This window comes from Mytilus galloprovincialis, chromosome 13 (assembly GCF_965363235.1).
Source record: "Mytilus galloprovincialis chromosome 13, xbMytGall1.hap1.1, whole genome shotgun sequence".
Classification (NCBI taxonomy): domain Eukaryota; kingdom Metazoa; phylum Mollusca; class Bivalvia; order Mytilida; family Mytilidae; genus Mytilus; species Mytilus galloprovincialis.
In genome coordinates, this window is record NC_134850.1 from 70,840,614 (window position 1) to 71,128,971 (window position 288,358).

Below are 288,358 nucleotides of genomic sequence, written 5' to 3' on the forward strand. Positions count from 1 at the left end.
GGGTACATGCGCTCTAATAGGGTCATTTCGTGACTAAGAACACATTGTTACCACCAGAGACATGAACACAATTAAAAAACGATTTATTTCAAGGTGCAACATATACTTACCCCGCGCATTAAAGGCGAATAAGGAACAAATAAGTAACAGGGTATTATCCGAGCGCTGGAACGGGTACATGTACGCTAATAGGGTCAGTTCATCTCTAATTACACATTGTTACCACCAGAGACATGGACACAATTGAAAATCCTTTTCTAAAAGGTGCAACGTACGACGAATGTATTATAAGTGAATAGGTAACGAATAGGTAACAGGGTATTAACCGAGCGCTGGAACGGGTACATGCGCGCTAATAGGGTCATTTCATCTCTTAGAACACATTGTTACCACCAGAGACATGAACACAATTGAAAATCCTTTTCTAAAAGGTTCAACGTACAACAAACGTATTATAAGTGAATAGGTAACGAATAGGTAACGAATAGGTAACAGGGTATTAACCGAACACTGGAACGGGTACATGCGCGCTAATAGGGTCATTTCATCTCTAAGAACACATTGTTACCACAAGAGACATGGACACAATTGAAAATCCTTTTCTAAAAGGTGCAACGTACAACAAACGTATTATAAGTGAATAGGTAACAAATAGGTAACAGGGTATTAACCGAGCGCTGGAACGAGTACATGCGCGCTAATAGGGTCATTTCATCTCTAATTACACATTATTACCACCAGAGACATGAACACAAGTGAAAATCCTTTTGTTAAAGGTGCAACATACAACAAACGTATTTAAAGCGAATAAGTAACGAATAGGTAACGAATAGGTAACAGGGTATTAATCGAGCGCTGGAACGGGTACATGCGCGTCAATAGGGTCATTTCATCTCTAAGAACACATTGTTACCACCAGAGACATGGACACAATTGAAAATCCTTTTCTAAAAGGTGCAACGTACAACAAAAGTATTTAAAGCGAATAAGTAACGAATAGGTAACGAATAGGTAACAGGGTATTAACCGAGCGCTGGAACGGGTACATGCACGCTAATAGGGTCATTTCATCTCTAATTACACATTGTTACCACCAGAGACATGAACACAAGTGAAAATCCTTTTCTAAAAGGTGCAACGTACAACAAACGTATTTAAAGCGAATATGTAACGAATAGGTAACGAATAGGTAACGAATGGGTAACGAATAGGTAACAGGGTATTAACCGAGCGCTGGAACGGGTACATGCGCTCTAATAGGTTCATTTCGTGACTAAGAACACATTGTTACCACCAGAGACATGAACACAATTAAAAAACGATTTATTTCAAGGTGCAACATATACTTACCCCGCGCATTAAAGGCGAATAAGGAACGAATAAGTAACAGGGTATTATCCGAGCGCTGGAACGGGTACATGTACGCTAATAGGGTCATTTCATCTCTAATTACACATTGTTACCACCAGAGACATGGACACAATTGAAAATCCTTTTCTAAAAGGTGCAACGTACAACGAATGTATTATAAGTGAATAGGTAACGAATAGGTAACAGGGTATTAACCGAGCGCTGGAACGGGTACATGCGCGCTAATAGGGTCATTTCATCTCTAAGAACACATTGTTACCACCAGAGACATGAACACAATTGAAAATCCTTTTCTAAAAGGTGCAACGTACATCAAACGTATTATAAGTGAATAGGTAACAGGGTATTAACCGAGCGCTGGAACGGGTACATGCACGCTAATAGGGTCATTTCATCTCTAATTACACATTGTTACCACCAGAGACATGAACACAAGTGAAAATCCTTTTCTAAAAGGTGCAACGTACAACAAACGTATTTAAAGCGAATATGTAACGAATAGGTAACGAATAGGTAACGAATAGGTAACGAATAGGTAACAGGGTATTAACCGAGCGCTGGAACGGGTACATGCGCTCTAATAGGGTCATTTCGTGACTAAGAACACATTGTTACCACCAGAGACATGAACACAATTAAAAAACGATTTATTTCAAGGTGCAACATATACTTACCCCGCGCATTAAAGGCGAATAAGGAACGAATAAGTAACAGGGTATTATCTGAGCGCTGGAACGGGTACATGTACGCTAATAGGGTCATTACATCTCTAATTACACATTGTTACCACCAGAGACATGGACACAATTGAAAATCCTTTTCTAAAAGGTGCAACGTACAACGAATGTATTATAAGTGAATAGGTAACGAATAGGTAACAGGGTATTAACCGAGCGCTGGAACGGGTACATGCGCGCTAATAGGGTCATTTCATCTCTTAGAACACATTGTTACCACCAGAGACATGAACACAATTGAAAATCCTTTACTAAAAGGTTCAACGTACAACAAACGTTTATAAGTGAATAGGTAACGAATAGGTAACGAATAGGTAACAGGGTATTAACCGAACACTGGAACGGGTACATGCGCGCTAATAGGGTCATTTCATCTCTAAGAACACATTGTTACCACCAGAGACATGGACACAATTGAAAATCCTTTTCTAAAAGGTGCAACGTACAACAAACGTATTATAAGTGAATAGGTAACAAATAGGTAACAGGGTATTAACCGAGCGCTGGAACGAGTACATGCGCGCTAATAGGGTCATTTCATCTCTAATTACACATTATTACCACCAGAGACATGAACACAAGTGAAAATCCTTTTGTTAAAGGTGCAACATACAACAAACGTATTTAAAGCGAATAAGTAACGAATAGGTAACGAATAGGTAACAGGGTATTAACCGAGCGCTGGAACGGGTACATGCGCGTCAATAGGGTCATTTCATCTCTAAGAACACATTGTTACCACCAGAGACATGGACACAATTGAAAATCCTTTTCTAAAAGGTGCAACGTACAACAAACGTATTTAAAGCGAATAAGTAACGAATAGGTAACGAATAGGTAACAGGGTATTAACCGAGCGCTGGAACGGGTACATGCACGCTAATAGGGTCATTTCATCTCTAATTACACATTGTTACCACCAGAGACATGAACACAAGTGAAAATCCTTTTCTAAAAGGTGCAACGTACAACAAACGTATTTAAAGCGAATATGTAACGAATAGGTAACGAATAGGTAACGAATAGGTAACGAATAGGTAACAGGGTATTAACCGAGCGCTGGAACGGGTACATGCGCTCTAATAGGTTCATTTCGTGACTAAGAACACATTGTTACCACCAGAGACATGAACACAATTAAAAAACGATTTATTTCAAGGTGCAACATATACTTACCCCGCGCATTAAAGGCGAATAAGGAACGAATAAGTAACAGGGTATTATCCGAGCGCTGGAACGGGTACATGTACGCTAATAGGGTCATTTCATCTCTAATTACACATTGTTACCACCAGAGACATGGACACAATTGAAAATCCTTTTCTAAAAGGTGCAAAGTACAACGAATGTATTATAAGTGAATAGGTAACGAATAGGTAACAGGGTATTAACCGAGCGCTGGAACGGGTACATGCGCGCTAATAGGGTCATTTCATCTCTAAGAACACATTGTTACCACCAGAGACATGAACACAATTGAAAATCCTTTTCTAAAAGGTGCAACGTACAACAAGCGTATTATAAGTGAATAGGTAACGAATAGGTAACAGGGTATTAACCGAGCGCTGGAACGGGTACATGCGCGCTAATAGGGTCATTTCATCTCTTAGAACACATTGTTACCACCAGAGACATGAACACAATTGAAAATCCTTTTCTAAAAGGTTCAACGTACAACAAACGTATTATAAGTGAATAGGTAACGAATAGGTAACGAATAGGTAACAGGGTATTAACCGAACACTGGAACGGGTACATGCGCGCTAATAGGGTCATTTCATCTCTAAGAACACATTGTTACCACCAGAGACATGGACACAATTGAAAATCCTTTTCTAAAAGGTGCAACGTACAACAAACGTATTATAAGTGAATAGGTAACAAATAGGTAACAGGGTATTAACCGAGCGCTGGAACGAGTACATGCGCGCTAATAGGGTCATTTCATCTCTAATTACACATTATTACCACCAGAGACATGAACACAAGTGAAAATCCTTTTGTTAAAGGTGCAACATACAACAAACGTATTTAAAGCGAATAAGTAACGAATAGGTAACGAATAGGTAACAGGGTATTAACCGAGCGCTGGAACGGGTACATGCGCGTCAATAGGGTCATTTCATCTCTAATTACACATTGTTACCACCGGAGACATGAACACAAGTGAAAATCCTTTTCTAAAAGGTGCAACGTACAACAAACGTATTTAAAGCGAATATGTAACGAATAGATAACGAATAGGTAACGAATAGGTAACAGGGTATTAACCGAGCGCTGGAACGGGTACATGCGCTCTAATAGGGTCATTTCGTGACTAAGAACACATTGTTACCACCAGACACATGAACACAATTAAAAAACGATTTATTTCAAGGTGCAACATATACTTACCCCGCGCATTAAAGGCGAATAAGGAACGAATAAGTAACAGGGTATTACCCGAGCGCTGGAACGGGTACATGTACGCTAATAGGGTCATTTCATCTCTAATTACACATTGTTACCACCAGAGACATGGACACAATTGAAAATCCTTTTCTAAAAGGTGCAACGTACAACGAATGTATTATAAGTGAATAGGTAACGAATAGGTAACAGGGTATTAACCGAGCGCTGGAACGGGTACATGCGCGCTAATAGGGTCATTTCATCTCTAAGAACACAGTGTTACCACCAGAGACATGAACACAATTGAAAATCCTTTTCTAAAAGGTGCAACGTACAACAAACGTATTATAAGTGAATAGGTAACAAATAGGTAACGAATAGGTAACAGGGTATTAACCGAGCGCTGGAACGAGTACATGCGCGCTAATAGGGTCATTTCATCTCTAAATACACATTCTTACCACCAGAGACATGAACACAAGTGAAAATCCTTTTGTTAAAGGTGCAACGTACAACAAACGTATTTAAAGCGAATAAGTAACGAATAGGTAACGAATAGGTAACAGGGTATTAACCGAGCGCTGGAACGGGTACATATGCGCTTATAGGGATATTTCATCTCTAAGAACACATTGTTACCACCAGAGACATGAACACAATTGAAAATCCTTTTCTAAAAGGTGCAACGTACAACAAACGTATTATAAGTGAATAGGTAACGAATAGGTAACGAATAGGTAACAGGGTATTAACCGAGAACTGGAACGGGTACATCCGCGCTAATAGGGTCATTTCATCTCTAAGAACACATTGTTACCACCAGAGACATGGACACAATTGAAAATCCTTTTCTAAAAGGTGCAACGTACAACAAACGTATTATAAGTGAATAGGTAACGAATAGGTAACAGGGTATTAACCGAGCGCTGGAACGAGTACATGCTCGCTAATAGGTTCATTTCATCTCTAATTACACATTGTTACCACCAGAGACATGAACACAAGTGAAAATTATTTTGTTAAAAGTGCAACGTACAACGAACGTATTATAAGTGAATAGGTAACGAATAGGTAACGAATAGGTAACAGGGTATTAACCGAGCGCTGGAACGGCTACATGCGCGTCAATAGGGTCATTTCATCTCTAAGAACACATTGTTACAGCCAGAGACATGGACACAATTGAGAATCCTTTTCTAAAAGGTGCAACGTACAACAAACGTATTTAAAGCGAATAAGTAACAAATAGGTAACGAATAGGTAACAGGGTATTAACCGAGCGCTGGAACGAGTATATATGCGCTAATAGGGTCATTTCATCTCTAAGAACACATTGTTACCACCAGAGACATGAACACAATTGAAAATCCTTTTCTAGAACACATTGTTACCACCAGAGACATGAACACAATTGAAAATCCTTTTCTAAAAGGTGCAACGTACAACAAACGTATTATAAGTGAATAGGTAACGAATAGGTAACGAATAGGTAACAGGGTATTAACCGAGAACTGGAACGGGTACATCCGCGCTAATAGGGTCATTTCATCTCTAAGAACACATTGTTACCACCAGAGACATGGACACAATTGAAAATCCTTTTCTAAAAGGTGCAACGTACAACAAACGTATTATAAGTGAATAGGTAACGAATAGGTAACAGGGTATTAACCGAGCGCTGGAACGAGTACATGCTCGCTAATAGGTTCATTTCATCTCTAATTACACATTGTTACCACCAGAGACATGAACACAAGTGAAAATTATTTTGTTAAAAGTGCAACGTACAACGAACGTATTATAAGTGAATAGGCAACGAATAGGTAACGAATAGGTAACGAATAGGTAACAGGGTATTAATCGAGCGCTGGAACGGCTTCATGCGCGTCAATAGGGTCATTTCATCTCTAAGAACACATTGTTACAGCCAGAGACATGGACACAATTGAGAATCCTTTTCTAAAAGGTGCAACGTACAACAAACGTATTTAAAGCGAATAAGTAACAAATAGGTAACGAATAGGTAACAGGGTATTAACCGAGCGCTGGAACGAGTATATATGCGCTAATAGGGTCATTTCATCTCTAAGAACACATTGTTACCACCAGAGACATGAACACAATTGAAAATCCTTTTCTAGAACACATTGTTACCACCAGAGACATGAACACAATTAAAAATCCTTTTGCAACGTACAACAAACGTATTTAAAGCGAATAGGTAACAGGGTATTAACCGAGCGCTGGGACGGGTACATATGAGCTAATAGGGTCATTTCATCATTAAGAACACATTGTTACCACAAGAGACATGAACACAATTGAAAATCCTTTTCTAAAAGGTGCAACGTACAACAAATGTATTAAAAGTAAATAGGTAACGAATAGGTAACAGGGTATTAACCGAACGCTGGAACGAGTACATGCGCGCTAATAGGGTCATTTCATCTCTAAGAACACATTGTTACCACCAGAGACACGAATACAATTAGAAAACGATTTATTTCAAGGTGCAACGTATACCCTGCGCATTAAAAGCGAATAAGGAACGAATAAGTAACAGGGTATTATCCGAGCGCTGGAACGGGTAATATGCGCTAATAGTGGTATTTCTTCTATAAGAACACATTATTACCACAAGAGATATGAACACAATTGAAAATCCGTTTCTTAAAGGTGCAACGTACAACAAACGTATTAAAAGCGAATAAGTAACGAATAGGTATCAGGGTATTAACCGAGCGCTGGAACGGGTACATGCACGCTAATAGGATCATTTCATCTCTAATTACACATTGTTACCACCAGAGACATGGACACAAGTGAAAATCCTGTTCTAAAAGGTGCAACGTACAACAAACGTATAATAAGTGAATAGGTAACGAATAGGTAACGGGGTATTAACCGAGCGCTGGAACGGGAACATATGCGCTTATAGAGTTATATCACCTCTAAGAACCCAAATCTACCACCAGAGACAACAAAACAATTGAAAATCATGTTTTAAAAGGTGCAAAGTATGATACACGTATTATAAGCGAATTATAAGCGAGTGATGGAACGAATTAAACAAGGTTATAGCATGCTCCGAAACGATGTACACCCTGCTAACATGTTTAACCTCACCACATTATGTTAGTATGTGCCTGTTCCTAGACAAGAGCCTGAAATTAAGTAGTTATCGTTTGTTTTTGTGTTACATATTTGTTTTCCGTTGTTTTTTTTTTTGTATATGAAATACGGCCGTTAGTTTTGTTGTTTGAATTGTTTGAAATTGTCTTATCTGGGCCTTTTATAGGTGACTACACGGTTTGGGCTATGCTCATTGTTGAAGGCCGTACATTGACCTATAGTTGATAGTTTCTGTGTCATTTTGGTCTATTGTGGGTTGTTGTCTCATTAGCAATATTACCACATCTTGTTTTTTTATGCAAGCGCTAACACGGTGATTTCATCCCTTCGAACCAAGATCCATCTTCAAACATACGGACATAAAGCAGTTAAAAGGTAGAACGTATAAAAATCAAATAAGGAACAAATGAGTATCGAACATAAAGTAAAAGGATCGGTTGAGCACAAACACATATAAATAGGTCATAAAAAGATCATTTTCCTTCAACAAATTTAGAACTATTACCAGATATAAGAGTATAAACAACAAGAAGTAATTGTAACAGGATGCTGTTACGAAGTCTCCCAAACAAAGCTCCCATAACTCGCAATTCATATGGTCCCATGTTCACTTGATTTGATTTTTTGTCCCATACAAGAATATATATGGCTTACTGGTGGGGATCTCCACCATTTACAAGTATTCAAACAAGAGGGGGTGGTGGTGGTGACCCCCAGGGACTTTACCTACATTTCATTTTATTTGTTTTATTGTCCCCTACAAGAATATATATGGTTTAGGGGTGGGGATGTTGACCGTTTACAAGTTTTCAAACAAGAGGGGGTGGGATAACCCCCTCCGGACTTCCCTTTCATCTCGTTTTATTTGTTTTATTGTCCCCTACAAGAACATATATGGTTTAGGGGTGGGGATCTGGACCATTTACAAGATAATAGTACATTCTCAAATTGAACGGGGTGGGGGTGACCCCTAGGAACTTCCATTTAATTTCATTTGATTAGTTTTATTGTCCCTTACAAGAATATATATAGTTTAGGGGTGGGGATGTTGACCATTTACAAGTTTTCAAACATGAGGGGGTGGGCTGACCCCCTAGGGACTTTCCTTTTATTTCATTTCAGTTGTTTTATTGTCCCCTACAAGAATATATATGGTTTAGGGGTGGGAATCTGGACCATTTACAAGATAATAGTACATTCTCAAATTGAACGGGGTGGAGGTGACTCCCAGGAACTTTTATTTAATTTCATTTGATTAGTTTTATTGTCCCATACAAGAATATGTATGGTTTAGGGGTGGGGATCTGGACCGTTTACAAGTTAAAAGCATATTCTCGAATTGAAGGGGGTATGGATGACCCCCCGGGACTCCCCCATATTTCATGTGATTTGTTTTATTGTCCTTTAATCATTTCTGAAAACTGCATGTGTCTATCACTTACAGTTTTCAAGTTATATTCATTTGAAAATTTTAGAAAATAAAATCCCATAGGGTTCTATAGTAAACCCCTCCCTTCTTTCTGCCCCCCAAAATACCCCTTAATAGACCCCAATGCACAAATGAATGATTGATGGCTCACCTAGACATATTAGTCTAACATTTTATGAAACCCTAAGTAAATCTGACAAGTAGTTTTGGAGAAATGCGGACAAGTTCATTTTTAAAGTGGCGGAAGAAGAAGAGGAAGAAGAGGAAGTAGAAGAATAATAAAAATAATAAGAACTGAGCAAAAAGGGGGAAGGATATTAAAAATCGAATAAGTAACGAATAGGTAACGATAGGGAATAAGTAACGAATAGGTAACGAATAGGGAATAGGTAACGAATAGGTAACGAATAGGTAACGAATAGGGAATAGGGAATAGGTAACGAATAGGTAACGAATAGGGAATAGGTAACGAATAGGGAATAGGGAATAGGTAACCAACTTGACGTCCATACATAATTCCCTTATTTGCTCTAAGTTGACTTGTTGGTAAACTAATTGCCCTGTCCACGAGCTTTAGTGAGCTATCTGAAACCTATACAGACTAACAGATCATATGTTAAGGTTTTTTTTTTTTTTTTTTAAATATCAACTCGGCTTTGCTTGTATAACTATATTTGCTTGTATATATACTATGATTAACTATATTAACTCTATTTGCATAAGTCAGAAAATTTACGATCGGACATGCTATGTATGATTCAACAACGTAAACATGAGCTCTGTAGATCTCTTATGTTCAACTGACTTGATATTTTATATCAAAATCAACTATCAAATTTTATATAAGCATATTGTGTAATGGATAGAGTTTAACTGCCTTTACCCTTCTTTAATGTAGTATGTCTTTTTAGATATTACAATTGCGCCTCCCTCGTCGCTCTTAGAGAAAATAATATCCTGCATGTTTTTCAAAGATCGTAATCCTAACTGTTGTTCTTTAGTGAAATTGTAGTAGTTATTTCGTAAACAATAACAACTATAAGAAGAGAGGCGAAAGAAAAAATTGGAATTACAAGTAAAAGTGCAGGTACAGCAAGATCCATTATGTACAAAATATTAGAAGAACTTAAGGACCATAATGACAGTAAGCTAACCGAATTCAAAGCAGCAATTCGTTACAAACAACCCGAAAAACATAATGGGCCACATGACCAAAGGAAAAGATACAGGGACAATTCATATAATTATTAATTATAATACTATGGAAATTTTTTATGTTGTCATTGTATTTTTCTATTTCTTTTTTAATAAAACAAATGTAAATCTGTCATCTTAATTGGATTTTAATGTTTTTATTAGCATTTCTACCACTCCTCGTTACAGATAATTAGAGTTATGCATGTTAATTAAGGTATCAATATATTTGAAAACATATGTTTACTTTCCAACCACTGACATATTGGGTCAGCTGAGGTCAACATCATGATTTATCATTAAGTAGATGTACGATAAAATGTGTGCATTCAGTTTCCATTTGTCTGTGATTGCAGACATCTGGTTTTCCCATTGTGGGTTGTTTTAGCCGTTAAAGTTATAATTGTGATCGCATTTATAAATATCAGATTGGCAATCGTCAATATGAAGAATGGCTCGCAGATTTAAAAAGAAAGTAAAATCTGATAAACAAGATATAAGAAAACTCGATCGGGTTTCTAGAAATATAAGACCAAAAAAGGCACAGGTATATAAAGCTAAACAATATTTATATAACTTAGCCAACTGTCAATTGACAGACGGACAATTCATAGTTCTAGGTAAGGATTTAAAATTTATACATATGCCTAAGAAGTGTAATATAGGCAGAACTGTAATGGCAGACTTCAATGAATTTGCCAGAAAACTTAGGTGTCGTTTTCATTTTGGCAATACAGAAAGTCGGGGAATGTATCCGTTCCGACAGAAATAATTTTATGAACCAACACCTGCTTGATATGAACTTGAAAATTATCTAGATCTAACAAAGTTTGAATTATCTAATCTTGAAAAACAATTATTTTGAATTTAATGACCGATACTTTGTACAGAAAATAGGCGCTAACTACTAGTATGGGAAGTAAATGCAGCCCAGATATTTGCGATATTAGAGCATTTGAAGTTATCAATGAAATTATTAAAAATAAAAGTATAAAAATAAGATCTTATTTTACGGAAGGTATAGAGATGATGCGTTTATAATAGCTCATTCATCACGAGAAGAGGTTGAGGAGTTTTTTAAAATAGCAAATGATCATCACCCTTTATTAAAGTTTACTTATGAAATTTCAAACGAAGAAATAATTTTCTCGATACAGTCGTACATAACTTCTCTGACTTCATAATTTGAAGGCCTGTAAAAATAACATTATGTTGAAAGTAAGTCAAGCATTTACATATTCATAACTGTTTTCAGATGGTTCTTTTAATTACCTGTCTTTAAATTTTCTGTAGATAAAATGAAAAAGTGTTTGTAAAATAGAGAAACACACTTTACCTTAATTTCTTTTTACACTGAACTAAACATCCTTTATAAAATCTGAAGAAATTTTAAGTTATCGTTTTAAGTGAACATTATTTCAATCTACACATAAAATTAATTTAAAAAACTTGAATTCACTGCTCTATATAGTTTCATAAATGGAGTCTAAAATATGAAATGATGAATATCCCGTATCAAATGCTTAGTTGTGTAGTGACAACCCTCATAAATCTAAGTTAAAAGGAAAATTAAAAACATTATTCTTTGATAAATTTTATACTAACTTCATTACAACAAATTAGAATGAGAACTTAGAACTATGTGTATTGAATTTGTAGTAATATTAACACATTTGTAAGTTGTATTCAAATACGTTGGTGGAGATTATTAAACGCCAATGAAATTCATAATTTTGTATTGTATAAATTATTGCCTTCGATAATAAAAAAAAAGTCGTCATTATGCTGATAAATCACATAAAAGGGGTACTACCTGTCAAATTCATGTTCAGCGATTTGACTCAAATTCACATTTGATTTATAACATACTAAAGGGTATATCAAAATTATAATCAGTCGGAACGAAACAGTTGACATAGCGTGTACTCGATAATATATATCAGACTGTCTTGTGTATTTTAGTCTAGACATCATCTAATCATGGAAGTATTATATTGACAGGAACTCCAACAAACCGACTTCAAACGTTTATAGTGCGATGCCGCAAAATCGTTAAGTATCTGTTAATTAATTTGACATCTTTCAATTAGTTGTATCGATGCATGGGTTCAACGACGTTTTCGGGATACTCGTAATTACGGAATTTACCGAGGTAACCGGATGTATACATAAATATCAAGGATATGACATTTAACGACCATGCCAATATTTGGCAGTTGACAATTTATAGTTTTTAGGTTTTCTATGTTAATAAACTATCAAACAGATGCCATATGACCCCCCCCCCCCCCCCAAAAAAAAAAAAAAAACTGAAAAAAAAACATAATCGTTTGCATGGACATCATTTTCAATCGCAAATATCTATTTATTCTTTATATTCGCTTATTTGTTTCTCTGTTATTTGTTTTGTGCATAATCAGGCCAATAGAATTTTTTTCATATATGAAATGGATTTGCTAAAATATGTTTAAGGCTGTAAGGTGACTATAGTTGAAAACTTCGGTTTCATTTGATCTCTGGTGGAGAGTAGTCTTATTGGCAATCATATCTTCTAATTTTTATATAATATTGAATTATAATAAATGTCTTGTGTAAGGAAACAAATAGTTGTAATCTGCATGTATAATTGAGGTTTACTGCTAACAAATCACTTGTTGAATTGTTTACTGAAAGTCCGGTGTCAAATGTTTCATTCATTTCAACAAAAAGAAAATTTTATAAATTTCCCAAAACAAATCCGTCAGACGCCAGAGCAATCTCGGACCAGGTTGAATTTAAAAAAAAAAGAAGGTGTACATGTAATCTGTGTTTTAACTTGATACATACTATATGGAGAGACAATCACGGGCATATAATTATCCACCTCTTAGTGCTTAAAACAATTTCTATAAATATGTTAAGTTACATTTTACGATCGAGAAAACTATTAATATTTGTGTTACACTCGATTAAAATTTACAATCTTTAACTTAAAATTTAAGTTATCAGGCGCCATCAGGCACACTACACGGACATCAAATTATTTTCTGCAAACACTCTACTTCAGAGTCATGTAATTTGCATAATCCGATATTTCCCGATTTCCTAGTTCTAGTGATAAAAACATATTAGACAAAACTAAAAATAATCTTAACTTCTTTCCAAATACAGTTATTTTTCTTTTGTCATTCTGTTAAATATGGACCGATTTTTAAGATTGTTTCAGCTGTAGTCTTTAATTATTGAATAGAAACAGGTGTCGTTATTCATGTAGCGATTCGCAATTAGCCACGGGAGTTTCCGTGTTTATTTACATTGGTAGGTAGATTAGACCCTCGATAACAGATCACGTGATAAGATCAGTTTCTGTAAACTACACACGCGAGGGCGGCATCGCAGATACCCCACAAAGGAGTTATCACATACTTGACATACTGAGTCGGAACCTTTTATTTTCCTAAAGAAATCAGTGGGGTGCGAATGTGCTAATTTTTCGTTAGAGTTCCTGTCAATATAATACTTCCATGATCTAATTAACTCTCGATATAACCTCCGAATACTGCCGACGAGCACATACACTGATATAAACATAAAACTATATATTATTAGATTGCGACCTCGTGCAATTGGATTTTTATAAGTCTGTTTGATTTCATGATATATGTTAAAAATAATAACGTAGTTCATGTTTTAACCTGAATAAGAATGATTTTTGGTTCACTTTTGTCTTACTTTCAATGTTAACATTTTTCCCGTTTAATGGCTGAACACGAATAATGCATGCATTAAAAATCTCTAGCTAATTGATCACGGTAGATCAAAGGTACAGAAGCTATTTCTTGCGATATAATTTTCTTATATTTTGCCAAAATGAAGATCTTTCTATGCTCTTTTCAAAAATATAATAAAAAGTATGGGTCACAGGGCTTTTTTTCAAGCTATGAGTCGTTGAAAATTGCCTAAATTTGGTTAGATTGTTCATGAAAAACGCATTTGTGTGCAAACACAAAAATCTATGAGATAGACTTTTAAAATAAATATGTTTTAAGAAAATAAGGTGCCACAGAACTTGTTGTATTGCTACAAGTAAAAGTCCAGAAGATAATTTTTACTAAAAGAGTTATCTCCCCATAAATTATTTGAATTTTAAATTGATTCTAAAAACACAAAATTCGATATTTGTTTAAATATTTTGATTTATACAATAAATCATTAAGTTGTCTTTATGTAAATAAAGGGCCACTAGCTACGAGAAAAACGTATCTTTAAAAAAAAAGGCACTAACTACGAGAGAAAAATGTTATTAGAAATTAGAAAACCAATGAAAATAAAGATAAAAATAAAAACAAAGAGCAAGGAATAGTTCCTACTTTTATACCCCAATGGTAGCCGTGCCATGAGTTGTATTCCTCCAAAGTGATTTATTCATGGGTATTACTGTATTAGAGTTTCCACTGGTACACACTTTTTCACCTTCACGTTTGACCCACTAAACATCTGATTCCTTTCTAAGTTTTATCAATGTTTTATACTGTATAAATAAAATTGAGAATGGAAATGGGGAATGTGCCAAAGAGACAACAACCCGACCATAGAAAAAACAGCAGAAGGTCATCAACAGGTCTTCAATGTAGCGAGAAATTCCCGCACCCGGAGGCGTCCTTCAGCTGGCCCCTAAACAAATATATACTAGTTCAGTGATAATGAACGCCATACTAATTTCCAAATTGTACACAAGAAACTAAAATTAAAAACATAGAAAGGATTCATCCGAACAGTTCTAAACCCCTTCTCTCCAAGATATTCAAAGTTTCTTAAATCAATTCGATCGTTTTCTATTCTATAGATCTGCTTTTTTTTACTACTCCTGTGTGTTAAGCTATATGGCATTCTCTAAAATGTTGATTCATTTATTCATGTACACATAGCAGTCGACCTGTAATGTAAATTGATCCGTGTATAAACATATGACCTAAGATTACATTATAATTATTGTGTTGTATTTCATCTACCATGTAAATGATAGGCTTGAACGAACATGAGTTTAATACATTTTACTGCAGGAAAACCAATTATCTAAATTCATATTTGTGTATTTATAAGTCACTAAAGATGTCAAGGTAAGATGAACATATTTACATTTACTCGGCATCAATATAACACACAAGTTTGACGTCTACATGGTCTATGTATGTGCCTGTTCCAAGTTAAGACACTGTAACATGTGTAATTCAGTGGTTGTCGTTAAACTCTTTGTTAATATGTTACATAATTGTTTTTCGTTCATCATGTTCATTGTTTACATAAATTAGGCCATTAGTTTTCTGGTTTGAATTGTTTTACATGTGTCCTTTCGTGGCCTATTATAGCTTACAATGCGTTATGCATTTTGCTCAGTATTGAAGGTTGCAGGTTGACCAAAATCTGTAAACTTCTATATATTGGCGTATGACATTTGCGCCGATTTTGAAATTTTTCATTCTTTCATTTGCGCCGATTTCATTTTTTCATTTGCGCCGATTTTATACTTTTTCCTAATTGGATTTACAGGTAACTTCATACTTTTACATTGGCTGAGCACATAGTATATTAAAAGACAAATCAAGTGACATTGCAATTGGTAAATGGCTATCCCAATGTTTCTGGTTACCATTCCTTTCCCTAAATGAAATCGATGACTGCTTCACGTTTGACATTGTCTGACGCTCCGCTACGCTGGCGTCCATAAAATAAACGAAGGGATGAATTCAACTTCTCCATTTTGAACTCTTGGTTTAATAGCTTCCTTGTGAGAAAATGCGAACTCTAGAAATGCCCCCACCAGACAATGTGTGCCAGACAGATGGCATTCGTTATCGACAATTACGCCAAATATAGAAGAGACGAAATCATAAGAAAGGAATATATTAGATGTATTGCCTAAACATACTCGAAAAGAACAGATTTATGATTTGAATGTATTCCGTTTTTATGGATTTGAATGCTCTACATATATTTTTAATTCGTCATTTTAGTATAAACAAACTAAGTGCTTTTATCATAGGTTTTTACTTGTTGATTTTAAGCAGGAGACAACAGTTATATACATGTTATAATTGACAATTCATAACATATGTACAACTGGCTAACGGAAGAGATCTTTAATGATAAATGAAAATTACATTACTAGGATGGAGAGTTGTCTCATTGGCACTCATACCACATCTTCTTATATGACTCAAATGAAATGCAGATCGGCGCAAATGCAAAACGCCGCTATATATTTCATGTTGGTCTCGGGTGGAAATTATCCATTTGCAATCATATCCCATCTACTTTTGTTTATTTAGGATGTAATCAACAATAACGTACAAGTCATGGTACGGTTTTATAGCAACTATAAAAACCGTATTGCAACCTTTAAAAGTCACCAAGAACGAAAAGTGAATCCTTCAGAGGAAAATAAAATCTTGCATTAAGTTTTTGCTTTTGTTAAACGGACATTTTGAAAAAATATAAATACGTGATAGTATGTGACGTTGCGCACGATGTTGGTAGCAATTCCATTTTGCTTAATTAGCATTAAAATAAATACGTAAATCGGTCAGTTAGATAAAAATTTTGTCATTTCTGATTGAATTCATTCCATTAGACTTGAACTGAAAGAAAATAAGGAACCGACATTTAAAATACCAGGAATTATTTATACTTTATTATCCCATTTTTACGTAAAAACGTCATGTCCAACGTTTCATTTTTTGTGCAAAAGATCAGAGTTCCGTTTCTTTCCTACAATATCTTTTTCCTCAGATCATCGTAAAACTTATATTGTTATAGTTATTCGCGTTTTAAAGCAAAACAAAAACATTATCACTGAAACCATAATCCGGAAAATGTTATTTGTGTGAAAATATTTCGGGTTGGCGCATTAATACCGTGAAAAAGATGAGAGTAAAAATATTTTTTATATTTTGAAAGTTCTTTCACTTTTCACCTGGTTTATCATATTTTTTTGCCGGAAACCATACGTATAGTTTCTTTTGCAATGACTTCAAAAAGTATAGCCATCTTGTCCCAACGTAAAAACCGCTGTATTTTCCTTAAAATTGGGGTTTTAATCAGCTGTCTATCAAATAAGCATAGTTAGATCATAGAAACTAAAACTTGGTGGTATAGGTTTTTTCAAATTTTCTTTTTCAACAATATAATATTTTTTCGTTAATCAACAAGGTTTGTAGATCGTTTCAAAAAGTATAGCCGGGTTGTCCCAACGTTTGCAAAACGTATTTGCTGGCATGCTCTTTTTTTTAAATTTTGTATCGTAATTATTTGTTTCCAGTCTAATTCGAATGAAAATGAAAATACATGTTTAAATTACAATATAACCAATTTATGAGAAAGGAATAGTTTAAGTTTACATTCAAATGTTGACCATATGAGATGGATATAAACAAAAATATCGGAATCTTAGGGTTTTTTTTATAGCATATTTGTTTTATATTCATAAGGTACATTGTCTATTTGCAAGTTTTAAATCGTCAAAAGTAATTGTTTATTGTTTTGTTAATAATATAAAATAGAGAAAACCCATTGCTGGCAATTATAACAAACAAAGGATATGCCACAAAAATATGGAAATGAGAAAATTTAAAACATGAATCTCTAGTGTTTAACCTTCTAAATATTTTGGGACAAAGAAAGCATCGGGAAATGATAAAATATAGAAAGGAAACGGAAACGGGAAGAAATGCAACAAAGGGAGTATGTACAAATGTATAAGTATAAAAAAAAATAGGAGAATATGAATTCTTAATCTAATTTATATTAAAAATAAATCTGTGTAAATTTGGAAATTAAAAATATATCGGTTTCATTAATGCGAACTGTTGCCGACAGGAAAATTATCAATCATGGCCTGAAGAGACTGGCAACTCCTGTAAAAGACTATCCATTAAATAATATTTATACGACCACTTTGAGTTTTATTTGTAAAACTATGTATTTTGTTCAGACATACCGAAATCGGTTACCAAATTCACAGCAGTAAATTGACCTCATCAATAATATGCTTGAACGCCTGAAACTTTCTTTGAAATCATCGAAATCGCCTTATTTTGAGGAACGTCGTGAAACGCTAAGTAGTACATACATCGTGCGCATATACGTTGACGTATACCCATCTGCAGACAAATATTAAAACAGTTTTTGAATCCGACATTTATATCATATGAAATTGAAGCAAACACCACCCAGGGTCGTAGCTGCCGTTAGGCACTTTAGGCACGTGCCTACACATATTTTTTTCACAAATATTTTTTTTTTCATTAAAAAAAATAATAAACAACGTTATATGTAGATTCACTCGTCCTTAGTGAATGGAATATTGGATAGAATTGAATAATGTTTTATGTGTGTACCATATATATAAACTATAAACTAGAACTTTGGTCCATATCATTTCAATTCTATCAACAAAAACTTGAATGAACCTCAACTTAGACACATGAGTTTTTAATTAGTTGTTGCTAGTTTTCAACCTAAGCTTTCCACTTTGTCTTCACCCGACTTGCCAATGTTAGTCGTCCGTTTTGGCAGTGCAGGATGTATAAATACGTATTCACGACTGGTCAAAATGGGGACATTTAATCTTATGCCTAGTTGTAGAGAGAATGCCACTCTTTGAGGAGTTCGTAGATGGTCTACTGAAAGGCAAAGTTTTTGCTCCTATCCAATAATTCCTTATTTTCCAATTCATGGCATTTTCAAATTTCCACACCTTCGTCCTGTACAACGCCTATTACAGGACCAAGCTCCCTGTTGTGTCTATTGTATATAATCAATTTTTTTTTTCTAAACTTATATAAATATTTGACAATGGATGTTTAAAAATCAATCTATCAACTAGCTTCCAGAGCGGGATATATAGAAATACGATTTTTTTTTTAATTTTGTTACGTTAGTATGAACAGAACAGAACTTTTGCATTAGGCATCGACTATGTGTGTATGTGTTTGTGTGGCTAGGGTGAATCAAAAGATCGATGATTGATGTCTTTATAGTGTTATTATGTAGTAATATTAGTGTTTACGTGCACGTGCCTATTTTTTTTAGTGAAGGATCGTCAATATGTTCTATCAATTAAGTTAAACGTATATATCGATCATAACGGAATAGATTTGAAAATACCAAACCGGGTGTTCTACTTAATTAAAGGGATACACGGATCTATGCTGGGCAGTACATATTGTAAATATTTTTTTAATATTTGATTTTCCAATTGTACTGCGCGTTATTTAATTCACCATTCAGATGTTAGGGTAAATTATTCATAATTCTTCGAACTTTTCATCATGTATATTATAATCATCATGATTAAATAACCAGAAAATTTAATATTTTTGGCATAAAATTTTGCAGCCAAAACGCTGAAATCCATTTTCCGTCGGGGGCCTGAACCCCTACCAGGGCTCTGCCCTGGACCTGCTGGGGGCCTTGAGTGGCCCCAAGACCACCTGCCGATTTGTGCCTACAGTCGAATGCATACCTAGTTATGCCCCTGCTCACCTTTTCCAACAATTAAATCAGCTATACAAATAAAAGAAAGATCATTAAATACTACCATTAGAAGTTAATGAGTTGCCCATCTACATGATAAAAAGTATAACAAAATCAAAGCTCGTCATCACATACTGTTTTTTATTTTTTTGTATATCTGCAGATGCGTATACGTTAACGTATAACATGATACTGTCGATACATCATTAAATGACCGACCTCTATTACACGGCTACATTCTTAAACCGATCCCAGTCAATCGTTTATAGTTATTTGTTATGTATTTAAAATATTTCTATTTGTTTCACAACAAAATAAAATCCAATAACATAAAAGAACCTATCAAAACCACAACCACTTTCATTTTAAAGTATGTTCTAAAAGTAGTCACATCTTTTTATAATCTTATTATTATATAATTGCAGATTTGCAACTGTTTATTTTTAATTACATAAATGTACATGTACAGATTACTTTAGTATAAACTTTCAGACCAGGTGAACTTTTTTAAAAATAAATAAGGCCGTTAGTTTTCTCGTTGAATTGTTTTACATTGTCGCTTCGGGGCCTTTTTACAATAGCTGACTATGCGGTATGGGCTTTGCTCATTGTTGAAGGCCGTACGGTGACCTATAGTTGTTAATTTCTGTGACATTTTGGTCACTTGTGGAGAGTTGTCTCATTGGCAATCATACCACATCTTCTTTTTATATTGTCTAACCGTACAACCTGGTCTAAAAAGAATGATTTTTGTTTGATATTTTAAAGTGTTATAATAGCTTTTATGCCATTTGTATATAAAAAGATGATACCAAAGAAGTTAAAACAGCTAACATAAATCGAAGAGAGACAGCCAACACCATAAGTAACAAACAAAAGATAAACAGTGGAAGAACACTTCAAAGTTAACTTAATATTGATCAGCAAGAGCCGCACAAAAAAAAAACTCCGTGTAAACTCATGTGCTCCAGATGTCGTTATCATAACAGTCATTACCTCATCATACGAAGTAAACTTGGCTTCCACAATAAAATTGAGAATGGAAATGGGGAATGTGTCAAAGAGACAACAACCCGACCATAGAGTAGACAACAGCCAAAGGCCACCAATGGGTCTTCAATGCAGTGAGATACTCCCGCACCCGGAGGAGTCCTTCAGCTGGCCCCTAAATAAATATGTTACTAGTTTAGTGATTATGGACGTCATACGAAACACCGAATTATACACAAGAAACTAAAATTAAAAATCATACAAAACTAACAAAGGCCACAATGCATAGAATGTTGTACGTCGCTACTTGACGTTTTGACCTACTTCACGTTTTGTCCTCATTCTACAATTAAAAAGCAAAACAATAAGACAATTTTCCATCAAATTCAAGACTCAATGTATAAAATGTAAACCATTATAGGTCAACGAACGGCCTTCAACTCGGACCTCAGCCTCACACCGAACAGCAAAGCCAAAGGGGACTCCTGAATGAAAAATATAAAACAATTGAAACAGAAAAACTAACGGTTTAATCTATATATAAAAAAACGAGATACAAGAAACACTTTTGAGCCAAACCAACAACCGACAACCAATGAACAACAGGCTCCTGACTTAGGACAGATGTATACAAATGCAGCAGATTTTTAACATTTTAACAGGAACTGAACTGAGACTACTATTAGTCTCGGAGTGCACTGAACGAATAAGTTTGATCTATGACACAATATACCTACAATATCAAAACATGATATAGTTACCTATAAAACATTGACGCTATAGGTAGTAATAAAAAAAAAGATGTAGGAACAGTACTTATCATATACTTGTATGAAATAATACTTAAATTTTACAGTTCAATAACATTTAAAAATATTAAAAGGCTATGAAAGGATTACAAGGTTTATTAACCAGATTCCTACAGATTTCCTTAGCGGGCTGATAAAGGCACCTTTATTAACTGCTTCCGGAATGTTATCGCATGCCTTTCCGTTATTGTCCGTGGGGTTTATCACATGGAACTTCGGGTATTTCCGGAAAGTTGTGTGTAAACATGGCAGACGACACGGACACTGCTGCTTTTGTTCAATCGTTGAAAAACGATAATACAGTTAGAAAAACTACGAGTGACATGAGACTTTTCAACAGATGGTTAAGATCCAATAACGAGATGAGGTTAGCGGAAGAAATTCCTGTTACGGAACTTGATAAATGTTTGGCTCGTTTCTTCATGACAGTGAAAAAAGACGACGAGTCTTAACTACGAACCTCAATCTGTCAGATCAATGCAGAGCAGCATATCAAGATATCTAACAGAGAAATGTGCAATAAATATAATGGTTGACAAAGAATTTCACCACTCTAGAGATGTGATGTCTGCCAAACTGAAACAGCTGAAATCCATGGGAATGGGAGCCAAAAAAAGGAAAGCAGACCCCTTCACAGCTGAGGAAGTTAATTTACTATACGAAAAAGAGCTGCTTGGTGCAGGTAACAATTCTTTGCATAATTATTTTTTTGTTATTGGTGTTTTAAATAGCTTTGTCTTGTTATTTGGCTCTTTGTGAGGTCACAATTTTCTCTACAAAATAAACACATTGGTATGATGTAATTACAAAAATAATTTGACAATACCTTGAATTATCTTCACCTGATTTTGTACAGTCATAAGAATGTATATTATTTTAACCTTATTGTATACACAAGTCTAAATCAAATATTTTTTACTCAAACAAATTCCTTAAATTTATTTGCAGGAAATCCTCAATCTCTAGTAAGAACTGTTTGGATGGATAACACTCTACATTTTGGTTTACGCTCCCGGGAAGAACACACAACTTTAAGATGGGGAGACATCCAAATGAAGGCAACTACGGACGGGGGGCAGTATCTAGAACATACTGAGAGAATAACCAAAACAAGAAATGGTGCTAACTTGGACACACGTGCCTTTCAGGCCAAGATGTTTGCTGACACAGGTAATGTTTCAGGAAAAATTTTATAGGGGGGACAAGATTCAAAATAATTATTTCATTTTTTAATTGAATTACAGAAAAAGTAAATTAAAAAACGCAAAACATAGTAAACATGTAGTGTAAATATGTATAAAACAAGATATCAAGATATTGCCATCACAAAATAACAGCCAGATATCATATATTACAAGTGTAGCTACATGCACATGTATATATATATTATATTGTAAACATGCGTATAATAATGACATTTAAACAATCAATATTTAACTGGTTTATCTTCTTTCAGGTAATCCTAGATGTCCTAAACAGACATATAAACAGTTTCTTAGAAGAAGACCAGAAGATATGGTTGCAGATGATTGTCCCTTTTATTTGGGGTTTTCCAGGCAAATTAAGGATGACGGGGTCTGGTTTTCAAGACAAGCTTTAGGAAAGAACACTCTAAGTTCTTTTGTTAAAAAAATGTGTGAAGACGGTGGTATTCAGGGTAGAAAAACTAATCATAGTGTCAGAAAAACTACTATCACTGCCTTGGTACATGAGGACATACCAGATACACGCATAATGCAGTTGAGTGGACATAAAAATGTTCAATCCATAAACTCCTATAGCTCAGCATCAATTGAACAACAGAAGGAAATGTCTAATATCTTGAGTAAAATTGGTACAGGGAAAATAACTTCGGATAAAAACCCAAGGCCTTTGGATGATAACAACAATGATATACCATCAGATGATGATGCAGAACTTTTGTCTGCTTCCCAAGAAGCCGAACTTTCTTTTGTATTGAAAGACATTTCAAATTTTGAATCTAATTCTAAACCAGTTTCAGCAACAACAACTACAGGAATAAATGAAATGCCAGAAATAGTACATGAAAATCACAAAGGAAAAGCAATGCATATGTTTGCAGGGGCAACTATTACGGGAAATGTGACAATTAATTTTTCCAACTAAGAACATTAATATACAAGTCATGTAATTGTTTTCATACATTTATGTCACCCTGATGCTTGTTATATCATTTAATAACAACAATTAAAGTTCAGAAATTTGTATTTGGTTAATTATAAATTATCAAAGAAAAACAAAATTTTAATGGTGTTTGTCTGTATTTCTTCTGTTGAAGTATATGATAAAAAGATAATTACATGTCATTTTTCATATCATACCCTTTATCGGCCCTCTGTCATGATATCATCCCTCGAGCCTACGGCTCTTTGGCTGATATCATGACCTAGGGCCGATAAAGGGTATGATATGAAAAATGCCATGTAATAATCTATACATATTGTACATTTTAGGTTGAAAGTCTTCCCCCTCGTCAAATATAAGGACTTTACTCTTGCTCCATGGCCCTGTAACGAGGAAAATCCAGGAAAACACCTACAGCTACTGAAATAATTTGATTCATGGAACAGCGATATAATGTTGTGTACTTCACCAAAATCAGGTAACAATTGTTATAAACAACACAATGTATAAGGTTAATAAGGGATCGTACAACACAAAACATGGAATTAAATAAGCTATGCACACCCAGGGACACAATTTTGCCAACTTTTCCTAATACTGGAATTTGCAAATCCTGCCTAGAAGTTAGAAAAATAATATAATTTTGGCAAAATCAAAAAATAAAAAGAATTTAACCAAATTTAATTTTTTTTTTTTAAAAAAACATGCCAAATTCCCCACAACAATATCGTAAGCATTTTTCAATTTTACAACCCGGTATAAAAATGAAAAAGGGAACACTTGATAAGTAACTACTTCGTTGTCTTGGTGTAATAGGAGAGTAGAAATTCTCAACATAGGTGTACAATTCCGTACACACCCGATGTGCGTCTTGCTGTTTTATTTACCCCACATCTCATCTTTGTATTAAATTGGCTTTTAATATAAGCGTACCTTATGAAGGATATACAAAAAAAAAAAACCCGAAAAAACAGAAAACGAGTCTGTTTGCATGTATATCGTTATAGAAAATACATTTTTATCATTTGAAACGTAGCCAGTTCGGCCCTTTTCCTATACCGGTAACATTATATTCTAATTTAACGTTAAATAATATTTGCAGGCACCCACTGGTTGCATGAGATTATTTACATGTTAACACGACAGACAACAGAGTATTGTCCGCAGTCACTGTTCACTACACACATGGATATGATGGCTGACTTTGATTCTCTGGAAAGTCTATCGGAGCCCAGAATACTTCATACTAATCTTCCATTCAGCTTCCAACCCACGACACACGTAGAAAATGGAAGGAAAATAGTGTTTGTCAACCCAAATCCAAAGAACAGACATGTTTCTCTTTACATTTTTTATTGGGAATGATGGGAGTTCCTGAAGACTATAGTTGGAATGATTACTTTGTTGGAAGGGTTTTACATGGTAAGGAAAAGATATACAGTTTCGTGAAAGGCATTCACGCACGTACATTATACAATTATAGCAAAGAGAAAATATGTATGTAACTTGTCGTCGTGTTTTTACAGGTCATGTAAACAAGATTTCGTGACCAGAAGTAAGTTTTTAGAGGCAAAAACTAAGATTTTATTATAAATCTCTGAAAAAAAAACCAGAAAATTTTGTCACATTAGATTGGATTGTATACGGATACTGACAAAATTTAATCACAAGATTTAACCGTTTTGCAAAACTAAGATTTTTATATTTTACTCCATTAAATAATTTGAGTTTATATTTATTTGGGTGTAAAAGCGTTGACCGAAGTACATTTTGTATGAAGCACGGTCAACGCTTTTACAACCCTATAAAGTTACAAAAAAAAAAAAGCATTCAATACTTATAGTTACATTTTTAGCTATAAGATCATGAAAACACTCCTTTTATCAAGTTTTTATTTCATTTACCTGAGCACTTTATTGTGGGACCTCGTGCAATCATGAATGAAAAGTTGCATTGTGGTATGCAATTGATTAAGGAATATCACGAGATTGCTAGTTAGCCAATCAGAATAACGTATTATGATGAAACATACATCTAATGTAATTATAAAGCCATATCCAATTCTCACTCGTTAGGAAACCCATAAATCATCTACTGATGTCAGGTGTCCGTTTACAATGTACGTTAAATACTGTAGTACGGCGGCTTTGTGAAAAATTGTGCACATCCTGCTACAAGCATGAAATTTGGCATAGACCTTCCTCAACTATAACTCTTTTATTTCAGATAGGGAGGCATTTGAAAAAAATGTCTCACTTCCGGTAAAATCCAAAATGGCGGACGTCATACTTAAATCAGCCCAATATCGAAGGCTAGAGTGTAAAAATGTGTTATTATCATGCTACTATCATAATATTTGGTACAAACCTTTGTTTTTTACTACGTTTGGATAAATTTAATAGATAAGATGTCTTCAGAAACCTTACTTCCGGTTAAAATCCAACATGGCGGACATTGTACTAAAATAAGCTTATTTTTTAGGGAGGGTAATTGAAATGTGTTTTAACGTATTGCTACTATCATTACATTGTGCAAGAACCTTTCTTTGGTGCTTCTGATGAATACATATGTCTTAAAAACCCTTACCTCCGGTAATATCAAAAATGGTGGACAAAGAAATATCAATTTATTATTCAAATTTTCAACTTTTTTTTAAAATGTAAAGAAAATGATTTTTTTTTTGTGCTGGTCATTAAACTTTTGGCTTTAAGTTATCCCCAAAACCACTTATTCTATCATGTTGTAAATGTTTGAATATAAAGTTGACACTTCCGGTAAAAATATGACGTAAATTTCAAAGATGAGTCCTCAATCCATTTCTTCGATGTAGAGTTTTGGGTAGATTGATTAAAACAAAATAAAATCACTTTAGTACTAAAACATTTTTAAAATTACTACTATTTGGTCAAGAATACATGTTTATTCACAGTCACCACCACATGCACACAAGGCAGTGCACGGGAAGCCCGATTTTCCACATTAAAAATGACCGCGGCATCCTTTCTTACATCCACAATGTACAAGCTTCTGACAAAATGATGAGGCCTCAGAAAGAGTGTTTTTTTTAAAAGGGACCCTCTTTGTCCCTTAGCAATCCGTTAGTTCCTGGACTGGGTAGCATAAGAGCCAATCCCAAGCTCGTCTCACTAAACACCTGCATTAGTATATTGCACGTTTTACATGCTTGAAAAGAGTAGACCAAGTTGTGGGAATAGCCTCACTTATAAATAGCCTTCCGTTTTGTGCAAAAAATGATTTTCTTGCTTCGTTAATCATGTTAGCTCCAACTGCAGATCAAGTTAAAAATGGTATGTTTTTGGCACAAGCTAGTAACAAATGATAAAAAACCATCGGGTAAACTTTATAAGTTACTTTGGTACATGCATGAGCATGAAGGTAGTAATTTTAAGTGGTTTAACTATGTAAAATCTGTGTTCAATGATTGTGGCTTTTGTGAACTATATAATTTTCCGGAGCAAGTTGATTATAATTATATTAAAATTAATGTAAGGCAGCGTCTCCAGGACCAGTTTATTCAAAAATGGTTCTCAGATATAAACAATTCATCAAGGGGGGAGTTTTATCTACACTTTAAAGAAGAGTTTTGCTTGGAAACATATCTGTTAAAATTAAGACGGGGGCATAGAGTAAACATATGTAAATTAAGGGTATGTAATACAAAGTTTCCCATCGAAACAGGAAGATGGAGAAATGTACCACGAAATGATAGGATTTGTCCACTCTGTAAAGCTGGTCTTGGAGATGTATACCACTATATATGTAAATGTACCAACTGTGAAGTTAAGGATTTAAGGGGGAAGTTCATACCTCCATATTATTTAAAGTATCCAAATGAAAAAAAGTACTTGGCATGCTTAAATATAGTAATAGTAATGTGCTGTCTAAGCTGTCAATTTTTATTCAAAAGGTAGAAAAGATGCTTGTCTAATTTAAAACTGTAATAAACACAAACTTATTTCTGAAGATGTATAATTTAAAAATGTATTCTGTTTGTATAATGAACTATGTTGTAATTAATATTGTGTATATAAATATGCTCCTGTTACGCAGTCTTCTGCGGCTGAGTTTTCTCTAATAAACTAATAAATTTGTGCGATCTTACAGTAAAACCCTGGTGATTTAGGCTGATCAATCATCATTCTTTATGTTAAAGTCACATCATCAAATACCATCAATGTCTCCCACGCAGTCTTTTTTTCCCTTTTCAAGCAAAGAGAGAACCGTATCACAACCGGTAAAGGTATGGGTCAGAAATAAGTGTGTGTGATCACTCATTGCCTAGTGCATTTGAAAGGCCATTGATTGATATGAATCCAAAGATTTTTCCCTCCCCAAACACAGCATTGACAGCATCATCAGTGACTATTAATCATGACTCGTTTAAGTTCGTGTTTTACTGCATCAGACACATGCACCATGATTTTAGTGTATGTCTCTTTATGTTAACATGGTGCTACACTTGCTATACATCACGTGGTGGATAAGATAGGACATCCTGAGCATTTGTTGCTTGAACTACCATACTCATCAAAGACTTCATCCACTCTTGTTACAGTTTCAAGGTATTTTATTAAGGTAAGGACATAATACCCAATCATCATACTCGTTAGGAAACACCTTGAAACTGTAACAACAGTGGATGTAATGTCGGATGCGAACATAGACAATACTGATAGTTTAAAAGCTGCTAAAAGAAGCAAGAGCAACATTTAGAGGAAAGGAAATACACAGACGAATCCAGGGTTAAAAACATCCTCAAAATTGGCAAACTTTTCTGAGAGATGACGACAATAAGAAAGAACTTTTAAGTTTTCATTCACAGCAGCTTGCTCAATACAATTTTGATTACAAGGTAGTTGTAGCAACAAATGCTCAGGATGTTCAGTGTTATCCACCACTTGATGATGTTTCAAGTTTAGCACCATGTTTACACGAAAAGACTGACACTAGAATCAAGATCGATGTGTCTGATGCAGTGAAACACAGACTTAACTGAGTCATGACTCGAACAGTCGATACTGATGTCATTGCTGTTTCCCTATTCCATGACAGAGGGGCAGACAAACTTTGGTTTGCATTTGGAAGGGGAAAAAGCTTAAGATATATATCTATCCATGACCTTTCAAATGCACTAGGCATTAAAAGATAACAATTTGCTGGAAAAGGAACTGCGTTGGTGACATTAATGGCGTTTGAAGATGTGACTTTAGCATTTAGAATGATTATTGACCAGCCAACATTACCATATGCATTTGATAAATTTAATGTCATTGAAAACGATACGTGGTTTTGTTGTAAACTTATCAGATTGGGTTAACAAAGCAAGAAAATATGTGTTTTTGGAATTATGGATGAGAGAAACAATACCACAGTCTTTGTAAATGTGGGAAATCAGCTCTCCGATTGTGAATTGCGGCCTAACGAGTATGCTGATTGGGTATTATGTCCTTACCTTAATAAAATACCTTGAAACTGTAATACGAGTGGATGGAGTCTTTGATGCAAATGGTCAGGATATTCTATCTTGTCCACCACGTGATGTATTTCAAGTTTAGCACCAAGTCCACATTTAGAGGCAGACACTAGAATCTTGGTGCATGTGTCTGATGCAGTGAAACATGAACTTAAAAGAGTCATGATTCGAACAGTCGTTAATGATGATGCTGTCACTACTGTTTCGCTATTTCGTGACATAGGGGTAGACGAACTATTGATTGTGTTTGGGAGGGCAAAAGACTTTGGATTAATATCTATCAATGGCCTTTCAAATGCACTAGGCAATGAGTGAACTGACACACTTATTGTTATCCATGCCTTTACCTGTTTTGTATGGTTCTCTCTTTGCTTGAAAGGGAATAAAAAAGACTATGTGGGAGACATTGATTGCATTTGAAGATGTGACTTTAATATAAAGAATGATGATTGATCAGACTAAATCACCGGGGTTTTACTGTAAGATCGCACAAACTTAACAGACGGGTATAACATGGTTAACGAAGCAAGAAAATAACTATTTGCGCAAAAGGGAAGGCTTTTTGAGGCTATTCCCTCAACTTGGTCTAGTCTTTTCCAGCATGTAAATCATGCAATAAATATACTTAGGTAGGTGTTTAGGGAGACGAGCTTGGGATTGGCTCTAATGCTACCCACTCTTTTTGAGGCCTCAACATTTTGTCAGAAGCTTGTATATTGTGGATATTGTGGATATAAGAAAGGATGCCGCGGTAATTTTTAATGTGAAAAATCGGGTCTCCCGTGCACTGCCTTGTGTGCATGTCGTAGTGATCGGTATTTTTGGCCGAAAATTGTAGTAATTTTAAATATGTTTTAGTACTATAGTGATTTTATTTTGTTTTAATCAATCTATCCAAAACTCTACATCGAAGAAATGGATTGAGGACTCATCTTTGAAATTTACTTCATATTTTTACCGGAAGTGTCAAATTTATATTCAAACATTTACAACATGATAGAATAAGGTTTTGGGGATAACTTAAAGCCAAAAGTTAAATGACCAGCACAAAAAAAAATCATTTCCTATACATTTTAAAAAAAGTTGAAAATTTGAATAATAAATTGATATTTCTTTGTCCGCCATTTTGGATATAACCGGAAGTTAGGGTTTTTAAGACATATGTCTTATACATTGTATCCATCAGAAGCACCAAAGAAAGATTCCTGCCCAATGTAATGATAGTAGCAATACGTTAAAACACATTTCAATTACCCTCCCTAAAAAATAAGCTTATTTAAGCACAATGTCCGCCATGTTGGATTTTAACCGGAAGTATGGTTTTTGAAGACATCTAATCTATAAAATATATCAAAAAGTATTACATAACAAAGGTTTGTATCAACTATTATGCTAGTAGCATGATAATAACACCTTTTCAAATACTAGCCTTCGATATTAGGCTGATTCAAGTATGACGTCCGCCATTTTGAATTTTTCCGGAAGTGAGACATTTTTTTCAAATGCCTCCCTATCTGAAATAAATGAGTAAAAGTTGAGGAAGGTCTATGCCAAATGTGATGCTTGTAGCAGGATGTGCACAATTCGTCTGAAATATGCTTGTAGCCGCCGGACTACTGGGGGCTTTCTGAAATAACGGAAAATTAACTGTGATATTAACGGGTCCGTTTTTTATCGGCTGATGTGTAAATACGTTCAAGATATCTTAATGTTTCTATATTTTTTTGGTATGCATTAAGTAGAAAACAAGGAAGATTTCATCAACACTGGTAGTTCATAGTGTTAACCCATTCGTTATATGTTTAAACATGTTCAATCCTGCCTATTGACTGAAACATATCGAGTATTTAAATGGACAATTACTGTTAAGTGTCCTTAAATATCAGCTGTATTTCTACGAGGCTTTTTATTTCGATTTAAAATCCTTTGAGGCCCGTGTTAAAAAAAATCACACATATCAGCTGATGACCGGTACGCCGAAAAGAATCTTGCATGGTCAACAATAATACATCGCTCAAAGCTTATGCCTATTTATTATAACATAACAACTGATTTCAACAGTTTAACCAAATAACAAAACATTGTCAGATTTAGACAAAAGTCTTTGATTTGTGTTACGCTTCAGAATTTCCAACTGTCCGTGCATTCACTGATTATTAACATTGTTGCATGGTTGATTTTATGATTTACACTTCCAAATTTTGAACTTGAAAACTGGTGCCGTAGTAAAAATGAGTTAAAACTGCTGTTCATGTTTGTCTACGAGCAGAAAGTGGGTTGCGGATCGGAGTTTAGAGTCTGGAACATTAACAGACCGAGCAAAACGTCATTGGAATGCAATTGCTATACACATTCTGAGAACACGAAAGTTTATACAACACTCGTCAACAGCAATACACAAAAATAGTCCGGCACATACAGTCTAGCGATATCTGTTGGGCTGTTAATGTATGATAAGACACCCAATTTCAGGATACATTTTCATATTCAGTATACATTATGCAATGTTAAGTAATACTAACAAATGCAATGAACACTTTATACATTATAGACACCCTGTATACAGGATGGTTCAACTATGCAAAGAAATTCCTCAAAAGCTGTGGAAAAAAATCCTACAAACATTATTCATCTATTGTATGAAGACATATTGAACATTTTCTTGTACATTGTACAATGGGCATGCATCATTATACTTATTATACCATTATTGACTTTTGATTAGATTGATACAAAGAGTTATCAACCCAAGAGATATGATATTCACCGAAGCCAACGGCCGAGAATAAATGTCATATCTCTGGGGTTGATTAAACATTGTATCAACTGAAATCAAAAGTCAACAATTGTTTTATTATGGGACTTTGTTATCCTTCTCCAATTTTCAAGATACTTTTAAAATAGTTCCCTGTTTTCATACTAATATGTCATGTGCTTTTGCATTGCTTATTTTCATAACTTGAAATATTCATTACAGTTTATTAAAAGAATACACCGAAAACAAGACGAAAAAAGAAAGAAACGGGAATTTGAGTGACGTCATAAACCTACTTCATTGCCATTGCATTGGAATATCAAAACTTAGGTACACAGACGCTGTTCCAAATCTATATTAACCTCTCGTGATTTTTGCCGCGATAAAAATAATGTTTTGTCAAAGAGGTTTTTCTATGCTTTAAGCCAATGAAAAAACAGGAAATTTTTTAGTCATTTAATAAATTTAAGTTCAAAAATTAAATTAAAAGACATCAACAACAAAACATAAAATATAATTGTATTTGAAATATGAAATTTGTTAAATTTTTTTCAAGTAACAGATTTTTTAATCGTTTTTACGAAAAAAAAATCTTAAGTTTATATTAGTTTCAATGAGATAAATTATATATTTTGTAGTAATACACTGTGTCTGTCATTATTTAACATTAATACATTCATAATCTATATAATTATATAAATAGTGTGACGTCATAATTTTTTGTTCTCTTTTAGAACCTAACTTAAGAAATAACACGACTAGCTGATTTTTTTAGAAATACCTAATGATGAAAATCTAGTGGCAGGGGTCACGGACAAGTGCTCGTTTAATCAATTAAAGGAAAATAAGGTTATGCTTTTTTAGAGTGAAGGGTAAACCGTCATCATTATTTAGAAAAGGTAAGTAATCATCAAACATTAAACATGTCAATGAATGAATAGCATGTAAAAGATAATGATATGAAAAAAAATAAGACGAATTGGTATGATTCAACAAAATCAACAAACGACAACCACGGTATATGTATAGATATGTTGAGATCAAATTGTAATGTTGTACAAATTATAATTTGCACAGAATTTTTGTACAAGTTATCAGTGTTTAATGAACCGTTTAACACAAAGGTATGATACAAGCACACAGTCTTTTGTTTCGCATATTTCTGTCTTCTTTACATGATACAGTCTAATACCGACCATTGTTACAAAAGAACTTTATAAGAACACAAAAATACATTTTAAAGATATTGTTTTGGTATAAGGAGAAAAATAAAAATAGAATTTAAACCATTCAGGTGTCCTGATTTCCAGTTTTAAAACGAGATGAATAGCATGAAATGTTAGTTTGAAGTATGTGAATTTGAATTTAAGACATGAAGTTGATAAATTTTAGAAGATAAACTGTTATCACCTGGTGCAAAAAGGTATTTGGCAAAAAACTTATAACTTGTACAAAAACCCTGTACAAATTATTATTTGTGCAAACTTACATCTTGTACACAGCATATATATTATATGAATAGATCATTACAGCCAATAGATATAGGAAGATGTGGTGTGAGTGCCAATGAGACAACTCTCAATCCAAATAACAATTTTAAAAAAGTAAACCATTATAGGTCAATGTACGTCCTTCAACACGGAGCCTTGGCTCACACCGATCAACAAGTTATAATCCACTTTAATGGAATACATAATACAAACATTACATTTTATTGTGTGAAAACATCCATGCAGCATCCAACAATAAGTACCCACTTAGGTAAAATACAGTTATAAATGTAATGGTAACTTTCTGAAACTGACAAAGGGTCTGATATTATACATCGTGGATCCGCTTTTAATGTGAAGACCTTAATTAAAAATGGAATGGTGAAAGTATTATTGTATATAAAGAAACATATATTTATTTTGCTTGTCTAAATTATTCAATTTTTTTTTTATGTCAAGGACAAATTGGTGACTGGAAGAACCGGTTTAATGTTACTCAAAATGAACAGTTTGATGCCATATACAGAAATGAAATGAAAGACGTCAACATCAGCTTTAGCCATGAATAAACCAGAAAAAGCAATAGTCGGGCATACATAGTTTCGCCCAAAATAAACCTTTCTCATGTTTTGTATGTTATAATACTGATGTTTTATTTGAAAAAAAAATAGATAGATAAAAATTGGAAATTTACAATAAGATATATCTGAACATTTTTTATAGCGTTATTTTCATTAGAGGTTAAATGGATTTTATTTTTAACCGGGTTATCCAACGTTAACCTTGTTATTGGTTTTGGCGTTTACAGCCGGCGTGTTTGAGGATGAGTCCAGATGTTTCCATCCGTTCGTTTATCAACTGTTCAATTAATGATTTACAAGTATTAGTGTGTGGTTTTTTATATACTAAATTAAAGTGAAATTGAATATAAATGACGATTTTCCAACTTGATTGGTTGTGCATTGGTATTTTAAGTCATTGCCGTTCAAAAAAAGTTGCTGATTTTCCAATCAATATTGCTACTAATAACACAATGGTGTTCATGTCTGATTTTGACAGATTTCACCTTTTGCTTGTCAGGAGTTATGACCCTTTTAAAGGTTTAACTTTAATATCAGATGTTCTGTTTTAGAATAGTAATAGTTGTACTGCATACCTTTTCGAAGCAGAATTATAAGACAAAAAGAAAAAAATATTAGCATATAATATTTTCATTTTACTTTCGGATACATATTAATAAAAGTTTTCCTTGCAATCATTAATATAATTCTTTTGAGAGTATTGTAATGCTTCACTACCATTTTCTAAATTTTGGTTAGTTCAATATAAAATTGTTTACATGAGATCCTCAATTTTTTGCTTAGAAATAGAAAGTCATCTAGGAATCCAATTATGGACTAATTTTAAATAAAACGAGAACCGTATATATGATGAACATGCCTTCATTGTAATCTTATGTCTTTGAACGCTACCACAATGACAACAACCCTTGCCTCTAAAGTCATAGGAACAGCCGTGCAGGTAGGCAGCATTATGACAACAACCCTTGCCTCTAAAGTCATAGGAAGAGCCATGCAGGTAGGCGGCATTATGACAACAACCCTTGCCTCTAAAATCATAGGAAGAGCCGTGCAGGTAGGCGGCATTATGACAACCCATTCCTCTAAAGTCATAGGAAGAGCCATGCAGGTAGGCGGCATAATGACAACAACCCTTGCCTCTTAAGTCATAGGAAGAGCCTTACAGGTAGGCGGCATTATGACAACAACCCTTGACTCTTTAAGTCATAGAAAGAGCCTTGCAGATAGGCGGCATTATGACAACAACCCGTACCTCTAAAGTCATAGGAAGAGCCATGCAGGTAGGCGGCATTATGACAACAACCCTTGCCTCTAAAGTCATAGGAAGAGCCATGCAGGTAGGCGGCATTATGACCAAAACCCTTGCCTCTAAAGTCATAGGAAGAGTCATGCAGGTAGGCGGCATTATGACAACAACCCTTGCCTCTAAAGTTATAGGAAGAACCGTGCAGGTAAGCGGCATTACACTTGGTTCTTTAAAACATAACCTTTGCTTCGGTCGTGATATGTGACAATTTGTCACCCTTGTGATACATTTCAATATTTCTGGTCTTACTTAATTAATAATTATATTCAATTAAACGACCAAATGAAATATCACATTTACCGTTATTACGTGATATAATTGTTTCTTTACATTACGGAACTTTTAATATCACAGGCATAGATTACCGTAGACGTATTTGGCACAACATTTTGGAATTTTGGGTCCACAATGCTCTTCAACTTTGTACTTATTTGGCTTTATTACTATTTAAATCTGAGCGTCACTGATGAGTCTTTTGTAGACGAAACGCGCGTCTAGCGTTTTAAATTATAATCCTGGCATCTTCCATAACTATTTACGACTTGTCAATTTTGACCTATTCATACTGTCTTGCCTATGAGAGAAGTCAGTATTTATCCTCTGCTAATATAAAAGCTCATATATGTCCAGCCTATAAAATTATTATTTGTATTCGCGACGGTCGTCACTTTTTTTTTATGACAATTTTGGTTTTTCCGAGAAATTTTACTCCCAAACAGAGTCCCAGTCTTTTATTATTTAATTTTTAAGAATTTGCATTTTTTTTTTTACAAAAATGTTTTGTAGCATTTTCACAAGTGTTAAATTGATGTCCTAAACTGCAGTTACCGTAATAATATACATATGGTAATCATGGACTTATCCCGTCTGGCAGTTACACTTTTGCGGAAGTGGGGCGTCAGTTTGGATGTGCAGAATATAAATACGCAGCCACATCCGGTCGGAAGTGACAGTGACGTTTAATCAAAAGTCTCGTGTATGTAGAATGCCAGGGTCTTTGTTAGCTGAAGAACCAAATCAATAACTTTTTAAGGGGTTAGAAGATGGCCTATTGCATGGCAAAACTTTTGTCTCCAACAATTTCAGGCCTTAAATCCCAGTTTCGACAGAAAATTCTGTCAATCGACTTTTTTGTAGGAAATTTGTAAGAATCACTTGTAATCCTTCGGAACTGTTGGTATATTTTAGCTTAACTCAAGCGAAGCCTCTGCATGATATACGTTCCTGGGTTACTGATTCTCTTTCAATAACTTTGTTAGTAGTTCGATGATGGCCTGTTGCATGGTAAAAATTTTATTATCTTCAACAATTTCAGGTCTTGAATCCAAGTTTTGACGGAAAATTCTGTTCAATGACTTTTTTTCGTAGGAAATTTGTAGGAATCCCATGTCATTCTTCGGAATTGTTGGTATATGTTAGCGTAACTAAAGCGAAGCATCTGCATGAAATACGTTCCTTGGTTACTGATTCTCCATCTGTCATATTGGGATGTCTGTAACATTATTTACAGACATCAATTTAACCAATACGATTCAAAAGTATCAATGATTTCGAATATGTATATTCCGAGGAAATTTTTTATGTTGTCGTATACATCATAAATGTTCCTGATCCGAAAAAAAATCGTTTACCAATACCTGATACCCAATGTGTTTCATTTCAGCCTGTTTCATTTTGTAAATGTTTACATTTTGTAGATGTTTACATTATGTAGATGTTTACATTTTGTAGATGTCTACATTTTGTAGATGTTTACATTTTGTAGATGTTTACATTATGTAGATGTTTACATTTTGTAGATATCTACATTTTGTATATGTTTACATTATATAGATGTTGACATTTTGTAGATGTTTGCATTTTTTAGATTTTTGTTAATTAAAGGCGGTATTCGTCACTTTGATCATGAGATACATGAATACTTTGGCATTTGCGGCAGGTACTGTACAGATTTTTATGGCTCATACATTTTCTTGGTTTTTCCTGGACAGCATCAGCTATCAGTGTTATGTAAATTAAAAAAGATAATGTATTTTCAGTTATCACTTGCCAGTATATTCATTTTGACCCCCCTCAAACCCAACCCAAACCCACGTAAAGTATAAAAAAAAGAACCGCTCATACTCAATCCCCCACCATACTTGAACAGGAAAATCAAATGGCTGTCATCTACATTATAACCTGTTCTATTATATGACGTCACTGCAGTCAATTCACATTGTTGTATTTTTAGCCATTTCATAACCTATATTTGTACACTTGATGACATACTTGGGCTATGACCTTGTTTATATAAAGAAAAAGTTCACTTATAACTTGAATGTATGATACCCCCAAAATCGTAAGTTTATTTCGTATCGCCTTAACTTCTTTCCCATATGTGAATAGACTTTAATAAAACACACGATATATTCATATGCCATAACCCAAACCAGGTCGCAAATGGTTAAACATGTGAACTAGGCTCTCAATTTCTTTTTCGCTTGTGCCTAGAGACTAGGTCCCATGTGTTTAAACATGGAATCTAGGCCCTCAATTCCTTTTTCGCTTGTTTCTACAGGCTAGGATCCATTAGTTTGTTTAAACATGGATTCTAAGCCCTAAATTCCTTTTCCACTTGTTTTTGCATCTTCCTAGAGGCTAGGTCCCATTTGTTTAAACATGGGAACAAGCTAAGACTCTCAATTCCTTTTTCGCTTGTCCCTAGAGGCTAGGTCCCATGTGTTTAAACATGGAATATAGGCTTCCAATTCCTTTTTCGCTTGTTTTTGCATGTTTCTAGATAATATGTCCCATGTGCTTAAACATGGGGACAAGGCTTTCAATTCCTGTTTCGCTTGATCCGAGAGGCTAGGTCCCATGTGATTAAACATGGAATCTAGCCTCTCAATTATGTTTTGTATGTTCTTTGTGGCTCGGTCCAAATTGTTTAATCAACCAACCAACCAATCAATCAATCATTGCATGCATGCATATTTTGATCCCATGTGTTTAATGCGGGGTTCAAGATATCCGTGGAAAGACAATTTGTTTTTGTTCTGATTATTATTAGGTCTTTCCAATTTTCCGTGGAAAGAACTTTTGATTTTGTTCTGATTATCTTTTTTTTCTGCCTAATTTGTTTCTTTCGCTGTATTTATTTTTCAACAGAAGAAGCTTAAATGTCGAACAGTTTATACACCATTGAAACTGACACTGCTTAAGCGAACACATGTCTTTGTAAGAGTTATATCCCCTAACACTGTTTTTTTTTGTGTCCACTACTCCTTCGCAACCGTTACAGAATCCCGACAAATGTATTTTACCAAATTGCTCGTTATATTTTCAGAATATGAAAACAGATTTTGATCGAATGGTACCGGATACTCCATATGAGGGTTATTTCTCCTTATGCATTTTATATAAGTGATACGCATTTGAAACTAGTAAATCATAAGTTAAAGAGACATAGGGTCTTTTAATTTGAGGTCCTTGGTCCAAAAAAAAAAATAAAATAGGTCAAGGTCATGTTCTAAATTTTGAATTTGGCTTATTATCACTTTTTTTCAAAAACAGTATCAGATATTGACAAAATAGTTTTAAACTTTTAGCTTCCGCTTTACAAGCAAAGCCAAATACAATGAAACTATGTATTAGCTTCCGAAGCTACACAGAACACCTTACAAATATAGCTTTATTTCGTCTTCAAGCCATTGTTCCACTACTAAATTGTCTATTCTTCTTACCAGCACACTTGGTACTATTAAAAACCTGATAATAAATTGTTCAAATAAGGCCTTCGAAAATAGTAGAATTAATTACTTTTGGAGTGTCAAGAACTCGTTGGAAGTACTTGATAAATTGCATGCTTATATTGGTGATTTTGAATCTGTTCAAAGTTTTGATTTTTCTACCTTGTATACCACATTGCCTCACATTCTCATGAAGAAAAAATTCACACACCTAATTAAATGGGCATTTAAAAAGTCAGAATGTGAATATATATGTTCAAACTCTTTTAGGTCATTTTTTAGTAGCAATAAACAAAAAAACTATGTCAATTGGACATGCTTTGATACTATATATGCCCTTGAATTTTTACTAGATAACATTTTTGTTCGCTTTGGGGATTCCGTATATTCCTCTGTCAGGTTATCGGAATTCCAATTGGGACTAACTGTGCACCACTTATTGCAGACCTGTTTTTGTATAGCTATGAGTTACTATTTATGACAAAAATAAGCAAAGACCCATCGAAACAACATCTGATAAACAAATTTAATAATACTTTTTGATATTTGGATGATATTTTGGCTCTCAATAATGACAACTTCAGTATGTATATTAAAGAAATTTATCCTGTTGAACTTACTTTAAATAAAGCTAATACTAACAATGACCACTGCCCTTTCCTCGATCTTGATATCTATATCACTAACGGAAAGCTGAGTACTAAAATTTATGATAAAAGAGATGATTTTTCATTTCCAATCGTTAATTTTTCATTTTTAGATGGTGACGTTCCCTTGTCACCATCTTACGGTGTTTATATATCTCAACTTGTACGATTCGCTCGTGTATGTAACAATGTTTTAGATTTTAACGAGAGAAATTTATGTATTACTGAAAAATTATTACACCAGGGTTTTCGATATCACAAACCAGTCAAAACATTTACTATTAAATTTTATCATCGGTATAAGGACATCATTCGTAAATATAGCTCAACATGCAGACTTCTTATACGTTACGGTATTTCACATCCATTTTTTTATGGAAATATTCCTTATAAAGCACAAAGGTGTCAGTATTCACCTCAAAAACTAACAAAACCTTTGAATAGACTTATTAAGAAGGGATATAGTTACGATACTGTTGTCAGGTCATTAAAGATTGCATATTTTGGCGTTAATTTTGATTCACTTATAGGGTCTTTGCATCGGAACTAAACACATTTATTCAAAAACCAGTTTTTGGCATGACACGGGTTATCATCTTCTCAAATATGTTATGATGGTAGGATACTAAACCCCTAACGGGAAGGATTGTGCCTGCTGTTCATATTATGAAATCATAATCTTTCTGTCAGTTTAATTGAAGTCTGGAGCTGGCATGTCAGTTAACTGCTAGTAGTCTGTTGTTATTTATGTATTATTGTCGTTTTGTTTATTTTCTTTGGTTACATCTTCTGACATCAGACTCGGACTTCTCTTGAACTGAATTTTAATGTGCGTATTGTTATGCGTTTACTTTTCTACATTGGCTAGAGGTATGGGGGAGGGTTGAGATCTTACAAACATGTTTAACCCCGCCGCATTTTTGCGCCTGTCCCAAGTCAGGAGCCTCTGGCCTTTGTTAGTCTTGTATTATTTTAATTTTAGATTCTTGTGTACAATTTGGAAATTAGTATGGCGTTTATTATCACTGTATATATTTGTTAAGGAGCCAGCTGAAGGACGCCTCCGGGTGCGGGAATTACTCGCTACATTGAAGACCTGTTGGTGACTTTCTGCTGTTGTTTTTTCTATGTCGGGTTGTTGTCTCTTTGGCACATTCCCCATTTCCATTCTCAATTTTACTAAATTGTTAGTTGCGATATGTCATAACACATACATTTTAGTTAGAAGGGAACAATGACATTAAAATGGCAGTTCTTCCCCCTTTTATATTTAAAATTAGATGTAAGGTGATACAAATGATTAACCATATATAATAGAGACATACGGTCTGTTGATTTGAGGTCCTTGGTTTATGAGCTTGAAATTTAAATCATGGTTATGGTAATTAAGATGTTCTAAATTTTGACATTGGCTTTAACTTTATATGTTTACAAGTTAAAGCCAAAGGACATAAAGCCATATTACTTTTGCATTAGCTTGCAAACCATATGACCTTGAAAAAGCCAAACGGAAATGAACTTGTGTAAACCGGAAATAGCTATTGTTGGTACTTATTTATGTCAAAGTTTCATAGAACCATATGTTTTTGGAATCAGTGTCAAACTATCAGATAAAACCAGAAAATATTTTTTTTCAAACCGGAAGTAACATACTATCTCCCTTATATCAAAGAACAGTGTATAGACTGAATTTTGTTATTTTAACTCGAAAAGGAACGTTTTGGGTGGAAATGCCTCTGAACAATTGGTTTTTAATTATATTCTTTTTTCTTCCGCCTAATGTTCTTTCTTGCGCAGTATTGTTATTTCGCAAGATGTGGCTTCGATATTTGGTGTATGATATCAAACAGTTTATACGCTTAAAGGAACACTTTACCTTGTAAAAGTCATCTCCACAAACGCTGTTTTTCTTGTGTCCCCTACTCCTCCGCAACCGTAAAAGAAACAGAAACATTTATTCTACCAAATTGCTCGTTATATCTTCAGGATTGGGATGATCATTTGGATCAAAGTTATCATGAGACTCCATATGAGAGTTATTTCCGCTTATGCATTTGAAATAGGCGATATGCATTTATAGCTGATACATCATAAGTGAGAGAGACCTATAGTCTTTTGATTTGAGGTCCTTGATAAAAAAATTACAGAAAATTAGGTCAAATTCAAAGGTCAAGGTCACGTTCTTAATTTTGATTTGGCTTATTTTCACTTCTTTTTAAAAAATTTACAAGATTTCGACAACATATTTTTATCAAATATTTAGTTGCGACATGTGACATATAAGTTTTGGCTGAAAGGGTAAGTTGACATTAAACGGGAGTTTAAACCCCTCGTATATTTAAAATTAAGTGTAACTCATTAACCACATATAATAAATAAAAGCAACAGTAGTATACCGCTGTTCAAACTCATAAATCCATGGACAAAAAAAACAAATTGGGGGAACAAACTAAAACTGAGGGAAACGCATTAAATATAAGAGGAAAACAACGACACAACACTACAATGTAACACACACAGAAACGGACCAAGCATCAGACAAAATCCCACGAGAAAAACAAATATAACATCAAAACCAAATACATAATAATAAGACCTAGGTACTTCTGATTAAAGGTCCTTGGTTTTTGACCTTCATATTGATTTCAAGATAATATTTAAATTTGACCTTTGCTCTTAATTCATATTTATACACCATAAAGCATAGAAATTGTGCATAAGGTTGAAACCAATATAACCTTGAAAAAGTCAACCGGAAGTGACCTTGTGTAAATCGGGAGTACTGTGAAAGTACTTTAATTCGTGGGTATCAATTTTCGTTGTTTGAGAAATATTTACATGTTCGTGGGTTTTAAAATTCATGGATTTTAGTTTTCTAAAAAGAAAAATTGGAAAATTGAAGCTTTAGAAACAAAGGTTACAAATTGTCTTGATTGAAGAAAATTGCAGAGTATCCATAGACCCGGTAAAATGGTAAATCGTAGTGACAACACTAATTAACCCAAGATAAAGTGATTAACAGATTTAAGACCATCAAAGGTGTTAATTAGGCCATACACATGTCACCTAAAGAAAACAGTAACAAAAACAAATGCTATAAACGTATCTTAATGTGAAATAATTCTTATCAAAATTAAGCCCAGCATAAAATTATTTTTTCCCATATGTACGAGAATTTTGAGGATATAAAATGACCACTTTATCATACAAGCATATCAATACCGGAAATCTGACTTTCATCGATCAAAAATATTTTTATGAGAATTAAAAGATCAAAAGTTGTACAGTTAATGTTCTGAAAGATTAAATGGGTATACTCCTGCATGGAGTATGTATATGTAGCATTTTCAGATTTGGCGTTATTCCATATATTCTCTAGATCATACCAGTAGTCAAACCTACATGGGATCTTTCCATGTCTTGATTTGGACAATGTTTGTTTTATTTCGTTGGACACTTAAATTCGTGGATAACGTCATCCACGAAAACCACGAAAATTGGTACCCCACGAATAAAAGTACTTTCACAGTAGCTATTTTTAGAACCTATTTAATGTAAAAGTAGAAAGAACCATTCGTGTCAAGTTAATTATCAAATGATACCAGAAATGATTTTTTTCAAATCGTAATTATCTCCCTTATTTCAAACAAAAGTGTAAAGGAACTATCTTGTTTAGATTTTAGAAATGACATGTTAAACTGGGTTTTAATATTATTATATCAAATATATCTTTTTAGTTGGACAGACCTTCAATTGTTCTCTGAACAATTGGTTTTAATTGTAATTGCATTTGTGTCAATCAAATTGTCTTTTGTCATTTAACTTGTATATTTAATGGCTGTTATTTAATTTAAATCTCTTAATAAAATAATTGCATTTCCTTTGAAGCCTGTCAGTTGAAGATCCAAGAGCTACTTACCCCTTCATACCATACAAAGATTGGGTTTTCATGCCAACACCAGCAATAAGGACTAAGGGACCAGAGAAACTCTTTCAAGAGATTCAAGATTATGAAACCAGAGATAGTGACGTCATCCTTTGCTCGTCCCAAAAATCTGGCATGTTTATTAATATAGTTTTTTTTATGTGGTTCTTAAATATAAATAAGGTTGAATGAATAAATGAATGAATGAATATGTTTTTGCAAAAGCAAACATGACATTCTATGGCACTACATATTATATACACAATGCGACAAAAGACTGATTACAAAGAACACTACAATGATGATATAACAAACTAATAATGTCCGATCTAGCCGTCGATGCATTTTTCCAATAGTTACAGAGCTTAATTGTAAGCGATTAAGAAGAAGCGTTCAACAATCCAGATAATTTAAAAGATTTGGCCATGAACAATATTAACGTGGCAAAAATATTTCTGATTGTTCTACTTGTTGGACATACCAAAACAAAATCAATTCGTTCTTAACTCATTGCATGCTGCAATTCAACTTACACATAAACGTATTAAAAAATATGCAAAACTTTAAGTTTTTCTATTTGTTAGGAACGCATTGGATACATGAAATTATGTCTATGCTCATAAAGCAAACAACGGAGTATAACTCACTTGGACCGTGGTGGGAGTTGAATTTAGAGTACCTTCGACAACCGGAAGAGGTGAAAAAAATTACTGGTCCCCGTATATTCAGTACACATCTACCATTTAGTTTCTTACCACAGACACATGTAGACAATGGTTACAAGATTGTAAATCTCAACAGGAACCTGAAGGATAGATATGTATCACTTTACAATTTCTTGCAAGGAAAACTTGGGGTCCCCAAATGGACTTGGGCAGAATTCTTTGACGACTTTATTTTGGAAGGTACTAGCAATATTTATTCTGGAAGGCACTAGCAATATTTAGGTCACCGTATGGCCTTCAAAAATGAGCAATATCCAATTGATATCTTTATATCAAGTTTTTAATTTTAATTATGTAACAAGTGCTATATTAATATATATTCTGTCAATCAAAGTATTTTAGAAACCAGGTTTTACACTAACCACCTGCAGTCTTGAAGACTACAAATGGCAGTTGAGTCTTATCGATATACCAGGCGAGGGTAGGTGTTAAGAGCATAAGAGGTCCCATTTCGACGGCAGACGTTTACCTGGTGAGCTGGTAAGATAACTCACACTTGTTTTTTAATATTCCAGGGCATCGGTGCAACGTAAATACCATTTATATATTAATATAACAATGATGATAATTTATCAATTTTTTTTAGATAACTTGTATACTGGATGGTTTAATTACACGAAAGAAATGATTGCAGCTACCAAGAACAAGTCGAACAAAATATTTGCTGTCATGTACGAAGATCTTCTCAATGTAATTATGTGCATGTAAATTAATTAGAATCATAACGAGCTGAGCATACCACCTGTAATAGCTCACTTGATTTCAAATTTTACGGCATTTTTGTGCTTAAAAATAACAATCTTCTATAACAAGTAATTGACAAAGATTATTCGTTTTTTTCCTTGTTTGCCTAAATTTCTATACTTATTCTTATTTGCATAAAAAAATCCCTAGATTACCTCTATGAAACATTTATCACAGAACGTTAAATGACTAGCGATCAGCGGCTTTGTTTCCAGGGTAAATGTTAATCATTGTCTTAAGCTTCTGGTGCCGATGTTTGGGTCATTCACTGCCTTCTGTTTCCACGGGTATAGATCATTCACCAACTACGGTCACATTTTATTGTCAATCACTGCAGAATTGCCTTCTGTCACCTAGGTATGGGTCAATCACTGCCTTCTGGCATCAGGGTATGGGTCATTTGTCACTGTCGGTTACCGTTGTTTCGTCAATCACTGCCTTCTGTCACCAAGGTGTGGGTCATTCATCACGGTATAGGTCAATCACGGCATTCTCACACCAGGTAATAGTTCCATCAGCGTCTTCTGTCATCAGAGTAAAGGTCAATCACTGCCTTCTGTCATCAAGATATGGGTCAATCACTGCCTTCTATCACACGGGTATAGATAATTCGCCACTGTCGGTCACCATGATTTCGTCTGCCTTTCGACATCAGAGTAAAGGTCAACCACTGCCTTCTGTCATCATGGTATGGGTCAATCACTGCCTTCTAGTACACGGGTAAAGATCATTCGCCACTGTCGGTCACCATGGTTTCGTCTGCCTTTCGACATCAGAGTAAAGGTCAATCGCTGCCTTCTGTCATCAAGGTATGGGTCAATCACTGCTTTCTATCACACGGGTATAGATCATTCGCCAATGTCGGTCACCTTGGTTTCGTCTGCCTGTCGACATCAGAGTAAAGGTCAACCACTGCTTTCTGTCATCAAGGTATGGGTCAATCACTGCCTTCTATCACACGGGTATAGATCATTCGCCACTGTCAGTCACCATCCTTTCTTCAACCACTGTCTTTTGTCATTGGAAAATATGTCGAGCACTTGCTTCTATCACCAATGTATGAGTCATTTACTACCTTCTGTCATCAAGTCATAGATCATTTACTGTCTCTCGTCACCAGGTAAAAGCGAAATTGGCGTTTTCTATCATCAGGATTAATGTCAATCTGCCTTCTGTCTCAAAAGTAAAGATCATTACCACAATTGGTTCCAAATGATTCGTCAATAATTGCCTTTTGCCACCAGGGTATTGGTCAATCAGTGCCCTTTACCATCAGGGTATAGGCCAATTACTGCCTTTTGTCACCAGAGCATTGGTCAATCACTGCCTTTTGTTACCAGGGTATTAGCCCATTTCTGCCTTTTGTCACTAGGGTATTGGCCAATTACTGCCTTTTGTCACCAGGGTATTGGCAAGTTACTGCTTTTTGTCACCAGGGTATTGGCTAATTACTGCCTTTTGTCACCAGGGTATTGGCCAATTACTGCCTTTTGTCACCAGGGTATTGGCCAATTACTGCCTTTTGTCACCAGAGTATTGGTCAATTACTGCCTTTTGTCACCAGATGATATTTGCCAATCACTTCCTTTTGTCACCATGGTATTGGTCAATCATTGCCTTTTGTCTTTAGGATAATTGTCAATCAGTGCCTTTCGTTACCAAGGTATTGGTCAATCAACGCCTTTTGTCACTAGGATATTGGTCAATCACTGCCTTTTGTCACCAGAGGATATTGGCCAATCACTGCCTCTTGTCACCAGCGGATATTGCTCAATCACTGCCTTTTGTCATCCGAGGATATTGCTCAATCAGTGCCTTTTGTCACCAGGATATTGGACAATAACTGTCTTTTGTCACCAGGGGATATTGGCCAATCACTGCCTCTTGTCGCCAGGGTATTGGTCCATCACTGTCTTTTGTCACAAGGATATTGGTCAATCACTTCCTTTTGTCACCCGGGTATTGGTCAATCAGTGCCTTTTGTCACTAGGATATTGGTCAATCACTGCATTTTGTCACAAGGGTATTGGTCAATCACTGCCTCTTGTCACCAGGGTATTAATCAATCAGTGCCTTTTGTCATTAGGTTATTGGTCAATCAGTGCCTTTTGTCACTAGAGTATTGGTCACTCAGTGCCTTTTGTTACTAGGATATTGGTCAATCAGTGCCTTTTGTCACCAGGGTATTGGTCAATCACTCCAGTCTGTCACATGTATTTAGGCGAATTCCCGTCATCAGGGTCAAGCGATGACTTGTGATTCCAGGGTATAGGTAAATCAATGACTTTAGTCACTTGTATTTAGGCGAATTTCGTCTTTAGGGTTAAAGTTAGACATTGACCTGTAACCAGGATATAAATAAGTCAATGACTTCTGTTACCAGGGTTTAAGGTCAATCAATTACCTCTGTCATCATGTAATGTGTATGTCAATGAGGGTGAAGTTCAATCAATAACTTTGTTATCATAACAATGAATAGTTAAATTCTTCTGTCGATATTGTATTGGTCAAAACAGTGACTACTGTTACCAAGTTAAGGCCAAACAATGAATTATGTCAAAAGAATATAAACCAAACAGTGCCTTTTATCAACAGAATACAGATCAATCAATTACTTCTGTCATCAAGTTATAATATATCAATGATTGATTCGATCACCAATGTATAGGTCAGATAGTTACTGATCTCCTCAGGTAATAGGTTACACAAGATAGCAAATGAGTGCCATGCAATTTGACTGATTTTTTTATTGTCGGGCAGGCGTTAAGACTTCACTGAATATTAATACAAACCCCAAAAAATTGCTTTAAACCAATCAAATGTTTCGGCAAGAAAGATTTCATTTTTCCTCTTCCTTTTTATTAAATTTTGTGCCAATGGGTGAATGACAAACATATGTCACAATCGATGAAAAGATGTAACAACAGCACAATCACAATTTTTTTTTTGTATATCAATATTTTTTCCAGGATCCAAAGAAACATATTACTGACCTAGCAAATTTTTTAGATGTCCCATACACTGACGAATTTATAAATGACATCGTAATAAAATGTAGTTTCAAAAACCTGAAGGACCACAAATTAGATGTATGTTCTATTATTGATACAGATAAGAAATCAACGCTGTTCAGGAAAGGTTTGTTTAATTTGACAATTAATTTCATAATTTCAGAAATACATAGAAACACATCTGAGCAATTGATATGAGTTTGAACCTTGAAATATTAGAATTAAACTATAGATATAAACATATTATATTGGCGCCTACTACTGGTCTAGTGTTGAAGGGCATTTGTTGACTATCTCTTAAAAAGTTGTGTTGTATCTATTTTATTTGAATATCTCTACTTTTGCGTTTTGGCATTAGGTTGCTTTTTCATTATATCCTACCCTATCTTCTTTAATTTTCGAGAAATAATTTTCTGTAATTTCATAATAATCACTGGGATACTAATTTTTGTTCATTTTGTTGGTACAGGTGAACCACAAGTTTAAATATTCAACGAATTATAAATTGTCCTTAGTTTTGAATGCAGACTATTTCACGAACTCAAATGTCATAAAAAATGAAAAAAATTTCTCAATCCACGAAAACTGGTATTACGAAAAAAATGAATCTACAGTATGTGATTTCGTACGAATGATTTAAACACATGTAGAACAACCACTGATGCTCAATTATATATTATTTTCATACAATAAATACCACAACGAGCGAGATAACTTTCCAAAACATAGGATATTAATATCGGCTTATATGAATTCGTGTTTGGAAGGTTTGCTCAAGCTTTGCCAGTTATTTTTGTTTCAGTATCAAATGATATATGATGCCAGGAGACATATATTAAAGCTCACGATCATTTGATGATTATTTAATGCTAATGGTTAATATTTTTTTTAAATGCACGACTGTACAAAAGCTAGGGAAACGATAGTTTTAAAATTATCATAATACGTGAATAAAAACTTTAAAGGGCCATTATATGTCAAATTCATGATCACAGTTTTTACTCAAATTCTCATAGTTGATATACAACATACTAAAACGTATATCCAAATTACATAAAGTAAAAAATAAATAATCAACAATGTATGGACTCGATAATATGTATCAACATGTCGTGTGTATGTCTGTCTATACATCATCAAATTAACCATCGAAATGACCTCCGAAGACTGCAGACGGTTATATAAACCGATGTAAACATAGATAACAATATAAATAGATAGCAATGACGTGCAATTGGATTTGTCTAGTTGTAGTTCGGTTACATAGGAATTTATCATTTGTTTATTTAAATTTGTTACACAACGTGTGTATGATTATGTTTAATATACTACATGTAGGTATAATTGGTGATTGGAAGAATTGGTTTACTGTAGCACAGAACGAACAAATGGAAGCAGTCTACAACAAAGAAATGAAAGATGTAGACGTGAAATTTATATATGAATAGCTTAATAAATATTGTATCATACTACTAAGCAATTCAGATGGCGCTTCAGATACGATATATACACATATATATATATATATAGATAAGTAATAATAAAAGTCATATAAATGTCATTTCACGAAATAAACAGGTATCACAGAATTAAAAAATGTATTCTGTCTCATCATTATGATACAAGACCCTCATGGGTAGTCAAGGTCGTTAAAAAAAACCTCACCAGTACAAAACTATCGTGTCGAGTAACAAATGGATACATACACATAGATTACCATGTCCAACGAGCAAGGGTGTCACTTGCAGAGCAGAAACTAGTGATTCCTCTTAATCTTTTGACATTAATGTTTTTGTGGTATTAGTTAATCTTAAAGTTTTTTTATGTAATTATTTTGTAACTGGTATTTGCCTTTTTTCGCTTTATATTAAGGTCATTTTGCAATGTAGATGAGTATATACTGGATAACAATACAATTATATCAGTTGACAGAAAACATTTTTTACAATTTTAAAACTGATTTCATCATTGGAGTACAAGGCTTGATTATTATGGTCAAAGAAATAAGTTGAGAACTTATGAATTGTTTAAATGTTCATACTCTACTCGGTGTTGCAGTGCACTTAATTTATGTATGGAGTAAATACGTTCTCATCTAAAATGACATTCTCATGTAATATGGAGAGAGCTTTTATAGGCTGTGCCTGTTTCTCAATCCTTTTCATATCTTAATGAATAAAATATGTTTAAAATCAAAAGTTTACTCCGATATTCAGTATTCTGCACCTTTTTCATCATGCTTGAAGATATTGATTTAAAATTTGACGCATTGTTTTATCAGGAAAAGTTAAAGATCAAGTTCAAATAAATAAAAAAAGAAAACAAAAAGAAAATGCCAAAAATCAATAAAACAAATCATTATTATGAATTCCTATAGCTAGATATCTTCATTTGGTGACCATCTTAGATGACATATCAGTCACAAATGACAAAACTAGGGAAGTATCGGGTAAGCCCCGCATAAGGATCATTTATACCATGTTTGATTTCTATCAATTTTAAGGTTCTTAAGACAATAAGACATTAGTTAGATATTCCCCCATAGTGTTATATGTTAAACTATGGTCCTCCTGGTGTCCATCTTGAAAAGTAAATCAGCAACAAAGTAACAAAACTTCATAAGCACCTCATAACATTTGTTTATACATGTACCATGTTTAGTTTTATTCCATTTATTGCTCCGTTAGAAGAAGCATTTGCATGTATTTCCCATAGTTTCTTGTTTTGAACTTAGTCCCCTGCTGGTGGCCATCTTTGATGATGGTTAGACAACAAAGTAACACCACTTGGTCAGCACCTTATTAGGAACATTCATGCTTGGCTTTATTCTTTTCAGTGGTCCTCTTAATTAAGACATATGTATGAATTTCCTATAGGGTCCTATGTTAAACTAAGTCCCTCTCTGGTTGCAATCTTGGATGATAGACCAGCTATAAAGAAGCAACACGTGGGCAGCATCTCATTTTGCAGATGTACTATGGACTTACTACCATAATTATACCATAAACTATAATTATTTGTAAATGTAGTTTGGCAATTAACACAATACAAAAAAAAAACAAAAAAAAAAACCAGCATAACAGTTAAAAGTTTTTTTTCAGTTAACTCAATTGTGTTTTACTGCATGGAATCTTTGAATAACAACTACTGTTACACAATTGAGTAAATTTTCCACAATAAAGCCTAGAATCAGAAGTTAATAGATGCTTCCTAGAGCCTGTGTCGCTCAACTGTTGTTTTCTAAATCATGTAAAATAAGGTCAAAATCATAATCAACAAAATAAGATACCCTTATAGTACTAGTGATTGAGGCCAAGTTTGATTAATTTGGTCTATTAAAAGCAGGTCATCCCATTGTAGTCTTTAAATAGTAACTGAAGACCCCTAATCATGATTCAAATAAGTTTTCAAGTAACCATTTGAAATTGTTTTATTTTTTGACAATTTTCCATTAGTAAATGTCTTCTATTTTGAGCAATAGCCGTCATGTTGATTCGATGACAGGGTCATCGGATAATTTTTAAATCAAGATACACAATTGAAAAGTGTGGCTAAGATTAACTCTATTTAGACCAGTAGATTAAGTGAAGAAGATTTTTGTAAAAAAATACAAAAATTTACGAAAAATTTACTATAAAGGGCAACAACTCCTGAATGGGTCAATTGACGATTTTAATCACGTTGTCTTATTTGTAGATCGTACTTTGCTGAACACTATTGCTGTTTACAGTTAATCCCTATATATGACACGTACTATTCAAGATAATTACCAAAAACTGCACAATTTCTCCAATTTACCAATTCAGAACAGAAGCCTAACAATGGGTTGTCTAATTCGTTTAAAAAATTTAGGGAAGAGAGACCTAAACCTTAATAACATTTATACCAGATTTACTCTAGATGCTTTAGTTTCAGAGATATAAGCCAAAAACTGTATTATACTTCTATGTTTTAATTTTAGCAATGTAAGTTTGGTTAATTTGGCCTAGTAATCAAAGGAGATATTTGTAAAAGTTGCTGAATATGGTTGTAAAAAGTGCTTTTAAGTAGTACTGACATAGAATGTAGTAGTATTAGTAATTGCAGTACTCGCAAGATTAGGTGTGGACAAATTGAGGCTAGGTTTTTGAAGGAATGAAGACTTTCGATGGTTTACTGTACATTTCATATCAAATGTATTTGGTCCGGTGTAGCAGCTTTTCTTTCTTCCATGCGTTAAGTGGATGTGACACTGTGTCAGCATTTCACCGGAAAGTGACCGGGTCAGCTTGGCAGACATTGGAAGGATTCTCAGATGTAACGAACGTTTTTGCCCGATTTTGTATGAAGACATAGACATGGAATCAAAGAAGTAATTGTTTGCATTATGTACGGAAATATTACCGTTTGCTGTTAAGGAGGCACGATTAAAATCGTTTGTAAGGAAGCAGCGGCCTTATGATGCTATCCCGCCTACCACAAAATCATTATCATTACCTTTGGTAGGCGGATTATAGCAACATAAGGCCCTGCTTCCCTACAAACGATTTTTATCTTCTGGAGCACATGAACAGAGAAGCATATCAAGGTGGACATGTTTGGGCTTGTCCGGATGAATGCATTCGACAGGTTTATGTACCAAGTCATGAACACATGATTTGGAATAATGAAAAAACCAAATGACAATTGGGAACCAAAATGGACTTCTCTCGTGTCATGATTTTTTTAAATGCAGATGCAAGAAATTCAGATGTGTTGGTAACTGTAAATGCTACCGTTCTGGCTTTTCGTGTACATGTTTGTGTATTTGGAATTGTCAGATAATTATAAGATATGCAACCTGTCTTTCTAAACAAACTATATATGCATTTGAAATTAACAAAGTCATTGCTATCTCTTGTTAAGTTGAAAGAAATGATGAAATTGATATTTTTCAGGTTTTGCCGCCATTCTGGGACCGGACGTCACCTTTTTTTCTTCATGTAGGTATTGTTTTTTTCGAACTTTAGGAATTGTTATTTAAATTTAATCAAAACTTACATTGGACTATACCTATTACACAGCTTGCAAAAAGATTTACGAAATGTAACCAATTCGATATGACGCCATTTGCAAAATGAGCGGTGGCCATCTTAAAAAAATGATTTTTTTTATGGCTAGCAGCTGAATTTTTTTAATTATCATTTAGTCTACCCATGTACCAAATTTCATGCTTGTATCACGATTTGCACAGTTATGTCCATAATATATCCCACTATTGTCCCAGCCACTATTAAAAAAATGTGTTTGATCTTTGCAAGTAATTTTTTGTGCAATCAGTACATTGAATTAGATTACTCATTTCTAAGCAAAGACACAGTCTATTTTTTTTTCGAGGGATTGATAATATATTGATTCCTGAATGGTCCAAAACAACAAAAATGGCATATCCCTAGACCGCCTGTTCAACATTCTCATACTCTAAAATATCGTTAAAAAGTTATATATAAGTTCTTTAATATTTAATTCAAAAGTATGTTTAGAGCCAACATATTCTAATAAACAGCTTTTAACATAGGATTTTTAATTTCAGAAGGTGTGACCCTGACAAACTTTCCACTACGAAACGAAGTTATGCTAATAAACAGTTTTTTTAAATCAATGTAATTTTGTTTGCAAGAGATATACACATTAGGGTCTTACAAAAGAATTGATGCTTTTATAACGCCAGTTAAATTGTTGGTAAGAAAAATTGAGCACATCAAATGGACCAGATTGATACCGTATTTTTGTATTTTTGTTAATGTCCACTACGAAACGGGTCAAATCTCCTTCAGTATCTGGTTTTAAGATTATGAAAAAATTATCAGTGTACAGCTTAATACATGCAGTGATGAATACAATCAGTCTTGTTACTATTGCAATATAGGGATTGTTGGAGAAAAATAAAACATGTGAACATGTCCCCTACGAAACGGTCACATACGAAACAAGTATGGGAGAAAAACGTTTCGTAGTGGACACTACCACTACCATGTAGTCTTTTTTTACTCTTTTTTTCAATTATATTTGTGCAAAACAAATATAACAAGGGTTAGTCTCATGCAATTTTTAGTATGCGTTTATTAACATAGAATAGGGTTGATGTCAACTACGAAACTTTTTGTCCACTACGAAACGGTACGAAACGCAATAATTACAAATATCAGCCAGCCTTAAAAAAATATATAAGACAAATTATTCTCAGAAAGTTATTTATCAATGTCATTTGTGCAAAAATTTGCGGGTTTTTAAGTACAGATAAATTTTTTGTACGAATGCTAATCGTATCAATAACGAATTTGGCAACTTCTGTTATTCTAGTACTGAGTAAGGCTTTATTTGTCCATATCGGATAGATGTGTAAGACCATAGTTATATTTGGTTCGATAATCTGTTAATATAGTAAATCGTTGTGCTGCATATGTTGAGCAACGAAGTAAATGAGTCACTCTTCACCCGAGTGTCAGTCGGACATGCATAAGCGTGTTTCTGCAAGAATTTATTGATAGCGTTCTCGTTCGATAACTTAATAAACGTATCACGATCACAGGCACTTCTTTCTATCCATACGAAGGTCGACTATCCATATAAATAGCAGTAGATCCCAGAGAAAATTCATGTGACACCGGTGCAGAGTTAGAATTACAAAAGCGCAATCATTCGTAATGTATATTCCTAAGGGTACCACTGGTGTTCCGTTTTTTTTTCTTCCTCACAAAAACGAACTGAAGTGAACAAAAACTAGTGAAAAACGGGTAGCAGTTCCTACTATTAGAAATGCCAGTCTTGCATGACAACCAGAAGAAATATAGGGTCATGCGGCAAAAATTAACTCAAAATGGTGTTGAAAAAGAACGTCTATTTTGTTTTGAATCGGTTATTATTTTTGTAGAACAAGTGATGCAAAATCGTGCCTCCTGGGCGTTTTTATACAATTTCTTAATCTGAAAATGCTGACAGCATCAAAAGTTACATTTGAATCATGTTTTGTCATAAAGCAGAAAGTATATATATATATTCAGTGTAAGACGGACAACATTAAATGACAAATAATATATGCATTTTTTTTTTTTATTTTTTTTTTATTTATTTATTTTTTTTTGGGGGGGGGTGGTATTTCGGCTTGCAGAATTCTAATCTTTTATATCTGTAAATTATGTGGGGTTTTTCGACACTTATAGAAAACAGAAGAGTGATCAATGATAAAAAAAACCGGGAACAGACAAAACACAAAACCACAAACAATAAGACACATAACACTGGAAACTAAAAATAAATAAGAAACATTGATCTCGAAAAAACTGGGCTATTTGAAAAAATGAGATCGCACCAGATTCTTCATAAAATTCATCTTTTTTCATAAACAATTTCGGGAACCACTTCCCAAATCTTTATAATAAAAAAATAAATAATTTTTAAATATTATACTTGAAATGTCTGATGGGTTTAATATATCTTGAGATATATTGTCTCAGGAATACTTATCTCACTTTTATTTTTCAGGGCCGTTACTACATTACAAATGCCTCATATAGGAAATTTCAAAACCAAAAGCTTGTCTTCATATCAAATTGTCTTCACAGTAGTTGTCTTGCAAGAAACGAGTTCTGTTCTCCTTTAGACGTAGCCCCAGTTTTTTTTTCGAGATCCGTGTTTGTGATTAAAGTAAAGCCGGATCTGAATCATATTATATTATGAGTTTATTTAATTGCAATACTCATAGGACCGCCATATGAGAGCAAAAGTCAGCTACAGAATCTGACTAAAATTTTCATTATTTGAAGCATTGGAGAAGTTGGTTGTGTTATGTATAGAAAAGACCCAACCCCTTGTATATATTTAAAAAAAAAAACTTGTTTCCACTTTGTGATAAATGAATTCCATCTGTTCTGTATAAAGACACTTCACTTGTCCTAATGTTCTCATGTAAAGTAGCTTTCCCCCATTTCTATTACAAATAGAATTAACTGAATTATCTCTTTTTTTTCTTCAGTTCGGTTATTGTACCCGCATCTACGAGTGTAAAATGCCAGCATCTGCGCTGTAGCATTGACGACCATAATAAAATTACAATTTTGAATAAAGCCTAGTTACGTAGGATAGAACATTTTACATTTTCAATTAAACCCTTCCCTCTCAATTATAAATCTGTCAAATCATTAGCTCCACAGTGAATATGATAAAATGAGGAGAAGGTAAAAATGTCTTTTTACATTCAATAGGGAGTCCAAATCTTTAATCTGTAATTCAGGTTGCCGAATCCAGTTTGCTGATTCTCCTTTGGACTCCAGTCCAAGGTTGGTCCTACTATATTGATTTGACTCTACATTGACACAATGAACAAAAGAACTTCAAACAATCCATAAAATCTTGGGACCTGTGAAAACTTGCAGCTTGTTGGCATTTTGTAACTAGAAAAATTGTAACCTAATATAGCGAGAATAAGCATGCGATTTCCTGATTTCACAATTACCTCTTCCGAGACCCGCTGCCTGGCCAGTTCAGTGCACTTATCAAGATCATAGATTTATTCGTACTAGCATTAATTTCATAACTTGTTGACATATGTAATGATTGTGTATGTCGTAATGAAACTCAAAATCGTAAACAGTTCTAGTAAATTAACTAGATCTTCTAATTTCCTTTAAAACATTGAACAGATAAGTATGCAAAAGCAATACTGACAATTCCAAGCAATTGTATCGATTCAATGTAGAAAAATAAAACTTGAAACATGTGTGCGTTTTATAGAGGTGTACAAGGGTTTAGCATAATAATCCTCATCTGACATACATGTACAACTCATTATTTGACCATGTTGTCTGAATATATTCAAGACCGTAATATTATGTTTTTATTGACATTCTATGAAAGACAACCGTGATACAAACTGAAATTACACACATTTACACTTTGAGATGACCTTTGTTTACTTGCCAGAAGCAGAAATCGAAGCTTTCATCATAATCATTTATGTAGACATTAAAGAAATTATTTTTATCAGGGTACAGATTATGATTATAAATGATATGTATTCTAAAGCAGGCGTCTGACTGACCTAAAACTACATCGTTTAAAATTATAATAATGTCATGTGTAATTTTATATCGTTTAATACACATGAACATAAAACATAGAAGGAGCATGTCAAAGATTAAAAGAATAATTTTACGAACTATATTGAACAATAAAAAACCAACAAAAACCCTTCAATCAATCAACCAATCATAACTCAAAGAAGAAGACGAAAACGGAGAAGAAAAAAACCCTTTTATTAGAATATGTTAACATTATACTCCATTTGATATTTTATGAATTCATGGAGTGTTTTGAATAATTACAGATGGAAAACCTCTCCAGGCCTTGACAGTATTTACCTATAAGTTATATGAATCAATTTTAAGCTTTATAACGAAGAACTCATCATGCTCATATCAACCTTTTTTTTAAATACTTTATATTTATATAAGCCGATGTATTTTAGCAACTTATTTTTAAATACAAAACAGTAGTAGCATTCAGGAATTTTGAGATATTCAGTTAAGATAACAAGTATCGAGATTTTTACTTATTCTTCTATAATTATTTAAAGTCATTTTTATCAAAGTAAATGAAGTTTGAAGTTATGTTCCTTTTTGTACGAACTTGTATTGTATATTTGTTTTAACAAGTAAAGCGCTTAGAGTAATTGAAAAAAAAATGAAAAATGCAAATGAAACAAATTAAGTAGCCTCGACAGTCTAGAGTAATCGTTTTCTGCTACAATTTAATGGATCATAAGCAATGCGAATCTTAACTCTATGAAACATCACAATTAGTGAACTTCTAAATAAGAAGACTATTCTGGTATATAAAGATCGAAAACATTGCACTAGTTAGTGTAGACAGACACACCATATCAATCATCATATTTGTAATGGTGACCGTAAAAATGTTGTAATTTCTCTTTCAGCACTAGTAATTTCTCCTGATAATGATCCGCGCAATTCATCATCCCACATTAGTTTTTGTTTTATTTTACGCATTTATAAGACAATCTTTTTGTTCGTATGAGCAGAACATGGTTCTTCCTAATAATTAAGTTTTTTTTGTGTAATGAGAGCTCTTGAATGAAGTTAATGTAATGGGAACATTTGAACATTGACGTCTTTACACTTAATCCATTGGATTTTGGATGTGTACGGATTGATAGTTTAGCCTTAGATGCATGATTTGTAATATTAGTTGTTAGTGGCTTTGAGCTACCAGTCAGATAACTGCGAGTACTCTCAGATCTGTTCCTAGTGTTTTTTTTTTGTCGGGATGTACAAGTACCCGACCACGTCCACTTGTTTTTTGTCCATCTGATGAGTTAAGCCTTTTTCAACTGATTTTGATAGTTCATTCTTATGTTGTACTGTTATACCACTGTCCCAGGTTAGGGGGAGGGTTGGGATACCGCTAACATGTTTAACCCCGCCATATTATTTAAGTATGTGTCTGTCCCAAGTCAGGAGCCTGTAATTCAGTGGTTTTCGTTTGTTTATGTGTTACATATTTGTTTTTCGTACATTTTTTTTTATATAAATAAGGCCGTTAGTTTTTTCGTTTGAATTGTTTTACTTTGTATTATCGGGGCCTTTTATAGCTGACTATGCGGTATGGGCTTTGCTCATTGTTGAAGGCCGTACGGTGACCTATAGTTGTTAATGTCTGTTTCATTATGGTCTCTGGTGGACAGTTGTCTCATTGGCAATCATACCACATCGTCTTTTTTATATGTACAAGCGTAACGTATTAATGCATATTTGTAAACGCATTATAATATGAGAAATGGGAAGTTGAAAATTGGAAAGTTTAAATTATCTCGTATATCTGTAAATGTCTGTTTTGCCTTATATAGAGTATTAGATGAGAGAATTGATAATATCATCATACAGTTTTGGATACATCTTCTTATTTTTAAATCATTTAGCTTCAAGCATTTCAGAGAAAACTCGACCATTATACAATTGGCTTCGTCAGCAGAATTACGAATGAAACTTTTTTCATTGCATACATTTTATTTTGCACAATTATAGCAAATTACAAATAATAACTCTCGAATACACAAACGAATAATTCAGATCATTTCTATCTTTTCTTAGAAATGGAATATATGAAAGTATTGTGTGTGTTTTCCGGAATGCCAGATCCCGAATATAATATTGAAAGTGAAGATCCTGATTACAATAGAATCAAATCCATGTTACCAGAGGAAGGTAGTGTCCATCTACATTCTGGTAATTTTTTGTTAACATGACATTTATGTAAGTAAAACATGATGAAATGTGACCAATTGGACATTTACAAAATTCGAGATAAACTAACTACACAATGGCTCAAATTTATAAACTACGAAAAGACAAATTAATCCACAAAACATTGCATAAAAAACTTTCAACTTAAGTATGTAAATTATATGTTTAGGATTTTTTTTTCATACGATAGCAAAAATTGAAAGTTTTTTGGTCGTATATTGGTATCACGTTGGCGTCGTCGTCGTCGTCCGAATACTTTTAGTTTTCGCACTCTAACTTTAGTAAAAGTAAATAGAAATCTATGAAATTTAAACACAAGGTTTATGACCACAAAAGGAAGGTTGGGATTGATTTTGGGAGTTTTGGTCCCAACATTTTAGGAATTAGGGGCCAAAAAGGGCCCAAATAAGCATTTTCTTGGTTTTCGCACCATAACTTTAGTTTAAGTAAATGGAAATCTATGAAATTTTGACACAAGGTTTATGACCACAAAAGAAAGGTTCAGATAGATTTTGGGAGTTTTGGTTCCAACAGTTTAGGAATAAGGGGCCAAAAAAGGGCCCAAATAAGCATTATTCTTGGTTTTCGCACAATAACTTTAGTATTAGTAAATAGAAATCAATGAAATTTGAACACAAGTTTTATGACCACAAAAGGAAGGTTGAGATAGATTTTGGGAGTTGAGGTCCGAACAGTTTAGGAATTAGGGGCCAAAAAGGGGCCCAAATAAGCCTTTTTTTTTGGTTTTTGCACCATAACTTTAGTATAAGTAAAAAGAAATCTATGAAATTGAAACACAAGGTTTATGACCATAAAAGGAAGGTTTGAATTGATTTTGGGAGTTTTGGTCCCAACAGTTTATTGTGTATGTAGATTCTTAATTTTTAGTCCCGTTTACAAGTTGGTCTACATTAAGGTCCAAAGGGTCCAAAATTAAACTTTGTTTAATTTTGACAAAAATTGAATCTTTGGGGTTCTTTAATATGCTGAATCTAAAAATGTACTTAGATTTTTGATTATTGGCCCAGTTTTCAAGTTGGTTCAAATCGGGGTCCAAAATTAAACTTTGTTTGATTTCATCAAAAATTGAATAATTGGGTTTCTTTGATATGCCGATTCTAACTGTGTATGTAGATTCTGATTTTTTGGTCTCGTTTTCAAATTGGTCAACATAAAGGTCCAAAGGGTCCAAAATTAAACTTAGCTGGATTTTAACAAAAATTGAATTCTTGGGCTTCTTTGATATGCTGAATCTAAACATGTACTTAGATTTTTTTTATGGGTCCAGTTTTCAAGTTGGTCCAAATCAGGATCCAAAATTATTATATTAAGTATTGTGCAATAGCAAGAAATTTTCAATTGCAGAGTATTCAGCAATAGCAAGAAATCTTCAATTGCACAGTATTGTGCAATAGCAAGAAATTTTCAATTACACAGTATTGAGCAATAGCAAGAAATCTTCAATTGCACAGTATTGTGCAATAGCAAATATTTTTAATTGCACAGTATTGCGCAATAGCAAGAAATATCTAATTGCACAATATTGTGCAATAGCAAGAAATTTTCAATCGATTGGAGTTATCTTTCTTTGTCCAGAATAGTAGTTGAATCAACTTAAATCATTGTTTTATACAATATACAATGTATATTTTTACTTTTACTACCAACTGATAAATTAAAACAATCTTTACCATTCAGTGATAACAAGCACTTTTTTTACATTTTGATATTTTATGATGTATTTAAATGAGTAGTTATTGCTATTTCTTCAATTTTTTTGAGAGGATTAATATTCAACAGCATAGTGAATTGCTCAAAGGCAAAACAAACATTTTAAGTTCATTAGACCACATTCATTCTGAGTTTGTCTTTAGTGCCGTGTGGAGGCAGTAGAGTGCTTCAGGTTTATGCTCTTTTATTAACCAACTAAGTGCATTATTGCCAAAAGTGACTGTTTATTAGAAATTACATATTTTCTGTAATGGCCCTGTTTTTTTCTGTAATGGCCCTGTTTTTCTGTAATGGCCCTGTTTTTTCTGTAATGGCCCTGTTTTTCTGTAATGGCCCTGTTTTTTCTGTAATGGCCCTGTTTCTCTGTAATGGCCCTGTATTAATGCCCAGTTTGTCTGTATTAAGCCCTGTTAGGGTTTTTAATAAAGTTAATAAAATTAAGTTGTAAAGAGTTAAATACCTTTTTGTATTTTATTTAATTTAGTAACCAGCAACCAACATTAAAGAACCATATATTTAAGGGATCACTGTTCATCCTGTTTTTTAACACATATCTCTTTCAACTTAATATCTTGGATATTTGGTATATTTAAAGCTTTATAATGGTGAAGTACAAATTACTTTGTTCAAACTAAACTGTCATTAAAAGAGTAAGACAGTACATCAAGTTAGCAGCAACATATACACTCTTGTTCAGTTGTTTAATAAATGTATTAAGAAATGGGTGTTTTTATAATGGCCCTGTTATATGTCCTCGGTCAGTAATAATGGCCTCGGATGTCTGTAATAGCCCTCGGCGTTGCCTCGGGCCATTACAGACTTCCTCGACCATTATTACAGACCTTGGACATATAACAGGGCCATTATAAAAACACCCATTCATTAATACTATAATAATATACTAGATTATGATGGAGTGTGTGTCCGAGCGAGAACTGCTCTAATTCATTACTTTAGGAATATTTATCAAAAAGTAGTATTTCAATATTCAGCCCCATTCTACTATTTAATATTGATAGCGTTTGACATTTTTAGCCGAACAAATTTATCCATTTTATATACTTCAATTATTGTATGCTGGTTCATATTCTGGACGCCAATCTTTGCTCCTTTATTATATAATTCACTAACAAAACAATTATGAAGCTTAGAAATGGAAAATTACTAAATACTAAACTTGTTCAAAGGGTATCCACACGTCTCAGTCTTCAAAATAAACACAATTATTCTAAAAACAGTTGTTGGCATGACACGGGTTATGTTCTTCTCATATATGTTATGATGGTATGATACTAAACCCCTAACGGGAAGGATTGTGCCTGATGTTCATATGATGAAATCATAATCTTTCAGTCAGTTTAGTTGAAGTCTGGAGCTGGCATGACAGTTAACTGCTAGTAGTCTGTTGTTATTTATGTATTATTGTCATTTTGTTTATTTTCTTTGGTTACGTCTTCTGACATCAGACTCGGATTTCTCTTGAACTTAATTTTAATGTGCGTATTGTTATGCGTTTACTTTACTACATTGGTTAGAGGTATAGGGGGAGGGTTGAGATCTCACAAACATGTTTAACCCCGCCGCATTTTTGCGCCTGTCCCAAGTCAGGAGCCTCTGGCCTTTGTTTGTCTTGTATTATTTTAATTTTAGTTTCTTGTGTACAATTTGGAAATAAGTATGGCGTTCATTATCACTGGACTAGTATATATTTGTTTAGGGGCCAGCTGAAGGACGCCTCCGGGTGCGGGAATTTCTCGCTACATTGAAGACCTGTTGGTGACCCTCTGCTGTTGTTTTTTATTTGGGCGGGTTGTTGTCTCTTTGACACATTCCCCATTTCCATTCTCAATTTTATGTGTCATAAAACTATGCTGTGTCAATTATTTAATCACAGTACAAATTTAGAGCTGAATCAAGCTTGAAAGTTGTGTCCACACTTGCCCCAACCGTTCAGGGTTCAACCTCTGCGGTCGTATAAAGCTGCGCCCTGCGGAGCATCTGGTTTTAGCATAGGATGGGTCAAAGTATCAATTCCTTCAAATAATTGTATGACTGGTTTTCTAATTTGATACTTGTTTTGATTTTGAAGTTGAACATATTATCACGTTAATAATCATAGTTTGAAAAACGAAATTGGGTTAAATTTTAATTTTTCTCTGATATAAGAGGCAATGTTCGTCTCATCAATAAATGAAAACGATACACATTAAGGTAAGAACTTAACAAAAAGAAGGAATCGCATGACCTCCCTCCATGGTAAGACCGGATGCGTTGACATGACAAGTGTTTCCTCCTGTAATGCATTAATATCCCGCCATGCAAATTAACGCGCATTCAAACATTCATATTAAGGTATAATGAAACTTTAGGATACTTTTTAATCGAACTTCGTCTTTTCCATTTCGATAATCGGGAGGGGTAAGGTTTTGGTTACACAAATGTAGTATATCAAGTATTAATGATTCCTTTTAACACCATTGGTAAAGTTGGTGTGACTTCGGTCAAACGATTCCATCATTATCTCAACGGTCATTTTTGAAATAATAAGTCTTTTCTATCTCATAAATAGATTACCTTAGCTGTATTTGGCAAATCTTTTATGAATTTTTGGTCCTCAATGCTCTTCATCAACTTCGTACTTTATTTGGTCTTTTAACAATTTTTGATTCGAGCGTCTTTAAAGTGACATTTTTAGACGGAACGCGCTTCTTGCTTAAATATAAAATTTCAATTCCTAGTATATATGATGAGTTTATTTTCATGACTGTACATGTAGTTAGCATTTTGCTTTAAACTTTCTTTTGAAAAGATTTACAGGCCAAAGATATTTGATATATTTAAATAGTGTACACAACCAATTTTCCATAAGTACTATATTTGTACTTACAATCTGTAGTACTGAAAATTTACTTTTGATATTAAGTACTATTTCTTTACTTATTGTACTATTTACGTACCTGTATTTTAAAGTACTTGATTTGTACTTAACATTTTGGTACAGAAACAATACCAAAAGCGATCACAATATTCCATGTTTGAAAATCAAAAATTTAAGAGATTGAAATAGACATACTATCAAAATGCTGAAAATGTAACGTTGTAACCAGAAATATGTAGTACTTAAATTTTCAAGTACAAATAATTTTAGAGTAACAATATAGTACTGAATAATAGAAGTAGATTTCCAGTACTACAGATTTTTGGTACAGACATAGTACCTATGGAAAAGTAGCCGTGTACGAGTATGATTTTTAAATCCAGCATCAGACTGCTGATGCGTCTTATGACAACCTTGTGAAAAAATAGTATAAAAGAGAGACAACATTTTCTTAAAGGACATTTAAGTTCCATTGTTGGACAAACAAAAGAACTGAAAACATCGATAATGAAATGGAAAAAAACACCTAAGGAGTTAAAGGGTAAGAAGATCCGTTTCCACATTAAACCCTTTTATAGAGCAATGATGTAAAATATAAGCATATAAAGAGTGCCGACAATAAAGAAACATACCAAAAGGGGGGGGGGGGGAAATACCGAAGAGATAGTCAAATCTATCAGTCGAAAATAAACTGAAAAAGGTAACAACAGAAAACCCAACAAAGAGACAAACAACAGGACAAAGAACACAAAATATAACATTTGAGCTCATCTGAAAAATGAAATTGACATACTGTTGGCTTACATAGTTTTTTATTATATGAAACTTAAAAAAAAAATGGTGGAAGTGAACAAAATGACTTTTTAAGATCCCTTTAAACCTTTAAATGGAAAGATACCTTTTTACGTATACGCGTTAAGGTATCATACTCCGTTGTTTTCAGATGCGTATGGGTGAGTGTTCCCGATACCTGTAAATCTGTATAGCTGTATCTGACAAATTGAAGAAATATTCTTTAGATACAAGTATGTTGGATGATCTGTAATTTCCCTAATTTTGATGTTTTGAATATTTTTGTTATCAAATAAATAAAAAAAAAAAAAAAGAATTTAGCACTTTCATATTATATATAGAAGAACACACAAATATCTATTACCTTCTTAAACCAAAAAATATTATTTTAATTTAACCATCACGGATTCCTCACGATAATACGATGATACGCATATGTGCACTTTGTTTTTAGTTTTTTATCAGATTTCTTTCAGGGTTTCTCATACTTAAGCTAAGCATGGTACTCTCAATTATGAGTTTGATTGTCCTTTGTTATTTTCTACCTCTCATTTGCCATAAAAAAAAAGCAACAGTAGTATACCACTGTTCGAAACTTATAAATCGATAAAAAAAAATCCGGGTTACAAACTAAAACCGAGGGAAATGCATTAAATATAAGAGGAGAACAAAGACGAAACAATAAAATGTAACACACACAGAAAAAAACTAAGCATTAGACAAAATCCGATGAGAATAAAAGATGTACCTTCAAAACTAAATATATGCATTTGGGATAGAAAGTACCGTGACATTAATATGAATTCACACTCAAATATAAGAGAAAACAAACGACACAACAGAAAACAACGTTAAAATGTAACACAAACAGACACGAACTATTATATTACAATGACCATATTCCTGACATTCCTGGTACAGGACATTTTGTTTAAAGACATAAATGGTGGATTTAACCTGGTTTTGTTGCATGTCAAATTTCCCGCTTCAATGGCAATGTTAAATATAACATTAAAATGACAACAAAACATTACAGGACTACAATACAAATAAATAGGAGAACATATTGGACAAAGAAACACACAAAAAATAGCTAACAAAAGGCACCAGGTTTAAAATTTAATACACCAGAAGTGCCTTCCGTCCACACAAGACTCACCAGCGGCGCCGAGATACAAAAAGTTTGAAAGCTAAAACAAGTACAAAGTTGAACAGCACTAAGGACCAAAAGTTCACAAAAGTTGTGCCCAATATGGCTAGGGTTTCCTGTGTGGGACAACAACATCCTTGTAATTTAGAATACTTTTGCAAACAGTAAATTTTATAAAATGACTATATAATAAATATACATGATAAAATTGAAGTATTAACAAATAACAGTAAACAAACCTAATACATTATATAAACGAACATAATCCAACACAAAAAATACGTACATTATAAAAAAACATGCATCAAAAACTCATTCTTAAGTAGGGAATGACATTATCAATACTTCACGAATGAGGCATCTTATTATGACCGTAAGACAATCTGTAATATGATAGCATTGAAGTTAATATTCTACGAAAGACAACTGTCAAGGAAATCTAGAAAAATAGATATTGTACATTTTGAGACGAACATTGTAACTTGACTACAGCTAAAACCGATGTATGTAGTATAAATGTATTAATAGTAATGTTATTTTTATTTTAGTAATATAAATATATAGAATTTTACAATACTGATACAATCAAGTTTTTGTTTACTCTTCAAAGTTTTTAGCAGTTATGTTTTTTGTTAAAAGAAATAATCTATATGATGATACATTAATCATGTTAATTGTAAAACATTGATGAAAGGAACATTTCAAAGATGAATATGTTATTAGTTTTGGTTCATTCACTTATAACGTTTATATACTACTTTCAAATTTGTTTTTTTAAATGTATTCTTGGTATTTGTGCTGAAATGCGTAACATTAATTACCGATTCTTTCTAAATTCATATTTTTATCGCTACCAGAATCATTGAGAAACACAAAAATGCAGATTTATACAATATAAGGATTGTTTTCATGATAACTTATATTTATATATTTGAAGTATGCTTGGAATATTAGATCATGTATTGTGAATGTATTGTGCCTTTATAATATTATTATTGTTCTCTGCTGTCTGTTGGTTTGTAACATTGTATATACTTGTTTATGTATTGCCATAGAATGTTATTTAGCCTTTCGCAAATAAAATATTCATTCATACATTCATATCAAAATGTGTAATGTTTCATTTATATATATACTATTAAATATTATCCGTGGTTATAGGATAACTAATACACATTGACACTTAGGGTAATGTTGTAAGTTAAGAAAGATTTTTTAAATGTGTTTACATAAAAATTTGAAAAAAAATACTGATAAGAAATGCAATTTTAATTCAAAACCATTATCAGGAAACTGCTTTTAACATTATTTTTCAAACGAGAGAGTGCCCTTGACTTATATAAACTACAATTCGAATACCGAATACTCAAGCTGTATTATTTGTAAAATATAAAATCAAATAACGAAAGTTACATTTTCCGACTTTATGTGTAATCATATTGCTGTTGATTTTGAATCGTTTTACATATATGTTACAATCATCAATATTTTCTATTTTTGTAACTTACAATAAAATATACTATTTTATTGGGGAAAAAAATCAGTTCATATCTTTTTTCTTCAGCAATGAAATATATGAAAATAACATTGTGTGTATTTTCTGGAATGCCAGATCCGGAATATATAATCCATAGCAAAGATCCAGATTACAAACGAATTGAAGGCATACTACCTATGGCAGGTAGTTTTCAACTTCCGTCTGGTAAATATCGTTTATATGATCCACATGTATACGCCCCTACCCCTCAAACGCTTTTTTGGCTCTTTATAAACTATTTAGAAATATCTTTTAACACGCGACCATATATTGGATACATATATCATATAAGTTAAATTATGAACAGTTATACAGAAGGAATCGAATAAAAAAACTATTGAATCTGATACAAAAGTTTAAAGCGGGTAAATGATGAACATCAGAATACGCTAATCATATCGCATCTCATTGGAGCTTAATTTACATCGATTAGTATATTAAAAATGTGTTAACGTGTTTGAACTTCCTTCTGTTGTTTTCAATGATAATTAAACATCACCTTAGTTTTGAAAACATATACCTATAAGGGGTGTATTTACTCTTTATTTGTTTTCTATCTTTCTAGTGCTAGGCTTTGTGGGATATATTTTTGAGACGAAACGACCTTCACTTTCATCGTGCTGTTCTTGTTGTTCTAGGATAAAAATTCTTCGTGGATTTAATACAGAACTTGAACAATTCCTGTTTGATAAAGGTAAATTCGACGAAGGCTTGCGAACAATAGTGTTTAGTGAACAGGATCAAGTATCTCAATAAACTCTAACATCTAGGGGACAACCATAATTATTCTCAGATGTAATTGTGGAAGAAAACATAATTTTGAGACTATGCAGATTTTCGAATAGTATATTACCAATGATATTTAGACTGATCGGGCGGAGCTCACTTTTTAATTTGCATAAGAACAGTCTATTTGAAGATATGTGTGATAATTATGATTGCCGTTATAATTATTACTGATTTCTAATCACCTATCAGTGTCACCACATCACATATACAAATGATTTAATGTATGATACGGGACGACTAACTGAACACTTCATTGATCAGTTAATCCCAAACTCCTGTCTAAAGACGGAATGGTCTTAAATAGGCAAACCAGTTAAACCCCGTCCAGTCAAGTGAAATAAATCAAGTAATATTTTGATGTAGAAAGTAGTTTTGATGATTAGTGTAGTGAGGAACAAAACCTAATTTATGTTTCATGACGATGAAATTTCCTATTTCACATCCAGAATTTTCCATGAAGTACTTTTAAAGACAACGTGTATTTTATACTTGTAAAGACTGTATATAATGTTTACTTTCAATCGTCTGATTACGAAAGAAATGCTTGAAGGTTTTTAATATTATGATGTGTTATGCTAGATATGTTGATATATGTAATATACATGTGTTCTTATTGTGTTCATGACTCTTTTAATTATATTGTGTTTTACACTAAAAAAAAATTAAGAAGTTAGACTTCAATAAAGTATTTGTTGTTGTTTATAATATGTATAAAGTAAAGGTATACAGCCGATAACATTTTTATTCTGAATCGAATAATAATGTTTCAGAATAATTCATAATGTGTGTATGTGTACTTAATTTTTATACATTGTGACTTGAATGGAGAGTTGTCTCATTTGCGCTCATGCCACATCTTATTTTTGTTCTTACTCATACAAATAAGAAGAATCTGATGTGTTATGATTGTCAATGTGACAACTCTCCAGAAACGACCAAATGACGCTGACATTAACAACTATAGGTAAATGGACGGCCTTCAACAATGAGCAAAGCCTATGCCACAAAGTCAACTATAAAAAGCTAAATATTACACGTCTTACATCAGACTTTGGTGAAATAAACTTTTGAATGTTAAATATGTTTGCTGGTATAGAAAACAGGTGAAATAAATAAACACATATGCCCAGTAATCAGATAAAAAGTAATCTTATATATGCAATTAAAAAACCGTTTAGTGCAACCATCGAGTAACAATAATCCGGTTAAAACGTATATTCATACATGTATATACAGAAATGAGATAAAATGCATTAACATATGTGCCAAAATCAGGTTAAACGTAATTCTATATGTTTATATTTTGTTTGCCCTGGGTCGTCACGACTACGGCCGAATTGTTAGTCCTCAAGCTTATCATCAGCTCAGTAGCTATAGTTTACACTTCAGTAGACACATAAATAAAGTCACCAGTAGTAAACCGCGATTAGAAAATCATAAATCGATTGATTGAAAAAAATACGGGTCAAGCGAAATCCGAGGGAAACATCAACTATAAGAGGTAGGGTAATAAAAACTACACACACTAAGAAAGCAACTGTCACTTTCTTGACTTTGTACAGGACGAAAGTCATACCTTTCTTAATTTGAATAATCATAAATTCAGCGAGTACTACGATATTACCTCAGGGAAATTGATCTTTAATGGATTTGGCTATTCTTATTTTTTTAGTTCAATTTGAATATATAGCTCCTGATGTGTATCGGTACTGATACATGTTTCGCTTTGCAGTTTCATACTTAAATCGCAACATTTGAATTCAGATACATGTATGTTTTTTTCATGTGTTGAAAAATAGAAAAGCAACATATATATATATATATATTATATATCAGAAGATGTTAAGTAAAAAAAAATCTATTTGACAATTTTTCACCGTTTTTGTTTAAAGTTTTTCAAACTATTTTTTTAATCTAAAACAAATACCTAGTATATCCCATTGGATTTTAAGTGCGTTTAAGACATCATATACACATGACTTGTTCGCACTAAAATTAACTATTAGATGTTTGTGTACGTTAAACAGCTTGTTGTGTTTTTTTTTTCTCAATTTTACATAAAACTTCCAATTTAGTTTTGTGTCATCATCTAACATTAAGGTTAATAGATTTATTCAATACGATTGATTAAACAATGATATACATTTATGGTAAGATAAATTGTGACATCTGCAGCTTTTTCTTCTAAACGTATTGCATTTTCATTATCACAACGTTTATAAGCATACGAAGATGTTTGTCTGAATCAAACGACAATTGTTGTCTCATGAAATATTCTTTGTTGGAAGTGATTGGTACTAGTATGTATAACTGGTTTAATCGAGGAATATTGTTCCCTGTACTATTCTTTTATATGATATACAGTCATTGTAATTCCATCTTTACTGGTAAGGTTTGAGTTAGTTATATGGTATTTATTTACAATTATTTTAAATATGCTTCTTTTTTCTTTAATATTACTATCCGAACCAAGTGTATATAAAAATAAGATATGATATGATTGCTTTTGATACAACTCTTCCCAAGCACCCAAATGAAACAGAAATTAACAACTAAAGGTCACCAGGGTAATATTTAACAAAGGGCTACATTAAACAGAAAAATCGACAAAGCATTTTTCAACTGATTCTTATACGACCGCAAAAATTGAAAATGTTTTGGTCGTATATTGGTACGATGTTGGCGTCGTCGTCGTCGTCGTCGTCCGAATACTTTTAGTTTTCGCACTCTAACTTTAGTAAATGTGAAGAAAAATCTATGAAATTTTAACACAAGGTTTATTACCACAAAAGGAAGGTTGGGATTGATTTTGGAAGTTTTGGTCCCAACATTTTAGGAATAAGGGGCCAAAAAGGGCCCAAATGAGCATTTTCTTGGTTTTTTGCACTATAACTTTAGTTTAAGTAAATAGTTTAAGTAATAAAAACTACACACACTAAGAAAGCAACTGTCACTTTCCTGACTTTGTACAGGACGATATTTATACCTTTCGTAATTTGTATAATCATAAATTCAGTGAGTACTACGATATTACCTCAGGGAAATTGATCTTTAATGGATTTGGCTATTCTTCTTTTTTTTATTCAATTTGAATATATAGCTCCTGATGTGTATCGGTACTGATACATGTTTCGCTTTGCAGTTTCATACTTTAATCGCAACATTTGAATTCAGATACATGTATGTTTTTTTTCATGTGTTGAAAAATAGAATAGCAATATATATATATATATATATATATATATATATATATATATATATATATATATATATATATATATATTATATATCAGAAGATGTTAAGTAAAAAAAATCTGTTTGACAATTTTTCACCGTTTTTGTTTAAAATTTTTCAAACTTTTTTTTTAATCTAAAACAAATACCTACTATATCCCATTGGATTTTAAGTGCGTTTAAGACATCATATACACATGACTTGTTCGCACTAAAATTAACTATTAGATGTTTGTGTACGTTAAACAGCTTGTTGTGTTTTTTTTTCTCAATTTTACATAAAACTTCCAATTTAGTTTTGTGTCATCATCTAACATTAAGGTTAATAGATTTATTCAATACGGTTGATTAAACAATGATATACATTTATGGTAAGATAAATTGTGAAATCTGCAGCTTTTTCTTCTAAACGTATTGCATTTTGATTATCACAACGTTTATAAGCATACGAAGATGTTTGTCTGAATCAAACGACAATTGTTGTCTCATGAAATATTCTTTGTTGGAAGTGATTGGTACTAGTATGTATAACTGGTTTAATCGAGGAATATTGTTCCCTGTACTATTCTTTTATATGATATACAGTCATTGTAATTCCATCTTTACTGGTAAGGTTTGAGTTAGTTATATGGTATTTATTTACAATTATTTTAAATATACTTCTTTTTTCTTTAACATTACTATCCGGACCAAGTGTATATAAAAATAAGATATGATATGATTGCTTTTGATACAACTCTCCCCAAGCACTCAAATGAAACAGAAATTAACAACTAAAGGTCACCAGGGTAATATTTAACAAAGGGCTACATAAAACAGAAAAATCGACAAAGCATTTTTCAACTGATTTTTATACGACCGCAAAAATTGAAAAAAGGGTCCAAAATTAAACTTTGTTTGATTTCATCAAAAATTGAATAATTGGGGTTCCTTGATATGCCTAATCTAACTGTGTGTGTAGATTCTTAATTTTTTGGTCCCGTTTTAAAATTGGTCCACATTAAGGTCCAAAGGGTCCAAAATTAAACTTAGTTTGATTTTAACAAAAATTCAATCCTTGGGGTTCTTTGATATGCTGAATCTAAAAATGTACTTAGATTTTTGATTATTGGCCCAGTTTTCAAGTTGGTTCAAATCGGGGTCCAAAATTAAACTTTGTTTGATTTCATCAAAAATTGAAAACTTGGGGTTCTTTGATATGCCAAATCTAACTGTGTGTGTAGATTCTTAATTTTTGGTCCCGTTTTCAAATTGGTCTACATTAAAGTCCAAAGGGTCCAAAATTAAACTAAGTTTGATTTTAACAAAAAATGAATTCTTGGGCTTCTTTGATATGCTGAATCTAAACATGTACTTAGATTTTTGATTATGGGCCTAGTTTTCAAGTTGGTCCAAATCAGGATCCAAAATTATTATATTAAGTATTGTGCAATAGCAAGAAATTTTCAATTGGACAGTATTCAGCAATAGCAAGAAATCTTCAATTGCACAGTATTGTGCAATAGCAAGAAATTTTCAATTGCACAGTATTGCTCAATAGCAAGAAATCTTCAATTGCACAGTATTGTGCAATAGCAAATATTTTCAATTGCACAGTATTGCGCAATAGCAAGAAATATCTAATTGCACAATATTGTGCAATAGCAAAAAATTTTCATAATTTCAATTGGAATTATCTTTCTTTGTCCAGAATAGTAGTTGAATCAACTTAAATCATTGCTTTATACAATATACAATGTATATTCACTTTTACTACCAACTGATAAATTAAAACAATCTTTACCATTCAGTGATAACAAGCACTTTTTTTACATTTTAATATGTATTTAAATGAGTAGTTATTGTTGCAAACTCCATTAGAAATTTGAATTGAGATCAGTTTTGGAATAAGGGAAAGGGGGATGTGATTAAAAACATTGGGAGGGGGGTTCAATTTTTTTCATTTCAGATTTCATAAATAAAAAGAAAATTTCTTCAAACATTTTTTTGAGAGGATTAATATTTAACAGCATAGTGAATTGCTCAAAGGCAAAGAAAATTTTAAGTTCATTAGACCACATTCATTATGTGGCAGAAACCTATGCTGTGTCAACTATTTAATCACAATCCAAATCTAGATCTGAATCCAGCTGGAATGTTGTGTCCATACTTGCCCCAACCGTTCAGGTTTCAACCTCTGCGGTCGTATAAAGCTGCGCCCTGTGGAGCATCTGGTTATAGTTCGTTCTTGTGTTTTTATGTTACATAACTCCCAGGTTAGAGTGAGGGATGGGATTCAACTAACATGTCTAACCCCGCCATATTCTGTATGTATGTGCTTATCCCAAGTCAGTAACCTGTAATTCATAGGTTGGCCTTTGTTTACTTGTTACATTTTTGTTTTTCGTTCATTTTTTGTACATAAATAAGGCCGTTAGTTTTCTCATATGAATTGTTTTACATTGTCATTTAACCTTTTATATGCGGTATGGGTTTTGTTCATTGTTGAAGGTCGTACAGTGACCTACAGTTAATTAACAAAACGTAATCGAAAAGTTATTTCACTTTCATTAATGATTGGACCCAAACTAATCTCATTTTAGATTTTTTATATATCGTGTACTAGTGCCACTTTAAATGTGCTTCCTTTTTCATTATTATTACTATCGAGACCTTGTTAGTCCGTTTCTTAATTTGTAGCTCTTTGTTAGATATAACACAGGATTTAATCTTTAAGAAATGAAAAAAGAAACACGTTTAATAAGTTATTGTGTCCTTAGCGCTTTTCTGGATTTACCTTCATCAGGAACGTTCAAAGTCAAACATTTGAAATCCGAAAATGAATAAGTACCAAAAATCGTTGAAGAGCTATATGTCAAAAATACCTAAAGTAATAGCCTCTAAAGCCAACTTTGCCTGAAGGAGTTGAAACCTTAGTTTTATAATAATTTCAAAATCTATAAACGGACAATTTAGTAAAGTTTGTTAAATCATGTAAGTACCGAAGCACTAACTACTGAGCTGATGGTACCATCGGGGACTGATAGTCCATCAGCAAAGGTATCGACCCAGTGATGTAAAAAATGGAAACAACACGTTTAATAATTTATTGCGTTCGAAGTGCTTTTCTGTATTTACCTTCATCAGGAACGCTCAAAGTTAAACATTTAAAATCCGAAGATGGATAAGTACCGAAAATCGTTGAAGAGGTATATATCAAAAATACCTAAACAAATAGCCAAAATTCATCTAAAGCCAACTTTGCCTGAGAGAGTTGAAACCTTAGTTTTATAATAATTTCAAAATTTATAAACCGACAGTTTAGTTAAGTTTGTTAAATCATGTCAGTACCGAAGCACTTTCAGTACTTTAAGTTGAGGGTTATGTAACAAAGTGATAAAATTCTTTTGTTAAACTTCATACCAATTGTAATTAATCTCGTCAGATGTTGTCTTTTGTCAAATCTTAAATGTATTATATAAAAGTTACTTTAAGTCAGTCCTAGACAAACGGTTTGATCAACAAATATAAGTTCATTTAAAAGTATAACAACGCGCGTGTGGTAGCAAAAGTATGATCACAGGAAAAAAAAAACTGAATTCAAAACGGACAGTCACTAATCAAAAGCGCAAACACATCAAATGAATGGATAAGAGTGCACCTTTTGTTTGGAAACAAATGTTAATAGTAGAATTGTATTTGATTAAAGATGAATATACATATTTTTACTAAAATATCTGTAAATCTGCTGCATCAATAAACAAATTGATTTTAAAATGTCTATAGACACTTTGAAAGTAAACCTTGGTGTAAACAATGGAAAAGTACTGTAGAATATAATAATTAGTTTTAGGTTAGAAATTAAATAGTCATAGTAAATAAAAACTATGTTGTATTAACTGTTTAAGGGGGTAGACCTTGGTTCACTGAGATAACTCTTTAAATCAGATATGCGTTTGTAGAAGTCAAGTTGTATCTGTGTATTTGAAGCATTTATCTGAAACAGATTGGCAATAATCTTTTAAACATAGTCTAGAAGCTTCGAAAATGGTTGAAATAAACGTACTGATAATTGTAAGAGTTATTTCCCTTAACATATGTCTACCTCCTTAAGAGCCTTTTCACACTAGTTGAAAAAGAGATTAAAACCAAGGTCCGAAGCTGAATCCTGTAACCAAGGATCCAACAAAGCTTCTAGTTTAACAAAAAGATGAACAACAGAAAATATCCTTGGGTTAAATCTTAACATTTTATATATGATAAAAGAAACAGTATTATACCGGTGGTCAAAAGTCATAAATCGATTAAGAGAAACCACATCCGGGTTACAAACCAAAACCGACGCAAATGCAGCAACTATATAAGAGAAAAACAAAGGAACAACTGTTACAGGAACACCGAAATGCAACAAGTTCAAACGCCAACACACATACGTCACAATATGTATGGCTCTCATTTATGAGGAATACACATGCTGTATAGTTAACGATCAAAGGAAACAACACGACAAGATCACATATATTTCAAAGAAAAAACCAACAGCCTGATCCGTTCTTTACAAACAATAAACGAACAAACAAATGACAGACAACAAGAAACCAACGACAACTACTTAATCAAAACCATCTGTTGTTATATTGATAATTTGTTAATGTGATACTGATGGCAATATATTGATGATGTCTGTTAAATTCAGTCTCTTTTTTTTCCACACTTGACGCGCTTAGAGGACTTGTGATTTTGAACAGATCTTTTCTTATTTGATGTTGTTTGGTTGCTGTTGCATCGACGTTTAAGCCACTTATTTCATTCAACTTCTTGGTAGAACTTCTGAACTTGGAAAATGTAAATATTTTATTTTCAAAAGAAGTATAAGTTCTATAAGTGTTTCCTTTGATATAATCACTGTTCGATAATTACAATATGTGGCTATCCAATTATATGCTAATAGTTTTATAAATGGCATTAAGCATGTCAAAAAACCCACCTCAAGTTGTTTTGATTATTTCAGAATGCTTTAAATGTTTTGAACCTGATTTACCAGTTGAACATGGTCTCTATGTTATAAAGAATGTCAAGGTAATCAGTAGTGCAGACCTACAAAATGTTAGTGAACAATAAAGATGCACCCATTTAACTTGAAAAGGGTAGGGTTTTCGACTATGTAGAAAATAGTAAAAGAACAAAAATTCTGAACTCCGTGGGAATTTCAAAACGGATGTCCCTAATCAAATGGCAAAATCAAATGACAAAACACGTCAAACGAATGAAAAGCAAATGTCATATTGCTGACTTGGTACAAGCATTTTCAAATGTAGAAATGGTAGATTGGACCTCGTTTTATAGCGCTTAGTCGTTTGACAGTCGCATCAAACTCCGTTATATTTACAACGATGTGTAAAAAAGTAACAACAGGTAAAATTGTCAAAACAGGAATACAGCAGTCATCACTGTGTCACAAATCTCACAAACATATAACAAGATCAAAAAGAATCAAATTCAACAACCGCATTCATTGTTAAGAGTCGCGTGTTTGGCGTAAGAATGTAAACGTCAATATAAAATAATTTTGTCGTCCAAATAATTTTAAAAATTATATTTTCATATTGGGAATGGTGGTATACAGAGTTGAAAAATCAAATGTTTTGTTAGAACTAATTTCAGAAAAGGACAGTTATTTAAAATTATCCAGAAGAATCCACATATATTTAGTTTACCGACGATATCATGTAAATCTGTTTTTTTTTTTTTTAATTTTAACACTATAAGATACGATGAAAAGTCTTGTTTCATAATAATTAAAGGCAACAGTAGTATACCGCTGTTCAAAAATCGTAAATCTATGGACAAAAAACAAAATCGGGGAAACAAACTAAAACTGAGGGAAACACATTAAATATAAGAGGAGAACAACGACACAACATTCAAATGTAACACACATAGCAACAGACTAAGCATTAGACAAAATCCGATGAGAATAACTAATATAACATCAAAACCAAATACATGAATTTGGGATAGAAAAGTACCGTGACACGCATTATAGTAATGTGAATTCACACTCAAATATAGGAGAAAACAAACGACATAACGGAAACACAACGTAAAAATGTAACACACACAGAAACGAACTATGATATAACAATGGCCATTTTCCTGACTTGGTTCAGGACATTTTTAAAGAAACAAAATGTGGGTTGAACCTGGTTTTGTGGCATGCCAAACCTCGCACTTTAATGGCATTGTTAAATTTAATTCTTGTTGTCATCTGCCTGAACAGAATATTAAACACATCATGACAACTCCGACACTCGCTGCCACAGCGCTCATTACTTAACAATCTTTACATATCAATATTTTTGGGGCCCTTTATAGCTTGTTCAGAGGCGGATTTAGGGGGGGGGGGGCGAGGGGGCCGGGCCCCCCTTATGAGAAAAAACATTTGGTTGATTATATAGAGAATCACTGAAGCGTGACGGGAGCAGGTCCCCTCTTAGGCAGCCTTTGGGCCCCACTTATTGAAATTTCTAGATCCGCCACTGTTCTTGTTCGGTGTAAGCCAAGGCTTCGTGTTGAAGGCCGAACTTGGACCTATAATGGTTTGGTTTTTAACAAATTGTGACTTGGAGGGTGAACATTGGCATTCATACCACATCTGATATCTATATATATTTTGCAAAGAACGCAGTACGCAATAGACTATATTGTCTGCTGTGAACAACATCGACAACAAATTCAACTTACTGAAATTGCAGAACTCTTTTAATTTTTGATTTTAAGAAACAAATATCCCAAAAAGGGTTAACTGTGTCTGTTAGAAAATTCAATGTATTCTAAAATCAAAATCAAGTACCTAATTAAATTTATCATATCTTCTTTGTATCCTTAAATAAACTCGTCATAGATACCAGGACTAAATTTTGTATATACGCCAGACGATCGTTTCGTCTACAAAAGACTCATCAGTGACGCACGAATCCTAAAATGTTCAAAAGGCAAAACATAGCACGAAGTCGAAGAGCATTGATGATCAAAATTCCTAAAAGTTTCGCCAAATACAGCTAAGGTAATCTATGTCTGACTAAACAAAGATTTTAAATATGTGTGAATACTGGCTCATGTCATTATAATTTACACTTTATAATAGCAATAAACAGTCATATTTAAATGAATTTACACTATTCCAGTGTAAATATATATCAAACATCATCAGGTTAAACGATATTTCACGGATGATAACAATTATATTTGGTTCAGCTTCTTAACATATTCTGGTTCATTAAACATATATGTAATGATCTGCACCAGCTTGAAACTTTAAGATAATTTCCATGTAACGACTTATTAAAGCTCATAGGTTTCGATTGACCCTTTAATGTTCTTAAATGATGCAAACATATTATCCAATGATTGAATTACGGAATAAATTATTGATCCAATCATTGATAACAAAATGTCTCTTTAACGTCCAGTGGCAAATATTTCATGAAAGTTTACAATGAGAACAATTAAATAAATATAAAAGGTAGTATGTCTGGTTATAAAGGCTGCTGTTATGTCGAATGGGAGAATTTAGACTACCATTGAAACAATGAGGTTATATTGGTTGAGGATAGACATTGTATCTTGCACAAAGAGTTGTAGTGGGAGTCACAAATAAAGAGAATGTTACACACTCTTTAGACTAGGCAACATATTTAACGTTTCAATTCTGAACGGACATTGCTACGTACTTATTATCCCGAACAACCGAATTGACTTTCCATTTTTGTCAGGGTTTAACAGTTGGTCGAAAGTAGAATAAATGTCAATATTTGTATTCCGGAGTCATCTTTAAAGACTATAAGCTATTGACCGTGTTAAGTCCTGTTAATGTAAGAATGGAAATAAAATTCCTTAACTGTTCTATTGTCCGATTGGTATTTAACGGACTAGTACTATGATCATAAATCTTAAATTAAAACAAATGCGAAACAGTTATAAAAAGTCCTTGTCAAAGAAACTAGATTTATAATGAGGTACACAAGTTTACTGGCATGAAAATACGGATTTTTTGTGTTATTAAATTTGCTGTTACAAAATGTTAAAAAATATTATAAATTAAGGAATGTATCTCCCTCTTGCAAAGCTCTGATTCTTTTAACGGATTTGGCTATACTTTTTGGAACTTTTGAATTATAGCTCTTCATCTTTTATATAAGCTTTTGATTTTACATATTTTGGCCACACGAACATCACTGAAGGGACATGTATTGTCGAAATGAGAATCTGGTGCAGAAAAACTGGTACCGTTAATGTTATTACTACCACTGGGTCTATGCCTCTGCTAGTGGACTGTTAGTTTCCGAGGGTATCACCAGCCCAGTAGCCAGTACTCCGGTACTGACATGAAAATACGGATTTTTTGTGTTATTAAATTTGCTTTTACAAAATGTTAAAAAAATATTATAAATTAAGGAATGCATCTTCCTCTTGCAAAGCTCTGATTCCTTTCACGGATTTGGCTATACTTTTTGGAAATTTTGGATTCATCTTTTATATAAGCTTTGGACTTTACATAGTTTGGCCACAGTAGCATCAATGAAGGGACATGTATTGTCGAAATGCGCATCTGGTGCAGAAAAATTAGTACCTTTAATGTTATTATTGTCTTTTAAAATTTGGTCTTTGCTTTCAATCAAATTTTGCTTTTTTTATTATTTAGACAATGATAGATAATGAAGATCATGTATTTGCAACACTCCCTCCAGGATTTTCTGTGAGACAATCGACAATACCTAATGCAGGCCTCGGAGTTTTTGCAGAAACGACCATTCCTAATGGGACTAGACTAGGACCTTACAACGGTGCCTTATCAAAAAACTTCCATGGCGACGACTGGACATATATATTTCTGGTGATTATCAAAATTGCGCTAATTCTTTCTTCTTTAAATGAAAAACAATCTTAGAAAAAAATCTTACAGAGAGAGAGAGAGAGAGAGAGAGAGACAGACAGACAGACAGACAGACAGACAGACAGACAGAGTGAGAGAGAGGGTGCGATAAAGAAAGTGTATGTGTGTGAGATAAGATGTGTAAAATACGGTGTGTGTGAGATAGGATGTGTGAGATACGGTGTGTGTGCGAGAGAGTGTATGTAAGAGACAGTGTATGTGAGAGAGAGAGAGAGAGAGAGAGAGAGAGAGAGAGAGAGAGAGAGAGAGAGAGAGAGATAGAGAGAGAGAATATTTGAAATGCTCGGCAAGATATTTGCGTTTTATCTACTTTAAAATTCAATCTTACGATACTTAATTAAGCAACGCTGACACTTTTTCATCTTTATGTCAGGGAGGGAGATATAGAGATTCGGGTTTGGGTTAGGATGTCATCGGATCTTGTATTTATCATTAGATAAACGATTAGTCAATAATTACATATATATCGGCCAATAAGATGTACTTCATGTTGTAATATTTGAATTTCAAGTATTTGATATGGTCAGCAAGCTTTGCATTTTACCGATTCTAAAACAATCTAGTTTATTCAATAAATTCAACTTAATGAAACTTAATTAATCAATGCTGACATGTTTTTTACTTTAGGTTTTATATAACAATGGAGAAACAAAGCATTACATAGACGGTAAAAACAAAGAAACATCTAGTTGGTTAAGATACATGAACTGTGCACGTACGATTGACGAGGAGAATTTAGACGTGCATCAATATAACTATGAGATATATTATGTAACAAACCAATGTATAAAACCTGGCACAGAGTTATTGGTTTGGTACGGTGATTCTTATGGTGAATCATTAGGTCTAGAAAGGACAATTGATGATGACGATTACGCTGAATTGTCTGGAAGAAATGTTATCATAGGAACAATGAATACAATACAGGGTTAGTATAACTGCAAAGTAAAAAGAGAAATGCTAATGAGATATTTTAACACCTTAAGCTAAGAAAACAGAAAATGATAATGTGACAATCAAATACTATAAAATTGAGAATGAAAATGGGGAAAATGTCAAAGAGACAACAACCCAACCAAAGAGCAGATAACAGCCGAAGGCCACCAATGGTCTTCATCGCAGCGAAAAAAGTCAGTAAAACCGAAAATAATATGACAAAAAAAAATAAACAAATACAACTATGAAAACTAAAAATCAAGCAATACAAACGCTGATTATCTTAATATTCAAAATCTTACTGATTTGGATAGGCACTCCATGATAAATAAATCAAAGCAACAGTAGTATACAGCTGTTCCAAAGTCATAATTTGTTTGAAAGAAAAACAATCCGGGTTACAAACTAAAACAGTGGGAACTACATCAACTATAAGAGGAAATTAGCAGAACATTGAAGTGTAACAAAAAACAAACAACAAAGTAACATACAAATATAACGTTTAAATGACAACATTACATGATGAGAATACAGTACAAATTAAGTCAAGAAGCCCCAAAAGTAATGCTCAAATAAATTATATAATACTAGTAGTACATTACGACATGTTAACCACAAAATGACGAAGAATGAATAAAATCAATTTAGGACAGTACACAAAAAACAGCTAAATAAAATTACGAATTGTGTGTGTCAAACGAGTGCATCAACGCCACAATAAGTAACGTCACAGTTAAATTTCTACATATTTGATAAAAGTCAAGATAAGAATTCTAATTATGTATTTTGATGTATTTTATAGCAGTTATAAGGATATTAATATATGATTGTGTTAGTAAGAATGCAACTACATGTTTGTCGGCCTTTCTTCCAAAATCAAACTGTGTAAAACAGATAAATCCTGTGTGCATAGCTGCTTAAAACTAAAATCATCCAAATGAACCGGGTGATTGTTTATCTTTAATTTTACATATGAATAGAAAAAATAGATCCACAACGTCAAACGATAAGACACAAAACAACTTAATATTGTTAAATGACATACCCCGTCTTTCGTCAATGAGTACATTTTGATGTTTCTGTTTAAATGATATCATGACACAGGGTTTAATCAAACTTGACTACATAATTTCTATTTGAATGGAAAATCTTTTTTTATACACAGAACCGATTCAAAGATACAGTTCAAGTTGTTATAAACTATACGAACAAGAACCGTTTCAGAGAACGGGCTACTCAGAATATTGTGTCGTTCAAAAGAACTTTGAACTATGCAAATTTGTTCTTTGTGAAAGAAACCCATGCTCCAAACAGTTCGACTGTAATCAATGCAAAGGTACGTACGTCAAAACTTTATTTTAGATTAATTATATAATATGATAACTTCATACGAATCAGCCATTTTCATGATTTTGATTGGTAGATATTTTTGTCTATTTCGATTTTTATACTGAATATAAATAAATGTTATTGACCATTCCTACTTTTAAAGTGCCTATTTGAACAGTGGTATACTACTGTGGCCTTTATTTGGATGGAATGTTTCGTACTTGGTAGGTACATGGAGTTCCTGCGCCGTGTAAAATTAGTTTACGATTGCGACTTCGTGAGGAATTCCTTTTTATACGTAAAGTCGACGTCATGTAAAATTACACCGAAGTTTGTTATCAAATAGATTATTCTAGATGACGTTCTTCACCTAGCGGTAGATAAGATATACCAAAAACAACTAGTTACTTCTTTGTACCTTTAATTGTGATTGCACTGACTTTTTACACGATGGCGAATATGATTTTTTTTTAAACATGTAATTATGCGACTGTAATTAATTTTTTGTTACTTTTATCAGCTTGAAAAATTTATTTATCTTGTGTACTTTTTTTATGAAGCGTAAAAACAGTATGATTACTTTGGACTGTATATATAAAAAGAAACAAAAAGAGTCAATGAAATACTAATGGAACAATACACATACATAAGTCGAATTAAATCTATCAAAACAAACTATTTTGTATCCCATGAACTGCAAATGTAGTGATAACGCATGCATAGAAAGAGACAGAATCTAAAGCTATGCATGTAATGTCGTCGTGTATTTTGTACATCGAGGCATGTCCAAATAAACTCATCATAGATACCAGGACTAAATTTCGTATACGCCAGACGCGCGTTTCGTCTACAAAAGACTTATCAGTGACGCTCGAATCCAAAAAAGTTAAAAAGGCCAAACAAAGTACGAATTTGAAGAGCACCGATGACCAAAATTTCTAAAAGTTTTGCCAAATACAGCTAAGGTAAACTATGCATGAGGTAGAAAAGCTTTAGTATTTTAAAAAAATAAAAAATGAGTAAATATAACCATATCAATGACAATTCAAGTCAGCACAAAAGCACATATTAAAACTGAACTATTAAACATTGTCTGTATAGAAAGAGTTCCTTTTTAAAAGGAAGATAGGTAATCTATTGGACAGGTAATATCAGCCGTTTATGCAATATTTTGATAATCTGTTAAGCCTAATATGTTTTATTTCAGGATATTGTTTTCACTTTGGAAGATACATAAAGAAAAATCAAGAATTTGTACATAATGATAACGTGAATAAATGTAAATGTCATATGACCGGAAGATGGAATTGCACTGATGCGCATGCCAGCGTTGAAGCTATTTGTACATACTGAATGTCAGTCAAACGTTGTGAAGGATGTTTCGATATGTCAATCTAATGGCAGATGACGTTATTACATAGCATGACTCTGTATTGAGAAAGCCTTTATTGTTTTAGTTTCATCTTTTATATCTTTTTATATTTATTTGTCGTCTTTTTTAACTTTAGTTATCTATTTTATTCTTTTAACATTGTCAACAGTTGTATTATTTGTACCGAAGAATTTCAATATGTGGTCATAATGTTAATCTGACGTCGTTATATGTAAGTTTTGTAAATACAGCTGTTTCTCAAACCACGCCTCTTTTGGGGAGATATAGAATATTCATAAAAAAACTAATTCTGTTTACGTACTGGGTCCCATACATGATCTCTATGTTTTATCTCGTAGAGACATAACTTGGGAATGTTACCAGTAAATATACATATGCATTTTGGTCAAATTGAAATCTGTGGGAGGTAAGGGTAGGACATGATTTTAGTGTAAGTTTAAACTCTTAGAAGTTGGGAACATATAAACGTTGAAAATATGCCGCACAGCCCTATATTGTGACCTTTGAAAAAAATAGTAGTGCATATGAACTTTCCATTCTAGGGTATATTTTTTTATCAAAACTTCACAGTAAAAGTGGTACAGTTGTAGCCGTAAAAGGAGTTCCTATGGGAAATTGCATTGTCGATATTTACAGAAATGCAACCTGTAACCCTTAAAACCAAATATATCACTTACTGTGATATTTTAAAATATAAGAACATGTTTAAGCTTTTTCAGCAGTTCACAGGGTCAATCCTTTTAAAAGCTTCATATCGTCGTATGGTGTTTAGACATAGGAAGATGTGGTATGAGTGCCAATGAGACGACTCTCCATCCGAGTTACAATTTATAAAAGTAAACCATTATAGGTCAAGGTACGGTCTTCAACACGGAGCTTTGGCTCACACCGAACATCAAGCTATTAAGGGCCCCTTAATATCACTAGTGTAAAACCATTCAAGCTGGAAAACCACCGGTCTATATAATCTATATAAAAAACGAGAAGCGAGAAACGTTATGAACCACATCAAGAAACGACAAACACTGAACATCAGATTCCTGACTTAGGACATGTGCAAACAGTTGCAGCGGGATTAAATGTTTAATGGTACCAAACCTTCTCGCTTATCTGAAACAATTGTGTAACATCACAACATAGAAAAAAACACTATGGAATGTCTTACTCAATCAAAAACGTAGAAACAAAAATGAAGTAAAAGTATTACGTCATATTATACTCAAGTAAATGAAAATAATTTTGTTGTTAAGTTTATTATTTCTGTCTATATAATCTTCCGTTTAGAAATACCAACAAATTTCTTGTATATCAATAAAACTATTTTAAAACTTGGTTCATGTGGGGTGAATATCAAAGATACAACTTTAAATTGGTGCTCGATAAAACTTCGTGCAGGTGCCGGAAGTGTGATGTATATTACAGTATTAAAGAAGAAAGGAAATAATTTTGATGTTCATAGCACGAAAAAGTGATAATTCATAGTAATTCCAAATAACGAAAGCTGGTATATAGACCAGATAAAAGTTAACATTAAATAACAAAAAAAAGCATTACAAATAGTATCAAAAGGTCAAATTAACACGAAAGTACGATTTGAGAGTATTCGCAGTTACTGACAGCTGTTTAAAAGCCAAATCAATTAATAATAAAAACAAATCATGCGCCAGAGACTAAAATACATCCCATGGATTTAGTATGTTAACGTCATGGACAGTCAAAGTAAACACGACTTGTGCAATGCCAAAAAAACCCACATGTATCGACAAGCATTAGGATAGTTAGGAGTTTACCTCTTTATACAAAAGAATGAACGTTTGTGTGTCTTTATACACAACTGATGTTAAGAACCCGACCAGTGCAGATGTGTTTTGTTGAGCTCTTGAGCTCTAGCTAATTAACACATAATATGTATACTTGTATTAAAAAAGGATGAAAGCTATACAATATTAAATTAATTTTATTATTTACAAAATTGGAATTTTAACATAAAAGACAAAATGTCAACATCAAATATTGAGACTGAACTAAATGATACCATTATTTTCGATTCGTTTTTCTTTCTCGGACTCTCGGAAGTGTTATCAAATGTGTCAAACCAAAGGCAACAGCTACGCAAAAGTAAGAAAATACCACAAAATGAGGAAGTTACAACAGATTTTCAATTTGACCGTTTTGGTGATGAAGGAAATGCTATCCGTGTACCATGTGATGTCAAGTTTGGAACGAATGTTAGCAGAAGATCCTTGTGGATTGAATCTTTTAAGGAAATTAGAAACTGTCTGGTGTAAGATTTTTCCAAAACACAAAGAATCATTTTTATTATGTTTTGTATACAGACCCCCTAATAACCATACGTCTTGGTATACTTATTTTGAAAATCAGGTTGTAAAAGGCTTATCTATAAATGAAAATATATTGCTAATGGGCGACTTTAATATTGATTTTTTGAAGCCTCTTCCTTCTAAAGGGTCAACTTTCATTACAACATATGGTCTTCATCAAATGGTGGTTGACTCTACTAGAGTTACTTCTACTAGTGTCACTTTAATTGATCATATTTACAGTACAAAGCCTAAAAGTCTTATCAATGTAATAGTACCATCATACGCCCCAGGTGATCATTATCCTGTTAGCTGTACTGTAAACAAATTTGAAAAGCTTATGAAAGACAAATCAGATTCACACTTTGAGATCAAATACAGAAACTCCAAAACATTTAATGATAAATTTTTTTTACAAGATTTGTCAAATCAACCATTCGATATAATACACGAAATCAATGATCTAAACGAAGCAATCGACATGTGGTATTGCTTACTTGTCAATGTATTAGAATCAATATGAATGGTATACTAATGAAATTGGTAAATCAAAATTCCAAAGAGATTATTTTGACAAAAAGAAAGACACTGGAAATTATAAAAAATATAGGAATAAAACTAGTGAATTAATCCGTTTTGCAAAAGTAAAATATTTTATGGATGCAATAGATAACGATAAAAACTGTAACATTCTTAGGAGGCATTTGAAGGATATGAATTCAACAACAAAATAGGAAATTGACATTTTAACACACGAAGGAAGAGTACCAAAAATGATATTGCTTACTGCTTAAATGATCATTTTAGCACAGTAGGTGAGAAGCTAAAGGTGAGAAAATTATTAACCATGTCAATTCAAAAATAATTGATGATACTAAATACTCATTATATACTGTCACAAATGATGAGGTTCTACAAGGTCTGAGACATTACTGAATCAACTGGAACTGATGGAGTTGGACCAAGAATTTTAAAACTATCAAGGTCGATTGTAGCAAGCCCCCTTGCTCACATATTAAACCTTGGTTTGGTTTATAGGAATATTTCCTTATATATTAGAATCTGCTAAAGTTGTTCCCATATTTGAAAGATGAGATAAAACAGACCCAAACAATTATCGACCCATTTCAATTTTACCCACTGCATCCAAGTTATTTGAAAAAACTGTCTTTAAACAACTATATTTATTCTTAATCACACACAAATTATTAAAACAACAGCAGTCTGGATTTAGAGAAAAACATTCTTGTCATACAGCACTCATTAAAATAATTGATAAATGGTTAGAAGAATTGGACAATGGAAATTTTACCGTTATTCTCTTTTTAGATTTTAAGAATGTTTTTGATACGGTAAATCACAATGTACATTTATCAAAACTCAAATTATACAAATGTGATGACCACTCTGTAAAATGGTTTTCATCGTACCTCTCTCAGAGAATGCAAAAAAGTTAAGTTAGGAACCACTGAATCTGAATATGAAACTGTAACTTTTGGAGTTCTTCAAGGTTCTATACTTGGACCTTTACTGTTCCTCATTTATATAAATGACTTACCATTAACTTTAGAATATACAGAATCTGATTTAAATGCTGATGATACAACTTGACATTTATCATCTAAATCTATTGTAAATTTAAATATATGTTTGAATAAAGACTTAGAGAATGTTATTAAATGGTTTAGAGAAAATGATATGACGATAAATAGTAAGAAATCAAAATGTATGCTTGTTGGATCAGACAGAAAACTGGTAAACTGTAATGAATGTTTATGTGTTTTATCACAAGATAATATCGCTTTAGAGAATGTTGAAGCTGAAAAACTTCTCGGAATTCATATTGATAAAAACCTATCATGGTCAATTAAAATTGATAAAATATACGAAACAATTTCAACCAGAATATATTTGTTAAAAGGTTGAAACGTTATTTACCATTAAAGGATCTTATTCCTTTTTACAATAGCTACATGTATATATTACCCATTATTGACTAATGTTGTACAGTATGGGGTCTTACTACACACATTAATCTGGAGAGGAAACATAAGCTACAAAAACGTGATGCAAGATTGTTTTTATCTGTTTCTTTTGATTTTCCATCAACAGTAATGTTTTAAAAAATTGAATGGATGACTATATTTACGAGGATACACTAGTTTCAAGCTGTATTAATGTTTAAATGTATGAATGGTCTAGCACCTGATTATCTATCTATTAAATTTGCTGCTTGTATATGCTGATCTTTACAATTATTGTCTGAGGTCGACAACATCAGGACTTCTTCATGTACCAAGACCTAATTCTGATTTTTTAAAAAGAATATTAAATATTCTGGTCTTATTACCTGGAATAATTTACCAAATAATATTAGAGAGATAGATAATTTAGATACATTTAAGACCTACTGTTCAAACTATTTTCTAACTGAACAGAATAAAGATACACGAAAATAACATGACTAATGTATTTTTTTATTTTTTTCTTCTTCTAGTGAATGCATATGTACTTATCCAATATTCAAGCTGTTATATTTAACTGTATTATGTATTTTATTTTGAATGTATTTTTTTCCATTTTCTATTTGTATTAATAGTTTTTGAAGGCCTTATGGAAGATTGACATGTAATTGTTAAATGTGTTACCTTCGTGAAATAAAGAATATTATTATTATTATTATTATCATTATTATTATTATTATTATTATTATTATTATTATTATTATTATTATTATTACTATTATTATTATTATTATTATGCATTCAGTTTGAAAAGAATACAAATTTAGTCTTGTTTTAATTTGCTGATTACAAAATCGATATTAGTGCCAATGTAAATTATATTCAAAGATCTAATTACAAAATTGGTAAGCTAACCTTTACATGCTACGGATCACATAGTCATTTCCGCGCTTTAAGTACAATATAACCGTACATTTTAGGATATAAAATACCGTTTTTAATAAGTTTTCTACAGCCACATTTACTAATCAAATAATTGTATCTATGCAAGAATTTAGTAAATGTTTTAAGTAATTTATTATGACAACGAAATCTTTGACTTAATAATTTACCGGTGATGGTACCAGTTTACATATCTCAATCGATAAGTTATGCTCGTGAATGTTTACACTTTACTCATTGTATATACAGGAGTGTGCTCCTTACTCAGAAACTGGTTCAATGTAGTTATGAGGACAAAAGATTAAAAATGACACTCCGTATATTATATAGACCGTCACGAATTGGTTGATCTATGCGATGTGTCCGTGTCTAAGCTAACTAGTGAAATTGTTACCACGTCGTAGATTTAGGTTTTACATTTCTGTCGATACGGCTGATGACGGACTTTTCTTTTAGTACCCAAGCTTATTAGCTTGGGGACTAAACGACCGTCAGTGAGCCGTATCGACCTAGTGAGTACCGAAGGATTAACTGTTAAGTTGACGATTAGCTTGGGGATAAAAAGTCCGTCAGCAGTCGTATCGACCCAGTGATTACCGAAGTATCTGTAATTGATATTTGTTTAAATCAGACAGCTTGTTGTGGTTGTTTCAATTTTGCATAAAATTTCCAATTTAGTTTTGTGTCTTCATTTTACATTAAGGTAAATACATTTATTTAATACGGTTGATTTAACAATGATTTACATCAATGGTAAGATAAATAGTGACATCTGCGGCTTTGCTTTTTTCAACCTATTGCTTATTGCTTATAAAACTGTTTTTCTGAAACAAACGATAATTGTTGCCTCATGAAAAACTCTTCGTTAAATTGATTTGTACTAATATGTATAACTGGTTTTATCGAGGAATACTGTTCCCCGTACTATTCTATTGTATGATATACTCTCACTGTAGTTCTATCTTTACCGGTAAGGTTTGCGTTAGTAATATGTATAACTGGTTTGATCGAGGAATACTGTTCCCTGTACTATTCTACTATATGATGTACTCTCACTGTAGTTCTATCTTTAACGGTAAGGTTTGAATTAGTAATATCTATAACTGGTTTGATCGAATAATACTGTTCCCTGTACTATTCTATTATATGATATACTCTCATTGTAGTTCTATCTTTACCGGTAAGGTTTGAGTTAGAAATACTATTGTTTTATATATGCTTACTTTTTTATTAACTTTGCCATCCTATCCTTGTTATTTCATTTCTCGGTTATGTGTAGCTCTTTGTTAAATTTCACCCAGGGTTCAATCTTTAAGCTGAGGGTAATGTAAAAGTGTTAAAATTCTGTTGGTAAATTTCATATCAAACATCGTTAAGTAACTCGTAGTTAAATGTTCTGTGAGTGTTCATTTGATATCAAAATGAGGAATTTGCAGAACTTTTAACCAGTCCTAGACACACTGATTGGTCAATTAATTTGATTTCTTATATAATATATTACTTATTTAGCATCTAAGTTTATTAGATAGTAAAACAACGCAAGCGTGACAGAGTGCACCTTTTGTTAGCTGACCTGGTCCAAAGGGCAAAGTGATTTTCTCATCACTTGGTGTCCGTTGTCCGTCGTCGTTAACTTTTACAATTCTTCTCCTCTGAAACTACTGGGCCAAATTCAACCAAACTTGGCCACATTCATCATTGGGTATCAGAAAAACAGATCTGGCCAAAAAAACCCAAGATGGTAGCCAGGGTAAAAAATAATGCATAGGGGTGAAATGCAGATTTTGGCTTATATCTCTAAAACCAAAGCATTTAAAGCAAATCTGACATTGGACGAAATTGTTTATCAGGTTAAGATCTGTCTGCCCTAAAATTTTAAGACAAATCGGACAACCAGTTGTTGGGTTGCTGCCACTGAATTGGTATTGTTATGGCATTTTGCAGTTTTGGGTTATTATCTTGAAAATTAGTATAGATAAAGATAAACTGTAAACAGAAATTATGTTAAGCAAAGTAAGATCTACAATTAAGTCATCATGACTAAAGTGGTCAACTTACCCCTTAAATTTTCTACAAATTATCGTATTTTTTTTGTAATCAATATAAATCTTCTCCTCTCAAACAAATAAGACAAATTTAACCAAACTTGGCCGCAGGCATTATTGTGGTATATAGTTCAACAAATGTGTCCGATGACCGGCCCGGCCAGGTAAGATGGCTGCTATGGCTAAAATTGTAACATAAGTGTATAATGCAGTGCAGTGTAAGTGGCTTATATCTCTGAAACTAAAGCATTCAGAGCATTAAATGAACGAATACGTTAATTAAAGATATAAATTTTAGAAATTACACATCAAGAACTGATTAATTAATATAAATTTTACTGTTCTCCGCCACATGTGACGAATAATAACAGCTATTTAGATCAATTTACCGTTATAAAAAACAGATTAAAAATAAAAGAAGTATTTATTCTTGATCTTCTTTATACTACTGATTCATTTTGATTTAGACATACCTGTTAAAATGCTACATCACTTCTGTGTGTTTTATTTCTAAAGTAATATAAACCGGTGTGACAATTTTGTTTCAAACCAGTTACTTATTTGATAGAAAAATAATGCACACGTTAATGGAGAAAATGTGGAAAATTTCCGGAAACAATACTCGAAAGTCATTTATTGCTAGATGAAATATATATATATTATATAGTTTTTTTTCTTTTTTATATATATATATATATAGGTAAACAAATAAGTCTCGCTGATATTTACTTGTTTATTATTTCATTGCTGATGATAATTTTATAACTTAGTTGTTAGATTATAAAACTAATGTTGATTTAATATATAATGATACTTACCAGAAAACAACCCTGGATTTCTGGTATTAACAAACAGGGACTCTTCACTGGTATGCTGGACTAGTGAGGTATATTGTTACCAGCAGAAAGTGCAATTTGTTGTTGAATAAAAATAAAAAATAATAAAAAAAGCATTTAGAGCAAATATGACAATGGGTAAACATGTTCAATAGGTTTAAAATATATTTTTAGACGAATCCGACAACCCATTGTTGAGTTGCTGCCCCCGATTTGGTAAATTTAAGGACATTTTGCAGTTTTTGATTATAATCTTGAATATTATTATTGATAGAGATAAACCGTAAACAGCAATAATGTTCAGCAAAATCAGAACTACAAATAAGTCAACATGACCAAAATGGTCAATTGACCCCATTAAGGGTCATAGATATAGGAAGATGTGGTGTGAGTGCCAATGAAACAACTCTCCATTCAAATAACAATTTAAAAAAGTAAACCATTATAGGTCAATTTAAGGCCTTCAACACGGAGCCTTGGCTCACACTGAGCCACAAACTATAAAGGGCCTTCATCAATTGTAAAAAAAAACTACCAAATGAGCGACACTGGCTCATTGGAGCCTATGGTTTGAAAAGAAGCATTGATTGTAGACTTAGATTATTGATAAATACATAATCTTACTTAAAAATTAGGGATCTGATGCATCAATTTATTTATTGACATATAAGTTGACGGGTTAAAATATTTGTTGATTGCAAAATATCTGTTAGGTAGGAACTGTATAAGGAAAAATCCGTTTCGTACTTATACAGACAAAACTATTCTTTGGTTATAATTTAAATCCCATTACCAATGATTGAAGAAAGGGTTTACTTTTATCTTATGATGCATAAAAAAGTAAGTTGCATCTAACCAGAAATCCTGAATAAATAAAGTCTTTTTAAAAATAAATAAAACTAATTTATGATATTAATTGTGTTTTAAATTAGTGTTCTGATACTGCAAATTTCTAGTATCGTTAAATTATATATCCTTGCATTTTCTGTATTGATTTTTACTTCAATATTTTTGTTATACTTTAAAATTGAAAATTATGACAAAGGGGAAAAGTCTTTGATATAATAAAAAATATATAGTTTACCCTTCGATAGTATTCATATTCTTAGTAGAACTTCTAAAAGGAGTGTTTGTCAAATAATAACATTAGTTATTCCTATGATATAATCTCAATTCAATAATTGCAATATGTGGCTTTTATTAATTATATGCTAATAGGTTAACAATTGACATTTAACTTGTCAAAATCCACCTTAAGTTAATATGATTATTTCAGATTGCTATAAATGTTTTGACCCTGATTTACCAGTTGTACATGGGCTATATGTTATAAAGAATGTGAAGGTAATTAGTGGTGCAGATCTACAAAATGCTAATTAAACAATTAGTATCAAATTAAGGGAGTAACCATTCCACATTTAGGGGGTTATTGTTTTTGTCTTATTAGTTTTCTGACGCTCTCAATCAAATATATTTTCTTAGAAATTTTACATTGCAAGGTAAGGATATCAGCTAGATTCAGAATATTTATCCATGATCTGCTTGACCACATTTTGTTCTATCAAATTGGGAATTAAAATATGTTTGAGGAAAATACCATACCTCCAATCACCTTTAAAGTGAAATAGGTGTTCCCTAATACTCTATAACATACATTGACATTCAGATAATCACACAGTAACACAGGGCTTTAACCACACACTACATTTAGACGAACGATGTCAGATCTGAATATTCCGGTAGCAATTTTTAGCCCCTTCCCTCCTCAATGGGAAACAACATATCATGGCAGCTATAACTATTCTGGTCACATCGCTTTATGTTTAACCATCTTCAATATTTATTTTATGAAGAAATCAATGCACAACAGCATATAGGATATACTGTGCAGGACACCAATATCAATTGCAACTTCTTTTAATTGCAAAACAGAGCTTAAATTTTTTAAATTTTTTAATGTCTGTGTCATTTTGGTCTTTTGTGGAAAGTTGTCTCATTGGCAATCATACCACATCTTCTTTTTTATATTAACAAATATATTTATTCGTATAGCTCAACCAAATATGTAATAATATGTGTCATATCCTCTTTGTATCCTCAATAATACATGATATTTGTGCACTGTCGCATGTCATTGTTATATTATAATGTAAAAAAAAACAATCTGTTTAAACCCAACTTACAATATTCCAATGCACATTTAAATCTACATATCATCAGGTTAAACGATATTTCACGGTTAATGCAAATTATTATTTGATAAGTTTCCTAACACATTCTGGTTGAATGGGCATTTATGTAATGATCTGCACCAGCTTGAAACCTTTAGATAAATACAATGTTATTACTGATTAAAGATCATACTAAATAAAACCTTAACTGATTTTAGATAATTACAATGTAACTACTGATTAAATATTATAGTTTCTAAATGACCTTTAATGTTCCAAACATATCCAGTGAAATAAATATGGTAAGCATAGTTCATTAAATTATTGATAGATACATGTTTGCTAAACGTCCAGTGTAAACCATAAAAACAAACATAAGAAGGTCTGTCGATAGAGAATATTCGGGGGAATTTTGAATGCCATTGAAATAAATAGGTAAAAACGTTTTCAATTACAACAGACCACTACAAAGAGTTGTTACTGGATTATGCACGTGCAGAGATTGTGGCACTCTCTCTAGATAATAGGGAAACAATGTAACGTCCACAATCTGTCCGGAAGTTGCTATGTACTAATATATCCCGAACAACTGAATTGATTCTCAACATTTGCCAGGGTTTTACATACGGTCGAAAGAACTAAAGTTAGAATGTTTTTTATTCCCCAATCATATATGAGGACTATTATTCATTTACCATGCAAATTCATATTGATATTAAGAATGAAAATAACAATCTTAAACTGTTCTATCATATTATTCTGTAAAGAACTAGTACTATCATAAACGTTAAACTGCAAAACAGTCATTTTTAAAAAAAACTCATGAAAGATAATAGGTTTACAATACGGTTTGCAAGTTTATTTTCTTTTGAATTTTATTATTTGTTTGTCATCTATTCTGCTTTTGCTTTATTTGATTATTTAGACAATGATAGATAATGAGGATCATGTATTAGCAACACTCACTCCAGGGTTTTCTGTGAGACAATCGACAATACCTAATACAGGCCTCGGAGTATTTGCAGAAACGACCATTTCTAGTGGGACCAGATTAGGACCAAACGATGGCACCTTATCGAAACAATTCCATGGTGACGACTGGACCTATATATTTCTGGTGATTATCAATAATAAGCTGATTCCTTCTTCATTCAACGACATTTTATCAAAATAATTTTAAATGAAGTCCTTATCACAGGAGGGAGATATATATATATATATATAGAGAGAGAGAGGGAGAGAGAGAGAGAGAGAGAGAGAGAGAGAGAGAGAGAGAGAGAGAGAGAGAGAGAGAGAGAGGGTGTGATAAAGAAAGTGTGTGTGTGTGAGATAGGATGTGTGAGATAGGGTCTGTGTGAGAGATAGTGTATGTTAGAGAGTGTGATAGAGAACGAGCAGCTAGTGTGTGTGTGTGTGAGAGAGAGAGAGAATATTTGTAATGCTTGGCAAGATATTTGGTTTTGTCTACCTTAAAATTCAATCTTACGATACTTAATTAAGCAACTCATTTACATCTTTACGTCAGGGAGGGAGGGATAGAGATTCGGGTTAGGGTTAGGATGTCATCGGATCTCGTATTTAGAATTAGAAAAACGATTAGTCAATAATTACTTATATATCGGGGAATAAGATGTACCTCATGTTGTTATAATTGAATTTCAAGTATTTGATATGGTCAGAAACAATCTAGTTTATTCAATAAATTCAATTAATGAAACTTAATTAATCAATGATGATATGTTTTCGATTTTAGGTTGCATATAAAGATGGAAAAACAAAGCATTATATAGACGGTAAAAACAAAGAAACATCTAGCTGGTTAAGATACACGAACTGTGCATGTACGATCGACGAGGAGAATTTAGACGTGTTTCAATATAACTACGAGATATATTACGTCACTAACCAATGCATAAAACCTGGAACAGAGTTATTAATTTGGTATGGTGATTCCTATGGTAAATCATTAGGTGTACAAAGGACCCTCGATGATGATGATTACGCTGAATTGTCTGGGAGAAATGTTATTGTAGAAATAATGAATACAATAAAGGGTAAGTGTGTCAGCTGTAGAAATGGAAATTAAAAAATCTAAAGAAACAATTAAATAGATATAAGAAGTTGTGGCATGAAAGAATTCTCCATCAAAGTCACAATTTGTACAAGAAAACGGACATAAAATGCAATCCTCATGAACTAATCAAACAAAAGGGTGAAATGCTTGATGGAGAACAATATTCATTTAATGATATCGAATTAAAAAACAATCTTTTAAAACTAACAAAAGAGTAATAAGTGTTGATATATATGTAATAATTAAACAATATAAACACGTCTCAATTGAAAGCAACGTTCAAACCTAGGATTGCGTTAGATAAATATCGCAATTTATATACATGTTCATGTGAAAACAAACGCCTAAAAATAGCACAAATAAAATATTCCAAAAGATCAAAAGGAAAAAGTATTATATTTTAACCAAACAATGGTTGTTCTTAACCCCTGCTGACTGCCATTGGCGATAAGCAAATAAACAGATTACCAGATGAAACAAAATTGATCTTATCATCAAAAACAGAAAATATATAAACTTGCAGAAAAGAAAGGTATCAATAAAAAATACATAGACGGAACTTTAAAAAAATGTATGATACTAGCAGAAACTTCAGTTAAGGCGATGTGCACGTACAAATAAAAAAAAAAACAAACAAACAAGATTAACGTTTAATATAATATTGTTAATTGACATATCCAGTCTTTTGTAAAAAAAATATTACATTTCGAAATTTCTGTCTAAATGATATCCAAGGGCACGGTTTAATAATATTTGTTTCATATATATCATCTTTTATATAAGCTTTGGATTTCAAATATCTTGGCCAAGAGCATCACTGAAGAGACATGTATTGTCGAAATGCGCATATGTTGCAAGAAAATTGCGCATTTTGACAATACATGTCTCTTCAGTAATGCTCGTGGCCAAAATATTTGAAATCCACAGCTTATATAAAAAATGAAGAGCTATAATCCAAAAGGTCCAATAGTACAGCCAAATCTGTTGAAAGGAATCAGAGCTTTGCATGAGGGAGATGCATTCCTTAATTTATAATAATTTGTAACATTTTTGTAATAGCAAATTTTAATAACACAAAAAATCTGTATTTTCTTACCAATACCGTAGTACTGGCTACTAGGCTGGTGATACCCTCGGGGACTAACAGTCCACCAGTAGAGGCATCGACCCATTCAGTGATGCTCGTGGCAAAAATATTTGAATTCCAAAGCTTATGTAAAAGATGAAGAGTTGTAATCCAAAAGGTCAAAAAAGTATAGCCAAAAAGTGTAAGATAGGCATGATGGGTAAGCAATTGTACAAGTAATGTGAGCCATTTTTTTTTTATGTTGATAAGTAATTAAGTCTGATACATGTATGTTTTCTTTCAGGATATTGTTTTCATTTTGGAAGATACATAAAGAAAAAGCAAGAATTTGTACATACTGATAACGTTAATAAATGTGAATGTCATATGACTGGAAGATGGAATTGCTCTGATGCGCATGCCAGCCTTGAAACTATTTGTTCATACTGAATATCAGTCAAACATTGTGATAGATGGTTGATTATGTCAATCTGATGCAAGCTCACGTTATTATAGGGCATTACTCTGTATTGACAATCCTTAACTATTTTGGTGTTAAATCTTTTATATATTTTTAACATTCATTTGCCATACTTTTGATCTGTTCTCACGTATTTGTTTTATTCTTTAAACATTTTCAACAGTTGTATTATTTTTATCTAAATATTTCAAGATGCCGTCATAATGTTTGATGTTTGATATTCCGTTGATTCCTTAAAACCAAATATATCAATTACTATAATATGAAAAAAATATAAGGACATATTAAAAGAGGGGCGAAAGATGCCAAAGGGACAGTCAAACTCATAGATCGAAAATAGACTGACAACGCCATGGCTAAAAGAGAAAAATACAAACAGACAAACAATAGAACACATGACACAACAGAGAAAACTAAAGACCTATCAACAGGAACCTGACCAAAAAAAAAACCATGGTGGGGCTTTATTAGCAGTTCACATGGTTAATGGTCAAAAGCTTCATATTGATATCTACAGTGCATTTGAATTGTATCAGTATAACCAGTATGTATTCACATAGTTTTTGTTTAGCATATGTTTCAAATTAGGTTATCTCTCTTTGGCTTTTTTAACATTTTATTTTAATACAATTCACTTTAAAAAGCATGCAAAACAGACAAATGCTAAATTCGTATTTTTATTCATATTGTTTTGTTACTTTTTTCCTTGTTGCTCAATACATTATAACAAAGAAACTCAGTCTTAAACTTCAAACTGAGGAGATTGTTAAAACAAACCAGCACATTCGGCTTTTGAAATGTTTTTTGTTGCTCTTCTGTGTACTGCAAGTTCTTTGTTTCCCTCTTTTAGTTAATGAGTTTCCCTCAGATTTAGCTTGTTACCGGATTTGTTTTCTCTCAATCGATTTATTACTTTTGAACAGCGGTATGCAACTGTTGCCTTTAAGCCGTATCGAACTTGTGTAATTAAAATCTTTGTACAGTGACTAGCTGTGTGCAAGGACATTACATCGTTAATCTACCATTGAATTGGTGCTGATAACTAAGTGTCTGTAAAACCTCATTTTTACTCCAATAGCACTTGTTTAAGATTTTAAAACGATTAAAAATAATTGATAGTAGACATCAATATATAAAAGGGTATAAAAAAATACAGAAAAATACCGAAGACTTGCCACAGATCATAATTAAATTCTCTATTAGTTCTTTATAACGTTTTGTTTCATTTAAAAAATGCACCTATGTGTAAAGTACAGTTTTAGTCCAAAAATATATCCAACATTTAGAAAGATTGCTCTGCTGTATTTCACAAATTTAGTCAATACACATCCATACCCCTATGAACAAGTCAAGAGATGTTCCGAAAACTGTAAATATCACCTTTTTGCACCTGGCCTTATCACTCATTCCATATCAAAATCAGTTAAAATTAAAACATCTAAAAGTTTATTTCAGCTCTCTTGTTTCATTTCAACCTCAGAAAAACTAAGAAATGTATGAGAAAGGGAAAAAAAAGATAAAGAAAAAATACACTTTAATAAAAGGGAACTATATTCGTGGACAACGAAAAGCGGGATCCTTAATTGTGGTATTAGGCCGACTGGGTAAAAGGTGTCAATTAACCAACGCGATTGCTCATAACAAAATATGAACAAAATCAAAACAATATTAAGCAAAAAACAACACATAAAAATAAACACTGATGAGCAAAACGACCTCAATCAGAAGCCAGGACGACCCTATGTACTAAATGAGGGTAAACGTATCCTGCTCCTCATGTTAAAGGGATACATGCAAGTTTATCACTTGGTAGATCTAGATATAAATTATTGGAAACTTTTGGTCCTCAGTGCATTTTAGTTGTGTGCTTGTTTTGGCTTTCATTTTTTTTTATCTGGGTGTCGCTGGTTAGTCTTGAGTGGACGTTGCGCATGTCTGGTGTATTATATTTTTAACAAAGTACCTTTTGTTTGCAATTTTAAAATCGTTTGTTTCTCTGTCCTATTTTTTCTCCAATTTATTTATATTGCAGTCCTGTCATGTAATGTTGTCATTTTAATGTCATAATTAGCATTACCATTAAAGCGGGTGGTTTGGCATGCCACACAATTATTTTTATCTTAAAATTCCCCGTACCAAGTCAGAAAAATGGTCATTGTTATATTATAGTTCGTTTCTGTGTGTGTTACGTTTCGGTGGTGTGTCTCTGTAGTGTCGTTGTTCTCTTATATTTGATACGTTTCCCTCAGTTTTAGTTTGTAACCCGGATTTGTTTTTTTCTCTATCGATTTATGAATTTCGAACAATGGCATACTACTGTTGCCTTTATTTCTGATTTGATATATTAACGTTACTGTATATGTGGTATCCTTTGTTTCAAGTTCGATTAGATAATGCGTTCGCTAAAGTCAACAAATTCTGAATCATATAAGGATAAAAGAAATTAGTATTTAAGCCTAACACGTTATCATAAAAGGACAATACTGAAAATCTTATTCCACTGTGCTCAGTTTTTTTGGTATTTACAATAAATAATCTAAGATGTTGTCTGGAAAAAAATGAAACAGTTCATTACAGTATTGTTTAATTATACGTGGTTGTCGACTTTAATGACAAAAAAATGTAGACAAATTAATTCCGCCCACTGGATCGCATGATATGCAGTCTGTTAAACGATAAAACGATACTGAAATAGATCTCTGCCGAGAATTTTACCAGTTTACGAAATCAGTTCAATATGGATATTCTGTTCATATGTAATAGTCAATTTCTTGTTATTTGGTCTTGTTCATATGGACCTGTAGATCCAAATCATTGATTTCGACCTTTTATTGCATTTTTTTGTCCTGTGGTCATTGTTGTCGATATTTGAATCGTCTTTGTTGGATTTACTTTTAACTATTATACTGTCAATATCAACTTGCATTCTCTTTTGGGTCCTACATGTTAATACAAATCCGTAGGTATTTTTTGTCTATTTGATGTTTCATATCCTTTGTTCATTGTTATCTGTATACTTTTTCGTATACGTTGGTCTTTTATTTTTATCTTATATATGCTTTTGTAATTGTGTTGTTGTGACTTAATACGATGTAAATGGGGTCAGTAAATTATATATGAAATCGTATTAGGCCACTAGCACACTATTTAACGTATTTATCTTGCCGACTATCCAAAAATGGTGTATTAAAACTAGTGGCTAATCAAAGTTACCAATTCTTCAATACAGTTAGTAATAAGAACCTGAATCCATTAGTCTATACAAAAACAATCGGCAACAATAAACAACTTGTTAGCTTTAAATGTGTTTTAAGAATCTATTGTACATGTTGTAATCATCATCATCAATTTCTTTGTTTGCTTTAATAAATTGACGTATCACTACTACTAACCGTGTATTGAAATAAGCCACGCCTACTAACCCAATATAGAATATACACAGTTTCTACTACGCTTGTGTTAACCAATCATATTCCATGAATTTTATAGGAGGTAATATAAATGTTTCATATCCATTGGTGTTGGTAGATGATATGCACTTTCGCACTTTGACTTAAATATATGTAGATATGCAATTTGTTGTCGATACTTACTCCCATATCGTTGTATCTAAGTGATCTGTATTTACCTTCAAGTTATTAGGAAATGTACCTTAATATATTCTATTGGTATCCCTTCAATGTCCTTAGTCCAGTTTTATTCGATAAAGATGTGCATGCCCTTTTGTCGACGCTGTCATTTGAGTTCGTTTCAGTCATTCTGCATTTGTTAAATAACGTAGTTGAGTCGGTTGATGTCACAGATGTATGACAAAAAAGAGGATTTCAATTTTCCTCTTATAAAGGTTCCTTTTCTTTATTGCAACATGTTACTTTCGCTTGCTTTTAACGTATATGTCTCAAAGGTAATATGATTTTTTCAGGGTATGTGTTTCCTATAACGCTATCCAAGTAACTAAGAAATTACAAGAGAAAAAAATCAGAATCCGTCCGTTTCCTTGACAGTGTATCTAAATTGTAAAAAATTAAACAGTGTTGTGTAAGGTCCGTGAATCAGAATAACATTTTTGTATTATATATTGTGTTATGAAAGTGCTTTCGGTGCCAATACTTACATGCTATATTTATATTCGGTGATAGGCATAAATGATCAAACATGCATACCACTATGATAGATTTTCCACGATTTGAAACTGATATAAAAAGTGTATCACAAGTCATAACATTGAGGTTATTTCTGGCATCTGTATCTTAGTACAAAGCAAAAATCACAAAACTACTGAACTAAGAGGAAAATCAATTCGGAAAGTCCATGGCAAAATCAAATACCAAAACGCATCAAAAACGAATGGACAAGAACTGTCATATTCCTGACTTGGTACAGGCATTTTCAAATGTAGAAAATGGTGGATTAAACCTGGTTTTATAGCGCTAACCCTCTCACTTTGGTGACAGTCTCATCAAATTCCGTTATATTTACATTGATGCATTAACTAAAAAGACACAATAAGTAATAAAGTCAGAGTATGGGTACATCAGTCATCATCGTATAACAATTTTAAAAGGAAAAATTTAACAGAACACAAAAACATCTATCTACAAACACATTCATTGATTTGTGTGTCTGACGTCAGAAAATTTTATACGTCACATAGATTTGTCGTTCAATGTACATACAAACAATTTTAAAATTTACCTAGGCAATGTTAGCATACAGGGTTAAAAATCAAAAGTATGTAAGAATAAATTTCAGAAACAGACCGAGATTTAAACTAGTCCAAAAGTTATATATCGAATTTATAAGAATCCACAAATAGTTAATTCCACTACGCGATTGAATGATTTTGACGTTTGTGGTTCAACGTATATTATAGTTCATAATAGAAATATATCATAATGACATAAAATAGAGACAATATCATGCTGACGGGATCTTTTAAAGTACAGAGTCACGTTATAATAACCAAAGAAATACAAAAAGTCGCACATACAGAACATACCACCAAAAAATGAAAGACAATACAAATAGATTGACGAGATGTATAAGTACCGAGCCACGTCAAACGTATATCACATAAAACCATTCAACAGTAAAATTTATATTAATAATAGAACAAAGACAAATGAAAGAACTATAAATCACGTTGTTCAAATGATAAACAACATCAGTACGCAAAATCTATATACCAAGACCATTGTGTATAATTTGTGAAGTTGATACGGAATATTTATCAAAAAGGTCTTGGTACCTTCCGATGAATTTTTTTTAGAAAAAGGACGAGACGTTCTTTGACATACCCCTGGTTCATAAACGTTCTACTCAGACACCGATGACGTTTTACAAAGTCTGAGTAGGAGCTGCAAGGTCTTGAATATCGAATAAGTTGGGAAATATATATCCCATAAGCAGGTGAAGTTGGTATATTGCTACAAAAGTGGGGGAAATTTATAATTTTAAAAGTAAAATCGTCTCGTTTGTCATAGATTCTGGTACTGAAATTACTGTGTAAGTCAAATTCGAGATATAAGTCTAAAAATGAAGCAGAGGAAGCCGTGGCTGTTGTTTCTTTAATCTCTAGTTCTGGGGGGTATATTAATGGAACCCCAATCAGAAAAAATCGGATTGTTTATGGAAAAAACATCATCAATATATCTGAAAGTGAAATTAAATAATCTGGCTTCTTTGATCCTCTTGTTTTTGACAAGTGTCTGGAGGAACTCCGAGTCATATGAAAATAAGAAGAGGTCGACAAGAAGAGGGGCACAGTTTGTTCCCATGGGAATGCCGACAATTTGTTGGAAAAGTCTACCTCCAAACTCAACAAATATGTTGTCGATAAGAAACTCCACCATACTGACCACTTGTTCTTCTGTCACTATTAACAAAATGTGCCTTATGAAATCCCAAAGTAATAAATTTATAGCGTATGCTACCATTTTTATGTTGAAAGACAATGTGGATTATTTTTTTTAGGCGATTTTTCAATTTCACATGGGGAATGGTGGTATACAGGGTTAAAAAATCAAAAGTTGTGATAAAACTAATTTCAGAAAAATACCGAGATTTAAAATTGTCTAGAAGTTCTTGAGAATTTTTAAGAATCCACATATGGTTAATACCACTACGCGAGTAAACAGTTTCACAGTATTTCTGAAGACCCTCTTTCACTGCGGACAGAATTTTAGTCAATCTAATGAACAATTCGTTAGTGGAACATGAAGATGAGCCAGCAATATACCGCTGTTTGTACGGAATTTTATGAAGCTTTGGTATCCAATACAAACAAAGTAAGTCCTCCGATTCGATGTTCAATGTAATGTTTGTTGCAGCCATGCATGAAGGACTTATGATTTGCTAAAATCTCATCCATGTCAAATGATATGTATTTGTATGTGGGATTACCTGAGTGCTCCTTTATACCCAATTCTTTTACAAGACATTCGTGGTAATACGATTTACATACAAAGACAATATTATTTGAAGCTTTGTCCGCAGGAACAACAACATACTTATCATGAAGAGATGATAGACATTTCATGGCCTCTTTGTCTCTGAAAACGGACTTTTGTCGATCGTTCACACAGTTTTTCAACTTGTGAATGCGACGTTTTATGAGAGACTTGATAGTTTTAACCCATTCTGACAAAGTGTCCAGTTCAACTTCTTCTCGCTTAGCCCATGCTCTGGCGTAGTTCTTAATGGAATTATTTTGAAGTTATGGTTCCAGTTGACGTGTTGCTGTTCTCAAAACTTCGGACCATGAGAAATCACCCTTCGGAGATTTTCATGTTGAATTATGTTTAGATCCCCAGTTATAACATGACCAGAGGGGCTGTAATTATAAGGCGAGTGGGAACAGTCACATTTCGGAGGGTTTTTTAGGTATTGTTCTAAGTCAAGGTCCTGCAATGCTTGTTTATAGTTAAATATTTTAGGTGCAATGATTTTGGTGTTCCTGTAGGATACAAGAGGAATAGACTGATTTTGAAAATAAATAGGAATTTTAGATGTTACCTCCTTTTGGTGTAGAACGTTGCAGATATTGATTGCATCAATTCTTCTATTGGCAAAATCAACAGGAAGGAATTTTCTCTTTTCCTCATGTAAAGGTCCCCATCTTACTGGTTTGAAAAGACGGAAAGGAGCTGCATCACAAATAATACTGACTATTCTGTGTATTGCAGAAAATGTATTGGTGCCTCCTTTTCAAGTGCATTATCTCTCAAAAATTTTTAAAAATTAACTGGCAGTGAAAAGAGGATAGTTCTTATGTAATATAACCCTAGTGGATGATGAAGATGTGAAAGAAGGTCATCAAAGCTCCCAGATCTAGATTTGGAAGACTTTTTTTTACATTAGGCCGATGGTAATGTTTTTGCCCATGCCTGTGTTGTTGTTGTAAGGTAGTATTAAATAAACTCATTACATTAACATCACTACAGACAGGACTTGACAAATTTCCTACTCCTTTAATATTGTCATTGCAACCATATGGCATTGCAGTTCCAAACTCCCTTATCCAGACATTTTCTAGATCTTTGCGGAAAGGAGTACTTAGTACAGGGCTATTTGTGTGGTGATAAATTTTCCCAATGTTGCGTACTGTCATAGATAAAGAAGGATCATGGTCCGGTTGATTAAAATGGTTATAAAGAGCCCTAAATTGAGAATCTTTATTATCAGACTGGTGTTGATTCATTCTTTTACGCAAAGTTTGACGAGTTTCACCAACATAAAGAAGTCCACACAAACTACATTCGATTCCGTACACGACATTGTCCGTGGAACAGTCCAGAGGCTCGAAAGATTAGTATAATATGTTTTAGATGTTAAATTACTAGTAAAATCAGGAGTCGTGATTAACATATCACATGTCTTACATGTCGTAGATATACATATGTGAAAATGAACACAGTCTGTTGGACAGTGCTCGCCCAATCAAATCTGTTTGAACTTTAAACAATAAAAATACTCATGTTTTATTTGTTTCCATTATATATTTCCTAGCAGCAGTATCGTGGCTGAATCAAAGATTACATCATCGATAATCTATCGTTATATAACCTTATTTGAAATTCACAGCAGTACGTTTCGCTAGCTTTAATTCAAATAATTTTCAAAGACCTATTTTCTTTTGTGACGAACGATTTGCATAAATTTCTAATTTAATATTATATCTAAAATACAAATAACAAGCAGTTTCCTTCATTAGAATTTAATATTAGCATAGTACACGCGATATTAGTATTAAATAAGAATTTAAAGTTGACTTTCCCTTGATCTTATTAATGAGTTATTCTGCATTGGAATTCAATTGTTCCTTAAAACATGTTTTCCGTGTTTTCGAGGATATGAAAAATTCGAAATTAGCACTGCTAAATTCTTAAGTAATTGTAAACTTCAGTCGATAACAATTTTGAGGAGCACATCTCTTTCTAGGGAAGAGAAGCAACATCCACAGAAGACTTTAATTTGCTGTTTATGAATAAACAGTACATGCATGCATGATGTAAAGTACATGATTTTAATGCCATTTTGACATAACCAAATGAAAAGCTTCTGCTAGATCATGGTGTTCCTAATCTGTATTGTTACGTTAGTCCAGACATTTAAAATATCACGCGGAGCAAACATATATACTTCAAAAAATCAAAATTCAGGAAGGCTATATGATTGGAATAGATGTTAAATTACCAGTAGATACAAGAGTTTTGTCCTGTTTTCCCATTTTTTTCAATCATTTACTCAGTGATGTGCTTGATGTCAGGTGAACCAGTAATGACAAAATAACCTCTTAAGAACAAACAAATCTTTTTCAATAAATATTTACTGTTAATTCAATTTTCGGACTCTTTTTTTGTTGATCGTTTAATATAAATAAATGAATAAATGGATATGATTACAAACAAACAACTATCAACAAGACACCAAATGACATAGAAATTATCAACTTGCGATCCCCATTGCCAATAATAAGCAAACATCAGACACTTTAAATTATGTTTTTAAGTGCAAATATAAAAGACATAGGCGTCTTTTACATTCATTCATTTCGTCAATTAACCCCAGATCAAACGGCAAAGGTCATTCGTAAAATATAATTCCAGATTTGTGTATTAAACAAGACAACCAATGACCTGATTTCAGAATAAAACAAAATACCAAAACAAACTTGACATACAGTCACAAAAGACAATCACCAAATAAAAGGCTTTTGACTTGGGACAATTAATTTCTGAATATTGTCGTTTGTTTATGTATTACATCTTTGTTTTTCGTTCATGTTTTCATTTAAATAAGGACGTTAGTTTTCTTATTGAATTGTTTTACATTGTCATATCTAGGCCTTTTATAGCTGACTATGCGGTTTGGGCTTTACTCATTGTGGACGCCTGTACGGTGACCTATAATTGTTAATGTCTGTGTCATTTTTGGTCCCTTGTGGACGTTTGTCTCATTGGCAATCATTCCACATCTTCTTTTTTATATCAAACATTTTGCGGACGGCAACTAGTACTCCTCCCTTAGACTTAGACAGTTGTGAACAGCCCAAAATATTAACAAAATCATTTCATAAGATAGACAGAAAGCATAAAAGCAGATAGCCACACATAAAACTGAGTACTGATGAGTTTGTTTTTTTCAAAATACAAGGTGGATTTATAGCTATATTAACAACATTTGTTGGGTAACTAGAGCAGACATAATAGGTTAAAGTCACAATGACAGTAATTAATTGTTTTATAGTATTGTAAAAATACATTATAAACTAAATTTGTAGTAGTTAAGACTGCTCATATTGTAAATTATGTGTTCAACAATGTATTGAATTGTAATTTTTAGTTAATTTATCAGGAATACTTAAATTCAGTCAGTAAACATTTTGTTAAATGGTCGTCATTAACAAAGGCGATAGCATCAACCCCAGAAGGCCAGAGCCCGGGATGCGTCTACAAAATATCCGATTATGTATAACATTATTATTTCTTTTTCATTACATGTCTGTGCTAAAAAAAAAACGAAGAATTAAACATTTGTATCAACCAGTTATGTACAATGATTAACAATATCAATTATATTTAAGTAAAAACGTAAGTGTTCACCACCAGATTCTTGGGAATGAATTGTCCACAAACAGTGGCAATGTCGGTATTTTGGTTCGGCTGAAAACTTTCAATTATACAATAATTAAAGACCAAAGCAATTGCAAGCGTAATGATTGATCCCAATTATTTGATGGATACCTCAAATACATCATATGGCATCGATTGTCGCAAGACAGGCGTTCGTGAATGGTACTCTCGGGTTATCAAGTCCATCAGCATCGGTATGGGACGAACTAAGCAAATGCACAAATTCAAACATTCAACTTGTTCCTCATTCCACAAAAATACTTATCTAGGAAAGAAATTTATCCACAGCAGTTATATATGAAGTTCTGCCATAATCAGAGACGAATGACGTGTGAAGAGCATGCGGTCCTGTATGGTTCCGTGTTGTCCTCCAACAAGAATACTTATCCAGTTAACTTTTCACAACGACTGCAGTTATGAGATCATTTTTCAAGTAAGGCATGTGTTCTTGAATCGCAATCTAGTGGTACTAGTAAAATGTATAGCACACGCTATGAGACTTAAGGTTTAGAGGAAGTTGTTTCTGAATTGTACTCCCGTATCTAAATAGACCACCAGTAGCGGTAGTATCCAATCCACTTTTCCTGTGTGACGTTTACATTCTGACGTCAAACACGCGAATCTACACTAGAGTTGATGTGAACCTTGCTATTCAGTTTCATGACTTCAAAAATTTCAATTCGTTATGGGTTTATTTTAAATACATATATAAGTAAAAAATGGATGTGGTTGTTAAATTTCATAGATGCTTAAGTGTGCCACTTTTTTAAATATATGTTTGTTTTTGTTCTTATTGAGATGGTTACACGGTGATGACTGATGTACCCCTATTGTGAAAATTTTATCTATTATGTGTGTTTTGTTCACGGATCGTTGTAAATCTAATGGAATGTGATGCAACTGTCATATCAGTGAGATGTGTAGTGCTATAAAACCAGGTTAAATCCACCATTTTCTACATTTGAAAATATATGTTCCAAGTCAGGAATATGACAGTTGTTGTCCATTCGTGTGATGTGTTTTATCATTTGATTTTGTCATATGATTAGGGACTTTCCGTTTTGAATGTTCCTCGGTGTTCCGTATTTTTGTGATTTTAATTGTTCTATTAATTAAAAAAAAAAAATATGATTCAAGCCTTGAGACTTATCATCGGTAGTAAGAAGTTCCTTGATGTTACTCTCGAATTTAAATAGTAGTAGTTTCGGACGACCAGTGGTACTTACATAAACGTATGACATAAAACTAACAAACAGTAGAGAAACAAGAGTCAACAATTATAATACGCAATGAAGCATGGAATTGCACTGATCATTGATTCTATGTTTTGTGCCTTGTTACAAATTATCTACAAATAACTGGTAGATAAGTGAAAAATAAACACTTTCTTTTATTAAAACATGCTAATGTGTTTTCAATTTTTATCTCCAAATGTTGTTGACGGATTTGTTGTCGTTTTATCGGCTTGTTTAATGGTACATTTACTGCTGCAGAGAAAATAATGACTTTCAAACGAAGATAAAACTGAATTTAGAAATTCCTATACGGATCATCTATTCAATGTATTTATTCTTTCTCTTCTTTTTTCTTGTTCTAAATCATCCCATGCCAGTAATGACTTAGTTTTATCTCTCTATAACTCAATGATTGCCAAATTAGTGAAGCAAGAAATAGAAATTGGACAAATTGAAAACAAGGAGATGTTTTTTTATATTGATATATTGATAAGTTACAATGCAGTTAAACGTAGAAATGAAGTTAATTCCTCGTTAACATTTTTAACTTGTTTTCAAGATTATTCGAAAGTCAATTGAAAAGTGAGAAATGGTTACATAAACATTTTCTCTTAAATATCAAATTGAACTTGGTACATCACAGTAATTCCGTACTTCTAAGACTAAATAATGCACACAATAAAGGCATCAGGCCTAAACTCTTTTGTTAGAAAAAAATCACCCAACCATCAATACCCGATTAGCAGTAGTAAGAATAGACGACGTACAACAACGGTTAACGCAAGGTTAATATAGGCAGATACACAAGGGTTTCATCAGTTTAGTACTCATTACTTTGGCACTGACATAAATTATGTGAAGTCTTTCATTGTTCATTCAGAAATAGTGAAGAGTGTAGTCTTTTAACTCTTTCATGCAAAGTCGACTTTAGAAAGATTTGGCTATTTAGATGTGCTTTTCGCTAGACAACTGTTTAGGTTAATATACATTCTATACGTTCAAATATTCGGCTTTAAGTGTTACTGATGAAGGTAAATTTAGAAATTTAGAAAGAGTTTTCCTTATTGCACAGTCACAAATACTTTGCCAACTAGATCGTATGCAACTCAGCCTGACAATTTTAACTTAATACAAGAGTATGCCATCAGGAGGAATTCGAAAACTTTCCTGACCTTAAAATGAACTTGACGGAAAGATCGGTATTTTTATTATAATCTCATACAACTTTGTGCAAATAAAGTTGTAAAATATAACTTTCTGTTTTTGATAAAGTAAATATTTAAAGTGTGATGGATGTTCCTCAATAAATCAACTAGACCTCATGGCTAGAAAAATCAATTGGAAAACACTATAAGAGCTTTGAATACTATCCTGCATAGAATATACTGGGCTATAGTTCTGTAATGGTCTACCTTTAACATTATCCATGATAATATCTTCAAAGAGACAGAACCCATGTAATTCAACACTACACGATACATTTGATTATCAAATATCAAAGTACATATATACATTGTGTATTAAGTGCTTTGAAAATGATGGATCGTGCATTTGATTGTGTTATATTTTTTGTTGTTGTAAATATTGACTTGCACTTACTGCAACATATTTCACTAGATTACAAGGCATTGCAAAAAAAAACCTGGAGGTTGATAATAAAATTAATGAAACACTATATTGTTCTTAATTCCTACTGAAATATATACAGACTACAAAGTGTTAACCAAAGTTATGTAAAAAACGCCTGATAAAATGTTATTTTGTATCTATCCTTTTCGGCATAAAGACTGTCTCTGGATGATTCTGATAAGCAAAACACTTAAATATATATTCTTTTCTGTGCAATTAGATTATAATATATCGTATCGTGGTTGATTGTTATGGGCATACATGAACATTTACTGACAAATCATTACAATAATTTGATTTCGGTTTATCTTTCCAATTTAAAACGTATTTCAACAAGAAAAACATATATTTTTCTCAGTACTTCATCTAATGAGGTGATTTATCTATGGCGTTATTGCATTAATACTATAGGGTTCAAATTATTTTTAAAGGAATTGATTGTTGTGTAAACTCGACTAATTCACTAACAACCAAATAAATGTCCGAATGACTTTAATGAAAAAATATGTTTGTGAGTGACTTGGTCCATTTGATACACCAATTAATCCCTTTAAAAAGGCTATTAATCCTAATAATTCTTTGAAACTGGTTATAAGGAATTTAATTTCCCCACTCGTAACCTCTATCACACGTACATTGTATATTGGTGTCATTGAATTAGTTTGGCATATGAATATATTTTATGGTTAACGTAAAAAATATACTCCAATAAATTTTCTATCTGATGAAAAAAATAAACTAAAGAAGTATTCTATTGCCTTTGAAATGGATGTGTTGTGTTCATTATATTATTTGACGATATGTAAAAAATGAAAATAAATATTTTAACGTCAAACTGGATGGTGTTATTATCGCCGCCATCTTGTTTATATTAGTTACAAAAAAGTAGTTCGGTCAACGTCGTCTATATAAGATAAATAACGTCATGAACAACTAGCGGAAGCTCACTCGACTAATATGCAAATCAAGAATTGAGGGGGACTTTTTTACGACGTATATTACAATGACAATTATTCAAGGATTTTCATAAATATCTTATCGGTATTGGTTTGATTTGCCATTTTTGATTCCCTATAGTTGTTAACTTCTTTGTGATGTGGTCTCTAGTGGACAGTGGTCTCATTGGCAATCATACTACATCGTCTTTTTATACATGTTACTATTTCAAAAACCCTTAATTATATTTTGATAGATAATATGAAGACAGTCTTTTAGCATCCAAGTGGCAACAACATATGGAATATTTGTGTCTCAATTGATACGTTACTCTAGCGCTAGCTCAAAGTACGTTGATTTTGTTGAACGAGGAATACTGTTTTCTCAAAAGTTGCTAAGACAGGGCTATGAATCAATCAAATTAAGGTCATTACTCAAGATATTATACGGTCGCCATAAGGAGCCGATTGGCCATTATGACAAAAGTGTGTCAAAAATCATATCTGATATTCTTCCTCAGTCATAATAACCTTCCATGATTACCGAACTGAACAAAGAAATAACAAGATGGGTGCCGTATACGGGACAGGAAATGCTTACCCTTCCGGAGCACCTGATTTCACTCCCGGTTTTTAATAGAGTTCGTGTTGTTTCTTATTTATTATTTATAACTGTTGATGTAAATGTCCTTTGTTTTTTTTTAGTCTTTGTTTACTCCTTGGTTTCGATTGTTATTGTCTTAGACCTATTTACCTAACACTGTTAATTGAAATTACATATTTAGATTCCGTGCGTCAGCAGCGGATTCTGGAATATATCATTCTAAGGGATATGTGTTGTATTCGATATAAAATGTACAAGCATATGTTCGAGATTTACGTTGCGTTAAAACATCATTGTTAAAGATGTAATGGACAAGTTTATGTAACTCGAACAACTTGATAGAAGGTAATACAATTTTTTAACAGTGTGTTCATTCAACCACTAGAATATATCATCTGCGATATATATATATCTACTGAGTACTATCCCAGCTTTTTGAAGGTTTCGTGTTGCTTAGTTTTAAGTTTTCTATGTTGTGTCTTGTGTACTATTATTTGTCTGTTTATCATTTCTTTTTTAGCAATGCCGTTGTCAGTTTATTTTCAATCTATGAGTTTGACTGTTCCTCTGGGACCTTTTGTCCCCTTTTATACTGAATGTAAAAACTGCTATATGCCCTGGCTGCAATATTAATCAGAGCACTGATAGGTTTAATTGCTTTATTGTGATTTTGTTTGTTACTGTCTTAACATATCTTTTCGAGATATTGCCCATGGACAGACAAAATATGTGCATGAAATGGGGACATCGTTGATTATTAGTGAATGATCTTTCATCATCTCCTTTAATAGTTTTATAGTAACAAAAAAATCTCTTTAAAATCCAAAAATATAAAAAATAAGAGAAGGGTTAAATATACGATTGTTAATAAAATAAAATGAACACAATGGAGATTAGGGGAGGTACTTGATTCTTTTTTACGAAAACATTAGAATCAAATCGAAAACTTCTTTTCTAATGCTGAATGCTGTAACAATCAAAACTAGTATCCTGTCAATAAGAAATAAACCAAAGTAATAGTTTTCAAAATGTAAGCCGTTTCATCTTTATCAAAACTAATTTAATTGTCTACTAGAGGATGACATTATTCCAAGCATAATACTGAATTAAGCATGAAAGGTAAAAATGATAATGAATTTCTGACCCCAAATATAGCAAGTAATTTAATCATTTTGAAATTGCGATCATTTAGTTTCCGAATCTTTGCAATTTCCAAATGACAGTTAAAATGAATTATGCATTTTTAATGACTAATTTATCAGTTTCCTAATGTAATTTCATTCGTTCTATTTCAAATGTACTCTTATATCTTGGAAAGACAGAAATAATTCACTGAAAATTTTATTTATTACACTAAAAATGAAAACATTGTTACTAAGAATTGTTTGTACCATGAATTAACATGTACTTTTACATTATCATATTATCAGCGTTTGAAAAACCGGCCTACATGTATTATAAACAAAATTTTAGATTCTAATACATTTCGAGCACACCAGCTTTTTCTACTTTTTCATGACCGACATGACATCACCAATAGTGCACAAAATTAACAAACCTATCGAAAAATATAACAAAAAAATCAACCAATCAATTTGAAATGATTTAAAGATGATAAATGCATTCAAGATCCCGTTTGGTGATACAGTCGTTGTGTGCTTGTTTATTGCGTTTCTTTAACTATCTTTAATTTCTTATATTAAGTTCTTTAATTCTACTATTTTATCAGTAGAAAATTTTCGAGTCCAATTGTACCCATGACAAGATGTAAACATATCATGTATACTAATTTTATATTTAAACATTGACAGTTAGAAAATCTATTTAAAACCCCAAAATATAAAAAAAAATTAAGTGAAGGGTTAAATAAACGATTGTTAATAAAATAAAATGATCACAATGGAGATTAGGGGAGGTGCTTGATTTTTTTACGAAAACATTAGAATCAAATCGAAAACTTCTTTGCTAATGATGAATGCTGTAACAACAAAACTAGTATCCTGTCAATAAGAAATACACAAAAGTAATAGTTCACAAAATGTAAGAGGTTTCATCTTTATCAAGATAATTAAATTTTCTACTAGAGTATGACGTATTTTTATTTGAAAAGCTGGTGTGCCCGATATGTATTAGAATCTAAAATTTTGTTTTTTATACAAGTAGGCCGGTTTTTTTTCAAAATATATTGCATATATTGCACCATAACAGCTGTTAAAATAACAATAGTAGATTACAAAAAGCTGAGGGGTTATTTATGTTTTGTCAATTTCTAATACGATTTTCGTGTGAAATAAACAAACTGTTAAACCAAATCGATCGAAATCACTGTGACTTATTTTTAGTCTTTTGTGCTGCGTGTAGTTGGATTCAATATCTGATCATTTAACTTTTATTTATGGAATACAGAGATTAGAAATTAATGAAAGCCAATAGCAGGTAAATATTATATTCAAGTCATTCTAGTTCTTTTTTCGAGGATTGTATGAGCTTCCTATATGGATTATCACCTTTTCTGAAAAAATAAATCATTAATATTTCAGCAAATAAAAAATCATTTCGATTTTCAGTTAAAGATAAACGAGTCAAAGATGTTTGCAAAATTGTACAAAATCTGTGATTAAGTCCATTTATTGTCACATGACCTTCAATGGAAATATAATTTCGAGCTAATGTGAAGATATTGTATTGAGGTTAGACAGTTTATCTCAGTTACAGTTCGGTAGAAGCCTTATTCTATACATTTGTATATACTTAAATAAAACATAAAAACTGTGATATTTGGTGGGAAATCTTGGGACAGTTCAAATGTAAAGAGGTGTTCCAAAAGAAACTCTAATACTAGTAATTATGTAATTTTGAAGAACACCCTTCCTTCAAAAATGATACGGCTACCATTAAGTATATAAACAAGACCGATGTCTTGCTTGAGGTCGGTTATCATTAGTCTACGGAGACATAAAACCTAGGTTAGGTACGTTGATATTCAAAATCGTTGTCTCTTATTTATCAATCATATGAGATACTATTGCATTGATTGTAATGAAGAACAGGTTGGTGTTTTTGTTAGGAAACACGAAGAGGAGTCGTATTGGATAAGTATGTTAACTTTAAGGGTGCATAATTGTATCAAGAGAACAAGTTTGTTACTGACCCAGGACAAATTTGTAATAGTATGCATGTGTGAAAAGAGAGGACATATTAACGGGTAACACGGATGTGCTAAAATTATATAAATTGTAATATGATGATCAGTATAACCCATAATCTGTTTAAGTAGTTAAAAATTCACTAGGAGTTAATTCTTTGAAATCTGAAAGTTGAGACGATGGGCATTTTTTAAGAGTATCTTACAGTTATATCATTTAAACATGATAACACAACCCCTTCCCTAGAAAATATACAAGCTATAATAAAACACATATAGCTCATATTTTTCCAATACAGTGTTGTTCGAGACAAAATTATTCGACATCGAAAACCAAATGAAAACGGCATCGGACTGTTCTAACAAAATTAGACCTGAAACATATCCAAATTCTAAAAGAATCAGAACTGTTGAGCCTGGATTTGCATCTACATAATCTGTATTCATATGGACTAATATGTTATAATTTATTGCATATTGAACCAATGAAAATTTAAACAAAACGAATTAAAAACAGCTGAAACCCTCCGACTGAAACGAAGGCTATAAAATTTATGAAACATTGATTTGATCATATCTCTCTTTAAGATGGTTTACAATAACTTGTGTAGATAACTTATGCCAAACAGCTGTCACATGAGTATAATAATATCGAACATCGAAAAAATCTTACAGAGATGAAAAAGAATAATTTGAAATAATACCGTGACGTCATAAACGTTTTTTCATGGTTTTCTACGGTTTTAAATGGAATTTAGAATTAAATTATAAGAAATGACTGTAATATTTATTCTGTCTATTCAAAATGACATAAAAAATATGGTGAACACTGTTAAATAACCCGCTTCGCGCGTTATTCAGTGTGCACCAAATTTTTTATGTTATTTCTTCATAGAGAGAAAAAATTTTTTTACAGTCATTCCTTAATTGAAAGGCATTATAGTTTACAACATGTTTATATGTCAATCCTCTAGTTTTAATTTACCTTTGCACTTATTTTCGATTAACATAATTCGTTTCTGTGTCTGTATGTTGCATGTCGTTTGTTTTTTGTTGCACTTCAGTATTCTGTTGTTTCGTTGTTTTTCTCTTAAAGTTTATGTGTTCCCTTAGTTTTAGTTTCTAACCCAGATTGGTTTTCTTTTAATCGATTAATGACTTTTAAACAGCGGTATAATACTGTTGCATTTATTTAGGAAGGTATATTGACAGATACATATATCGTTAAAGAATGTACTTAGGTGAGGTTAGGTGAAAATTTAATAAATTAAGAATTTGAAAGTGATACTATAAGCTTGTAGAGCATCAATTAAGGATAAAAGTAAGCTGAAAATAATGATAGGTTATGGACCTCCTTTTCCAGATATTTGAGATTTAAGATATGGCGGGAAAACGCTGACTCGGACTTTTTCTTTATATTTTCATTGGTATTATTTGGGTCTCAAAACAAAAGAAAGAAAATCAAGAACCTTCTAAAATTTTGATAAATGACCTTTCATGAGCAATAAGTTTTATATGAAAAATTATGTTAGTGTTATTGGGCAAAATATTTTACATTGTTTTGTATTGAAAAACACCAAGGAGTTCGAACATTTGACACAAATTTAAAAACCTCACATAATTACATTCTTAAGACGAAGAACACGAAATTGGATTGTATTGCTGAATTTCGTAAAATTTGATTGATATTTTAATTCTTAGATCAGCATATGAATAAAGAAAAATATGAAATTGTTATATTTCATAGCAATAATCAATTAAATATTTGTCATAGCACACGATGTATGTAAGACGGACAATACACAGGCTTTTTTCACTTTAGGTTGCGATTTAAATCTTATCACTAGCTTCGGTACCACTGTAGCATTTCTTTTTAATTTTGTCAGGTGAAATAAGCTTTTTTTGTCGTGTTGGAAATTAATTTCGCGTTTCTATTCAATTCGAGGTATAGATTAAAAGAGGGACGGAAGATATTAGAGGGGCAGTCAAGCTTAAAGATCGAAAATAAATTGACAACGCCAAGGTTAAAAAAGAAAAAGACAAAACCAAACAATAGTCCACAGGACACATAGAAAACTAAAGTCTAAGCAACACGAACCCAACCAAAAACTGGGGGTGAACTAAGGTGTTCTGGAAAGTAACCTATATAAAATCAGCATAAATGTATAAAAATTGCAACGACAAAAACTTAAGCCTAGCTGTAACGTTTGATACAGCATAATGTTAGACTATGAACAATGGTAGCAATGCAAAAGATGTATTTTTAAAATGCAATTTCAAACAAACAGTGGTAATCTTTAAGAATTAAGGGAAGGGTGTCATGCCTTCTTCCCCGTTAATACGCCACCGACTCATCAGATCTGCAATCAGTACAAACAAGTATGACAACTGGCCATTGTGACAGAAATAATACCAAAACGGATTAAACATGTAGTTAATAGATGATCCGACACCTTCACGCTGTTATTTTGTTGACAATTGTATTTTTTATCTTAATCATATAATGCAGATGTGACAAGATCGGTATGTTTATTTTATGTCTGAAATCTTTTAAAAGATAAACGTTACTAGTAATTTAGAATGACAGATGTTAATTTGCAAAATGAAAAATATGTTTAAACCATTGATTTTTAATTGTAAACATTTTTTATTTTTTAAGACAAAATTGATTTCCCTAAAAACAATTAATGCGACGAAGAGTTCAGGATCAACTAGTGTACAATTCAAAACATATATGACACACCCTCTTTAGGTGTCAATATAGGAAAACAAGATTGACAAGAATACATAACTTTATAGAAAAAAAGGACAAAATTGAACCTTCTAAAATTTTAACAGTCTGGCGCGAAAAAAATGGTGGATATCACTACGTTTTCTAGATAAAAAATCTTCTAGTTGTAATACAGTTGTTTATATTTCTAAATATTCACAAATTCAGACGATCTATGGAGGCTATATGGCAATCACCTTCTCGTTCTCCAGCTATCCTTTTGTCTGTCAGTTTGTATTACCTACCTTTCATCATGACAAGTACGGCGATCTCGTTTAACTTAATCTTCAACGATTGCTTTGAAATGCACATAATTCTGAGTATGTCATCAAAAAAAAGTAATATCTCAAACCTCCTGGTGCGGGATTTGTCTGTTTGTTGAATACTCAGTTGTTGACTCCGGCTGTGTTTTGCTTTTTGGTCCGGTTGTAGTCTCTTTCACCCATTTCCTATTTCTATTCTCAATTTTATCATCTAGTCTTGATGACAAAAACGTTTTTTTTTTCACAAACAATGTTTAGTTTAAAGTCAAAACGACAACAACCAACTAACAATTCAAATGTCATGTCTGCAAATAACGACATATTTGGTTGCTGTCATGTTTAATTACATCAACATCAGTCGTGTCGAATGCATTCCTCCCTTGAAATGTTCATACCAGACGGGAATCAAACCAGGAACCTTTGTGTTAGTAGTCCGATGTACTAACCACTATACCGCGGGAACTGAATTTTCGGCTCTCCCTTGGCACCATTTGCGAGTATGGTTTCGAGGAAACGATGATAGTCCGTCGGAAGGAGACGATAAATAGCTGACCCGTGTTAAGAGAGAGCCATATCTCTTGCACGTTAAAGACGCCGTTGTAGATTTCGAAAAAGAGCAGGCTAATGTCGCTACAAGGCAGCACGCGCACACGCAAAGTGGAAAAGGATTAATATAAATTACAAAACTTGTTTCCCAATCCACTATAAATAAATATGTTTAAACTAATTCCTCCCTTATCAAACAAGTGTACTTTTGCGTACAGTGCAGTAGTGTTTGCATTGTTTTGAGATAGTGTACATAAATTATGTCATATTATTATGAAGTATGTTCTTTTTTTTTTTTGGAAATAATAAAATCATTAGGTTTCAAATGATAAAACTATTCCTTTTCATCTGTCTTATATGATAGTTTTCATTCTGACATAAATATCTATACAATCAAATATTTAACAATAAACCTATATATCATTCTAGCGTATTGCACGTATAATGAAAGTTTTAAGAGATCGATAAAAGAAAATAAGTAAAAACACGTTGCATATTTGAAAACAGGTGTGTCAGGCTGGTAACGTTAGGAACAGCAAACATTATTGCCTTTGTATATCTAAAAGTTTTACTAGGTATCAAACATTCGATTTCAATATTCAGCATGTGAAATTCTACCTTCATCATCCTAACATTTGATTAGTGCATTTATACTCTGTTTGCACTACTGTACTATAACTTTCACAATACATGAAAACGAAAATCATTTAAAATGATATTATGTTACTTGTTTTAGTACCTTTTGTCAATTTAATTGGTTTTCAGTTTCATATTTCAAACCAATTTGACAATAAACAATATAAACAATATAAACAGAGTAATACATAAATCAAAATAGTATAGGAGACTTGATATATTTGTCAATGAGATATCTTTAAATCAAAGAAAGATAGACATCTGTGTGAGTAAATGCGCATGCAGGTCCCGGTAATACCTCCAGCATACCGTATTGTCGGCTGTAAAAAGGCTAAAGAGCATATCAACAATACCATACTCCAAGGGAAATTCTAAAAGGAGAACTGACAAAACCAAATAAAATGATGAGTCGGAAACGGTTTAACAGCTTATTTAACCTCCAACTCTAGATCTTTTACATGGTATTTGTGTATATATCATTTTCATTAAAAAAAAAGTAGGAAAGCAACCCAACAGACAAAACATATCAATGTGACAACAACAAGTCTGAAATATGACAGATTTTATCTATTCTTTTGATGTATTTGACCTTCTGATTTTGCATGTTATAAGGAAATATACGTTTAGAATTTTTGAATTTAGGTATTTTCGATATTTTTATTTTTGAATCTTGCAGCCCAAAATGTGTAAAAACAAACACCAGAAATATAACACACAACTGTCTACTACATTCAAACACGCATACAACATTTAACAAAACATGTTTACAGTTGAGAGTGCCATTTGTATATAGCATTTGCTTTCTGAATAAAGTACAAATTAAGTAAATTATAAAAGATCAATTAAGAATGAAATTTTAATCAAATTATGAAATAATCAATGGTTTGTTTAAAACTTGAATTATAAACAAAATTGTTAATAAGACTGACAACATATTAAATTATTTTCCAAAACCTCATGAATATGTAAACGTTTAGCGCATTGAAAGTCATTTCTACTGAAATCTAAATGGGTCAAAACTAGGATTTTATGATTCCTCCTGTCAGTATTTAGTTATTTGCAAAAGTTTCTGACAGAATGTAGTACAAATAGATTAACTAGACAACACTATTTAACATTATTGGCACATTTTTGGGAAAAAAATGTGACTTTATATTGGTAAAACAAACAGCATTTAATATAAAGTACGGGATGAACACTACTGAAGAATGTAAAATTATATCTGTCTGTTAGGGTTACCCTGCATATCGTATTGATCTATTGATGACTCTAATAGAAAATTAATAATAAATCTAAATCATTAAAAAACTCAACAACTGTTGATCGCCGTCTGGGGCTAACTGCTGCCCTGGTTATATCAGTCTGCTTACATGCTTTCACCATATATCAGCAATAAACCATCAACGCGATTTGTTGGGAGCATTAAGTGTGAGTAGCTAGTAGAAGATTTATGTTCATACACGATTAAAATATATATTCCTTTCCTTTTTTGTCAGTGATTGTTTATATAATAGTTAGTGTTAGACTCGTTGAATAACAATACTGTATTTTAGATGTGATTGAGCCCCCTATTAATAGCAAATCTCAAATTACAACGTTTGGTGGTGCATGTGCCATAGTCGATTCTCCACGGATTGGTTGATGGTGCATGTGCTATAACTAAATCATAAAATATAACCAGCTAGGATCTAGCAGCCAACACGGTGTAAACATGCATCAAAGACATACCACACATCAGTCTTAAAATTCAAACAAATGATAAAATTATATCTGACAAAATCACCAAAAACAAAGTTGCAGTTGATAGTAAGTTGACAAAGACACCATAAGGTGTAAAAAAGTATATTAATTATATCAGAGAAACTCACCAAATGTACCCAGCTTATCATTTATATATTATAATATATGATTATGATAGTTATGATAGAGGCTACTTACTAAGAACGTGCTTAGTAAAATGATAAATTTAATTGCATAATTGAAGGTAATTCCATGTTGCATTTATTTATCTGTTGTTTTCAAAATACAATAGCAATATAGCCAGGATTGTAAATTTTAATGCACTCCGAACAATGTTCTTAGCTGATTAAACTAGCTAGCAATGCATAAATGTCTTTCAAGGACACTTTTTGATCTTGTGGTGAATTTTGATTAGTACAGATTACTCTTTTATTCGTTAATTTTCGATACAAAAATACTAATAAATCATTTTCATTCAAAGCAATGAATGTTTGTCGAAATTGATTTCTGAATCTAACTTATATGAATGTTGAAATATACCAGAAACATTGAAATCGCAAAAGCTGTAAAGTCATGAATTGTAGATAGTTTTTTAATTTCTATTATGATTTCATGGACATTTTAAATATTGCATTTATTGAGTATATATATATATTAGGTTTAAATTCATACAATGTATTATTGTTTTTTTTTATTTTTTTAGCATAATTAATTTAGTTGTTTTGTAAATTAAAAGCAATATATATACTAGTGCATTCTCTAGAATTTGGAAAAAATGTAATCACCGAGAGTTAATATGAAATAATTTTGCAGTTTATCGAGGGGACGGAGGAAACCTTATATATATACTAGTATTCAAATGACAACAAATCTCTCCTTCATCATGCGTATTGTAAATAATGCTCTATCTGTTTTATATACTAGTATACAATCAATACTAGCCGTTCATGAAGATAGAGTGTATGGCTTTGTTTTACCATATGTTAAATGTTGTCATTATTTTTTTTACTTTGGAGATCGGTATGGTTGTTAAAATGTACACTAAGTCAACTCTTCTTTACATTATATTCTTAAGGGAAATTAATTTGGTCTTTAGAAATAAACAAGGTTTCCAATCAAAATTTAACATTAAATTTTATTTTTCATTTTGTAAACTTACATCTGTTATTTCAAATTTACTTGTATGTTGTAAACGATTTCAGACCTAAAATTAACATACAGATCATGTCACATCTGCATTATATAATTAAGATGCAAATACAATTGCAAATAACATTAAAGTTTGAAAAATGTCAGATAAAATAGTCAGAATAATTCGATGGGGTGTTATTTCTGAGGGATTGGTTAGTTGTCAAATTTACGAGTGCTAATTGTCGATCTGATGAATCAGTTTTGTATTCAGGAGATGTAAAGAAATAAGAAGGCATAAATTATCTCTCTATGCTGGAAAAAATGTATATTTGTTGCTTGTGAGCAGATTTTTAAAAAAATGCATATTTTTGCATTGGTACCATTTTTTTTTTGTCGAACCTTTGATCAACTCGTAACATTATACTGCTTCAAATACTACCGTACTTTGAATTTAACATAGTTGATTGCGAGTAATCTACATTGATCGTTAGACTTTCAACCAACGGAACTAATGGAAAACACCTGTCACCTTCCTGACTTTGCTCACTCTTTTCCGATAAAAATGGTGGATAAAACCTCGTTGTCTAGATAGGTAAATCTCCAACTTGTATTACAGTTGTTTATAGTTCTATATAATCACAACAATTGGACATCAATGTCGAATATATTGCAATCAACTTTGTCTGTCCGTCTGTATTTTCAGTAAGTACGGTGGCAATATTGTTTAACTTTATTCTTAACCGATTGCTTTTATATACACATGATGCGATATGTTATCTAGTTTTGATAGGTGACAACTACTTCTCTTCATGATCGATGTTTGGTAACACGTTAATACAACAACCAAATAACAATAAAAACAACGAAATATTTGGGTTTCTGTCATGTTGAAGTTTTCCTCCATAATTCATATCGAATGTGTTCCTCCCTTATTTATCTGGTATAATATTAGGCACACGGCAGTTATGTTTGTATTGTTTTGCAATAGAGAAAAAAATGTATGTCCAATTATTATGAGGAATATTCTTTTTTTTTACGAAAAACATTAGGGTTAAAATAATAAAGCTTTATTTCAGGAAAGAAAAAAAGACAAATTTATTGTTAAAAAAAACGAAAATGTTTCTTTTCATCTCTCTATTAGGATAGTTTATTTTTGACATTAATATCTTTAAAATCAAATATTTGACTTTTGAACAGATATATCATGTTATTGAGGGGTATTTGCAAAAATACCAGTCGAGAGAATGTTGAATTTCGCGAGCCGTAAGGCAAATACCCCTCAATAACATGATATATCTGTTTAATTACACCGAATGTCTAAAATGCATTGATGATCGTGACGTTACAAGCGTCAAGTCGGCTAGAGTATTTTTTGGCAAATATCACGGCAGAGAGGGTAAAAAAGGCATATTCTTTTTGCATATATCCAGCAACGTTAAAAATGAACGATATTCATTTGATAGCAGTAAATTGGTGAAAATACACTAGCTATCAACCGATCAAAACCCAGGATTCTTACATGAGGTGTAATTAAAAACAAAATATATTTCTAGTGTACTGTTTGAAATAAAAAAGTAAGACACGCTGAAGATTTTAAAACAACTGTGTGCAGTTGGTAATTCATTCAGCTTCAAACATTAAGTTAAAACATATGTTTTACCTGGTATTCAACATTCGATTTCAATATTCAGCATGTGATATTCAACATTTATCAGCCTAAAATTTGATAGGTGCATTTATACTCTGTGTGCACTACAGTACTATAACTTTTACAATACATGAAAACGAAAAACATTTGTAAAGATATTATGTTACTTGTTTTATCACATTTTTTTCACTTAATTGGTTTTCAGTTTCAGTATTTCAAACCAATTTGACAAATAAATATATTGCTTTCAAATTGACTATTACAGCTATGTGCGAAGTCTTCAAACTGTTTAACAATAAACAATAAAAACAAAAAAAGAACAGGAGATTGGTTTTAATTATAGCTAACTTAACCTCCCACTTGTATACATGGTAGTTGAATATATATCCTTCATATTCACAAAAGTGGAAAGCAACCACACAGACACAACATATTAATGTGACAATAATAAGTCAGGAATATGTCAGTTGCTACGAAAATTGGACGATCAATGTAGAATATATTGCAATCAACTTCGTCTGTCCGTCTGTATTGTCGACCGTTCAACTATGAATTTAAAGTAGGCGCATCAAAAACAAGTCAGGAATATGTCAGTTGCTATCAATTCGAATGACGTCTTTGAACTTGTGATTTTGCATTTTGATTAGGAACTTTACGCTTAGAAGTTTTCTTGAACTTTGGTAATTTTGGTAAAACCACAGACATACAGAACAAATGACTCATTAATTCAAATAAACATGCATGTACAAATAAATAACGAAACCTGTTTATAGTTGATAGCGAATACTGTATATAGTACCCACTTTCTGAATAAAGTACAAATAAAGTAAAATATATAAGAACAAATAAGAATCAAAATATTGAATCAAATTATAGAAAAACCAGTGGTTTGTTTAAACGTCAATGAGAAACAAAAGTGTTAACAACGAATAACAATGAATTGAATTACTCTTCTATCTTTCTTAATACTTCATGAACATCTAAACTTTCAGCACATTAAAAGTCAATGAGCTGAACTTAAATGTGTTAAAGCTATGAGCTCGAGTTTATGATTCCTCTAGCATGTCTAGTCAGCAGTTAGATTCTACTTTAAAAGATTATGATATAATATAGTGCAAATAAATTAACTAGACAACGCTGTTAAACAATATTGACACATTTTTGGCGGAAATTATGTTTTTATATTTGTAAATCAAACAACATTTTACATTAAGTACGGAACAAACACAACTGAAGAATGTAATAATCAGTAACGTTATATCCGTATGTTAAGATTAACCTGCATTTCATATTGATTTATTAATGCAACTTGAGACGTTGTCGTCGAGTTCTTACTGCTGTCCTGGTAATCACAGTCTGGCTATCAGCTCTGAACATATCAGTTATATGAGTTAGCAGAGGTAAGTCTGAGACGCTAGACGCGTGTTTGTTCTACAAAAGACTTATCAGTGACACTCAAATTAAAGTACATAGAAAGCCAAACCAGTATAAAGTTGAAGAACATTAAGATAACATAATTCTAAAATGTTGTGCTAAATACGGTTTAGGTACTTAGGTAATATATGCATAAATCCTTAGTATTTCCTACTATTTGGCTGCAGATACCTTCGGGTACGAAACACCCACCAGCAGTAGCATCAATCCAGTGGTGTAGATAATTATCAAAGTTACCAGGCTTATAATTTGATACGCCAAAGTTAACTAATTATATCAAAGAAACTAACCAAAATGTACCCGACTTATCATTCAAACATTATAATATGTCATTATTATAGTTATAATAGAGGCTTCCTATTTTAGTAAAGTGATAAAATGATTTGAAAAATTGAAGGTAATTCCATGTTGCATATTTTATCTGTATTTTGCAAAATACCATAACAATATAGCTAGGATTGAAAATGTAAATACGTAGAGATTATTTTGTTAAGCTGATTATACTAGCAGTGCACAATGTCTTTAAATGACACTTTCAGATCTTGTGGTGAATCTTGATTCGTACAGATTACTCTTTTATTGGTTAATTGTCTATACAAAAATACCAAAAAATCTTTTCATTCGAGAGAATATTTGTCGAAATTACTTTCTGTATCTAATTTTTCTAAAAGTTGAAATCTGAAAGAAGCATTGAAATTGCAAAACCTGATACATCGTTTAGTGCCAATTGTTCTCAAATCGATATTTTAATTTTAAATAAATTTTGCAATAAATGAATTTTTTTAAATTTATATAAACATTACATGAATTGAAAATTACACGTTTAATCAATGCCGCCTATATAAACGAGTTTTGCGTACAATTGAAGTGACGCTTACAGAATAGTTAGCCCAACCAAAGAATGCCTGCCATAGAGACTATAGTACTTATACATTCGTGTGACACAGAGTTTATACATCATTTGATCGTGATTGTGTGTACTGTCGTAGATTCAAAGGAAGTGTCCGATGGAATTTTTCGGTTTCCTTTATAAATTTGTCGATTTTCTTATACAAGGAATAAATTTCCTTAACCGTATTTGGCATAAATTTTTTGAACATTGGGACCTCAATGCTCTTCAATTTTGTACTTCTTTGGCTTCATTGTGACCTGAGCGTTACTGATGAGTTTTTTGTAGATGAAACGCGCGTCTGCGTATTAAATTATAACATTGGTACATGTTGTAATCGACTATTAAATGATATTCTGTGAATTTGAGTTTTGGTAAATTTATTTTTACTGTATTCCTGTCACGTTTTTACATTGCCGTATAAGAGGGTGGTTGCTCTAGTCATAAAACCACGGTTCACCTCCCCCATCTATTTTGTTTCTTACAATGTCCTGTGCAACGTATGGAATATGGCATTTCTTATCAAATAGTCCGTTTATATGACACCAAGGTGCTCATTGTAAAGGCACAGTCTTTTTTAAGTTGTGTACTCTGAAAATTAGATAATTTGAACTTACTCACTAGATAGAATATAGCATGTCATAAAAAAAAATGTTATTGTACTTTTTAATTACAAACGGACTATTGATTTTGATTATATGTATATATTCTTTACTTGTCAGCTACTTCAGTTTTAGCTTTCTGTGTTGCACAACTTTTTAGAAAATTTTACTGTATATGGTCTTAAACTTCGTAAGGGTTTGATTTTCCAGTTAATTTGGTATGGGTGTTACTAGTGGTTATGTCGTTGACAAATGCGGGTTGGTGTTCCAATATATAATATGGGTATTTCAATGCGATTTAACATGTATTAGGTTGATGCCAATCCAATTTAAACGTTATATTCCCGATTGTATTACCAGCCACGAAGTCTTGCCGGTAAAAACAATTGTTGCAGTCATTTTGTGTACATTTTCTTTTCCTTTTATTTTAAATAGTACAAAGCAATACATGTTTCAACTAAAAGGTACAGATGCCTTTGAACTTTAAACGTTATTGATTTTATATTTAAAAGTATGATTTGAGTTTCATTCACGAGTTCAGTGCAGAAGAAAGGCGCATTTAGCATATTATGATATTACACAGCATGCTGCCCTGGTGATTTTCCTCTACCTCTTATTATTTTTCTCTCTATTGCTTATCCTTTAGTTTTCTATGTTGTGTCATGTGTACTTTTGTTTGTCTGTTTGTCTTTTTCATTTTTAGCCATGGCGTTATCAGTTTATTTTCGATTTACGAGTTTGACTGTACCTCTTGTATCTTTCGTCCCTGTTTTATCAGGTTTATATAACTATATACATATTACAGTACGAATTTATAATACACTTAATATCTAGAATCAAAAACTCCGGAGATCCTTTACCATAATTTGCAATGAATTAGAACGGATTTTCAATTACCAAAACAGATACGAAAAACATAGGACATTCGATGGAAAAAAACAAAGGATATTATTGGCCATCCATGACACAAAATCAATTTATGCATCAGCAACATGAGCAATAAACACAAACAAAAAGCAAAGAAACAGCGCTGTTCGTCATCTCAAAGTCAAAGGTATATAAAAATAAATGTAAATCTGTACTATTAAAATAAGTATGAAAAAATTTAACACAAAAATACTGAACTCAGAGGCAAATTCAAAACGGAAAGTAAAAGTAACATATTTTATGTCGATGACAGCGTAACTGTAAGGATAGATCAAACTGAAAGAAAAAGTCCAACAATTTAAAACACAAATTATTCATTAAAAACTATGTGTATTTAACCCCTGTATCTGTATATCAAAAGTACGCTAAGACATAATCCTGATATCTACCGGAATGTGATCTAATTTGGTTAACATAGTCAGACTCTTTTATGGTACATGTAATTGTTTTCTGTGGAAATGATACTGGTATAATCATAAACCAAGAGAGGTTTTATATTGTTCTTCGCTGTTAATATAAAGAGTCATGATTTCATCAATTAATGTATACGTAACAAGAATGTCTTGTACAAAGGAGATCGATTTATCATGTTACAAACAGGTAAGCATTTAGAATATTATTAATCATTTGACGATGAGTATATCAAATCTGATGGTTTCACTTTTGATTTTTTATGGACTTATCGTCTCTGAATTCACTTTAGAGTTCCACTTATTAATATTTTTCACGTTTTGTCCTCATTTTTTTACGTTGTATTTGTACTGCCATTACATTACTATTTTCTTAATTATTATTATGAAATCTTATATATAGCTTACAAATTTGATATTTCTAAACTTTTTTTGACAGTTATTTTATCAAAATTGCTCATCTGCGCTATAGCTACGTGATATTTTTGGTCCTTCTTCTCCACGTTTGACCATCGTGAACAACGTTTATATGCGTCTAAATAATTACTTTTGAACAAGTATTCATAGAATATGCAATATCCAAATTCAAAAAGTGAAAAGTCAATGACATTTGACCAACATAAACTGATTGTTTGGGGATATTGTTGAATATCCTAAATATATTAAGAAGGTATTATATAAATGATGTACATTATAAAATCAAAAACATCTAGAATTTAATAAGATTGAATCAATAAGTCAGAGTAGCATTATGCGAGAAACAAAATAAGCTAAAATTATTGATCGGTCAGGAAACCTTTTTAAGAGATATTTTAGTTTTACTTATTACAACCAAGGTAAACTATAAAGATGCTATCCTCAAAGGTGTCCATGTTAAGTGACCATTAATGAACACTTTATTTCACTTATACAATCAAAATGACTTGATACCGATTGATATATTTAAAAATCGACTACGCCAAAAACATAACCGAGGGAATCAAACCGAGCAAAAAAAAAAACGGAATAAAATGTTAAATAACAAAATACTGCACGAATCTAGTATTTTTATGTATAAAAAGAAAATGGGGTATGATTGCCAATAAAACAACTCTGCACAAGAGACTAAATGACACATAATTACCAACTAAAGGTCACAGTACGGCCTTCAACGATGAGCAAAGTCCATTTTTCTAGCGAAAACTTGTATTGGTGACCAGTTGTGTCACTATCTTATCATAACATTGACAGAAGATACCAAAGTGATAAAATCATAAGTCGACGACATAAAGACTTATCAACACAAACTAATTACATGACCGATGTGATCTCAGGTGATAATCAAAATCATTAGTCGACGACATAAAGACTTATCAACACAAACTAATTAAATGACCGATCTGATCTCAGGTGATAATCAAAATCATTAGTCGACTACATAAAGACTTATCAACACAAACTAATTAAATAACCGGTGTGATCTCAGGTGATAATCAAAATCATTAGTCGACGACATAAAGACTTATCAACACAAACTAATTAAATTACCGATGTGATCTCAGGTGATCATCAAAATCATTAGTCGACTACATAAAGACTTATCAACACAAACTAATTAAATAACCGATGTGATCTCAGGTGATAATCAAAATCATTAGTCGACTACATAAAGACTTATCAACACAAACTAATTAAATAACCGATGTGATCTCAAGTGATAATCAAAATCATTAGTCGACGACATAAAGACTTATCAACACAAACTAATTAAATAACCGATCTGATCTCAGGTGATCATCAAAATCATTGGTCGACTACATAAAGACTTATCAACACAAACTAATTACATGACCGATCTGATCTCAGGTGATCATCAAAATCATTAGTCGACGACATAAAGACTTATCAACACAAACTAATTAAATTACCGATGTGATCTCAGGTGATCATCAAAATCATTAGTCGACTACATAAAGACTTATCAACACAAACTAATTAAATAACCGATGTGATCTCAAGTGATAATCAAAATCATTAGTCGACGACATAAAGACTTATATATATATACTATTTGGAAATTAGTATGGCGTTCATTATCACTGAACTAGTATATATTTGTTTAGGGGCCAGCTGAAGGACGCCTCCGGGTGCGGGAATTTCTCGCTACATTGAAGACCTGTTGGTGACCTTCTGCTGTTGTTTTTTTTTTTTCAATGGTCGGGTTGTTGTCTCTTTGGCACATTCCCCATTTCCATTCTCAATTTAATTATCAACACAAACTAATTACATGACCGATCTGATCTCAGGTGATAATCAAAATCATTAGTCGACGACATAAAGACTTATCAACACAAACTAATTAAATGACCGATCTGATCTCAGGTGATAATCAAAATCATTAGTCGACGACATAAAGACTTATCAACACAAACTAATTAAATGACCGATGTGATCTCAGGTGATAATCAAAATCATTAGTCGACTACATAAAGACTTATCAACACAAACTAATTACATGACCGATCTGATCTCAGGTGATAATCAAAATCATTAGTCGACTACATAAAGACTTATCAACACAAACTAATTAAATAACCGATGTGATCTCAGGTGATCATCAAAATCATTGGTCGACTACATAAAGACTTATGAACACAAACTAATTACATGACCGATGTGATCTCAGGTGATAATCAAAATCATTAGTCGACGACATAAAGACTTATCAACACAAACTAATTAAATAACCGATCTGATCTCAGGTGATAATCAAAATCATTAGTCGACGACATAAAGACTTATCAACACAAACTAATTAAATGACCGATGTGATCTCAGGTGATAATCAAAATCATTAGTCGACTACATAAAGACTTATCAACACAAACTAATTAAATAGATACCAAAGTGATAATCAAAATCATTAGTCGACGACATAAAGACTTATCAACACAAACTAATTAAATGACCGATCTGATCTCAGGTGATCATCAAAATCATTAGTCGACGACATAAAGACTTATCAACACAAACTAATTAAATGACCGATGTGATCTCAGGTGATAATCAAAATCATTAGTCGACGACATAAAGACTTATCAACACAAACTAATTAAATAACCGATCTGATCTCAGGTGATCATCAAAATCATTAGTCGACTACATAAAGACTTATCAACACAAACTAATTACATGACCGATGTGATCTCAGGTGGCCTCGAAAGGGTAAACAGATACTGCAACTCATTTTACACATCTCTTGTTTGATATACCTTTGATAACTATTTACACCACTAGGTTGTTTCCACTGCTGTTGGACGTTTCGTCCCTGATGGTATCACCAGCCCGGTAGTCATCACTTCGGTGTTGACATAAATATCCATTATTTAGTCTTTTTTTTTATGAATTTACTGTTCGGAAAAGTATGAATTAAATCGAAATACTAAGGATTTCCTTAAACGAGGCATAGACTACCTAAGCTGTATTTGGCACAAGTTTTTGGACATTTGGGTCCTCAATGCTGTTCAACTTTGTACTTGTTTTGGTTTTCCCACTATTTTGATCCGAGCGTCACTGATTAGTCTTATGTAGACGAAACGCGTGTCTGGATTCTCGAATTATAAGCCTGGTACATTTGATAACTATTGTTGTTCAAACAGGCCTAGTAAAAATTAGAGAAAAAAGTTGGTGATGCCACATCCTAGAAAAAAAGAGTTGTGGTTACAACTATTAGGTCATATCTTTCGTGATATGTGAAACAAATATTTTATAACAGTTAACATATTCGTAATGGCGAATATAAAACTTTCGAAGAGATTACATCAGTTTTCTATTTGGAATTCACCTTTACAAGAGGGACGAAAAATACAAGAGGGAGAGTCAAATTCATAGATAGAAAACAAACTTACAACGCCATGGCTAAAAATAAAAAGACAAACAGACAAATAACAGTACACAAGACACAACATATAAAACTAAAGGCTAAGCAACACGAACCCCACCAAACACTTTGGGTGATTGCAGGTGCTCAGGAAGGGTAAGCTGATCCTACTCCAAATGTGGCACTCGTGTGTTGCTTATATTATTACAAATCCGATGAATAGTCTTATTCGGTAAGTCACATTGGTGAAAAGGGAAGAGATTTTAGTTAAGACATAAGGATAATATCCGATATACTCTGTGAAACGATTATTCCATAACGGTCAACCAACTTGTGATGGCGTCCGTAAAATTTACGAAGGGATGATTTCAACTTCACCATTTGGAACCCTTGGTTTAAAAGCTTCATTGTGATTAACAATTCTCTACCAAGGAAATCTTGATAGGAAATACAATCCTGGGAATATCGTATCAATTGCGAGATATACTCCGTATGCAGGCGCTGCTGGAATGTTGCTTCATAGAAATGGAAATTTCACAATTGGGACGCTCAAATCATCTCTTTTTTCGTAAATTTTTGTTTTCAACCAACCCTCATTGTTAATTTCTAGCTTTAAGTCAAGATATGAGGCAGACCTAGCTGTATCTGTAGTATCTCCAGTTCGATGGAATAGGTTCGTTCAACATAGTCACCAAATGTTGTATTATTTAGCGAGAGAACATCATCTATATAGCGGAACATAAAGTTAAAGGATATAGCTAATATTTTATTCCTAAGAAGTTCCCGTATAAAGTCAGCCTCATAGTAATAAAGAAACAAGTCGACAAGAATAGGGGCACAATTGGTTCCCATTGGAATTCCGACAGTCTGTTGAAAAACACGTCCTTCAAACGTAAAAAAATATGTTGTTAATCAAGAAATCAATTATATCTTGTTATGTCAGTTTCAGAGAATTTTTGGTTTGAACCACAGTGATTATTTACAAAGTAGGATTTATCCCTCCCCACGACAAGATACTCGTATCTACGTTCGCATTTTCATTGCAATAAACAGTTCTCTTTCGAGTAAATCAATCACTGGAGTATCTTGGAGAAAGGTGAAAGAAACAACCTTGATGAATTTTTTTGAATGAACCGTTAAAGTCATCAATAGTCAACTTGATCAATAAGTATTAGGTTACTGTTACTTTAGAGTAAATATTATAGATTTCGATACTTAACTAGTGGAAGTTGTACTTCCTTGTTCATTGTGCAATAGCTCTGATAATATAAGATACGAGCTACCTTAAGGGATTTTAAAATTAGAATGAAACAGCATTTTCCTTAAATCAACCTACGATAGACACTGTACATGCACCTCTCCTATATGGTCAAAATAAACTCTCTCAAAGCTGATGTAACGCTTTGGCCACTCAATTCACTTTTCATTCTCACTCTTAGGGAGCTACCATTTGATTTTTATGGGGGGGCTAGGATGAAAAATTTTGTCCTGCATTTTTTGTTAGCTGTAATCTCTGTCCTGCCTTTTTATTTTTTACTCTGTTCGGTCCTGCCTTTTTTTTTTAGTTTATCCTGACTTTTTTTTACCTAAATTGTCGTCCTGACTTTTTTTTTTTTTGCAAGTGTCTCATCCTGCCTTTTTTTTTTACTCAAAACTCCTGTCCTGCCTATTTTTTTCAAATTTCATCCTAGCCCCCCCATAAAAATCAAATGGTAGCTCCCTTATAACAAACATTTTGTCGAAAATATTACAAAAATGCTAATATATATCTACAGTATCAAATTTTAAGTTAAGTAAACATGCGTAGAACGAAAACACTTGAATATATAAAAGGTGTCATAAGTTACATAAAGTAGAGAAAGATTACAGAATAAGTAAACTTATTGACGTTAATGAGTATGTAGTTGAAAGGGACACAGAAAAGTAATTATTGCATTATGGCAAGGATATATTACGGAACAAACAATATAACACTTAGATAATAAGACAAATATCATTATAAATACAAATAGACAGAAAACACGAAAACATCTTTGGTTCGTATCCTGATACATGCATTTAAAACATACAGAGTATCTACCTCTTCTGTGGATTGTTTTATCATGTCTGAATAATTTGGAGTATCATCTTTGATGCAAAAGTTTAAAGATATAATTCCGATGAATAATTTAGATAATGAAATTGTAACTTTTTATTGGAGGTATTTCATGCAATTTGTTTTTTCCACGGCGTTGTCAATTGTTTTTTTCGAATGATTAGTTGTTGTCCAGTTTGTAGTGTTGCCACTCCTTTAAATAAAGTATGTAAATGGGTAAGCAGAGACTGATCTACATATCGGAATCAAAAATCTTTCAATCTAAGACTTTTCGAAATAAACCTTTTGTTTACAAACACGATGTTCAGTAGCTGTCATTGTGGTAATTTTATTGATAAATGAGAAATACTATAACAGTATGGACAGTCGTTTCGTACCTGATTATGATTTTCTTTCGAAAACAAGTATAATTTTACCAATTTTAACTTACTGTGTATTTATTGATATAGCGATAGATTTGTATATATGGAGGTTTATTTATATGACGTCATAATGTTTAATCTGGTGATAGAAGTTTAATTGTAGAGTCAGAAAAAAAATATAGCATTTACTTTTTTTTTATAATTTAGCAAATATATAAACATATATCGTGAACATCTATAATACTAAAATTACGAGGTCCAATTTGTCAGCCGTCATCGGGTAAAAACGACAAATCAAAGAATTCAACTCTTTATATAACTAATATAGGACAATGGTATAGATTAAAAATTACACCACTCCAGACCCTTTTGTTTTCCACATAATTAATATAGCCAATAATTAACAAGTTCCGGGTCGAATCCGATACCGATACCAATAGTATATTCACCTGTTAGCTATTACCTTATCTGTACATTCCGCATTTGACAGGCGCACCACCAAACGGTGTATTTAGGATTTTGCTATATACACGGGTCATAATCAAAAGGCTGACACTACTAAATTCAATCATTGTCAAATTGTTCCCCATTGTAGTTTAATTCAGCAATCAGCAAGACTTTCTAAGATAACTAATATAGGACAGTGCTGTTGATTAAAAAATACTCCATTCCTGGATAGCCAGGACCTTTTGTTTTCCAAATAATTAATATTACCAATAATTGATAAGTTCCAGGTCGATGGGTTCAAACAGAAAGATTTGAAAAAAGAGAAAACTGTGTATCTTATAATCGACATGACTTTATCAGATGACAATACCAATTACTAAAATAAGGCTTAGGCATAGTTATATAATTTAATTCAGTCACGGACCCGCGATATCACGGGTGTGTACTTGTAACTATAAAAATTCAATATCAGTCAATACAAAGATATTCTGTTTAATGCAAATCTCCCGTTAAACACAATGGTTTGTTAACGCCCTAAAACATGTCGCATGACCCTATGTTATTGTTGCAAATTATTGTGTTGTCTTTCTACTTTACTGAATGAAGGCAACAGTAGTATACCATTGTTCGAATAATATCTTAAAGTTTCTGAATAGTTAATGTCAAATAGGGGAACGTATAATTTAGGAAATACGTTTGCATCGAATTTATTTAGCAGATTTATTTATTAAATGCATCACTAAAGTTACCATGTAGTTGAGTGAAATGTGACATATAGAAACATATCCGCCGGAAGTTAAACATTCAAAAACTCGTAAAACTGATACAGAATGCAAAGCATCGAATAAAGTGCATAGTTATGGGTCATTTATTATTCACGCTTATCGTCATTATAAATTAAAAATTAAAATGAAAATTACGTAACAATTCCAACAGCAATGAGCCATGGAACTTTGAATCGTCATTACATATATGAAGATCACATATTGGAAGAACTTATCTGAACTAGCTAGTTGTGTTATTTCGATTAAAGGTCTGTAATAGGAAAACTCATGTTATATTACAATCAAGAATATTCAATTAAAGTTTGCATCGTGGTTAATTGTTCACCACCCATCGTGTCAAATATCCGATGAAACTTCATGTTAAATCGTTGCATGAAGTCAATCTATTTGTACAGTAATTTGAAACTTTAATAATTTTGAGCAGTGACATTAACAGTTTTCAAATTGGTAATTTAACTTGACAGTTTATTCATTTTTCTTGCTATATTATTCTATTTTATTGTTTGTGGAATAATAAAAGTTAAATTATTTAGTTAGTGAAATTGGGTAATTAACTATAGAAGAAACTAGAGACTTGATGAAGTATGGAAATTGGTCTGAGATAAAACAGTTTACATGTTTGCTCCTTCAACTCATACCACAGGAAATTCATTATGATTTTTTGCGTCATCTAAACAAAAACCAAAGCAATACGTTCATTGCACTTAAACGGACAAAACAATTCCTCACTCACTCTCTGTACTTGAAGCTGTTATATACATGTGATTTTTCCCCACTAAAATTCAACCAAAAAAATCTTGTGAGATTCTTAAAGTGCATTAATCAATACCTGCCAAAGCTGTAGCATATGTTGTGTCACCTGAATACATTATACGCTTCAACGGATATCCATCATGTAAAACATTTCACCGACCTAAAGGATATTTTAACTTCCTTACAGGTACTGGAGCATAAATATGCTTAATCCAGAACCGGAAACCACTGATTCTATGAAGACCGTAAAATGCACCGATGGAACGAATACTTGGTAAGTCATTTTCATTTCTGAATTCATTTGATGAAAAATAAATGTACTTTTAGTTAACTGCCAAATTGAGCAAACATATGTTTTGCGAATATTGAATTTCATGAATATTGAAGGTAATAATATTTGTACTTTTCAGTATAGGAAAAGCACTTTGAACGTCGGGTTTCATAAAAATTTATACATGCCTATATATCTCATCAATTGCAATGTGATCGCTTTTTATCTATATACGGTGATTAATTTTTGTGTCATTTTGGTCTATTGTGGAGAGCTGTCTCATTGCCAATCATACCCCATCTTCTTTTAGTATAACCATACTAAAACATTATTTCACTTTCTTTAGCTGGAGATTGATAATACAAATATTTTTCAATGTTGTCATATACATTGTGGAAAAAATAGAACAATAAACGACAATTGCAAAATCTTCGACATATACTTAAAAAACAAATTATCAGTTTCTCCAAAGTTGGCAATACATGTATTTGTAACATAATTCATAAAGTCAGTCATCTCAAACAATAGTTTTATTGTGAAAACCTTTAAACGAAAAGTGATCAATTTTCCTAAGGTAAGATATTGTGTTTATAGATTTGTGTCACGTCAAGTGTTAAACGATACTGCATTCTATATCCGTTTACAAAAATACGTAATATATTCCATGAGACATTCTTTTTATATTTACGTATTGAAGTCAGCCTACAAATTTGTGAAGCATATGTATAAATGATCGATTAAATATGTTTAACATGTATTTCTTCTACCAGAACATTTCAATTACAATATATACGTTCAATTCCGTAGAAACCTCTGAAATGTTTCGAATTTTTTTCTCTATTGAGTGTTAACTAATCGTATGCATGTGTGTTCTGGTTGTTAAGTTGAAAGATATTGCACGAGTTCGTAATACTCATTACGGGCCAACGTTTGTTTTATCATCACAGTTCCTTTCTGTACCGGTAAGAATATGTGTGATTTCATTTTCAACTGAAAACAAGGTGTTAAATTTTACTTGATATATAACAAAATGAAAAGTAAGTTTTTATGTTCAATCATTAATGAAAGCGAAAAAGTGAAATAATAGTTTGCTGTTTTCAGCTAACAGTTCAATTTTGTCAAATTAAGCTAATAAACATTGATAATGAATTATTCACTTGCTCGGATCCCTTAAATTGACTAAAAAGGATAAGGTCAAAGTGATTTAAGAATTAAGGGAATGGAATAAACTCCAAAATGAGCAAGACTAAAAAATGTTGACCGGGTACACGTCAGCTGCTATATTTGTATCACAAACATGTGAATCCCCACAATAGTAAATCGGACGGACGTTTAAAATAGTATCTTAAACCACACAAAAACCTTCGGAAGGTTCATCGAGTATTAAAACCTGGCCTTATTCACGAATGAATGAAGCACACTAAAGTCTATGCGTAAATCAAAGCAGTTATCATTTGTCCCATTCAATCCATTGAAACTGGTAATAAAATGAACGATATGTTCAATTTGAATTATAAAAATATCTATCATATATGACCAAATTTCGTCATGAAATGTTGTATTAACCAATTTCAATGTAAATTCACTGGCAATCTTATTGATGATTATAAAGATGTATAATACTGATAGAGTAAAAACACCAATCTGAATTTTGATCCAATTCGGGGTTTTATTTAACTATTGTTTTATAGATAAAAGCTATATGCATGCATTCAACATACTAAAAGAAAACGTGGTTGTTTTTACAAATGTTTGTATTTTCCATCAAAGTCAAATCAAATCATTGTTTTTTTCTTTTCGATACATAGTAAACAAAGTAACATAAGCTCTAGTGAGCTTTTAAAATTGACATTTACACCCTTTACTAAAATTGAGACGACTTAAATATATTTTGATGACTTTGAATGAATCCAGAATTCGGGCAATACCCAGGTCGTTGTCTAAAAATGACTCTTTTGTAGAGATATTGCTAACCTATTAGGTGAATGTATTATAGGGTAATGGTTGTAATTGCATAAACTGTTGGCGCATTGCAGTGTATTACATGTACTACAATCTACAAGCTTATGTCGAAAAATTACTTTAACGTTGAATAAATTACGAGGTAATGGTTATAATTGTATAAACTGTTAACGTATTGCAGCGTATTACTGCAATCTAAATATTACACATTTTCGTTATTACCAATCAGTTGTATACATAACTTGCAAACACTGCTATAATCCGTTAGTTAATTTTGTTTGATACAGTGTTCTGTCTGTTTATAAACATAAGTATATTGAAGCGAACCACCTTTCGGTATATTTTGTTTGGCTTACATCAAATTATTTTACTCTGTCCTGACTATCTTTAACTTATTTTAAGTTGTCTGTTGTCTTTTTCCTCCATGTATGATAGAAGCAAGGATACTTCACAAAGAATTAAAAACAAACATAGATTAGATTTACTTTCCCAAAATCAATATAGATTAAATATATATAGATATAAGGCGATGTGTTATGCCAACAAGTCATAATTTGAAAATGTAAAACATTAAAGGTTAAATTACGGTCTTCAACATTGAGCCTTGCACGCTCACACCAATCAGCAAGCTGATGGTTTAAACAAATCTTATTCGATCTAAGCCAAAGTTTGCATTTATTTATTGATAACTATTTTAAATTGCGGGATTAACTCGCTGTGTTGAAGACACATTGTTGGCCTTGTGCTGTTTTCCTGTCTATGATCGGGATGTCTCATTCTCAATTTTCATTTTCAATTTCAACAGAAAATATAGGAAATGAAGCAACAAACAAAAAAATGTTCGTGAGGAGCAATATTTAACTTAATGTTTACATGGTATCATTATGGTGCATAGTCTTCGTTGGTGGTCATTGCATTAAACCAAAACATTAAGCGATAAAACGTCGTCTTAGCCTGTGAGACATGACATAAGGTTTGTTATCTTAACATATCCTTTACCAAGTCATGAATATGGCAGTTGCTATCAAATAGTTCCATTCTATATATATATAGTTTGTTTTTGTTGCACTTTAGTGGTCCTTATTTCCTTTGTTTTGCTCTTAAAGTTGCTGTGTTTCCCTCGGTTTAAGTTTGTAACCCGGATTTGTTTTTCTCTCAATCATATATGATTTAAAACACCGGTATACTGCTGCTGCTGCCTCTAGTGTTCATCTTTTAATTTGTTCATCTTTTAATTTCTATAATAGTTTCTTTAGACTTTAATTAATATTGACTCCTTTCTCCATCTTATCATGTTTCAAAGCTCATATTGGTTACATGTATGTATTTTTTAAAAGGAATATAAAAATCAGTAACCTTCATGAGAAAAGTATGTAAAATTGATTTTTATGTTGGTTTATTTTTACCTCAATTGTGATGAAACCAAACAATGTAAAATAAAACAGTTTTTGACTGCTTGAACCAAATAATGGTCAAAGTAGCAAACTATATCTGTTTTGGATGCTTACCGATTTTGTATATAACAATGTAACTATAAATAACTGATATGCATTTGGGAGTCTTAGCTAGCTATCAAAATGAGTTCAGTCCGCCGTTTTCCTCTAACAATACCTATACTTATGCATTAGTATGACAGATGTTGTCTATTCATTCTGTTAATTGATATAGTAATTATTTTTATTTGTCAGGTTTGTTTTACTACTTACTTCTGAATTTACCGGGAGTTAGGCATTTTTGTATCTTGTTGTTTTTCATTATGTTTTGTTTTTTCTTTTATTAGTGATAATTCTTCGCAAGTTAAGTAGAGATAGTTAACACATACCTAGAACAATTTTGGCAATCGATAATGTAGAACATTAGATTAGACATGAAGCAATTTAAATGTTTGCGATTAAGGCAAAAGTGTGTCAGATATATTTCGCTTGGTTCAACTAATATAGGTAACTATCTATCCGTTAGAAGCATTTAAAAAGTAAAATCATAAAAATAGTTAACTCCAAGATAAAGTCCCTTATCAAATGGCAAAATTAAAGGCTAAAAGACATCAAATGAATGGCTAAAAACTGTCATAGTCCTTTTCTTATGTAGAAAATGTTGAATTAAGTCTGATGTTTTAACTAGCTATACCTCTCACTTTTATGATAGTCGCATACAATTCCATCATATTGACAACGATGTGTGAACAAAACAAACAAACGATTCAATGACCAGATGTTGTCATTTTGCCCGTTAATATGGCCAGAACAGAACGAATTGACTTAAATTAAATTGAGATATCTGTATCCTTTTATATGTATAGTATTGCAGTGAACTAGAGCCATTCTGTGTTTGTCATGATTATTGTACAAAAAAATTTCATACCATAAAAAAGAAATTGATAATAACTGAGAGATGAGCTACAAAAATCTGTTTTAAAAAATACATTTCCAAACTAGTCTAAGGTATAACAGACTTCAGCTTCATGAGTGTATCTCTGTCTTGCATAATTAAGTTCCTCTGTGTCAGATTTGGCTTGTCTTTTAAAGTTTTTTGGTTTTTATTAGCTCTTAAATGTTTTATTTGTGTTTGGTATTGAACAAATAATGGTACTTATGCATAGAATCCCGAAAAATGTTCTAAAAATGTCAAAAACATTATTGTTAATGTTCTGTGACATTTTACTGTACAGTTTCGGACCGAGTTGAAAAAAATAGTTGTAGAGCCTATACAAACGTCGAATGCTCCGTAATCTTCCGAGTCCTTCAATCATTGATCCTATCTGAGTAAATGGAAGAATAAAAAGTTCAAAGACATAGTGTATCATATTAGGATTATCCAATAAATTTTGTATATGAATTAGAAATAATTTTAGATGCGTTTCCGAAGAAACAAAATTGGAATTTGATTTAACTCCCTTCGATACTATTCTAAACTTAAAGACGATACTTGTATACTCATTTTTTATAATGGTGAAAGTGTGATAATTTGAAAAATATATAAATATTTGAGTTAATAGTAGACCACACTATTCAAGGAAGTATCATATGTACAGAAAATCAGTGTAGATTATAAGTTGAAGGTTACATCCAATTGTTTCAGGATCTGCTTACCTGCACATGGTACATGAAATATACCCTGGATGTTTGTTGTTGGTGTGGGTGAGGTTGAGACGTTTATAGTTTTTCCCTGGATGGTGGTTTTGGTGTTGGTGAGGTTGCGACGTTTATAGTTTTTCCCTGGATGGTGGTTTTTGGTGGGGGTGAGGTTGAGACGTTTATAGTTTGTCTATAATATGTTTTGTTTACCTTTGATAACTCATTACACCACTGGGTCGATGCCACTGCTGGTGAACGTTTCATCCCCGAGGGTATCACCATCCCAGAAGTCCACGTACCTTTGATAACTCATAACACCACTGGGTCGATGCCACTGCTGGTGAACGTTTCATCCCCGAGGGTATCATTAACCCAGTAGTCAACACTTCGGTGTTGTCATGAATATCAATTATATGGTCAGTTTTAAATTTCCTGTTACAAACTTTGAATTTTTCGAAAAACTGAGGATTTTCCTATCCCAGGAATAGATTATCTTAGCCGTATTTGGGTCATTTTTTTTAATTTTGGGTCCTCAATGCTCTTCGACTTTGATCCTGTTTGGCTTAATAACTATTTTGATCTGAGCGTCACTGATGAGTCTTGTGAAGACGAAACGCAAGCCTTGCGTATTAAATTATAGTCCATGGCAGGTACCTTTGATAACTAAATACAGCTTTTTTGTTTATCCTTTTCTTTTTTTTTTTTTTTTGCCATGGTTTTGTCAGTTAACTTTCGACTTATGAGTATAAATATCCTTTCGGTATTTTCACCTCTGTTTTAAAAATCATTCGAAAACTTTTATTAACCATTCTAAAAAAGAAATACTTCACTGAAGAGTGTTTGTTCAAGATATTGTATATAAAGTTTAAATGGATACCATACTGACATTCGTACTTTCTGTAGCATACAGAAATAATAATAGCAATACAGATACTAATTCCACTAATGATTATTATGTATTGTACTTAATCTTTATGTTTTATCTTCTTGGTCGAAAGGTCAAGTGTACTTTTAGATGAAAGGTAATATCACTAATTAACATAACGTCAAAGAATTAATCGATTGTTAACATGATAGAACATTTACTAACAAGATAAGAAGGTTTTCACTGTTGATGTTTATATGCGTTGTGTAAGTTCTATTATGATTTACGCGATAAATGTGTTACATCAAGGTTTCACAATTAAGTCAATCAATTAAAGGAACCGTAAACGTCTAAACTGCAAGTCGCTAAGCATTTATTTACCCTATTACTTTCTCTGATGTGTATAAACAAAGCATACCACTGTTAAGTAGTCATAAATCGATTTACTAGTCAAGCTCACAAACCAAAACTGGGGGGAACACATCAACTATAAGAGGATACTACAGGAAAAACAGAAACACTAAACTACTACAAAAACAAACGCCAACATACACTAAAACGGACTGTTCGATAAAAACTACCATATTCCTGACTTGGTACCGTTCACGAACAGATATAAACAATGTACAAGATTATGTTCAAAGACGTGATTCAATTTATGACATATTGTTATACTGCAGTCCCACTAGGCCACGATCGAACTACGATCTTTAAAAAAGTGAGCCTGCCGACCGTGGCAAACTTTGAGCATGTTCAAAACAATCGTGATGCGGCCATGGCGAAATCAGGTCGTAGCAGAAGCGAAGTGAGAGCGCAGTAAGATCCTGGTAAGATCGCAAAGGTTGCTGTACAATCATAACGACAGCGTAGCGATAGCGCAATTCTAATTGTGGAGATTGTGCTACGATCTCACAGCGACTTTACTACGACATTACAGTCCTTGGATGGTGTAAACTTCCCACTAACACCATACACCATTACACCATACACCATACCCCATTACACCATACACCTTGTACCATTACACCATACACGTTACACCTTTGCACCATACACCTTACACTTTACACCATACACCATTCCCCATTCTATCTACACGATCCGAAATTACCCATAATGCAATTAAATTTTAAATATTAAGATTTTTATTATGTTTATGCTAACAATCCTAAAAAATGAAATAAAAAAAACTTCGTTTGCAACCAATGAAAGGTCGTACATTATCATTCACACCATTCCCGATCGCACGTTACACAATCACACCATTCCTCATACTCCATTACACCATTCCCCTTACACCATACACCATAGCACCATACACCTTACACCATTGCACCATATGCCATACACCATTACACCATACACGTTGTTTTGGGAAGTTTACACCATCCAAGGGCTGTACTACGACCATCACGTTCTTACCGCTTCCTCTATGACCACGTTTATACCACGCTTATACCACGCTGTTCAAGACCAATATAGTACGCTTTTATTACGCCCATGCTGTCCTCATCACGCTGTTCTTACTACCCTATAAGATCTCCCTCTGCCTCTACCTCTACCCTTACCTTTGCATAGATTATGGTTGCATGACTCCGTTGTTTCCTAGAAACTCTACGAATCAATGAAAAATAGAAGGAATGATACAGTATTTATATTGAAAATGATGTCGACTTTATTGATGGGTGCTCGAGCGTAGTAAGATTGCGGTATCAACGTAGTATAATCGTGGTAAGAACGTGCTATAATCGTAGAAGAAGCGTTATAAGATCGTGTTGCAATCGGATAGATCGTGGTAGGGTCGTAATGAGCGTAGAAAGATCGTGACAATCGTAGTGAGGTCGCAGAATAAGCGTGGTGAGAACGTGGTATATTCATAGCGGGATAGTTGTAAAAGCGAAATGAGGACGTATTAGCAACGTTATTGAAACGAGAATTTACATTTTCATGCCGCTCATGCTGCGAGCTCAACACGATCTGACTTTAGTTTAGATCGCGGTGAGCATAGTGCGATCGTGCTCTAGTGGGTCTGGGGCTTTACGTTGTTTTTTTATTGTCGACATCTAAGTAATATAACAAAAGCTCATTTCTCTTTGATAGATCACTCTCATTGATAACTAGGTATAGGAATATGGTAATTCCTTGGATTTCACCATATCCGGTAGTAAACCCGGAAACTGTTGATATAACACGTGTTATCATTAGAATATGGTTAAAATAAAAAAAATAAAAAAACAAAACAAAAACCGGAAAAAATTATTGCACTAATTAACTGTTTTGGGAAACGGTGAATGTATCAAAGAGACAACAACATGATCAAACAGCTGCAAGTGTCTGCCATATCGTTTGTCTGCAAGTGTCTGTCATATTGTTTGTCTGCAAGTGTCTGTCATATTGTTTGTCTGCAAGTGTCTGTCATATCGTTTGTCTGCAAGTGTCTGCCATATCGTTTGTCTGCAAGTGTCTGCCATATCGTTTGTCTGCAAGTGTCTGCCATATCGTTTGTCTTGCAAGTGTCTGCCATATCGTTTGTCTGCAAGTGTCTGCCATATCGTTTGGCTGCAAGTGTGTCTGCCATATCGTTTGTATTGCAAGTGTCTGCCATATCGTTTGTCTGCAAGTGTCTGCCATATCGTTTGGCTGCAAGTGTCTGTCATATCAATAATTAATAGTAAGTCGATGATAAGAGGATCATATTTAGTTCCCTTAAATTTGTTGTCAATCATACGATCAAGAATAAGGATTTAGAGACATTTTTGTTGACATCAGTTTGGTTTTTTAGGGAACGGTGAATGTATCAAAGAGACAACAACATGATCAAACAGCTGCAAGTGTCTGCCATATCGTTTGTCTGCAAGTGTCTGTCATATTGTTTGTCTGCAAGTGTCTGTCATATTGTTTGTCTGCAAGTGTCTGTCATATCGTTTGTCTGCAAGTGTCTGCCATATCGTTTGTCTGCAAGTGTCTGCCATATCGTTTGTCTGCAAGTGTCTGCCATATCGTTTGTCTTGCAAGTGTCTGCCATATCGTTTGTCTGCAAGTGTCTGCCATATCGTTTGGCTGCAAGTGTGTCTGCCATATCGTTTGTATTGCAAGTGTCTGCCATATCGTTTGTCTGCAAGTGTCTGCCATATCGTTTGTCTGCAAGTGTCTGTCATATCAATAATTAATAGTAAGTCGATGATAAGAGGATCATATTTAGTTCCCTTAAATTTGTTGTCAATCATACGATCAAGAATAAGGATTTAGAGACATTTTTGTTGACATCAGTTTGGTTTTTTAGGGTGGGGGAATTTTTGTATATGATACATGACTTTTGTATGGCGAGGGATATATATCAAGCTCGAAAAAGTGATCACTATGAATGACATCATAAAAAACACTTATCAATTTCCTATTTACGTATAGTTATTGATAAATGACACGTGTTTCGGTCTTTAGTTATTTGTAATATACATTAATTATGCATAGAAAAAAATGTTCAAATATTAAAAACTAACATAACATGAATAACACGAATATTTTACCTCTCGGATCTGGGTCTCTAAATCCTACTAATGTCATTATACACCCAGTATTTAACAACTATAGGTCCTACCCATAGTTTCATACTTTTAAGTCTACCATGTGTCATTTAGTCTCAGGTGGATTGTTCTATTGACAATCATACCACATCATTTCATATTTTATTTATATATTATCGCTGTGTTGAAGACTCATTAAGGGCCTTCGGCTGTGTTCTACACATTGGTCGGGTTGTTGTCTCTTTACTTTAGTACGTTTCCTATTTCCATTCTTAATTTTAACATATGTTTTTTTTTGGAGAAGTATATATTTACTGTTAATTTTCATTTGCTTTCGTTCGTATGTTAACACGCACCTGTTAACACACTCGATCAATCAAATTATCATTTGTTGTTACACTTAATTAAGTTTTACGCGATTGTCATGTAAACACGAGACACGTAACTATAGACGATTATTTATAGATATCAGTTTCTTAAAGAAGTTTTCATGATACTTCAAAGTTTTAAAGTAATGTCTTTAAACTTGATTAGATATCAATAAAATATGTAATATGAAATTTATAAGAGTAAAACTTCTTGCACTGTTTAATAAAAGTGTCCGCCGCGCGTACGTTAACCATGAAAATATTCCATGCGTTAAAAAAAATCCTTATCATTTCTGTAATCAGTAGAAACAAATCACCTGCCCATCCTATAACTAGCTTGCTGCTACATGTAGTTGATATAATATAGTTAAAATAGATCTATCTGAATGATTTTAAGATTCAGTTGATAATACTACAAAATGCAACAATTTGACCAAAATTGACGACTTGTTCAATCATTTAACTTTCATATTTTGAAAAATATAAATGATTTCATTATTAGAACTATCATTGTACATGTAATCTGTCAGTACTTTTAAAAAACCACGTTTCTTTAATCTAGTGAACATGATTTTGAACCCATCATCGGTAGCATGGACACGGAAACGTTTAGATACTTAAAAAAAATATAATTTTCATTGATACGGAATGAATAAAGTATATATCGTTGGACATTTTATAGTGTGACTTTCTATGTTGTGATGTTACAATATCGTGTCCGTTAAGGGTGAAAGTTTGTACCTATTTAAACGTTTAAATCGACTACATTTGTTTGCACCTGTCCTAAGTAAGTAACCCCCGTTTTGACTAACCATGAAATATTAGCATGAACTATTTGCCACTGGACATAATAAAGCGAACCCAAATAATCTTACATCATACTAATAAATCTATAATATATTGGCCAATGCACTTTATAGACAGATTTTCAATAACTTTTTCCATGAATATTTAACTAAAAATGGAGTAATTCAGCATATAAGTGATTATTCCATATGCCCTCTTACCGTCAACTTGACAATCCAGGGTAGTGAATAATGACAAGATTTCAATCTATATTCAAACATCTTTACGATGAAAGGAAGTCTAATCGGCTTGCGTCGCCGAAATGTTAAAGGTGACGCATCCATCATCATTACCATGTCATAAATCTTACCAATGGTAGCAGGAGATATTGCTTTAATGGAATCAAATGAAATTTATACAAATTATTCCAATATTTATAATAAAGTTGACAATCTTAGACTAATTAGACAATATTATCTTACACAACAATTTGACTTATATTTTTACACAAAATTATTAAGTGTATCGGTTGAATGTCGGACTTCACATGATAATGAACAATGTAGGAAAATAAATATTTTAACTGTAATCAAAATGTGCAACCATCTTATTTTTCAATTTTGATATGTACATGTATACGGTGAAACTTAAAGAGAAAGTGGTTAAATAGTCTTATTTGTTGGATTTACATTAGAACATCAAATAATTTTGGTTATCTGGATTTATCTATTGTGAAGGCAAACGAGACATTAATATACTTGACAAAGAAATAATTAATTTCAAGTTACTCTATTTATCTTTTAAAACAAAGTTATAGACTGATCGCATATCATAGAAATTCGGCAAGGTAATACTTTGTACCTATATATGAAGATAATGAGAAGTGGTCGGATTGTCAATGATCTAACTACTCACCAAGGTTCAGATAAAGTGGATGTCAGTAATTAAAGGCAACTGTACGGTCTTCAACAATGACAAAAACCACTACAGTATAGTCGGCCGTGAGAGACCTTATGTACCTTATATTAAAAGTTAATATAAATATAAAATTGAGAAAGATAATGGGGAATGTGTCAATGTATGCTTGCATAAAACGCCAGTGTTTTAAGTCTTTTAATACTTGATGTATATGTTGAAGATGGATTGGTCATTGAACCATTCATTGGTTAAAGTGATACGCGGGAGCAATAAAGAAAAAAACTCTTTCCAAGAAAATCAGGACAAAATTAAGAATTAAATAATACCGTTGGCGATACTAATTTAAAAAAATCTGTTTCTCATCAACAATCTTTCATTTTAAAGAAAGTATTTGATATATACATCTTTTTTTATCGATCTGATGTCTTCTACTTATTTTTCTAGTGTGTTTTAAGTATGCTGTACTGTTAGATAACTGTCCCGTATTAGAGGAGTGTTTGATACCGACAAACTAGTTTAACCCCGCAACATTCTATATGCGTCAGTCCGAAGCAGTAGCATTTCATTTAGTTGATAGTCGTTATTGTACATGTGTGGTGAATCAACGTTAAACCACAAGTTACATAATGTTATTAGAAATCCAATCTTGTAATTTACTCAACAAAAATCTTTGCTGTAAAACGGGAAATTTCCTGATCCAGCAAAGCTGATCCTTGATGGAATAATAGAACAAAAACTCTACTGTTATGTCAGATCATCCTAAAATCAGGGATATAAAACATCAAAGGATCGCACAAGATCAAAGGCAATAGAATTTCATTAAATAAGACACTTCTTGTTATATGAAGATGATGAAAATCTAATGAAAATTGGTAAATCAGATATCAAAGGAATTTGGAAACATAAAACTTGTTTTTATAAAGATAAACAATATCGAAATAGATCAAGCTGATATTTCTGATATTAAGCATTACCATCGCTGTTTATTACATGGAATATATTGAAAAAAGAGGAACTCATATAACATGATTTTTCAGTTATTTTAGAATTAAATTGCAAATATGGTGATTTTCACACAGCATATAATACATAGAGAAAGAATATACCGAGAAGCCAACCTCAATCATCCACTAAGACCAATTAAAAGAGGCAACGAAACAGTAAAAAAGAACAAGACTAAAAGACAAACCATAACATCAAACAACGTCACAGTCAATATGGTATATATAACCTTTGTGACGTCCATTACTGCTGAAGTAGTACACATTTTTGTCAAGGGACCATCTGAAGACCGACTCCGAGTGCGGGATTTTCTGGCTATGTTGAAGACCAATCGGTGGCCTTTCAGCTGTTGTGTTCTCTTTGGTCAGGTTGTTGTCTCTTTAACATTACCCGTTTCCATTCATAAATCTTAATTGACTTACATGTTCTCCGTTTTCTTTATTTATGTTTATGTAGTGTTTATTTTTGTAACAGTATTGTACCTCTTATGATTTCTCAATACAAATGTCGCCTTTTGACTTTTGAGTTGTCAGTGTTGTTTTCTATTTTGTTCCTTTCCTTTAAAAGTATTTGAATATATGAAACTAAAATACTAAGCACGCTTCTAGAATACTTTTTACAAGTTACATTCGAGAGCCAAATTTAATATTGCTGAGGAATAAAACGTACTTCTGCATCCTAAATTAAGATTGGAGACAGTAAACTACCAATACAAATTAAACTAAAAGCAGCTGTAATATGCATTATAGTTTTACTTTCTCGCTAATAAATAATTCATTACTTTCTTGTAAAGTAGTCAAAAATTCAATGGAGTTAATCATATGAAATATATATCATGTACTTGCTAAGCTTGTAATGGCAGGATTGAAGATTGATTGAACAATTAACATCCTGACGTAACTGCCAATACTTGGCGTCTTACTTACTTCGATATTGCAAACGGTGACACAATAAATCATAGTGAAAATGCAATAGCTACCTGTCCATACCGAGACCATTTCTAAGAATACAAAGTATTAAGGTAGGTTTTATTTTATTAACTTAAAGGTTTTGACTAGAAGCATAAAAAAGTTTCAGGCCTAGGTAAAGGTCTACTCGCAAACGGAAAAAAATATACGAGCGTTGTCTATATATTTTGTTTTGTATTTTTCTTACATATTTGTTTGTTAATAAAGTGATTAAAATAATAACACAATGTTCACTGCTGTACCTCTATTTTTGACATTTTAACCTAGTATTATGTCTGTGTGTTTTGTTCACAAATGGTTGTCAATATAATTGAATTTTAGGCGACTGTCATACAATTGCAAGGTTTAACTAGCTATAAAACCAGGTTGAATCCACCATTTTCTACGTTAGAAACTGCTTGTACCAAGTCAGGAATATGACAGTTGTTATTCAATCGTTTGATGTGCATGATACAATTGAGAATGGAAATGGGGATTGTGTCAAAGAGACAACAGCCCGACTATAGAGCAGAAAACCGCCGAAGGCCACCGATTGGTCTTGAATGCAACAAGAAAACTCCCGCACCCGGAGACGTCCTTCAGCTGACCCCTAAACAAATATCTATACTAGTTCAGTGATAATGGACGTCATTATAACTAAACTCCGAATAATACACAAGAAACCATACAAGCTTTTGATTTTGCCATTTGAATACAAACTTTCCGTTTTGAATTTTCCTCGGAGTTCAGTATTTTTTTTAGTTTACTGTTTACATGTTGAAAAATTGGGCGATGAATTTTTTGATGAAGTGGTGATTTGTGACAGTTGAAATGTATCTACAAATGTATGTCTAAAGGTGTCAAACTGAAATTATAGACCTTGTTAATCAACATATAAGTGCCCATATTTTGAGTTACATACATGCTTTATATAGTTTTTAATTGTTCAATATCATTTTAAAATTGAAAATGACAATGGGGACTGTGTCAAAGAGACAAGAACCCGACCAAAGATCAGAAAACAGTCGAAGACCACCAACGCACCGAGAAAATCCCACACCGGAGGCGTGCTTCAGATGGCCCCAAAACAAACATGTGCACTAGTTCAGAAATAATGGACGTCATACTTCACTCCGAAATATATCTTTTTATAGATAAAGCAGGTGCATTTTTTTTATTTGAATTTATTGTCTTAAAGACATGGAGTTCAATGGAAGCTACAATTATTGGAATAAAATAACAAATGATTTGTATAAAAATGTCATAAGGATTAAACACATTTCTGAGTGAATACATAATTTATTATTGATCAGGACTTTTATGTAAATTATGTGAGTCAGTTAACTCTATGGTCGGGTTGTTGTCGCTTTGACACATTCCCCATTTCCTTTCTCAATTTTATGTACAATGTTCGAGATAGCAGCCTATAGTTCACACATGAATCACACATGAATCATAAAGAGCCTTTATGATATATATGAGACAATGATTTTTCTTTGAATGGTGAATTGCTACTAAATTATTGTCTGACTTATTAAAATTATCATTCATCTTCATAAATAAGAGAAGCTGCTACATGTATTGGCAGAGTGTAGCATGTTTGCTATTATTAAAGATTGATAAATGTTAGTATTGTGTTTTGACATACAGTAGTTATATATGTACTATAGATATTGATGTTTGCGGAACTTATAATTATTAATTATACTAGAACACACCCGCGAAATCGCGGGCATTGTTTAAAGTATGTAAAGTGTTGTTGGAAGAATTTTGTAAAATATTGAATGACTGGAGAATTTCAGCAAAAGTATCATCAGTCATATGTTATTGGGGACAGGAAAACGTTTTTTTTTTTATCCCTCCTCCTGTATTTCCAAAATCCCCAATTTTTGGTTTTCTATCAATTTCAGTATGAACATACATTTTGTATGTTATGAAAATTTAAGTAAGGAGCCTGTAATTCAGTGGTTGTCGTTTGTTTATGTGTTACATATTTGTTTTTCGTTCATTTTTTGTACATAGAATGAAATTCAAAACAGTATGGCTGTGGCCATTGATTGACACATTAAATTCATCCATTGACTGGGACAATTTACGTGAACGTTTGTCTGTAACGACCACTGTTCACGACGTACCTACGATAGACATTTAAGCTGTGGGGTCACCAAGGTTTCTTAACGCCTTTTATTATAAAATAATTCGAAAAAATAATCAGAAATAACCTTTATGTTTTGATTTATATAATTGATATAAATCAAAACATGGTGTTATTTCTGATTAATTTTTTCGAATTACTTTATTAAGGTGTTGAGAACCTTTGTTGACCCCATAGTTTAAGTGTCTTTAAAAAGTACACAGTGAGCAATGGTCGTTACATACAAACGTTCACCTAAATTGTCCAAGTCAATGGATGAATTTAATGTGTCAATCAATGCCAACAGCCACACTGTTTTGAATTTCATTCTAAATAAGGCCGCTAGTCTTCTGGTTTGAATTGTTTTACATTTTAAGTTCGGGGCCTTTTAAAGCTGAGTATGCTGTATGGGCTTTGCTCGTTGTTGAAGGTCGTACGGTGACCTATAGTTGTAAATTTCTGTGTCATATTGGTCTCTTGTGGAGAGTTGTCTCAACATGGCAATCATACCACATCATCTTTTTTTTTTTTGTAATCAATGAATTTTGTAAAAGATTTAATGGCTGGAGAATTTTAGAAAATGTATCAAAAGTTCATATGAATATTTTAAGCGCTTATCTGTATATTATGAACATTCATTACTATATAAATATAGTGTATTTACTTTCAATTCTAAGTTTACTAATCGATCCATGTTGGTCATTGATATAGTATACAGACCCTCTCTATTTAATAAACTATGTGACCGCCATGGATAGTAAACTTGAAAATGATAGCAGATAGAAATCTTAAAATACACTTTATTCTTTGTATATGTTTATGTTCAAAGTATACAGAAAAACGCAAACCGGAAGTCTATTCTGACTTAAAATTTCGTCCAATTACGGGACAATATCCGGATGCCTTTCTTCTCGTTTTTCTCCCAAAATAACTCAATCTGAATAATCATATGAATGCATGACAAATGCGACTATGTACTGTAGCTATAGGACACAGAGGTGTGTTGATTAATTTATTGTGGAAAAGAGAAGCGACACACAAAATGAGGTCTTCTCGTTTAATAGTATAGACTAGAACACACCCGTGATATCGCGGGTCTGTGACTGAATTAAGGATATAACTATGCGTAAGCCTTATTTTAGTATTGGTCTTGTCATCTGATAAAGTCATGCCGATTATGAGATGCACAGTTTTCTCTGCTTTCAACATCTTTCTGTTTGAACCCGTCGACCTGGAACTTATCAATTATTGGTACTATTATTTATTTGAAAAACAAAATGGTCCGGAAAGGAGTATTTTTTAATCAACAGCATTGCCCTTTATGAGTTATAAATAAAGTTGAATTCTTTGATTCGCTGTTCGACGCCATTCTGGCTAACAAATTGAACACTGTACATGCTGTACCTATACGCCTTATTCTAAGTCCAGATTTTTATTATTCGTATTGTCATCTTAGAAATTTATACTGATTAATATACTACAATCGGGAACAATGTGACATTGATTGAATTTAGTTGTGTCAACCCTGTGATTACGACCCGTGTATATAGCAAAATCTTAAATACAGCGTTTGGTGGTGCGCCTGTCAGATGCGGAACGTACAGATAAGTTAATAGGTAACAGGTGAATATACTATTGGTATCGGTATCGGATTCGACCCGGAACTTTTTAATTATTGGCAATATTAATTATGTGGAAAACAAAAGGGTCTGGAGTGGTGTAATTTTTAATCAACAGCATTGTACTATATTAGTTATATATAAAGTTGAATTCTTTGATTCATCGTTTTTACGTGATGACGGCTGACAAATTGGACCTCGTAATTTTAGTATTATAGATATGTACTATAGATATTGATGTTTGCGGAACTTATAATTATTAAATTATGTTTAATAAAAGATCACGACTAAAAATCTATTCTCTTTGTTCTGTCATTGTATTTTATTAAAACTTTTTATTTGATGACAAAACAATCTGTTAGTTACTCGATGATTTTAATTATGTGTAAACTAGTATATCCTTCTAGCAAAGTATACAATTACTGTATCATTAAATGATTTAAGATAGGAAAGTCGTTGTTATGAAGCGTTATGTTTACAATATAATATAAGCTGCACACTACAGTATTGACAATGTATATAGGTGCAGTCATACATAAATCAGTAGAGAGTTCCGTGTATTTTAACTCTGTTTTACCATGCAATCAACAGAGTAACACCTATATAAAAATCATGATTTGTTTGTACAGTATTCAGTCTCTTGGTATTCTGCTTCTTTTTTGAGTCTGTTATTATTCCGTTACTATTTTGAGTACACGGTAATGTTAGATGTTAACTGTTGATAGCACATATCATCGTTGTTCTGTTTTCGTGTCATGCATTTAGAAAATATCGATTTCTTTGAGAATTGAAAACACCGATGAGATATTATAAAATAAACACGTTCAAGTCATTAATATAGTATTAATGAATGGGTGTTTTTATTATAGCCCTGTTATATGTCCCAGGTCTGTAATAACGGTCAACGAAGTCTGTAATGGCTCGAGACATATAACAGGGCCATTATAAAACACCCATTTCTTAACACATTTATTAACCAACTGAAAAAAGTGTATGTGTTGCTGCCAACTTGATGTACTCTTTACTCTTTTAATGACAGTTTAGTTTGAAAAAAAAAATATTATTTTGTACTTCAACATGATAAAGCTTTTAATATACATGTATTTGTATATCTTAACCAAGATGTTAAGTCAACAGAAGTTGTGTGTTGAAAAAACAGGATGAACAGTGATCCCTATATATGGTTCCTCTAATGAAAACCATTGCATTACCGTATTTCACAGAATAAAAGTATGATGACTTTTTTTTCGAGGCGATCTGTTTTGAAAATCGGCAGCCATGTTAAATTTATTATATTTGATATTAACACTGTTTTTCTGTAATAGCCCTGTTTTCCTGTAATGGCCCTGTTTTTCTGTAATGTCCCTGTTATTTCTGTAATGGTCCTGTATTAATGCACAGTTTGTCTGTATTAAGTCCAGTTAGGATTTTTAATAAACAGTCATTTTTGGCAATAATGTACTTAGTTGGTTAATAAAACGGCCTTTGCGACTGTCTTATCTCAAATTCACGACGGCTGCGTCAGCTTTTCAACTATACTGTACCGTTACTCCTCCTCCATATCGGATTTTCATAAAGATGTTTCTATTTTTGATTCTCCTGGTATCCTGTTTCTATTTTGAGTTGAAGAGTAACAGTACTATAGTTGAATGTTCCTCTGTTATCTTGCGCCCCTCTTCTACGAAATTTACTTCCACTGTCTGCCTTTATTTAACATTTTATGACTTAACCTTCCTTATGTTCCTGGTATATTAACTCGATAACTATAAAAGATGTCAATAGAGACATTAATTTAGGAATTCCTTCGAATAAAGGAAATATGATTTTTTCATTTATAAAAATGAATGTATTATAGAAGCACATAAGCTGTCTGTACTTACTAATACACAATTTATATACAGCGTACTTAATATTAAACATGTAATAATCGGTAGACACAGAATTAACTAAGCGATAAAGAGATGTTGTTTATGTTCTGAGGACATTGTTTTATGATACGGAGAGTCATGTAACGCGGCGAAAAATGGTTATTCTAGGAACCATAAATTATGCACACGAAGTAAATGGTTGCATTTATCTAAAATTGTCACTGATTAACAGTGTAAATAAAACAATTACTGAAAATAATGCATTCCATTTTAGTAAAAGGTTTCTACACAATTTATTGGGTTGAGGATATTCGAGCTTCCGACAAAGTTCTAAACAAACTAATGAAATATAAATAAACCCAGATAACTCAGGAAGGGCATTAAAATCGGTGCTAACTTAATTCAATTGTTTGATTAAAAACAAATATGCGACTGCAGTTTGATGGCAAAAGTTTTAAAGTGCACCCATTATAGAAATGTTTGTAATATGATTAAGATAACGAAGATCATTAACATTGGATTTTTAATTACTTTTACAAATCGTTGGAATCTATTTTCAGGTGCACGTACGATATCCGATCAATTAATCGATACTTTTGCACAGGGGGTGTTACATGTATGTTGAAAAGGACAAAAGTCCCAAAAATTTGCGTAAAAAATAATCAATATTTGTAATTGGAGTTTGTCATCGTTTTAATTGTAATTACGTCATTTATTTTTGATATGTGATACCTTCAGTTTCCCTCTGGGGTTTTGAAATTAAATACGGAATATTGTCAAGATGTCTGTTCACACTTCTGGTACCGTAATTTGTTTCCTGGAGATCGAAACTTTATTCTTAGATGACCATAGACTCATCAACAACAAGGTTAAGGTCCTGAAATTCTCGGTATTCTAAATTTAAAATGTTTGAATTAACTAACCAGGAGATAATGGAAGGATTAAGATGCTCTGCAGCATGGTAAGTCAACCATTTTGTATTTGTGCATTGTATTTTATTGATTCCTATAACACATATTTTACATTGAATAATGCATCCGTTGACTTTCTTTTGCCTGTGAAGTCAAATTTATCTTTTGCCGGTGAAGTCAAATATGATATTTTGCCTGTAAAGTAAAACTTATCTATCTCAAAACATTATTGAAGATTGTATTTGCATCCGCTTTATTAGCGCTCTGTTTGGTAGTTGTTGCCTTAAAAAGTTGGTACTCGTACCACAGGCAAAAAACAATTTGCCTTATGTATCCTTTTGTCAATATATAATTGGATACTATGGTTCATGTACACATTCCTCGAATCTTCTGATTCAATCTAGTTATGATAATAATTAAAGCTTACATCAAATACAATGTAAATAAATGTAATAATAAAATTGAGAATGGAACTGGGGAATGTGCCAAAGAGACAACAAACCGACCATAGAGCAGACAACAGCAGAAGGTCTTCAATGCAACGAGAAATTCCCGCACCCAGAGGCGTCCTTCAGCTGGCCCCTAAACAAATATATACTAGTTCAGTGATAAAGCCATACTAAACTCCAAATTGTACACAAGAAACTAAAAGTTAAAATAATACAAGACTAACAAAGGCCAGAGGCTCCTGACTTGGGACAGGCGCAAAAATGCGGCGAGGTTAAACATGTTTGTGAGATCTCAATCCTCCCCCCTATACCTCTAGCCAATGCAGAAAAGTAAAATATGTTTTATTTTGGTAAGCCTTATTTACAAAGAAACTTAGACAATATGCCCTGCATCAGAACCGTTAATGTTACAATACTAAAACATCATCATTTCAATGCTTTGACATTCGATATATGGATATAAATACACCGTCTCTTCCTTCTATGAGGCATTTCAATGACCTTATTTCAAGATTTTTTACCCAGGAGATTGAACCCCCCCCCCCCTTTCCCCCCCAAAAAAAACAACAAAAACACAATCACAAACAAAACGAAACATTTTCTATAGACAAATAGTCTAGAAGTTAGTTTAAAATGCCCTGACTCATATGCTTCTAAACTTTAGCACTTTATTCCTATTCCTAAATTCAAACAATATTCTAATAGACTTGTCTTTAATTTTCAATATCGTAAAAATTAAAACAGTTAATAGAGGCCTATATATTGTCTTCCAAATAAAGGTGTGAACATTTGCATACCAACAATTTACATTAGTATACAGTGTGTGCTTTCATTTTTAAACTAGAACACACCCGCGAAATCGCGGGCATATACAGCTTGTGAACTGTTGTAGGATGAATTTTTGTAAAAGATATTATGTATGGAGAATTTCATAAAAGGTACCAAAAGCCCTCTCCCTTTTTCCAAAGTCAGATATTTGTTTCCTTTCTGTTAAATTCAACTATTTTCGTGTTTCTGGCCTCAGACCACAATTATTCTCCTTTGCTACAATGCTTCGTTTGGTAAAAGTTAAATCAAATTACTATTTAATTAAAAATTTGCACAGTTTCAAACATGTAATAAATGTAACTGCTTATATATAGACCATTATGAGTCTAACACAATATGCTTCTAGGACAATCCATCAGTGCTTTTTCTTTTAAGAGCCTTATTAACATGCCATTGGTAGGATATGAATCATGTATAAATGATTAAGACCGACTAAGGCTAATTTGAGGGGTGGTCGGAGGGGTCCTGATCCCAAAATCCCGGGCTTATAACCATGAAATCCCGAGATGCAGAATTTAAACAAATTCATATCCCGAAATCGAAAAATATATTCCCTGATCCCGTAAGGATCAATCCCCAAATCCCGAGCTTAAAAACACCCGATCCCGACGCCCCGAAAAAGGTCCTCCTCCCTCTAATCTCTACCTTACTTTTGTTTTTGCCAAATCACTATTTTCCCTTTCAACAATAAATTTTTTTGCGCCATTTATGGGCATTATGTTTTCTAGTCTGTGCATCCGTGTGTTCAGTCGTCCGTCCGTCCGTCTGTCCCGCATTAGGTTAAAGTTTTTGGTCGAAATAGTTTTAGATGAAGTTGAGCATGTTTTACTTATTTTAATATATATGCAAGTGGTATGACCCCTTAAATAGTAAACATTTCAAAGAAAACAGTAGACAGAATCAGGGACTTTCTATACTAACATAGAAAGTCCCTGACAGAATACAGAGAGTCTCTATATATTAAAGTAGTATAATCGTAGTTTACATGTAGATAAACGCGAAAAATAATTGTCCTCTCTAAGGAGGTAGAATAGTTGTGATTCTTGCGATCTAAACTCTATGGTATGGAGAACGCTCTAAATGGCTTATTTATTTTTCATTTTTGTTATCTATCATACGATTGGTTGTACTTGCGTCACATGTTTTACTTATTTTGATATCTATAATACTAAAATTACGAGGTCCAATTTTTCAGCCGTCATCACGTAAAAACAATGAATCAAAGAATTCAACTTTATACATAGCTTATATAGGACAGTGGTGTAGATTAAAAATTACACCACTCCAGACCCTTTTGTTTTCCACATAATTAATATTGCCAATAATTAACAAGTTCCGGGTCGAATCCGATACCGATACCAATAGTATATTCACCTGTTACCTATTACCTTATCTGTACGTTCCGCATCTGACAGGCACACCACCAAACGGTGTATTTAGGATTTTGCTATATACACGGGTCATAATCACAGGGTTGACACTACTAAATTCATTCATTGTCAAAATATTCCCTATTGTAGTATTTTAATCAGTAAGAATTTCTAAGATAACAATACGAATGACCTGTTGTTTTCCAAATAATTAATATTACCTACCAATCATTCAAAATTTCCAGTTCGACGGGTTCAAACAGAAAGATTTGAAAACAGAGAAAACTGTGTATCTTATAATCGGCATGACTTTATCAGATGACAATACCAATACTAAAATAAGGCTTAATTCAGTCACGGACCCGCGATATCACGGGTGTTTTCTAGTATATATATATATATATATATATATGCAACTGGTATGACCCCTTAAATAGTAAACATTTCGAAGAAAACAGTAGACAGAATACAGAGAGTATCTATATATTAAAGTAGTATAATCGTGGTTTACATGTAGATAAAAGCGAAAAATAATTGTCCTCCATAAGGAGGTATGATAGTTGTGGTTCTTGCGATCTAAACACCATTATATGGAGAACTCTCTGATTGGCTTATTAATTTTTCATTTTTGTTATCTATCATACGATTGGTTGTAGGTGGCACGGTAGTATTTCCTGGCCCATAAGGGATAATGATAGCCTTTTTAGAATTTTCACCACTTTCTAACACTGCAAAAAATTCTACATTCACAGTTAACTGAAGTACTTTCATTTTACTATTCAGAAATGAATTTGAATATGTATCATGACCGTTTACTTTTTTTGCTATTTTTAAAAACCTAAGGCCACTAGTACTTTTAGGTCTTTTATGGTGCAGTGAATACAAAATTCTCAAAAATTCTCAAAAATTCATTTTCATCTGTATGTAAAATTATTTCATATTTTTCTACACCTGATTCATCCCTCAGTTTGGGAAAGTATGTTCAGTTGATACTGTATTTTTTGTCCAATCACACTGTTTAGATACATTAACCTAAGTAGGGTACACAAAAGAGCAACCTAAATTCTGGAATGCAAATACTACCGTGCCACCTGTAGGATATATATGCACGTTTCAAACCGGAAATCATATCTATGACGAAAAGTCAGTCTGATGACGGAATCATATCCGGACTTCTTTTTTGTCGTTTTTCTCCCAAAATAACTCAATCTGAATAATCATAAGAATGGATGACAAATGCGACTATGCATGTTACCTATAGGACACAGAGGCATGATGATTGATTTATTGTGGAAGGGAGAGAAGCGACACACAAAATGATGTCTTCTCGTTTAATAGTATAGATGAAAATGATTTAAGTAATATTCACAAACTCAAATTTCAAATCAAAATTAAATGCATTAATTATCCTTGTATCCGTTTTGTTCTTCGTCGCAAGGGACAAAAAGTCATGCTCAAATGCCAGACATCCGTCTAAAACTCTTTTAATATAGAATTTTGCATTTATTTAAACAAATTATCGACTAAGTTCGACAACCAGTTTTAAAAAAGTGTTTTTATAGGAGTTAAAAGGGGTGCTATTATGCTTACAACATAATTATACCTTTTCTGAACAGAATCACAGCTATTCCCAAGAATTTAAGATTTAAAACTTCTTCTTTTGTATTAATTGGGTAATATTTTACTCATGGTATGTACATTTTAATTTTAATGTAGGGAACTTTGAAACGCCTTTCATTTTTTTTTTCTTCAGCAAGAACCATAGTTATTGTTTACTCCATATAGCTCATTCTGTCAAACTCATTCTGTCAAACTCATTCTTTCTTCTTAATTAAATATGTATTGGTCTTTTACAAGAAAAGTCAATTTCAATAGAACGTTAAGCACAGACTTAATTGATTTTGTTGTTCTTCAACGGCAGTACCAGACCAAAATCTGACGCTTTTTACAGCTATCAACCTGCAGTATAACAAGTACACGTTTTAATGGTTATATAATAGAGAAATCCCCTCCTCAATTGGTGATAAAATAACGTAAAATTCAGTTCTAGACTACAGTGGTATAATATACTTAGTTCTTGTTAGTCATATCTCTTGGTATTATGATTTACAAGAGGGTCCGAGACCACAATTGTCGACGAATATAGTCCCTAGTGTTGACAGTAGGCAGAGGCGGATTTAGGGGGGGCAGGGGGCCCGGCCCCCCCCCCTTTTTGGGAAAAAATTTGGTTGCTTATATAGGGAATCACTGAAGCGTGACTGGAGCGGGCCCCCTCTTAGGTCAGTCAGTGGGCCCCCACTTATGAAAATTTCTGGATCCGCCACTGGTGGGTTACTTGCCAATCATTTTTATACCCCTTTTAAACTTATTTCTCCATGTTTAATGCCTCAAATTGCAATTAGGGGGGTGAAATTACACTGTAAAAAAATTTGGGTTCAGAATTTTAAAGGAAAGTAGTGATTTGGTCTAGCTGAAAAAGGTTAATAATTAGCACTTCGGAAGCTGTCAAAAGATTTCAAGACACCCTAAAAATAGAATTGTCCATATTTTGAGTTAGAGCCGATGAAGTTTTCTATAATTTTGATAGAATTTGTCCCAAAAGTAGTAAAACACACTGTAAAAAAAATCATTGAGAAAGCGCAGGTGGGATTTTTTTATTTTCATTTATGTTCTAAAAGAAATGCACTACGAAATAATTGTGGTGTCGGACCTAAGGATAAATGTCATAAAGATAATTTTGATGTCTTTACATCTATATTATGAAATGACAAGCCGATTGATTAATTGTTTGATGTATACGGTTAAGGTGGTACCTAACACTTTCACTACAATCAATTTGGCTCGTTTAATTTTCATAAAATTTTGACAAAGTATTTACTTTGACCCTTTGACAAAAATATAAAAATTTCAAAAAATTTGAACCAACCAATTTATCAGAAAAATTACACTGGTTATATAGCAGTTTCACAAACACTAATTTTGATCATCTAAAAGCTTAATATTCTCTTAACAACGCAACGTAATTAAAACGTTCAACTGATTTTACAGAGTTATCTCCCTGGAGTGTTAGGTACCACCTTAAATCAATTAGAAAATGGGAGTGAGTCTTCCCTTTCTGTTAATACATTAAACCGCCTGTCATCAGCTGACAGTCTCCTTTGGGATCTTTTTGGTAAAAAGGCGGCATACTATACAAATCAAGGGTTTCAAAGTTCGCCCCTTCCCCTGGGTGTTAACTTTTAACTTAAAAGAATAACTATTATTTAACCTTATACCCTCTTTCATATGATTTTTTTCAGTAGAAGAACTATGACATGATTGCAATGAGAAATGATACTTGGCCACGGGTATAAAATATATATGTTAAATTAACAGTCAGGTGTACCAGGTACATTTGATGTCATGGCAGGGGACATCGTATTTTCTGCAAATGCGATTTTGCGATAATTACATGTAAACTATTGTACACTTAATTCTAAATGCGCCAACTTTTATTGTGAACTTATTATTATCAAGTTATTTAATACGTATCGTCATTTTAACATAATCATTAGGTTTTTCTTTTGTTCGCTTGTGATGTTTTTTTTTTTTTGAAGAAAAAAAAAAAAAAAATCTGTAAAAGTGCAGATTAAATTAATCGGAAGGTGAACTGGATCTACTCCAGGGACTTTACTTAGAATTAAAACTCCTAGTAAAACAAATCTCTTAATGATAAAGAACATGATAATCTGGCGGAAGTATTTAGAGAATTCCAAATCCTTACAAATTACCATGTTTTTTGTGTATTCTTTATAAGAAGTCAAAAAAGATAAAAGTACATCGTAATCAGCAAGGTTTGAATGGGTTTACACTTTAAATTTTTGGGGCCCTTTATAGCTTGCTGTTCGGTGCGAGCCAAGGCTCAAGGATAAAGACCGTACATTGACCTTTAATGGTGTACTTTTATAAATTGTGACTTGGATGGAAAGCTGTCTCATTGGAACTCATACCACGTCTTTTTATATCTATCTACAAACTATTCACAATGTACTAGGATACATTTGTATGTCAAGAGTGAATTACAAGTATACAAATAAGAAGATGTGGTATGATTGCCAATGAGACAACTACCAAAAAGATCAAATAAAGTGGATGAAAGCAATAATAAGCAATCGTAAGGCCTTCAACAATGAGAAAACAAAATACCGTAAGGTCGGCTGTAAAAGACCCCGACATGAGAATATGAAACAATTCAATTTAAAAAAACTAACGGCCGAATTTATAACAAAACAGTGTACGAAAAAAAAGGAAAAAGGATAAACATGATCAAACGACATTTGTCCTAGCCAAATATGATTTGAAGTACATAGATAAATAACAAAATAACCTCCTCATCTTGAGACAATATTTGTAAGACCCGTCTGGGGACAGACTTATAGATACAACCTATTGACACCATATCTTAAAGACATGTCTTGACCCATCCTGAACCATAAGGTTCATCTGCTATGTAGATATTAACCAAATTAAGGATCGAATTGATTAGATGGATTAGGTTCTTGCTAAACGTCCAGTGGCAAATTTTTCTTACATGTTCATGACGAAACAAATGAACAATAATAATACAATAAGTAGTTAATGTGTCCTTTATAGATACCGTTCGGAGGGTTAATTTGTACTGTCACTTGAAAATTATTACTGAAAATTAGGATATATTTTTCACAGCCGAACGGACGCTCTACTTTGAAAATTGTTTTACTGAGGAAGACTAAAGTGACCATGTGTCTAACTTTTCCGTAGTCACCCTAGGGGGTTTATTATTATTACTATGACTGATGTATCCAACTTTTCCGTAGTCACCCTAGGGGATTTATTATTATTACTATGACTGATGTATCCAACTTTTCCGTAGTCACCCTAGGGAGTTTATTATTATTACTATGACTGATGTGTCTAACTTTTCCGTAGTCACCCTAGGGATTTATTATTATAACTATGACTGATGTGTCTAACTTTTCCGTAGTCACCCTAGGGGTTTATTATTATTACTATGACTGATGTGTCTAACTTTTCCGTAGTCACCCTAGGGGATTTATTATTATTACTATGACTGATGTATCCAACTTTTCCGTAGTCACCCTAGGGAGTTTATTATTATTACTATGACTGATGTGTCTAACTTTTCCGTAGTCACCCTAGGGATTTATTATTATAACTATGACTGATGTGTCTAACTTTTCCGTAGTCACCCTAGGGGTTTATTATTATTTCTATGACTGATGTGTCTAACTTTTCCGTAGTCACCCTAGGGGTTTATTATTATAACTATGACTGATGTGTCTAACTTTTCCGTAGTCACCCTAGGGGTTTATTATTATTACTATGACTGATGTGTCTAACTTTTCCGTAGTCACCCTAGGGGGTTTATTATTATTTCTATGACTGATGTGTCTAACTTTTCCGTAGTCACCCTAGGGGTTTATTATTATTACTATGACTGATGTGTCTAACTTTTCCGTAGTCACCCTAGGGGATTTATTATTATTACTATGACTGATGTATCCAACTTTTCCCTAGTCACCCTAGGGAGTTTATTATTATTACTATGACTGATGTGTCTAACTTTTCCGTAGTCACCCTAGGGGTTTATTATTATAACTATGACTGATGTGTCTAACTTTTCCGTAGTCACCCTAGGGGTTTATTATTATAACTATGACTGATGTGTCTAACTTTTCCGTAGTCACCCTAGGGGATTTATTATTATTTCTATGACTGATGTGTCTAACTTTTCCGTAGTCACCCTAGGGGGTTTATTATTATTACTATGACTGATGTATCCAACTTTTCCCTAGTCACCCTAGGGGGTTTATCAATATTACTATGACTGAAAATAAAAATCTATCAATAATGAAGAAGATGGAAATGTATCGGAAGTATTTACATAAATCGAAATCATTACAAATAACAATTTGTTTTCTTTAATTCCATTGCCCGAACATGTTCCGTCAAATTTGACATTTAACGTGGGGATTTATATATTATTTGATTCAATATGTTTCTCTCTGAATGTAATGCCTGTTAAAGAGAGATAGAAAAAATGACAGAACTACATGTACATGTATTTTCACTTTAAGACGCGGCTTTGTATTTATCCTGAACATATAAGCGGATGATCTCTAAACATGGAGAATAAGAAGTCTGAATGTGGTCAACATATTTGTACAACCAAGTCATTTGGATTTTTCAAATCGCATGCAGATGACCTCAGTCAGATTAAAAAAGTTCCACAAAAACAAGCATGCATGTAATATAACGCGAATGTACCTAGTGACCTACAGTGAATAAGAAAAGACATATTTTCCTTCCATGTAATAAATGAATTTTATTCTTACAAAAAAAACCTACGCAACACAATTATCTCCCTTTTATGTCTAATACGAGTAGGTGATATAACTTTGTCTATACAATTGATTGTGGAGAGAATTACGTTACACTTTCCCAGCTATGATTGACATCTTCATTTAGAGATTAGATTTTGTAATCTTAAGTCAGACCTAAATCAATCGGAAAACGTGTTTAATTATCAATTGCATACACAATTTATCTAGTTTTTGTACTCGACTGAGACTCTAAACAGTTAACTTGTCAATTTGTGCTTCGATGTAAGGGAGGCTAAGGTAAGGTGAATACAAAAGATGGATATACAGTCATTGCATGGTGTATTATTCTACTGGAGGAAAACTGTTACTACAAGTTTGCATTTATGCACTAATATAGGTAACATAAAAGAAAAATTAAAATGTACACCAGGCAACTACATTTTTTGTACTATAATACTTAAATTTAAATTAATGTAAGTTATGTCTGTGAGCTTGCATAATATAAACTATTCCGAGAACAAAGCTATAGTATAGTATGAAAAAGCATTTATAAAGTACATGTTTGAACAGAAAGACTTTAATACAAATGTCATTAGAAAGCGTGTAGATATGTTCATTAGACTTTATAGAATGAATAATAAAAGACGGATCTTTAATCAGTGCATGTTATATGCTATTGAAGTAAAAATCTAACAAGAATGTTGCATTATTGCACTGTAGCTAACTTACATAAAAATGTGAAGGAAATAATCTACACAAGATCACAGGAGATATTGTACTGTTCACGTGTTGATAGCCTCGGTTGAGATCAAAATTTTACGACAAAAGACACGATTTCAGATTTCAAATTGTGCACGTTCCATGAATAATTAACAACACTCCAATTTAATCTTCTTATTTCTAATTATGTGTAGGAAACAGCTATTTTTTTCGGTAACCACAATCCGTACAACAAAATTAATATAAAAGTTGTTTCAATCCTAAATACTACCCAAACAAGTATGACAGATTGAGAATTCTCCATTCCAGATGAAAACATGTCTTGATAAAAATTTAAAATATCAAATTTGAGAAAGTTAGTGTGATTTTGAAGTTAGTTTTAGTTAAATTATTAAAAACTGACTTTTTAAAACGTTACTTTAACTGTATCAAAGAAAAATATCATTTGTTTAAAGGAATAGTATCGATTAAAAACGTTATAACCTTCCATGTATTACTTTATTTCTACGTTTATAAATACGAATACTATGGCGTTGGCGTCTTGTAAATTTAGCTTTTTGACATACAAAGATTTACAATGCGGTAGACCAAATACCAGGAAAATTGCTTTTGAGAATAGGATTTTAATTAATCTAAAGTGACTGTTGTAACCTCCATATTAAAAAGGCATTTGTAACAATTTCCGCCACTTCCCGTACGACGGCTATGAAGAATGTAGATCAATTTATCTTTATACCAACACAGATTTAATTTAACGTTTTGTGGAAAAGGTTATTTACAGTGATCGATTCTTCATTTAAATTGAAATTTCGTTCTTTAAGTTATAATATCTCATTTCAAAAATTGCAATATGAAAATAACTAAACCAATTGCAAATTTCTTTTTATATTAGATTTCCAAAATTGTTTTCGGGTGCATGTGCATGTTTAAGCTTTGATCAGTTCTTCAGTTAGCCTTTAAAAAAATTGTACAGGTCATATATTATGTTTTGAAAGATAATAGTCTCGCAGGCTTATATTCCATATTTCTCATCTAGAAATCAGTATTTGTATATATCTCTTGTTTTATATTGAGCAATTATTGATACATAAATAGTAGAGCATATTTCATAAAATACAAATGATAGGCGTTTGTAAGAAGAAAATTCTGAGTTAAAAACACCAGATCTTGCGGCTCAGTCTTGCGGTTACAAACCTTTAACCATAGTAAATACATGTATATGCTTCCAAGAAATATAATACGGTAACAACCCACCTACCATCAGACAGAACTGATGAACTAAGAGTTTTTTTTTCAAGTCGATTTGAAGTCTTGTTATGGAAATGCTTAATCAGATTTGATTTTAGGTCATAAAAGACAGATATCAAAATATAAACTGTAATCTACGATTTTGTAGTACATTTCAAAAGAAGAATGATTAACTTTGACGTCATATGATTGCATTGATCGAATTTTTCGTTCTTCTGTTGGTATATATTGATAGACGCGGACATTTTTCCCCTCTAGCTATATTCATGACATTTAATAATTAAGATTATATAAAAAACCAGATGGTCACTCTGTCATTCAGAAAAATGCTGATGGTTTTTCATTTTGAATTTTATACTTCACTATGATTGGAAATTAAAACATTCAGGTAATAAAACAAATCACAAAAACTCTCGTTGAAATCTCGTTCTGGAATTATTTCTTAAATATGTGATACAAGTGGAAAATATTAATGAATTTAAAAAATGTTATAATCAAATTTAACTCTGAAAAAAAACTGGGTATTTCCTATCAGTAGTTTTGGAGTAATCAATTTTTCAAATTTAATTACCAATCATGCAAGTCAGTCTATTTCGCCAAAATTTTGAGAAAATGGGTGAGGGATACAAAAATTGATTTTACCAGAAACATGTACATCCCACATCCCTTTTTTCTTTTCAAATTTTTTAGATTCATTAATAACAAAGAAGTTGAAAAAATATGCATTTTGTACTTAAAACAGAGAAAATCACAATTTTAAAAAATTGAGAACATTGTAAATTTGACACAAAAAAGCATCAAAATATGATAAAACTTTCTTATATCAACGCCTACCTATATTTTTTTTTTGAATTCAAATTTATTCAGATTGGGCCACTTTATCTTTACTGAAAGTATAACAAAAAGTTTAATTGCGGAACTGTGATTTTTTTCACATAATAGCCCAAAAATAGGTTAAAATTGACGAAAAATGGGAAAATCATCAAAATTGGGAACTTTCAAACGGCCGTAGCAAAAAAAAAAAAAAAAAAAAGAAGTGCACCACCATGTGATTTTTTTCTTCACCAATTATTTTTTCCAGTCATATAAACCCAAAAATCAGGTTTAGAAAAAAAGTTTAATTCTAGAAATTTTTGGCTCCTCAGAGGTGTATATCCTTTTAAAACAGAATAATACGGAAATATTTCTTTACATTTTTAGTGAGTTAAATGCATATTTTTAGACAACGTCTAGTAGAAGAAACAAATTTAAAAGCCATTTCATTTTACAAGTATTTTGTTATTTTAAATCTATCTTAAAGAAGTATAAGAGGTACGAATTGACAGGCCCTTTCTTCGAGAACTCAAAGTGATTCATTGTAGATATATGTCACACAGATATATATCGGGTTTACTTGTTCTCCTTTAATACGCAAGAATTATTTCCCACTGAAAGATATGGAAACATATACATACATTATTCCCTTTTCAGTAAAACAAGTAATATATGCCCTCTTACATGTCTTGTTAATGCTTGGTTTGTTTCTATATTTTACAATGGATCTGTCGTGCACTTTACGACAGTATAACATTTTGCTCAAATGTAATGATGTATCATCATTAACTTTCTCAAAAATCGTTACTTTTGCAGTTATAGTGACGAATGACCTATTGTGATGCATTTTACTCTCTTAAATGATGCTCGATACCAAAATATTTGAAAATCAAAAATTTATTCTAAAATTGAAATAAAATTGAAATGTTGATAATGAAAAACTAAAATGTACAGTTAAAAGAAAAGCCTAGCAAGGAATTGTTGGTTGTTTATTGCAAGATATTTCATTGTCATTAATCAGGACACGAAAAAACGTAAACTTGAATGTGTAAAACATTATATGCCAATATTCAATTATTTGAAAGATATATACATTTAGGTAAAACATTTTGTTAGTCTTTTGTTGTGTGCAAGATGTGTATACCAAGTCCATTCTCTTTCTTTTCAATTAAACACGGAAAAATATACGTCTCATTTTCCAACCCGCTGTGTTTTCTTTTTGTATAATCACGTACATGTACATTCTAAAGTACAGTTTTATTCTTGTACTTGTTCAACCACGTGACTAACCTCATTGTGGCGCGACAAATCTAGAAAAAGTCTGCTTGACTCAAGTCTTTTTATAGCTGTTTTGCATAAAACTAAATAGAAAACAAATCCACTGATGTCTGGCACAGTATTTGGCGGGATAACGCACGGGATAACAGGACTTAGATTATGTAAAGTTCCACCAATGACGTGACTGTTAGTAAGCCTCGTTATACGGTCCGCCTCTTTGATATCAAGTTTCAGCTTAATTCTTTTAACACTAGATAAATGATAAATGAGGACTAATTATTTTGTAATATAACATTCTGAAGTCCTGAACATGTCCCCAGATTAATGAAAATCTTAGTGTCGGATCCCTGACGTTTTTCATTGATTAATCGCATGCTCAATTTCATTCTAATTTGCATAATATTACGCTCAATCACTAAAGATGTGAATAAACCTCCTGAAATAGATATTTGTTAGGTTATAAATGGCAGGGATATATTTGTGTTGGTTATTGGTTTGTTAACTATGTATAGGCTTGCATGCCACAATCTTAGATCAAAATAACTTTACTTAAAATGCTATTTGCCTAACAATTATATGGTGTCAATTTCATTGCTTTGGAAATAGGTTACTATTGCTTCTAAATTGATCTTTGTTTTACCATTAAAAATCTCACGTTAACTAACTGTATTGGAAAAGACGGGAGAAAATCGAATGAACACGTACATGTTTGTTGTTGCTTATTCTCTTACTATTATGTCTGCTATGGTCTAAAAATGACATCGTGCATGACTTCAATCTTTTTTTGACTCTTACTTGTAATGGAATAGAATTGGAATCTAAAAGACGAACGTATGTTTATTCATACACCTACTTCTGTTTAGAGCAGTTCACTTACAGGTAAGCTCTTATACAGTACCACGTGAAACAAGTATGATATCGTTACACAACAGCAACTTATAAATGTAGTATTTTCTAAATTCATAGCTGCGTACCCTTATCTTAACCTTATATATAGTGCGCGTGGATAGTTGTCTATTAGTGAATCACAAATTTTGCCGATTATTAATCTTTTTCTTCTTTATTTGTTTCATTTTTTTAATGTATTACTGAACTTTTGGTCTATACTATTTCTGTTATCTATATTCTTCTGAATCAATAATTTTCTCAACACACGTGTCTTTTGGACTGTAGCTACATGTACATATATATATATATATATATATATATATAGTGGATAGTTGTCGAATTGCTAAATCGCATTAAAGTCGATTATTAAACTTTTGTTTAATTTTTAAATTCATTACTGCACTTTTGATCTATAATATTTCTGTTATCTCTGTTTTTATAACGTTATCCTTATTCATGTCATTGTATCTCTGTTGGATAGTTGTAACATTTTGTTCTATTTACTGCAATGGAAATAAATCGATATGATTATGCAACATTAATTTTGTCTAACTTTCAATGTTTTGCTTCGTTGATTATTTATAGATCGAATAAACTTTGTAATTCGTTTAACTAAGATATCTTAAAAACGCTGACGGGTAGGTTATTTATATGAAAGAAAAGTCATTGATAAAAATGTGCTGGAAAATAGTATGAAAAAGCTCTCACAAATACATAAAATGACATGCAATATGCCCTCCTACAAGAAAGCACTCTCTGACAAGAAAAATACTCTTTTACAAGCAAGCAGTGAATTCTCTATCAAGCAAAATATCCTCTTATAAGAAATTACTCTCTGACCAGCAAAATACCCTCAAACGGGAAAAAGTACTCTCTAAAAGGCAAAATACTCTCGTACGAAAAAAAACTCTCAACCAGGCAAAAAACCTTCTTACCGGTAAAGTATTCTCTAACAAACAAAATACTTCTGACGGGAAAAGTTCTCTCTGACTTGCAAAATACCCTTTTGCGGTGGAAGGTACTCTCTGACTTGCAAAATACCCTCTTTCGTGGAAAGAACTCTTCTACTCTTCCTGGGAAAAATACTCGCTGACAGTCAAAATACCCTCTTACGGGGAAAATACTCTCTGACAGACAAAATACCCTCTTACGGGGAAAATACTCTCTGACAGGCAAAATACCCTTTTACGGGGAAAATACTCTCTGACAGGCAAAATACCCGCCAAAATACCCTTTTACGGGGAAAATACTCTCTGACAGGCAAAATACCCTCAAACGGGAAAAAGTACTCTCTAAAAGGCAAAATACTCTCGTACGAAAAAAAAACTCTCAACCAGGCAAAAAACCTTCTTACTGGTAAAGTATTCTCTAACAAACAAAATACTTCTGACGGGAAAAGTTCTCTCTGACTTGCAAAATACCCTTTTGCGGTGGAAGGTACTCTCTGACTTGCAAAATACCCTCTTTCGTGGAAAGAACTCTTCTACTCCTCCTGGGAAAAATACTCGCTGACAGTCAAAATACCCTCTTACGGGGAAAATACTTTCTGACAGTCAAAATACCCTCTTACAGGGAAAATACTCTCTGACAGGCAAAATACCCTCTTACGTGGAAAATACTCTCTGACAGGCAAAATACCCTCTTACGGGGAAAATACTCTCTGACAGACAAAATACCCTCTTACGGGGGAAATACTCTCTGACAGGCAAAATACCCTTTTACGGGGAAAATACTCTCTGACAGGCAAAATACCCTTTTACGGGGAAAATACTCTCTGACAGGCAAAATACCCTCTTACGGGGAAAATACCCTCTGACAGGCAAAATACCCTCTTATGGGGAAAATACTCTCTGAGAGGCAGAATACCTTAGTATGGTAAAAGTACTCTCTGTAAAGCAAAATACCCTCTTACTGGAAAAATATTCTCTGACAGGCAAAATACCATCTTACGGGGAAAATACTCTCTGACAGGCACACTATCCTCTTAAGGAGAAGTACTCTCTAACAAGTACAATATCCTCTTAAAGGGAATGTACTCTCTGACAGGCACAACACCCTTCATACGGGACAAGTATTCTCAAACAGTCAAAGTACGCTCTGACGCGAAAATTACTCTCTGAAAGACTAACATCCTCATACGGGAAAAGTACTCTCGGACAGGCAAGAAACCTATAGCAGTTAATGTACTCAATGAAAGGCACACTACTGTCCAACAGGCAAACTACCTTATTACGGCAAAAATACTGGCGGACAGGCAAAACACTCTCTTACAGGATACGTACTCTTCGACATGAAAGTACTTTGGAGCATGCAAAATGCTCCCTGACAACCCTGACAGGAAAAATGCTTTTTGACAGCAAAACTACTTTCTGACAGACAAACTACCCCCTTACAGATAAAAACGTTCCAAATCTTGGTTTATTATTTTGTTAGAAAACATAAATAAATAACCGAGATTGAGAAAGCAATTAAAAAATGAGATTTAAATTTCAATGTTTGTACTTAACACTTTATTTTCAACAATGTCAATTTTCGGAATTTGAAAAATGGAACATCTTGAGTATGTTTAAATATAATTTTATTATAAAATTACAGCATCTGTTCCGTCCAAATTGCGGAGGTTTATTACGACACTTAAAGTAGTGCAATCCTATTTGATCAAATGATTTAATACAAAATACGGAGATTACCAATTCTGTATAATAAGATGGTAAGTGTAAAAGTGCTATTGCGTTTCTCAGTCCAGTTAAGGCAATCAACGCTTTAATGAACACAATGCAACGTCTTAGTTGTAAACTCTGACTCAAAATGAACTTCAATTCTTCGACTTTAATTTTAGTTCATTTATGATGTTAGGTTTAGTATGAATATAAAAAAGAAGATATGGTATGATTGCCAATGAGACAACTGTCGACAAGAGACCAAAATGACACAGACATTAACAACTGTAGGTCACCGTACGGCCTTTAACAATGAGCAATGAGCAAAGCCCATATCGCATAGTCAGCTATAAAATGCCCCGATAAGACAATGTAAAACAATTCAAACGAGAAAACTAACGGCCTTAGTTATATAAAAAATGAACGAAAAACAAATATGTAGCACATAAACAAGCGACAACCACTGAATTACAGGTTCCAGACTTAGGACAGGCACATACATAAATAATGTGGCGGGGTTAAACATGTTAGCGGGATCCCAACCCTCCGCCTAACCTGGGACAGTGGTATAACAGTACAACATAAGAACAAGCTATAAAAATCAGTAGAAAAAGGCTTAACTCATCAGATTGACAAAAATACAAGTGGATGTGGAAGTCCATTTTCACTGAACTAGTACACGTTTTTATCTAGTGGCCATCTGAGGGCCAACTCCGGGTCATTCTCGCAGCATTGAAGACACATTGGTGACTTTCTATTGTTGTCTGCTCTTTGGTCGGGTTGTTGTCTCTTTTCGGCATATTCCCGATTTCATGCATTCCCAGTTTTATTCCAAATAATATAATTTGTACGTTTTGGTTCTTTATTAACTTATTTTTTTTTAATGGTAATTTCATAAATCTTCTTTACGGATTTTAATCCGACTTAAACGCAGATTGATATATCAACTTAAAACTTACACGTATGATGTAAAGGACCCCTGAAACTATGTTATTGACAATCCAAAATAAAAAGGTCATTTGAAAAATGAAATCAAGTACTCCTTTTTCAATTCTTTTGGCGTGAAGAAGCATTGACAAACTCACAATTCGAATATCTTTCATTAATGTGCATATTTTCAATGCTATTACAATGAAATCTAATATCTGAAAACATATATTTATTCAGCCTAATCATTACGTAACGAACTAATCCAGTTGAAATACATATTAAGGATTTAAGAACAAACACATTTGCTTTTACAAATCTGTCTCCTAATGCATACATGTAAATGATACACTTATTGAACAATACATAAAGATAAATACTGGCATGCTCTGTAATGAATCAAGGCCATTTGTATCACTATACAAATCTTTGAATAAATATATCAAGATAAAAAATACAATATAGAACAAACAGGTAAACATGAATTTGTATGTAAATAGTTAGAAAATACTTGGGTTCTTATTGGAAGATGAAACAGTAGCAACAAGGGTTAAAACGTTTGCTTTTGATAATATATTTCTGCACCAAGCTAGATAAATGACTATTTTGTATCGTTGATCCAAAAAGCAAACTTGCTGTTTCAATTGTATGTCCAGCTTTTTTAGATACTTGATATTGGTCTTAGTATGCGTTACAATTTAGAAGCTTGTTGTATCATTATAGAAACTAATTGTTTGAATTTTATCTTTAACATTCATTTCAAATATGTATTTGTCTTGAAACGAATAAATAGAGTTGGGTCCAGGAATTGATTTAACGTGATATAAAGATTTATTTGAGTTACCTCCCTTATCTATGTATATTACACAGTGCTTCGTGGATGTATTTGTCTTTTACGAATACACTGAATTGTGACCAGGAATTGATTAAACGTGATATAAAGATTTATTTGAGTTACCTCCCTTATATAGGTATATAACACAGATCTCAGATCGGTACATCAATTATCTGTAAATCTGTTATGTCAGTTTTCATTTCTTCAAAAGATATTCAGCTACTGTGGGTTTTTTTCTTTACAAAACCTTTGGTTTCACAAACAAGAAGAAATTGTCACTGATTGTAATTTCAGATACAGTTTGTTATAACTAATTAGAATAACTGTCTTGAGATATTAAAGATAATTCTAGTTGAATGATAAAATGTTCATAACACGGAACGTTCAGTGAAAATAATTTGACATTTGAAAACCATTACAATCAACAGCGTCTTAAATTATTTCAGAGATATGATGAACTATATTGAGTAACTATGCACGTTCTTCTTGGCGCTTTATTAACTGACATGGATTAATCTCTAGTATTATTTTTCCAATTTTAACAGACGAGAAAATGATTGCTTCACAAACTGAAGAAATAAAAAAAGTATGATATCTGTAATTATCAACCCTTTGTGTTCAATATTAGTTGATAAGATAAAGTTCTTGCACGTAAGCCAAAGAAGAGCACAAGACAATGAAAACTGTGTTAAACGATTTTTGTTGTTTTTAACTTTATACGTTATGCGTACTACTGTTATACCAAACATATGAGAACAACAACAAAACAAGAGGGGGTTACATGTTTTTATAACTTGAAGAATAAAATATTCTAATCAAGTAGATTATTTGCCATGACTTAATCTTAGTCAAAACCAATTAAGGTGGTACCTAATACTACAGGGAGATAACTCTGTAAAATAAGATAAACGTTTGAATTACGTTTTGTTCTTCAGGGAATATTAAGCTTCTCAATGATCACAATTAATGTTTGTCAAACTGCTATATAACCAGTGTAATTTTTCTGATAAATTGGTTGGTTCATTTTTTTTTTTTGAAATTTTTATGTTATTGTCAAATGGTCAAAGTACATACTTTGTCAAAGTTTTATAAAATTAAACGAACCAAATTAATTTTAGTGAAGGTGTTAGTTACCACCTTAAAAATATACTTTTGCTATTGTCTCAATTTTTAAATCTTGGATAAGTTCAAGTGTTTATTTGCATCACTAAAGTTCAGATATTTTTTAAGAGGCTGTTGTTTTTATAGATTAAAAAACCTTGCTGCAATCTTAATTGAAACCCCATTTTCCAAACTGGGCAGGCCAACCTTGTTTTAACTGATAAAAACTGACCAGAAGAGGGAATCTTTTACATATGTTTTAATATACTAGTATTTGATATACTGTGGTGTTTGTCTTTGATGGAATATATTCGTTGTTGTTCTGCGGTTTGCATGTTGTGTCAACAGAGCGTTTCGCTGTGATGAATGTTCTTGCTTGTGGTTGTGCTGTGTTTCTGTATCTTTGTGTTGTCATTTAGCGATATTTTTTTAAAACATTGTCATAAAGCAGTAGGTTTGTCTAGCCATTAAAACAGGTCCAACCTACAATGTTTTTTTTTTCAAATGTTCAGTACAAAGTCAGGAATATAGCAGTTGTTATCAAATAGTTCGTTTCTATGTATGTTTGCGTTTATTTTTGTTGCATTTTAATTTTCCGTTGTTCCTTTGTTTTTTTCTTATAGTTGATGTGTTTCGCATCGTTGTAAACATAACGGAATTTGATGCCACTTTCAAAGAATTGAGAGGTTTAGCGCTATAAAACCAGGATACGTCAATCATTTTCTAGATTTGAAAATGCATGTACCAAGTGAGGAATGTGAAAGCTGTTGTCCATTCGTTTGATCTGTTTTACCATTTGATTTTGCTTTTCATTAGGGACTTCACGATTTGAATTTTCCTCGGACTTCAGTATTTTTGTGATTTTACTTTCCCTCGGTTTACATTGTAACCCAGATTTGGTTTCTCTCAATCAATTTATGACTTTTGAACACGAGTATACTAAGTGACACATTTTTACATAAGAAATTGTCTGTACCAAGTCAAGAATATGACAGTTTTTATCCGTTCGTTTGATGATTTTGAGCTTTTGATTAGGTCATATGATGAGGAACTTTTCCGAAATTTCCTCGGAGTTCAGTATTTTTGTGATTTTTACTTTATACATGTACTAATCTTGCCTTTATTTACCAAGAACCTTGTAAATATTGTATCTTTATATAACTCCGTAAATTGTCTTAAAGTTATATTAATTTCATTCTTTGGGCTCTTCTTGTTTTATATTGACAATCATTTCACATCTCCTTATTTCAACTCTTTAAGAGAAATCATTAGAAGACGATTTTTTTTATTTCGTACTTCCATATTGCGTACCGTCTTCTGGTTAGATAATTTCATTCTTATGTTATTTGAAAAATGCACGAAAGACACGGTTCCTTAATCAATATGTCATATTTGACATCAGATTTATATTTCTAGTATTTGCAGCTGAAAGGTATAAATTTTCCTGTTTTTGAGTTTGTTCTTTTCTCGGAAGTCATTGGCTTCTTCGAACAATCCTGCACAAATTAGTTCTACTAATGATGAGTTGTTGACATATTCTATCCTTAATTAGTTGTCTTTTTTTTTTTTGTAATTTAACAACAGAAGCTGTAAAAGATCCTTATTTGATTATTGTCTGTTGGTCAGATTGTTCTAGCTTGTTTATAAATGGACATTTCATGGTTTTGAGACTTATAGGCAGGTGTGTTTTCTAATGGTGTCCAATTACTGTAATAGATGCATCGGTTGGAACAGGTGCGACTAACTACCAATCATTTATTTAAATAACGTACTAATGGTCAGATGATATGTTATAACGATAAAAGGTATGTTGTTTTATATTTTCAAAAGTATTTTGACAAAGAATTGAGCAATATTTTTTATAAGTTGGAAATTGCATGGATCCCAGAAAGACCTGCATTTTATATGCACTAGAAGAAAAATCTGTTAACCTTGATTGATTTACTAAGCATATATTAAAAGTTGAAAATAAAGGATACTTTCTGTACCGCTTTGTCAGGAGTATAACATAATCACAATCTTGTGAAGTGTTTTGTTTTTCTCTCATCTGATGTTTATATTTGTAATATTTTTATCTCTCATCCACCCTCCCCCCGTTCATGCCATTATGGTTTAATAGTTGATGGATTTTGATTTTGACATTATAAAATATCTTAAAGATATTGCCTGCCGATTTAATATTTCAATACGAGTTGTGCCCCTTAGAAATAACTCATGTGAAGCAATTCTTAATGAAAGGTGTTAATGTTTACACCTGTCCTACGTCAGGAATCTGATGTACAGTAGTTGTCGTTTGTTTATGTAATTTATACGTGTTTCTCGTTGTTTCTCGTTTTTTATATAGATTAGACCGTTGTTTTTTCTGTTTGAATGGTTTTACACTAGTGATTTTGGGGCCCTTTATAGCTTATTTTTCGGTGCGAGCCAAAGCTCCATGTTGAAGGCCGTACATTGAACTATAATGGTTTACTATTATAAATTGTTATTTGGATGGACAATTGTCTCATTGGAACTCACACCACATCTTCCTATATCTAGTAAGGTCAACTAGAAGTTCCGATTAAAATGTAAATCAGGGTCTGTTGAAAATATAAGAAATGTATAAAATTACCAAACGTTTGATCATTGGACTCAACGTGCTGATACTATTAAACTATTGTTCTTAATTAACATTTATTAGTATTGAACATCTTCTAAATATTTAAGCGGTAGTGTATTACATAAATGATGCGAGTAAAATGTACTTTTCCGTGATAGGTTCTTTTGTGAGTAAAATGTACTTTTCTGTGATAGGTTGTTTTGTGAGTAAAATGTAGTTTTCAGTGGTAGGATGTTTTACGGTGTAGCTTGTGTGATAGAAGCAGACATATATCTTTAAACTACAAAAGCACACATAAATGATATATATAGATATAGATATTTGTTAGGGGCCAGCTAAAGGACGTAAAGCGGGAGTGTCTCGCTGTATTGAAGACCTATTGGTGACCATTCGTTGTTGTCTGTTCTATGGTCAAGTTGTTGTCTCTTAGACACATTCCTCATTTCCATTTTCAATTTTATATGATACGTTAATGCTGAGTTCATTTTAGTAAACTAGGTCTGCAACATAATCATTTCAAATCTTTGAATCAGATTGAATAAAAAAATAGGTTTCAGATATTTATTTAGTATATTCTACGCATACCTGATTGAAATGCATTAGGCTTTACTTTGAAGGAACCATTATTAAATCTAAAACTATTGACATTTATATAGTTCCAGATTTGCATGTGATTTTTATTTTGTGAGATAGAAAGCAAATGTCAATAATTCTTGGAAATAAATTGTGTAAGTAAACAAGATATCACAACAGTACATCCGTACTTTATTATCTGGTAAACAAACAAGATTTTGGTTGATATTTCGTTCTGGAAAACTGTTTAGTATCTGGGCATTTGAATAATGACAGACTTCTTTTAAATTTAACAAACTGGTGTTGAACATGTATTTTCAAATGTTAGCTTAGGGACTTATCATTATTTATCTGGGAGGGGGGATGGTCAAAATACAGGGGGGGCAAGTTTTTTCCTGTATGTGGAATAGGGAGGTTCAAATTTTATTGTAAATTCAAATTGGGGGATCAATATTTTTTGCACAAAGAAATAAATAGTTTGAACATCCCTAATCATTGTATCGTTTTTATTTATTTCAAGATCCCTTTGAGTTAATTTATAACTCTCATTCCCTCAAAATCTGTATTTTTAGGATTACAATTCAAAATTTTGAATTAGAAAAAAAAAAGAGTCAGAAAAAGCTTTGCTGCCTACCTCTTAAAATTCATGGAAGAGCCATATTTCAAGGCAATGTTCCCTGGGATATTGTTTTTGGACTCAATCCACTGAGAATATTTAATGTTTGCCTCATGATATCTATGATATAACAAATATTTTGCATGTTACAATTTTGACATGTTTAATAGAGGGGGGGGGGGGGGGTCACATTTTTTTAAATGTTTTTGTAGGTGGGATCAAATAAAAATAGTGAAATATTATGGGGGGATCAAGAAAATTTTATATGTTTGAATTCAAAATGACCAGCCCCCCCCCCTCCCTCCCAGGTAAATAATGATAAGTCCCTTAGGTTGAAGATAACGGTAACACTTTCGATAGATTAATATTAATGCATTCAGGGATAACTTCGGTTTGTATTTTTATTACTGATACTACAATTGAAGGAAACTTATTATTGTCTCCAGTGCTAACATTGCATCAACGAATGTCTCTGACAGACCTTGTAAATCATATCACATCTCCTTATCTTTGTAGTAAGGAATAGCTCATGTACTACGCTTTTATAAATATAAAGATACACCTCTCATAAATTCAGTCATAGAATACCTCTTCTAATCTATTTCCATTGGTTATACTTAAACGTAAACTATGTGTTCAAAGTAAATGTTATCATGAGTATATAGATAGCATAATGTTCATCTCATTTTATTTGCTAAAATGTCGTTTATTTTCACAGAATTTTCATCAATCAGTCTACTCGTTAATTAGGTTCCTTCTGTCCGATTTAAGTCAGAGCTATTTATCACAACAAATGTAGCTAGAAACGGCAATATTTAAAGTAAGTCGAAGAAATGAATAGGTAACGAACCAATAGTAACAAATAATCATTAGGTGTAAATAGATAGCAGTTTTTTCTTCTATTAACTTGTTTGTCTAGAAATAATTGTCTTATCGTACACAGCAGGTGCTTGAAACAAACAGCTTTCATTTCAATGTGTCAGTGCTTTCTCACCTCAATCAGCAATTTCGAACGATAGCAGATACAAAAATGGCAAAAAAATAAAACAAACGAAAGCCAAAAGACGAAAAATGAACATTTAATAAACAATACGACAGAGAAAACTTTAGATGTAGTAACACCAACTCCATCATAAGAACTGCGAGTGAACTTTGGGCTCGGGGTGTTGACAACATTACACTTGACATCATTTGTTTGTTACTAGTACGTAAATGTTTTCTATTTATATAGTTTTATGTTTTACTCAGCATTTCCTGCGCATATCAGACATAAACGACTGCTTTTATATATGCTTTAAATGTTGATTATATATACACACGGCATCTCTTTCCTGAATTTGAAATTCTTTTTTGTGATTCGTCGTCACAAGTATTCCATTGATAATTGTCCTAAAAAAATACAAGCATAGCAAATTATATAAGTTATTTACTGAAGGCATGTGTATGGTAACAAATTGGCAATAGTTATTAGTTAATGTCTATTTTATATGGTTCCTTAGTAACACATTAAAACCGTTTAAACTGGCCGTTATTTGTTAATAAATGACTGTTGCTTTTTCATTTTATACTTTATTTGCGACAAAACGGTATTTAATTTGAGCAAGCTGTTGGGTAAATTACAATTATTCTGACATCAATGTTGTTTATGTCTTTGTAGAATATAAATGGTCGATTCTCATTGTACTAGGTTCTTTGAAACTAATGTTTTACTCTGTTTTAATTTCTTTATATAATGCATATCATGGTTTTTAACACATTAATCAACTCTTTTGCACCTTTGCATCGTTGTCAATACAATGGATTTTTTTATTCGACTTTAATACAAGTAAGAGGTTTAGCGCTATAAAACCAGGTTCTATCCACCATTTTCAACATAAGAAAATACCTGTACCAATTCAGTAAAGGAGGGACGAAAGATATCAAAGGGACAGTCAAACTCATAAATCTAAAACAAACTGACAACGCCATGGCTAAAAATGAAAAAGACAATAATATCAGTCATATGACAGTTGTTGTACGTTTGTTTGATGTGTTTTAACTTTTGATTTTGCCATTTGATTAGGAATTTTGCGTTTAGAATTTTCCTCGGAGTTCAGTATTTTTGTGCCTTTTCATTGCTGTTCACAATTCTCTTAAAAGAGGGACGAAAGATACCAAAGGGACAGTCAAACTCATAAATCTAAAACAAACTGACAACGCCATGGCTAAAAATGAAAAAGACAAACAAACAACAGCACACACGACACAACATAGAAAACTAAAGAATAAACAACACGAACCCCACCAAAAAAAACTAGGGGTGATCTCAGGTGCTCAGGAAGGGTAAGCAGATCCTGCTCCACATGTGGCACCCGTCGTGTTGCTTATGTGATAACAAATCCGGTAAATAGTCTAATTCGGTAGGTCACATCTGCAACTTCAATTAAGCATCCCTGCATATTATGGAGATGCTTCTAACTTCTTTTATCAAGTTTCCTTTTGTATATATTTATTTTGCTTACTTATTTTGTTTTTAAATTTTTATATCATATTCTTTTAACTTTATACTAGTACATTTTTGCTTTAATCTGAAATATTTCAACAAATTGTATTCAATTGTTAATGCTTTTAACTTTGAATACAGTTTGTATATACAGGAACAGGAATCGCTATAGGTTTATATCTTAAAAATCGAATGAATATGAAATCAGAAAAATGAACTGTGTTGTCATTGGTTTCATTTTACAATTCAATCATATCGAAATTTCGAATTGCATACAAAAGCGAGTAATCACCTTAAGTAAGTGTGTTGTTATTTGTTAATGTGCCTGCTTTCAATATGCATTTGAAATAATTATTCATCAAAGTATTTGGTATCATTTTCATTTCGAGAAAACTATAATTAATTATCAAAGGTACCTCACGCACGATTCGTCTACATAAGACTCATCAGCGGCGCTCAGATCATGAAAGTTATTAAGCCAAATAAGTACAGAGTTGAAGAGCATTGAGGATCCAAATTTCTAAAAGGTTGTGCCAAATACGACATACTAGGTAATCTATGCCCTGGATACGAAAACCCTTAGTATTTCGAAAAATTCATACTTTTAAATTGGACATATTGCTGTTTCTCATGGTTGCTACATATTTCAGATAATTTCACCTTTTATAAGTGTGCATGATTGATTGATATAATGTTTTGAATCCATGTATTGATTTTTGTCTTATGCACATTCATCATGTTTCAATGTCGCCAGAGTGAATACACATTCATCATTTTTCAATGATAATAACATATAGTAGATTTCAATCAAAAGTTTTATTAATCGTTCTTATTTGTATTCGGTGAAAGTTGACCTTCAATGGTTTACTTTTATAAATTGTTATTTGGATGGAGAGTTGTCTCATTGGCACTCACATCACATCTTCCTATATCTATCTATGGATAGTTATCGCCTATGGAATCATGTCATATGATCTTTACTCTATTGGTATATTTCGCCAATACTTTAAACTAACAAACGGTGTTCCAAAGAGGGACGAAAGATACCAAAGGGACAGTCAAACTCATAAATCAAAAACAAACTGACAACGCCATGGCTAAAACTGAAAAAGACAAACAAACAACAGCACACATGACACAACATAGAAAACTAAAGAATAAACCCCACACACCCCACCAACAAACTAGGGGTGATCTCAGATGCTCCGGACGGGTAAGCAGATCCACATGTGGCACCTGTTGTGTTGTTTATTTAATAAGAAATGCGGTAAATAGTCTAATTCGGTAGGTAACATTCATGAAAGGGAAGGGGATTGTAGTTACGACGTAAAGAACATATCCGATATCATTTGTGAAACGGTTATTCCTTAACGGTCAACCAACTCGTTATGGCGTCCGTAAAATTTACGAAGGGATGATTTCAACTTCATAATTTGGAACTATTGGTTTGATAGCTTTCTTGTGTGCAGGTGCTGCTGAAATGTTGCTACTAGGAAATGGAAAGTTCACAATTGGAAAGCTGAAGTCATCTCTTTTGTCTTATCTTTCTTCTTAAGAAGTTCCTGCATGAAGTAGAACAACTTCTGACAGGCACTGTGCTACATATTTCAATATTTCAGGATAATTGATAAAGATAGTATCATAGAGACTATTTCTATATTCTGATAGAGTACGACTGATCCCAACAATGAATCTTCGTTTGTGATCGTCACTTTTTGTAAATATTTGTATTATTATATATAAGAAAAGTAAAATAACAAAAATACCGTACAATTCACAAGTAAAGGTTGTTTAAAAATTGGAATTGTCGGCTCTCCTTTGACGCCATTTGCAAGTCTGGTTTTGAGGAAACGATGATAGACCGTTGGAAGGGGACGATAAATGGCTGACCCGTGGTAAGAGAAATCAATATCTCTTGCACGTAAAAGACGCCCTTGTAGATTTCGAAAGAGAGTAGTGCCGCTACAAAACAGCACTCACACCCGCAAAGTGGAAATGGATTAATATAAGATGCAGAAGTTGTTTCCCAATCCACTATAAATAAATATGTTTTATACTAAAAATGGGAACATCAAGATCTCAAATACATCAGACTAATGAGAAACAATAAGAACAGACATTTCCATATGTAAAAAATGATGGATTATATCTGGTTTTAAAGCTAGCTTAACATCTCACTTACATGATAGTTGCATACTATTTCACTATATCAAATATATTGACAGCAATGGCTAAGTTAAACTGACAGACATAATAGGTAAAACGCTGTTCAATGTTATTGCAGCCTCTGACAAACACTATTACGGAATTAGTCAAAGGTGAAGCTTGAGAAGTTTTTATTTTCAGAAACACATTTTATTTGCAGTAAAAAGAATATAAAATTGAGAAGCTATGTTTTTAAAATTATTTTTGTCTTTATGATTGATGCTTTTATCAATTGTATTTATATATTTTTTAAGTACTTTCCTTTTTTCTTACATTTAATTGTATTATATGTCGTTGTTATTTACCTTTTAACGTAAGAAATCTTTGCTATGTTACAACCGTCTGCAATATATCAATATTTCAGTGTTACAGAATGTAGAAATCATTCTTTTATCAATATCTTATTAATATCTTTTGTTAATTTACAGTTTCTTATGTCATCATTTATTGCAACAATTGAGTTATTTAAGAAATGACTGTAATATTTTTTCTGTCTATGAAGAAATAACATAAAAAAATTTGGTGCACACTAAATAACGCGCGTAGCGGGTTATTTAACAGTGTGCCCCATATTTTTTATGTTATTTCGAATAGACAGAAAAAAATATTACAGTCATTTCTTATAATTTAATTCTAAATTCCATTTTAAACCGTAGAAAACCTGGAAAAAACGTTGATGACGTCACAGTCACATGACTAAATTATGTCTATGGTCTGATAACAAAATAACGTCAGCCAATCGGAAGACGCGTTACATCCAAAATTAAATTATTGAGGGTTGCCTTTAATTTGTTTGCTTAATTTTCATTACCGAAAAAGAAATAGACAGAATTTCACGAGTTTTCTTAATTGAACTTCATGCTTTTATGTTTCACCTACTTGTAATTGCCTACAGACATGTCTGCACTATCACATACAAACGTGAACGTTATAAAAACAGGCTTCATGAGTTTACAAAATGTTAAAATTTTAAATCGAGATAGAATGTCCCAGTAAAATTTGAAACGATTATCCTGCTATTCAAGACACTACAGAATATCTTAACAGATGATATAGCAGTTCTAAAATAAGTATAGCAAATACTTCTAATCATAGCCTTCGTTCTTACATCAATTTGTATTCTGGTAAACAATTGGCTATTTGTTTTTAAGTTAAGAAGTCATCTCTTTTACGTTTTGGGATTCTGAGTCCTCAATGCTGTTCAACTTCGTATTTTTTCTTTACACTGTTTTTTATTCGAGCATCACTAATGAATCTTTTAAAGACGACGAGCTCGTCTAAGCGTACAGAATTATAGTCCTTGTAACTACAGTGAATTTGGTTACATATACTGTTAGAATATGCATTATCTTGGATATCATTGCACATGTTTTTGATTTCTAAGTTAGTTAGTAACGCTTCCTTTACCATTTGATTATGGACTTTTTGTTTTGGATTTTCCTTTGATTTAGATCAATAGTTTACTTTTTCTTTTATGCGGCCTGTTGTTTTTTACCACTTGTCAATCGTTAAATGCATGTGCTATGTATCTTGAAGTTTTGAAGGTGCAGATCGTCATGCACGACATCATATAAAGTAAGCATGCTTTCGTATATTGTAAAATTATTTTGTTCTAGACAATCGTAATCGTTGTACCCTTTTAAATACACTAGTCGTAATGTTTTCAAATTTAATCGGTTGTCTATATTATGCTGAAGGCCTTTTGAATGCAGGAAGTCTGGTTTTCTATCTTCTTTTTTTTTAATAAAACATATTTAGATAACTCAAATCAATACTCAAAGGAAAGATTTAAACTATGTCACTGAAACGCCAGACATGTCTTTTAGATTTTCATTTAATCAGTTAAGAATATGATATGATTTGAGTGTTTAGTTCCTCGTTTCCGCTACATTATCATCAAACCTGTTGCAATAAATACCAAACGTCAACAAAAAACGTTATGGCATATTTACATATAAGCGTTTACCAAAGAAACAATCAAGAACATGACAAATAGTTATCAACTCTAATCAGTACGACAACTGCATAATCATGACATTTCTATCTATTAGTATAAATCAATTTTTGCTCAGAATCAAACATAATTTCATTTTACGAGCAATTTATCTTTATAATGCGCATTACGATTCTTGTATTTTAATTGTTTATCGAACTTTTTACACTGTCGAGTTAATTAAATTGCTTATAAATGTCAAATCATGAATTTCAATTTTTATTGACAGTGTATTGGAGTTGAGTTGATAATTTACTGTGATTCTTTTTTTGATATTTCAACGTTACTTATGTTAAATATGCAGATGAGCTATTTCTTAGTCATGTGACCTGTTCGTTACAAATACGCGTTTATGACACCTGAAGGTGTTAAGTTGGGACGGCGATCATAAGACTATCGTTATATAAGTTGCATTGCCAGAGTTTTCCATTTCCGCTGTAAACATTTAGTTTATTGGTGACGGGTAATTATCGTAATGGTAGCTTCTCTCAATCATTACGACAGGGATCTATCATGTTCAGAAACATGGTAAGTAAAATCAATTGTTATTATTAAAATGAAATACATGTAATTGACCAATACATATATTTGTACCATATCTTCATAAAAAACGGTTTTATTTGCGTGAAAAATTGAAATAAATTTGACTGAATGAGTATATTTTATCCATTCCTAATTTTAGTTCAATATGTTTGTTCTATCCGTTCTCATATGGTGTTTTATTTGTTCCTATCCTTTTTTGGAATGACTTGTTCTATCTTTTTGTATTATTTAGAGTAGTATATAAACTCATATTCTTCTATATAATTATTTGTTATGCACATTCATATTAGTTTAACTAGAAAAATAAGTATGTTAAATCCGTTCATATTTGTAAAATTAGTAAAATAAGTATATTCTATCCGTTCTCATATGGTGTTTCATTTGTTCCTATCCTTTTTTGGAATGACTTGTTCTATCTCTTGATATTATTTAGAGTAGTATATTCTTCTATATTATTATTTGTTATACCCATTCATATTAGTTAAACTAGAAAAATAAGTATGTTAAATCCGTTCATATTTGTAAAATTAGTAAAATAAGTATGTTATATCCGTTTATATTATTATTATTATTTTAACCGTGTAAAGTTTTCATACAGATGACTTCAATAATGAGCAAAGCCCATACCGTATAATCCACTTTAAAAGAAACCCGAAATGACTACTGTGAACTAACTGAAATGAAAAAAAAAACCAAATTAATGATAATTGATAATAAAATACAAACAAACATGACAACTTACAACCAATGAACGCCAATGAATAACAGATTCCTGACTTGGGAAAGACTGTGGCGGGGTTAAAAAAAAAAACTTATATAAAAATAAAAGACAAAACGTACCGACCGAAGTGTTCTAGCAGTCATAGACAGTTCGATGAGAATTAATAAGACACATACATGTATCAGTCAATGCATATCCAACGGATTAAGTGTGTGTGTTTTATTGATCTTGTATTTTTTATTTGAGTATGAAATATGAGTGATTGGTTACTTTACTATTCCTTGCTTTTCAAGTATTCCAACTATAACATTGAATGAATCAAGATATACTATTAAGAATGAAAATAATCAGAATAAAGAAACTGAATGGGTCTATCAATGCCCATGCTACGTCAATCTTTAAAGACCCAAATGTTGCAAAACACTTATCTTACCTCCATAACACATATGTTGTTGTCCCCGCAGAGAAAGCCCCAAACAACATCGTGTTTGTGTATAAAACTCATTACATTATATATAATTAACTGCTTAATAAACGAATTAGGTATTGACAATTCACTTGGAAACTAAACATATACCATCACGACACTTTCCAAAGAGGAAATCCTGGATAATCATAGGTCTGTTCTATGTTCCGTTGGAATTTCAACCAAAGATGAAAAACTGGATCTTCCATCACTGTATTGGATACGTATATGTCCGTACAAACAACGGTATATTGCTGTGATTTGTTATCACATAAGCAACACGACGGATGTCACATGTGGAGCAGAATCTGCTTACCCTTCCGGAGCACCTGAGATCACCCCTAGTTTTTGGTGTAGATCGTGTTGTTTATTCTTTAGTTTTCTATGTTGTGTCATGTGTACTACTGTTTGTCTGTTTGTCTTTTTCATTTTTAGCCATGGCGATGTCAGTTTATTTTCGATTTATGAGTTTGACTGTCCCTTTGGTATCTTTCGTCCCTCTTTTATAGAAGGAGGACACATTATGGTTTTAGAATTACATCTTTTGAACAACGTTCCATTCTTAAAGTTAAATCAAAACATGTATATTATTCTATAGGACTGCAGGGTTCAATTCTTTGTAAATAGTTTATCAGCATTGTATTGTTATGGAATATCTTGCAGAAAGTGTCCACGTCCAAAAATAATTCAATACGATTTTTGGTCTTTGAATAGAAACTCTTTCATGTCGAGAAGAATTAAAATTGTAAACGCAATCTCTTTATCAGAAATATTTTCCACTAATGAGGTTCTACAGACATTATCTATCATTCGTTTTACTTGCTTTTAATGCAGACATCAATTGATTAGAAACATACTTTTTTATTGTCAAGACTATTTTATAGCTACGACAAACGTAAAAGAAACCCGTAAGTTAATGGTTAAATTCATCAAATGTCTGTCAGTGCAGTGACAAAGCCATAAAAAGTATAGACTGCTTCGTTTTTCGTAGGTGGTATTAGAACATTAAAAGTGGATCTAAGAATTCACTTTTATTGCAAAGGTCATAAAGTCGTCTTTAATTTCTCCTATTAAACTTCTTTGTTGACAACAAATGTTTTTGGAAAATATAACCCAAATGATTCACACTGCAGTTATCACAACAAAGTTTAAAATTCTCCGGGTACCAAAATTGCATGATGCAAAATAATGGTATTTTTAAGATTTTTTCCTTGTCAGTAGTCCTCTGTATAAAAAATCAAGTAAAAGACACCCTTGTAGATTTCGAAAAAGAGCAGGCTAATGCCGCTACAAGGCAGTAATCGCATTCGCAAAGTGGAAAGGAATTGAAATAAGTTGCAATAGCTTGTTTTCCAATCTACTGTAAATGAATATGTTCAAACTAATTTGAAAAAGATTTTGTTTAGAGTTATCTGTATATTTAATCAGCAAAAATCATATAAATTGAAATTTACTCGGATGAGTTAATAAAAAGTGAACACAATAAGTTATAAATGTAATAGGTTAGAAGCGCATTTCTAGATTTACCTTCATCATGATCGTTCATAGCCGACCTTTCGATTATCAAGACCTATTCAGTTGTGATCGCGAGTTCAAACTTTTTGAATCCGAAAACTTAATTCAAACGATTATGCACTGTAAAAGTAGATCTCTACTAGTGATTATTTAACATTTATTACTCATTTGTATTGTGTATACAGATCTTAATTAAATCTTCATCATGTAAACAATCACATGTGCAGTAGTGCAGGTGCAAATTCAGTGAGATAGTGCTCATTCCGGAAGGTTACATTTTAACAAGCAAAGAGATAGTACAGAATAGATATCAATAAACAAGTTGCAATAGTTTTCCATGATTGAAAATGTTTAATTAAAAAGATAAACAACAAATTACAATTATTACAGAAAAGATTGTCCGAGTAACAGTATATCTAATGAAAGAAAATTAGCATTTCATTTATGCAATGTTTTTCATCTTTTACCACTGCATGATGATTTTAAGTCCCAAAAGAAATAACCAGCCCCAGAAGTGCAGGTGCATTGGTATTGCAGTTATTTTCAACACAGTTGTATTACTTTCCTGTTCACAAGTTATTTATAAGAATCTAAGATTGTTTTGAGAGAGTAATACAGTGATGACTGCTGTACCCATATCTTGACTTTTGTTTATTTTGTCTGTTTTGTTCACGCATCAATGCAAATATAACGGAATTCGATGCGACTGTCATAAAGTGAGAGGTTTAGCGCTATAAAACCAGGTCCAATCCATCATTTTCTACATATGAAAATTCCTGTACCAAGTCAGAAATATGACAGTTGTTGTCCATTCGTGCGATGTGTTTTGTCATTTAATTCTGCAATTTGATTAGGAACATTACGATTGAATTTTCCTCGTAATTCAGTATTTTTGTGATTTTTTTTTTGTTTTTTTTTTTTTTGCATAATTAAATTCAATCAGATAATTGTGATCTTAAAACGTCCTGTACTCGGTCAGGAATAAGGCAGTTGTTACCAAATAGTCCGTGTCTATATATGTTGGCGTTTGTTTTTGTAGCAGTTCAGTGTTTCTGTTATTCCGTTGTTTTCTTCTTATATATGATGTGTTTTCCTCGGTTTTAAAATTGTGACCCAGATTTGGTTGAGTTAAATCGGTTTATGACTACTGAACAGCGCTTTACTACTATTGCCTTGATATGATGATGTTTTTCCTTTTCAAATACTATTCCTATTGTTTGTACATTATCCTTAGTCGTTCATGGCTCATGTCAATCTTTATCACAAATTTTATAGTTTGGCTTTATAAATATTTTGATATGAGCGTCACGGATGAGTCTTATGTAGACGAAACGCGCGTCTGGCGCACTAAGTACCGTTGATAACTCATTATACAGTTCTTTATTAATAATAATCTGTTTACAACCAAAACAGTGTCATATTTTATTAACTTTAATATATTCCTTAGTAAACCTAATATAACTTATACCCTGAAAAATATAAAACCGTATCACATTTCCTATAATCTAAATGCGCAATCAAATATAATGACTAGTCATTAAATTCCCTAAAGGAGGTTAATAACCATACGATTCTACCCATACACATGGTTGAAAGCCCACTCAAACAATGCATTCCCTAAAGTAGGTCAATAACCATACGATTCCACCCATATACATGGTTGAAAGCCCACTCAAACAATGAATTCCCTAAAGTAGGTCAATAACCATACGATTCCACCCATATACATGGTGGAAAGCCCACTCAAACAATGAATTCCCTAAAGGAGGTCAATAACCATACGATTCCACCCATAAACATGGTGGAAAGCCCACTCAAACAATGAATTCCCTAAAGGAGGTTAATAACCATACGATTCCACCCATACACATGGTTGAAAGCCCACTCAAACAATGAATTCCCTAAAGGAGGTCAATAACCATACGATTCCACTCATACACATGATGGAAAGCCCACTCAAACAATGAATTCCCTAAAGGAGGTTAATAACCATACGATTCCACCCATACACATGGTTGAAAGCCCACTCAAACAATGAATTCCCTAAAGGAGGTCAATAACCATACGATTCCACCCATACACATGGTTGAAAGCCCACTCAAACAATGAATTCCCTAAAGGAGGTCAATAACCATACGATTCCAACCATACACATGGTGGAAAGCCCACTCAAACAATGAATTCCCTAAAGGAGGTCAATACCCATACGATTCCAACCATACACATGGTTGAAAGCCCACTCAAACAATGAATTCCCTAAAGGAGGTTAATAACCATACGATTCCACCCATACACATGGTGGAAAGCCCACTCAAACAATGAATTCCCTAAAGGAGGTCAATAACCATACGATTCCAACCATACACATGGTGGAAAGTCCACTCAAACAATGAATTCCCTAAAGGAGGTTAATAACCATACGATTCAACCCATAAACATGGTTGAAAGCCCACTCAAACAATGAATTCCCTAAAGGAGGTCAATTACCATACGAGTCCACCCATACACATGGTGGAAAGCCCACTCAAACAATGAATTCCCTAAAGGAGGTCAATAACCATACGATTCCACTCATACACATGGTTGAAAGCCCACTCAAACAATGAATTCCCTAAAGGAGGTCAATAACCATACGATTCCACCCATAAACATGGTTGAAAGTCCACTCAAACAATGAATTCCCTAAAGGAGGTTAATAACCATACGATTCCACTCATACACATGGTTGAAAGCCCACTCAAACAATGAATTCCCTAAAGTAGGTCAATAACTATACGATTCCACCCATACACATGGTGGAAAGCCCACTCAAACAATGAATTCCCTAAAGGAGGTCAATAACCATACGATTCCACCCATACATATGGTGGAAAGCCCACTCAAACAATGAATTCCCTAAAGGAGGTTGATAACCATACGATTCCACCCATACACATGGTGGAAAGCCCACTCAAACAATGAATTCCCTAAGGGAGGTCAATATCCATACGATTCCACTCATACACATGGTTGAAAGCCCACTCAAACAATGAATTCCCTAAAGGAGGTCAATAACCATACGATTCCACCCATACACATGGTTGAAAGCCCACTCAAACAATGAATGCCCTAAAGGAGGTTAATAACCATACGATTCCACTCATACACATGGTTGAAAGCCCACTCAAACAACGAATGCCCTAAAGGAGGTTAATAGCCATACGATTCCACTCATACACATGGTTGAAAGCCCACTCAAACAATGAATTCCCTAAAGGAGGTCAATAACCATACGATTCCACCCATACACACGGTTGAAAGCCCACTCAAACAATGAATTCCCTAAAGTAGGTCAATAACTATACGATTCCACCCATACAGATGGTCGAAAGCCCACTCAAACAATGAATTCCCACCGTGCAACACTCTTCAGAAACCCTTCAAATCTTGAACTATAGTTGTACAGACTGATCTGCCAATTACGTAAACAATTAATGATATTTCAACGCCAACAGGCAGCCATGGAACAATTAATGATATTTTAACGCTAACAGCCTGCCGTTTCAACCTATAAATATGGTTCTGTCGGTTTAATTGAATATCTGATTTAGATAATTTGTACTGATTAATGTAATATTGATCTGAAATTGAGAAATGTTTAAATTGAATATACTTTCGTCTAGATAAACGAAACGTTAGACGCTGTCAAGTGATCAGATGCAACATGTTTATATATCATACATGTACATTATAACCAAATAGATAAAACAAATTGAATGGATTTAGTGGATTGTGAGAATCAGTAAAAGCGGGTTTTCAATAGAACAATGTAAACTAGGTTAGAACTGTTTCGATTCTATTGTGCAACTTTTTTTCTGTCTCTTTTGTGGTAAAACTGTCAGACTCTGTTCAAGGCCAGAACAGTTCTTAATGAAATACCTACAAATCTGGCAGGATAATCTAGGGTTCAACTGTTAGGATCTATTTTGTTTTAGAAATGCAGAACTGTTCGAAGGTACAACAGTTATGAATGACATGAATAAGAACAGCTGTGAAATTATTTCTATGATAGAAATGTACGTAACAGTTTTTAGATATAACTGTCAAAATGATTCTTCAATGTAACTGTTCTTTCTTTTCTGTCTTTGGTAGAACTGTCTGTCTGATAATTTTTTTTCTTATAAATTGACTGTTTGCAAAAGAAAGAACTATTCTAAATACTAAAGATTTTTTTATCCGAGGCATTAATAACCTTAGACGAAATTGACACGACTTTGTGGAATTTTGAGTTATCAATGCTCTTTAACTTTATACTTGATTGACTTTCTTACTTTTTTTTTAATCTGAGCGTCACTGATGAGTCGTATGTAAATGAATCGCAGGTTGGCGTATTAAATTATCTGCCGGGCACCTTGATTACTTTTAGCATGTCGAAATGTATTACTGTATTGTCTATTTGTGTATTTCTCTTTTCTGAATGTTCTTGCATTTATTTGTACTTTAGTTCTCTGTGATGTAATGTTGTCTTTTCAGGGTTATATTAAGAATTGCCATAAAAGCGCGAGGTTTAGTTAGCTATTAAACCAGGTGCAGTCTACCATTTTTGTGATAAAATGTCCTGTACCACTTTGTTGCACTTTACTGTTCCAGTTGTTTCGTTGTTTTCCTCTTATAATTGATGTGTTTCCCTCTGTTTTAGTTTGTAACCCGGATTTCTTTTTTCTCAAGGCACTTATGATTTTCGAACAGCGGCATACTACTGTTGCCTTTTTCTCTTGAATTACAGATTAGTTCTTAAGGACATGACTGAGTACAACTTTACGGATCTGTTTTATTTAAGCATGCAGAACTGTTCGCGAGTAGAACAGTTATTAATGACACACATAAGGCAAGATTTGAAATTATTTCTATGATAGAAATATCCGTAACAGTTTTTAGATATAACTGTAAAATGATTTTTATGTTGGTACTGTTCTCACTGATCTACTAAGCGGTAGAATTGTCAGAATCTGTTATAGGGTCGAATAGTCTTAATTGACATAAATTAATGCAGCTCTGCAATCTTGATTTGAACAGGGACAGTCAGCTGGCTTTTCCCTGTTTGTCTTGTCATGGTAACAAAAAACAACTGAGGGAATCGCATGAACTGTCAAAGAAGCAAGACTGATGTTTAGTATATCTTGTAATTCATGTATCATCCATCAAGCGCATCCACATTCAGTATAAATGTCGCTATCTGGAGTAGAGTAGACACACATGTTAAAATAAAACATAAGACGACTAAACTTATAGCCTGTGACAATACTCCACTAGTGACGACATATCGTTATGGTGACCGTGTTGTGTTGATTTCGCTTGTTCTTTCTCATAACTCTGTCAGAGCAGTTTATGTATGATGAACAAACCTCTGTTTCTAAATTCCGTTTTTTGATAGAATTACGAGTAATTTGTTGTTGAACAACAGTTTTGTAATTTATAATGTTAATATTCATTACAGACAACACAAGGAGCAACTGAGTTTCTGTCATAGTCCATTATAATTCTAGTTTAGAAAAAGCTTTATTTATGGTACATAATTATAAACTTTATTTTGCCTTTTTAAATTTTTTTTATTTTTATTCGAGCGCACTCAAGAGTCTTTTTGATGAATCACTGATGTGATTAGGGACTTTCCGATTCGATATTCCTCTGAGTTCAGTATTTTTGTGATTTTCCTTTCTTTTTTTTTTTGGACGAAACGTACATCTTGCGTAAATATAAAATTTCAGTCCTGATATCTATGATGAGTTTATTTGGTAAACACCACACTTAGATTTTTTTAATTCAGTTGTTACCTTTTTTCTTTGAGAATAGGTTGATTAGGCGCCGTGATCCTATATTGTGGGTTAACATTGATAGGTTACGGTTGTCTTGCTAACAAATCTTTCCAGAACAATCACAATGTGTAGTTTAATAGACTGCATTGTATTAAAAGAAAACATTTTGCATGATAATCATTTGAAATAGCATTTTTTTTAATTCTATGTAACAGCATGAATACAAGTGGATCTCTCAATCGATTAATGACTTTTGAACAGAGGTATAATAGTGTTGCCTTACTATATCATAGTGGAACATTTGAATTCTTTTTCTATTCTTTTTTTTATTCTATAAGCAATTGAATATGTTATAGCCTGTAACCTGGATTTTATTTTATCTCAATCTATTTATGAATTTTGAACACCAGTATTCTACTGTTGCTTTTATTTAGACGAATTAATCGGAGTATCTAAAACAAACAAGGTTACACCGAGCTCAAAACATGTCAAAAAGTAATAGAAACTGATTTTGGTAATCAATTATCCTTTTTTCACACATTTAAGAGAAATCCGTGAGTTTGAGAGCTTAAGAAGTTATAAATGACAATTATATAATGTTTGTTTTCACAAACTGCTTAGAATTAGTATTCTATTTTCAACAATTAATACTCAGAAAAAGAATCATTTTAAAAGTGTGTGTCTTTCTGAATAATATTTGTATAAGAAAAAGAATCCTATAATAATCCAACTATGGACCCTTACGGGTTTTACATTTCATACAATGACTACAATTATTGATTTATAACAATGTGATAAGAATAAAATAATATACAACACAACACAATAGAACACTGAACAGTTATTGTATGCACACGGAAGAGAAAGTAATATGGTAGATAATCCATAAATATGTAAGAATTGAAGATTATTGATTTTTTTTTCTTTTTAAATGATACAGATAATGATAAACCATGTCTGGTCTCTAAATGTCAGATCATTGTCTGGTCTCTAAATGTCATATCATTGTACGGTCTCTAAATGTCAGATCATTGTCTGGTCTCTAAATGTCATATCATTGTCCGGTCTCTAAATGTCATATCATTGTCTGGTCTCTAAATGTCAGATCATTGTCTGGTCTCTAAATGTCAGATCATTGTCTGGTCTCTAAATGTCAGATCATTGTCTGGTCTCTAAATGTCATATCATTGTCTGGTCTCTAAATGTCATATCATTGTCTGGTCTTTAAATGTCACATCATTGTCTGGTCTCTAAATGTCAGATCATTGTCTGTTCTCTAAATGTCACATCATTGTCTGGTCTCTAAATGTCATATCATTGTCTGGTCTCTAAATGTCATATTATTGTCTGGTCTCTAAATGTCAGATCATTGTCTGGTCTCTAAATGTCATATCATTGTCCGGTCTCTAAATGTCAGATCATTGTCTGGGGTTGAAGTCATAAATCTTTGCTCAGTGCTGGGATGACCGCAGGTCTTTAATAAATGTCAGATCATTGTAAAGATATTAAATATGACATCTAACATCACTCAAAGGGTGACAACCTGTATCAATTAACTAAGATTACAACATGAGTACCAATGACAAAACACAGCAGAATAGTATTACCAGTGAAATAGAAAATATTCAGTCGCTTATTGAGTGTAGTTAATGAGATAACTAATAAGCCGCATAGGACACTTTGGTATTTTTAATTGTGTCCCGAAGGAGTATGAGTTAAACATTTCTATATCTTTAATGACGAGGAAATGAAGAAAAAAAGATTCAACCTTTTTCATGTTTAACTCACAAATCGTGTAGTTATATGTTAAATGCATACTTGAAATATTTCAGTAGAATTTGGTTAATGTGTGTAATTAGTTTCAAAATTGTTAATTTATTTTATATTGAAATAAATGTAAACTACAGGGAATTCAGGTGCTATCGGAAGTTGTTATCTGAAGTGTGAACCTTTAATAATTAATCGTGATTGTCAATTTTATCCAATTTACATTAAAACGCTAAGCAATTATATTTTAAATAAACGATATCTAACATTCGATAAATGTCCAGTCTGTGGAGACAAGGGTTAATAATATACTCCTACTCAAATCACGACTTTTTTTATAAATTGATCTACAATAAGAACACTTAGAAACTCGTGGACTGGTACACTGGAGTAACATCACTGACGTGAAAGTAATGCACCACGGCGCTGAAAGGAGTTGCATTAGTTTTTATTATTACTATAATTGGAATATCGAATGTCAAATTAGTCCCTTAGGATAAACCGGCTTTAAGAAATTTTTGCGAGGGATGTAATTAATAGGATCACATCTAATGCAAGAAGACAGAACAGATTAAGTACATAGAATGCTGCGTGAAATATTTTACAAAGACTACCAATTAAAAAAGACTCAATTAACGGAACAAAACAAAGGCCAATAAAGCAACCCCTAACGACATTTGATTGACATTCACAATTTTAATTCACAGAAAACACTGATTTTCTAATTTTCTTCTTTTTATAATGTTAACTATATAACATAGTATAGAATAAAACAAAAATGTTAACTATTTGACACACTACGATCAATACATATACTGTTGATAAATACATGACTTTTGTGTTATTTGTGTTTATTCCCTGTTAACAAAACTTTTGCCTTTATTTTTGCCTTACAACAGGCCACCTACGGGCCCTCAAAGAGTTGTTGTAATAAGGGTTCTTAACGTGCAAAGAGCGTGGCACTCTCTTTACACGGGACATCGGATTGACGTCCCCATTCTGACCGGACGTAACTGCGACCTTCATACATCCCGCACAGCCAAACGGACGCCCCACGATCGGGAGAAGACCAAGTGACCATATTTCAATTCGCCAGTCACCCTTGGGGTTATTATAGAACGAACATCTAACTTTTATGAACAACATTTAAACAAATTGCATATTATGTTTTTTCTGGCTTGAAAGTTTCTTTATTTTTGAATGGTTTAGATCAGTTTCAGGATTTTTGTGGTCTCTTTAAAAACATATTATGATAAATGAAAGGCGAAAGATACCAGTGAGAAATTCAAACTCATATGATAGTTTTATGGCAATTCGAATCAGAATGACCTTCGCCAGTGTCTGTCGAATGTTTAAATGACAAATATCGGCGATAACATCATAAAATGTTGGTGTCTATTTTCAATACAAAACACATTTAAATTATTTTTTCAACTGCATGATATTTCTTATTATACCGTCTAATACACGTTTTAAATTTCACTACTTTAAATTTGGTTTTTTAACAATAAGTTAAACATGATTATTTGTTGGTTAGAATTACACGAATATAGAAATCTGATAACGATATTGTCGTGGATGTTTTCTTTCCCGTCTGTAAAATGTTTACTATACTGTGCGGAGCATATTCAAGGTCGACTATAAAAGGTTATAAAATAAGTAATTAGTAATAAATATTGACAATTATACACCTCAAATAAAATAAACCGCTATAAACATGCATGTTGACTTCAATTCAGAAACGAATTACACATTGTTCATTATTTATGTGTACGCATTCTTTACCAACGTTGTCCTTGTTGTACTGTTTTATCAGACCAGGAATGCTAACCTGTTATATAATATTTTAATAAAGATATTATTTCCAATTTGACAACAACAAAACTACATGAAGATTTAATTAATATTGTTTTCATTCCATTAATATCACAGTTAGTACCCAAACATATCTTAATGACATTGAACATGAAACTTTATTGGATAAAACATCAGTGATTCTATATTCAACAGTGATTCTATATTCAAACCCCAAATTACAATATCAGGTTATATATAGAGACGTGTAGAAGTTGATTTAATTAAAGTCTGAGGTTTACTACAGGACCGTGTTCACGAGATTTTTTTAGGTAGGTTTTTTTCTTTTTTATATCGAGATTAGTTCAGAGCATTTTATTAGGAGCATTCTTCTCTCTCTATATATATATATCCATTCAAAAAATTCCGAAGTTGGCATCTCATTAGAATTATGTCTTACATAACAACCATTAAGTTATGGTAAACCTATATGTCGATTGACCACTACACAAACTAGGCTATACAATGATATAGCTTTTATAATTCGAGTAATGCCCATTCTTTAAGGCATTATCTAGTGTTTGATCACAGTAAATTATTTATTGTTTACAAACAGAATAATTTCTTCTACTTAAATATGTGGAAAGAAGATTTTTTTTTTCGATCCACGAAAATCGGAAGATACATGTGTTGCTATTGTTGTCGAATAATTATTTTTTTGGAAGCAACATGTCTTCTTATTGGCTGCAATTTTGTATATGTCATGAGGCAGCAAACAACACCTGTGCCCCGACTGTAAATAAAACTCACCTCTCGCAACCAAGGAAATAAAAGAAACAAATATCAAATTTTATTTTGATGTCCCTGTTAATTGTTGATAAGGTTCTTTGTCATTTTTTTTATATTGACTTTATGCCAGTTTTTCTAAGTTCTATCATGGTGTTATAAAAATCAAATATGTATTGTTGTAAATTTATGTCAGTCTGAATATTTTCTATGGTCGATATAGTTAATAATATGTTTGTATTGCTTAGTTGTGCAATGTCGTAACGCAAAAGTAAGACAGAACACAATTCTCCACGTGAAACCGGTTCTATGGGTTTATAGTAACTGTCAGCTAGGTATAAGGAGGTTTTGTCTGGTGACAAAGAGATAACAAATAGCCAGAAGGTTTCTTTTCGTTTTCATTTTATCAAGTGCGTTATTGGGTTTTAAGTCGTGAGTTAAACCTTGTACGCAATATCATCCATTACAAGTTGGGTATCTTTTTCAAATTATTCTCAGATATTTTGTACTATACCATCTATTTGTTGTTGTCTGACCGCAAGTTATTGAATTCTCGCGTTACTGTTGAAGGTTTATCCATAATGCACTTCGAAAACATGACGTTTTACTTTGTTTACATAGTGTTACTACAGACTTTGATATACACATTCAATTATCACGATCCCGGTTTTGACACTTTTATTTATTAGTGAGACTAATCACAACAGTCTGCAATAGTCGGTCAAGATGAATAAAAAACTACATTATATTACAAAGTAGAAATCATCGACATTCCAATACTTCATTTCACCGACTCGGACATATCGATAATTTAAGCGTCCAATTAACTCAGATTTCCGCTTCCGATTGTCAGATATGGTTATCAATCAGATAAATTAATGGCGGTCTCTGCAGGGCAGATAAAACAGTTTGTATTAATGATGACATTGTTTATCAGATTGGATGGGTTCATTTATATTAACTAGCAAGTTCCTTACAACAAGAAAATTAATAGAAATTGTTTTTATTAAGATAGGGATCAGTTACAAATGAAATTATATGGACAATTTTTTTTTTGTATGATCACAAAAATCATTCTGCGATCAGCTGCACATATATATTGCATCGTTTGAGAATACCCATAAGCCCAAAATTGATGAAACAGATCGACTCCAAATTACATTTTATGAAAATCTTCAGACAACAAGATCCATAAATAAATTAATTTCTATTTCGTTTGAGTTCATCCGAGAACCTCCGATTTACGTCTCATAATTTGCATCACTGAAATTGATTTACGAGGTTTAAAAATCGGTTAACTACAGTTTCCTACTACTTTAGTAATACTTGACTAGTCATGTGCTCATGAATCATTTATCTATGTTAAAGTAAAAATTCAATATACTGTAACCTATCTCCAAATTGTAATATATAGATATTCCTTTATTTCAAATTGACAAGGTAGTTAAGGTTTGAAAATATATACATACCTGAGAAAGAAGTTTGTTTCATAAAACGTCGTACGATCTATGTACTAATGGCATGGTAAGTAGGCGTATGAACATATGATTTCTGATTTTGGGCGGTCGCAATATTTTATTGATCAGCGCCAGTTTAATACAGGTATATTACACTGAATTATCGCATTACTATTGTGTCACACAACACTTTTCCGGTCAAGTCGATACCTCTGTTGATTTGCCGCTTGTCCATGAAGGAGCTTTCCACCCGAAATTATGTGTGTTTCCAAGGATCCATAAATCATATGAATAGATTCATGGCTTTCACCTTACGTCTAGTATTAAAATGTTAACCCCATTTTAATACAAGAAGTTAAGTACGAGCCATAGCCGATCGTTAAAGACCATAATGGGTAGTCAAGGTTAACAAAAACCCCTCATCGTCGTCACTTTTATAATAGAAGTTAGGAATATTGCCAGTAAATACAATTTATAAACTTATGTCATGCCATATAAATACATTGCCTAAGTTGTTGGCATCCCTCGTTGTTGAATGATATAATGTATACATACCCTTTAGTTTTACGACTTCTCGTTTGTCTCATTGGCAATCATACCACGTCTCCGTATATTATATATTCAATGTGTTTTCTGTTGTTATCTATTCAGAAGTTGCTTTGTTAATTATTTATTATAATCTGATAGATTTGACATACAGCAGGAAATCAGAAGATAGTAGTTTACATTTGTTGCTTAACAGATGTCTAAAATTCTTTTAACTTATAATTGTTTTATTCTCGTGTTTTCTTTAATCAAAATCAAATTGAATATTAGATATATTAAGGCTTGAATTGACAGCTTGTTATTACTTTTTATCAATTTATATTCAAGTGTAAATAAGTCCAATCCAATAATCCGTAACCTTTTGACATGAAGTAGGTCTGCTTATTCCTCTGCTGAATTGACAATGAAATTTAGCAGTTCTCAAACAACATTCTATTATAAAGTTTAAGTACCCATGGGACAATACTAATAAAATAAAGGAGCAAAAGGTTACAAAAATTTATTTGGTTTGATGGCGAAGGGCACGTAATTTTTATCGAACTGACTGTTATCTGAGTTTAATTGATATTCTTTATAAGAGTAACAGACATCATGCTCTTATTTCTGAAATTAAGGTTTCGGAATCTTCTTTTTGATAGATGTACCGTTTAATTTAAGGAATTTATTTCAATAAGAAAAATCGGGATGAGTTACAGCTTAACTTATAAGAAGTTGTGGTGTGTGTGTCAATGAGACAACTCTTCATCCAGGTAATAATTTATAAAGGTAAACCATTATAGGTCATGTACAGTCACATTTACATTTTTAAGTAACTTGCTAACGTAAAGTCATTTTGTGTTGTGTTTTGTTTTAGGTGTTGACCGTCTAATAATTTCGCTAAGTAGATAACAAACTGTTTTGTGATGATAATATTTTTTGTCATGTTGCCTGACTGTTCTTTGTCTTATAGTCTAGTAATAAAAAGAAATAACAAAACAAATTAATAACTTAAATGAAAATTTGACAAATAATAAACAAACATACAAAAGCGCGGACAGTCAGAATTATGTAAAAGGTAAAATCACAAAAATACTGAACTCCGAGGAAATTTGAAAAAGTAAAGTCCCTTATCAAATGGCAAAATCAAAATCATATCATAACTGTTATGTTATTTGTTTTTTTGATTCAAAGCTTTCGTATAGCTACCCAATTGTTTTATTAACATACAGCTTCAACTGACGAATTGATCTTATTAAGAAGAATTGATTGATTGATTGATGGTTGCTTCGAGCCACATTACCACAACAAGGCTATATCGCGGCGAGAGCTAATTCAAATATTTTTACAATATATATTTTTATTAAGAAGAAGATGTGCAATGAACGCCAAAGACACTGAACCTCAACAAACATGGAAATTTCAATAAACAAAATAGACGAGAGTTAACACGTACACATTTAATAAATATAAATCGTACATGTGAATACGATATCAGAATTTATCATTCTGTTTATTCGATATACTATATCAAACTTTCAATCTCTATATTTTTAATTATAGTGAAATGAAATCTTTGTTCTTATTACGAAATTTTAAATTACGATTTTTATGTTCCCGTATTTTAAAGATTCCATTGTTCGGGTGCCACTCAAATACTGCCATAACTCATGGTCAAAGCAAAATATATTGCCTAAGAAAAAAGATTAAAAGGAAGCATGAAATAAATCATAAAAATCTATTTAAATTTGTAATTCTTTATATGCATTCGTAACGATATATTTTTCAATTTTTTGTAACCCAATAACAGACATGCAATAAATTAAAGACGGTTTATGCACAGTGAGTTTTTATGTTCGTGTCACTTATAGAATCTTCCACGAAAGACGGATGATTTATTCCACTGAAAACGGATAAGGTGCATTAAATTGAATAATAAATCAACATGAAATAAATCAAAAGTACTGAAAATGTCGATTTGAAAATTGAATTGAAAACTTAGTTAAATTATATTGGAACATAATTCATGTTAATATTTTACTGTTTATTGTAAATTGAAGTAGAATAAAATCTACATTTGAATAGAAAATTGATTAAATACTTTTATGACGAACTTTGTCTTGTTAGCTATTGCATACAAAAAAGCAGGAATTTGTTTTTCCATTCTATTTCTTGCCGCACTTATATGTTAATCTGACAAATGAAATTTTATTCAGAATAGGGCATTTTAGAGTCTGATGTAGCTATACTATTTTACAAGTTACAAGTCAAAATTATTAAATGCTAGAAGATCTAGATCCACTACAACGGATACTACTTTTAATATCAAATGTAAAATTTGCTTAACAATCTTGTGTTCGATTGGTGCCCTGCTTTTAATCATTTTTATGAAGCGATTAGAAATGCTGTTATATCTATTTGTAATCATATTCATCCAAAATTGCAAAATACTATCTATTTGAAACTATAAGTTGTTTTCACTATCTTTTACCTGTTGTTCTGTGATTTTACTTTTTGTTTAGCTCTGTTTATTTCTTTTGAAATCGTCTGTGTTTTTATGTCTCTTGTTGAGCGTTGTCTCAATGACAATCATATCATATCTTCTTTTTTATATTCTTGTTAAAATAATTGGTTCAAAATAAAACAAAGATATCCCACGACGACCATATTGTGATAACTTTCATTACCAATAAATTGTTATTTTACATACAGATAATATCAAACATTATTGTAACTGAGTTTCAAATTTGTAGTTAATCATTTTAGAAACATTAGAAACTATAAAACGTTATCATCTACAAAGTGGGAAAGAAAACAAATCATCAATTACAGCGTAGAAGTCATGTATTTACTGGTTTTTTTTTATATGTACTAAATGTTCGTACAATCATAGTGTAGTAACTCAATAAAAGAGGAACAAAAGAGACAAGAGGAACACCCAAACTCGTAAATAAAAAAAAAACTGACAACGTCATGGTTAAAAATGAAAAAAGACAAAAAAATAATTATAATTGTAGTTTATTTATATATTTTTGAGTTAAATATGACTTTATTTTAATTCAACTAGTACACATTTTTCTTAGAATCCAGCTGATGCCCTCTTTTTTGGTGCGGGATTTCATCGCTGTATTGTGGACCCATCGGTCTGTTGTCTGCCCTTTGCTCGGGTTTTGTCTCTTTGACAATTTCTTTATTTCCATTCTCAACTTTAACAGTTTTAAGGGAACCATGAACATACACTCTATATGCAAACCTGTATACACCATGTATACTGCATACAGTTTTGTACCTGTTTCAGACCATTTAACAAATAATATTTTAGGAAGTGTTGAATAATTGATAAAATGGAATAAATATTACTGTTAAAACAAGACTTGTGATAACAGACGATGAACATTTAAAGTATGAAATGTGTCCAGCTTCTAGCGTCACTGATAAGTGCGTCTGGTTCAGATAAAAAAAATAATCCTGGTTTCTTTCATGACTTTTTTGCACCGTATGATAATAGTCAACGAATCACTCCCTTGTAGAAGATTGCCTGTTGAACTTTCTCGAAAGTTAGACAACCTACAAATGATTCAAATAATGTTCAAAATGAAATAATAATTGTGTTTGGTAATGTTATTAGAGGGAAAGTTTGTTGATAAGGTGTTGTAACATTTATTCAGCAGAGAATTTTCTATAAAGGGAATTAGAACATTTAGGTTATTCAGATACAAATACTATGACGAAATATTGAACAATAACAAACTAGGTGAATAGTGTATTATATACATGCGTTTGGTCTTGAGTTTATCTTAAAGTTTATAATATTTATTAAACATAGGCTGTAGATGGGTTTCATACTAAAACTAATTATTTATTTATATGATAAAGGTTTACAACCCTAGTAAAAGTATTTGATGAAACCTTTCAGAATTGTGTATCCTCAATGCTCTTTAACTGCGTACTTGATTTGACATTTTGACAGATTTTTTTAATGGAGATTCACTAGTGATTTTTTGTAGACGAAACCTTCATTTGACAAACAAATATCTTGAATAAATGCTTCAAATGAAATACACTCCTTTATTTTCAATACCTTTCAACTTTGTGTTTAGCTTACCTAACATTTATTTTCTGCCCCATGCAATTTAATAATGTTAGTGAGGACTAACCGTATAGCTTGCGTACCGATTTTCAGGCTGTTATCTTTGAAAGTTGATTTATTATATACGATAACATGTGTATGTGTTTACTTTGCGCGTTTACTCAAATATTTACAAATATACGTCAAATCGGTGTAACTATGTTAATGCTAATGTGTTCTGTGAAGACTATTTAAAATCATTATCAAAACAATTGCTCTCTTTTGAATCAATAATAAATTGTATATTTGGTTTTCAAAGAGAGGATATGGTTTTTGTATTTGAGAGAAAATTTTCATACCCCTTCATGATTATTTCTTGCTGTATGCTTTCAACTATAAATAATGTGTACGAAACTCACAATAGAAATGAAATTGCAGACTAGTATTGAATAATTGAAACTCTAACATTTCACGTTTTGCCTTAAATGTTCATTTTAACGTTTGAATGCGCTGTTGGTTTACGTTTTTAATGCTGTAAAGTAACAAAGATTAACAAACCGTAAACTCTCATCAGGAAATCCTATTAGCATTGTCGAAATTAGAAAAATCTTTTTCTGACTATGCTGGAGTGTTACAAGACATAGCAATCAAGCTGTCAATGTGAGTGAAATGCAACTGTCAGAAATATATCTCAATTGATTACATAACCTATGTTCATTTCACTTTCATTTCAAAAATTATTCAGAGATGTGACGCTTGCGTTGCAATTCAACACCTCATAAGGATTTAATTCGGGAAATAAGAGTATTAACAAAAATGCTCAAACATATAGTGTTATTACCGCTAATACTTATTCAAAGAAAAGATCACGTTTCAATTGATTATAACAGTCACATTACGTTTCACCAGACCTATTTTCATCCTCTCTATCTAGGGAATATCTTTCCTGTTACATAATATCAACTACGTGCATCAAGCTGTTTAACGTTAAAGACGCGAGTGTACAAAATATAAGTACTTTTTACAAAATTACGTGTTTCGCTGTAATGCGTCTGAACCCTTTGAGTAAAGAGAATTACTGATATGAACTGTATCTCTACTTCATATTTTCAATTACAATATATTACTTCTATGTAGAGATGTACTTTCGTTTTACTTAGCATGAAGTATGCGCTTTCGTTGAGAAATTACCTCAAATATAACGAATAATAAACCGAAAACATCAAGATATAATATAGGTATACACTGGTGGCTTTTAATTAAGTTTGATTATCATCTTGCAATCAAATTATGTCCAGTGAAACAGAAAGACAAATATACCAAGGAACTTACAAACTCGCATGTCAAAATGTTCTACGTTTCTTCATGCATTGTATAGTTTTAAAAAAAATTAAACATATTTTAAAATTTTCTATCGTTATCATCCGATAAGTTTTGCTGACATTAGAAACTGTAGAATCAAAAACAAAAGAAGAAATACAAAGAGCACTATTTGGCTCACCTGTTATCAACCTGTTACAATAAATCATCTGTTTCCAGAAAAAAAACATAGGTTTAATGTTAAGAAATTGTAAAATCAAATGAGATTGTTGTACGATGTTGTTCCGCTTATTTACTAGCAAAATATATCAAACTTGAACCCACGAACAGTTGTGTGTTGGTACTAAAAGCAATTTATATATATATAAGTTCACAGCCAAACTACTTTTATTTTAAACTCAAAAGCATAAAACGTACGGAATTAAATTATCTGGAATCCAATTAAAATATATGATCTCTCCTTACGAAGTTTGCAGTGTATTGATCTGTTCAAAAAAATAACTTTGAATAAAAATCTCAACAAGTTCTAAAAAACATAAAAACCTGCCGAATGCGCATTCAATTTGCAGTTTTTATCTTAAGATTTGAGTACTATTGTTTTTCTGTTTGTCTTTCTCTTGCTAAGCCATGTTGCTGTCAGTTTATTTTCGATTTTTGAGTTTGAATGTCCTTCAGGTATATTTTGCCCCTCTTTGTCAGTCCATATCAACAAACGATGGCAATGCAGCGGATTGAAGTTCGTACGTACTGTTAAAGCTTACTAAATACTTAAAACATGGGATGAATTCAAAAATTATGTTTAACTAATAAATAAATATTGGTATCATTTTTATAAATATTATGGGATAAATATTTGTCAGTGTTTATATTCATGTACTTGTTAACCTTTTCGAACATACCATATAATTTCGAGATATGAAAAACATAAGTGTAAATTACGCAGACGATTGTTCTTATAAGTACACGTTTGTATGATATTACCTCTAAGTACAGCTAGCATTATCATGTTAATAAAAGTCCAGTGGACAGCTGTTATACCAGTCATTACTGCATTATCTTGGAAATGTCAATATCATTAAAAGACACTGAAAGCTTCAGTAAGTGCCATTTCTCACGAAAACATATGAACTAAGAATACTCTATGATAGTATAGTAATAAATCAATGTTGTCATATCTTTTTATTTCGATTGGGTTGAAGTGATATTTAAAACTCTCTATTATTGTCATTCGCTTCTTGACTCCAAAATATTTACGTTTCAACTTTACCATCTAGCAATAGTATTTGTCATATTTTCTAGACTCTAAAAAAAGTACTTTATTGTGATGAATCTTCAACAGTTAAGAAATATTCAGTTTATACTTGACTATAGGACGAAAATTAATTTCAAATATTAAGTTTCAAACATCGAGGCCTGCTAAAAAATTATAAATTTGTGATGATCATAAATATACTCAACTATCTGACATATTAAAATGTGTTTCATCTAATATATATTAATTTCAAATATCGAAACCTGATAAAAGTTCTGAATCGTGACGATCATTTATCACTTGAAGATACTGTACTTTTGCTATAATGTAATATTCTGATCTTAGTAAATCTGCTCGGTGCTACATCCGTTTTAATTACGTTAAGGGGAAGAGGTAAAACTACGCAGCTTAATTTAATATATGAGATTATGTAAAAATCGAGTTCTATGAAATAATCTGTTAGATCACTTTCACAAATATTCTACAAATTTAGAATCAACTTGACAATTGCTTTGCCATTACATGATTAAGAAAATCCCGTTGTCTATATTGTTGGATTTTTTGCATATGGAAGCAAATATTTTTAATCAACTTTAAATGGATATACTGATTATTGCCGGGTAATTAAACTGTTCGCTAATGTTAGAATTGCAAACGTCGGCATATTGACCACATGTGATTCTGAAATTTGTTATATGTATAATCCATGCTGACAAATTACCATTGACCAAGAACTTCAACATAAACTTAATGAACATAGTTCGGGCAATCGGCAATAAATATGATCCAAAGAACATGTGCAACTGATTTTGGATCCAGTTTTGAACGTGATTCACCTGCTCGTGAATCTTTTCTGTAATAGTTTCGTAGATCTGACATGTATTATTATATTTTCATGGAATAAAGAAAAAGAACCAACGTAGAATAACATTCCGGAAATGTTTCCCGGAAAGACAACGGGGTTGTTTTTCTGTTTACAATTCTAGCTCCTGGATAATAAATTTATTTAATTTGAAACATTTGACATAGAGCAGGAATAAGGATATTGTAATTAGAGACAGAGACGAGAAACAATATAATATAAACAATGTAAAAGATTATTTAACTGTAAAGTTGTCTGCAATGCATCACTGTTGCTAAGGTCTACATGTAGAACGAGTTGCTATTTGACTATTAAAAGTGACAATTCATGGTTTTTCTTCGAACTTTGAAGTGATTTTTAGCATCCTTTAAGATGTGTATCGATGTTATGGTATTGTGATGTCATATTTGATAGGACTCGTCTTCGAATAAGGATTCTCTATATGTTTTATCATCGTACTGTAGAAAGATCTGAAATCACCAACATCATATCAAAGAAAAAAGGAAGCAAAAGTGAAAACAATTTCTGAACGAATTTAAGCGATGTCTTTCCGAACTTTAAGGAAAAGTGAATTTGACAATGGTTTCTGTCTACAGTGGTGGTAAGTATAGATCACGTGATTTAGATAAAGCTTATCTAAATATTAAAGGCTTTTTGAATTATTATGTAGAACAATTGGTTTAAACATTTTGATCAAGCTATCGTCACTTCTTGTTTGTCTGTCTGTAATCGATGACCTTTGTATTAGGAAAAAAAGTATACATTAACTGTTTTTGTGTTAAGCACTTTATAATATTTTTTTGATATTGGTATACATCGTGAGGTTGTGAAGAGAAACCACTATTTGACATATTATTCCTTTGTTGTTTCATTTGCAAAACGTCATGTTTTTATTTGAATAATTAAATGATATAAAATGGGGGAAAGCTGTATATTAGTATTGGTTTAATAACGATTTGTGAATAGAATTCGGTTCTGAAGACTTCATTTACACTGTATCCAGACAAACTTTTTGGCATTTGTCAAAAGAACGAATATAATTGTGTATACAAAACCGTAAATGACTGCAGCATTTATAATTAAATGATTTTTTTTATTTCTTCAATTTTTTCCTTTTTATCTCCTATTTCTAGAACAGCTCAGTGTATTTGATTTATATGCCAACTAGAAAAATTCAAAAGCAAATCCTGATTTCAAACAATAAAGGTCTAGAGAGAATTTGCTAGTTCACGCATGCAAATATTCCAGGAACTTTCTAATCTAGATGATAGCATATTGGATGATATTTAATGAAAGAGATGATTACTTTATAATCATGCCAAAGCAGTTGATAGTCACTCTTTGAAGTTAAGAATTGCTTGACTGACGGGTACTTTTGTAACGACTAACAACATCATGATAATGTCTGATGAGATGGTCGTTAATTATACGAGAAAGAAGTGTCGATTAAAACTGTTGTTAAAGACATAAATTAGAATGTTTCAAAGATAGAGATTGTTATCTCCTTTATCGAAATCGTTTTTTTCCCTATTTTCTTCATGTAAATATCGATATTCCGAGGTTGTAGCCCTACGTTGGATACTGACCTTCGCAATAGATTACTGTTGAATTGCATTGGATAATCAACATTTTCAATATTTTAATAATAGTCATTTCCGAAAGAGAAACTTATTTTCTGGTTTCAAACCAATAACATTACGCGTGAACCCCATTAAACTTTTAAAACGGCCATGAAGGGATGATCAAATCTTAGAAAATAAAACTCTTGTCTTGTTGAAATATGTTTTATAGGAATAGAGTCAATTAATATAAGTAAAGGCGACTGATCGAGTCATTTATCACATGTCAACCCCTGCATCTTCTAAGTAATTGAACAAATAGTAAACAAACTTTACACGCAAATTATTACAATACAGGTTGCATTGGCCACAATTACAAACGACTTGCTATTCATACAGTTCAAGCTATGTTTTATATAATCTTTTTTTAGATACAGACCCTGTACCCACACTTCGTGTACAAGATTATGACACAGGTGAACCAATTATTGCTTGAAACGATCATGATGATTGCCAAAGATTGAAAATTAATCATAACATTTCTCATCTAGTCCAATAAACATTCATTTACTATATAAAGTATTAATCAAACAAGTTGCATGCAGTCAGTCTACTTTCAGCTTTGACAGAACCTAGTATTTTCTTGTATTAAAAGACAACATATCGTTTTTTGATCTTTATAAACGAGGTCATAACAAGTGCTTTTTACTTTTTTTAATAATATTTACACTTTTTCGTACATCATTCTGTTTAACCTCATAAAAATGAATGACATAATGTCAATAAAAAAATAATGAGCGATAAAAAAAAACAAATAAAGGAGCAGCAGTCACGGTTTTATTGAAATGTCAAAGCAATATATGTAAATCTGGTTAAATCTGTAATTTCAATGAGTTGCTTAACACGATATCAAACTGAGCAGGATGTACAATGCATGCTGATTTTAGGTTCGTTGTTTTCATCTACATATCTTAGAATTCAATTATCACAATGTCAATAAAACGTGTTCTTGCCATTAGAAAATTACATCCTAAAATCAAAAGTTTGAAATCTGTTCAATTTGAAATGTCAAAACATTCTGTTAAGACATTCCTTTAAGACAACAAAAACAAATCACGTGGACTGACAATTTATATCATGAAATATAAAGGAAGTTCCTCTGTCTAAGAAAGTAGCGAGTTTGTAAAATGGTTGTTAATACACAGTCTTTTGTGATTTTGTCAAATACCCAGTTGCTTCGTTAACACGTGATATGCCCTTTGATATTTTATTGATCTTATTGACTATAATTGGTTCAGTATAGCTGCTTCCAGATTACAAGTCCCAAAAGTTTTCATTGGCCAAGTTGCAAGGTCAGGTTTGTGACAATACGTCTGTCATCCAAGGAAAGATTTTTTTTCTAGCTATAAAACAATGTTTAATCCACTATTTTCTGCATACGACAATGCTTGTAACAAGTCAGGAATTTTTTCCATTAGTTTTTTATTTTACGGTTTGAATTTTCCTTGGAGATTGGTTATTTTGTCCTTTTTATTTTTGCTTGTTTATATATAAAAGTAAGACAGTTAATTAAGGATGAATGTTTGGCCATCTTGATTTTTTAAGCTATTGTAAAATGATGGCAACAAGATGGCTTCAGCCCAGTATGTCACTATGTCAAAATTGATTTAGGTTTTTGATTGGTGCGTCTCTTTTTTCATCAATGTATTTTATCAGCTGGCAAGTACTTATAAAATGCGATATCAGATAATAAGGAGTAGTTTGAAAATCTTAAAAATCAGTTATTTGTCTTATTTTACTTGTTCTAATTTTGACTATTTCATTTTGTGATTTTTCTGGTATTTAACGGTAAATGTCTATGCGAATTGTTTAACAAATCAACTAATATTGACAGTTTGTATTGTCATGAAATCAGTAAGAGCTTTTAATGTAAGTTCGACGCATTCTGTCTGTTCGCGTAAAGCGTTCAACTGATCCTTTTGTTCCCTTCGATGTTTGAATAATTATACAAGTGTCACATGGAACAGTTGGATATGTTATCCTCTCAATGCACATGTGACTTATAACCTTTTCGCCACATTGTTTGTTACTATTTTTGAAAGGTTCTGTTCTTAAATTGCAGTTTTTCCAAACTTTTGTCATACATGTTATATTTAGCACCACTTACAGAAGTGAAATTTTCGAGATTGTTATATGATGCATCAAACAAGCTTCAATATCTATTTAAAATACATATTTCTTTGATACCAATGTTACTAATTAATTACAATGGGAATAATGATCATCAGGAGAATGTTCGTCTAATTACCTCCATCAGACAAACGTCAATAATGTGTTATTTATAATAGCATAATTCTTACAGCTTTTGTTTATTATGTTATAAACTAATTATCAAACAATAAATCTAAGATGATAAAAAGATCAAAACAAACAAAGCCTCAATGTATAGGCATACACCACTAGTACGTTGTCATCAACGCATTCACAAGTTCCTCCTTATGTATAAATCTTTGTTTATATGGTATCGACAACAAAACATTACGACTTAATGATACAGGCAGTTTTGTATTTCGGTTAATTGTAAACAGCAGGTATCAACAATACGGTTATTTACATATAACTGGGCATGTGGTATATACAAAGCATACAACTATAGGGGGAAGGTTTAGATCTCAAAAAAGATGTTTAACACCGCCGAAATTCTGCACCCAAGTCAGCAGCCTCAGGCCTTTGGTAGTCCTGTATGATTTTTAATTTTAGTTGCTTGGGTATAATTCGGATTTTAGTATGACGTCCATTATCACTGAAATAGTATACATATCTGCTTAGGGGCCAGCTAAAGGGCGCCTCCGGGTGTGGGAGTTTCTCGCTACATAGAACACTCATTGGTGTCCTTCGGCTATTGTCTGCTCTATGGTCGGGTTGTTGTCGCTTTGACAGATTCCCCATTTCCATTTTCAATTTTAACTATACTTTTTGTATGATAAAATCATAGTCATTAAATCTATACGACTTAATCTTTGGCATTGGTATTGAGTTAATGCAATATATTCTTTTAAAACGGGAGCGTTGCGCACGAAAATCATTTCGTAATCATAACTGGAGCTGATTTCAACTCACCATTTTTTTCTTAAAATATTCTGTACCAAGTCTGGAAAATGGCCATTGTTCTTTTATAGTTCGTTTCTGTGTGTTATATATTTTAATTCTGTGTTCTTGTTGTATTGTAGTTATCCTCTTATATTTGATGTGTTTCTGTTGTATCGTAGTTATCCTCTTATATTTGATGTGTTTTCCCCAGTTTCAGTTTGTAACCCGGATTTGTTTATCTCAATCGATTTATGAATTTTGGACAGTGGTATGCTACTGTTGCCTTTATCTATTCAAACAGGATGTAGTTCGACGAACCTTGTAAGCTTACTTTCCTATAAAGTGCTAAATATTTTACGACAATTAAGGATATTATTAATTAACGTGAGTTTTAGCATCATATATATGGTATATTATGATTGCAGATATGACGGTTTTCCGTGGTCAACATACGTTTAAATGGATTTTATATAAATGTTGTTGCTGCAATGTACTTAACTAGCAGATTGATAATATTTCATGTTGTCTAAGCTACATTTTCAGACGAATGTTTTGATTACCAATAACTACTATAAGTCAGACCAATCCAGATAGGATTCTTAATAATCGACATTAAACATTTAGCCAGACACGAATTTGATCAACAACAACATTAAACATTTCATTTTCTACAGTCGTTTTTTTTAGCAATGTAGATGAAACGCTTTTGTTATTGCTTTTTTTTTTGGCAATGTAGATGAAACACTTTTGTTATTGTTTTTTTTTTTTTGGCAATATAGATGAACCACTTTTGTTATTGTTTTTTTTTTGGCAATGTAGATGAAACACTTTTTTTTTTGGCAATGTAGATGAATCACTTTTGTTATTGTTTTTTTTTTTTTTCGCAATGTAGATGAAACACTTTTGTTATTGTTTTTTTGGCAATGCAGATGAAACACTTTTGTTATTGTTTTTTGGCAAGGTAGACGAAACACTTTTGTTATTGTTTTTTTTGGGGGGGGGGGCAATGTAGATGAAATACTTTTGTTATTTTTTTTTTGTTTTTTGAAATGTAGATGAAACACTTTGGTTATTGTTTTGTTTTTTTTTGACAATGTAGATGAAACACTCTTGTTTTTTTTTTTTTTTTTTTTTGGCAATGTAGATGAAACACTTTTGTTAATGTTTTTTTTTTGACAATGTAGATGAAACACTTTTGTTATTGTTTTTTTTTTTGCAATGTAAATGAAACACTTTTGTTATTGGTTTTTTTTGCAATGTAAATGAAACACTTTTGTTATTGGTTTTTTTTTTGCAATGTAGATGACACACTTTTGTTATTGTTTTTTGTTTGCAATGTAGATGCAACACTTTTGTTATTGGTTTTTTTTTTTGCAATGTAGATGAAACACTTCGTTTCTGTGTGTGTTGCATTTTAACGTTGTGTTTCCGTTGTGTCGTTTGTTTTCTCTTATTTTGGTGTGTGAATTCACATTACTATAAGACGTGTCACGGTACTTGTCTATCCCAAAGTCATGTGTTTGGTTTTGATGTTATATTTGTTATTCCTATCGGATTTTGTCTGATGTTTGTTCCGTTTCTGTGTGTGTTACATTTTAATGTTGTGTCGTTGTTCTCCTCTTGTATTTAAAGCGTTTCCTCGGTTTTGGTTTGTTACCCCGATTTTGTTTTTTGTCCATGGATTTATGAGTTTCGAACAGCGGTATACTAAAGGCAACAGTAGTATACCGCTGTTCAAAACTCGTAAATCCATACTGCTGTTGCCTTTTTTTGTTATTGGGTTTTTTTTTGGCAATGTAGGCGAAACACTTTTGTTAATTGGTTTTTCTATTACAAATATTTGCTACAAAGATTTATCTGCAAAGTTGTTCATAATCTATAAAAAAAATAATAAAATGTAAAGAAGTTTATTAATTAATTAGAACGATTTTTACAAGATTATCAAAGAACTTGTATAAACATAAATATGAGATATGATGTAATAAGCTTAATGTGTTTCTGTTGTTTTCCCTTATGGTTGATGTCTTTCAATAAGTTTAAGTTGGTGACCTGGATTTGTTTTCTCTTAATCGATATATGACTTTTTACTACTTTTGCCCTCATTCATTTTCCCAAAGTTAGTCGAAATGTATTAGTTGATTTGTATATAATGTAAATGTCGGCTTTCAACAATCATTTAAAAAATCCTCATTTATAAAAAGGTTTAAACCCTATTTCATACTTAAATCTAGTTTTTCTTTTCAAAATAATGATTAAGGTCACATTCTAGTAACATTTTAGTTTTGTATCGCAATTCTGTATTTTTGTAATTAAACTTTTTACATATTGTTTAAATCTGAACTAGATGTTTAGAGCCGCTTATTTCTACGTACAGTCAAATGAATTCAAATGAATACAAACGGTATGTAATTATGAAGCATTTTGTATAAATAACGGGAAAAGGTAATGCAGCTACATTTTTGTATATCAAATCTCAGAAATTCCTTTTTTTAATATCTCGTTGTCGCAAAGGTACAGAAAACAGCTTCAAAGTAAAATTTAATATTCAAATTGTCTTAATAGAACAATCCTGTTAAATCTTTGAACTTCATATTCAATTCTTTATTCTTAACGACATTTTGTCAAGGTTTTTTCTAATATTCATAAGCTTCGTTGCATAAAATGACAAGTTACTTTCACCAACAAAAGGTTTCTATAAATTAGATTGGTAAACTCAAGTGTCTTTCTTGGTAGATTGCGTAATACTGTAGAGATAAAGAATACTTTCAAAAACACATGACAAGCATTATATTAACCTTGATTGTAATGACAAGCGTTACATTAACCTTAAATTTTTCTGAACTTACAAAATATGGCATAGATTTGATAAAATATAGAAGATTTATTTGTATCTTAAGATTTAACATTGCAAATGCTATAAACTATAAGAGAGAAAAACAAAACAGCAGTGCCTTCAACATTTTGGTATTTTACTGATTTCGATTAAAACATCTACAATCCACATTTAATTATTAAACTGTCATCAAAACATTCCAACATGGTGCGTACACCGATAGCAGTTAATTTTGCAATAAAGAAAACAGTAGTCTATCGCAATTCAAAAGTCCTAAAATGATTGACAGAGCAGAAATCGAGACAACTGCAATAATACCGTACGATTTAGATGGAACGCATGGAAAATGTCTGCTTCCAATTTTCCACCATTACTTTGTTTAAACGAAAAATATCACTGTTAACAAAATATTGTTAGATTTGATGAATAGCAGAATTAGTTCCACCAACGAATCAGCTGCGTGCTTCATTAATTAACTAAAAGTTCGATACAATAAAACAGAATATAATAGACACAAAAGTGATTAATAGAAATGTTTGCTCTACCTATAATACTACCAGGGGTGTATATCTATGTTGCTAATTGCTTAGCGATAACAATTTGAAGAAAAGCATAACATTTATCAGATGGACGAGAACATTATTTATCTACAGAAACAGTTTAAAGAACAATTTTATCTTGCTATGTGTCATATGTTTGTCATAAAAACATCTACGGTCTCAATTTATCTTTCTAAGTTACCGGTGCATTGAATATTTTGTTATATAAAGTTTTTCAAGAAGTAAATGCATTTTTGTAGTTATATTGAATGAATTGGTATATTATAGTGTATTGCATTTGATACATGGAATACGTTAAACGTAGGTTTCACTGTCATCAATTGGGTTAACCTGTTAGTATGGATAAGGTTGGTGTAACCCAAAACAGTTAATTTTGTGTTATAATTCGTATGCCCTTGGAGTAGATATACTGTGATTGTAATGGTTGACAATATAAAGGTCGTTCTATCAGAATTTCCTCCAAAACAGTGAAATTTAAAAAAGAAGATGTGGAATGATTGTCATAAAGCAACTCTCCACACGAAACGAAATAACACAAAACTTAACAACTATAGGTAGCTGTATGGCCTTCAAAAATAAGCAAAACCCATACGGCATAGTCAGCTATAAAAGCCCGCGAAAGAACGAATGTATAACAATTGAAACAAGAAAGCTAACGGCCAAATATGTGTACAAAAAAATGAACGAAAAACAAATATGTAACACATCAACAAACGACAACCACTTAATAACAGGCTCCTGACATGGGACAGGCACATACATAGAAATGTTATATTCTACTGTTTGTAATTATTATTAGAATACTTATCATTGTACTCGCATTATTTTTTAATGCAATTTAATTTAATAATACATTTGGTTTCGAATAATATGATAGATGTTAGAAGATGTGCTATGAACATTACCAAAAATAATATATTGGCGTTGAAATCATTGATGACAAATGTGTTATACAGCAATCACATATAGATAAAGATTCTGATTTATACAACAGTGAAATATCAATACAGCAAACAAAAATAATTATTTTCATTTATTTAATCACGTAAGTGAGCGTAATGTTCTCAATTGCTAACCTTCTTGTTCATCGTTTATGTGATGATCTCGGGGATTGAAATCTCTTTGCATTGGGAGTTGTATAGAATATCTATCTCTAATGTCAGACGGACTTTAACAAGTGACTGAAAAAGCTAAAAAAAATATTTTACCGTTTAAGTACGAATGATAATTTTAAAAAGTTAAATCACAAAAGTACTGAATTCAAAATAGAAAGTCTCCAATCAAATGGCAAAATCCAAAGCTCAAACACATCAATCGAATGGATAACCACTGTCATATTCCTGACTTGGTACAGTCATTTTCCTTTGTAGAAAATGGTGGTTTGAACCTGGTTTCATAGCTAGATAAACAACTTTTCACTTGTACATTTGTATGACAGTCGCATCAAATTCAATTATATTGACACAGTACATTATAATTTATTGTTATGGGGACGGGGAGATACACTGGTTGGATATATGTGTATCTATTGATATCTACTTAAGATTCAACTAATTAAACCTGGTATAAATCTAATTACTAGCCTTTTTATAACCTTGTAGAAAATCTTGGTCAACTTAATGAAAGACATTGATATATGCTTTAGATGGATAAATCTGTGTCATTTCTAAATTCATACTTCATGTTAACATCTTGAAATTATTTTTATCTGGTATAAAAATAACTTGGCAAAGTTATGTAGAATATTCACGATAAATGAGCATAAATCGTAACATTTATAATGGATAAAACAAGGAGGCATTATCACATGACTTCCTGTGTCGAGTTCTCTTCTTCTAGTTTTAGATTTAATGGTAGCCACCACGCCATAAGCTAGTCAGACACATGTTTTAAACGACGTAAACAACAAAGATATCCGGTACTGAATTGTTTCTGAGAATTAACAGATAATTCTGTTCTTTGAAAAGTTCTAAACTAAATAAAGATGTAAAATGGGAAAACGAAAAAAAAAAAGAAAAAGAAAAAAATTACATTTTACCTGGAACAAAAGATATATAAACGCTACAAAACAAAATCCCTTAAAGGCAAATTGAAGATTTATCACCGCAAAGACCACTTAACTTCCAAATACGTTAAGAATAGTAAAATAAATATGAATTCTATCTAGAAAACTATCATTTTGAAACAAAAATATGAATATTAAAATGTTTGGTTCATACATTGGTAGCTGTCGTTCCTCTCCAAAATTTAAGCCAACAACAACTTGTGGACAATATCTTTTCGAACTAGTGTTTTGTTACATGTCGTTTTTTACTATATTTTATTATTCGTTCATATTGGTAAATAAAATTGGTCAGAAAGATGCATTTGATGATAAGTCTATTTTGGGAGATAAATCTAATATTTAAGTTCCGGGGAACCTTAATAGAATCTAATTTGGTAAATAACTATTAATTTTTAACACTTAACTCTGACAACTCATCTAATGAATTATTTGAATCCAACATAGTGTCCTTACTGTCTCTACATGCATATTTATATTTAATCAAATATATACATCTGAAACTCTTACCTAAGTAAGGAGATATGCTGAAATTAATGTAAGCATTTTACAAACTTGAATGAACAGGAAAGATAACTGCCTGGCAAAAGTGTCACTGACATATATCCCTTGGTGAGTTTATTAAGACATATGTATTGTGTTGCCCTGTGAATATGGGAGATATTTTAAATAAACGTGATTTCAGAATAGCTCAATTAAATCATTTAAATACGATGTAGTTCCCTCTACATTTGCGAACAAATATTTCTGATACTGTCGAACAGTCTAAATGGAACTGATATATCATAAGAGTACAGTGAGAATTAAAAGTGCAATCTATCTTAGTTGCTGAATGTACATCAATCTTTACGATAATATTTTGTTATGACATTTAATTGCCATTTACAATACACGTTTTCAATATTGAAATTATTATGCAGACAATTAGTTTCCTGATATAATATGCATCTTTTTGATTATATTTTAATATTGTATCGAATAGCCATTTTAACATGCAATCCTTTTTCAATATTCAAATCATTATGCAAACAACTAGTTTTCTAAAATATGCATCTGCAAAAAGTATTATTATGTGATTTATAAAAGTGATGCGAAAATATATTAAACTAAAATCTGACGAGAGAAACTCTTCTCACATGTTTTCATTTGTATTATAACATCCAAAACTTGAGTGTAATTTGTTTTGAGGGCCATTGATGGTTGTTTTATTTGGAAAATTGATCCATATATACAAAGATTGCGGAGTTTCATCTGTACATGGTCAAGTAGGATTTCATGTTGTATGGGCAGTTTTTGTTTGATTTTTGAATTGAAATACATTTTCTTCATCATATTTTAACAACACATCGAAACGTTTATAAACTGTATTTGTTAACATGATTCCCTAAAGCAAGAGGTTGTATATTCAACATTGAGGATTGTATTTAATTCCCATATTTAATTAAATTTAATTGTAGGCTAAAGTAATTTTAATATTTCCCTAGGGGTAAGACACGCTAAAATATTGACTTCCTTCAAGCGCATAGGAACTAAACGGTTGGCATATTATTCAAGAAGTAGATCAAATAAATGTAAACCAAACAATATACTAGTTCCGTGTTAGACAATGTTTTAAATAAGTTAAATGAAAACGATGATGATAAACTAAATTATTATCCATCTAAGCACTCATTGTGAAATGCATACAGAATACTCTCTCTCTCTCTCACTCTCTCTCCAAACATGTTTATATCTAGCGATTAAAATAAATGTAAAGTAGTGTAACCATTTAATCGTTTGAAAAAGAAACTTTCTAATTGTATGTCCTCCCACATTATGTCTTTAATGTTGATAGTGACTTTTGTTGTTCTTATAACAGACTTTTAATGATATTTAAAGTTAATTTTATCGAATAAATCAAATATTTTTTTTTATTTAATATGTCAATAAATAAACTCATCATAGATACCAGGATTGAAATTTTATATTTACGCCAGACGCGCGTTTCGTCTACAAAAGACTCATCAATGACGCTCGAAAAATGTTGAAGGCCAAATAAAGAAATTGAAGAGCATCGAGGACCAACAATTCCTAAAAGTTTTTGCCCAATAAAGGCAACAGTAATATAAGGCTGTTCAAAATTCATCAAGTTATAGAGAAAAAACAAATCCGGGTTACAAATACAGCTAAGGTAATCTATTCCTGGGGTATCTATTTTAAGATTTAAACACTTATTTAACGATAGAACATTATAGACAGCTTCGTCAAAGCAATTCCTTAGAGAAGTCGGTTAAATTATATCTGTCAATTGCCTTTTTATTGTGCATATTAGAGTAATATCATAATAATTTGTTAACATGTCAATAGTTAGGTAGTATCGTTACGTGTTGGGCGACAGCAGATAGGTCCCGAGGGAACAGTTTGTCGCTCGCTATCAGAATAACATTCAGTTACTTATACATGAAGACAACACTCGATAATCGATCGGTATGTGACCAATAGTAAAGTACGCCTTCCAATGCTGTTTTCAGTCACATAAAACCGTTATTTTCAAATAACTATGCTATAAAGAATACATCGTCCTATTTTAGTCTCTATTATATATGATAAATATAGACATGAGATCAAGCTGTTATTCAAGGTAGGCTAACTTTTAATTGATAACGTTAAATGTGTTTAATTAATTAGAAACTTATGTTTGTTGACATTGATTCTTCTACGTGCTAAATGCAGAAGGTACTCTTGTATATATGTTTGTTTTTTGTGCAACTTTTACAGGTATTTGTTTAAAACACATATTTGTAATTATTGCAATTAATAATTTATTTTAAAGTATTAATAAGTTTTGAATTACAAATGTCAAATGGGGGAAATGAATGATAAATAATTAACAAAAACGTTTTTTCTCAAACTCATTATTAAACCATTATAGAACCGAGGTCAAATAATTAAAACATAAATAAAACATTGCAAAAAATAAAATTTGCAAAAATTGTTTTATATGAAAACTTATACCATTCACAAACGTTAAGATTGAAAAGGTTAAACGAAAGATTTCAAAATGCTCAACAAATCTGAAAATTGAATGAATACTTCAGCGAAATATATATATTTAAATTTAATTTTATATAATCTATAAAGCCGAAACAAAAATTAAACGGAACAGATTAAATAAGTAAAAAAAAAGTTTAATTTAACAATGTTCTGATCGTCTCATTGTGTTTAATTTAATAATAATATGAACATATTTACAGATCTTAAAAAGATATATGTAGATGTTCCGGACCATATCAGTATTTGGACCATACGCGTATGGTCATGACCATATGGGTATATACTCATATGGTCCAACCATACGCTTACGGTCGGACCATACGCGTATAGGCGGGGTAGTTGACGCTCTGCTACAGTTTACTTTTTAAACTTATAAACTATTCATATGGTATGAAAGCTCATTAAAAAGACGCTATCATAGAGATGATTGTATTATTATACTAGAATAGCTAAATAAGAATTAGAAGTTTCACATAGTTAAATTTATTTTATTTTGCTATACGAAAACTATGATAAACACATTTTATACCGATGGTCATAACCGATGGTCATTACCGATTTTTTTTATTACGAGTGACTTAAAAAAAATAAAAATTTCTTGAACTGTTACACAAAACTTGAAGGCACTGGAAAGTAATATAGTTTATTTAATTTGTCTTGTGACTATGGTGTATTCATGTTACGATATTTGAGATCTATACTTTAAAAAAAAACACCGTAGACAAACGGAATGGCCCATGACTCGATATCTCTGTACGCAGCTACAAAAAGGCTAGCTTTTCACTCGCAAACAAAAGGTGTAAATGAAAAGGATCGTGCCCAACTAATACTTGCAAATGCAAATGCAAAAAGCTATGATACTGTGTAGAAGAAAATGTCACCCCAAGCCTACATACAAGAATGTAATTAGAGATGAAAACTAACTATGGCATGAATGTTTATTTTTTACGTAGTATTTGAATTGTAAGAAAAATACTCTGTCTTGTAATTGTTCCGGACAATATGAATATTTGGACCATACGCGTATGGTCCAAATACTCGTATGGTCCGGAACATAGATACACTTTTTACCAATATTACATATTCTGCTTTGAAAATGTTAATGGATACTTGAAGATTATTACGGTGTTAAAATTATGTCCCTGATAGCATAAATTTGCATGTTATTCAATATTGACAATTTGAGCCAAATATCCTTTAAGGACAAAACGATATAATAAATATAACGTTTTTATCATCGCAATTTTATTATTTTTGCTTAACAAGAAAAAAACTTAAAATTAAAAGTTAAAACAAGTGGACATATACATGTAGGATGATTCTATGACCAGAACTCCCTACGCAAACTAAAATCAAATCTTGATTCTAAATACGTTACCTATATCTTTAGATATTCTCTCGTTAAACATAAACACTTTGTATATGGATCACACAGTATGAACAAGTTTTATCAATTCTAGTTTATTGTGAGCGTCATGTAAGTCAGAGGTTTAACGCTATAAAACCAGGTTCAATGCACTATTTTCTACATTTGAAAATGATTGTACCAAGTCAGGAATATTACAATTGTTGTCAATTCGTTTCATGTGTTTTGTCATTTGATTTTGCCATTTGACTTTACGATTTAATTTTCCTCGGAGTTCAGTATTTTTGTGAATTTGTTTTCAAACGACTATAAACAATTTGGTAAAAAGAGCGATCGACTATTTGAAATTATGGTGTTATTTAATTTCTTGAGTTTAGCAGTATACTACTGTTCCAAATATTCATTTTGATCCTTAGTGATATATGCTCCTATAATTATACCCTTCTTAACTAGAAATACATTTTATTTAGGTACTTTTTAATGAAATATTGGATAAATTATTACGATTAGTTCTCTGGCATTCTTCTGAGAAAAGGTTTCATCTAAAAATGTGTCATGGTTCCGTCAGCCTCATTAAAGAAAGTCTGTATTTTGTTTATGGTCTGATACTGCATGTTATCTTTATAGAAAGATGAGAGTATAAGATCATGCATATCATATAATAACACCAAATTGTGCCAAATTCTTGTGTATAGCTTTTTATGAAAAAACGCCAATCTTTGAAATGTCTCATATTTGGCCGTATTTGGCACAACTTTTTGGAATTTTGAATCCTCAATGCTCTACAACTTTGTACGTGTTTGGCTTTATAACTATTTTGATATGAGCGTCACTGATGAGTCTTATGTAGACGAAACGCGCGTCTGGCGTACTAAATTATAATCTGGTACCTTTGATAACTATAATAAATAAAGAAATTGAAAGTGATGAACACCTATTCCTCTCATATGGCTTAATGATATATTTTTTTCAACAGCGTCAATATTTGTACTTATATTTGTTTTGATTTAAAGCGGACATGCTAAGACTTATTATGTTTAAATAAACACCCATCAGGTTTAATACATCATACGCCTGCTATTATTAATGATTTATGATAAATTTTTGTTCAGAACAACATTTGCCTTTTTACAGGGCTAAAACTAAGTATAAAACAATCATCTAAGTCTTTTAAATTTTTTTTTTACAGAATGTCTGTTTCTACAACCGAATGTTCTTTATTCTCATAAGCAATAAGCTAAGTTAAAGAACAAATGATCCCGTCATTTCTTCTGTTTATTGTATTAACAACGTTTACAGACACGAAACGATTAAAAACTTGACATGCTTTCGATACATTTTTATATTGTTGTAGAATGTATATTGCTTTCTAGATATCTTATGGCTATTTTTGTCGTTGGGTTGTTGTTTCATTGACGTTTATTCCACATTTCCTTAACATCAATCCCTAGTCTTCAGGCCATTTTACTCGTTGACTAGTTTCAAGGTGATGATATATTATGTCTGTCCTAACGGCCATTTTACTCGTTGACTTGTTTGAAGGTGATGATAAATTGTGTCTGTCCTAACGGCCATTTTACTCGTTGACTAGTTTGAAGAGGATGATATATTGTCCCTGTCATATAATGATACATAATGCTTTAACTTACAATATGTGAAAGACAATTTTATTCACAGAGAATTAATCTTCCAAAATAGATCAATATCTAGAGTAAATAGAATGGGAAGAACTTCTGTAAATATTATCTCTTATCTTCTGGGCATTAAAATAGGCCATTTATGTAAAGAACCAAGATTTATTATCTGTTATGATATAAACACGTTTATTTGATATCAATCACATCACGTATTTGAAAAGAAGGATAGTGTTACTACCGGATTAAGTTGAAAGTTAATAATAGAACAACACGGATATCTCAAATAAGCAATTATAATTGGACTGCGAAAACAAGCACCACCCAACTACTTCGAAAACAATTGTTAAAAAATAAAAACCATACTTTTAAGATCGAAAGGTTTTCACATCTTGAAAGGATGTGCTCAAGGTTCAATTGTGTTTACCTCAGAATTTCTGCGTTTCAATGTATAAAGTCTACGAAATGCGCATATTATGGATTTTTTTCCATAAAAATAAATGGATGATCATTATCTTTAATCGAACAATAAATTTATAAACATTCAATCTTACTATTCACTATATCCTTACTTTTTCAGTCTATATTTTGGTAAACATCAAATGCAGTCATAGGTGTCTAATTTAATACTCCTGTTACTATTCTTATATACCAGTCCATAGGTCATTATGACAATATAACTTGAATCATGCCTCAACAATAAATTATATATTCAATTTGAATCACAACTCAACCTTGAATCATACCTCAAATTTGTATTATATCTTAACTTTGAATGACCACCTTACCTTGGATCATACTTCAGCTTTGAATTATATCTCAACTTTGAATCACAACTCAACCTTGATTAATCATACCTAGACTTTGAATTATATCTCAACTTTGAATCACAGCTCAACCTTGGATCATACCTCAACTTTGAATTATATCTTAACTTTAAATCTTCAAATTTATTTGAATCATTCACTTACTTTGAAACATATCTTAACCGTTAAGCATACAGTAACCCTGGAATCATACTTAAACGTTGAATCATACGTAGATATAAGATCCCATCTATTACTTGAATCATACATTTTACTTGAATCATGCTTTTTAACTGAATCATTTTCTAACTTTGAATCATACCCTAAACTTGAATTACGCCTTAACCTCGACCTAACTGAAACAAGAACTTACGTATCAACACTCAAAATCCCTCAGGTCTTTATATTTGCAAGTTACATAACTAAGAATCCTGTAGAAAATTGCCATTCTGACAATACTAAGCTGTATATATCAAATTCCTAGACACATTATATGATAAGTGGATAATCTTAGACAGAAATGTTGTATTCCCATGGTATCTTCCTAAGATTCGTAAAGATAAAGTATTGCGCACTTTCTAATTTGAAAGGAATTATAGATTTCTGTTACAGAGAACTTTTCTGTTTCCTTACTCTTTTTTAAAGTTTATTTATCAATTTTTTTCTCAATAAAATTTGAAATGTTTCATGGTGAGTTCATCTGCAGGAACGGTTGTTGTCCGTGTGTATTGCTCAAGGTTTAGTTTGAAGTCTTACTTCTTGTTTACTTGTTTTGGGTACGCTATCTTTTAAATGAATTGTCAACTTTGTCATGTGTTGTTGTTGTTGAGGGTTTTTTGTCAATTTTCAATTTAATTACAATCATTCGTCCGTGACATTGACGTCTTTGTATGGTGCCGCAAAAGCTTATCTTAATTTTGCAAGTGGAAGGAACGATATATACAATTGATTATGAAGCCGTCTAGAATGACCATGTTTATTTTACAAAACTACTGTATTCGATTAAGAATTCGGCTCCCTATGCTTTCAAATGACATATAATAGTAGACAATGATTTACGATTCTCCATTCTTCGACAGCGGATGACTTGATTAGATTGTCCAGCCTTTCTCCATAACCTTGTTCGTCTAACGACCCAACATACGGGCATTTTTAATCAAATCAGACAACCATCAATCACACAGTAGAGGACATTTCAATGTATACTTACCGCGCGAATTATTCAATCACACAGTAGAGGACATTTCAATGTATACTTACCGCGCGACTTATTCAATTACAATATTGTGAAAGGATTTAAATTGTGCAAAAGAAAATTTCAACGAGTTTTATATGAAATTTGTGTTCTACACATTTATAAAGATAAACTTAATCGCATTTAGACCTAATGTTATCCAATATACTTGTTAAAGATGATAAAGATCTGATAAAAGTCTTGTTTTATTTTATGTATCTCTGAATGAATTTGCTTATACAAAGATGATGAAGAAATGCATAAATTTAAAAACACAGTGTATGTTATTTGTTTTCTACAAATAAAAAGTCATTTGTAGGACTACTACAACTAAGTAATTTCCTCTTTTTTTACGCGTACACTATAAATGAATTGCAATGATCGTTTGGGCTAACTTTTATTGGGTACGTCTTAAGAATGCATAAATTTAACTTCCAAAGGTTGGATAAAGCAAAAATAAACATTTCGGTTGATTATTTTGCAAATGGATGTCACAAATGTGGTTTATAATCAACACGTTTTTTTGTCAGTAGTTAATACCAACATTATCTTTATCTCTCGTAGACAAATAATACCGACATTTTTATATCTAATACACAAATAATACCGACATTACTTATATTTCTAATAGACCAAGAGAGGCTAAAGTTACTATGAAGACATTCAAACTCATCAGTCGAAAATAAACGATACAGCAGAAGATGGCAACCATTATAAAGAACTAATGTACTTTGTTGACCTGTGATTTTTGGGATGACGTATGTACATGGTGGTCTGTTTAAATATTGCTTTGAACTATGCTTACTAGCTACAGGTTGCTGCTAAATTTTCATGACGTATGTTCCAGTGTGACTCCCTTTTGTGTGATTATATGTTGCAATAAACTTAATGGATAAAAAAAACATCAATTATACGTTTCATGTTATTTTTTTCAAATAAAACTTTTTTTCAATCAATTAATCAAAATTGTTTTCATTAAATCTAAACATGTTACGAGTTTCATAATCATACTTGTGTGCGACTACAAATTACAATGAACTATCTTCAATATTCAAATTGAAAGTATTCCACATTCCAAACTAAGAGACAAATTGAAAGAGTTGGTATTGCTTTGTCTCGTAAAAACGAATGGCCAACGTAGATACAAATATCTTGTCTTAGGGAGAGATACATCATACTTTGTGAAGGATCACTCTGATTCAAACAAAAAATCTCTGAAACTGACATTATCAAGATGCTTGATTTCCTGATTGACAACATATTTGTTACGTTCGGAGGACGTGTATTTCAACAGCATGTCGGTATTCCAATGGGAACTAATTGTGCCCCTCTTCTTGACGACTTCTTAAGAAGAAAAATAAGAAGTGAGCAATATCCTTTAACTCTACTTTCCAATAGAGATGATGTTCTTTCACTAAATAATTCAAAAGATGGTGACTATGTTGAACGCATTTATCACATCGAACTAGAGATAAAGGATACAACAGATACAGTTAAGTCGGCCTCATATTTTGACTTAAATCTAGAAATTGACAATGAGCGTCGGTTGAAAACAAAATTTTACGACAAAAGAGATGATTTCAGCTTTCAAATCGTGAACTTTCCATTTTTTAGTAGCAAAATTCTAGCAGCATCTGCATACGGGGTATGTTTCTCCAAATTGATACGGTATTACCGTGCTTGCATTTCCTATCATGATTTTCTTGAGAAGGTTGCTTCTCACAAGGAAGGTATTAAACCAAGAGTCCAAATGGTGAAGTTGAATTCATCCCTTCGTAAATTTTACGGACGCCATCACGAGTGGGTTTACCGTTATTGAATGACCATTTCACAATTGATATCGGAAATGTTCCTAAAGTCGTAACTACAATTCCCTTCCATATCATGAATGAACATGAGCAACACGACGGGAGCCACATGTGGAGCAGGATCGATTTACCCTTCCGGAGCATCTGCCATCACACCTAGTTTTTAGGTGGGGTTCGTGTTGCTTATTCTTTAGTTTTCTATGATGTGTCATGTGTACTTTGTTTGTCTGTTTGTCTTTTTCATTTTTAACCATGGCGTTGTCAGTTTATTTTCGTTTTATGAGTTTGACTGTCCCTCTCTTTTGATACTAATAGATACATTTTAAATTCGTTAACGAACACCAATCATAAATGGTAAACAATATACTGTGAGTGAAATACTTAATGAAAATGTTCATATGTTCAGATATTGCTTTATTGCTAATGTGTACTTGTCGTTTGAGTTTTCTTTAGTACATGTTTTGTCTTAGTTCGTTGCACCTTGCACTTACAATGAGACGCTCAATTAACAGAAAATTTGTCATTAATATCCAAGTGTGTAATTATTTACGTTATATGAAACAATAAAGTAAGATTATACACATGATACAGATTTTTATAAATAATCGATATTCATATCAATATACAACGTACTATCGCAATCTGAAATAATAACGCATAAAACCATTGTTGATTAATACCTGTCTCTGCTACGTCATTAAATCAGATGTAGAAGATATGAAAAACAAAAGTGCAACACAATAACATGTTTATACTGATGTTCAGTGTCGTTTGTTGATTTTGTTCATACGTGTTTCTCGTTTCTCGTTTTTTTTAATATAGATTAGACAGTTGATTTTCCCGTTCAAATGGTTTTTCACTAGTCTTTTAAAGGTTATGATGTTCGGTGTGAGCCTCCGTGTCGAAGATATTTGACCTATAATGGATTTACTTTTGCAAATAGGGACTTGGCTGGAGAATTGTCTCATTGGCACTCAAACCATAATCTCTTATTTTTAAGAAGCAATTGAATTTAAATGTACGAATTATGAACTGTTATTATTTTAAACTAATCCAAGAAATATAGTGCGCGAATGATATAATGCTTTAAAAGATATTATTTTAAAATAGTCGGAAGGTATCAACGTTATATTTCAATTCATACGTGGATAGAAACTGATAATGATAGTTAAATACAACACTTATACAAAACATATATTAGTTAAAAACAAAGTAAATGTCTCATTTTTCGCGTGGTTGCTACACAAATGGTGTAAAGTAAATATAGTCTATTGGACAATGACTTCGTAATACACTAAGCTCGCCAATACGTTTTGAATGTAATGTCTTAAAAGAAAAGAACACAACATTAAATGACCTTAGCCTTAACCGATTTCATTCTAATGTCATTGTTGCGTCTTAAATATATTCTTAATAAGAGCTGTCATTTGCCAACTTACGACGCTGCTAAACTAAGCTTTTAATTTCTCCTTCTTGTCATTGTAACGAGTGTGATCATTAACAATGAATGTAAAGTTAGCGGACGGTTCTTTATTCCACATCCGATATTAAAATTAAGATGAAAATCATAAAAAAAATATTATTTGATAACATGAAAAGCATTTTTTTCATGGTTGTAAGAAGTGAAAAGATACGTAGTAAATCGTTTATGACCACTTCAAGTTGTCTTAGACATTCGTTGTCCTCGAATATAAACCTTTATAAATGATCAAAAATATAATTTCATATCTAATATTTTGAAAACAACGATCTCTCTAGAATTATTTAGAAATATAAATAGAAACATTTATGGAAAGCTAAAAAAATTAGAAATAAATATTAAAAACTATCGAAGCCCGCTAAAATGACGGTGAGACACCCCTTTCTTTGTTCTTTCAATGTCCATAAAATTCGACGAAATCATACACTCTGTATAGATAAAGATTTTAATAAAAAGCATTTCCCAGAATAATTTCAACTTCGATATCTACGGAGGGCTTAGAGTGTAACTTTTTAGCAAAAAATTGTCAAAATGTCAGGACGAAGGGCACAGAGCAATAGTGAGATAGCTGCTTGATCTCTTAATATGCCTAATATAAGCAGACAGTTACTGAGTAGTAGGCAACCAATATAAAGAGCTAATGTACTTATTTAAATTGTGATTTTAGGGATGACTTGTACATGTACATGGTAGTCTGTTTTTTAATTTCTGAAACTATGTGTATTCAGTACAGGAATGGTGCTTGATGTTCATGACGTATGTTCAAGTGACACTCCCCTTTAATGACAAATATGTAACAATAAACTTGATGGCTAAAACTTTATTGATATTACTGTTATTTCAAATAAAACAAATGTATTCATTAAACTTAAAACAATACGCGTTCCATTAAAACATTTATTTGTGAGGTCAAGTTATTATGAACTATCTTTAATTTTCAAATTGAACATTTGATACTAATAGATACCTAACACCAATGATAAATGACACACAGTATATTGTTAGTGTTACTACTGAATAAAATGTTCATATCATATAATGCTTTATTGCTAAAGTCTACTTGTTTTCTGAGCTTTGTGTATTTGTCCTCCTCCATTGTTTAGTACATGTTTTGTCGTTCGTTGCACCTTTCAACCTGAAAGAGATATTCAATTAACAGAAAATTTGTCATTTATATCCAAGTATGTAATTATTTACAATTTATGACACAATAAAGTAGAACTATACTGATTTTATAGATAATCGATAGTTTCTAATAAACAACGTAATATCGCTATCTTGATATATAACGCATGAAATAATTTGTTGACAAATATCTGTCTCGGCTACGTCATCAAATCAGATGTAGAAGATATGAAAACAATAGTGCACGTCGCACATTTGCAAACTTTGTATGTAGGCAGTATATTGACGACGTCTCATAGCCTCAACATAATTCATGTTTATGCTATTGAATAATAGAGTACGAATTATGCACAGTTATTGTTTCAATTTAATTCCGGAAAATCAATGTGCTAATCATAATGCTTAAGATATTTTTTCTAGACGAGTTGAAATATAGCAAATAAAGGCAACAGTAGTATACTGTTGTTCAAAATTTTTAAATTGATAGAGAAAAAAAAACAAATCCGGGTTAGGAAACGAAAACTGAGGGAAACGTATCATATATAAGAGAACTACGACACAACAGAGACACAACACCGAAACGTAACACACCCAGAAACGAACTATAATGTGAAAAACTTGGTACAGGGCATTTTATGAAAAAATGGTGGGTTGAACCTGGTTTTGTGGCATGCCAAACCTCCAGCTTTAATGGCAGTGTTAATTATAACATTAAAATGAGAACATTACACGACAGGGTTACCATAAATAAACAGATACAGCAATATTCCAACTCATAAGTCAATAAATTTAAGGATGGTAAAATAATGTTAACTCATATCCACACTTATACAAATCATTTAAAAAAAACAAAGACAAATGTCTCATTTTCTCGTGTAGTTTCTTACATACACGTAACAACACATTTGATTTTAAACATATTTTATTCATTAATTTATCAGATATGAAAAGGATTGAGCAACAGGCACAGCCTATAAAAGCTCTCTCCATAATACATGTACATGGTATAATTCAATTACAACTACTGTATTTAAAATAACGCAGTATAGTGGAACACGCATGCTACTTGTGAGCACACACGAACAAATCTGTGTTAACAGTGTTACTTACTAAATGCAAAGTATATTTAAATATATTGACAATTAATCATCAGTTATTTAAAGTACCTTGAAACATGCAAATAGCCTTTATAAGTCATTTGAAATATATATATGGCTTGAAAGAGACACTAAGCTTGCTTAGTGGAATAAATGAATTAATGTTGGAGTGTAGAAAAAAATAAAAAATAAAACTAGATGAAACAAAAATTAAGTGAGTTTCAAACAAAACGTTGGTGTCACTGATATATTTCTGAACAGATTTAAAAATAGAAATATTCATAACATATGAAAATAATCTGTTTCCAAAAAGTAGTAATTCAATATTTATGTCAACATTATCAACAATGGAGTAAATGGAATCAAGAAGGGTCCGTTTTACATCATTATACTTAGGGCAAATAAAAAAGAAATGTTGACAATACATTTATCGGGTTGTTGTCTCTTTGACACATTCCCAATTTTCATTCTCAATTTTATTTATCTCTTTTACATAAATGTTGCAAGTAACATTTGAATAACAACTACATCATAATATAATAATCTTGCTAATTCGTTTTCAATGTTATTTTGCTTTTCTATCTTGTAGGGGAGAAAAATACTAAATGACCTCTGCCTATTTTAAAACAAGGTCATTGTTGCGTCTTCAATATAACTCTTAATGAAATCTGTCATTTGCAGGCTAATTGAAGCCGTTGTTTTCTATTTTTTTCACTTATTTAATGAAAGGAGTGTGGTCATTACCTTTCGATTATATACTGACCTAATAATTCTATTATTACAAAATATAAGATAAAAAAGAACTAGAAGATTTAGGAGAGACATTCATAGCAGACACATAACAACAGTATATACAACATAAAGTCTTCAGGTCACAGATAGTATCTATAAATATAACACGATCTTTATTGTTTTTATTTGAACATGTACAATTTATGTAAATATACAAATTGTTTCACAAGATAGGTTTGTGATATGTAAATATGACATGTAAACTAGCAAGGTAAGAAATGAATGGTTAAGAAAAGTTTCTCGGTCTTGATAAATTAAAGGACATTGTACTGGCCGAATAAGGTAGTTATTCCTTCGTAAGAACTGGTAACAGATTGTCATCATGCACACTTTCAGCCAAATGTACTTTGATGAATTTTTGGAACTTTATATTCTGTCTGAAGAGCCTGACATGAAAGAGAGCTCGAACTAACTATATAATTGGAATAGTGTTTTTCTCTTCTTAATTTATTTTGATACATCAAAAATATATATTAGGTGGAATACGCGATACTTCAGAACGACACACTAGGTAGAATACGTTACTTCGTTGTAAATATATCAGTAAGTGATACCGTGTAACGAGATAAGCTTTACTTGTCATGTTTTTTTTACTATATGGTAACATATGTATCTGTCTTTCGACCGATATGCAAAAGGGGGAGGGCTGAGAACTCAGAATTCTTATAATACACCGTTACGCGAGTGTTGCAAATTTTTAACGGATTGTTTTTCACTAAACCGTTTATTAGTAATTTATATCGTCTGTGTGTTGTCTCGTAGACATTAACTCCGCATCGTTTGCTCCGACTTTTTGTTTGGATTTTTATGATTTGATTCATAATGATTTACAATTTAAATCTATTAAAGTTAACTGATGTGCTTTTATTTATGTATATTAACTTTAATTTTTCAAGTTTTACGTGGTGTTTAATAACTGTAATCCTAAGACTTAGGCGGTTTAGACATTTACAATTACTATTAAATCAAATTTAACTATGTCTGATAACAAACTGAAGTTTTACCACTTGTTTATATGCTTATTATAAAGATTCTGAACTATATGATCGCGTTATATGGTTTACTGATTTATTGTAAACTTATATTTCCCTCAACAAAATAACAGTTATTTTCTGTAAAAAGCTACCAGGGACCAAACTGACGAAGATTAAGGCACTGATATGTCACCGAATCGATTGCGACTTCAACAATGAACAAACCCATACTGCGTATTACTGCGAACATGGTATTCAAGAAGTAAAAATTCCATTATTTAAATATGCTAATTAATCTATCAAAAACATATTTGCAAAACTAATTAGTTTTGTATGACAAGGCAACCCTGTAATAATTTGTTTTTATCGAAGGCTGAATCTCATTTGAACATAACAAAAAGAAAACATGATTTAATATTTTTTTGATTAAACATCGTTTTGAAGAAAGTACATTTAATTGTATGTAAAAAGTACAAGATGCCAACAAAAACATATATATTGACATATACTATTCCCAGATACCAGGGATAATCCAAACAAACAACACAATTAAAAAGAATAGCAACAGCACAGAAACTTAAACATGCTCTTTGCTGTACAAACGAAACGCGTCTCAGTTGATCTTTTTATCGTAATGTATAATCATTTGGTTGTAAACATGAGTGAAAAACAAAAATAACATTATATATTCAAAATATTTCTACTTTTTTTACAGGTTTTCCTCCGCCAATACCTATTGTGGTATGGCGGCCAATCAGAGCGTGACGGGCGACCATTTATTCACGTTTGCTAAGTCCTACGCTTCATTCCACGGTTACATAAGTATATGTGTTTGTGTATTTGGGATTATCACCAACATTTTCAACATCATTGTACTGACTAGACGACACATGAGTACACCTGTAAACATCATTCTCTCATGGCTTGCTGTGTCAGATATAATCACCATGATGTCATATGTACCTTTCTCCATGCATTTCTATTGTATGTACCCGGATGTGAACAAAACACCTGATAAAAACAGTAAATCTTGGATGACTTACATGACCTTTCATATCAACCTAGCCGCTACAACTCATACAGTATCAATATGGCTCTGTGTATTACTAGCCATTGTCCGCTTTGTCCACATTCGCTCACCTACAAAAGCATTTGCAACGAGGCGTCGGCGCATGACGCAATCAAAAGTCCTTATTTTACTCATCTACGTCTGGTCAGCAATAAGTCTCATTCCAAATTATATGAGTAATGAATTGCAAGAAAACTTAAATCCGGATTCCAACGAGACAACGTATGTGCTACGAGATTTGAGACTTGGAAAAAATGACACTGATGCTCTTGTTCTTGTAAATGTTTGGATGTATGCCGTTACAGCGAAGTTAGTGCCATGTTTACTTATGTCTATTTTTGGATCTTTATTAATATACAATATCCATGTTAAAATTCGACATCGAAGAAAAGTACTCAAAATTTCCGGTGCAAACAGTATGAGACTGACTGAGCATTCTAGAACGACAAAAATGTTAGTATCTGTGATTCTATTGTTTTTAGTTACAGAGCTACCGCAGGGAGTTCTTATTGTTTGTAGTGCGACCGTCAAGGACTTTTTTGACACCGTTTATTTACCATTGGGTGATGTGATGGACATTGTGGCTTTAATAAATAATGCCGTCAATTTTATATTGTACTGTACTATGAGTACAAAATTCCGTGAAACGTTTGTACATTTGTTTTGTGCGTGTCATTTTCCACATTCAAATGAAAGTATTGGATATACTTTAACTGATCGCTTAGCCAAACTCGATTCACATAGCAATAACAATGAACACCAAAACCATATTAATCACGTTGTTTGAAAATCAACAGATCAAAATACCCAAGAGAATCAATGCCATTAGCATTCATAATTGAATTTAACCAATCGGAACTGTTCTTAACGCAGTGTGATTACCCGAAAGGAGAGTCGTTAAATGTCACTCGCCAATCAGCATTGCTCTAACAAAACACTTGGGACAAACGTGAAAACAGTTAATCAATTAATCAGCATTAGAATACGCTTGACATTGAACTGGTTATTCAATAAATAGAAGTATGTTACGGGAACCAGATGATATGAGTGCCTACTGAAGAATAATGCCAATGATTGTTTGTAGTATTTGGTCAAGGCCTTAATTGTCCAGAGTACTGTCTCAGCTTTTTTTCCAAATTATTTGTTATTTGTATATTGTATTTGTTTAATGTTGAATAATTTACGTAGATTTTTAATATCAAAGTTATTAAATACATTTTAAATCCCACCGAATGTCCTTATTTTTATTTTGCATACAGTGCAGTTAAATATCCATTAAATAATCCAAAAATGCATACAGTGCGATTAAATATCAATTTGATAATTCGAAAACATCTGTGACATCTTAGATTCATGGATAAACAAAAGCTACCATCTTCTTATCTTAATATGGAAATGAGTACAGCGGGTATTTCACTAATCATGAACGGATCATAGCCTTATGTACCACCAACGTCAATAATGTCTTCTGCTATTGTCCGATTTGTATTTGATTCTTCTTTTTTCTCTGGATGCCAAACTCATAAAAAACAACGATTATGTCATTACATGTAATTAACATATGCATGGTTTTTCTTTCGGAAATGAGATTGAAAATTCGTTTAAGACAACTTGTTTAGTGCAGTTATAAATATAAACGTAGTATGTAGACGACAAAAAAGGATACAGTGTATCAAATCATGACACAAAATCAATATGAACACATGAAATAGTCAAACACAACGGAACAGCACTGTTACAGCTATCTCAAAGTAATAGTGAGGCGCTCAACGTGGAGCAAAACACCATCTCATAAAGATGAGACTGTCATATAAAGTGAGAGATTCATTGCTATAAAACCAGGTTTTATCCACCATTTTCTACATTTGAAAATGACTGTACCAAGTCAGGAATATGACAGTTGTTGTCTATTCGTTTTTGACTTGTTTTGTAATTTGAATTTTACCATGTGTAGGTACTTTCCGATTTGATTTCCCTCTGAGTTCAGAATTTTTGTGATCTTAATTTTTTCTCATACCACTAGTTTGAGCCGAATTGTTATCATGATATCGATCACTCCATCATCTGATTTGTGTGGAGATCCCGTATATCGTCAAGTTATTTGAATTCCGATTGGGTCTAACTGTGCACCACTTATTGTGGAACTGTCTCTGTATTTTTATGAGTTGCAATTTTATTTAGCATAGACCCATCGAACCAACAGTTTATACAATAATTTAACAATACTTTTAGATATTTTGATGATTAATCAATTAAACTGACAGTATCCAGATTTTTGACTTCTTGATTCAAAGCATATTTTAATGTTTGGATGACATTTTCTTTCAACAAACCAACGGAACTTCTATGGCGAACAATTGTGCTCAGCTTCTTGTCGACTTGTTGTTTGATGCATATAAAGTTTAAGGACATACAAGAGCTTCTTAGGAAATATTAAAAAGAAGGTAGCATTATCTTTATCTTGGCTTTCCGCTAAATGAATGGTGTCATGTCGCTTAATTATTCAAAGTTTGGCGACTTTATTGAGTGCATCGACTTTGAAATAAAGGCTGCTACAGATACAGGTAATCTCTGCCTCATATCTTGACCAACATAACAAATTGACAATGCGGATCAGTTGATAACAAAACGTTATCTAATGATTATGATTTTAGTTTTCCAATTTTGAAATTTCCATTTTTACAATGCAATACAATACAATGATAATTTATTAACGTCTCACCATCAATAATACAGTATACATATTTCACATTATACATAGAAAAATTTCAGATTCCTCTTCTATGTAGTAGCTATCTTCCAGCGGATACGATATTCAGGGCTTGCAATACGCATAATGATTCCCTAGATAGAGAGTTGTTGCCAACAAAGTTTCAAGTGGTTAAACATCTCTTCGAAAATTTAGTGCGTGCTGTCACGATTTTTATTGAAAGTGACCTCCCAGATTGTCCATCGCGTTTGTACTTACATTGAGCTCAGGACAGTTGCAATTAGTTATCAAAGGTACCAGGATTATAATTAAATACGCCAGACGCGCGTTTCGTCTACATAAGACTCATCAGTGACGCTCATATCAAAATAGTTGTAAAGCCAAACAAATATAAAGTTGAAGAGCATTGAGGACCCAAAATTCCAAAAAGTTGTGCCAAATACGGCTAAGGTAATCTATTCCTGGGATAAGAAAATCTTTAGTTTTTCGACAAATTCAAAGTTTTGCAACAGGAAATTTATAAAAACGACCACATAATTGATATCCATGTCAACACCGAAGTGCTGACTACTGGGATGGTGATACCCTCGCGGACGAAACGTCCACCAGCAGTGGCATCGACCCAGTGGTGTAAATAGTTATCAAAGGTACCAGGATTATAATTTAATACGCCAGACGAGCGTTTCGTCTACATAAATATATGCATCAGTATCGGTTTGTGCCTTCAAACCGAGCACCTGGGATCACACATTTTTAGTCGTTCTTGTTACTTAGCGTTTTGTTTAAATGCTGCGTTTTGAATACTGTTGTATATATAACAAAGAAGATGTGGTTTGATTTCCGATGACTCTTAACAAGAGACCAAATGACATAGAATGTCACTATAGGTCACTGTTTGGCAAGGAGTGAAACCAATATTGCATAGAAATTACAAAAGGCCGAAAATGACAAATGTTAAACAATTTGAATGAATTTGTCTTCGCTACCACGTATAGAATGCCTACGCTGTATCTGGGACAGTTGTTCTCACTTTTCTGTGTTTAATGCTTTCGAAGGTCGTGATGTCGAGTACCTAAAATGATGTTTTGTTAAACTGCAAATTTGTATCGTGTACTCTTCATGATAAGTAAACAAGCCAAAAATACACAAGACAGACTTTGAACGCGAATATTTATTCAAAACAAATATAAATATTATTCCGAAAGCAACGGAAACAGCCACCTTTCTTGCCTTCGATGGGCTATTCAAACATATGGTCACGGACAGTAAATGTCTAAATATCTACGAACTATATGAGGAATGTTGTAGTTCAGCGCATTCCATGTACAAGCAACACGACATGTGCCACATGCGGAGCGTGATCAACTTATCCCTTCGGAGCACCCGATATTTTGGTTGGATTGGTGTTGCCTAGTATTCATTTTCTCTGTTGTGTTTTGTGTACTATGGTTTGTGTGTTTCGTTTCTCTCTTTTAACCTTAGTTTGAATGTCCTTCTGTATCTTTCGCCCCTTTTTTATTTAAAACTCATTACATTAACTGCTTGATGAACGAATTAGGTATAACAATTCACTTGCAAACTCAATATATACCCTCACGACATCCTGAATAATCATAGGTCTGTTCTATATTCCTTTGGAATTTCAACCAAAGATGAAGAACTACAATGTAGATCTTCCATCCCTGTATTGGATACCTAAACTACACAAGTGTCATCACAAACAACTGTATATTGCTGGGTCTTCCAAGTGCTCAACGAAACCTCTTTCTAAATTATTAACATCTATTTAATCAGCAATCAAAGACGGGCTTCAAAGTTATTGCGAAACTGCCTATTCTAGAGGTGGCGTGAATCAGGTGTGGATACTTAAAAATTCCAAAGTTCTTTTAGAGTACATGCAGTCTATCTCTCTTTCATCTTGTACCAGTATTAAAACATTTTACTTTTCTACACTTTACACAAGTATTCCTTATTTCAAACTAAAAGACAAAATGAAACAGTTGGTATTGCTTTGTTACATAAAAAAAATGACCAACGTAGATACAAATATCTTGTCTTGGGGATGGATGAATCCTACTTTCTATTCTCTGAAACTGACAATATCAAGATGCTTGATTTCTTGATCGACAACGTATTTGTTGCGTTCGGAGGACGTGTTTTTCAACAGACTGTCGGCATTCCAATGGGAACCAATTGTGTCCCTCTTCTTTCTAACTTGTATCTTATTATTATGAGTCTGACTTCATACTGGAACGTCTTACGAAGAAAGATAAGAAGTTATAAATATCCTTTAACTCTACTTTCTGCTATATAGATGATGTTCTTTCACTAAATAAATCAAAATTTGGTGACTATGTTGAACGCATCTATCCCATCGAACTAGATGTAAAGGATACAACAGATACAGTTAAGTCGGCCTCATATCTTAACTTACATCTGACAATGAGGGTCGGTTGAAAACAAAATTTTACGATAAAAGAGATGATTTCAGCTTCCCAATTGCGAACGTTTCATTTCTAAGAAGCAACATTCCAGCAGCACCTGCATACAGGGTATATATCTCCGAATTGATACGATATTCCTGTGCTTGCATTTCCTATCATGATTTTCTAGATAGAGGGTTGATAGATAAGGAGGCTAACAAGGAAGCTATTAAGCCAAGAGTTCAAAAAGGTGAAGTGGAAATCACCTCTTCGTAAGTTTTACGGACGCCATTACGAGTTAGTTGACCGTTCTGAAATAACCGTTTCACAAATGATATCGGATATGTTCCTTACGTCGTATCTACAATCCCCTTTCCTTTCATGAATGCAACCTACCGAATTATACTATTTATCGGATTTGCCACATGTGGAGCAGGATCTGCTTACCCTTCCGGAGCACCTGAGATCACCTCTTGTTTTTGATGGGGTTTGTGTTGCTTATTCTTTAGTTTTCTATATTGTGTCATGTATACTATTGTTTGTATGTTTGTCTAATTCATTTTTAACCATGGCGTTGTCTGTTTGTTTTCGTCTACGAGTTTGGCTGTCCCTCTGGTATCTTTTGTCCCTTTTTTAGAAGAATAACAAACTGTGGTAGGGTTGCCAATGACGCACCAAAATGTAGATATGCGCAATTTATTTCAAATAGTTCATTATATAGCATTTTATCATAAATATGATACCAATTACATCGACTGTTTCCTTGTCATATGCATAATACACAAAAAGTTTCGAATTTAATATTTGAAAACATACATGTGGCAATTATCTTAACAGAGCACACATAACCAAATATATTTGTTTCTTGCGAGAACTACGAACCTTTTGCACTGTTGAATAAAATATAAGGAAAACTGCATCATGTTAATGTTAATCAATGTGTGAAATATGTTGCCCTTGGGTAACATGTATCAACAAAAATTTACAACCTATAAAATACGCTAGACAGGAACTGGAAATTAGCTTTGGTTAAAAGTAAGATTCACAAAGCTATTAAACTGAATGAATACAATCAGAAACATTGCATTATAACTTCGTTATGGCAAATATAATGTACAACTCACAAATCACCTGCAAATGAGAATACACGTTTACATACAACTTCGAGAAAAGGTTACAAGTACCAGAAAAGGATTTCTTTGTTTTAGTTTTGTTGTTTTGTCATTATATCTTATCGTAAAGATTTTTCATATTTTTCAATTTAACACATGTTTTATTTATATGATAAGCTTAAATTGAGTTAAGCATATTTTTTAATTTATTTTTGCTTTTCGTACATTTCTGAACGATATGTTGTGTTGATGACAGATAATAACTTTTTGAAATGTCTTACAATCTCTAAGCCTTGACAGGTACATTTCATATGAGTTATTATTACATTTGACTTTTGTATCAACTTGTATTTGCAATGCTCTCCATTGGGAATCTTGTTCATTTTGCTAAGTAAATACATCGACAGACGTGACATTAACTTTAATTTTCAGTTGATAAGGCAATGTAATGTTTCCAACAGACCTTGACAAACAAATCTTAATCAGAAAGACTGTTAGTAAGGGGAGATAATTCATTATGTCTGTTAAATGAGACCGATATCTTCCTACAGGACACGATAGACGGGAAAGTGAACAAACGCATTGTCATTTATTAAACACATTGTCATTTATTCATAAATCTGACATAAGCAATTTTATAATCTGTATTAATCGATTTTATCGTAGGAAATGATGGAAATTGTAAGGTGATAGAACACACGAGTGTCTGGAAGGGGATTACATAATCGAGAACTCATTAGAACAACAATGAGAATAGAAAAAATCTTGCAATACATTTATCACAATAAGGAATAATTAGGAACTGACAAATAAAAAAATAGAGATAATAGGCGAACGAATAAAAACAAACGAAGAACATTTCTGAACGAACAGAATAAAAAAAATATAAAAGAATGCCATCTAGACCATCACACATAATATGTGATTTTGTCATTCGCCTACTCGCATTGCTACTGATTATATATATAATGTAATGAATAATTCTTCAATTTCCTTACATCTTTTAGGAATTGAAATATTCCATATCAAATGATTTAGAATGATGAAGACGTTTTACAGTACAATTCTCTCATTTCTTTAGATACATCTGATCTGACCATTGACTTGAAGTATAAATTTTGTAAAATTAAAGAGATTTGAAATATGAATAAAATTAAAGAGATTTGGAATATGAATAACATCCTTGTAAACTTATCAAATATTGCAACGGTTTCATAAACTTCAACATATAAACAAATCACATCAAGTTACACATGACCTTACTCCTATCTGAAGATGAAATTTTGCGAAATTATTGAATTTTGAAAATAAAATTATATCCGCGCAAACTTATCACAAATGACAACGGTTTCATAAACTTCAACATGTACACGCATCATTTCCCGAGATACGCACGATTTCACCGCTCTTGAATAATTAACATACGTGTACCTCATATTAATAAACAGGGTTTAAACAAAAAAGTTAAACACCACTGTCATACTACAGTGAGGGTAGGGTTTGAACACAGCATTTGTGTTTGTCTGTCCCTAATCAAGGGCTAGTAATGGATGTGAAGTTAGTCATGGGTTCTATTTATATAGGCATAGTTGTTTCATAGTGATAAAATTATGTCTATTTTGATTTTATCAGAATTTTTTTCAATAATACTATGCGACTGTCATATACTTGTGTTGGAGATGTTACGCTAGCTGTAAAACCATGTTTAATGTACCGTTTTTGTTGCGTTTGGTGTATACTTTTGGTTAAACATGTCTAAATGCGAATACTCAGTTTTTTTCGCTAGTCACCGTCATTACTATGGATACATTTTGTGGAGAAGAAGTAGCGTACGCTTTCTTTTGTCGTTTTTATTTCTTTTATTTGTATTATCCTGCTGGTTCGGACATTTCTTGAGACAGTGAAAAGCATTCGACACTTGATAAGCCTGTATTTCAACTCTATCAATGGTCCTTAAATAAAATGTTATAGGGAAAATGCTTGATGCACCATTTAAAATCTTAAAAGATACAAATCGTATTATGATTAAAATATTATTTACAAGGATGTATCACATTTATATGAAGCGTTTGTGTTAAAGTCGACGACAGTAAAATGTTTATTTTTAGTGAATTAGAATTAGTTCAAAAGAAGCGAAATATACAACAGTTGAATAAGAAATATGTTCTCGTGACAAACGTCGTCTGTGGAAGACATTATAGGCGACCCTGATACCGACTTCCAATTCATCTTTCAAATGTCTGTATATGACAGTTACTCTTGGTAAGGGAATCAGCTTAAGATAATATTTCTATGACAGTAACATTGATATTTAATAAATATATAATCTCTATATAATATGCCTACTAAAAAGACAAACCACTGCGTGTTTATTTATCATACAACTCATTATTAGATGTTGCTGCATGTCATAATACTTTCTGTAATAACCGATGGCAGTTGGTAATTAAGAACATTTCTAGTTCACACTAATATGACAAGTGTAATCGAAATCCGTTACTTTGATGTGAAAGATTGTGCTTGAAAAGCCAGTACATTATTGACACATTAAATCCAATTAGCTCATATGTAATAGGCTTTACATGTCTGTGTAGGGTCTCTACGGCTCATGTTCTGTTAAAACATTCATAATTTTTAAAGTAAAGATGAAACAGTGCTCACTGTCTATCAAATTAAAACCATGAGTTTTATATTTGTTTTTGCAATATCGATTAATAGAACCTTACATTTAACATATAGCTATGATATTTCAAATATTTTACTCTGCAATTTTACAAATGCTGAGTCCATCGTGTACTATTTTAAAAACATTAGTTGCCACTTTCATTAAATTTGTGTTTCAATTTTAAAAAATCACCAGTGCTACAGTGTTGATCTGATATTTGTATAACGTGAATTGTAGATTTTCATTAATCTGTATACGCAGGCGCAAAAATAAAGATGTATATGAAAATGTGGAATACATTGGATTTAAACTATTTTCTTATGACAATAACGGTTTCATCAATTCTATTTTGGCTTTGTTTGTTTAGCTCTAAAGATATCACCATATCAATAGTATCTTAAATTTGTTAAAATTAGAGTAACAATCTATAAATTGTCACTGTATAATCTTTATATACTTCATACGTTATTGTAATAATTTCGCTTTGGAATTTTTATTGATATTTTATTTTGAAAGAAAATGAAACTTTAGAAAACATACTGTGCAATCGTTTGAATTTTATAGAGAAAGCAATATTTGTTTAGGGAATTGGCAATTTGGTAGAGGGTTTGAAACTAATAAATTTGAATTGACCCACTAGTGCTTTAGTTATCTATCGACAAAAAAAACATAGCTTGTAGTTAAAGAAGTATAATCTAAATATTTAACTCCATGGTAAATTCAAAAAATGAAACCAATGCTCTCACATGAAAAATTATCAACATGAGCAATTGAATAAGAGTCATTAATATGAAAAAAAAGATGTGGTATGATTGCCAATGAGACAACTCTCCACAAGAGACCAAAATGACACAGATATTAACAATTATACTGCAATCAGCTGTTTTACCACACAGATAAAGCTATACGTATTAACGTTAGTTTTATACGTCAATGACCTCAACTAACCTATAAGCCCCGCCTAATTTCCGAAACTACTGTATTTCAACAATGTCACGTCACACCCATGACAACGTGTAATAAAAATGGTCAAACTTTTATGAATTTAAACTTATTATGTCTTCAAATTGGTAATTCATATACCATGTTTATCAAATTTTAATAATTAGGTACATTTTCCCTTTCTAATTCATTAAAATGTCAATGTCTTACCGCCTGGACTACGCTCAAAGGTAACTACCCCAATATAGTATCCTAAGAGGGAAATTCCAAAGATTATTTTTTACAATATTTGTTACATAATTTTATAATTTGTTTATTTTTTTTATCGATTTCAGTATAAAAGCAATATACGTATAGTGTCTTGAAATATGAAATGTATTTGTATTTGGCACGAAACAGGAATATGCTCGGTAAAACCTCACATTTCCCCCGTTTCTAAGCCTCATACAAATACATTTCATATTTCAAGACATATATTGTCTAACTACAGGTCACCGTTTGAATACTAGTTCCAATGAAGAAGAAAAGACATGAACAACACTTTGCTATCGTTACTTTTTTATGGACTTTGTTGACACTTTGTTTGTTGTAATTTGATTAACACATATAAGCGTAAAATGATGTGATTCCCGTTATTGAACGACCTTTGTATTTATAACCTAATATATTTACTAAAGATTAACAAACAGTTCCAATTAACCTAAATAAACCATTTTTTTCTATAAAAGAAGGTACATAGTGTCCATAGAGAAGATGCTGTTCAAAGGTGAAAGAAAACGAATTTGGATTACAAACTAAAACCCAGGGAAACACATTAACTGTAAGAGGAAAACAACAGAACAACATTAACTCTGAAGTACAACCAAAACAACGCCAACATAGATGCAAACGGACTGTTTGATTACAAATGCCATATTCCTGGATGTGTACAGGACATTTTAAGAAAAAAATGAATGGTTATAAATAGCTAAATTGGTATATTTGAATTGCAGAATTTAGGAGTGTTTGCATTTAAGGTATCAAATCCTTTCTTTTGGTTTAAACATATATAGATGCGACACTTAACCTTGTTTCACATATCATCTTCATCATTACTGACACATCTTGTTGAGAAGAATTTTCTTTTATCGTTGTTATTTGTTTTATTAGTAGCATCTTTCCAGTTCGGAAATTTGGAAGAGAGTAAAAACCTTCCACACTTTTATAGGACATTAAATGAAATGTAACAAGGCAAAATGAATGAAGCATAATGAAAAATCTTTAAAAAATACAAATATGATTGAAATATTATTTACACGGATACAGGACACCAAAGGATTTATAAATTACGTGAGGCACCAGTGTCAAACCTCGAAGACAGTCAAATATAAAAAGAAGATGTGGTATGATTGCCAATGGGATTACTCTCCGAAAGAGACCAAATGACACAGAAATTAACAATTATAGGTCTCTACACGGCCTTCAAAAATGAACAAAGACTATATTGCATAGTCAGCTATAAAAGGTTTCAAAATGATAATGTAAAACAATTCAAACGAGAAAACAAACTGAAACTTTTAATGTATTAGAATAAGTTCATGAGTACAAAAGGCGAAACATATTAAATAATTGAAAAAGAATTATGTTCTCGTGATAAACGTCGTCTGTGAACGACATTAATGGCGACCCCGAGACCGATTTCCTATTCATCTTTTAAATGTCTGTATATGACAGTTACCCTTGATAAGGGAATAGCTGTAGATAGTATGTCTATGACAGCTATATTGATATGATAATAGCTATATAAGCTCTATATTGAAATGATAATAGCTATATAAGCTCTATATAGTATGCCTTCTACAAAGATAAACCTATTCGTTTTTATTAATCATACAACTTATAATAAGATGTTGCTGCATGGACTATCATCGCTATATGGTATGCCTAATACAACGAAAAAACGGTCCATGTAAATCTACATACAGATACATGTTATATGATATTATCTATACAAGCTCTTTATAGTATGCCTACTACAAAGACAAACCTGTTCGTGTTTTTTATCATACAACTCATAATTAGATGTTGCTTCATGATACTTTCTACAATAACCGATGGCAGTTGGGAATTAGGAACATTTCTAGTTCACACTAAACTGACAAGTGTAATCGAAATCCGTTTTTTGATGTTAAAGACGGTGCTTGAAAAGCAAATGCAATATTGACACATTAAATCCAATTGTCTCATCTGTAATAGGCTTAACATGTCTGTATATGATCTCTATGGCTCGTGTTTTGTTACGAAGATGGAATAATCGTTAAAGTACAGAAGAAATCAGGGTTACTCATTGTCTATTAAATAGAAACCATGAGTTAGATATTTACCTATTGCCATAACGATGACTACATTGTAGAACGTTACATTGTACATTAAATTCTAACTTTTTTATTATCACAATAACGGTTTCATCAATTTTATTCTGGCATTGTATGTTTAGCTTTAAAGATATCAAAATATCAATATTATCTTAAAATGGTTAAAATTAGAGTAACAATCTATTAATATTTACTCTATAATCTTTATATATTTCATACGATACAATAAGTGTTTCACTTTGGAATTTTTATTGATTTTTCTATTTTGATAGCAAAGTTTGAAACATTATGTGTAATCATTCGTATTTTATGGAGAAAGAATTTTTTTTTTTTCTTTTTAAGTTAATTGACAATCTAATATAGGGTTTAAAACAAATAGATAACGATTTACCTTGAACATCTTTAAGTATATTCTCCATTACTACAGTACTTGCAACCTTAGGCGTTACTGTTTAAGCGATCAATCAGCGGTCATCGATCAGTCACCGATCAGTCAAGTTCGCGTCAAACTCGCGTCAGAAATCCGTAAGACGTTATGCTGGTTTTTTTTAAACAAGAAATATGAATAATTTTGAACAATGCAAACAACATTACATTATACTTTACTGATAGTCTTTTTTGCCTTATTAAAAAAATAACCATTCTTAAACAATAAAAAGTACAAAAATCCAAAGGCGGTCAATATATTCTATGAAAATGAAGAATAATTTCATGTTTGTTTAACAAAAACAGAGCTTTAAGCAGATTTATTCTTGAATATTCCCATTTTGTACAAAGTACCTACATATGAAATGTATTCAAAACAACTCATTGCAATTGAAGTTACAATATTTTCAAATATGAGAAGAAATTTTTGCATTTTAGGCAACGCGTTCAAAAATTTAGTATCTTTTTCCTTGAAGAAAGCAACTATTATGAAGAACAGACATCCTGATGTACAAAAAGTACTGAAATCATATGGCAGTTAATAATTCATATCAAAATAAAGTAATATCTGCATTCTTATTCTACAAAAATAGAAGTTTAAGTATTTTAATTCTCATTATATCTCAATTCTAATTAAAAAAACTTGTCTGAAGAGGTTAAAAATAGCTGATTTCAAATAGAATTGTATCATTGTTAATAAAAAGAATAAGAATTTTGGATATTTTAAATAATGCGAATAAAATTTTAATATGATTTCTCTGAGATTTAATTTTATGAAATTAAAAACTACCTATTCTAAACTATTCATAGTAGAAAAATCAAAATGTGGTCAATAATTTCCATTCAAATGATTGCTTTCTGGTTCAACAAAATAAAATGTGAACAGATACTTATCCTTCAAATATTTAAATTTTATACAAAACTAGTCATAAAAAGGAATTTATAACAACGGATTGCAATTGAAATTACAATATTTTCAAATATGAGAAGAAATATTTGCATTTTAGGCAACGCGTACAAAAATTTAATATCTTTTTCCTTAAAGTAAACATAATTTATGAAGACAACCAATCCTGATGAACAAAAAGTACTGAAATCATACTGCGGTTAATAATTTATATGAACATGAAGCAATAACTGCATTCTTATTCCACAAAAATAAAAATTTAAGTATTTTAATTTTTATTATATCTCAGTTCTAATTAAAAGACTCATTTCGAGTTGTTTGAAATAACTGATTTCAAATAAAATAGTGTAATTTTTTAAATAAAAAGGAGATTAAGTTTTGGTAGTTTTTCACAATGCGAACAAAATTTTAATATGATTTCTCTGACATTCTTTTAATTTTATGAAAAACGACCTTTTCTAAACTATTAAAAAATCAAAACTCAAATGGCGGAAAACTACCAGCACATTCATTAAGTTCATGTTAACTGAGACATATAATACAATTATATATTATATATGTCTCTGATGTTTACAATATTTAATACAAAACTATCAATTAACACTAGCAATTTAACGCTTTAATTAAGCATCTTATACTGTTATACTATTTTTACTTTTTTTATTGCAACCAATTTTATTACAAATTAACGTGTAAAATATGGTGTTTTCGTCGAGTTCCACGTTCATGGATTGTAAACACTGTTGAGTTCGGTTTACATAAGAATTTGAAATGTATACGTATCCTTCCGATCCGTGCATAGATTTGATTTACTGATCGATCGATGACCGTTGTCACGATAACTCTCACATAGGTTGTTAGACTTATCTGACGGATTATATGGGTCATCGATCACCGATCACTCATCGATCAGTCAAACATCCGTCACCGATCATTCACCGATCAGTCAAGTTCACGTCAAACAGTAACTCCTAAAGTTGCAAGTACTGTAGTTTGTTTAGTTATATATCGATGAAAAACCCTATATTGTGTGTACAAAAAGATTAACAAAACAGTTAACTCCGTGGTAATTTTAAAAAATGGTGATTTTTTGTAAACAGAAACTCCCAGCTAAAATAATACCGATTTGAGCAATTAAAAAAAAGCCGATCAAACGCTGTTCGAGTTTTTATACCCATAAAAAACAAAATAAGCAACATTTTGTTATTGTTATTTTTTATGGACTTTGATTACTATTTGTTATTTGTAATTATTAGTGTAAAATGATATAATTCCCGTTATTGAACGAAATTTTGTGTTTCTAGCCAAACATTAAATACAGGATGATAAACTGTTGACATTAAGATATAGAAATAGAACTCTCCATTACAACAGGTAAAAGGCCAAAGAGAAGGTAATATTCAAAGGTCATAAACAATTTGAAAGAAAACGAATCAGGAAAACAAATTAAAACTTAAAGAAACACATTAACTATAAAGAAAAAACAACTGAACAAAAGAAAAAAAAAGAAAGTGTGACAAAAACAAACGCCAATTTTCATAGAAACGCACTATTTGATAAAAACTGCCTTTTTTCCTGACTTGGTACATGACATTCTAAGAACAGTTGAAGGGTAAAAATGGCCAAATTGGTTTATTTGGATCATTAAGATCGTCTATTGTTATTAACGGTTTATTAGAGGTTAAATCTTGTAGGTTTTGCATCTAATGTATCTCAAATTAAAGTTAAGAGCTTCGATATAATTATAATTTATTAATATGAAGACACAATTTTACAATGCAGTCGATTAGCGATTTACAAATACATTCAATTCTTGTAAATATATGCATAAGCATTAATTCCAAAGAAAGATAAAACATAAGAAATATCTGTTTAAGTATTAGTGTGTGCCTTTTCCCCCACACCGAGTTTGTTTTGGGAAATTATCTAAAACATGGTCAATTATCTTATATCAAGAGTAAGTAAAGTGCATCGTTTTTACGCTAGGAAGTGTGTAAGCTGACTTGAACAGACATACCATTTTGCAAGTAGCCAACTGAAGCCGCCCCGGGATGCAGAATTTGTTCAATATGTTGAAGACCCATTCGTGGCCGTAGGCTGTTTTCTTTTTTTGGTTAGGTTGTTGTCTATTTAACAAATTCTCCTTTTCTATTCTCAAATTCATAAAGCTATATATAATTGTCACATCATTAGGTCGCTTTCACTGTTTTTCTTTTCGTTATATAATAACATAAATAAATTAGTTTCAAAGACGAAAATGCAACCTGAGAGTCTAAATAACATTGACGGTACCAATTTTCTTGCACCAGATGCGCATTTCGACAATACATGTCTCTTCAGTGATGCTCGTGGCCAAAATACCTGAAATCCAAAGCTTACATAAAAGATGAAGAGCTTTAATCCAAAAGGTCCAAAAAGTATAGCCAAGATGTGTATGAATATCTACCTGGTAATAAGAATGGTTACAATTATAACGTGTTTCCTAACGTTATGTTGGGGTTTTTTTATTTTTGTTCAATCATTTCCAATATGATTTTATCTATTATATTTTCTATTCCAGACAATACCACACGTTGAGACAAATGTGCGGATTAACGTACTTTTAGTTGTTAATGCAAATATTTTAGAAAGCAACAGAAACACACACAGCTTACAAGATCTGACTGAATCCCTAATGTACATGTGAACATCTTATGATGTCATTGACATTTTCATATGACCCAGTTATCTTAGAGGACTAGTTTTGTGACATTGACGTTTGTGTGACTTGGCATCGAGTTTAATAGATCATAACTTAGAATTTAGTAGTTACTTCTACACAGACACTATAAAAGATGTTTTATAAACTCTAAAGTACATACGATAAACCATCTTGTGGAGGAGTTTGATAAGCGTGAATATAAACGAACAATGATATAGAACATTTAAAATACATTCTTTAAATCTTTAAATTGACAAAACACTGATCCTTTGAAGATAAATTTGCAGCTGTTGTTATGGTGAACTTGAAATGCGTATTAATATTTGTTTAACGGGGGAAGGTTTATCGGTCGGCACAATTTAGCAGAAAGTACTATTCTTCTTTATATAGTAATTTAAGACAATGAAAATTTACCATTGGCATCTTTCTTTATAATCGGAAGAGTTGATAGCCAAGTTGAGTTTGGACGGTAATATTTCAACAACAAAAGTACAGAATGTGTGTTTTATTGGTTTTAATCTGCTAATGAGATTCATAAGTGTTTCTAGTTTTTGTATAAATGATACCGTTGGGTTTCTTGTTTGAATTGTTTTACACTTGCCTTTTCTTGACCCTTGATAGCTTGCTGTTCGTTGTGAGCCAAGTTACCTTATTGAAGGCCGTACTTTCAAGTATTCTTGTTTTCATTTTACAAATTGAGACTTAGATGGAGAGCTGTCTCATTTGCTCCAATACTACTTCTTCATATTTCTATTAAGTGATTTGTACATGTGCTGATTTTAATTCCATTGCCATTTACGTTGTGTTTTTTTTTTGTGTGTTACAATCAGAAATATTTAGTTCTCAAACAATATTGTCAATATAACAATTATCTTAAAGTAGCAAAATAGTACTGAATATTAAAAGCAGATTTCCAGTACATCAGATTTTTGGTACAGAAATGGTACCAATGCAAAAGTATCTGTGTAGCATGATTAGAGAGGGTGAATAAAGTTCAAATAGTCGATACTGTTTAACATTCATAAATCGATTGAAAGAAATCGAATTCGGGTTGCAAACTAAAATCGAAGGAAACACATCGAAGACTATATGAGGAAAACAACGGAACAACAGAAACAAATAGACTTTTTGATATCAACCTCACATTCCTCACTTGGTCAGGATATTTGTAAGAACAAATAGTGGGTTCAAAATGGCCAAACTGATATATTAAACTGTTTAAATCTATTACCTTCAAACATTAGGGGGGGAAAATGCATATACAATTGAGTTCATTTTCATCTAAGTTATCTAACAATGAAGTTTGGAGCTTCGAGATAATTATAATTGATTTAATTGAATACACATTGTTAGTTTCTATGAATTTACAAATATATTCGGATCTTTGATATATATGCATCTAGATGTATCATCATTGGTGTTACTACGTTTTTTATTGAGTTAAGTCATTCCAATTGATATTTTATAGTATGTCTTTCTATGTTATTATGACACACTATTGTTTCAGATAAGGGAGAAAGTGGAGTACTATTTAACCATTTAATCCCGCTGCAATTGTTTAAATCAGAAAATCCGATGTTAAGCAGTTGTCGTTTGTTGATGTGGTTCATAAATAAGTGTTTCTCGTTTCTCGTTTTTTTTAAAGATTAAACCGTTGGTTTTCCCGTTTTTATGATTGTACACTAGTAATTTATTGGGGCTTTTATAGCTTACTGTTCGGTGTGACCCAGTGCTCCGTGTTGCAGACCGTATCTTGACCTATAATGTTTTACTTAAAAAAAAACTGTGACTTGCATGAGATTTGTCTCATTGGAACTTATACCACATCTTCCTATACCTATATCCATAAATTCCAAAGAAAGATAAAACATTAGAAAAATTTGCGTCTGCTTCGTTGACCCCAATTATTTTTCAAGTACTTTTAAAAATTGTCAACAATCTAAGGAACCTGTCTGAGTTGACTTTTTTGTCTTGAACAGGTATACTACTTTGTTTAGGGGCCAGCTGACGCCTGCCTCTACATAGGAAAAATTGCAACATATGTTTTCATATGTTTAACATATGTTTTTCATATGTTTGAAAACATATGTAAACATATGTTTAGGCCCGACATGAAAACATGTTTTCGAACATATGAAAAACATATGGAAAACATATGAAAAACATATGAAAAACATATGTTTTTTACAAACATTTATTTTTCATATGTTTTCATACTAGACCTTAACATATGTTTTCATATGTTTTCATACTAGACCTAAACATATGTTTTTTACAAACATTTATTTTTCATATGTTTTCATACTAGACCTTAACATATGTTTTCATATGTTTTCATACTAGACCTAAACATATGTTTTTATATGTTGTTATATTGGTCCTAAATATGTTTATTTTTTATGTTTGATTTTTAAATGGTTTAAATGCATTTATTTTCTCATGTAGATTTATTTTTGTTGGGATTTGTTTTTAAGGTTAATTTTTTGATGTTTTTCTTCTTTATTTTTTATTCTCTGTCATTAACTCATTTTGAGTGTAAATACTACAATGTGATGAGTTGTTGTTGTAAAAACTACCGAACTCCACAGAAAACACATGGCAAAATCAAAAGTTCAAACAAATAAAAACAACTGTATACATTAGCATTCCTTTATGCAGAAAAATAATAATCACAGGCAGCGCTCCATAATTTATATATCAAGTAGAACCTTTTTTTTTTATTAAGTTGTTGTATCATCTATTTTCACGGTTTTGTCTCTTTGACATACACCATATCTATTGTCTTTATTCTATTTTCATATGTTTCTCTTTGACATATCCCATTTCTATTGTCTATATTCTATTTTCATATTTTTGTCTCTTTGACACACCCCATTTCTATTGTCTATATTCTATTTTCATATGTCTCTTTGACATATCCCATTTCTAGTGTCTATATTCTATTTTCATGTTTGTCTCTTTGACATATCTCATTTCTATTGTCTATATTCTGTTTTCATATTTTTTTGTCTCTCTGACATAGCCCATATTTATTATCTATAATCTATTTTCTATGTTTGCCTCTTTGACATACCCTAATTCTATTGTCTATATTCTATTTCAATATGTTTGTCTCTATGACATATCACCTTTCTTTTGTCTATATTTTATTTGCAAATGTTTGTCTCTGTGACATACACCATTTCTATTGTCTATATTCTATTTTCCTCTGATGTATGTGATATTTTTATTGCCTATAGTCTATTTTCCTCTGATGTATGTGATATTTTTATTGTCTATAGTCTATTTCCCTCTGATGTATGTGTAATTTCTATTGCTATATCACCATACACAGATATTAATGGTCTTCACTGCTAGCTATTACAAGTGCTAGTGTATGCAGCTGGTTTTATGGCTTGCTGTTTGGTGTGAGCAAATGCTCTGTTTTGAAGACCGTACTTTGACCTCTAATGGTTTACCTTTACAAATTGTGATTTGGATGGAGAGTTGTCTCATTGGCACTCATACAACATTTTCTTATATCATATGATTAAGAAAGACAACTAGATTGACTTATGAGTTCAATATTGTATTTATCTAAAATGAATGTTCCTTGATTCTGATTCTTTACTGTTCTGTTCCTGCTAGTAAAAATAAGAGAACAGAGTTTTAATGTCTAATGAGTTGCACATACTTTATCTATCAAGGGGCAATAACTAAAAACGGCACTTGAAAAAATTTATGAATAAAAAGTGTGCTTGGAAAAAAAGTTCTTTTTCTCAGCAGACCTTCAAGGGCTTAACTAATAGTATACTATATGTTTGATAAAAAAAATGTACTTTTGAGGGCAAGTATGAGGCAATTTTCAACTATTTTAAATTTAATATTTTCAAGGGGCATAACTCTTTTGAAAATAATTAATTGGTCAAAATTAGTGAACTTGACCAAGATATTGCTGATATTAAAGTATAGTATGAGTTTTAAAAAAATCTGTCAAGAATGGTACATTGTACCTGCAAGACAAATATAAACACTGTCTTTACAATCATTCCATGAACGTTATGTAGTTTAACTTTGCTTTTAGTATCGATAAAAGACTAAATCAAGAAAAAAAAATATTGTCCAATGAATGATTGACAAAATTATTGATGTTTAAAAAAACTGTAACCACAGACTGAACCTAAATTTTGAAGACACAGACGACAGCGACGGATCCAGCATAATCTAGGGTCTAGAACCACTGTTTTGCTTTTGAAAGCTCAACAAAAACAGAACATGTATATCTATGCAATTTGTAATACTTATGCTGTTGTGGTCCTACATCTTTTTGTGTGTTTAATATTTTTGCATTACACAAAGTCACGCTTTCTTCGACTGCTTGAAATGAAAAATGTGTTGTTGTTACATTGAATCCATTGAAGGTGAACTGATATTTTTGCACCTTTTATTATTTTGCTATTTCTTTTTTAGGTAATTGTTAATTAGTCAACCCCTTTGTGGCTGATTTTGACATGGTTCTTATGTTGAGTGCCGTCTACCATACTGATGTAGTTTTAATGTTTCAATGGTTCATATTGTGCATCCTTATACAAGTGGAAGGTTACTTTATGGTATGGATTGTGATTATTGTTCATTGCTGTACAGTGACCAGTAAATTTTTCATCTTCGTCATGGTTTTTTAATTGATAGTTGTCACATTGAGAATCATACCACATCTCCTTATATCTATATTCTAGCTTATTTTAATGTCCAGTGGCAAATATTTTATGTATATTCAAGACGAGAACAACTTATGAACATGTTAAAAATACATTTCATGATATAAGGTCTATGATGCAAATGCTTGAACTATTTGAGATTCTCACATCTAATGCCTGTGCAGCAGAAGCAGAGGATACAGGTAAGGATTCCTTGATGCAAACTTGACATCAGAAAGACAGTAAAATAAACTACAGTATACATTTACAATTACACTTGAAAAAGTTTTAAATAGATAACATTAATAAAATTAACGGTACCAATTTTCTTGCACCAGATGCGCATTTCGACAATACATGTCTCTTCAGTGATGCTCGTGGCCAAAATATTTGAAATCCAAAGCTTATATAAAAGATGAAGAGCTATAATCCAAAAGGTCCAAAAAGTATAGCCAAATCCGTGAAAGGAATCAGAGCTTTGCATGAGGGAGATACATTCCTTAATTTATAAATTATTTAAATTATTTAAATTCACTGCAATGCTTCATATGAACTTACTTTGATACCAGTTCTTTTTGCAGGACATCCACATTTACATGTACATGTACACCAGTGATTATAATGCTGCCCTTTCTTTTCATTTGGAAACAAGCTAAAATTATAAATTTTAATTTAATCAAAAAGTCCAGACAAAAACTAGATGTAATAAGAACTGACGCTCACTAATTTAAACTTTTTTACTTTTGAGAGAATGGAAACAATATATAAACAAACAACAGAAAGAACAACAGTGTAACTTATAAATATATGTATATTATGAACTTCTCAAATGAAAGAACCATTCTGCAGTGTATCCCAAACTGTCTGACAAACAAAATAATAGACAAAAAAATCATTCGGACAGACAGAACTCTAAGTTTTTTTGGTTGAATATACAGTAGAAAAGTTCAAATTTCTTTTTCAGACACTCAAACAGTTTGGCATAGACTGTATAGTGCTGTCTAAAGTTTAAAAAACTAGATGTGTCAAAGCGACACGAATGGCCCCGTCTCAAAAAGTTGAAAAATCTGCAATTTCAGTAATACATGTGGACACAAACATGATGGCAGTTTCAAAATCTGGAGGCGTATAGAAAACAAGTCTGTATAACAATGATTTTCAACAATTTATCAAAATTCCATAGCCTGTAATTTCGTCAAAATTAGCCGAGCAGAACAAACTTAAACTTGATCTGTAACTCATCTTGGTTAACTCACATGCCAAAAATCATCCCAATATCTGAAAGAGTTTAGAAAAAAGTCTGTATAACTCTGATTTTTCAACAATTTATCAAAGCCCAAAGCCTGTAATTTAGGCAAAAATTAGAGGTGCGGAATGAAACTTAAACCTAATCTGTAACTCATCATGATTAACTTACATACCAAAAATTAACCCAAAATCTGAAAGAGTTTAGAAAAAAGTCCGTATAACTGTGATTTTCAACAATTTATCAAAGTCCAAAGCCCGTAATTTTGCCAAAATTAGCAGAGCAGAACAAAACTTAAACTTGATCTGTAACTCCTCATGGTTAATTTACATACCAAAATTCAGCCCAATATCTGAAGGCATTTAGAAAAAAAAATCCGTATAATGGTTTGTTGCGGAATGACGGAATGACAGAATAAATAAATTACGGAATTTCGGAATTACGGACAAGGGTAAAACTATATGGCACCGACAACTTCGTTGCAGTGCCATAAAAACATTTAGGCATTAACTCCTGTTTATTAAATCTTGATTTGCTGTTTCATAGGCAAAATTGTTAAAATACAAAATTTAGAGGCAATATTAGCTCATGAACATAACATGCTGTCATTTGTGTTAACCATCCATACTTCATGCATTTAATAAAAGAACAGGGTTTCAATGTACCTCGCCAATTGATGGATATATAAAATTTGCTGTCAAAAAGCAATAAGTACAAACAATTTGTATGGTCTTTTAACCTTTTTCATAAATTATAAATAATCTACAAGAAATGTAAACATGTAATTAGGTATGCTGGAAAGCCTTCTTGAAAGCTATTTAAAATTTTTGCTTTGACGTCTTTCTACGACTTAATGCGTAAATAAAATAAAATATAACAGCTTTCAAGACTTCATAATTATTTGGACTATATACATTAGTTTTGTACGTATACGATAACTTATGTACCTGATTTTTACAGTACTTATTTTGTATTAAAGATTTTTGGTTACAAATGTACACTGTTACATTGTCAGCATTTTGAAAGTTTGTCTATTTCAAATTTCTTAAAATAAAGATTTTCAAACATGAAATATTGTGATCATTGTTCATGTTGTTGCCTTGGTACTTTTTCTGTGCCAAAATTTTAAGTACAAATCAAGTACTGCAATAGCTAAATATTAAAATAATTTTAAAGTAAAGAAATAGTACTTAATATTAAAAGTAAATTTCCAGTACTTTTGATTTTAAGTACAGAAATGTAATATACTGTAATATACAATGTAATAGGATGTGATGCTGGAAAAGGTCACTTTTTAAAGCTTGAAAATATGGGAACAGGTGGGGAAAACTATCAGATATATACATGTATGATAAGGTAGACAAAGTTCCAATTACTTGTACATGAAAAGCACTGTAAATTTTAGTAGCTGAAAGTAAAACGTAAGATCACAAAAATACTGAACTTAGAGGAAAATCAATTCGGAAAGTCCATAATCACATGGCAAAATCAAATAACAAAACGCATCAAAAAAGAATTAATAAGAACTGTCATATTCCTAACTTGGTACAGGCATTTCAAATGTAGAAAATGGTGGATCAATTCTGGTTTTAAAGCGCTAACCCTCTCACTTTGATGACAGTCTCTTCAAATTCCGTTATACTTACATTGAACAGAATCTTAGCCTTAAATGTTCCACTTTTCCAACACACACACCAAGAAACCCCACCAATATAGGAAAAGTTTACCTACAATTTTACTTATGCAATATAGGAAAAGATATACATTTTTTAAGATCTGAATTAAATGAAAAGGATTGGATAACAGAACCCAAGTGACAACCTGGCCCCTATCTATTTTAAGTATTGAAGTTCCCCCCACCCCTCAGTCCACCCAGAGTTCAACAAAAATGTACACTTGTATGAAAATTTGTCAGCCATTAGGCCTACTTTACTGGGAAAAATTTGGTTAATTATATAGAGAATCACTGAAGCTTCACCAGAAGGGGCCACCACTTATGAAAATGTATGGATCCGCCACTTTTTAATAGGTGAAATCGCACAGGTGAACTTTGTTCAGATTATTCAGAGTACATCTAAGGTTATTCTAATGAAAATTTCAGCTAAATACCAAATGTGTAAATACGTTTATTGATCCCCCCTTTTTCAAAGTTTAACTTAATATCTCTAAAGGGTTTACGAATATTGTTATTTGGGATGTATTTGTAGCTTAATCTTGTAATATCCTCATTATAGATAATGAAACGGATTACCAAATTCAGTTATACTTATAAATTATGTTTCGTTCCCAGGTTTCGTCTAGTTAACCAACAAGTCACCCATTTCAATTAATATGCTTATTAGTAGACATAGAAGTAGAAGTAGAATCTATTTCTGTCCATTCTTAAAACTTAAAAAAGCACAGCTTAAGGTGGCACGGTAGTATTTGCATTCCAGAATTTAAGTTGCTCTTTTGTGTACCCTACTTAGGTCAATGTATCTAAACAGTGTGATTGGACAAAAAATACAGTATCAATTGAACATACTTTCCCAAACTGAGAGATGAATCAGAAAAATATGAAATAATTTTATATACAGATGAAAATGAATTTTTGAGATTTTTTTTTTTAATTTTGTATTCACTGCACCATAAAAGAACTAAAATTACTAGTGGCCTTATGTTTTTAAAAACAGCAACAAAAGTAAACGGTCATGATACCAAGGATTTGTATTACTATACAAATCCTTGATGATACATATTCAAATTCATTTCTGAATAGTAAAATTAAAGGACTTCAGTTAACTGTGAATGTAGATTTTTTTGCAGTGTTGGAAAGGGGTGAAAAATTTAAAAAGGCTATCATTATCCCTTATGGACCAGGACATACTACCGTGCCACCTGCAGACGATCGCGTGAGCGTCCATGGATTTGCATCATAGTGTACAAAACGTAAACGGTGACAAGATTTCCGGGTTTTCCGAGTTTTCGAACTCGACGTGCCAAGTACGTAAAATGAGGGTTCGGATCCAAAATTAGGGATTTAAGAATAGAGAATAATGACAAAAAAATGCAGAATAAAAAATAAATAAAAAATAAAGAACAGATAGTATGAAAAGCAGAAATATAGAATCAAGAAAATGGGGTTATTAAGAAGAAAGAAAAACTTTATAGAACACACTAGAAAATATTTATTCGTATTATTATTCATTAATCATAACTTATTCACTTATTTTGCATTCTAATCAATTCAAAATAAAAAAAAAAGCTCTGTTGTAGGGGTGACACGCTTTTATACTAATTTTGACATTTTCTCCAAACATTTTTTTAATGTCTTTTAAAACATATGAAAACATATGAAAATCATATGTTTTTCATATGTTTACAAACATATGTTTACACATGTCATTAAACATATGAAAACATATGTTTGCTTACATATGTAAACATATGATTGTAAACATATGTTTATCATATGTTTGTCCAAAACATATGAACAACATATGTTGCAATTTTTCCTGTGTAGGTGCAACATATTCTCGTTATGTTGAAGACCAATTGTGTCCTTATGCTATTTTCTGCTCTTGGGTCGGATTGCTGTCTCTTTGACACATTCCCCTTTTCAATCTTAATTTTATAAAGTAAACTATAATTATTCTCATTTCATCGATTCAAATTCCATTATATTTCTATTTCTTTAGGCTTAATGCTGATATAATAACATAAAAAAAGTTAGTACGACAGACGAAAAGGTGAACGTAAAAGTCTAAAGACTTATTACTACATTGTACAACAGAGTAGATGTTGATGAATACCTTGACCAAAGCTTCATTGTACTAAGAACGGTAACGCTAAGAGCGTATTTCATATAGTTATGTTACTTTTTTAGATTTGTTCAATATGAATTTATCTAAATATATTCTATTCTAGAAATTACCACTTAATCCTAAAATTTTGAGACAAATTGTGCAAATACCAATACTTTTATCCGTAATTTTTTTTTTAAAGAGCAAAAGATACACAAACAGCTTACACGATCAGGGTTTATGTGGCTTGACATCCAGTTTAATGAATCATAACTTAGTTTTTAGAAGTGCATTTTACACAGACATTATAAAAGATGCCGTATTAATTCTAAAGTACATACTCATACTATAAACCATGTTGTGTTTGATAAGCGTGAATATAAATGAACAATGAAGGAGAACAGTTAAAACACATTCTTTAAATTGACAAAACACTGATCCTTTTCAGTAAGATTTACGGTAACTTTTTACAGCGGTTGTTAGAGTTAACTTGAAAGGCGTATTGCTATTTGTTGAACAAAACAATGGAATTTATAACAATTATTTGGTCATTTTTATAAATTTCCTGTTTACAAAATTATTTTGATCTGAGTGTCACTGATGAGTCTTATGTAGACAAAACGTGCGTCTGGCATATTACATTATAATCCTGGTACCTTTTATAACTATTAAAACACATACAAGACTAACAACAGCCAAGTACATACGATGATCCAACTTGCGGATGTGTTTGATAAGCATGAATTCAAATAAACAATTGTATTTAGCACATTTTTAAAAAACAATTCTTTAATTTGACAAAAAACAGTAATCTTTTTGTGTAACTTTCACGATAAGTTTTTACAGCAATTGTTATTGAAAAGTTGATAGGCGTATTGACATCTGTTTTACGGGAAATATATAGCATTACATATGGGCAATATCAAGCAGAAGTTACTTTGTTCCTTTATGTGAAACCACAATGACAATTGACGATTTCCTTACCAATCGGTCGACTAGATGGTCTACAAGAGTTTTGAAAGCGGTATTCGGTAAAAAGTTGGTTTTTTTTATAGATCAGACTGCTAGTTTTTCTGTTTGAAATGTTTTACACAAGTCATTTGAAAGCCATTTTTATGATAAAAAAAGATGTGGTATGATTTTCAATGAGACAACTCTCCACAAGAGACCAAAATGACATAGAAATTAACAGCTATAGGTCAGCTCACGGCCTTCAACAATGAGCAAATCACATACTGCATAGTCAGCGATAACTGGCCCCGAAATGACAATGTAAAACAATTCAAACGAGAAAACTTGTTTTAAAAAATGAACGAAAAACAAATATGTCACACATAAACAAACGACTAGGGACGGGCACATACATACATAATGTGGCGGGGTTAAACATTTAAGCGGGATCCCAATCCTCCTCCTAACCTGGGACAGTGGTATAACTGTTAAGTCTGCTTTAAAGCAAGTGCTCCGTGTTGAAGGCCATATGTTGACCTATTTGTTCTAATTAACATTGTGACTTGGATTGAGTCTTGTGTCATTTGCACTCATATCACATCTTCTTATTTCTACCAGATGATTTGAACATCTTCTGATTTTAAAAGCACTGTAATAAATGTGTTTTTATTAAAATAATCTAAAGAGTGTTGGTTACTAAAAGCTACAAACTTGTAAGACTTATCTACCGAACGCCCTGTACTGTAATAAGCGCGATAAACATAAAATTTAAGGAATACATTGTAGTTGTAAATTCATCTATGCTCAAATTGTATGTCAAGTATTTATCTTAATACAGGCGCATCCAATATATGTTAGGAGTCAGGTGTAACATGTACATAAATTGCATGTACATGTATTATCACTGAACTAGTATACTCATTTGTTTAGGGGACATTTGAAGGACGACTCCAGGTGTGGGAGTTTATAGCTACATTGAAACCCATTGGTGGCCTTCGGCTGTTGTCTGCTCTATGGTCGGGTTTTTGTCGCTTTGACACATTCCCCATTTCCATTCTCAATTTTATTTTCTGCAAATTCGATTTTGTAATAAATAAACTAGTTTACACTTTATACAAACTCCTCCAACTTGATGTTTTTAAGATGAACAATTTGTATACATGTACCATGTTTTATGGTCAAATCTGGAATTTTGACCCCTATTGCATGTCTTTTTTCAGCTAGTTCTTTCAATACATTACGTTATTTTAACATATATGTACTGTAAATTCTAAAAACATTGCTTTCATTTATAAATTGTCATTTTGTCATTTTGGATTAAGATGCGATTCTAATTTTTGCGATATTGAGAAAAATTTCGTTTAATTCTTATAAAAAAAGATCAAAATGCGAGTTTAAATTGTTTTGATTATAACTCTGTAACATTTGTTGCAATAATAAAAACACCAAGTAATTTCTGAATTTTGATAAGACTAAGTCATTAATTCGAACCTTTATCTTTGTTTGCTTGTGAAGGTTTTTTAAAAAAAATCTGTAAAGTGCAGGTTGTTACTTGGAAATAGAATTAATCTGCATACTAACTCGATCTAATCCAGGGACGTTACTTAGATTTAAAACTCATACTAAATACCAATCTCTTAATGATAAAGAAGATGGAAATCTCGCGGAAGTATTTAGAGAATTTAAATCCTTACAAATTACCATTGTTTTTTGTTTTTTTTTTTGTATTTTTTATAAGAAGTCAAAAAAAGATAAAAGTACACTGTAGTCATCAAGATAAAAAAGAGAAGCAAAAGATACTAGAGGGATATTTAAACTCATAGATCAAAAATAAACTGACAACGTCATGGCTAAAAATAAAAAGACAAACAGACAAATAATAGTACAGAAGACACAACAAAGAAAACTAAGTTTTGAAAGCGGTATTCGGAAAAATGTTTTTTTTATATATTTCAGACCGTTAGTTTTCCTGTTTTAAATGTTTTACACATGTCATTTGAAAGCCATTTTTATACAAACAAACAAAAGAAGATGTGGTATGATTGCCAATGCGACAACTCTCCACAAGAGACCAAATGACACAGAAATTACCAACAGTAGGTCCGCGTACGGCCTTCAGCAATGAGCAAAGCACACACCGCATAGTCAGCAATAACTGGCCCCGAAATGACAATGTAAAACAATTCAAACGAGAAAACTAACGGCCTTGTTTTAATTTTACAGGCTTCTGACTTGGGACAGGCACATACATACATAATGTGGCGGGGTTAAACATTTTTATTGGGATCCCAACCCTCCCCTAACCTGGGACAGTGGTATAACAGATGAGTCTGCTTTGTATCAAGGGCTCCGTATTCAAGGACATATTTTAACCTATTTGTTCTAATTTATATTGTGACTTGGATGGAGAATTGGGGCATTTGCACTCATACCATATCTTCTTATTTCTACCAAATGATTTGAACATCTTCTGATTTTAATAGCACTGTAATTTTTTTATTAAAAAAATCTTAAGAGTGTTGGTTACTAAAATCTATAAAGAAGTAAGACTTATCTATCGAACACCATCTATGTATAGTAATAGAGGTAGTTGTAAATCTTCATACCAGCAGAATACTTCAGTAACAATGACGCTCGTTTTGATTGCAAATGACTGTATGCATCTGAAAACATGCTAACAAAATTAAAGGGTTCTGTTGAGGTACAATTAATCGTCAATATATTGAATCTGAGTTTGACATTATAACAACATCAAATAATCGATTCGTTATTTGGTATACATCAGTAGTGGTCGAAATTAGACACTTGTTAAGCAAACACCTTTAATAGTAATACAAAGTTTTCCTATTCCCATACTTTATCCTAAAATGGCATCAGTTTAGTTAACATCAGATACCTGATCAGCATACACGATCCACGTTAACCCTTAAATTATTATTTTTTCGCATGCATTGACATTTCTGTATGACCCACTTATTTCAATTAACGCAAGTAAAAGAATCGTAAATTATGAGTTATCACACATCACTAAACATACAACAAAAATACAATGTTTGTATAAGAACTTACAAAAAAATGTCTTGCAGAGGAGTTTGAAAAGAATGTTTTTGGAAACTTAAAAACTTTCTTTAATTTGACAATAACAATTACCTTTCTCATGTACGATTGACGGACGATAAAACTTATAAATGGTTGATATGGTTTAAATGGCATATTGAGATCTGTTTTGACGCAATGCGTAGCATTTAACTTGAGTTAAAATGTTTCTTTACTTCTGTATGTAGCTAAACAACGCACATTAGCCATCGTAAACAATACATGTGAAACTTAAATATTGTACTTGACGCAAGTAGTATTCGTTGTTAACGGAAGAGTAGATAACAAAAATAAAAGACTTAAAAAGATACATAAAGACAAAACCATACGAAATATGTAAGGAATTATACTGATAGTATAAATATAAACAATGTTCTACATGTTGGTTTTTATTGCATTGAAAGTTTCTAAATGTACTTATTGATATTAAAAATCTGACATGGGTAAGCATCAAACGAATGTTCTTTTAAAGGTCACCAAAGATACCAGATCAATAGTAATGAACTACGCCAAACGTACTGTTTATGTACATATGCTCATTTGGGGCATTCGGATCAAAACAGTTAGACGGTTGTATGAATTAACAGAGAGTGTTAGTAACCTAAATATACCAATGTGGAAAACGGATTTTGCTAAAGTTATCTATGTAAAGAAACAGAAATTTACAGAATCAATGGTCGTTCATGTCAACACTGAGTCACTGACTACTAGGCTGGTGAAACCATCGACGGATAAGGGCTAAACACAAATGGTTTCGACCAGCGATTCACAGTCGTTTTTTAAAAATACCAGGTTTTTACCTAAATAAATTTTTCGCCGAGATCAAACTCATCATCATGATCATTGCCGCTTGAATTGAACTAATTTTTGAAAAGTTATGATAACCAAACGTTGAAATAAATGTTGTGCCTTTGAGTAGAAAGACCTTGGTTGTTTTAAATGAAATCTATATTGTATATGTTATTACACTTTTACAATCTAACCCCGCCGCCATATAAAATGAATAGTTTCTGCAATGAGAGTACAATTGTTATAACAATTCAAACTACCAATAGAAACAATGTTAAAATTGGACAGGATAGCACATGTTAAAACAAGTCTTACCACCTACATACCATGCAACGTCTTATGATCTCCCAACATATATAGTTATTAGATACTCTATCGTATAGAATGAAACTTCAGCATGCAGACGGTTACTGGCTGTACATTTTCAAAACGCTGAGTGAAACGGATAACTTTAAACATTCATCTCACTGCATACAATCCGAGTATGTTTTGTATTACAATAGATCTTTAAATTATAAGACATCGTTTTATTCGTAAATGAACCAACGTGCATGTGATTATAAATATTTATTAATTTATTTCATACAACATAAACTTCTTTTCAGATAAAGTTTCTTAATTAACAACACTTGCACTCTCAGAGTTTATGATGATTGTCAAATATTATTTGAAATGTCACCTTTTAACTATCTTGTATGATTATAATCTAAAAACGTAAAGTTAACTAGAACATAACATCGATAATATCACTGTATTTCTATACTGTATTCATTTTTTTTAACGACAAATATATGTGACGTATAAAATTTTCTGACTTTAGACACACGTATCAATGAATGTGTTTGTAGATAAAAAAATTTGTGTTCTGTTAAATTTTCCCTTTTTAAATTGTAACACGATGATGACTGCTGTACCCATATTTTGACTATTTTATTTATTATGTCTGTTTAGTTCACGCATCATTGTAAATATAACGGCATTTGATGAGACTGTCATCAAAGTGAGAGGTTAAGCGCTATAAAACCAGGTTTAATCCGCTATTTTTTACATTTTAAAATGCCTGTACCAAGTCATAAATAAGACAGCTTTTGTCCATAATATTTTATGTTTTGTCATTTGATTTTGCCATGTGATTATGGACTTTCCGATTAGATTTTCCTCTGAGTTCAGTATTTTTGTGATTTTACTTTTTTTCAAATCTTTACTATACACAGCAATTATTTTGAGGAATTTCTTAACGGCAATAACAAAAAGGTAAGAAACGACTATAATACAAGTTGCATTCGTATAGTCCAGATCTTGGCTTGCTGATATAATTTGCTGTTGACAAATTTAAATACAACCTTGAAAACATCTGTGAAAACCATAATTGAAGGCCAATAACTCAGTCTCTGAATTTCTGTGTTGGTATTTTTATACTTCAATTTGTCATATGATAATTTTTGGTTGGGTTTTTCTCTTTGCATTGTCAGCTAGTTTTCTACTTAAGAAAGGAATATTCCCTTGATGTTTTCATCTCTCCTCTTCGCGCTAATAACAAACAAAGCTTAAACGGGAAAAAAGCCAGAAGGGCATCTATAATTAGAAGATTTCAAGTAATACTTTGTTTATTTATTTCAATGAAAATCATTATATGTCCTATTGTACTTCCCTTAATTGAAAACAAAACAGTTTGGTTTTATTATAATCTATTGTTTGACTGTCAATATTTCATCTGACGAACAGGATTTTATTTTTGTAATACATTCTGAACACTTTTCAAAATTATATACAATATTCGCTTTGACCATTCCATGGAAAACATGATTAATAAACTAAGGCGAAAAACAATAATTGATGTCCAAACAAACATGCAAGGAATGTAAAATATTGATAAGGATACTGTAGAATAGTTATCCAGGTACCAAGATTATAATTTAGTACGCCAGACGCGCGTTTCGTCTACATAAGACTCATCAGTGACGCTCATATCAAAATATATATAAAGCCAAACAAGTACAAAGTTGAAGAGCATTGAGCATTTGTTGAGTATCCAAAATTCTAAAAAGTGGTGCCAAATACAGCTAAGGTAATCTAGAGAAGAGAAACTAATTTGTAAACGTTGTTGGATAACATCTTTTTAATTTTCTTCGACTAGCATTCATCTTTCTGTTGACCGGTTAAGTATTGTCTTTCTGCTAAATGGGAAAAAAGAGAAATACAATTATTTTTCAACAAAAGGTCAGGCATGATATGCAAAGTGCTAAACATCAATATTTTTCAAAATCTAATGTAATATTAGGACGAGCCAAACACAGAACTGTTCATATGTTTTGCTTGATCTGAAGGAGACCAGTCCACAGAGCCTGATGTCAAAAGCAGACCTTCACTTGGGTCCGGTCTGGAGAAGACATGTTAGTAGTAATAGAGCATAAAAAATGACCTAGATCTGTCTTACGATGCATTTTACTTGTTAGTCCTCAAAAATATTTTTTATAGTCAACTGTGGAAACAGTCAACTTATCTGCTCAATATGATAGTTTGTACATGTTAGGACCGAACCAACCTGTACTTCTATGTAAATAAAACGTTTCAATTGTTCATTGTGTTCCCGGTCTAATAACGTATTTGTCAAAAAACAAAGCTGATCAGGTGTGAATTGAAGTAAGACATTGTGTTTTGTGGTATAGTTATATATATTATGCTATTGTAAAAGAAAGGTGAATATCCATTATTTCTACTAACAGATTGTTATCGTCAATCGAGGTAAAGTATATGTTTTTTTTTTTCTTTTATGCTTTTATTCTTTTATTTCACTTTTCTTTCAATTTCTCCTCCTTTTATTGTATTACATTCGAGTACCATGTACATTATTGATGCCAGCGAGGCAATTTATGTATAAAAATCAAAATTAACTTTGCTAAAAACATTTTTTTGTACTGCAGTTTTAATTGTCTGTACACTCCAATTAATCATGAGATGTGGTATAATTGCCAATAAATTAACTCTCCACAAATGACCAAATGACACAGAAATTAACAACTATAGGGCAACGTACTGCCTTCAACAATGAACAAAGTCCATACCTCATAATCAGCTGTAAAAGGTCCCAAAATGACTATGTATAACAATTCAAACGATAAAACTAACGGTCTAATTTATGTACAAGAAATGAACGAAAAACAACCACGATAACCACTGGATTTCAGGCTCGTGACTTTGGACAGGCACATACATAACGAAAGTGTCGGGGTTAACATGTTAGCGGGATTATTATACTCCCCCTAACCTGGGACAGTGGTGTAACATTACAACTTAAGAACGAAGTATAAAAATCAGTTGAAAAAGGCTTAACTCATCAGTTGGATAAAAAAAACAAATATTACAAATACAAGCGGACGTGCCTTGATTGTGTGTATGCATGTTTCTATGCCCTAATAGTGTATGTGTGTATTTCTATGCCCTGGTGTCGTTATGTGCGTATTTTCATGCCCTGATGGTGTATGTGCGTATGTCCATGCCCGAACGTTGTCTGTGAGTGTTACTATCTCCTTAGGGTGCCCAAGTGTGTTTAATGTACTGATGGTGTATGTGTTTTTCTATGTCCTAAAGTTATCGGCGCGTGTTGGTATCCGAACGTGTTTCTATTCTCTGATGGTGTCTGAGAGTGGTTAGATGCTCTGAAGCTGACGTGCATGGTTTTGGCCCTGTAAGTGCCTGTGTGTGTTTCAATGCTCAGAAGTGTCTGTGAGTGTTTCTATACCCTGATGGTGTTTGTATGCTTCTATGTCTTAATGGTATCTGTGATTGTTTCTATTCCCTTTTGATGGCTGTGAGTGCTTGTATACCCTAATGGTGTCTGTATTTATTTCCATGTCCTGATGATTGCTGTGTGCTTCGATGAACTTATTATGTAGCTGTGATTACGACAACAATGTAATTTGATTTTTTAATTAATTTCTATATTACAATTTTGTGGATGCAGTTAAATATACGTCATGAAGTATGTTCGAATAGGATTTTAAAAATGTATTAAATTGTGTTAAAATATGTTGAAATGAGTTTATTGTGGGAGATGTCTATTTGTTTTATAAAAGTGTTTTAAATATGACCTACTATTTACCAATAACGACCGAGATTACAAACCAGATCATAATAGCCGTGAAAACGTTTTTAAATAGAATTTTGAAAGACAAAACAATAACTAACCTTGATATTTAAACAAATGAATCATTGTTCTTTTATATACTAAACGAGACATAAACGAGTTCGTTGTAGGTCAAAGCATCACTCTTTGTTTTTATTGTATTTTCATTTGGATTTTGATCAAAAGCATATTATTTTGGCGATTCAAGCCATTTAATAAACATTAATTTCTATATTCCTAATGTTAAAAAGTTTAATTTTGATTGGCTGATACGATTGAGATAATTTACATGTCACTCTGTCATGCAGACTAATGAAAAATCTAGAGTTTGAAGAATAAAGAATTGAGTTACATCGTTTTATAAAAGACAATGCTTTGTTTCGAAGTTTTGGACTCAGAATTATTTTGCTTCACTTCTGTTGTGTAACGTAACATTTAGTTTTGTATATATTTTAGGAATATCGGTAATTCATTTGAAGAGTTGCCGCCGTCAATGAACGATTTGACTTTTGCTAACGCATTAGTACTTGCAATACGTGTACGTATTATTTTCAAATTACAATTAACCATACTTTTTGATTCTTGTGAAATTCGGATTGTCAACCTATCACTGTCTAATATAACATTACTGTTATATTTTGCAATTGTGATCGCGGAGAAACAAAGCATGTATTTCATAATTATATAATTTTTGTATCTTCTTTTTTTGTAGACAAATATGATCATCAAATCATTTCTACTTCTGAGTATTTTATTCAAAATTGTTTCATCAGACATATCATGTACAACAGAGCCAAAATGTCGTTGTATCTTACTTGATGATGGGATATATGCAGACTGTAGTGGCAGCCAATTAAACTTGTCACCTACGTTTAAAGATAACGTCACATCAATCAACCTCAGTTTCAATTATTTGAAATATCCTCCCTCAAACGAGAATTTACCAGAATGTTTGAAAAATTTAAATGTTTCAAACAATTTGATCTATACGTTATCGTTTGATACTGAGAAAATATTATTTTGGAAAATAACCGGACTCAAATTTCTAGATTTATCATCAAATAAACTCTTGATAAACGAACCGTTCTTCTTTCCAAATATATTTTCAAATTTCACGTTGTTGGAATTACTTGATATATCAGGAAATGTAATTCCCGAAAAAGGATTTCCAGAATTCGATAATGTGATGGCCCCATTAATTTCTCTGCGATTTTTATCTGTCGATATTTTTGAAAGTATTACATTTGGAAGGAGTTTTGAGAGATTATCAAATCTACAGTCACTGAGACTCACTGGTGTGTGCAATACGTCACGAACCTTTATAATTATGGAAGATTTTTTCCTATATCTCCCTTTTCTTGAATATTTAGATATTTCCACTCTTGAAGTGTGGACAAGTATGTACAATAATACCGGTTCTCCTTGCTACTGTTCTTTTACAAGTATTCACAGAGGAGCTATTGGTAAACTTACTAATTTGAAATATCTTGATATATCTAATAACCGATATCTTGGACTCTGTGGATTCCGTAATATAACGTATGATCTAAATCTTACAAACATAAAGATATTTAAAGCTAGAAATTTGTATTGCCAGGACAGTAGATCTGTCACACTGTATTGCGATGATATAAGAACTTTACGAAACACCTCTCTCGAAGAACTTTATATTGACGGAAATAATATCGATATTGGGCAGTCAGGGATTCTAACTTATTTGCCATCGTCTCTGTTAATCCTTAGTATTAGTGAGAACCGTTGGGTTGCTGGATTATACACCTATTGGCCATATGATAATTTGATTAACTTAGTTAGCATTGATATAAGTAATATGAATAATCATCAAATGTCCCAAAATGGTGCAGCACGTTTTCCTTGTTGTTTACATTTTCTAGAAGATGTCACATGTGAGAAATCGAGGATCAAGACGGTCAGCGGCGATAATACTACTGGTACGTGTTCTTACACCCCACAACACTACAACGATTATATTCAAAGTAGCAAGTCTGTAGACATTTTCGACAATCCCGATCCTTGGAGGTGTTCTTATCCCCTTGGTGATGTCGACGTGCACTATATAGTGGTTCCTGAAAATGTAAAGTCCATTGTTATGAATAATTCAAGAATGGGGTATGCAATTCGTTGGACAATATTCAATACCCTGTCGATCATTAATCTAACCTTAAGTAACAATCAATTCTATAGTTTTATTGGTCCTATATGTAACGCAACAAACCTTAAGTTTCTCGATCTTTCAGGAAATAGATGCTCTAGCCTAACTCCATATTTCCTAAATTCCTTACCGTCACTAGAAACTCTATTACTGAATAATAATCTATTAGGTCTAGCTGGAACACTGCAAAACAAAAATGCTGTCTTTGTTTTTGGTTCTCTGACTAATCTTTTATATTTAGATTTATCATCAAACAAACTATCGTTACTTTCAAAAAATATTTTTTGGAATTTGCAGAAAATAAGACTAATAAATTTAAAAGACAATTTGCTAACGGATTTTAATATCAATGTTAAACATATGCCAGATCTGACCTTAATAGATTTATCTAAAAATCAAATTCTTTACTTATCAAAAAACGCAATGGATGGCATTGGTCAACGTACAAGTTGGAAATTGAAAATTGACCTTTCCAAAAACCCGTTTATATGTTCTTGTGATTCTCGTTTATTTTTGAAATGGTTACAAAAACATCAACTTGTATTTAAAGGTTTTTCTAAATATCAATGTTCAAATTCTACAAATCATGAACCTTTAATAGATGCTGTTCTATCTCTTGACAAAACATGTTCTAGCCATACTGCATTGATAATTGCATGTCTGCTTCTGATTATTGCATTTTTGGTTTGTCTCATAATAGCTATATTATACAGAAACAAATGGAAGATAAAATACTGGTACTATATTGCTAAGCGAAATTATTTTCAATATGATTATATGCGTTTGGAAGATAGACAAAACTACAAATTTGATGTTTTCCTTTCATACGCTGATGAAGAACGAATTTTCGCTATTATGGAACTAACAAAACAACTAGAAGAGAACGAGAATTTTCGTCTGTGTATTCATGAACGTGATTTTATTCCTGGCTGCGATATCGCTGACAATATAGTCAATGCTATCCATAATAGTCGTAAAGTAATTTTCGTAGTAACTCCAGCTTTCCTAAAGTCAAAATGGTGTATATACGAACTCAATATGGCTTATATGGAATATGTTGTGTCCAGGCAAGGTGTTAATTGTATGATAATGGTTATAAAGGAAAAAATCAAAGAAAGAGACATTCCTAGAAAAATGTATGATATAATGAAAGACGAGAGTTACTTAACTTTCCCGGATGAGGAGGAAGACAAAGAAGCATTTTGGGAAAGATTGATTGATTCCTTGCGGTAGATTTGATCGTGAAATAGAATAAATAAATGTGTATGTGATAGTGAGGGGATGCGGTGATGTTGAGAGAGTGGGGATCGAACACTCACATGTGATATCAAAATTTTGTTAACAGTTTAGTAAATTAGTTAATGTAACGTATTTCAATGTGGCTTTTATAAACACTGATGGCCTAATAGAGACTTTATTCTGATAACCTTCTGTGGTTTTACACAGCTAGAGATTATCATATCGAATATCGAATTGATAGGACATACGACACGAATTTTTATTTATTGAAAATCGTCCTGACTATAATAAATAAATTATATTTTCGTTGTTTAATAATTTAGGGATATGTGGAATACAAGTTCTCCTTAAAATGTTGGTTATTGAGTGATAAAACTTAATCGATATATCAGAAACTTTGCAAGTTGCTTTTTTTGTGCCTGTATGTCACCTGATTCTTATATAAGTCAAATACGTGTAAATCAGAACTTGAGGTCTTTTCAATATATATGACGAGGAATGAAAAAATCACGTTTGTTCAAAATAACGTAAACAATAGGAAACTACTAGTACATCTCACTGTAAATGTCTACGCATCATGTAGATCAGGACTATTTATACTTCCGGACCAGATGAGATCACCCCTGTTTTCATTGGGTTTGGGTCTCTCAGTAATTGTATGTTATGTATTGTGTACTCTTATTTCTCTTTTCCTCGTGTTTTGTTTTTTGTCATGTCATTATCAATCTGTTTTCGCCTTATGTGCTTGAACATCCAGTTGGTATCGTTTTCCTTGTTTTTTGTAAAGTAATGCAACATTCCATAATTTGAACATTGAAAATTATTTGTGATCTTGAATGTCGATTTTTGACAACTCAAAGTATTCGTCTTGAATAATTAGAAGTCCTTAAAGTGTTCAAATGTAATTTACACGAACAACAGATCCAGATGAATACTGTATCAGAAAAAAAAGTTTATAATTCTATATCTCTTTATAAATATGTGTAATTTAACAAAGCTTTCAACGTTTTATATTACTCGAAAAAAAAAATTTAGAAAACGTGATCATACAAATTTAGAACAACCTTTTATCATTACCATAGCCGTATTTGGCACAACGTTTTGGAATTTTGGATCTTCAATGCTCTTTAATTTTGTACTTGTTTGGCTTAATAAATATTTTGATACGAGCGTCACTGATGAGTCTTATGTAGATGAAACTGGCGTCTGGCGTACTAAATTATAATTTATATAACTATTTACACCACTGGGTTGATGTTACTGCTGGTGGACGTTTCGTCCCCGAGGGTTTCACAAGCCCTGTAGTCAACACTTCGGTGTTGACATGAATATAAAAAATGTGGTCATATTATTAATTTCCTGTTTACAACTCTTTGATTTTTTCGAAAAACTAATGATTTTCTTATCCCAAGCATAGATTACCTTAGCAGTATTTGGCACTTTTTGGAATTTTGGATCCTCAATGCTCTTTATTTTTGTACTTGTTTGGCTTAATAAATATTTTGATACGAGCGTCACTGATGCGTCTTATGTAGACGAAACGCTCGTCTGGCGTACTAAATTATAATCCTGGTACCTTTGATAATTATTGTACATTAATCAACAATTTAATATTTCTTATATTATCAAAACATTATATTATTCACCTTTTCAGAAAGATGTGTAGCGTTGTTGTTTTGTATATCAGTATGTTTCTAGTGACTTAGTTATACTCAACAGGTCAATTAAGAGTCTCAAGAAAATTTAATGCATATTTTTTTGTCAAAACCGAGCTTGTTTTTGAATTCAATCTTGAAAAGTGTCAATGTATAACTTTTAATTTTGTAATTTTGCATGTTTGATGTAAATAAATTCATAGATTAATTCAATTTTCCAATCAATCTAGGTCGTTGGTTACATTTCCTGTTTTGTTGGATTGATGAACACATTCTGATGAAGACGTTTGTAGTAGTAATATATAAGTGGAAACGTTTTCTTGAATACACATGTATAAACATCAGAAATTTTTTGAAACCATGTTAATCGATGTTTATCCAAACAATGAGTAACCAAATAATTTACTTTATTTCTGTGTTGACATTGATATGGTCATAATAATAAATTACACTGTTTAAACAACTTCGATTTTTTGAAATACTAAAGTCTTTTCTTCCTCTTAAATAGATAACCTTATCTTTATTTGGCAAATTTTAAAGTATATTTGGTGCTTTTAAACTTCGTACTTTATTTTCCCTTGAAATTATTTTGACTCGAACGTCATTGATGAGTCCTTTACAGACGAAACGGGGGTCTGGTGCCAATATGAAATTGCAATCTTTGTATTTATGATGAGTTGAATTCAGGACCAACTACTCCTTTTGTGCTAATCATATGATAAAACTAGAAGATATATAGACAAATGAAAGTGCACAATCACTCACACAAAGTTAATATCTGAAGTTGGTAAATTTCATCGCTCTTTTATAGACCTTCCGAAATAAACTGGTGGTAGAACATATACAAAAAAAGTTTGTTTTAAGGTAGCGTTTATGATAAAAGAACGAAAAAACAAGATATGGTTTGTACAAGCAAATGTCTTAAATGTCTTGTTCCCTCGTAGAATTTGACTCTTATGATCCAAAATATATTATGTACGAGTTTATATTAATTATTCCCTTGCTTTTGATCTTATTTCAGAAACCACCAGCATGGTTTAAAATGACATCATCACAGTATTTGTCAATGCATATATAAGGGTTCTTCTGCGCTTACATGTTTTGATTCGAGCGTCACAGGTGAGGTATTTTTTAAGAGAAACGCACTAATGGTTTTTCATTTACCCTTATAAATATTGAAAATTAAGTAGCAGGGGTATTGTGCATTATCTTTGGACAGGCATGATAAAACTCAAATCTGTTCATATAGTAAAAAATTAATTATTTCTTATAATTATATATCTTCTAGAGTGTATGTGTGAACAAGTGTACTTTGAGAAAATTTAAAGATTTAAACTGTGCTATCTTTTTATCATTCATCACTGAATAAAACAAGTAAACCTTGTTTGTGTAAACTTGACATGATGTGGAATAATATTCATCACTTTTGAACTATAGGCATATTGAATTATCTATTTTCTTCGTGTATTATCAATGAAATATATCAATTTATCTTCAATTCATTCTCATTGCTCTCAGGTGTTTTCAAATGGTGAAAGTAAGAATACCGAGGTAATGAAATATCTGTATCTGTAGTATTAGTTTGTTACCCCGATTTTGTTTTTCGTCCATGGATTTATGAGTTTGAACAGCGGTATACTACTGTTGCCTTTATTTAATAATAAAGGAAGCTGTTAAAAGGAGGGACGAAAGATACCAGATGAACAGTCAAACTCATAAATCGAAAATAAACTGACAATGCCATGGCTAAAAATGAAAAAGACAACCAGACAAAAATAGTTCACAAGAATAAGCAACACGAACCCCACCAAAAAAAAATAGGGGTATTCTCAGGTGCTCTGGAAAGGAAAGCAGATCCTGCTCCACATGTGGCACCCGTCGTGTTGCTCATGTTATAACAAATCCGGAAAATAGTCTAATTCAGTAGGTCTCATTTATGAAAGGGACGGATATTACAGTTACGACGTAAGAAACATGTCCGATATCATCTGTGAAACGGTTATTCCAAAACGGTCAACCAACTCGTGATGGGGTACGTAAAATTTACGAAGGAAGCATTTCAACTTCACAATTTGGAAACTCTTGGTTTAATAGCTTCCTTGTGAGCAGAATCCCCTATCAATAAAATCGGGATAGGAAATACAAACACGGAAATATCGTATCAATTGAGAGATATATACCCCGTATGCAGGTGCTGCTGGAATGTTGCTACATAGAAATTTAAAGTTTACAATTGGAAAGCTGATATCATCACTTGTGTCGTAAAGTTTAATGTGTATTCAAAATAGTTTTTACATTATAGTTAAACATCTAAACATTAAACATCTAGGCACGATTTAAAAAAATGTCCATAAAGCATGACAAAATCAATGTTTATACTATGTCACCAATTATAAGGAGCTGTGGTATTATTTTAACTAAAAAAGTTTTCACTAAGTGCCGATGAATTAATTGTAAAATATGATAGGAAACCATACTGCCCTTAACTTTAAAGGAATATACATAGTTAGAAACTTTATGTATATGTAAATGTATACTGGCATTAGTTTTATACCATTTAATTTATTTTGAGATATAATTATTCTTAAACGAAAGTCCGCGCAACAGTTGTACTAGCTTAAGTCGACTACGAAAAGAGCAATATATATTATATCAGCATCTGCCTACACTTTTGGAGTTCTTGCTTATAAATCAAAAAGGAAATGGCAACGCCATAGTAAAAACAAATCAGAAAGCAATTGACAACGCCAAAATAACAACAAATCAAAAAGGAATTGACAACGCCAAAATAACAACAAATCAAAAAGGAAGTGACAACGCCAAAATAACAACAAATCAAAAAGGAAGTGACAACGCCAAAATAACAACAAATCAAAAAGGAAGTGACAACGCCATAGTAAAAACAAATCAAAAAGGAATTGTAAAAACAAATCAAAAAGGAATTGTAAAAACAAATCAAAAAGGAAGTGACAACGCCATAGTAAAAACAAATCAGAAAGCAATTGACAACGCCAAAATAACAACAAATCAAAAAGGAATTGACAACGCCAAAATAACAACAAATCAAAAAGGAAGTGACAACGCCAAAATAACAACAAATCAAAAAGGAATTGACAACGCCAAAATAACAACAAATCAAAAAGGAAGTGACAACGCCATAGTAAAAACAAATCAAAAAGGAATTGACAACGTCATAGTAAAAAGAAATCAAACAACAGCATACAATCATCATATAGATTAATCGAATGGACAGCAAAAGCTCTGCAAAACATCAGGAACATAAAATATGCTCTTGAGTGATCTTTCATCACTTTATCGTATGTAAAATTTTGATATTAAAACACGTTTTTAACTACATGCAAAAAGACGACTGTTAGCGGTTTACTTGTCTATCCCAAATTCACGTATTTGGTTTTGATGTTATATTTGTTATTCTCGGGGGATTTTTTCTGATGCTTGGTCCGTTTCTGTAAGTGTTACATTGTAGTTTTGTGTCGTTGTTCTCCTCTTATATTTAATACGTTTTCCTCAGTTTTAGTTTGTTACCCCGATTTTGTTTTTTGTCCATGGATTTGTGAGTTTGAACAGCGGTATTGCCTTTATTAAACAACATAAATATTGGATAATCTTAAAGCACAAATAAAAACACTTCTATCTTAGGTGAAAGCAACGCCAACCCCTTTACAACAAAACTGGGCTTGATCTAAGATCCAATGGAAGAATAAGCAGATCATGCTGAACATGTAGAAACCATTTTGTAAATCATGTGGACGAGATGGTGATAGCGACAATTTGAATGTATCCCTCGTCATCTGTTAAACAGACATTCCATCAAGGTGAACAACACGTGATGGTATCCTTAAAATGTCCGAAGAGGTGATTTCCACTCGGAACTCTTAGTTTAACGACTTGCTCGTTTGCAGCAACACTCTATTAAGGAAATTAGGATTGGAAGCAAAAGGCCTTGATTGTCGTTTCCGCTTTCAGATATATACTCCATATGAAAGAGTTGATTGAATGTCCATACAAAGCATCATGTACGTTGAAAACGCCAATCGAAATTCTAAACATTTGAAGACAAAAATGTATTCTAATATAAGAAAAAGTATAAATAATTATTTCTTTTATTTATAACTTTGATTTTCACATATTATTATAGACAATAGACATACCAAAAATAGATTTAAAAATATATATAGAGATTATCAAGAAAACGTACCAGATATATTTTCATAAAAACAAAATAGTTATATAGAGCAATCAATACACGTGACATTGCAAAACTAAAACAAATTAGTTATTGTCAAACAAAAATAAATTCATGCCTCAAAGCAGTTGTATACTGCATTGTTTTAACTATTATTTTCCATTGACCGAATTTTAAATGAAACAATGCAATCTTTTAGATATGAATATCTCCAGTGTTTTTTCTTTCATATGTCGATATAAATAATTCAGACTGTCATACTTCAATAAGTGAAAATCTGACCCAAAATAAATATGTATGACAACTTTTCCTTTAGATTTAATCGGTTTCTTTAGAAATTAAGATCATGAAATCTTGAATAAATCTGTAAGGTTAATATGTTCATTTACGGATAATGTTTTAAATGATATGAATTGTCATACAGCATACTTCCTATAATGGGGATGGTTTTAGTCATATGAATATATTAAAATTAACGGAAAGCTGCCTTTTTTTCTTTTTGTCTACAGTTGCAGCTATAAATTGTAGTTTTGAAGATAACGGGTAAATGTTTGAATTGGTCAAGAATCAGTATTTTCTTTTTTAAAGTTGATTTGATTTAATATATATGGCTGATATTTCTAGTGTCAAAAGAATCAGAGTCTTTAAAAACTTTCACATACAAAAGTAAAAGACGATATTATGTACGATGTATCAATTCTCAAATATCACCATAACCTTTTCTTTATCAGGACCTAGTTCTTTATAATAAAAACACAAAACATTGAATTGTGAACAAAATAATCAACTACATTTACAAATATAGTCTAGTGAATAATTATAAAGCCAGACTAAAATACCCCACACTTAAAGAAGGAACTCGTTCAAAATATGCATTCTATGTGACATCATATAACATTGTTTTTGATACATCAAACAGTGTTATCTCTATGTTATCCTCTAACGCACACACACACACACACACGAAACAGTGGTATCTCTCTGTTATTCTCTAACGCACACATACTCACGAAACAGTGTTATCTCTATGTTACCTGCTAACACACACACACACGAAACAGTGTTATCTCTATGTTATCCTCTAACACACACACACACACACACACACACACACACGAAACAGTGTTATCTCTATGTTATCCTCTAGCGAAACAGTTATATATGTCTATTATCCTCTAAGGCACACATACTCACGAGACAATATTATCACTCTGTTCTCCTCTAAAGCACACATACACGCTCCTTGTATTTTATACACGTATGTATAGAGAAACCCTGTCCTTTTCTGTCCTTATCTATCGTAAGGAATCGATTAAACGTTCCCAAAAAGTTACTTCGTCTGCTTCATTGTCCGGAAATTTTAAGTAGCTCTCATCCGTCATGATATTATACATGTCTCTTGGAATGTCTTTTTCTTTTATTTTGTCCTTTATAACCATAATCATACAATCAACACCCTGCCTGGAAACTTGATATTCAATATAAGCCATATGCAGTTCGTAAATACACCATTTTGACTTAAGGAAAGAAGGAGTAACTATGAAAATCACTTTACGACTGTGATGGATAGCATTGACAATATTGTCTGCGATATCGCACCCGGGAATAAAATCCCGTTCATGAATACACAGACGGAAATTCTCATTTGCCTCGAGCTTTTTTATCACATCCCTAATAACAAAAATACGTTCCTCGTCAGCGTAAGAAAGAAAAGCATCAAATTTGTAGTTTTGTCTATCTTCCAATAGCAGATAGTCATGCTGAAAATACTTACGTTTCGCAATATAGTACCAGTATTTCAATTTCCATCTGTTTCTATATAAAATAAGGATAATGAGAATCACCAAGAAAGATATTATCAGAAGCAATATAGCAATAGTCAAAGTAGTATATGTAGGGCAGGATTTGTCCAGGGAGATGACGGCATCTTTTAATGTCTTAAATGTTTTGGTATTAAAACATTTGTATCCGTTGAAATTTTTAAATGCCAGATGATGCTTTTGCAGCCATTTTAGAAAAATTAAAGAATCACAAGAACAAATTATCGGATTGTTGGATAAATTAATTTTCAAATTTTTACTTCTACGAATGGCTTGACTAATCCAAAGTGTGGAATTCTTTGATAACTGAAAAATTTGGTTTTCCGATAAATCCAAATCAGTAAAATGGGGCATATAGTCTAATTTTACATGAAAGTCACTCAGCAAATTGTCTTTTAAACTTATTTGCCGTATGCTCTTCAAATTCCAGAATATGTCGGAAGAAAGTGACGATATCTTATTTGTTGACAAATTTAAATTTTGAAGATCAGTCAATGTACCAAAAACAAAGCTCGCATTTTGGCTGTGAAGCGTTTTTGCTAGACCTAAGAGATTATTGTGTAGTAAAAGAGTTTCCAAAGATGGTAAGGCGTTGAAAAAATATGGTGTAAGGGAGGAACATCGATTACCAGAAAGGTCAAGATATTTGAGGTTAGTCGCATTACAGATAGGACCAATGAAACTATAGAATTGATTGTTACTTAATGTAAGTTTAACGATTGACAGAGTATTAAATATTGTCCAGCGAAATGCGTATCCTAATCTTGAATTATTCATTACGATTGATTCGACATTCATTGGAACCATGATATAGTGAACATCGATATCAGACCCTGGTAGACATTTCCATGGGTCTGGTTTGTTGGAGACTGCCTCTGGTATTTTACTTGCAATGTTATTGTTGTATTTGTTAGGAGTGTAAGCACATGCACCAGCAGCCTTGTCGCCTGTAACGTTCTCAATCCTTGATTTATCGCATAATACATCCTCTAGAAAATGTGAACAACAAGAATGATCTGCCATTGGGGATTGGGACATTTCGTCGTTATTTATATTACTTATATCAATATGAACTAAGTTTATCATGTTATCATATGGATAATAGGTATAAATTCCTAATCCCCAACGGTTTTCTCTGATACTTAACACCTTCAGAGATTTTGGCATGTACGTAAGTATTGCTGGCTGTCCAAGTGCGATATTATTTCCATCAATATAAAGTTCTTGCAGGGACGTGTTTCGTAGATATTTGATATCATCGCAATACAATGTTACAGATCGACTGTCTTCACAGTATAAATTGTTAGCCCTAAATATTTCTATGTTTGTATGAATAAGATCATTTGATATATTACGAATTCCACATAGTCCAAGATATCTGTTATTTGATATGTCAAGATATTTCAAATTAGTAAGTTTGGCAATGGCCCCTCTATGAATACTTGTCAAGGAACAGTAACAATTCGATTTAGAATCATGATATATATTTGTCCACACTTCAAGTGTAGAGAGATCGAGGTGCTCCAGAAATGGCAGATTCATAAAAAGGTCCTCCGTAATGATAAACGTCCGTGTAATATTGCAAACACCAGCTAATTTTAGGGATTTTAGATTCCTCAAATTTCTAAAACCTTTACCGAATGAAATATCAACAAAACTATCAACAGAGAGGAATCGTAATGAAATCAGTGGTCTCAATACGTTATGAAAATCTTGAAATCCCTCTTCTGGAACTATGTTTCTGGATATATTTAGTAATTCCAAACGGGAGAAGTTAGAAAAAATGTTTGGAAAAAAGGATCTTCCATCTATTGATAACACATTAAATGATAAATCTAAAGCAAGGAGGCCGGTTATTTTCCAAAAAATAATTTGCTTTCCCTCCAAAGATAAGTTATATATCCTATTGTTTGAAACATTCAGGTGTCTAAGACTCTCTGGTAAATTATCGTTTGACGGAGGGCAAGTTAGATAGTTGAAACTAAGATTGATTGAAGTGACGTTTTCGTTGAAAGAAGGCGACGAGTTTAACTGCCTTCCCCTACAGTCTGCATATATCCCATCGTCAAGTATAATACACTCACACGCTGGCTCCGTGGAACATGAACTGTCTGAATAGACATTGTAGAATGAATAACTCAGAAGGATAATTACAATAATGTGCATATTTTTTTTCTGAAAAATAAACAAATATGAAATGAAATGAAATGTACGGATACAAATACTACTGAAACTAGAATGTCATATTCATATTATGTCCTCTGATTTTGACGACTACAAACTAAAATATATGCAAAACCTGATGATTCAACTTCTCAATTGTCAAATTCGCATTCCTCACTAATAACATATATTATACCATATCGTATGCCTGAATTGATATACTCAAATTAGTAACATTGATTACAAATGTCGGGCTGTGAGCTTTACACAATGAAATGTCAGAGGTATAAAGAAAAAGGACGGAATTACATTTGACCTATCATGTTACCTATCTTGACATATTTCTGATAGTGTATGTTAAGTTCGAGTTGTGGGTGATTCTCGTTCAATGGGGGGCGCTATCTTTATCGGCACAGCCGCTGTTGGAATTTAATGCGATTTCCTCCATTGTGGTTTGTTATTCTGATTTGTCGTTTCTTTTTCATTTAGTAATGAGATTTGAACATAGGTTTAATACAGTTTCCTGAATAAACCAATAATTCAATATAAGGATTTTATAATTCCAAAAGATGAAATAGTAAGTTCTTTAAAAGAAACACTAGTTTTATAGAAGTAAACTCACAAAAATACTTAACTCCGAGGAAAATGCAAAACGGAAAGTTCCTTATCAAATGGCAAAATCAAATGATAAAACACATCAAACGAATGGACAAAAACTGTCATATTCTTGACTTGTTACAGGCATTTTCAAATGTCGAAAATGGTGGATTGAGCCTGATTTTATACCGCTAACCTTTAACTTGTACGACAGTCACATCAAATGTCATTATATTGACTACCATGCGTGAAAAAATATTCCAAATAGGGAAACAGCAACAACACTAACCCCACAAAAAACTGGGGATGATTGCAGGTGCTTCAAAAGGATAATCAGATCCTGCTCCACATATGGCACCTGTTGTGTTGATATTGTTATTATAAAGAAAAGGAGGTCATTAGTAAATATCCGTGCAACACAAAAATAAAAAAACAAGTATGCATGAGCGAAAATAACAATATCATTGTCAGAAAATTGGTTTAACAGGTGAACATTTCAGAAACATGAAATACTGACACACTATAAATTGTGAAGGTTTATTCTTAACACTTCAATTGCACAATATGTAATCATTATGATAAAAGTTAGAACAGAAGCAATGTGCATTATTATTAATTAGTTTGAATTCAATGTTATATTAAAACGGACGAAAAAGAAATTGCAATACATAAACAATAAACATATATGCCTCGATCCACATCTGATCAGCTTTTGTAATCACAATTCTATCTATGTACTGTTAACAGGATTCAAAAATAAAGAATAAAGAATAATCATAATCTTCGGTTGCAAATTCTAAATAAGAAAATTACATTTGTTTGATGTTTTTCAGCTTTTGAACCTGTCATGTGATAAGGGACTTTCTTTTTTGAATTATCTTTAGCATATGAAGATATCTTGTCCAATGATGTTTAGGTACAATAACATTATTGTATGTTTCGCAATAGCAATACAAACAATTAGAATTACAATAGGATAAAAAAAAATCGATTATCAACGTTAGTTTGCCTTTTAAAAGTAAGAAAGTCCTATCCCTTGTGTCACTATGATCTGCATTAAGAGTGTTACTAGTGTGCAATTAAACGAAGAGGCTGGAAAAAAGGGAGAAACACAAAATAAAGGAACGAGAAGAAACACAAGAAAAAGAAAAAGGAAGAATCACAATAAAAACATTTCCAGCAATATAATGAAATATATTTACCTCTGGTTAGAATACAACACTGGTGTATGTAGATATAATAGGAGAACAATGCCCATATTACATTTACAAGTAAGAACAAAAATTCTACAATGCTACCTAAACATAATGGCGCGCTCCATACACCTGTGATCAGCTTTGTATTTTACAATTGTGTCTCACGCATTAAATACTGTGTGAAATTGTCAACTTCACAACCATTCAATTTGTAAACATATTCATGGGTTAAGCAAAGTATAAATTAATTAAATGTGTTTCTATTTTCTTTGCAAGCCGACGAAGTTATTATTTGATCGTGTTTGTAAACTTTTGTGCCAATTTTAGATATAATTACTACACTTAGTGCAATTGAAATCTTCTTACACCCTGGCGAACATTTAGTTATTCAAAATATTATATTTGTTTTATATTTTAAAGATTGTAAAGTAATAATAAGGGAGATTTATTTACACATGAAATACAATTTTTAACGGTATACAAAGTATTGTGAATATGAAATGATAATAGTCGTTGTTCAAGACTTGCATATAATGGCATTCCAAAGGACTTTTTAAAACCTAAGAAATTAAACGTAAAAATCCTTCTTTGTTAAAGAATAGAAAGAAAGAAATTATAGATAAGATGCTTCAATATCAACATTGTAAATGTGAAATGATTACGCGGATAAATGTTTAATACTTTTTATTGCAGCTTTGTTATGTTTATTTTCTGCATGGTGTAAAAGTTAAGATAATAAGTCAGCTTTTTCATTTATATAATTTTAATTTAAAAACTACAATATGCTTTTGATTATTTACAGTTTTAATTCATAAGAAAAGCCGACACTGTTAACACCATTACAAACTTAATTCTATTTAAATAGACGAAACGCGAGTCTGTCGTACTAAATTATAATCCTGGTACCTTTGATAACTATTTACATCACTGGGTCGATGCCACTGCTGGTGGACGTTTCGTCCCCGAGGGTATCACCAGCCCAGTAGTCAACATTTCGGTGTTGACATGAATATCAATAATGTGGTCATTTTTATAAATTTCCTGTTTACAAAACATTGAATTTTACGAAAAACTAAGGATTTTCTTATCCCAGGCTTAGATTAACCTTAGCCGTATTTGGCACAACTTTTTGGAATTTTGGATCCTCAATGCTCTTCAACTTTGAACTTGTTTGGCTTTATAAATATTTTGATATGAGCGTCACTGATGAGTCTTATGTAGACGAAACGCGCGTCTGGCGTACTAAATTATAATCCTGGTACCTTTGATAACTATTTACACCACTGGGTCGATCCCATTGCTGGTGGACGTTTCGTCCCCGAGGGTATCACCAGCCCAGTAGTCAACATTTCGGTGTTGACATGAATATCAATAATGTGGTCATTTTTATAAATTTCCTGTTTAACAAACATTGAATTTTACGAAAAACTAAGGATTTTCTTATCCCAGGCTTAGATTACCTTAGCCGTATTTGGCACAACTTTTTGGAATTTTGGATCCTCAATGCTCTTCAACTTTGAACTTGTTTGGCTTTGTAAATATTTTGATATGAGCGTCACTGACGAGTCTTATGTAGACGAAACGCGCGTCTGGCGTACTAAATTATAATCCTGGTACCTTTGATAACTATTAATACTCTTGTCATGGTAAGAAACTAAATAACATAATATCATTATTTATTCCCAATTGTATATTCTTGTACATGTATACAATTACACAAACCTATTCCATTTTAGAAATACGCCCCTTTTTGTGGCGTTGGTACAATTGTGTGACTGTCGTAAATTCATTGAAGATGTAAGCTGTTCTGCTGTTAACATTTAGTAACTATTTA

At 32.2% G+C, this 288,358-nt stretch overlaps 3 protein-coding genes and 2 long non-coding RNA genes across 13 annotated transcripts; all 5 read left to right on the top strand.

The window, feature by feature from the left end:
• Positions 1–15,246: 15,246 nt before the first annotated feature.
• On the top strand, positions 15,247–31,842 carry LOC143056213 (uncharacterized). The gene is made up of 4 exons (XR_012972254.1): positions 15,247–15,353; positions 24,041–24,189; positions 24,814–25,133; positions 31,757–31,842. It is a non-coding gene; the product is annotated as an uncharacterized LOC143056213 (long non-coding RNA).
• Positions 21,797–23,792, top strand: LOC143056212 (uncharacterized). Its single transcript, XM_076229294.1, has 3 exons — positions 21,797–22,248; positions 22,515–22,736; positions 23,023–23,792. The coding sequence occupies exons 1-3, from the start codon at positions 22,044–22,046 to the stop codon at positions 23,691–23,693; spliced, it is 1,098 nt and encodes a 365-aa protein (XP_076085409.1). The 5' UTR covers positions 21,797–22,043; the 3' UTR covers positions 23,694–23,792.
• Positions 31,843–43,424: 11,582 nt separating the features above from the next.
• Positions 43,425–49,621, top strand: LOC143057224 (uncharacterized). Its single transcript, XR_012972673.1, has 4 exons — positions 43,425–44,545; positions 44,952–45,055; positions 48,079–48,247; positions 49,459–49,621. It is a non-coding gene; the product is annotated as an uncharacterized LOC143057224 (long non-coding RNA).
• Positions 49,622–114,924: 65,303 nt separating this feature from the next.
• On the top strand, positions 114,925–237,796 carry LOC143055966 (G-protein coupled receptor dmsr-1-like). 9 transcript variants are annotated; one of them, XM_076229031.1, is made up of 3 exons: positions 114,925–114,975; positions 137,169–137,255; positions 236,215–237,796. In XM_076229031.1, exons 1-3 carry the CDS (start codon positions 114,959–114,961, stop codon positions 237,353–237,355), a joined length of 1,245 nt encoding a protein of 414 aa, XP_076085146.1. In that variant the 5' UTR covers positions 114,925–114,958; the 3' UTR covers positions 237,356–237,796. The 9 variants fall into 9 exon arrangements, with proteins under 9 accessions (XP_076085146.1, XP_076085147.1, XP_076085149.1 ...); XM_076229032.1 differs by lacking the exon at positions 114,925–114,975 and adding an exon at positions 128,741–128,870; XM_076229034.1 differs by lacking the exons at positions 114,925–114,975; positions 137,169–137,255 and adding an exon at positions 157,151–157,280.
• Positions 237,797–272,579: 34,783 nt separating this feature from the next.
• On the top strand, positions 272,580–275,308 carry LOC143056817 (toll-like receptor 4). The gene has a single exon (XM_076229980.1). It carries the CDS (start codon positions 272,661–272,663, stop codon positions 274,878–274,880), a length of 2,220 nt encoding a protein of 739 aa, XP_076086095.1. The 5' UTR covers positions 272,580–272,660; the 3' UTR covers positions 274,881–275,308.
• Positions 275,309–288,358: the final 13,050 nt, after the last annotated feature.

What these genes read in the sequence shown, in the direction of transcription:
- LOC143056817 (XM_076229980.1), top strand. Translation starts at nt 272,661, where the DNA reads ATGGCCCCATTAATTTCTCTGCGATTTTTATCTGTCGATATTTTTGAA.
- LOC143055966 (XM_076229031.1), top strand. An exon ending in ACCGATGGAACGAATACTTG is followed by an intron (nt 137,256 to 236,214) that starts GTAAGTCATTTT and finishes CTTTTTTTACAG; the next exon opens with GTTTTCCTCCGCCAATACCT.
- LOC143056212 (XM_076229294.1), top strand. Translation starts at nt 22,044, where the DNA reads ATGCAGAGCAGCATATCAAGATATCTAACAGAGAAATGTGCAATAAAT. An exon ending in AAAAGAGCTGCTTGGTGCAG is followed by an intron (nt 22,249 to 22,514) that starts GTAACAATTCTT and finishes ATTTATTTGCAG; the next exon opens with GAAATCCTCAATCTCTAGTA. An exon ending in CAAGATGTTTGCTGACACAG is followed by an intron (nt 22,737 to 23,022) that starts GTAATGTTTCAG and finishes ATCTTCTTTCAG; the next exon opens with GTAATCCTAGATGTCCTAAA.